The sequence below is a fragment of the Loxodonta africana genome, chromosome 17 (assembly GCF_030014295.1).
Source record: "Loxodonta africana isolate mLoxAfr1 chromosome 17, mLoxAfr1.hap2, whole genome shotgun sequence".
Taxonomy (NCBI): domain Eukaryota; kingdom Metazoa; phylum Chordata; class Mammalia; order Proboscidea; family Elephantidae; genus Loxodonta; species Loxodonta africana.
Genome location: NC_087358.1, coordinates 29,109,620 through 29,397,977, shown reverse-complemented (window position 1 = coordinate 29,397,977; position 288,358 = coordinate 29,109,620). Strand labels below are relative to the sequence as shown.

Sequence of the window (288,358 nt, the reverse complement as noted above, 5' to 3'; positions counted from 1 at the left end):
AGAAAATTTTGTTATTTTAACATTGAGAAATTCAATTCTTTGTTATTTGACATTAAAGTTTATAAATTAACCTACTAAACCTTTAGCTGCAGTAAATAAGAACTTTGACTATGCCAAATAAATTCTTTTAATAAACTTTTTAAACTTCTTGTTTTCATTACATATCCCTTACAGTATAACCTTTTTTTTTTTTTTAACTGTAGAAAGTCGTTTTATTCATAAACACTGAATGTTAGCATTTTATCCAAAGGAGTAGAGAGAGAACTGGGTCCCAGCTCCTCATTCTTTTCTCATTCTCATTCTTTTTTTTTTTTTTTTAATAACTTTTATTAAGCTTCAAGTGAACGTTTACAAATCCAGTCTGTCACATATAAGTTTACATACATCTCACTCCCTACTCCCACTTGCTCTCCCCCTCTTGAGTCAGCCCTTTCAGTCTCTCCTTTCTTGACAATTTTGCCGGCTTCCCTCTCTCTCTATCCTCCCATCCCCCCTCCAGACAAGAGTTGCCAACACAATCTCAAGTGTCCACCTGATATAATTAGCTCACTCTTCATCAGCGTCTCTCTCCCACCTGCTGACCAGTCCCTTTCATTTCTGATGAGTTGTCTTCGGGGATGGTTCCTGTCCTGTGCCAACAGAAGGTCTGGGGAGCATGGCCGCCGGGATTCCTCCAGTCTCAGTCAGACCATTAAGTTTGGTCTTTTTATGAGAATTTGGGGTCTGCATCCCACTGATCTCCTGCTCCCTCAGGGGTCCTCTGCTGTGCTCTTTGTCAGGGCAGTCATCTATTGTGGCCGGGCACCAACTAGTTCTTCTGGTCTCAGGATGATGTAGGTCTCTGGTTCATGTGGCCCTTTCTGTCTCTTGGGCTCTTAGTTGTCGTGTGGCCTTGGTGTTCTTCATTTTCCTTTGCTCCAGGTGGGTTGAGACCAATTGCTGCATCTTAGATGGCCGCTTGTTAGCATTTAAGACCCCAGACGCCACATTTCAAAGTGGGATGCAGAATGATTTCATAATAGAATTATTTTGCCAATTGACTTAGAAGTCCCCTCAAACCATGTTCCCCAGACCCCCGCACTTGCTCCGCTGACCTTTGAAGCATTCATTTTATCCCGGAAACTTCTTTGCTTTTGGTCCAGTCCAATTGAGCTGACCTTCCATGTATTGAGTGTTGTCTTTCCCTTCACCTAAAGCAGTTCTTATCTACTGATTAATCAATAAAAAACCCTCTCCCACCCTCCCTCCCCCCCTCGTAACCACAAAAGTATGTGTTCTTCTCAGGTTTACTATTTCTCAAGATCTTATAATAGTGGTCTTATACAATATTTGTCCTTTTGCCTCTGACTCATTTCGCTCAGCATAATGCCTTCCAGGTTCCTCCATGTTATGAAATGTTTCAGAGATTCGTCACTGTTCTTTATCGATGCGTAGTATTCCATTGTGTGAATATACCACAATTTATTTACCCATTCATCCGTTGATGGACACCTTGGTTGCTTCCAACTTTTTGCTATTGTAAACAGAGCTGCAATAAACATGGGTGTGCATGTATATGTTTGTATGAAGGCTCTTGTATCTCTAGGGTATATTCCGAGGAGTGGGATTTCTGGGTTGTATGGTAGTTCTATTTCTAACTGTTTAAGATAACGCCAGATAGATTTCCAAAGTGGTTGTACCATTTTACATTCCCACCAGCAGTGTATGAGAGTTCCAATCTCTCCGCAGCCTCTCCAACATTTATTATTTTGTGTTTTTTGGATTAATGCCAGCCTTGCTGGTGTGAGATGGAATCTCATCGTAGTTTTAATTTGCATTTCTCTAATGGCTAATGATCGAGAGCATTTTCTCATGTATCTGTTGGCTGCCTGAATATCTTCTTTAGTGAAATGTGTGTTCATATCCTTTGCCCACTTCTTGATTGGGTTGTTTGTCTTTTTGTGGTTGAGTTTTGACAGAATCATGTAGATTTTAGAGATCAGGAGCTGGTCGGAGATGTCATAGCTGAAAATTCTTTCCCAATCTGTAGGTGGTCTTTTTACTCTTTTGGAGAAGTCTTTAGATGAGCATAGGTGTTTGATTTTTAGGAGCTCCCAGTTATCGGGTTTCTGTTCGTCATTTTTGGTAATGTTTTGTATTCTGTTTATACCTTGTATTAGGGCTCCTAGGGTTGTCCCAATTTTTTCTTCCATGATCTTTATCGTTTTAGTCTTTATGTTTAGGTCTTTGATCCACTTGGAGTTAGTTTTTGTGCATGGTGTGAGGTATGGGTCCTGTTTCATTTTTTTGCAAAGGGATATCCAGTTATGCCAGCACCATTTGTTAAAAAGGCTATCTTTTCCTCAGTTAATTGACACTGGTCCTTTGTCAAATATCAGCTGCTCATACGTGGATGGATCTATGTCTGGGTTTTCAATTCTGTTCCATTGGTCTATGTGTCTGTTGTTGTACCAGTACCAGGCTGTTTTGACTACTGTGGCTGTATAATAGGTTCTGAAGTCAGGTAAGGTGAGGCCTCCCACTTTCTTCTTCTTTTTCAGTAGTGCTTTGCTTATCCGGGGCTTCTTTCCCTTCCATATGAAATTGGTGATTTGTTTCTCTATCCCCTTAAAATATGACATTGGAATTTGGATCAGAAGTGCGTTAAATGTATAGATGGCTTTTGGTAGAATAGACATTTTTACTATGTTAAGTCTTCCTATCCATGAGCAGGGTATGTTTTTCCACTTAAGTATGTCCTTTTGAATTTCTTGTAGTAGAGCTTTGTAGTTTTCTTTGTATAGGTCTTTTACATCCTTGGTAAGATTTATTCCTAGGTATCTTATCTTCTTGGGGGCTACTGTGAATGGTATTGATTTGGTTATTTCCTCTTCGGTGTTCTTTTTGTTGATGTAGAGGAATCCAAGTGATTTTTGTATGTTTATTTTATAACCTGAGACTCTGCCAAACTCTTCTATTAGTTTCAGTAGTTTTCTGGAGGATTCCTTAGGGTTTTCTGTGTATATAATCATGTCATCTGCAAATAGTGATAACTTTACTTCTTCCTTGCCAATCCAGATACCTTTTATTTCTTTGTCTAGCCTAATTGCCCTGGCTAAGACTTCCAACACGATGTTGAATAAGAGCGGTGATAAAGGGCATCCTTGTCTGGTTCCTGTTCTCAAGGGAAATGCTTTCAGGTTCTCTCCATTTAGAGTGATATTGGCTGTTGGCTTTGCATAGATGCCCTTTATTATGTTGAGGAATTTTCCTTCAATTCCTATTTTGGTAAGAGTTTTTATCATAAATGGGTGTTGGACTTTGTCAAATGCCTTTTCTGCATCAATTGATAAGATCATGTGGTTTTTGTCTTTTGTTTTATTTATGTGATGGATTACATTAATCGTTTTTCTGATATTAAACCAGCCTTGCATACCTGGTATAAATCCCACTTGATCAGGGTGAATTATTTTTTTGATGTGTTGTTGGATTCTATTGGCTAGAATTTTGTTGAGGATTTTTGCATCAATGTTCATGAGGGATATAGGTCTATAATTTTCTTTTTTTGTAATGTCTTTACCTGGTTTTGGTATCAGGGAGATGGTGGCTTCATAGAATGAGGTGGGTAGTATTCCGTCATTTTCTATGCTTTGGAATACCTTTAGTAGTAGTGGTGTTAACTCTTCTCTGAAGGTTTGGTAGAACTCTGCAGTGAAGCCGTCCGGGCCAGGGCTTCTTTTTGTTGGAAGTTTTTTGATTACCGTTTCAATCTCTTTTTTTGTTATGGGTCTATTTAGTTGTTCTACTTCTGAATGTGTTAGTTTAGGTAGGTAGTGTTTTTCCAGGAATTCATCCATTTCTTCTAGGTTTTCAAATTTGGTAGAGTACAATTTTTCATAATAATCTGAAATGATTCTTTTAATTTCATTTGGTTCTTTTGTGATGTGGTCCTTCTCATTTCTTATTCGGGTTGTTTGTTTCCTTTCCTGTATTTCTTTAGTCAGTCTAGCTAATGGTTTATCAATTTTGTTAATTTTTTCAAAGAACCAGCTTTTGGCTTTGTTAATTCTTTCAATTGTTTTTCTGTTCTCTAATTCATTTAGTTCAGCTCTAATTTTTATTATTTGTTTTCTTCTGGTGCCTGATGGATTCTTTTGTTGCTCACTTTCTATTTGTTCAAGTTGTAGGGACAGTTCTCTGCTTTTGGCTCTTTCTTCTTTTTGTATGTGCATTTATTGATATAAATTGACCTCTGAGCACTGCTTTTGCTGTGTCCCAGAGGTTTTGATAGGAAGTATTTTCATTCTCGTTGCTTTCTATGAATTTCCTTATTCCCTCCTTAATGTCTTCTATAACCCAATCTTTTTTCAGAAGAGTGTTGTTCATTTTCCAAGTATTTGATTTCTTTTCCCTAGTTTTTCTGTTATTGATCTCTAGTTTTATTGCCTTGTGGTCTGAGAGGATGCTTTGTAATATTTCGATGTTTTGGACTCTGCAAAGGTTTGTTTTATGACCTAATATGTGGTCTATTCTAGAGAATGTTCCATGTGCGATAGAAAAAAAAGTATACTTTGCAGCAGTTGGGTGGAGAGTTCTGTATAAGTCAATGAGGTCAAGTTGGTTGATTGTTGTAATTAGATCTTCCGTGTCTCTGTTGAGCTTCTTACTGGATGTCCTGTCCTTCTCCGAAAGTGGTGTGTTGAAGTCTCGTACTATAATTGTGGAGGTATCTATCTCGCTTTTCAATTCTGTTAAAATTTGATTTATGTATCTTGCAGCCCTGTCATTGGGTGCATAAATATTTAATATGGTTATGTCTTCCTGATCAATTGTCCCTTTTATCATTATATAGTGTCCTTCTTTATCCTTTGTGGTGGATTTAAGTCTAAAGTCTATTTTGTCCGAAATTAATATTGCTACTCCTCTTCTTTTTTGCTTACTGTTTGCTTGATATACTTTTTTCCATCCTTTGAGTTTTAGTTTGTTTGTGTCTCTAAGTCTAAGGTGTGTCTCTTGTAGGCAGCATATAGATGGATCGTGTTTCTTTATCCAGTCCGTGACTCTTTCTCTTTATTGGTGCATTTAGTCCATTTACATTCAGCGTAATTATAGATAAATAAGTTTTTAGTGCTGTCATTTTGATGCCTTTTTATGTGTGTTGTTGACAATTTCATTTTTCCACATACTTTTTTGTGCTGAGGCGTTTTTCTTAGTAAATTGTGAGATCCTCATTTTCATAGTGCTTGACTTTATGTTAGTTGAGTCGTTACGTTTTTCTTGGTTTTTATCTTGAGTTATAGAGTTGTTATACCTTTTTGTGGTTACCTTATTATTTACCCCTATTTTTCTAAGTAAAAACCTAACTTGTATTGTTCTATATCGCCTTGTATCACTCTCCATATGGCAGTTCAATGCCTCCTGTATTTAGTCCCTCTTTTTGATTATTGTGATCTTTTACCTATTGACTTCCATGATTCCCTGTTATGTGTATTTTTTTTTTTTAATTAATCTTAATTTGTTTTTGTGATTTCCCTATTTGAGTTGATATCAGGACGTTCTGTTTTGTGACCTTGTGTTGTGCTGATATCTGATATTATTGGTTCTCTGACCATACAATATCCTTTAGTATTTCTTGTAGCTTTGGTTTGGTTTTTGCAAATTCTCTAAGCTTGTGTTTGTCTGTAAATATCTTAATTTCGCCTTCATATTTCAGAGAGAGTTTTGCTGGATATATGATCCTTGGCTGGCAGTTTTTCTCCTTCAGTGTTCTGTATATGTCGTCCCATTCCCTTCTTGCCTGCATGGTTTCTGCTGAGTAGTCAGAACATATTCTTATTGATTCTCTCTTGAAGGAAACCTTTCTCTTCTCCCTGGCTGCTTTTAAAATTTTCTGTTTATCTTTGGTTTTGGTGAGTTTGATGATAATATGTCTTGGTGTTTTTCTTTTTTGTATCAATCTTAAATGGGGTTCGATGAGCATCTTGGATAGCTATCCTTTCGTCTTTCATGATGTCAGGGAAGTTTTGTGTCAGGATTTCTTCAACTATTTTCTCTGTGTTTTCTGTCCCCTCTCCCTGTTCTGGGACTCCAATCACCCGCAGGTTATCCTTCTTGATAGAGTCCCACATAATTCTTAGGGTTTCTTCATTTTTTTTAATTCTTTTATCTGATTTTTTTTCAGCTATGTTGGTGTTGATTCCCTGGTCCTCCAGATGTCCCAGTCTGCATTCTAATTGCTCGAGTCTGCTCCTCTGACTTCCTAGTGCATTGTCAAATTCTGTAATTTTATTGTTAATCTTTTGGATTTCTACATGTTGTCTCTCTATGGATTCTTGCAACTTACTAATTTTTCCAGTATGTTCTTGAATAATCTTTTTGAGTTCTTCAACTGTTTTATCAGTGTGTTCCTTGGCTTTTTCTGCATTTATCCTAATTTCATTTGTGATATTATTAAGCATTCTGTAAATTAGTTTTTTATATTCTGTATCTGATAATTCCAAGATTGTATCTTCATTTGGGAAAGATTTTGATTCTTTTGTTTGGGGGGTTGGAGAAGCTGTCATGGTCTGCTTCTTTAAGTGGTTTGATATTGATTGTTGTCTCCGAGCCATCACTGGGAAACTAGTTTTTCCAGAAAATCCGCTAAAAAAAAAAATGCAGTCAGATCCCTATCAGAGTTCTCCCTCTGGCTCAGGCTATTCAGATGTTAATGAAGCCGCCTGGGGAGGGTGGGGGAGGGAACAGAGAGATAGGAGAGTAGCACCTCAGAATATAGCCAGAGTTGCTTGTCTTGCTTGGAATGACTATTATATCTGAGACTTCCGCGGGGTGCGTCGCCTATGTGTGCTGGCTGTGTGGAGATTGCCCCCGGGGGGTCTGGCCTGCTGGAGTCACGGTCAGATCCTCCGCTTCCAGCCCCACGCCCAGCGTCAAGGCTCCCCTACTGGGATGGTGCACTCTCGACTCCAAAATCAGTCGCTGCCTCCCGGGGACTTCTCGTCCCTCCAGCCGCGTGGCCGTGCCGCCTCCGAGAACTAGTTGGGCCTCCTCCCGGGGTTAGTTCAGATGGGTGGAGCAGGTCCCCGTGCTTGTGCGTGACCAAGTGTCCCGGCTGGGACGCTGTTCTCCCCACTGCAATACCAGTCGTCGCCTCCCAGGGACTTCTCCTACCGGCTGCGTCCCACGCCGCCCGCGCGACCCGGCTGGTCCCCTTTCCGGGGTTAGTTCAGGGGGGTGGAGCAACTCTCCGTGTTTATGCCGTACCTGTGTCCAGTCCAAATCCCTGTGGGACGGTTCCCCGGCTCAGATGCTGCTCTTTCTGCTCCAAGACCAGTCACTGCCTCCCGCGGACTTCTCCTACCGGCTGCCTCCCACGCCACCCGTGGAACCGGCTGGTCCCCCTCCCGGGGTTAGTTCAGGGGGGTGGAGCCGCTCTCTGTGCTTGTGCCGTACCTGACTGGTACGCTGGCTCCAGGCTCTGGAAACAATCGCTGCTTCCCCGTATTAGTTCATTCTCCGTCTCTAAATCTGTGTTTGTTGTTCAGGGTTCGTAGATTGTTATGTATGTGATCGATTCACTTGTTTTTCCATGTCTTTGTTGTAAGAGGGATCCGAGGTAGCGTCTGCCTAGTCCGCCATCTTGGCTCCGCCCTTAGTATAACCTTTTAAGTGACAAAATGAACATATTCATTATTAAATCTAAATATCAGGATTTCTTTTCTCTATGGCATAAAAAGCAAAAGCCTATAAATTTTAATTATAATACCAAAACCAAAAACCAAGCCTGTTGCCGTCGAGTCAATTCCAACTCATAGCAACCGTATAGGACAGAGTAGAAATACCCCATAGTGTTTTCAAGAAGCGCCTGGTAGATTTGGATTGCTGACCTTTTTGGTTAGCAGCTGTACCACTTAAGCACTATGCCACCAGGGTTTCATTAATTATAACAGATATCTATTAATTACGTTTAGTATCAGTAAGTTACCTAAAAATCTTAGAAATTAATTTAAGCCTATAAATATTTTCTTTTGTCTTAAAAGTGTTTTCACTTTGTTGGGAAAGATCTTTTTAAAACCTTCTCTGGAACGGTGTGTCATAGGGTCATTATTAAGAAAGGGATTGGTTAATCTCAATTCATTTACATATGTCTAAATTGATCTGGTATATTGAGAGACAAGACAATTAAATTCTTTCTTTCTAATTTTTATTATTTTCTTGGTAAGCAGTTTAGCTTTTTTTCCATGTTCTAATTTCTTCTGTTTGAGCTAATTGTTGATGTTTTAAAAGTCCCTAAAGTTAGTTCATGAAAAATTAGTCATTAATAAACAAATGTGGGAAATCTTTTTTTCTTATTCATTATGAGGGCAAGAATAATTTGAGAAGAAACTTGTTTAGCTGCCTTGGAAATTTAGGTTTTTCCCTTCAATTTCCTCAGTCTTAATTATTTCTGAAAGTCAGAAGATTTGGACAAAGTTGGTAGAGCCCTCAATCATTTGTGGAGCCATGCCTCCACCATTCGGCTTGGTTCCCTGGTAACACAGAAGTGGTCCCTCTTATTTTAGTTTTCTTCTTTTTTCTTATTACGGCAGCTGCGACTAGGTTATCTTGGCAGGGACAGTTATCAGCACATTCTAGAGTAAGCCTCTGAGTTCTCTTCAAGGCTGCTCAACATAAATCTGTCTTGAAGTGCTTTTTATTTTGTTTCTATTGCTTTGCATAGAGTGTTCCCAGTGCTGGGGACCCATAAAACTGTTGTATGGGACTCTAAATTCCCAGTCACATGAACCTTCTATATCTTGTCATTCTGGAATTAATAAAAAATATTTCTTTTCCTTAAATAAAACTTATTTCATACGACATCCATCTTAAGTTACTTATAAAGGTTTTTCACATAAGATTTTGTTTTCAAGATTGACATAAACATAAAAACCTTTGTTATTAGTTCCTGGCAATATTAACAACATCAAAAAAAAGCCAAACCTGCTGCTGCCCAGTCGATTCTGACTCAAAGTGACCATATAGGACAGAGTGGAACTACCTCATAGGGTTTCCAAGGAGAGGCTGGTGGATTCGAACTCTGACCTTTTTGTTAGCAGCTGAGCTCTTAACCACCATGTAATGTATACAAACCCTAATTTATCGTTAAACCAATAAGACTAAGTTGTTTGAAGAAATATTGTTGTCTAATTTAATAATATTATCCAGAGGCAGGAAATTATCATACTTATAATCCTGTCTTCTGCATTCTGTATAGAATCCTTTAGAGAAGCAATTTAGAATAATTTGCCCCTTTTTTTTTAAGTCCTTGTTGTACCAGTTAAAACAATCTATCCTTTTCAGTGCATTTTTCAAATAGACTGATTTATGTCAAAGTTTATCAAAGTAGCTACTAGAAGCCCAGATCATGAGACAGATGCAAGAAGCTATTATTTTTGGAAAAGGCTGAGATTTTAAGAAGGAAAAGACAGAACAGATGGAAACTCATTTTTCTAAAGTGATCACTGAAATTCTAAATTACTTCAAATATATTTTTATATTGTTTCTGAACATGAACACCAAACCAGCATTCTGGTAGGGAGGAAATCCAGGCTCATTTATCAAAGATGTTAAGAATTTGGTATCCCATAAACAAAAATAAAAACAAATCTGTTGCCATTGAGTCAATTCCAATTGATAGCAACCCTATAGGACAGAGTAGTATTGCCTCATAGGGTTTATAAGGAGTGGGTGGTGGATTAGAACTGCCGACCTTTTGGTTAGCAGCTGTGCTTTTCACCACTGCCCCATCAGGGACCCATGGTTTCCCAAGAAAGCCAAATAAAATTCTTAGTACGGAGTCCATCTGGGATTCCTCTGTAACAACCTATGAAACGTAGTTTCATTTCTTCTAAACCTAATTCATTTTGCTGGCTAGAGACTTTGTCTTTTATTTTAAACATAATATTGTTGTTTTATGTGACCTGGAGTTGGTTCCGACTCATAGCGACCCTATGTACAACAGAACGAAACACTGCCCAGACCTGTGCCATCCCCCAAATCATTTTATGTTTGAGCCCATTGTTGCAGCCACTCTATCAATACTTCTCATCAAGGGTCTTCCTCTTTTTCTCCAACCCTCTACTTTACCTAGAATTATGTCCTTCTCCAGGGATTGATCCCTCCTGATAACATGTCCAAAGTGTGAGATGAAGTCTTGCTACCCTTGCTTCTAAGGAGCATTCTGGCTGTACTTCTTCCAAGACAGATTTGTTCATTCTTTTGGCAGTCCATGGTATAGTCAATATTCTTCACCAACACCATAATTCAAAGGCGTCAATTCTTATTTGGTCTTCCTTATTCAGTGTCCAGCTTTCTCATGCATATGAGGTGATTGAAAACACCATGACTTGGGTCAACTGCACCTTAATCTTCAATGAGATGTCTTCGCTTTTTAACACCTCAAAGAGGTCTTTCATAGCAGATTTGCCCAAAGCAATGTGTTGTTTGATTTCTTGACTGGTACGTCCATGGGTTTTCATTGTGGATCCAAGTAAAATGAAATCCTTGACAATGTCAATCTTTTTTCTGTTTATCGTGATGTTGCTTATTGGTCCAGTTGTGAGGATTTTTGTTTTCTTTATGTTGAAGTGTAATTCATACTGAAGGCTGTGGTCTTTGATTTTCATCAGTATTTCAAGTCCTCTTCACTTTCAGCTAGAAAGTGTCATTTGCATATCACAGGTTGTTAATGAGTCTTCCACCAATCCTGATGCTGCATTCTTCTTTATATAGTCCAGCTGAAATTATTTGTTCAGCATACAGATTGAATAGGTATGGTGAAAGGATACAACCCTGACATACAACTTTCCTGATTTTAAACCACGAAGAATCCCCTTGTTTTGTTCAAACAACTTCCTCTTAATCTATGTACAAGTTCCTCACGAGCACAACTAAGTGTTCTGGAATTTCCATTCTTCACAATGGTATCCATAATTTGTTATGATCCACACAGTTGCATGCCTTTGCATAGTCAATAAAACACAGGTAAACATCTTTCTGGTATTCTCTGCTTTCAGCCAGAATCCATCTGACATCGGCAATGATATCCCTTGTTCCATGTCCTCTTGAATTTCTTGCAGTTCCCTGTCTATGTACTGCTGCAACAGCTTTTGAAAGATCTTCAGCAAAATTTTACTTGCGTGTTATATTAATGATAATTGTTTGATAATTTCTGCATTCGGTTGCATCACCTTTCTTTGGAATGGGCATGAATATGGATCTTTTCCAGATGGTTGGCCATGTAGCTGTCTTCCAAATTTCTTTGAGTGAGCACCTCCAGCGCTGCATCCATTTGTTGAAATATCTGAACTGGTATTCTATCAGTTCCTGAAGCCTTGTTTTTTGCTAATGCCTTCAGTGCAGATTGGACATCTTCCTTCAGTACCACCGTTGGATGATCATATGCTATGTCCTGAAATGGTTGAACATGGTTCAATTCTTTTTCATATAGTGACTCTGTGTATTCCTTCCATCTTCTTTTGATGCTGCCTGTGTTATTTAATATTTTTCCTGTAGGTATTGCAACTGGAGGCTTGAATTTTCTCTTTGGTTCTTTCAACTTGAGAAATGCTGAACATGTTCTTACCTTTTGGTTTTCTAACTCTAGGTCTTTGCACATATCATTATAATACTTTACTTTGTCTTCTCAAGCCCGCCTTTGAAGTCTGTTCAGCTCTTTTACTTCATTTCTTCATTTTGCTTTAGCTACTGTAAGACATTGAAGAGCAAGTTTCAGAGTCTCTTCTGACATCCATTTTGGCCTTTTCTTTCTTTCCTGTGTCTTTAATGACCTCTTGCTTTCTTCATGTATGATGTCCTTATGTCATTCCACAACTTGTCTGGTTCTTTGATCATTAGTGTTCAATGCATCAAATCTCTTCTTGAGATGATCTCTAAATTCAGATGGGATATACTCAAGGTTGTACTTTGGCTCTCATGGACTTGTTCTAATTTTCTTCTGCTCTAACTTGAATTTGCATTTGAGCAATTGATGGTCTGTTCTGAGGTCAGCCCTTGGCCTTGTTCTGACTGGTAATAGTGAGCTTTCCCATCATCTTTTTTCCACAGATGTACCTGATTTGATTCTTGTGCATTCCATCTGGTGAGGTCCACATGTATAGTCACTCTCTATATTGTTGAAAAAAGATATTTGCAATGAAGAAGTTGTTGGTTTTGCAAACATACTAGTTTTTCCAGTTGGAAATACCCTCCACATCAGTACTAGGATGAATTTTAAAGCAGCAGATGGAGTAGTAGGAGCAGGGTTTTGATGTAGCTCCTCATTTTGTTGTGTTAATTTGGATACAGTATCCTGCAAGGAAACAATTTTACTGACTTGATGTCTCTTAAAAGCTTTAAAGTATCAATTAAAACAGGTATCCCTTTGTTGTTGCCAAACCCAGGAGCATTTTTTCCAAATTTACCGCACAGGAAAACCAATTAATCTGGATCAAAAAAGCCCCAAAGTGGCCACTTCTAAGACTGTTTTTAGTTGAAGTATGCCAACATTTCAGAAACAAACAAGTGCCGGGGCCGAAATGCCTGTTCATATAGGCAGCTGGGGTGCCTGAGGGCAGCTCCCCAGATCCTTAAAGTTGGCACTGTACAGTGAATGCCCATGCAACCAAAATGTGCACACAGGGAAAAGAAAAGTGAGTTCAAAACTGTAGGTCAAAACCTTGATTTTCTCGGAGTCTCATTGTACTTATTAGACCTGGGAGTTTCACGGTAACAGCCACACCAAACTTAATTTGGCCATGAACTCTCCAAAATGGTTAGATCAATGGATTAAAAGTGAAAGTACTAAGAAATACAACAATAAACCTAGAAGAGCGATCAATGCAATGAAGGGAGCTCAGTTTGAGTGGTTGTTTACCTGGAATGACTCCAAGGAGTTATGATGATATCAGGAGCCTGAATACATGATGTTCTGGAGCCACTGAAGATAATGCACCTTCAAATCCCATGTATTGGACACCAAGAAATGTACTAGAGTAAGAACTCTTGCATTCTGTTAGGAGTTAAAGTGAAACAGGTTTATTGAAGGGATAGCATAGCAACTCCAGTGGGAACCTGAGCTGTGGAACACAAAGCAAAAGTGCAACATGCTCCATCTTTCTGGAAATAAAGTTGAGCTTTTATACACAAAGACACAACTAATCCTAGAAACATTTCAAAAGCAGCTCTTTCTTCATATCAGTTTCTTTTCTTCTTCTAGAAAATCACTGTGTAAAACAGTTTTTTTTCTGAGGACATTGCATTTTCATCACATGCTTCCTAGAACATCCTGAGCACATACATTACTTTTCTTTCTATCTCCTTCCCCTGCTTACTCAGAGTGATTTGGATTAACCTTTTATTGAGAGCTCTTCCTGAATGCACCGGTGATCATTACAGTTGTGTGTCAACTTGGCTGGGCCATGACTCTCAGCGACTTGGCAGTTATGATGTAGTTTGGCAGTCATGTTGTTGTTGTTAGGTGCCGTCGAGTCGGTTCCGACTCATAGCAACCCTACGCACAACAGAACAAAACACTGCCCGGTCCTGCGCCATCTTTACAATCATTGTTATGCTTGAGCTCATTGTTGCAGCCACTGTGTCAATCCACCTTGTTGAGGGTCTTCCTCTTTTCCACTGACCCTGTACTCTGCCAATCATGATGTTCTTCTCCAGGGACCGATCCCTCCTGACAACATGTCCAAAGTATGTAAGACGCAGTCTCGCCATCCTTGCCTCTAAGGAACATTCTGGCCGCACTTCTTCCGAGACAGATTTGTTCGTTCTTTTGGCAGTCCATGGTATATTCAGTATTCTTCTCCAACACCACAGTTCAAAGGCGTTAACTCTTCTTCGGTCTTCCTTATTCATTGTCCAGCTTTCACATGCATATGATGTGATTGAAAATACCATGGCTTGGGTCAGGCGCACCTTAGTCTTCAGGGTGACATCTTTGCTCTTCAACACTTTGAAGAGGTTCTTTGCAGCGGATTTGCCCAATGCAATGCATCTTTTGATTTCTTGACTGCTGCTTCCATGGCTGTTGATTGTGGATCCAAGTAAAATGAAATCCTTGACAACTTCAATCTTTTCTCCGTTTATCATGATGTTACTCATTGGTCCAGTTGTGAGGATTTTTGTTTTCTTTATGTTGAGGTGTAATCCATACTGAAGGCTGTGGTCTTTGATCTTCATTAGCAAGTGCTTCAAGTCCTTTTCACTTTCAGCAAGCAAGGTTGTGTCATCTGCATAACGCAGGTCGTTAATGAGTCTTCCTCCAATCCTGATGTCCTGTTCTTCTTCATATAGTCCAGGTGCTTGGATTATTTGTTCAGCATACAGATTAAATAGGTATGATGAAAGAATACAACCCTGACGCACACCTTTCCTGACTTTAAACCAATCAGTATCCCCTTGTTCTGTCTGAACAACTGCCTCTTGATCTATGTAAAGGTTCCTCATGAGCACAATTAAGTGTTCTGGAGTTCCCATTCTTCACAGCGTTATCTATAGTTTTTTATGATCCACACAGTCGAATGCCTTTGCATACTCAATAAAACACAGATAAAGATCCTTCTGGTATTCTCAGCTTTCAGCCAGGATCCATCTGACATCAGCAGTGATATCCCTGGTTCCACGTCCTCTTCTGAAACTGGCCTGAATTTATGGCAGTTCCCTGTCAATATATTGCTGCAGCCGTATTTGAATGATCTTCAGCAAAATTTTGCTTGTGTGTGATATTAACGATATTGTTCTATAATTTCCACATTCGGTTGGATCACCTTTCTTGGGAATAGGCATAAATATGGATCTCTTCCAGTTAGTTGGCCAGGAAGCTGTCTTCCATATTTCTTGGTACAGATGAGTGAGCACCTCCAGTGCTGCATCCCTTTGTTGAAACATCTCAATTGATATTCCATCAATTCCCGGAGCCTTGTTTTTTGCCAATGCCTTTAGAGCAGCTTGGACTTCTTCCTTCAGTACCATCAGTTCCTGATCAGATGCCGCCTCTTGAAATGGTTGAATATCGACTAGTTCTTTTTGGTATAATGACTCTGTGTATTCCTTCCAACTTCTTTTGATGCTTTCTGCGTCGTTTAATATTTTCCCCGTGGAATCCTTCACTATTGCAACTCGAGGCTTGAATTTTTTCTTCAGTTCTTTCAGTTTGAGAAACACCGAGTGTGTTCTTCCCTTTTGGTTTTCCATCTCCAGCTCTTTGCACAGGTCATTATAATACTTTATTTTTGTCTTCTCGAGAGGCCCTTTGAAATCTTCTGTTCAGTTCTTTTACTTCATCACTTCTTCCTTTTGATTTAGCTGCTTGATGCTCAAAAGCAAGTTTCAGAGTCTCCTCTGACATCCATCTTGGTGTTTTCTTTCTTTCCTGCCTTTTCAGTGACTTCTTGCATTCTTCCTGGATGATTTTCTTGATGTCATTCCACAACACATCTGGTCTTCGGTCACTAATGTTCAATGTGTCAAAATGTGTCTGTCAGTTCGTCATACTGTGGGGCTTGTGTGTTGCTGTGATGCTGGAAGCTATGCCACCAGTATTCAGATACCAGCAGAATCACCCATGGAAGACAGGTTTCATCTGAGCTTCCAGACTAGGACAGACAAGGAAGAAGGACCTGGCAGTCTACTTCTGGAAAGCATTAGCCAGTGAAAACCTTATGAATAGCAATGGAACACTGTCTGATACAGTTGTGGAAGATGAGCCCCCAGGTTGGAAGGCACTCAGAAGATGACTGGGAAGAGCTGCCTCCTCAAAGTAGAGTTGACCTTAATGACGTGGATGGAGTAAAGCTTTCAGGACCTTCATTTGCTGATGTGGCATGACTCAAAATGAGAAGAAACAGCTGCAAATATCCATTAATAATCAGAACCTGGCATGTATGAAGTATGAATCTAGGAAAATTGGAAATCGTCAAAAATGAAATGGAACGCATAAACATCTATATCCTAGGCATTAGTGAGTTGAAATGGTCTGGTACTGGCCATTTTGAATTGGACAATCATATAGTCTACTATGCTGGGAATGACAACTCAAAGAGGAATGGTGTTGCATTCATTGTCAAAAAGAACAATTCAAGATCTATCCTGAAGTACAATGCTGTCAGTGATTGGATAATATCCATATGCCTACAAGGAAGACCAGTTAACATGACTATTAATTCAAATTTACTCACCAACCGCTAGGGCCAAAGATGAAGAAATAGAAGATTTTTATCAGCTGCTGCACTCTGAAATTGATCGAACTTGCAATCAAGATGCATTGATAATTACTGGCGATTGGAACGCTAAAGTTGAAAACGAAGAAGAAGGATCAGTAGTTGGAAAATATGGCCTTGGTGATAGAAACAATGCCGGCGATCAAAGGATAGAATTTTGCAAGACCAACGACTTCCTCATTGCAAATATCTTCTTTCACCAACATAAAAGGCGACTATACACATGGACCTCGCCAGATGGAACAAACAGAAATCAAATTGACTACATCTGTGGAAAGAGATGATGGAAATGCTCAATATCATCAGTCAGAACAAGGCCAGGGGCCAACTGTGGAAGAGACCATCAATTGCTCGTATGCAAGTTCAAGCTGAAACTGAAGAAAATCAGAGCAAGTCCACGAGAGCCAAAATATGACCTTGATTTAAAGGGCAGTCATGTAATGATGAAACTACTTCTTGGATGAGATCTGATATAATGTGATCTGCTATGAGTAGCCAATCAATTGAAAAGGAGTTTCCTTGGGGGTATGGCCTGCCTCCATTATAGGTGGACTTTGTGGCAAGGCTTGTAAGCTTTTACTTGCTCTGGATCCTGTAGTTGGCTCCTGTTCATCTGACCTCCTGTTCTTGGGACTTGGGCTAGCAGCTTACCTGTTGATCTTGGGATTTGTCAGCCTCTGCATCCTGTGACCTAGAGGCCTATTGTCTGACCTGCCGATGTTGGGTTCACCAGCCTCTGAAGCTACGTGAGTTAGGAGAAGCCTCCAGCCTGACCCATGTACTTAGGACTTTCCAGCCTCTACAACTGCTTGAGCCGTTTCCTTCGTATAAATCTCTCTCTGTCTATATATAGATGCTTCACTGGTTTTGCTTCTCTAGAGAACCCAGCCTAAAAGAGCACCTATATTTTAAGTTTTAGATATGGAACCAACCCATATCTCTCAAGAACGGGAGGAATTTGCACAAACATTCTTTCTGTGAGCTGTAGTTTTGCATCCCCTCCTCCCCATCCTCCATCAATCACTGCTGATTAATCTACTACTGTGAGCTGGGCTCAAAAGCCTCTTATTTTTCAGGTCTGCTAGCACAATACAAAATGGAGTTCAGCCTGCACAGGGGGCAGAAGCCTCTCCTATACCAAGCACCTAGATTTTTGGGGGCTCTTGCACAGTCCTATGGAGCACAATTCTGCTCTGACACACACGAGATTGCCCTGAGTTGGGGTAGACTTGACGGCAACTTTTTTTTAACTTTTGGATATTTGAAGTGTTAAAGTCATTGGCATAGTATAATTTTAAATTATTTTATTTTATAGATATATGAAATTTTTGTAGAAAACAATTTTGAATAACATTTAAAATATATCTGAGAGTTGAACTGGTATGTTAGAGAAGATATGTTCAAAATGTCTCTTTTTCTTATCTAGTAAAAGACTAGACAACCGTTGTGATTTTAAAGTTATTATGTGCCCAGATCAACGTCTCCAAGGACCTGCGCATTGACCTATGAACATGGAATGGTAACAGTCCTGCTGTTTTTCTTCTAATGCAATAGAAAAACATTTGGCTTATATAATTTAGATAATCCAATTACATCACAGACCTAATGTCTTAGCTGACTTTGAGTGATTTCTGTCTGGTGTCGCATGGAAGAAAATATAATTTTACCTGTCTTTTAGTAGTAGATAATTTGTAAATTTTGTTGCTGAATAGTTTTCTTCAGATGGAATTTTGAAATTGCAACTTGAAACTTGTACCATTTTGCATATGAGACAACTGACAGGATTTACTGGCAGCATTTTCAAGCAGAAGCATGTGACTGGTTGAAAGTAGAAAATTCAATCAGTTAGTCATTTTCCCTCTCTGATCTCAATCACTGGCTTTAGACTGACGTGTCTAGTTACTTAGTCATCTTGGGAATGAAGAAAAAATTTCTAATTCAATCTCCTGTAATCTCCTGTTACCTTGCTGATCAAGATACTGGCTTTTGCTCTACTCAATTTATTTCATTTCACACACACACACATACACTCACATCATAATGAAATGTTAACGGAAACATTTTATCTATTTTAGAGAAAAAGAAAAAGTTGTGTTAAATGTTATTCAAACCCTCTTTTTTATATTCATATACCTTTGTTTATTTTCACTTTTATGAGAATGAATATTTTCAGCATTCATAGTCATATGTCTTTCCTTCAATTATTTATTTATTTTATTGTGGTAAATATATATAAAAAAATATATAGGTAACAAAATATTTGCTATTTTAATAATCTTTGAGAACTATCTTTTTATATAAGTAATATACAATGCAGAGGGTGATGCTAAACCAGTAGCTTGAGAAGTGGCCTCTACAATGACAATGCTTTATTATTCCTTCCATACAGATTTCTGGTGACCATGAGTCCTTCTTCAGCTTTTCAGCATTCATCTAAGATAATTGTTAGTTTCAGCTGATTTGAAAGCCTACTGTTCTGCCCTTAACTAGAAACAGAGACTAGGCATGCTCAGGTTTCCCACCAAAAATTTTAACCTTGAAGACTGCTACTCAATCATTTTCAAAAACTATGTTTTGAGGAATAACATTAATAATATGAATATTTAATATTTAAACTCAGTCTAAAATAATAATCACAAATGTATGACTATCTAATACTCACAGGCTTGGAATTGCCTGAAGGTTATGTCAGTTTTCTCTCTTAGACAATGTCAGTCTCACCACCGGGGCCAGCCTGACCATGAGAGAGCTATGTCCTGTGCCTCAGGCATTTGCTTTGACGGCTTTACACTTTGGTGTTATGACATCAGCCTACCCTTCCAGATCTAATGTTCTGTGACATGGCAACCTTAAAATGTTTGGGCTACTTGGACTTCTGCCTCTGGCCACCAGCTGGCCTTTATGCAGGTTCTGAGGAGTTGTGTTCAGGACCAGTTCCTTGTGTTCTTTTGGTTTTATATTCTCTAGCTTCCCTTGTAATAGGCACACCGGGCCTAATGGAGGACACCTGTCCATTAAAAATATGCCAAGCTTATCCCTGAGGTCAGTGATAACCTCAGGTGTTGGGTAACAAACTAAAATAATAGTAATAATAATAAAGGAAACAGGAAGGACATTTTCTTATTGGAGCTCCCTAGAGCATGCGGTTTTTCTTGAAAAACTACATACTTGCTACTAATGCATTAAGGGCAATTACCCAGATTTTCCACATTATGCACATGATTTGGAAGAAAAAAAAAAAAGCAAATGGTGGTAGTCGAGGGAGATTGAATTATATCTTTGATAAAAATAGGTAATGTTGATATGTGCTTGTGAGTCCTTGTGAGCCCAGCTCCAGCTGAGTCACATTCTCTATGCTCAAAGACAGGAAATAATGACTCCAATATTATTTCCTAAATCAGTAATTGCTTATATTTAGTTTTCATTTTGCTTGTATAACCATTGCCTTCCTCATGGGTCAAACTTTGGTTAGTGGTCAGGGGACATTTTGTTTTTGAAAAGCTTTCAATAGCATCCATGTTCAAATTTGTTTTATTTTAAACATTATTTAGTGAAACAAAGATGCTCCAATCCCCAACAACCCATCAACTATGAAAGTCATTCTCAGTTGGTCTCAGAAAACTGTAGATACTCTATTTGTTTATTGGCTGTTTGTAATCTACAGGACTAAAGCATGTGGCTATCAATTATGCATGCAAGGGGGAAGTGATGTTTTTGCTTTGTCTGATCTGAGTGGTTCCTTCAGCTCATTTTCTAAACCCTTCTGCCAGAGCAAGCTGGTTCTCATGGGAATACAGAACGGCCTATGGCTATATGTACCCATCTGTTCTTCCTTACAAACATGCCTGGGCTTTTTCACACAGTCAGTGGATGAAAGTAGGATGTCCACTGCAGGTGGACAGGCCAGGTAGGCCTCAGTCTGATAAGGGAACATTTACAGTTAAACATGTGATTATAAGAAAACCATTACAAAGAAGAGTTTGATGTAGCAAGGTTATTTTACTGGCCTCTAATGACCCACGCTCCTCTGCTGGCTCTAGACTCTGCATGTTCCTATACAAAAGCGTTTCTTGATCTTTGCTACACTTTGTCAAAATAGCTTGTTTGCCATTTTCATAGGAGGTCTAAGATCACACTGGTATGCAGTTCTCTAATTCTTTTGTCAAGGACATCAACTAGCAACTACCCTTCCATTTTTCTTACCTCATTTGTATTTCAACAACTCCTACTGGGAAAATACACCTAAATCCACTACAGCAGGGCCACACAGAGAGCATCTAGAACTTGTAGGAAACCCAGCCAGGATAGAAGGAAATTAGTGTTCATTCCTTTTAATAATGGGTTGCAAGACTTTCTTTTCACTTAATATCTCTCTTTTGGCTAGGTCACCTCTAGGTTCTATGGGAACAATGTGTGAATTCTAATATTCAATTGTTTTCTAACATATTAGTTTGATTAAAAATTGTAAAGTATGCATAAAATGGACCATGATAGTAATTTACTGTGTGGGTAATGAGGACACAGGGACTTAAAATTATAGAGCCTGAGAGTCACAAACAACTTAGGTGACCCCTTTATCAAACTCCTTCATTTTTCAGAGGAGGAACTGAGGCTCAGATAAGATGATTATACAGCAAGTAAAGTTAAAACTGAGAGGACAACTCCTGTTTACTACTCTATCAACTGGTATGGAAAATTGAATTTTCCTGCTTACTGGATGTGTAAACTATAGTGACAGCTTAAAAAAAATTTCTGGTGATGTTTCGTGTGGATGTTGTAGTGTAGGCTTTCAAAATTATTAGGATGTTTTATGTGTGTTTTGAAATGTTTTTATTGCATGACAAAAGCGTGTGTGCGTGTAAAACTTGGCATAATTTTTGGTAGGCTTAACATTCTCTAAGTCGTAAAAATACGATTTAGCTTTATATTTTAGAAGAAGCTTCAAACTCTGTAGCTTGTAGATACTGGTAGAGAGATCAAAGAGATCCATGAAGTATGTTCACCTCATGTGACTATAAGACTGACCCTAATTGGGTAAAGTAGAGAATGGGTCTGGGAAATTCTGGCAAAACAAGATGAAAAAGAAGGAAAACAAAAAACAAATTCTGCATTTATTTTCAAAGCCAAAATTGCTTTTGTTCTTACTTATCTGTATTTGTTTTGTAATTGTGTAAAATGCCCACCCTGAGTGCTGCTGTGGATTGCATTTTGTCCCTCAAGAAGATATGTGGAAGTCCTAACCCCTGTACCTGTGGATGTGTCCTGTTTTGAAATAGGGTGTTACCAGTTAGGTTAACACGAGGTCATACTGGAGTAGGGTGGGTCTTAATCCTGTATGACTGATGTCCTTATAAAAGAGAAGGTACACAGAGACAGGGAAGCAGAGGAAGGAGGCAGTGTGATGTTGCAGCTGCAAGCCGAGGAGTGCCTGGAGGTACCGGAAACTAGGAGAGGGTCATGGAACAATAGCTTTCTCAGAACCCTCAGATGGAATCAAAACAGCCGATACCCCGATTTGGTTTTCTAGATTCCAGAACTGTGAGACAATAACTTTACGTTTATAGGTCATCCAGTTTGTGGTATTATTATTGTTACTTTAACGACAGCACTAGGAGACTAATATCTACTGCTGTCAAGTCAATTCTGACTCATAGTGACGGTCCCATAGGGTTCCCAAGGCTATAATATTTATGGAAGCAGACTGCTGCATCTTTCTCCCATGGAGAGACTGGTGGATTTAAACTGCCTACCTTTCCATTAGCAGCCGAACGCTTAACAACTGAGCCAACCGGGGCTCCTCTTAGGAGACAATACAAGTGTCTAAATGATCATAATCTCTGAAAAAAATTATTGAACTTTTTATTCTACACTTCATAGAGAGATACAATCATTAGGTACAGACCTCTGAAATTTAATGCTGTAATTTTCTCAACAGTCCTATTAAAAGCAATTGGGCTAAATTAAATTATGTTTTAAAATGATATCGCTGGAAGATTTAAATACTTTTTAGGATTTGGGCTTAGACTGATTACCATATTTCATAGTCTGAATGGCATTAATAAATTTTCAAATTTAGCAGCCATAGACTTTCCCCATCTTCATACCACTAAACACATTAATTTCACGTTTAACAGCCTCTGTTACAGCTTGACTAGCTCCTGAGCCTGCCCAAATTTTTTGGTAGGCTGAATAATGGCCCCCCAAACATATCCACTTCCTAATCCTAGAAGCTGTGAATACATTACCTTACATGATAAAACGAGCTTTGCAGATGTGATTAAGTTTAAGGATCTTGAGATCAGGAGATTATCCTGGAATATCCAGGAAGGCCCAGTTAGTCACAAGGGTCCTTATAAAAGGGAGGCAAGGGATCAAAGTCAAAAAAAGGAGATGTGATGATCAAATCAGAGGTTGGAATGATGTGCTTTGAACATGGAGAAAGAGGCCATAAACCACAGAATGCTGGTGAACCCACCACTGAATGCACTGCTGTGGAATCAGTTCCGACTCCGAGTGACCCTAACAGGGCAGAGTAGAACTGCCCCATGGGGTTTCTAAGGCTGTAAAGCTTTATGGAAGCTGACTGCCGACTCTTTCTTCTGCTGACTTTCGGTTAGCAGCCTGAATGCTTTTAACCACTGGGCCACCAGGGCTCCTCCCAGGCGGCCTCTAGAAGGTAGAAAAAGCTAGAGAACAGATTCTTCCCTGAAGTCTCCAGAAGGAACCAACCTTGCCAATGCCTTGATTTTAGACTTCTGGCTTCCTGGAACTGTAAGGGAATGAATTTTTGTTGTTCAAGCCACTAGGCTTGCGGTAATTTGTTATAGTAACAATAGGAAGCTACCATAGTTTTATGCAAATAATGTGTTTCTTGTTTGCCAATGGGGGGAGGGAGGCAAGGCGCAGTTGGCAAACAAACACAGAATGCGGTCATTCTTTGTGTAAAAATATAGTAATACTGTTATCAGACATATTAAAGATCATAACACCATATTAAATGTTATAAAACATCAAGGTACTTTAAAGACTTTTTCTTTAATATTATCTTTCTATATTAAGCATCTTTTTAAACGTATTTTCAAACTTGTTTTAAAATACTCTTGTACATAAATCCTATCATTTCTATATTTTAAAATTAACTAATAAATTTATTCATTCAGTTTATATTTATTAAATATCTACTCCTGCAAAGGAGTGTTTTAGAGATGACACAGAAATGTTTAGGACACGGCCTTTGAGTCCAAGGAATTCATAAGGTTAGTCCTTAGAATCTTAAAATGAGTAACTATTACCCAAGTTGCATACCAAGGGCCATAAAAGAGATGAAAATAAATTGCTTTGGGAAAATTCAAAGAAAAGTGAGATACTCAAGATATTGCTGATAGTATAACTTACTTAAAAATCAATCGATTAACTAGGAACTCCTTGCCATGTGCAATTAATCACTTGTATCAAAGACCAAGCCACCTCTCCCAAAGCGCAGATGCGAAATGGAGCAATCTTGATGAAGAGACATTGAAATGGTAAGTAAAAAGATAGAACATCTTTGTGTCTTTTCAAGAAAAGCACTAAGAAGAGTAAAGGTGTCCTTTGGTACAGTTCTTCAATTCCATTCCGAGAGGACAAGCAAAGCCAACAACTAATGAGTCCTGTAATGAATTTTCTCTTTTGATGTAACCAAATTTGCAACAGTAAACTTTGTTGCGCTCATAGGGACTGTCCTGTCTAGCCTTACAGATGTTAATACATCTTAATGGAGTCAAAACAAACATTTAGAAAAGCTTACTGTTCCCATAAAAGAACCTGTTCTAATAGAAAGAGGATAGCATATTTTATAGATTAGCTAAATAAAACATGCTAAACACACAAGATAAAACCAGTTGTCATTGAGTCAATTCCAACTCATGGTGACTCCAAATGTGTCACCGTAGAACTATGCTCCATGGCTGATTCAATGGCTGATTTTTCAGAATTGGATCATCAGGCCCTTCTTCCAAGGCACCTCTGGGTGGACTTGAACTTCCAACCTTTCAGTTAGCAGCAAAGCACATTAAGTGCTTACACCATCCGGGGCCTCTGAATGCAAGATATCTTACCCGTGATAAAGCAATATATACCATGCAGAGAGTCTGAAGGAAAGACGGTGTAAGAGCTTCTTTGAATTTCCAACCTCAGAAAAAATAATGAAGAAATTTACTTTCAGGTTGTCCATTTTTATGCATAAATGTCTGCTAATTATGTACCTTATGCATTACTTGCTACCCTCTATCACTCAGACCAATTGTGCTACTACAGAATTTCAGGAATAATTTAGTTCTCAAATCCCAAATAACAGTTCTAATGGGACAAAATGAATGTTTTTGTAAAAAGAAATAAAATGAGAGAATGTGAGGACACTTAGTAAAAAGACAGTTAAAATGCTGCTTTTTCCAACATAGCACTGTTTCAATTGTAGAGTAATTGAATTCAATTGTCTAAACAGTGTTTATTTGCTAGCAACATGTGAATTTATTTAATGATAGTGTACAATTTTTAGTAGGAGTTACTGGAATTTTTCTAAGAATTCTGAGTCAACTCAAATCACATTGTTTTCCAGTTGGAGTCTGTTGCGTTTTAACAAGAACCCTGTAGCTAATTACAGGTAGGAAATAATTATATCACATAATTATTTTCATTAACAGTGTTGGTTTTTATCTTAGATCAAGCACAACAACGTGCTTCTTAGCAACATCCTTCCTGTAGTCAAGGAGACTTTGTTAAACACTTAGAGAAAGAGATAGAAAAATGTATCTGACCTCTATTTTAATTGCCTTGAAAGCGATTTTAACCACAATTTAAATGATTGAGGTTGGGGGGATTTTTTTTTTTTTTGTAGTGAGGATGGCTGAATTTGGTAGAGGCGAGAGATTTTATTGGGGAGGGTGGTTGTCTGAGCCACCCAGAGCCTTAAATATATATATATTTTTAAGGGATAGAGCTACTTCTAGATAGGGAGACTTCCTAAAACGGTTGCCATCAAGTAAATTCTGACTCATAGTGACCCTATAGGACACAGTAGAACTGCTCCATAGACTTTCCAAAGACCAGTTGGTGGCTTTGAACTGCTGACCTTTTGGTTAGTAGCTATAGCTCTTAGCCACTATGCCACCAGGGTTTCTAGCCAATAGGTATGAAATGAAGTAAAGAGAAGCCAAAAGGGCAAACTTCCTCATTTCCTCTCACTTAGTAAATAAAACTCATACATTTATGTACCTGCTCTGCTCTGCTCTGGCCAAAGTTTTAGAAAGGCCTTAGAAAGAACTATAAAACAATACCAACAGTAATTTTGTATGTTCACCTAATTACCGAAAAGCTTCTAGGAAAGCTACTCAATTTACATTTCTTATATTATAGTGCAGAAGTTGGCAAACTATAGCCTGTGAGCCAAATCTGGCCTGCTGCCTGTTTTGGTATGCTCTATAATCTAAGAATAGTTTTTATAGATAAACATTTGTAATTTATTTGATGATAGGACACAAATTTTGAACCTCAGTTAAGCTAAACATTATCCCCCCCCAAAAGAATTTCATCCCTCTCATTAGTAAACCTATATTACAAAAAATTGTACTCAATTATTATTATTTTTAATAAAAATTTTGTGGAGGTTTTCTTCTTTTCTTGTTGTATAAGTGCTTACATAGTATCCCCCCTCCTTCTTTTTTTTTTGTTTCTTGGCCTGTAAAGACTAAAATATTTACCATTTGAGAATTTACAGAAAGTATTTTTCCTACCCACGTTCTAGTGAAAGAAATTGAAGATACTCTGTAATTCCAGCAGTTTCTGACATCTCAGATTCTCCACAACTAAGTAGAAAATGATTGGTCACATTCACCATCTCATCCCATTTAAAATGAGATGTTATATTATTAATGAATACCCTGTGTAATTCTGTTTCTTATGGCACTGACACATGTTATTTAGAGGTATTCAGCTGGTAGATGCCTTATCTCACATATATGGTACCTGGTGGAGATGACTGGAAGGCTGGGCTCAGCCGGGACTATTACAGCTGACTTTTTACATTGCAGCTCAGGCTCTGAGAGAGAATATTCCAAGAAGATTGAATGAAAACTACAAGGCTTCATACGTCCAACCCTGTAAGTCCTAGAAAATCACTTCCACCACATTGTACTGGTCAAGAAAGTCACTAAGACCAGCCCTGATTCAAAAGGAGGTGAATTTGATTCTACCTGTCAATGGGAGGAGTAGCAAAGAATGTGCGACCATCTTTAATCTATGATGCTTTCTATTACTGGTTTGTTAAAAGGTTATTTTTTCATTGTGAATGGGTGTTGAAAATTATTAAATGTTTTTTTCTGCATCTAATGATATATTATTTTTATTCTTTGTTTTGTAAATATAGTCAATTACATTCAATTGGGTTTCAATTCTTAAACCACCTTTGAATTCCTAGAAAAACAAAACTTGGTTATGATTCATTATACATTTTATATATTGGCTAATATTTGTTTAAGACTTGTGCGTCTATGTTTTTGAGAGAGATTGGTCTGTCTGTAATTTTTTTTTTCTTGTGATATATTTCTCAGGTTTTGGGAAGTCAGGGCCTCTTTGAAAGGGCTTTGAATGTCATCATTTTTCTTAGAAAAGCTGGAAGTGACAAAGACTGCAAACTGGCTTAGCAATAAATAACTCTTTGATACCCAAAACCAAAAAACCAAACCCACTGCCGTTGAGTCGATTCCCACTCACAGCAACCCTGTAGGACACAGTAGAGCTGCCCCATAGAGTTTCCAAGGAGCACCTGGTGGATTCAAACTACCGACTTTTTGGTTAGCAGCCACAGCACTTAACCACTACACTACCAGGATTTTCAACTCTTTAATAGTTGTCCACATTTTAACCACAAGAATGAATAAACCTTTGTCAGAATCATATGTTAATATGTTAATTAACAATGCTTAGCTCTCCTGAAGTCTATGTGGAGACTATCCTTTTAAGGTTTATCATGCTTTCCAATTAAAAAAAACTCCTGGCCAAAACGTCATTGAGATCTGAAATATAAAATTCATGCATTCTCTGCTTTGTCTGATTTGCCAAAAGCTCTCCGAAACTTGGTAGGTTTCAACAGCCAGGTCAAGTTGATGACTTGCTTGTATTTCTGATTCCAATCCTATTAATTCAAATAGATGAAAAGACTATTGTGAAGATGCAAAAATATTTTAAGTGGCCCTACGCAAATCATTACCAATTATTGCTCTGTGTAATTTTATTAAAAGTGAAAAAAAAAAAAAACTAAGAATTTTCTGAGATGATCGTCAGAACAGTGGCATCACTAGAGTTAGTGTCACCCAATGTGGTAACTCATGGTGTCACCCCCCCACAATGGGTGGTGGCAGCCAGAGAGCCCTGCACTGGTGGTCTGTGCAGCCTGACCCCACTCCCCAGGACCAGGGCCTTGTTGCACCGCCCTGCTCCTCTTGGCCTTGGGTCTTCCACTCCCCCACCTCCTGCAGCGCTTACGCTCTCCTATTGGCCAAGGTGGGGACACTCCTCTCTACCCAATAGCAGGACCTGCATCCTGACTTGTGGGTGATGGGGCTGGGGAGGGGGGAGTGTGTTTGAGGATAGTGATGAGTTACTGTAATGGATGACAGGTGACACCAACTCCAGTGATGCCACTGCTTTGGTGGCCCTTCCCCCATGGTGCCAGTCAGCCCACCCACCGACGCTGGGATCATTTTGGTATCACCCCCTCTTACAGCATCGGGGAGTGCAACAATCTGGACCCCCCATGCTCTCCTCCCCAGTGAGGGCCAGTGAGTCAGAAATTAGGCAGTATTAGAGACAACATAGAAGACAATGTGGTGTGGAAAGGCATTCTTAAAGTGTGACAGATATAAATGAATTTTGTCATAAATTTTAAAACAAATTTCGGAGACTTTAATTATGACTTGGTATTAAGAAAATTATCAATAAATTTTACAAATTCAATTTTTTCCCCAAGCACTTGGCCTTCTATACTGAGTAATGATAGATTTTTAAATATTGTTGTCCCTTAGTACTCCTTAAAGGGCTTAAAATTAGTTTTAAACCTAGGGAGAAAATGTGTTTGGAAGTGTGAAAAGTGAAATTAATAAAGAACATGCTTTAGGAAAAACTCCCAACCCATTGCCTGGGAGTGGATTCTGACTCATAGCAACTCTATAGGACTAAGTAGAAAATATTGCATGTTTATCAATTAAGTCATGTTTTCAGTTTCACAATACATTTTAAATTTTTTGGTTTTCATGCACTTCTTCACTTTATATTAAAATTCACTTACATCTGTCTCACTTTAAGAATGCCTTTTCATACCACATTGCCTTCTGTCTTGTATCTAATACCACCCACACCTACTATTACCTCCTTTGCTCAATATAGGCCTCATTCTTTTATTTACTCTGGCCCTCTGGTTTGGCCTGACTATGTGTGTCTACATTGTAGCAGCTGCTTTATAAGAGTAAGCAGGCCTCCCACTGATTCAGCAAAGATTTACGGAGCACCTATTATGTGCCAATCACTGTGCTAGATTTTGACGATGAGGTAAAATAGTCCCTTTGAGCCCTTTAAGGCTAGGTGTTAGGTCTTCATCCTGATATCCCTAGTGCTTGACACATATCTGAGCCACAGTTACCCATTGTCTCATTGAGTAGATTTCGACTCAGAGCTACCCAGTAGGACAGAGTAGAACTGCTTCATAGAGTTTCCAAGGCTGTAACCTTTATGGAAGGAGTACTTGTGTTGCACTGGTTAAAAGGCTTGACTGCTAACCAAAAGGTCAATGTTGGAACCCACCAACTGCTCCATGGGAAAAAAATGTGGCAGTCTGTTTCTATAAAGATTTACAGACTTGGAGACTCTATGGGGCAGTTCTACTTGGCTCTAAGGTTCACTTTGAGTGGGAATTGACTCCACAGCAATGGTTAATCTTTACAGGAGCAGATTGCCACATCTTTCTCCAGCAGAGCAGTTAATGGATTTGAAGCACCAACTTCCTAGTTAGCAGGTGAGCACTTTACCATTGCATCACCAGGGCCCCTTTGACCCCTAGTAGAACTTCCATAAATTGCTATTAGAAGTATTCCAAAAAGCCCATCTGCCCTGTGAAGCATCTCATCTGTAGCAACTGTTTCCTCTTAGTGCCAATAAGATTTATCCAAATTTTTGAAACCATTCCATGTGCCAATCAGCAAAATGTGGGGTGACAAATATTGTTCTTAGATTTTAGGATAAAATTTACTGCTATGGCAACAAATTGCCTGAGTATAAGGAACACATATTGTGCAAACATTGCTTCAAGTACTTCATTGCTATATTGAGCTGGATTGTCATACAGCATTTGGTTGAATTGCCGACCTTCTGGTTAGGGTGCCTGCTGTAGATTAAGCAATATGTGTCGGGCTAACTTCATGGGACTGGACTTGAAAAATACCATTTATTTTTTAACTCTGAGAACAAAAATTGAAGAATATAGAATGTAAAATGAAATTAGATCATGTATTTTTTAAAAAATGCATTATAATTACTTGTATTCATATTGGAAACAAAGTGAACAACATATGGTAAATATGTAAAATCAAGACATTTTTGAAATTAAATTAATATGATTTTTATTTCTGAGTAAAATATTACATACATATTTAAAAACCTCAAAGATGCATACTGTATAAATCTTGTAACTATTTTCAGCCCTTCTGCTGTGGATAATCAAAATGAAATCGAACCACGATGACATATTCACATTAAATTATTCACTTCCTGGCCTTGCAAACTTAGCTTAATATAATTTCTTTTCAGCCAGACTAGTTCTTAGTGAAAACTACTATCCCATTTGTAATTGAAAGAGTCATTTTGTGTATTGCATGGCATTGAGTCAAGAGTTTTTTTGAAATCTCTGAAATCTCATTTTTTGTTTTGCTGAACTTTCTTTGAAGAGTGAAGATCCCATGCTGACTAAATTTAATAAGCTCTCATTTTTCTAGATAATGTATGATTTAGTCATGCTCTGCAGGATTTTGCTTTCTTTGAGATTAGACTTGCTCAATGCCATTTCCTTCCGTCCATTTGTTTCTTTTGTGAAGAAATTACTCCTTTCAGGAGCAAAAGAGTTTGATAGAAGAAAACTCTGAAAACTAAGTTTATTTTAGTATGTTTACCAAAAGAGAGTATGAAAGGAGTCTTTCTCCAAGGTGAGGTTTAAAAGACTGAGAAGAGAAAAAAAGAATAGGATAAATCTAACTATCCTATAGAGCAAAGGCTTGAAACTTGAAATTAGATCTATACCTATCTACAGATTTCTAAAATATTGATCATAATTTTGACCAACATTTGTGATCGTAGAATTTCATGTAATGTCAAAATATCATTGTTAGTTTTGATTTCTGTTGAAAACAGATAATTTTGTCAACTGTCTCCCTGTTAAGATGTTTTGGAACTAAGCCCACAACACAGTTACACCTACAGAAATGCCATTGGGTTTTCTGAAAGCACTTCAATTTTATTAGAAGTATGAATCCAGCATTTTCTATGTGTTTGTTTGCATAGACACTTTTTTCTATGGGCAGCATGATGTAGTGGGAAGAATATGAGATTCTGGAATTAGACGAACTGGGCATGAATCCCAGATTCTGCACTACCAGCTGTGCGACCTTGGGTAAGTCATTTAATTTGTCCGAGGCTTGTTTTCCTTATCTGCCAAGTGAGAAATAAATGATCCCAGCCAAGGTTTGGTGTGCAGATCAAATGAGTAATATACGTGAAAGTGTTTTGTAAATTGTAAAGTGCCATGCAAATGATAGCTATTTTACTTCAGAGTAATTCAAATATTGCCATAAACTGGTAAGTTTCCAAACAAAACAAATGACTGCTAATGTCAGTAGTAGCTCTGGTTCTGTCTAGTAAAAATTTCCTTGGAGAAAATTTTTAGTTCTTGTACTATCAATAGGATTAGAATTAAGAACTAAAAAAAATAATTGTGTATTTGAAAATATTCAATAAGAAAAAAAATATGCCTTCTTTAAGAGAAGCGCTTTGAAGCTGAATCATTTGATCCTTATCTCCAGATTGGTCCCATCCCCAGGTTCTGGAACCAATCGTGTTCCTCTTCAGAGGAGCCTTGTTAAGCTGTGGATTGTATATGTTGGAAAAATGTGTGAAAGCAGTGTACACGGTGCCAAATTCTCCATTGGACGCAACAGACACAGTGCCTAGTGTCCATTCTACTTTCAGGGACCCACTGAAGAGTTTTCTTTTGAAATCAGAAAGAAAAAAATGAACTTTTAGGTCAAAGAATATGGTTCAATATAGAATGTTAATATATTTGTCTTCATGCCAAAGTAATCACAAAACGTAACTTTTTAGTGCTTGTTTATGGCTGCAGGAGCCCAGAAGGCAAAAGTGCCCAGAGTCCATGAGAGTCATCATGGGACTCTGTGTACACAGGCACAGTAGTAACCCTGGATAAACAAAGATGAATCCTTTAAGGAGCCCAGATACCTGCAGTTCAAGGCACACCAGGGATCTGGCTCAACAGCGGTGATGTTGCCAGGAATCTCTGATATGTGTTGATTAGTTCTATCTTGGGAATAGGGAAGAGTTGATATTTAAATCAGTCCTTTAAGGATAGGTATGCTTTTTACAGGTGGAGATGTTAGGAAAAGCATTTCTGGGAGAAAAAGCAGCATGGATGAAGGGATGCGACTGTAGGGAAAGAGCGTTGGAACTCTGCAGTAGCCAATAACTGACAATGGCATCTTTAATATAAAGTAATGGGGGAAAATCTGTGATTTATATTGCCATATGTTACTAAAGTAATTAGTGTCCATTATCTTGCATTACAATATCAGGGCTTTGAACCAATTTGAACTGGTTCAGTCATAGCCAATGTAGCGAAACAGGAACAGACCTGAAATGTTGCAGTTTGGATGATCCACGTCCATAACCGAAACAGGAAAAATTACAGGTTGAAGCTTTGGAATGGGAGGCTCAGAAAAGGTATAGTGAGTCATTTCAGGAGCCTGAAGCATCACATTTGATTATTGCCTGGACTGCAGAGAGTGACACAAGTTGAAAGCTACGTGGTCAGCCCCCATCTTTGAGTGGGACACTGTCATTTCCGATGTTGCTCAAAACCCCAATGGGCAAGAAATTCGTACGCTGCCCTTGTTTTCCAGAAGGAGATTAACTTTCCAGCAGCGCTTCGACCAATAATTTTTCCATTCCCATTCCCATTCCCAAACTGTAACAATTTGGTTCTATTCCAGTATTATTTCCACGGCCATGAGTACACTGGAAAGAATTGGTTTGAAGCCCTGTAGAATATTTTATAACTACCTGGCTAACACTACTAACTGTTCCAACCAGATAGATGGTCCCAGATAGAATGGGAGAAAAATGTAGAACAAAGCTCAAATTCCTAAAAATAAGTCCAGACTTACTAGACCAGTAGAGATTAGAAGAACTCCTGAGACTATCACCCTGGTTTACCATTTGAGCTAGGAACTCAAGCCACTCCTGGTGGTCACCCATCAGCCAAAAGATGGGGTGGCTCATAAAATAAATAATATCACCCACGAGTACTGTGTTCCTGTACACAATCATCTAAATGAGACCTAATGGTCAATATTTACCTTAGATCAATGATGAGAAGATAAGGCACAATAAAGAGGCTAGATTAATGGAAGCAGAACAACCAGAATGGAAACAATGAGAATGCTGACACATCATGAAAAATGTAACTGATGTCACTGAATAATATGTTTAGAAATTATTAAATGAGAGCCTAATTTGCTATGTAAATTAAAAAAAGAATATTTTAGAACTAAACCCACACATTTTATAAACATCTGTAGACTGCAGATGTGCTTTATGAGTAACGAGTGGATTGTTCAAAGAGCTAATGATCTTAGAATGAATGGAGATGTCATGTTAAGAACAAAGGAAGGATTCAGTTATTCTCTGGTTGTAAGCAACAGAAATGGTCTCTAGCTAATTCAGACAAGAAGAAAGGAAGCAAAGGGGGAAGAAAAGAAGAAAGAAAAAATATATGTATTGGAACTCACAGACTGGAAGAAAAGTTGAGCTACCCAGCTGTAGAAAGGACAAGCACTCAGTTGGCTCCAGGGATCTAGGTAGTGGGATTCAATGAATAGTCTCTCCTGAGAAGAGTCAGCTCCAACCATTTATATTCTTGAATCACTTCACCCACGATTCCTGTAGGAGAGAGTCGGACTGACCTAGCCTGGGTCACCTGTGATTCTTCTGTCTCTAGGAAAGAACAGGATGCCAGGACTGACAATTGTACAGAGACTAGACGAAATAGAGGGAAGAGTAGTCTTCATAGGGAAAATGAACCACAGTTACCAAAAGAACAAAGTGTGGAGGCTAGGTAGGCAGAATCAACTGATGTTTACCACACAAGTTACTTAATTTTCAGAGCCCAATGCAAAATAAAAATGCAGGCCCCCTTGTTCAAAAACTGTTAAGAGTTTCAAAAGAATAATAACAGAGCATTAGGGGACCTTTTAAATGTGGGGCCCTATGCAACTCCAATGAAGCCATCCATGCTACCACATATGATTTTCTTTTTGAGGTCTGAAGAAGTTTTCACCTTTTCCCTCTGCTGAACCAGGTTATCTCCACCTACAGGTTCAGTTTTACCTTAGACACCATTGGACCAATCCCATCTTCTGTCAGAATCTCTAGGTCAATACTCAGGTTACCCAGTACCAAATATATAAACATCTGACTGGTGCTCAGTCTTTTTAATAATGCTTATTAAATCTTATTGAATCTAGGAAAATTGGAAATCATCAAAAATGAAATGGAACACATAAACATCAATATGCTAGGCATTAGTGAGCTGAAATGGACTGGTATTGGCCATTTTGAATTGGACAATCATATAGTCTACTATGCTGGGGATGACAACTCAAAGAGGAATGGTGATGCATTCATCCTCAAAAAGAATGTTTCAAGATCTATCCTAAAGTACAATGCTGTCAGTGATAGGATAATATCCATATGCCTACAAGGAAGACCAGTTAATATGACTATTATTCAAATTTACTCACCAACCACTAGGGCCAAAGATGAAGAAATAGAAGATTTTTATCAGCTGCTGCAGTGTGAAATTGATTGAACATGCAATCAAGATGCATTGATAATTATTGGTGTTTGGAATGCAAAAGTTGGAAACAAAGAAGAAGGATCAGTAGTTGGAAAATATGGCCTTGGTGATAGAAATAATGCTGGAGATCCAAGGATAGAATTTTGCAAGACCAACGACTTCCTCATTGCAAATACCTTCTTTCACCAACATAAATGGTGACTATACACATGGACCTCGCCAGATGGAACACACAGAAATCAAATTAATTACATCTGTGGAAAGAGACGATGGAAAAGCTCAATATCATCAGTCAGCACAAGGCCAGGGGCCAACTGTGGAACAGACCATTAATTGCTCATATGCAAGTTCAAGTTGAAACTGAAGAAAATCAGAGCAAGTCCATGAGAGCCAAAATATGACCATGAGTATATCCCACCTGAATTTAGAGACCATCTCAAGAATAGATTTGAGGCATTGAACACTAGTGACTGAAGACCAGACGAGTTGTGGAATGACACGAAGGACATTATTCATGAAGAAAGCAAGAGGTCACTAAAAAGACTGAAAAGAAAGAAAAGACCGAAAAGAAAGAAAAGACCAAGATGGATGTCAGAGGAGACTCTGAAACTTGCTCTTGAGCATCGAGCAGCTAAAGCAAAAGGAAGAAGTGATGAAGTAAAAGAACTGAACAGAAGATTTCAAAGGGCCTCTCAAGAAGACAAAATAAAGTATTATAATGACATGTGCAAAGAGCTGGAGATGGAAAACCAAAAGGGAAGAACACACTTGGTGTTTCTCAAACTGAAAGAACTGAAGAAAAAATTCAAGCCTCGAGTTGCAATAGTGAAGGATTCCACGGGGAAAATATTAAACGACGCAGGAAGCATCAAAAGAAGTTGGAAGAAATACAGAGTCATTATATCAAAAAGAACTAGTCGATATTCAACCATTTCAAGAGACGGCATCTGATCAGGAACTGGTGGTACTGAAGGAAGAAGTCCAACATGCTCTGAAGACATTGGCGCAAAACAAGGCTCCAGGAATTGATGGAATATCAAATGAAATGTTTCAACAAAAAGATGCAGCACTGGAGGTGCTCACTCATCTGTGCCAAGAAATATGGAAGACAGTTTCCTGGCCAACTAACTGGAAGAGATCCATATTTATGCCTATTCCCAAGAAAGGTGATCCAACCAAATGTGGAAATTATAGAACAATATCATTAATATCACACGCAAGCAAAATTTTGCTGAAGATCATTCAAAAACGGCTGCAGCAGGATATCACCAGGGAACTGCCAGAAATTCAGGCCGGTTTCAGAAGAGGACGTGGAACCAGGGATATCATTGTTGATGTCAGATGGATCCTGGCTGAAAGCAGAGAATACCGGAAGGATCTTTGTCTGTGTTTTATTGACTATGCAAAGGCATTCAACTGTGTGGATCGTAACCAACTATAGATAACACTGCGAAGAATGGGAATTCCAGAACACTTAATTGTGGTGATGAAGAACCTTTACATAGGTCAAGAGGCAGTAGTTTGGACAGAACGAGGGGATACTGATTGGTTTAAAGTCAGGAAAGGTGTGCATTAGGGTTGTATTCTTTCACCCTACCTATTTAATCTGTATGCTAAACAAATAATCTGAGAAGCTGAACTATATGAAGAAGAACGGGGCATCAGGATTGGAGGAAGACTCATTAACAGCCTGCGTTATCCAGATGACACAACCTTGTTTGCTGAAAGTGAAAAGGACTTGAAGCACTTACTAATGAAGATCAAAGACCACAGCCTTCAGTACGGATTACACCTCAACATAAAGAAAACAAAAATCCTCACAACTGGACCAATGAGCAACATCATGATAAACGGAGAAAAGATTGAAGTTGTCAAGGATTTCATTTTATTTGGATCCATAATCAACAGCCATGGAAGCAGCAGTCAAGAAATCAAAAGACACGTTGCATTGGGCAAATCTGCTGCAAAGGACCTCTTCAAAGTGTTGAAGAGCAAAGATGTCACCCTGAAGACTAAGGTGTGCCTGACCCAAGCCATGGTATTTTCAATCACATCATATGCATGTGAAAGCTGGACAATGAATAAGGAAGACCGAAGAAGAGTGGATGCCTTTGAATTGTGGTATTGGAGAATATTGAATATACCATGGACTGCCAAAAGAGCGAAGAAATCTGTCTTGGACGAAGTGCGGCCAGAATGTTCCTTAGAGGCAAGGATGGTGAGACTGTGTCTTACATACTTTGGACATGTTGTCAAGAGGGATCGGTCCCTGGAGAAGGACATCATGCTTGCAGAGTACAGGGTCAGCGGAAAAGAGGAAGACCCTCAACAAGGTGGATTGACACAGTGGCTGCTACAATGAGCTCAAGCATAACAACGATTGTAAGGATGGCGCAGGACCAGGCAGTGTTTCCTTCTGTTGTGCATAGGGTCGCTATGAGTTGGAACCGACTCGACAGCACCTAACAACAACACACAAGAACAACATACCTTGCTAAAAGAACAGTACTAATTATGTGGTTAAATTCTAGAAACTGTGCTTTATGCTGTTCCTAAAACCAAGTCCTCACATTATACTCTAGTTCTGTGGCCCTCTTTCATCTTATCTTTCTCTGCTCCTCACCAACCACATCTGTATACATCTCCAAGAATATGTAAGCAAAGCTTATATGCACAACCTACACAGTGTGTCAATACCGATAATTTACACTGGTATCTGTTCTGATGCATTGAGGCATCCTTCTGGTGGGCTATGGCATCTATCTGATTAGATGATGTCTGTAGGTACCAGCGGTTGGATATTTTCCATGTCATTCTTGCCCATAATCAACATTTAATTTGATATCTAGTAGCATCATTGGGTTGAGCATCATTGGAATCTCAGCATGAGGTTAATAAATAAATATTCTTTGGATGGTGAAACGTAAACTCTCCTCTTCCTTTAAGGATAAAGCTAGAATTATTTATTTATTTATTTTTAGAGTTGGACTTTTTCTATCTTTTACAGGGCCAGCTAATCAGAATTTGACTAATTAGGCTTTCAGCATGTGCATATTGAATATACTCAGAGACCGTGTATTAGGTACAAAAGGATGATGTGGCCATGGACTCTGCCTTCAACAAACTCGTTATGTAGGGTTTGTGTTCCTTGTTCTGCCACTAATTACATTTTTTGTTTTTATTTTTTAGAGCTCATTCATTTTCTTTCTTTTTTTATTGTACTTTAAATGAAGGTTTACAGAACAAACTAACTTCTTATTAAACAGTTAGTACACATATTTTTTATGACAGTAGTTAACAACCCCATGACATGTCGACACTCTCCCTTTCACCCTGGGTTCCCTATTACCAGCTTTCCTGTCCTCTCCTGCGTTCTGGTCCTTGCCTCTGGGGTGGTGTGCCCCTTTAGTCTTGTTTTGTTTTATGGGCCTGTCTAATCCTTGTATGTGTATGCTAAGCAAATAATCCCAAAAGCTGAACTATATGAAGAGGAACAGGGAATCAGGATTGAAGGAAAACTCATTAACAACCCTCATTATGCAGATGACACAACCTTGCTTGCTGAAAGTGAAGAGGACCTGAAGCACTTACTGATGAAGATCAAGGACTACAGCCTTTGTTGTGTAGTACACCTCAACATAAACCAAAAAAAAAAAACCAAACCCAGTGCTGTCGAGTCCATTCCAACTCATAGCAACCCTATAGGACAGAGTAGAACTGCCCCATAGAGTATCCAAGGAGTGCCTGGCGGATTCAAACTGCTGACCCTTTGGTTAGCAGCCATAGCACTTAACCACTATGCCACCAGGGTTTCGTCAACATAAAGAAAACAAAAATCCTCACAACTGGACCAATGAGCAAGATCATGATAAACCGAGAAAAGATTGAAGGTGTCAAGGATTTCATTTTACTTGGATCCACAATCAACACCCATGGAAGAAGCAGTCAAGAAATCAAAAGACACATTGCATTGGGCAAATCTGCTGCAAAGGACCTCTTTAAAGTGTTGAAAAGCAAAGACATCACCTTGAAGACTAAGGTGTGCCTGACCTAAGCCATGGTATTTTTAATCATATCATATGCATGCAAAAGCTGAACAATGAATAAGGAAGACCGAAGAAAAATTGATGCCTTTGGATTGTGGTGTTGGTGAAGAATATTTAATATACCATTGACTGCCAAAAGAATGAACAAATCTGTTTTGGAAAAAGTGCAACCAGAATGCTCCTTAGAAGCAAGGATGGCTAGACTGCATCTTACATACTTTGGACATGTTATCAGGAGGATTCAGTTCCTGGAGAAGGACGTCATGTTTAGTAAAGTAGAGGTTCAGTGAAAAAGATGAAAACCCTCAACAAGATGGCCTGACACAGTGGCTGCAACAATGGGATCAAGCATAACAGGTATTGAGGGAATGGTGTAGGACCAGGTAGTGCTTCGTTCTGTGCTATATAGGGTCACTATGAGTTGGAACTGACCTGATGGCACCTAACAACAACAACAACAACAACCCCACAAAGGGCTAGGGGTAAGTCTATATTGTGATCTTCTGTTGGCTTATCTCCTGGTCACTGGATGGAAAGCTCCTTGTGGTCAGGACCTATGTTCTGTTCCTGGTTGTTTCCCCCATGTCTCACACAGTGCCTGGCAGAGCCAAAAACCAAAAAACAAAACCAACTTATATTGATCCTATAGGACAAAGTAATACTGTCCCATAGGGTTTCCAAGGAACAGCTGGTGAATTCGAACTGCCATCCTTTTGGTTAGCAGCCAAGCTCTTAGCCATTGGGTCGCCAGGGCTCCAGGGACTCTATAAATATTTGCTGAATGAATGAAGCTTGTAAGAAATTAAACACAAGCAATTTTATGTTTAAATAAAGAAAATGCGTATCATGAATGATGACTTAAAATGAAAGGCTTTCTGGTCTTTTCCTCAGGCCACAGCCAGGCCGTATAGGGCGTTTTAACAAATTAAGGAAGTGCTAGCTCTGGGCGGATAAATTAGAAAAAGGCACCCACTGGGCAGATAGATGTGCTCTCTCGCAGTCCGCCTAGCCCTGAACCAAAAAGCCATGGAGTACAGCTAGGGAAACAAAGCTTGGACTAGATTTCAAACTCCACCTACCCTTTGTAACAAGTGTATTGAGCAGTGCACAGATTGTATCATTGTTTGTGGTGCCTAGTTTATAGCCTCTGCCCCCTCCCCTTTTTAAGGGGTGTGGGGAGTACATATTCTTTTGTCTTTCTTAATCAAGAAAGTACTAGTTCTGCCTGGATTTAAATGATGTAAAACAATTGCAATCTATTGATTTTTACCTTATTAAACACCCAGGTCAGTCTTTATTTTTTGAGGTGAGTGCATTAGGTAGATTAGTTTCTTCTCTCTCTATAAATAATTTACAGAATTTTTTCAAATTTCAGAAACCCAGAAAAATTGAGCCCTGACCTTGTTCATTTTAGTGTTGGAACGTTCTCTGAATTTTCTACTGATTGCCTTGCGCCAGTTTCTTATTTTGTGTTAGGTGAGCTACTAAAAAAAATTATAGTAGCTAAAGCCAAATTCTGAAAAAAAGAAAAACCACACAAAATTATTCTTCTGTCTCAGATACTTGCAGAAACACACACACGTGTACGTGTGCATGCACACAAACACACATACACACACTGCTTTTCTGTGCTAGGTGGAAACTTAGAGACACATGACTCATAGTAAGAGACACAGGAATTCTGTTGGACTTAGTGGCTCTCTGAACATCTCCTATTAATTGCAAATAATCACCAGAGTGGTAGTTTTTCTAGGAAGAGTTTATTGAAGCTTAAATCTCTTACATTTCATATCACTTAAACAAACACATCATCATCCAAAAATTTAGAAATTAAAACCAACATGCATTTCTTGACAAAAGAATAGTTCATTTAAAAATCCTTTCATGTCTTGGTTATAGTTGTGCTATAGTATGTATTCCTTTTAGGAATGTTACTTTGTATTTATTTTTAATAAGGACCACAGAATCCTTTTCAATCTTAGGCCTTTTTCCTTTTTTTTTGAAAAAGAATGCTTCAGTTCAGTTCACAAATCATCAGATTAAAATGTTAACTTCTTTTCTCCAAATGCATTTGAAAATATACCTGTGGATACGTTTCAATGTCTGCTATTGTTGCCTTTAAACTTCATCTTCTCTTTTATATGAAAGTTTCTCCTTCATTAAACCAATGCAACAAGTTGAATGAAGTTGTGACCATGAAGCAGAAAGCCTGTACCTTCTTTAGCTTTGAGGATAATTCATTCTGTGATATGGGTGAGATCTGTGGATAGAAGCTGGCTCTGCTCTCTCCATTGGTAAACAGGAGCAGGGGCAACTCGTGAAGAGGACCTTTATGAGTATTAGTGAAACACATGGCAAAGCCTTGGGAAGAAATCTAATCTGACTGTTAGAATTGGTGTTACCTACCAATATTGATCGTTCTTTGCTTTATTAGAAACATTAACTTGTAATGCCTTAACAATGACCTGGTTTCATGATGCCAAGGCACTTTCTTTTCTGGGTCATGTTGGTGAACCATTGGCTTTTATGTTAAGCAGGTACAAACCCTGAGTTGGCCTCCAGGTGAATTGATAGGTGACCCGGGCACAGAGGGTTTGGACCATCTGGAAAATCAGTATTGAGTAGTAGTGAAACGGCGAGTCTTCAGAGGCGTGACTTTGAATTCCAGCTTTGTATCTTACCGTATGAGTTTGGGCAAGTTGTTTAACCTCTCAAAAGCTTTGTTTTCTTCATTTGTAATAGCCCCAACTTTAAATGGCTGTTGTGTGGATTAAATTAGATAGTGCATATAACATACTTGGCACAATGCCTAGAATACTCTCAGTGCTTGGTAAATTATAGCTCTTTATATTGTTGAGATGTGTGGTACTGGAGAATCTTTCTTTTTCTTCTGAAATTCCCAAGTTCTAGGAATAACCAAAATAAAATAAAATTTTGGAGACTTTTGAATTTGGGCAAAACAGAATATATTGCCAAAGGTAGCTACAACATCAGCCTTGTTGTTTTTGTTGTTAGGTACCATCGAATCTGTTTTGACTCATAGAGACCCTACCCACAACAGAACAAAACACTGCCTGGTCCAGCGCCATCATCACTATCATTGTTATGCCCAAGCCCATCATTTCAGCAACAGTGTCAGTCCATCTCGTTGAAGGTCATCCTCTCTTGTGATGACCCTCTACTTGACCAAGCATGATGTCCTTCTCTAAGGACTGGTCCCTCCTGATAGTATGTTAAAAGTACATAAGACTAAGTCTTGCCATCCTTGCTTCTAAGGAACGTTCTGACTGTACTTCTTCCAAGACAGATTCATTCATTCTTCTGGTGTATTCTATATTCTTTGCCAACACCATAATTCAAAGGCATCAGTTCTTCTTTGGCTTTCCTTAGTATCCAGCTTTCGCATACATATGATACAATTAAAAACACCATGGCTTGGGTTAGGAGCCCCTTAGTCCTCAAACTGACATCTTTGCTTTTTAACCTTTTGAAGATGTCCTTTATAGCAGATTTGCCAAATGCAATGCATCATTTGATTTCTCAACTGCTGCTTCCATGGGTGTTGATTTTGGATCCAAGTGAAATGAAATCCTTGACAATTTCAATCTTTTCCCCATTTATCATGATGTTGTTTATTGGTCCAGCTATAAGGATTTTTATTTTCTTTACATTGAGGTGTAATCCATACCGAAGACTGTAGTCTTGATCTTCATTAGTAAGTGCTTCGAATCCTCTTCACTTTCAGCAAGCAAGGTTGTGTCATCTGCATATCACAGGTTGTTAATGACTCTTTCTCCAATCCTGATGCCTCGTTCTTCTTCATATAGTCCAGCTTCTGGAATTATTTGCTCAGCATACAGATTGAAAAAGTACGGTGAAATGATACAATGCTGACCCACACACCTTTCTTGATTTTAAACCACACAGTATCCCATTGTTGTGTTGGAACAACTGCCTCTTGATCTATGTATGGGTTCCTCACGAGCACAATTAAATGTTCTGGAATTCCAAATCTTCGTGATGTTATCCGTAATTTGTTACGATCCACACAGTTGAATGCCTTTGCATAATCCATAAAACATCTTTTTGGTATTCTCTCCTTTCAGCAAAGATTCACCTGACTTGAGCCTTAATATACCCTAAATACTTTCCAATGAACTTAACTTAGATGTATACTGTAAATAAATGCAATAATGATGTGTGATAATAATATTAATGGCTTCTATCTGTTTAAAACAAACTTTATTTAAAGAAACTTTAAATATGTAATTTTAAATATTTATAACAGTGACACAAATTTAGTACCGTTATTCATATTTTGTAGATAAAACAGAAGTTCAGAGAAGTTAGAAAAAATCTCCAAGTTTGCACAACTAATAAACAAAAGACCTAGGATTCAAAACCAAGTTTGTTTTACTCCAGAGCCTGTGTTCTTTCTACTACACCCTGTGTATGCTCAGAGAATGTCAAATGGTCTAAGAAATTTGTCCTTACAGTTATGAGTGGTGAAAGTCATTAGGTTGTTTTGTCACCCTGGTGAATACGAAATATTTTGCTGCCAATTTCACAACCTGTGAAACTCTTCTTTTCTGGAACCCAGAGCCTATTTAGCTGGTTAATTATTTCCATTGTTGTGGGTTTCAACTCAAATCTAATAGCAACAAGACACTGTCTTGATAAGGGGTATGCTGTTAGGGGTTTTTCTGAGGAGAGATTCTTTCACAACTTGTTCATTCAGATGAATCTAAAGGATAGCATTGTTAATATCTGCCTAGTTCATGGCAAAGAAAAAGTACTATTCTAGAACTTCCAGTGGATCCTATCATAAGAATTAAGAAATTATTTTTTAAAAAAGAATCAATCACAGTGTTAGGAGAGTATCTCACAGTATTAGAGGAAGAGTTGAAAGATGAATAAGACATAGGCAGCTAGGAGGGAGAGACACGGCTATAAGCTATAATATTCGAGGAACCAGGAGAGATAAACGTGTAGCATGTAGTGGGGCAACAAGGGAGGGAATGGTCAGGTCCCTTTATGGGATTTTAGAAAATTCTTCAAACAGTTGAAAATCATTGAGCTGAGTATCAGGTGGTGAGTATATGCTTCTAAATGAGGGTAGAGAGGAGTGGAGTGTGCAATGGAGTTAATGTACGTATAACAAAGGAAAGAATCAAATAATTTTGAGATAGGTTAATAGAAATTATCCAAGAGGGACACAAACCAGAAAAAATAAATGGTATACCTATATCCAACCATATCAATAATTTCATTAAATGTTAATGAACTAAATCTGTGCTGTCCAATATGGTTTCCACTGCCACACGTGACTATTTAAATTTAAATTAATTAAAACTAAATATAATTAAAAATTCACTTCTCAGTCACACTAGCCACATTTCAAGTGCTCAAAAGCCACATATGGATAGTGGCTATCATATTGGACAGCACAGATATAGAACATTTTCATCACTAATGAAAGGCCTATTGGACAATATTCAAAGGCAGGGAATGTCAAAATGGATAAAAAAAAAAAATCAAGGCCTAAACCTACAAAACCCATTGTTGTCGAGTTGAGTCCAACTTATAGTGACCCTATAGCACAGAGCAGAAATGCCCCACAGGGTTTCCAAGGAGCAACTGATGGATTAGAACTGCCAATCTTTTGGTTAGAGCCAAGCTCTTAACCACTGGGCCACCAGGACTCCATTGCCTACAAGAGACACAATTTAAATACAATGACACAGAGAGATATGCCACAAAAACAGTAAGCATAAGATGACTGGAGTGACTATATTAATATCAGATAAAACAAACTTCAAGACAAAGGGTTTTATCAGAGATAAATAGGAGCATTTTATAATGATAAAAAAGATCAATTTAGGAGGACACTATAATAACTGTAATTGTTTATACACCTAGTAACAGAGCCTCAAATATATGTAGCAAAATGGATAAGTAAAGGGAGAAATAGCCAATTTTACAATCATAATTAAAGATTTTAATACCCTTCTCTCATTAATCAATAGAGCAACTGGCCAGGAAGTCAAGGACACAGATGATATGAGCAATACAGTCAACAATCTTGACCTAACTGGTATTTATGAAACAGTACACTGAAACAACTGCAAAATACATGTTATTTTTAAATGTACATGGCACTTTTACTACGATAGATCGTACACTAGGCTATAAAACAAACCTCAGTGTATTTATAAGGATTGAAATCATTCAGAGCATATTTCTTAACCACTGCAGAACTAAAATAGGCATTAATAAAAATGCCATATCTAGGAAATCCACAGATTTTTGGAAGTTAAACAAGACTTCTAAATAATTCATGGGTCAAGGAAGTAATAAGGGAAATTAGAAAATATTTCGATTAGAATGACAAAATAACAACACAGCAACATCTGTGGGATGCGGCAAAAGCATTGCTTAGAGGGAAATTTAAATCTTTCAATGCTTATAGGAAGAAGAAATGCCTAAAATCTTCACAAACTAGAAAATGACAAGCCAAGCAGAGGGAAAATAAATAGAAGAAAGAAAATAATAAAAATAATAGCAGAAATCAATGAAATTGAAAAAAAAATTGGAAAATTTAAGAAAGCCAAGAGTGACATGGAAAGGAGCTCAGTGGTCTGGGGATGCCACCTCAAGGATGACTGGGTTTGTGGGTAGAGATTGTCCCACAAGGTCACTAGGTCTTTGTAGGAAACACCCATAAGTTATGTGACGGCGTCTACTGACAGGATCTTTCTGCCTGTCTACAAGTAATGTTGGAAAACATATATTATTTTTAACAGTATATTGAAATTTCAAATGTCAGCATCGTCTTCTTTTGCTCAAAATGCTTTGAATTTCTCTGACTGTCCATTTAGCTCCTTTGAAAGGAATCTCTACTTGTTTTCTCACTGCCATTGCCTTTGCTGGCTTCCAGTAATATACAAACTGATGTAGACACCAATCAAGGTACCTTTCTATATGAATTTGGTCTTTTTTCTGAGCGATGCAAATAGTTAATGTGCTCAGCTGCTAGCCAAAAGGTTGGCAGTTGGAGTCCACCTAGAGGCACCTGGGAAGAAAGACCTGCTAATATCCTTCTAAAAAATCAGCCGTTGAAAACCTATGGAACACAGTTGTAGTCTGACACACATGAGGTTGCCATCAACTGGGGTCAACTCAATGGCAACTGGTACTGGTCTTACATATAGGGTCTCCAGGAGAATACTGTCTAAAAGAGAGGGCCACTTGTTCTTGCTTCAGTTTAACAGGCCATTGAAGTTTACAAATGGCATGCACATGGTAGAATGTAAGTTATAATTTGGTCTCTAGAAAATGACAGTTTGATTAGTGAATTCTTGGTGTTAGTTTCTATTTGAGTTTGAGTTGTTTTTTTCTTCAGTGATATTCATAAGACAATAAAAGTTTAGAAGAAGTACACATAACATGTTGTTGTTTTTGTTAATGGCTGTCAAGTTGATTCTTACTCATGGCCACCCCATGTGTTCAAAGTAGAACCATGCTCCATAAGGTTTTCAAGGCTGTGACCTTTTGGAAGCAGCTCGCCGGGCCTGTTTTCTGAGATATCTTTGGGTGAGTTCAAACCGCCAACCTTAGGCTAGTAGTAGAACACGTAACCTTTTGCACCAGGAGCATTGTATTCTTATGTTATTTGACTAATGTTGTTTTATTCCATTGTGCTTTTCCTTTTTTTTCCTGCAAGTAGAATAAGAAAAAAAAATTTTTTTTTTGGTAAGGGAATTTTTGCTTTTAACAAAAACTGGAACTTACAGGAGAACTTTGTTATACAGCAATTTGTGATATATACAGATTTGGCAAAGCCAATAGGCCAAATGTTATCCTCTGAAATGTAACTACCTTCAATAAAAATACTTCGTCTAAGATGACCTTTGCTCCATTCACCAATTCCAGCATTATCTAAAGGCTTCACTTTGTAGGAGATAAGATGCGATTGCAGAAAGAAGATGCTTTTGAGTTAGACACATTGGTTTCAAATACCAGCTATGCCACCTACTACTTCTGTAACCTTGATTAAGTCCCTTAATGGGTTTGAATGTCAGTATTCTTAATACTTCACAAGGTTACAGCATATTTTAGAGAAGTTAGTATCTGTGAAGTACCTGGCACATAATAGGTCCTTCACTGTCTTCTCTCTGTGACCCTATAATATAAAATAATGGTTTGCACTCGGCACTAACCAAAAGATTGGTGGCTTGAACCCACCCAGCAGTGCCATGAACGAAGTGCCTGGTGACCTGCTTCTCTAAAGATTATAGCCAAGAAACCTATGGAGCTCAGTTCTACTCTGTAATAAACGGGATCGCCATGAGTTGGAATCAACTCGACAGAAACGGATTTGGTTTTGATTTTGAATGTTTGACTAGGAGCTTTCTGCATTCTCAGAGAGCCAGCGTGGCAGAGCAGAAAGAGCAAGACCTTTGAAGTTGCAGACCAGGCATCATTCTCCTTTGCCACTATTTGGACATCTGACTTTAGGCAAGTTAGCCAAACTCTTTGAGTTTCAGTTTTCTCTTGAGTAAAAGAAGAAGAAGATCTTACCTGCAGACATATGAAGATTAAATGAGTTAAGATATGCAAACACTCAGCACAGTGCCTGCCATGGCAAATGCTCAATGAAGAGTAGCTTCATTTACATTAAACCCATTGCCATCGAGTCGATTCTGACTCATAGCAACTCTGTAGGACAAAGTAGAACTGCCCTATTGATTTTCAGCTACATTATTATGGTGTTATTAAGATTTTTTTTTATTAAGTTCCCCACCCCCACTCAAAGGCACCTTCTATTTTCACTGTGTTGGGATGATCAAAGTCCCCAGGATTAGAATCAGCAAATGCTAGAGCTCAGATCAATTTCTGGTTCAAATCCTGGATATTTAATTTCATCCCTGCCCCTGTTTACAAGGGCTGGAGAAGCAAATATTACTGCCCCAAATGCTGCAGACCAGAAAGATGCTCAGGAGCTCAATGGAAGTTATTATTCATGGCTCCAATAACCCAATCTTGATGATTAATGATTGTTGCTCTAAGCTTTAAAAAAGTTCTATCCATAGAATTTATATTTCAGATTAATGATTTCTATTGAACTTGCCTAATTTCCAGGGCAACATACTATAGGATCAGTGAGGTAAACAGCAATATTTATTTGATTATAGTTCCTTCAGCTTAATTTTCTCGTTGCTAGTGGCAACTAACAAAAGAGCAGATCTAAAATGAAAGGCAACTACCTTAATAAATATGGTCTGTGTTTTTATCGTTCCCCAGTTATGATTTTAAAACAGTATCTCTAGTCCTTGGAGTCATAAAAACGATCACCGTAAATGCCAACTCAGACGTATTCACAAACCATCCACCTAAACAGCATTATCCCACTAATGAACCTCTTCATGGGGCTTGGAGCATCAACTAGGCCACATGTGCCGTTGCTTCACTAATGATTATAAGGAAGGTGATACTGTTTCTATTACGGGAATTATTTCCCAAAGTGAATTTTCTATTAACTAGTATGTTTGAATCAGCATAATATTACATGCAGCAGCATTTAGATAGTTTGCATGTTTTTGAAAATGATATTGTTATGGATTGAATTGTGTACTCCCAAAATATGCATTGTAAATTCTAACCCCTATACATGTGCATATGATCCCATCTGGGAATACGGTTTTCTTTGTTATGGTAATGAGGTTATATCAATGTAGGGTGCATCTTAAGCCAATCACTTTGAAGATATAAAAGTAGTTTAGGCACAGAAGTAAGCAAGAACAAACTGGGGGAGACGGAAGTGAATATTGCCAAGGAACCAAGGAACAGAAGCTGAAAAGAGACAAGAAACTTCCCCTAGAGCTGACAGAGAAAGCCTTTCCCTCTAGCTGGTGCCCTGAATTTGGACTTCTAGCCTCCTAACTGTGAGAAAATAAATTTCTTTTCATTTCAAGTCACTCACTTGTGATATTTCTGCTATAGCAGTACTTAGAAACTAGGCAGTAATCTAGTTAATAATTTGTTGTGCTGGCCTATAGGTATACTGAAGCCCCTAAAGGAGATGAAAAATACACCCTTGGCAAAGCTGTTCATGATGAAGTGAATCTCTATCAGATTGTTTTCCAAGGGCAAAAAAAGAACATTTGTGTAAGCAGGAAAATGTTAACTTTACAGAACCATGGCACGCCATTGGGACATTTGTTGGGTCTTCCAAAACTGAACCTGATACACAGAAAAAACACTACAGCAGCGTATGGTATAATATAGCTTTGCTCTTCCTCCATCACCTCTTCATTTCAGGTCAATAGAGAGAATCCTCTAGTACACGATTTGATCTCTCCATGCTATTTGGCTGACTCCTGTAGTGTTATATTCGCATCCACAGGACTTCCAGATGGGTGGCCATTATCAGACTTAAAATAGGACCTCAACTGGTTGAGAGGTCTTTTTGATGTGAATCGTGTGTGCTTGGTTGCATTTTCGGAGGCTCAAGAAAGATGTCCGGAAGCTTCATGTTAAAGAAAAGGATCCCTTATGAGAAACACTTGAGGCTGTTAACAATTAGCATACTGTTGGGGATAGAGTTGTCGATTAGAGTGTTTTCTAGCCCTCTGGGAATTCATAAAGCCAGTACTTCTGAGGAAGGAGAGGAGGAGGCCCTCAGCATAGAGATTTGACACAGGAGGTGTGCTTCAGGGAGAGGCTTTTGGAGCTGGGTGAAGGAAGAGGACACAGTCCTACCTTATTTGAAGTCAAGAAGAGGCATGAGAGACCGTCAAAAATAATTTGCCTACTTCATAATTTTTCTTAGGCTGGCACTCAAGACATTTTCTAATTAAAACAGAAAAGTGCTCTTTAAAAAGTTTAGCCTAGCCAAAATCAGGACATAACAGTTCCTCTTTCCCCTTCCTTCTAAATCTGTACAATGTTGCAACACCCTGCTAGTCTCCTAGCTTGAATTTGCCACTAGCAATGAGCATGTGACCTTCCCAGAGTGTTGGAGAGTGAGTGTTGCCATGGTGAAGGTTTGTAAGCTAAAAAAATAATAAGCTATTAACCAAATCCTTACTGTATTTTTACACAAATAATGTGCACTTTCTATGTTTGCAAACCTCACCCTTCCCCCTCAAGGTATTTTCATAAGGGCATTATGCTAATTTTTTCCAGCAAATTATAAAAAAGAAAATTGGCAAAAATACCTCGTGGGGGAGGGCTCAGTAGGCAAACAAACATAGAAGGTGCACGTTATTTGCATAAAAAAATGGTAGACCCATCTGTGTTTCTAGCACTTACACTGGGCATAAAAAAAAAAAAAAAAAAACACTGGGCATACTATTTATTAAACCAGAAAGTAGGTTTGTCTCCTAGAGGAAAAATTTGACTCAGTCCCTGATCATCAAGCACACATTCATTTACTAATATTTGTTGAGTAGCACTTTCCTCAGCACTGGGGTCATCATTTGAGGGTACCAAAATCCCTGCCCTTTTAGGGCATATGAGGATATGTCCTCCAGCTCAGCCATTCCCATCCATGATGTTCAGTAAAATTCAACCATATTTAAACCTTAAACCAAAATATCCCCTGAAGTCTTCTTAAAACCAAATAATAGTTCATAGCTTAACTAGTAAAAAATGTCTGCCTTGAGCATTATGCTCTTTTAAGAACTACCGGCCTGGGATCAAATTGACAACAGCAATTAGGAAGATTAGCTAAGAATCTTTAGGGGCAGTGAATTTATGTTAACGAGGAGGAACAACTCAGAAAAAGAGGCTGAGAATGGTTACAAAACTCGAATGTAATCAATGTCAGTAAATGGTACATGTCGAAACTGTTGAATTGATGTGTGTTTTTCAGTGTATATTCACAATGAAACTGAAAATCCATTACCACTGAGTTGATTCTGACTGATAGCCACCCTATCGGACGGGGTAGAACTATCCCATAGGATTTCCAAGGAGTGGCTGATGGATTTGAACTGCCAACATTTTGGCTAACAGCGGAGGTCTTTAACCACTGCGCCACCAGGGCTCCATATTCTCAATAACAACAACAAAATAAATAAGATTATAAAACAACAACAACAACAAAAATTCAATCACAGTGCTTTGATGAATCTGAAGTACTTTTCAATTTCACTTTGCACTTTGGACACCCACTCTTATTGTATTGCCTGAATTTTCTCAACTTGTCTCAGTCACTTGAAGTGATAGAAGCCCTAGAGGCAGAGGCAGGGAGTTACCTTAAAGGATTAACTGCTTGGTAACTGGGCAGATTGCTCTTTTTAAAGAATCTAAAAAAAAAAAACCTAACTTGAAATAACTTGGACCCATTTGTGCAAGGTTGGAAATAATGAATCTTGGCCTCAGATAATTTGGATTCTTGAGAATGTAAAAATCTGGTACAATGAAATGGTAACTTATGGCACTAGAAATGTATCTCTGGGATGCTGATGTTTAAAGATGTTTAAAGGTTGGAGGATATTTTGAGGCCTGAAGAATTTTTGAAGTTTCACAACAGCAGGGACTATATTTTTCGTATTACCATAAGACATGGTATAAAATAGGCACTCAAAACATACTCGTTTCCCTTCCTATCATATCTATTCATGCAACAAATATTTATTTAGTGCCAACTTTATGTTAGGTGAAGTCCTGGATCATGGATATAGAAAAATGACTAAAACTTGATACATGCTCCAAAGAGATCTCAGTCCACTGTCTGCAATACTTAGATCTATAAAGCAAGGTCATTTATCTGCCAAGGCAAGGTCGTGGAAGCTCCATAGACACATCCAAACTCTGAGGGACCGAATTACTGGGCTGAGAGCTGTGGGGACCATGGTCTTGAGGAACATCTAGCTCAGTTGGCATCACATACTTTATAAAGAAAATGCTCTACATCTTCCTTTGGTGAGTAGTGTCTGAGATCTTAAAAGCTGGTGAGAGGTCATCTAAGATACTCCCTGTTCTCATCCCATAGGGAGTAAGGAAGAAGGAAGAAAATCAAAGACGCAAGGGAAAGATTAGTCCAAAGGACTAATGGACCACAACTACCACAGCCTTCACCAGACTAGATAGTGCCCGTCTACCACCACTGACTGCTCTGACAGGTATCACAATAGAGGGTCCTGGACAGAGCTGGAGAAAAATGTAGAACAAAATTCTAACTCACAAAAAATGACCAGACTTACTGGGCTGACAGAGACTGGAGAAACCCTGAGATTATGGCTCCTGGACACCCTTTTAGCTCAGTAATGAAGTCACTCCTGAGCTTCACCCTTCGGCTAAAGATTTTTTTTTTTTTTACAGGCCTGTAAAACAAAGCGAGACTTAAGGGGCACATAAGCCCAGGGGCAAAGATGAGAAGGCAGGAGGGGACAGGTAAGCTGGAAATAGGGAACCTAAGGATGAGAAGGGGGAATGTTAACAGGTTGTGAGGTTGGTAACCAATATCACAAAACAATATGTGTACTAATTGTTTAATGAGAAGCTAATTTGTTCTGTAAACCTTCATCTAAAGTACAGTTAAAAAAAAACAAAACAAAACAACAACACCCCCAGGGTGGGGGGGGGAGGAGACCATTTATCTATACTTTTTTTCATCTAATTCCTGGTAAGATAAAAAAATAAAAAATCTCTTTTTAGTTTCTAAAAATTGAATTACTTTCTAGGTGTGATGGTTATGATTGTGCGTCAACTTGGCTGGGCCATGATTCTCAGTGTTCATATGTGATCACTCCCATGATGAGATCTGCTGTGACTAGCCAATCAGTTGAAAGGGAGTTTCATTGGGGGTGTGGCCTGCATTCTAATATAAGGAGATATTCTGGGTTTTTGCTTACTCTGGATTCTTCAGCCGCAGTCTGTTCATCTGACTTCCAGTTCTTGGGACTTGTGGTATCAGCTTGCCTGCCAATCTTGGGATTCCTTGATCCTCACAGCCTGTGAACAAGAGCCCTGCTCTCCCACTTGCCGATCTTGGGTTCGCCAGCCCCGGTGGCTACATGAATTGGGAGAAGCCTCTATTCTGATCCACGGACTTGGGATGTTCCAGCCCTTACAATCGCAGAGCAGTGTCCTTGATATAAATCTCTCTATATATGTATTTATATACCTTACTGGTTTTGCTTCTCTAGAGAACTCAGCCTAAGACACTAGGCTTCATAACATGTTTTTCTCGGTAGCGCATTTCTTCAAAATTCTACAAGCCTTGAATTTTGAGAAGCTCTAGTGTTTGGGTGAACTTGCTGAATTAAAAACACCTGTACCTTCTTTCTTTTTTTCTCCTTTTCCTTCCAGTATTCTCTTTGGACTAGAGAATGTGGGCTATGGTCACTGAGGTGATGTAATTACCATTGTTCTAATGAAAAGAAGTTTAGATCAGGATGGCTTATAAGTATAAGGAATAATCAACAATATTAAGGATGCCAGTCCCTGGGTGTTCATAGGAATAGAGTATGACTTCTGTTTTTGAGGAATCCATAGTTTAGTAAGAAAAAGAGGACATACACAGAAAAGAGATACAGGCAGTCCCTGGGTTACAAACTGTTCCTAAGTCTGTCTTTAAGTCAAATTTGTAGGTAAACTGGAACAGGTACATACAAGTTCTTACTTAGTGTCAGTTGGTCAAATGTTTGTCTTAGTATAGAGTATATATTTTACATTTCTATGCGTATAAAACACTTCCAAACTGTGCAGTATTTTCACGAGTGTCACAAAGTAGTGTGTGCATTTGTTATTACTAACTATTGTATTTAACTCTAATTTTTAATATAATAGGCTTTATGGCAGTCTGTTCTTTAGTACGAGTTGTCCGTAAGTTGGATGTTTATAACCTGAGAACAGCCTGTAATTAGCAACTTGTGGGAACAAGACTCATGCTAGGAAATTGAATAATAGTGATTCAAATCTTTTTAGTAGATGACTTTCAGACTTTAAAAATTCCAGCAAAGATATTTCATTGAGAACTGGTGGTAAATGTCATGGGCATAAGTTCTTATTTAGAACAAAGTAGGTTGACAATTATAATACGCTTTGAAATAAAATTTCTAATTAGAATTGCTTTTTAATTTGCCTTTATAGTTCTTCTTGATGTCATTTTAGGAGATTTGATTATAATAATTATAATTATAATAATGAACAGGAAACAATGTACAGAACATTAAAATGGGTATTTCAGAGACTGGAAAAACAGTAAAAGCAATTAAAGTATTTTTTTGATTATTGGAATTTTGAGTGGCCATACCTTTAGGGAATGTGAAGGACATAGATATGTGGGGGAAGAAAAACAAGATAGCTCTTGTTGAATGGGGATGATGGGCAAGTCCATAATAATTAATTGGAGTATAAAAACAATGTAAATAATTAAGTCGGAGAAATATATTACATATATATTTATGTGCTAACTATATCTATCTTTATGTGGAGACAATCACTGGGAAAGTGAGAAGAGTAAAAGACTAAGTGTGATTCTTGAGTGATGCCATGAAATGGAGTTTGAAAAAAATTCTTCTGTTTTAAACTTATAGCATAGTTGTGATACTCTCTGATGGAGTTGGCTCCAGTAGCTTTAGTATAGTCCTTCAATAGAAGATATGATTAGATTTGTGGCCAGGCCCTGTGGTTACCTCCTTTTGCTTTGTTTACCCAACCTGAGTTCACTTAGATGATAGCTTTCGGTATGAGTTGGTATTTCCTCAATTCAAGAGCTTTAATAATTTACTCTCTGTGGATATGTAGGTAGGACTGCATTGGGGATCATGTTAAATAGAGTTACAGTGGCTGGAATCAGGACAAAAATTAAGATATTTGAAAACCTCTACTTTGAGTCATGAGATTTGCATCCAGTTTACCGACATCAACTAAACCATGTTTTATTCCTCTTTGAAGCATGCTTGTTGGTGTGCAATAAAATACAATAATAGTGATTCTATTCTTGTTGGCGGAAACCCTGACGACGTAGTGGTTAAGTGCTATGGCTGCTAACCAAAAGGTCAGCAGTTCGAATCCACCAGGTGCTCCTTGAAAACTCTATGGGGCAATTTGACTTTGTCCTATAGGGTCGCTCTGAGTCGGAATCGACTTAACAGCAACAGGTTTGGATTTTTTGGTATTCTCGTTGGCAGATGACTCCAGCCTTTAAAATTGTATATGCATGACACCAAAATAATCAACCCTATACTTTTTTTACTTGCTTGGGTTTTCTGTTTTGGTCGCATAAATTCTTCTTACTTAAGCCAATGTTAAAAATTAACCTGTTGCTGTTGAGCTGATTCTGACTCATAGTGACCCTATAGGACAGAGTAGACCTCCCCCATAGGGTTTCCAAGGCTGTAATCTTTGCAGGAGCAGACTGCCACATCTTTCTCCTGAGGAGTGACTGGTGGGTTCAAACCACCTGACCTTTCAGTAAGCAGCCAAGCACATAACCATTGCGTTACCAGGGCTCCTTATGTTGAAAATTAGCCAACAATAATTGATGTAAAGAACTTTAATGGTAATTTAGGTAAACCTTTTCGTTTTAGAAAGGAACGCTGTACTGATGAGCTGAAGAGACGTTGGAATACTATTCTGTGGCTGTGAGTCCTGCTGAAGCCCTGTGATGAAATACCAAAGCAGGTACAGTGACGGACCAGCTTAACTAGATCTTTGGTTGGTTTCAGGCATGCCCTGCTGACTGACATGAACCCAGTAACATCAAATACCATTTCTTAGAAAGAGGTGGGTTAAGTCTCTTAAAATTTGGGTAATGTACTATTGCTTGCATAAGCTAATTCAAAGATTCCAAAAGTTTTATCATTAAAAAAAAAATTTTTTTTTTTTTTGTTCCTACAATTTCCAAGGAAGAAACAACTTTTGTTTTTAAAAATAGCCTCAAATTACCACTTCACACCTATTAGGATAGTGTGATGGTTAAGATTGTGTGTCAACTTGGCTGGGCCATGATTCTCAGCATTTTGGCAGTTTTTTTTTATAATGTTGTGATCACTTCCCTGTTGAGATTCGATATGAGGTCACCCCCAAGATGGAATCTGCTGTGAGTAGTCAATCAATTGAAAGGGAGTCTTCTTGGGCATGTGACCTATATCAAATATACACAGACATTCTGGTGAGGATTGGGGGCTTTCGTTTTGTGCTGGATCCTGCAGCTTGTTCCTGTTCCTCTGACCTCCATTTCTTGGGACTTGAACTAGCAGTTTACCTGAGATCTTGCCTGCCAATCTTGGGATTCATCAAACTTTGCAGCCTGTGAGCAACAACCCTGCTTTCTGAACTGCCAACCTTGGGTTCACCAGCCCCTGCAGCTATGTGAATAAGGTGAAGCCTCTATTCTGAGCCACAGACTTGTGATGTTCCAGCTTCTACAACTGCATGAGCCATTTCCTTGACGTAAATCTTTCTATATATTTGTATGCTTTACTGATTTTGCTTCTCTAGAGAATCCAGCCTAAGAAAGATGACTAATCAAAAAGTGAGATAATAACAAGTATTGACAAGGATGTGGAGGAACTAGAACCCTCATATACTACTGATAGGAATATAAAATCGTGCTGCCACTTTGGAAAACATTTGTACCATATGACCCAGTATTTCCACTCCTAGATATAAACCTAAGAGAAATGAAAACATATTTTCTTGCAAAAAATTGTACACAAATGTTTATGGCAAAATTGTTTATAATAACCAAAAGGTGTAAGCAACACAAATATCCATCAAATGATGAATGAATAAACAAAATGTTATATATCCGTATATATATTCACCATAAAAGGAATAAACTTCTGATGCATACTACAGCGTGGATGAACCTTGAAAATATTATGCTAAGTGAAAGAAGCTAGTCACAAAAGATCACATATTATATGATTCTAGTCATATGAAAGTCCAGAATAGGGAAATCTATATATACAGAAGTAGATTAAAAAAAATAATAATTTTTTTTTTTTTTGAAGTAGATTAGTGGTTCCTTAAAGCTGGGGATGGGGTGGATTGAGTGAGGGGATAGGACTAGGGTAACTAAAGGATATGAGGTTTCTTTTTGGGGTGATGAAAATGTTCTAAAATTGACTATGGTGGTGGTTGCACATATCTATGATACACGAAAGACCAGTGAATTGTACGCTTTAAATAGGTGAATTGTATGGTATATAAATTGTATCTTAATAAGGCTGTTTAAAACTAGACTTAAGTGCATCTTTTTCATTTCAGAAATTTTCCAAGGTAAGATCCTGTATATTATTTTGTGTATGCTTTCAAAGAAGCAAAGGCCTTGAGAGAAATTAAAGCTTGGACCATATAGCTGACACGAAGAGAGCGCCAGGCAATACAAAATTCCTGCTTGTGGGAAAGTGGTTTTAGCTAAATTTTGCACATTATTTCATATCATATTTTTGTTGAATTTCTTCTTTTGTCTTTTTCCTTTGGTTGAGTCTACTCTTAATACGGTGAAGCTGGAGTGACTAAAAATTTGATGAATAATCATTTGTCAAATTGTGGCCAGTCTATAAATTCTGTGAATAGCAGAGCCTGGAAATGTTGGTATCTATAACATGCAAGGTGAACTTTATGTTTTGAAGTAGCTGAGTCCTATAGACCCTTTTGGTCGTATCACATTAATTCTCTGTTAATACAGAGCTACCTTTATTCATAAAAGTTTCCTCACAAGTGATTATGCAGTGGTTGGGTCCTAATTAACTTGGAGCTTTTATGTGAATGGTGTCAAAAAATTTAGTGCATAATGCTCTCTTTTGTTCAAAGAAAACTGGCAAGTAAGACAGCACAAACTGATGCTAATTTACACACATTGTTTTAAGCTTAATAAGGAATTAGTGCAAGAGTTTTATAGAAATGTTATGTTTTTGCTTTTTGAAGAGTGGCTTATCTGGTTCAGCAACCTTGGGCTTTGTGTATATTTATCTTTATCCAACTTCCACCTCTATGTGGCTCTGCATTCTTCCAGCACTTATATACTTAAGTAAACTTTGTGTATATATTTTTTTAATGTGTTTGTACATCAACAGCTGTTAGATTGGCATTTGGGTTTTATAAGATACTTAATTGCTCCTTTTTTATTCAGTAAAGTAGGGATGATATTGACCTCACAGATTTATATTAGTGACGTATATAGAGTTTCTGGTATGTAAGTACTTAGGAGACTAACTAGAATATATGTTGATCCAGGGAAATGACTGTGGTTTCTCTTTTGTTTCCTTTTCTGGGTGGATATTGAAGCAATGTTGGCAAATAACTGACTACTCTGAAGGAAACACAAGAGTACATGCTGAAACTGGCTTATAAAATGCAAGCCAGCTGGCTGCGCTAGCCAAAGCCTTAGGAAACAAGCCTTCTTCATCTAATTTATGTATGGGAAATTGAATCAGCAAGCTTCACTGGATCACGTCTTTGTTTGTTTGAACTGTGCATTTCTGAGTAACTGTAATAACGTTATGAAGAGAACACATAAGTGAAGCAAGGGGTAACCTTTCAGGACACAATGTCATAACCATTTCTATGGAAGAATCTACAGATGATTCTATGCAGGAAGTATATTCTGTGTGGATGGTGTGGCCTCAGGCTGGCATAGTTAATAATCAGTCCACCTTATCCCATGAATACAAAAAAAGTTTATATGCATTTATCATTGCAATTACTAAAATTTATTAATTTATTGTAATGATTATAATTTATTAATTTATACTTATATATAAAATCAGCATTTATCGTCACACTCTTGTATGCCTTCTTCTGTATTATGGGGCTAGAAACCTGAGAACCTCATTTCCCAGACTGCTTTACTTTTGTGTTCTAGGTATAATTTATATTCTGTCAAGGAAATGAACTCATGCAAGACTGCAAAGACAATTTTTTTTTCCCTAGTGCCATTAAGTTGATTCCAACTCATGATGATCCCTACGTATCAGGGTAGAACAGGGCTCCATAGGGTTTTCGTAGCTTTTTTTTCTTTAAATTAGATTGTCAGGCCTTTCTTTTGAGGTGCCTCTGGGTAGACTCAAACCTCCAACTTTTAGATTAGCGTCTAAGCACATTAACTGTTTGCACCATGCAGTGACTACAAAGACAGAATAGAGGCTTAGTAAACCTCTATAGGAGCCCTGGTGGCACACTGGTTAAGAGCTATGACTGCTAAGCAAAAGGTTGTCAGTTCGAATTCACCAGCTGCTCCAGGAAACCCTATGGGGCAGTTTTACTCTGTTCTGTAGAGTTACAGTGAGTCAGAACTGACTTGATGGCAATGGTTTTTTTCAAAGCCATTTATAAAAAAAGGAAGAACTCCTTTGAAATGAATAACTTTACTAACTTACTGATTTTGTAAGTTTGGAATTCTCAAGAGAGGCCTTTTGTTTTCCTTTTAAACAAAGAAATAACTGTTCCGCATTTACTGTGATGATTGGATTTTTAATTAGACAAGCAAGATGAATGAATTAACTTTTCTTCCCCATTGGCTTACTTTTTTTTTTGGCTTTAAAGAGCAAAAATTTCTTTTTTTGTGCGTTAAAAAATTGTATATTTTATTTCCTTTTTAATTGTGCTTCAGGTGAAAGTTTACAGAGCAAATTAGCTCCTCATTAAACAATTAATACATGTATTATTTCATGACGTTGGTTGTCAGCCCCTCGACGTGTCAACATCCTCCCCTTCTCAGTCTCGGTTTCCTCATTTCCATTTGTCCAGCTTTCCTGTCCTCTCCTGCCTTCTTGCCTTGAGCCTGGGCTGGTGTGACCATTTAGTCTCGCATACATGGTTGAGTTATGCGTATTATTGTTTTATAAACTCAGAAAATCAAACCCACTGCTGTCAGTTCTGACTCATAGCGACCCTATATATCCTGTCTAATCTTGAGCCTGTCTAATCTTTGGCTGAAGGGTGAATCTCAGGAGTGACTTCAGCACTGAGTTAAAAGGGTGTCTGAGGGCCATACTCTCAGGGTTTCTCCAGTCTCTATCAGACCAGTAATTGTTTTTTTTTTTTTCTCCAGCTCTGTTTGGGACCCTCTATTGTGATCCCTATCAGAGCAGTCAGTGATGGTAGCTGGGCACCATCTAGTTGTGCTAGGCTCACTCTGTTGGAGGCTGTGGTAGTTGTGGTACATTAGTCCTTTGGACTAATCTTTCCCTTGTGTCCTTGGTTTTCTTCATTCTTCCTCGCTATAGACAGGGTGGAAGCAGGATAAGTATCTTAGGTGGCTGCTCACAAGCTTTTAAGATCCCAGACACTACTCACCAAAGTAGGATGTAGAACATTTTCTTTATAAACTATGTTATGCCAGTTAAGCTAGATGTCCCTCAAGTGGTGTACTTTTTATGTGGCATTGTCTGAGAGACTGCACATAGTATTTTTAAACAAATGCCAAGGTTGTCACCTTTCAGTGGCACAAATTTCGTAAAGTTGTTTAGTAGCCCTATACCTGTAAGAAGGCAATTGTTTTAATTACTGAGCAATGTGCAGATTCTCCCCTGATGAATAGTTTACCTCTCAAAGAAGCATTCAATCAGGAAAGGTATCTACAAGATAGTGCCTTTGATAAATACAACCACGTTAATAACAGTTCCTAAAAAGAAAGATTTCGATTCTTTCAAGAAAATGCCAATTCGTGGCACCCAGTCTCTGCAGCCTGAAAATACGGAATGATAACCTAGTAAACTGCCCTGAAAACCATCTTTCTTTTGACAAGACATAGGATGTTACTAATCAATTAATTAATCTCCCTCTTTAGTCCAAAAATAATTTAATGCAGCTAATGGGGAAATAGTGCTTCTTGGCCTGATGTAAAATGAAAAATTGTCCAAGATGATCTCTAAGGTCTCTTCTTTATATACATCTTTTATGATACAGTTTTTTGGGACTGTGTATTCAAAACTTCATACAAGGGGCCATATTTCCATAAACTCCTAATAGTAAACATTTTATGGGGTTTAGGATCAACCCAGATTCATCCTAGAATCTCCCTGTTATTTGGACTTAGTGTTTGTGAAGCTTACAAGTATCCTTTAAGTCGATGTAACTTAATTTCCTAGAAAATTCAGAAATAAAGATTCCTTCTCTGTTCCTGTTGTTGTTGTTATCAGGTGCCATTGAGCTGGCTCCAACTCATTGTGACCCCATGCACAACAGAACAAAACACTGCCTGGTCCTCTGTCATCCTCACAGTCTTTACTACATTTGAGCCCATTGTTGCAGCCACTCTGTCTTCTTCTTTTTCACCAACCCTCTACTTTACCAAGCATGATGTCCTTCTCCAGGGACTTGTACCTCTGATAACATGTCCAAAGTAAGTGAGATGAAGTCTCATTATCCTCCCTTCTAAGGAGCATTCTGGCTGTACTTCTTCCAAGACAGATTTGTTCGTTCTTCTGACAGTCCATGGTATAGTCAATATTCTTTGCCAGCACCATAATTCAAAGGAATTAATTCTTCTTTGGTCTTCTTTACTTACTGTTCAGCTTTCTCATGCATATGGGGTGAGTAAAATACCATGGCTTGGGTCAGGCACACCTTAGTCCTCAATGTGACATCTTTCCTTTTTAACACTCTGAAGAGGTCTTTTGCAGCAGATTTTCTGAATGCAGTATGTCACTTGATTTCTTGACTGCTGCTTCCATGGGCATTGATTTTGGATCCAAGTAAAATGAAATCCTTAACAACTTCAATCTTTTCTCCATTTATCATGATGTTATTAGTCCAGTTGTGAGGATTTTTGTTTTTTTTATGTTGAGGTGTAATCCATACTGAAGGCTGTAGTCTTTGATCTTCATCAGTAAGTGCTTCAAGTCCTCTTTGCTTTCAGCAAGCAAGGTTGTTATCCGCATACCGCAGGTTGTCAATGAATCTTCCTGCAATCCTAATACTATGTTCTTCATCATATAATCAGCTTCTTGAATTATTTGCCCAGCATACAGATTGAATAAGTATGATGAAAGGATCCAACGCTGGCACACACATTTCCTGATTTTAAATGACACAATATTCCCTTATTCTCTCGAACAACTGCCTTTTGGTCTACATATAGATTCTTCATATGCATAATGAAGTGCTCTGAAATTCTCATTCTTTGAAAAGTTGTCCATAATTTGTTATGAGCCACACAATTGAATGCCTTTGTTTGGTCAATAAAACACAGGTAAACATCTTTCTGGTATTCTTTGCTTTCAGCCAAGATCCATCTGACATCAGCAGTGATAACCCTTGTTTCACGCCCTCTTCCGAATCTGGCTTGAATTTCTGGCAGTTCCCTCTCAATGTACTGCTGCAATCATTTTTGAATTATCTTCAGCATAATTTTACTTGCATAGGATATTAAATGATATTCTTAGACAATGTCTGCATTCCTAACTGTAGGAATTTGGCAAGTAGTTGTCACTTTTCAGTGTCACAACTTAGTAAAAAGAGGATGTTTTATTACAGTCTCTGTATCTTATGAATTCAAAAAGTGACTCCACTGTTTTCGTAGAGAAAGTCCATGTACGTCTGTTGAGTGGTAGGGAAGGTAGTGAAGAAGACAGTGTATTTTTTTATATAAAGAAACTACATTTGACTTGCTGGAAGATAATTTTAGTATCACTGAACAATATGAAGTTTCTTCCCAGTCTGAATAGATTTCTTTTTAAAGGCAAAGGGCACCATGTCAGTGTAATCTTGTTGAGAAATATTTCTAGCCAATATTTTACAGGAAATGTAATAAAAAGAGTTTAAAATTGCTTCAACTACATCTTCATGCTTGTCACTTTTCCCAATTTAAGAAGAGAATAATTATACTTCCTCCAAGATTGTATTTCTGCCATTTAATGTTGTAGCTGGTTCAAAATTGAAAAAGGCATGCATCAGGGTTGTATTCTTTCATCTTACTTGTTCAGTCTGTATTCTGAACAATCCAAGAAGCTGGACTATATGGAGAAGAATGTGGCATCAGGATTGGAGGAAGACTCATTAACAACCTGTGATATGCACATGATATAACCTTGTTTGCTGAAAATGAAGATGATTTGAAGCCCTGATTGATGACCTTCAAAGACTACAGCCTTCTGAATGGATTACACTTGAACGTGAAGAAAACAAAAACCCTCACAAGTGGACCAATAAACAACATCATGATAAATGGAAAAAAGATTGAAGTTGCCAATGATTCAATTCTATTTAGATCAATAATCAATATCTATAGGAGCAGCAGTCAAAAAATCAAACAATATATTGCATTGGGAAAATCTGCTGCAAAAAACCTTCTTGCAGTTTTAAAAAGCAAAGATGTCACTTTGATGACTAAAGTGTATCCGACCCAAGGCATGGTCTTTTCAGTTGCCACAGATGCATGTGAAAGTTGGATATAGGGGAAAAAAAGAGAAAAGACAGAAGAAGCAATGATTCACTTAAATTGTGGTGTTGGTGAAGAATATTTTATTTACTGTGGTCTGCCAAAAGAACAAATCAGTCTGAGAAGAAATACAACCGGAATGTTTCTTAGAAGTAGGAATGGAGAGTCTTCAGTTTGCTTCCTTTGGACACATCATCAGGAAAGACCAATCACTTGAAATGGACATCATGTTTGGTAAAGAGGAGGGTAAATGAAAAAGACGGAAACCTTCAATGAGTTGGATTGACACAATATCCGCAAGAATGTACTCAAACACACTAATGGTCAAGGGGCTGGCACAGGATGGGGCAACATTTTATTGTTATCTATAAGGTCACCATCAGTTGGAGGTCACTCAACAGCAACTAACAACAATAATGTTGTATAAAAGGTCACTATCTTAGTTATCAGGAAACCCTGGTGGCGTAGTTGTTAAGTGCTACGGCTGCTAACCAAGAGGTCAGCAGTTCGAATCCGCCAGGTGCTCCTTGGAAACACTATGGGGCAGTTCTACTCTGTTCTATAGGGTCGCTATGTGTCGGAATCAACTTGACGGCAGTGGGTTTGGTTTTTTTGGTATCTTAGTTATCAAGTGCTACTATAACAGAAATGCCACAAGTGGGTGGCTTTAATAAACTGAAATTTATTTTCCCACAGTTTAAGAGGCTAGACATTCAAATTCATGGCACCAGCTCCAGGGCTAGGGGAAAGATTTCTCTCTGTGTTGGCTCTGGGGGAAGGTCCTTATCTCTTTCAGCATCTGTGGGCCTGGTGTTCCTTGGATATCTCCACATGTCTTGGCATAACAGGTTATAATTCCGGTTCAGATATGACTCAGGATACAGTTCTTCATCAGGACAGCTTCTTAGCTATACCCACGGGCACGCCTCTCTCTCTCTCAGCCCCTTAGCCCCTCAGCCTGGCCCAGCCTCTGCCCTGCTCAGGCAATTGTGACAAAGCTCTTCAGCCCCACCAGTAAGTACCCAGAGGCATCCCACTACACCAGTAAGGCTCATCCTGAAGGTGGTCAGATCTCTTGCTCCGTTGGATGGTGTACCCACTGCACTGTCTCCTGCCAGTCTCCTGGTTCTGCTGCTTCTGGTTCTCTGCCGCCGCTTCTTGCTGAATTGCACTGTCTCCAGTGTTACAGCTCTCGGTCTCCTGGATCTAGGAGGTTCTTATCGCAGGGATTCCAGGTCCAAAGGATGAGCTCCGCTCCTGGCCCTTCTTTTTTGGAGGTAATGAGGTCCCCTTCTCTCTTTGCTTGCTTCTGTCTTTTATCTTTTGTAAGATAAAAGGTGGTATAGGCCATACCACAGGGAAAATCCCCTTACTTCAGATCAGGGCTGTGACCTGAGTAACAGTGTTGCATCCCACCCTAACCCCTTACAACTGATTGACTGATCACATCAGATCATGTATGGGGGATGATTACATCATCACATAGCTGCCAAATTACATCATTAGATAACTGCCAAACCACAGAGAATCATGGCCCAGCCAAGGTGACACATGTTTTGGGACAACACAGTTCAATCCATGACATTCACCAATAGCATTTTGCCTTTATCGCGATCTCTATTGGTAGGCCATCTGCTTCGAGACAGATCTTTATGCTCTGAATTCAGATAAAATAGTTACATCTAAGTTACATCTTGGATTTGTTTCAGAATTATGAACATGGTTGGTAATTTCAGAAAAAAAGTTCCAATCTTTAAAAAAGGCCTTTTCGGAGATGGAACAGAAAATAATTTACATTAAAGATGCTTGGTTAACATGTCCTTTTATTATTGAACATATTTTAAAATCTGCATTTGAACATTAATGTAAAGATACTTGTAAAATGGTTTCTTATTTGCTGAAGTGACCCGACTTATTGATGATATGCCTCTTGTTCCCCTATAAATATCTAAACAAATTTTCTTTTTTTTTTTTTTTAACTTTTCTATAATGCTTATTACAGGCTGTTAATGTCTCAAAAAAGTTGTTAATTTCTCTTTTATTATAGCTATCATGAATACTTTTATGTGTGAAAGTTGCTCACTGGTAATACTAAAGTGAAGATTTTTTTTTCATTTTCTTCGGTCAAGTCAGGATAACCTAATATACATTTTAAAATTCAGGCTTCTCATCCAAAAACTGTCATGAGATTTGTTTTAGAAGAGATTTTTTTTGTTTGTTTGTTTGTTTTCCCCCTAGGATGGTGTAAGGGTTAGGGAAATTTTTTTTTTTTGGAAAGAGACAAAGGTAAGAAGATATAGCTCCAAGCACATGGGCATATTTTTTACAGAATATAAAGCACCTCGAATTTTTTTCCTTAATTAATCATATTTATTATTAATCTGTTATTACTTAAGTTTGACAGAAATTTCTCATAAACCTTTAATTCTTTACTTAAGTTTGACAGAAATTTATCATAAACCTTTAATTCTTTTCAGGGGTAAAATAAAAATAAAACAATGATTTTAAAGAATAATCAATGATTTACAACATACTATATTTTTCTTTTTTTATATATATAAAGGTGGAAACACTTGTGGGATAGTGGTTAAGAGCTCCACTGATAACCAAAAGGTCAGTAGTTTGAATCCACCAGGCACTCCTTGGAAACACCATGGGGCAGTTCTACTCTGTCCTATAGGGTGGCTATGAGTTGGAGTCAACTAGACGTCAATGAGTTTGGTTTTTTTTTTTTTAATATATGAAGATGAAAGCATTTATAAGGTCAGCACAAAGGCACTGGAATTTTCAGGAGAGTTATTAGCAGAGAAGGGGGTAGAGTTGGGGACGGGAGAGGCAGAGCTTTTATTTGTATTTATTGTTAAATACATCTTTGCTGACGATGACCCTGGCTTTGGGCAAGATTCATTAATCTTTTCCTTCAAAATTTGTTGCAAGATGCAGAGTTTAAAGTGCTCCCAGGAGGTGGTTGTTGCAGTGAGAGTACGTTTCACAGTGGAAAGGAAGTGTGATTGGAATCCGTCTAGAGTCAACTGCTCTTTGTGAATGGCTTGAATTTATTTTGGGTCGACGTGAGTAAATGTCAAGTGCTTTTTCATGTGGTCAAAGTGAGCTCATCTGTGGGCCCCTCCTGTGAAAGCCAGACATTGGGGCAAGGTTAGGCCACTCTATAGTCCCTTACAGTCTATTCCTAAGTCCCAAATCCTCTAAAACTGAAAGACTTTGTTTTTACAACCTTATTGGTGGCAATACTGGACCTGACTTGATGTGGAGCTATGTGTAGTGTTAACTTGTTCTACTTATAAATATTCACACATTTCATGGAAGAAACATTAGCGCTTGATTATAGGTGCTGCCCCAGACCCTGTCTGGGGTGTTACGTAATATGTAGTAGGTATATACATACATGTTACATACCATATCAAAATTGGAAAATTTCTGAATTCCCAAATACCTCTGCATCTCAGGTTTACAGGGAAGGGATGTGGGTCTTTGCTACTACAGATATTAATATTATTACTACTAAGTCATACTATTCTTTCATTAAACAAGTATTAGTGAATGTATATAATATGCCAAGTGCTGTACTAGGTACTGAATATACAATAGTGAGGAAAACATATATGGTTCCTGCAGTCTGTTTGGAGAGACAGATATTAAATTACCACACACACAGATATTTAATGACAAATTGTGTTAAATGCTACTAAAGAAAAGAACAGAGTTCAACAAAGAAATAATGGGCGGGGGTGTTTGTCATTTAGATTGGTGAGGCAGGGAAATGATATTTGAATGGAGACCTGAAGAGTTAGTAGGATTCAGCAGGTGCATGGAATGGGAAAAGCATTCCATATTGAGGAATGAGCTTGTGCAAAGGTACAGGGTTAAGAAAGATTCTGGCAAATGTAACAGGTGGAAGGAAACCATGTGCCTGGTGCATGGCAAGGGATAAGAAACCAAAATGAGACTTTGGAAGTAGTCAGAGGCTAGATTATGCTCAGTGTAGTGAGCCCTGGTGGCCCAGTGGTTAAGAGCTGGGCTGCTAACCAAAAAAGTTGGTAGTTTGAATCCACCAGCTGCTCCTTGGAAATCCTACGGGGCAGTTCTACTCTGTCCTGTAAGGTTGCTATAAGTCAGGATTGACTTGAGGGCAGTGGGTTTGGTGTTTTTGGTTAGTAAGCCATGGAATGTTCAAATTTTATTCTACTTGCTGGGAAGCGGTATGATCAAATTTAATCTTTAAGTTATCATTCTAGGCACTATATGAAGAATAAATTGGAGTGATGAAAGCTGGAAGGAGAGAAACAATTGGGATGAGAAAGGATGGAGGATTAGAACAGAAGGAAGGGAGTAAGGGAGTAGAGATAAAGAGAAGTATACAGATTCAAAACATAATTAGGGGAGATTGGTAGAGTTCGTTAATTGGTCATGACAACTGAGGGATAGACTTCCTATTTTCTGTGTGAAGGAAGGTGCCATTTACTAGGACGAAGAAGACCAAAAAGGAACGTGTTATTTCGGGTGGGGAGAGGGAGAACAAAAGTCCTGTGGTATCTGTAGGGTCTCTACATTCTTGGGAAGCACCCATAAGACCAATAAAAGTTAATATTGATCACTTCTCATAGCATACCTTTGATTTATTCACTTTCTTATTTATTTAACTGACTACTATGTGCTGGAAACCCTGGTGGTGTAGTGGTTAAGTGCTCCAGCTGCTAATCAAAAGGTTGGCAGTTCAAATCCACCAGGCACTCCTTGGAAACCCTATGGGGCAGTTCTACTCTGTCCTATAGCGCCGCTGTTAGTCCGAATCGACTAGGCGGCTACGGGTTTAGTTTTTCTTTTTGGTTTACTATGTGCTAGGCGGCACCCTGCTAGTGCAGTGGTTAAGAACTAGGGCTGCTAACACTTTGGTCAGCAGATCGAATCTACTAGCCGCTCCTTGGAAACCCTATGAAGCAGTTCTATTCCGTCCTATCAGTTAGAATCTACTCGTCATCAATGGGTTTGGTTTTTAGGTTTTTATGGGCTAGGTGGAGGAGCCCTGCTGGTGCAGTGGTTAAAGCGCTTGTCTGTTAACGGAAACGTCAGCAGTTCAAACCCACCAGCCACTCTGTAAAGGATGTGGCAGTCTGCTTCCGTAAAGACTGCAGCCTTGGAAACCCTATGGGACCATTCTACTCTATCCTATAGGGTCGCTGTGAGTCGGAATTGACTCGACAGCAGTGGGTTTGGTTTTTATGTGCTAGGTACTGTATTGTGCAGTGATGAAAAAGAAGGCAAGGTTCACGCGTTCCTAGAGCTTCCATTCTGATGTGTGTGTGGGGTGGGGGGCAGCGTGCAGATGGATAACAAGTGAACAAATACCCTAGTTCCATTTTACAGAAAAGAACCATAGGGCACAGTTACCTAGTCTGTTCAAGCCCAGGTGACCTCAAAAAAGATAAAACCAGGATTCCAGCCTCAGTCTACAATAGTGCTGTGAGGTTTTGGGCAAAGCAATTTACCTGATTCTGCAAGTGAGACTGTGACCAAGCTGAGCATCTCAGGGCTAAGTGATATATGTGCAAGGGAGCTGTGAATCTTGTGGAGGAAAAAAACGTCAGGCAACACCAATTCAAACTTTTCAACGTTGCACCAAAGCATCATTGTGAAATGTCATTTTCATAGACAATTAGGTCTTAAAATTCTGCCAAAGGCCACTTAGTTTTTCCCTTCTCTTCTAGTAAGGAATGTGTTTAAATATTCCCAGAAAGATGGGTGTTCCCTTTAGAGAAATAGATTTCTCAACCTTACGTAGTGGCAGCCAACACCAGAGAATCACAAAAATTGGAGCAGGATTTTTAAAATACATCTTACCCAAAGTACTGCATAGAAATATAAGGCAATGCGTGATGGTCTGGGATTAAATGTGGCCGAATAGGATCCAGAATTTGCTATTGCTTGGCTGATGTGACAGTCCCCTCCTGACCCCTACCATATACCATGGCCTTGGGGTATAAATATGTAGGGTAGCCTGGGGAAGGGTCAAGTAGTGCTTCTCCTGGTCAATCTTTTACCAAAGATTGCAACCAATTTGTTGTTCTTAGCTGCTCTTGGGTTGGCCCCTGACTCATGGTGACCCCATGCAAATGGAACAAAATGCTGCTGTAGGTCCTGCACCATCTCCATGATCAATTGAGATCAGACTGTTCGGATTCATAGAGTTTTCTTTGGCTGGTTTTCAGAAGTAGATCTCTAGACCTTCTTCCTAGTTCACCTTATTCTGGAAGTTCCACTGAAACCTGTTCAGTCTCATAAAAAAAAAAAAAGTGCAAATCAGCACTGACGGATACATGAAGTGCGTTGGCCAGAAATTGAGCCTGGGTCTCTCACATGAAAGGTGAGGATTCTACCACTGAACCAGCAATGTCCCTCAATTTAGGGGAATGTAATTCAAATTGTCCATGGAAATTCAGGAAATAAGCTATTTTAAAAGAGATCCAAGAGAATGAAATGATAATTAAAAGGTTAAAAAAACAGGATTTATGGAGGAAAATTAAAGAAGATGGGGAATGATGAAGAGAAGGCTGAATGTATCAGATCCAAGATCCCTGCTTGTTACTATTTCCTCCGTATTCCTGGGCAGATGCTCAAGGTCCCTTTGAAAAGCCTCTGGGGTGCCTCATGGACTGTCTCTAATCCTACCACCATTCTGTGCCCCCTGCTTCTGGTGTCACTTCTTTCATTTCTCCCTTGTTTCTTCATACCTGGTTTCTTTCTCTCTGTTCCATCCTTAGTTGTCTCATCAAGCTACATTATTTTCTGTATCTCTACTCTTTCAATCCACCACCCATCTGTCAGTTTGTTATTCTGTGGTGGCTTGTGTGTTGCTGTGATGCTGGAAGCTCTGGCACAAGTGTTTCAGTATTTCAAATACCAACAGTGTCACCCATGATGGACAGGTTTCAGTGGAGCTTTCAAACTAATACAGAAAACTTTATGGATCACAAGAGAATATTGTCCAGTGTAGTGCTGGAAGATGAGCCCCTTGGGTTGGAAGGCACTCAAAATACACTGTGGCTGCAACAATGGACTGGAGCATGCCAACGATTGTGAAGACGGCACAGGACTGGACAACATTTTGTTCTGTTGTACATGAGGTCACCATGAGTTGGAGCCAACTCTATGGCAACTAACAACAACAATAACAACTGGCTCAATAAACTATCTACCACTCCCATCTAGTGATCAACTAAAGGATGACCCTTCTTGTTGGTTTCTGACATACAGTTGTATCAACCAAATATTTTTTAATTGAAGAGCCACAGTAGCTTTGCCATAGTATTTTGATCATCTCTTCTTCACCCCATTGGTGAAGGAGGGATTCCTGCCCTTGGGCTATGGGGATGGCCAAACACATGACACCTGTCACTAACAAATGAGATCAATAAGAGTTTATTAGTCACATATACTTACAACCCAGGGGAAGAAGACACCAGACACCATACAGGACAACACAGAGGTTGTGTTTGGGAACAGAGTGAACAATAAGAGACTATGAGAGGCAGACTTTATAGTAGCAAGAGGGTGGGGTGCCCCCTAGTTCCCATGGGAGGATGTGATTGGCTTGTTTGAATAATTCTGCAGGCTTTCAGGGAACCAAAATCTGTTATTAGGGATAAGCACGCACTATGGATGGGGGGAGTCCCTGAGGACTGCAAACGATTAATGTGCTTGACTGCTAACCAAAAGGTTAGAGGCTCAAATCTACCCAGAGATGCCTCAGAAGAAAGGCCTGGTAATCTACCACCAAAAAAATACCCACGGTGCACAGTTCTACTCTGACACACATAGGGTTGCCATGGGTTGAAACTGACAGGAACTAGTGGTAGTGGTAGAGTGGATAGGGAAATCTGTGATTAGACCATTGGAGTCACTCCTGGTTTTCCGTAGATGTCAAGGCAGCACACACTATTGAACCTTAATTTTAGATCTTACACCACACGTGGCTATCACACTTTAGTCTGGTGCTTCATGGACCAGTAACAGGTGAGACCTGTACATTCCTTCTTACAAAAGTATATAAAAATTTAGTTCTCAGGATTGCTTTCTTATTTTCAGAACTGTTCTTGACTCAGATTGTCTGAGTTTTCAGTCAAATATTCCACTATTTACTTACTTGATAGGTCCACATGCTCCACTCTCAACAGTCTGGTCTCCTGCCCTACTCCTCACCTCTATCCACAGCCTCCAAACCTAAATCCTTCCTGTCAAATATCCCAAACACAGCTTCCCAGGGCTTTCCAGATTCCCCAGCCTTTTCAGTGAACACTTTGGTTGCACTGCACACTTAATTTTGGAGCCTGCTTTTTCACACTGGAGCACCTTCCTTGGCTTCTCACTTTTAACCCTCTGACCAGCTCCACTTCATCCTTGGGTCTGGGTCAGACTCCTAGGAGTTACTGTGGATCCAGTTCCCAAGATACTGTTTTCCTGGGAGGAAATATAAGAAAAGAGCAATTTGATGACTGTTTTATAAGTGTTCAGGCTGATTACAAGGCATCTGGTGAGAAGTTGGTTTCTGTTCCCATGAAACAGAGTCATAGGAATTAAAATGAAGCTTTATATGCATTTTGGCCATATAAAAGGAAGGACTCTTGCTGCGGGATTTAAGCCACAGATAATCAAAGGGGACGTATGGACTACCCATTCAGAAAGGAGGTTAGGTGGGAATACACTTGCCTTTACATTTCCTGGAGGGGAGACTTCTGATCCTCTCCAGGGTTGGGTGGCGGGGAGGACGGGGGTTGGGAGTGGGTGGGTGAATGTGTGGGGAGTAGCAACATTTTCATTTACTGTCTTATCTCTTCACTGGCTCATCAGTATGGGAAGAGTCTCAGGCAAGGAATCTAATCTGAGATTTGGTGAAGGAGTAACATCCTTTGGATCATATTAACCACTGTACTGAAAAGGGATGCTCAGAGGTCTATCTGTCTCTTCTTTACCTCTTTCTCTTCCATTCTCTCTCTTTCTTACCTCCTAAATTCAAGTTTGATTCACTCTTTTCTTTCAGTCTTTGAAGGAAAAGTCAGAAAAGCTGCAGAGGGCCCCCTCTTCTGTCTTCAATTTAGGAGCAGGGAGAGTGGAAAACCTCACTCTAGGTTCATCTTCGTACTCCAATCCAGCTTTATGAGTAAAAACAAAACCAACAGATCCTTGATTTTCATTAATTTCTTCCATTTGTTTTTTCTCTAAATTGATTAGAACTTTTCAGGAAGAAGTAAGTCATCAGCACTCACTTCCAATCTCTAGCAAATATATTAAGTGATGCTTATACTACCGTGTCTAGCCAATGAACCGCATTGAAAGGCATCACGCAGCATTGCATTAGGTAACTAATTCAATTTTTTTTCTTTTAAAGTTCAATTCGTTCTTTTGCTTTTGGAAATAGATAGCCTATAAAGTTTAACCAGAGCATCTCATTTGGGATTTCCTAATCCAGTCAGAATTTAGCCACATCAGAATCTCCTAGAGAGCTTGTAAAGCACAGATTTCTGGGCCCTAACCTGACTGTGCTCAGTTCAGTAGGCCTGGCTTGGGACCTGAGAATTTGCAGTTCTAACAAGTTTCCAAGCATTGCTTATGCTGCTGGTCCAGGGACCATCACTTTGAGAGTCACTATTCTAGGCTATGGATATCTAGAGGTGAATGACCTGTAAAACACCAGAAAGGTTCTTTTGACTCATGCTTTATGATTTAAGCTTTCCTGTTTCTCATTTGTTTTTGTCTTTTTATTCAATAAGAGCAATTGCCTGTCACCAACAAAAATCTTTTCTAACCAATGAGCCAAAGAATGTGTCAAGTGTACATTCTACCAGAAGAAGAGGGGAAATAAATGACCTGGTTGTATCTTTCTTGATGGCCTTCCTTAACCCATAATTGTTAAGAGTGGGGAGAATGTCACAGCAGGTGCATGTGTTTTGTTAGATCAGGTTGCCAAGGCATGGTCAGTCTGCCAGGAGCCTCTTTTCCATGAGTGGAGAGGAGGATAGAGGTAGAAAGAAAAGCACATGGTAGAGAACCCTCCACAACCATGTGGGCAGTGCCACTTGACACCCAGATAGCATCTTATAAAGATGTGTGAAGCATTCTGACTTGATAGTTCCACAACATGACCATCCAATGTGTGTAGGGCAATCAGGCTGAATGAGCTGGAACTGGAGCTTCATTATGCCTCTAAATGGGGTTCATTGACTAGGTATGGTAGTGTAGACATCGCTTCAATACATTTATTAGAAGTTGGGAAAAGGTGTTGGTTAATCAGTTCTTCCTTAAAAGAAGACTTTCTTGAATAAATGCATTTCAGGAGTCAGACCTCTATGGTACAATGATGCTTCTGGAGCTTATAATTTACAAGAAGGTTCTCTATTGGTTTGAGAGTCTTGAGCCAGGAAAATTTTGTCCTCAGTCTGAAAAGGAGAATTATATACAGCGAGGCAAAACTATTATCAGGATTCTCCCCATGTTTGGGTCATTGTGGAAATGGGTGTGGGTGGACCCTGAGACATGAGTGAGGATGGAGTGGGCACAGGTTGCTATTCTGCTTGGGCTGGGGGTAGTGTGAAGTGGAATTTGTTCTCTTTCAGAAATTGAGTGGATGAAAGAATAGGAAGGAGAGAGGGTGAGTGGAGGAAAGAATAGGAAGGAGATAGGGTAGAGGGAAAGATTCTCTCAAGAGGAACAAAAGCTGGGACTGGATGAAACACCACTTTGATGATGGCCGAAGGATATTTTAAGGACTGGGACATTCGCTAACATTAGTTGCATTATGCAATGTAACCCCTCCTCCATTTCCCTCTTTCCTCCACATCACACATTCAGTAAAGGTACTGCACTCACAGTGTCCCTGGGTGGTGCAAATGGTTAATGTGCTCAGCTGCTAACGGAAAGATTGGAAACTTGAGTCCACCCAGAGGTGTCTCAGAGGAAAGGCTTGGGCCATCTACTTCAGAAAAATCAGTGATTGGAAACCCCATGGAGCATGGCTCTACTTTGACACACATGCGGTCGCCTTGAGTTGAAATCATCTTGATGGCAACTGGTTTTACTGCACTCATGAATGCTTTGTGTGAGTGGAATTTTGGAAGGAGGAGGAATTGAGGAAATGCTAAGTTTGATAAGGTGGGTCCATTTGTGCAGGCCCAGAGAGGCAGCGATAACTATTAGAAAGTAGGCCTGTGGGAATTCGCAGAAATTTCAGGGAGGGCTATAGACCCACAGAGGCTGTGTAACTGCCGAGTGTACATGTGTGTACACATAGATGTGCCTTTGGGTGCACAGTTTTCCCTAGATGTTTGCAGTGCAATGGGTTTCTCTTATATATGTCCTTTCTGGCCTTGAGTTTATAGTTCTGCCAAAAATAATTGGTTGGCTGCAGCCTGACCTGTGATTGGTCTATTTTACATACCTTGAAGGGATTGGTCAATGCAAATAGGGGTGTGAAACCACCCAATAGGTTAAGTGACCTGTGCAGAGAAATGGTCAATTACTATGCAAATCAAGTGATTGTGGCCTCCTGAGGGGATTGGTCAATTTTGCCACCCTATTGGGCTTGTGAAGGCCAATCCCACAGAGGTCGGAGAGGGATCTCACTACCATCAAGAAGAAAAGCCAGGAGTGAGCTTGTGAAGGCCAATCCCACAGAGGGTGGAGAGGGATCTCACTACCATCAAAAAGAAAAGCCAGGAGTGAAGGGCATACTTTGGATCTGGGATCATTGCCCTGAGAACCTCTTAGACCCAGAGGAAAGTGAAGTGCAATACTGGAGACGGCACGAAAAGGTGAACAATGGCAGTAACCACAGCACAGCACAGTGGCTGAAAAATGGTGACAGGAGTACAAACGGCAGTAGTGCGAGTGGTGAGGAACATGGGACTGTCAGATGGCTGTGGTGGAGTGCCAGCCCAGAAAGTGAGGCCACTGCAGTGGGCTTGCTGGCCCATGGAAAAGAAGATAGCTGAGAGCCTCAGGGCAGGAGGCTTGCTGGAGTGGGGTCCCTCCAGGCACTTGTCAAAGGAGCTGAAGAGCTGTAAAGAGCAGGGCATGGCCCTGAGAAGGGCCGACGGTGGGTATAGTTGAGAGTAGGTCCGGTGGTGGCAGGCACTGCCGAGAAGAGAGCGCTGTCATAGTTGAAAGCTGTCCTGATTGAAGAACTGTATCCTGTCTCCTGAATTGTATCCTGTTACTTCTGAGTTGATCCGGATCCCAAGTTGTAGCCTGTTACTAGTAATAAACCACATAACTGTGAGTATGATATGTGAGCTCTGTTTGGCCATATCAACGAATTATCGAACCCAGCAGAGAAGTACACGGCATCATGTGGAGGACGGCTCTGGTGTTAGAAAAGGTGAAAAAGTTGGAGAGCACATGGTTGTCTGACCTCCACCTCATAGGAGTCAGCTTTGTGCTGATCTTGACTCTCATCCCACCTTGTGAAGTTAGACAAGGCCTGACCTAGTAGAACACAATGTCAAGTGATAGTGAGACTCCCATGATATCTTGATTACGTATGCATTTCCCTTTTGCCTCGGTTTTTGAAAACTCAAGGCCAATTAAATATGATGCTGAATCAAGCAAATATTTTGTGAAAGCTGTTAGCATATTTTCTTCCTTGTTTTTATGGTTCTGATTTTTGATTTATATTTAATTAGCATATGTGTATGTTCACTATTGTACACTGACACAAAATATTTTTGACAAGAAGGTAGGATATTCTAAAAATTTCAAGACTTATTAGTCCTAGATATTCATGATTATAGACCACAGGAGACTACTCACGGCTCCTGCTGAAGGGACAGCCCTCATGGATACATATTTTATACTCTCTCTTCCTCAACCTCCTTTCCCATGGCCTTGGGAAATAATCCAGGAGAGTTAAATCCATAGACTAGTCTCTGATTTATGACATAAAAAATGCAAAAGGAGTCAAATTGTTTCTCTTTCTTTGTATGTTGGATGAGAAATTTTGAAACAATAAAGCGGTTAGAAGAAGGATCACTTATTGAAAGGCCACCCGTAGAGAAGAACTGCAGGGTAGATGGGTTGGCAACCCTGGTGGTACAGTTTGTGCTGGACTACTAACCTGAAGGCTGGTGGTTCAAACCCACCCAGCGGCTCCATAGGAGAAAGGCCTGGTGATCTGCTTCCATAAAGATTACAGCCAAGAAAACCCTATGGAGCAGTTCTACCCTGACACATGCGGCTGCTATGAGTCAGAATCAACACCAGTTTCAAGTAGTTTGGTTTTCCCATTCAAGCTCATGTCCATAAATATCTTTAGAATAAAGTTAATCTTCTCTGACTGGTGTATTAGTTGGAACAGGCCAACTGTTATAACAGAGAACTCAAATTCCTGGGACTTGTCACAATAGTTGGCACTTATAGTAGAGCCTTAGCCTGGTTAGTGGACTCCTTCCATCCGGAGGCTATACCCTTTCCTACACTTATTTTTCACTATCATTTAGAACTGTTTTGTTAAACAATTGATCTCATTAAGTTTTCTTCCTATCTGTGAAAAATATAAACAAGCAAAATTTTATTTCGGTGTTTGTTTTGGCATCAAGTTTAATTATTTTTCTTTCTTTTAAGTGATACAAGCTCATTTCTTCATCCATCAGAATCATTCACTGCAGGCTGCAACCTAGTACAGAAGCACACTGGGTTTCTCATGGAGTGCACATTAAAAATAATTAAAGTGTAACTAATTTCTCAAATACCACAATCTGGAGGAGGATTGAGAAGAATAGTAGAACCTGGAAAGAATAAGTGGAAACATTGCTGCAAACCAGATAAGAGATCAAAGACCCCAACTTCTTCCTAAAATGTCCAACATTACAAAACTCTCACTGTGAGCTACGTGGCCCATTCAAGGGGCCTTGTTGAGTGCGAAGATGGAAGAGATAAGAAGGGCTCCGAGTAGAACGAGTGGCCTGTGCTTTTTTTTTTTGGTTTTGAAAATTCTGTCTATATTCAAGAAACTAGAGCTTAATGCCGTTCCATCTAGTCCTTTCTCCCTTCCTTCATCTAGTATAGAGCACCACCAATGTGAGAAATGCTGTGCTGGGTATGGCCCAATCAATGCGTCCTATTCAGGAATATAGTGAACACCGTCTGCAAGTTCGGGAACCTCAGAGTTGCCTCTCATCTCATCACAAAGATGCCAGACGGCCGGAACATCTGTATGCAACACCTGTGAACAAAGCGGAGGGCCATACGTGGAAGCTCTGGGTTTTGCCTTTGGGTGGGAGATTGAACGGCATGGAAGTGAGGTGCCTGGGGAAGTGTGTTGAGGGAACTCCATCCCTTGCTTACCACTGGCACTGCAATCTCACTTATTCAGTAAATATTTATTGAATGCAAATGTGCAAGACAGTTCCAGGCAATTGAGGGATGTGTGAGACATGGTTCCACTTTTCAGTAGCTATAGGAAGGAAACGGCCACCTGAAAGATGACTCTAGAGTCAGTCCACTGCACATTTAAAAAAAAAAAAAATTTTTTTTTTAACTGGTCCCCAAACCATCGCAAATTCACAGCAACTTTAGGATCTGAACTTTTACCCCTACGCATGAATAATTAACATTATAATCTGCTCTAGAAGTTCCGTAGAATAGGCTAGGCTCCTTTCCTGCAGTAGAACCAGATACACAAAAATCTGCAGTGCTCAGAATCACTGCAGCTTGTGAAGGCCTCTTTGAGAATCTTAGGAATTGCTAATGCAGGTTTTTCTGTGTCTTACAGTAAGTAGAATGACCCCAGTGAATCCAAGCGGCCAAATATTTTAGGCATACCTTCATCTATTGCTACCTTGCAAATCTGTTTTGTGGAAGGAAATGGAAAGTCAAATCCAAGGTCGCCTACGTTTTAGTATAAAATGTGTTCAGAAGACTCATTATACGATGTTTTGCAAATTGTTGGCTTTTTTATGCATTCATATGAAAAACATATATTTATTGACAAGAATACAAGTAAATGTGTTTAGGCTTCAGACAGAAACCCTGGTGGCGTAGTGGTTAAGTGCTATGGCTGCTAACCAAAAGGTCGGCAGTTTGAATCGGCCAGGCGCTCCTTGGAAACTCTATGGGGTGGTTCTACTCTGTCCTCTAGGGTCACTATGAGTCGGAATCTACTCCGGGGCACTGGGTTTTTGTTCGTCTTTTTCCAGGCTTCAGACAGGAAGTTGAAGAAATTGCCTTGGACCTAAATCCCACACTAACTCTCTTTTACTGTCAATAAGTTAGGATTAGTCATTTTATTGTGAAGGGACAAGGACAGGGTTATTTCACATTATGTCATAAGCATGAAGTTCCTAAGAACTTTTTCTTCCAGGAGCCAGAGTGCTGCCCACAGAGGTCACCGCACTGGCCCCCGAGCGCTGCTTCAGGACCTCAGAATATGTTGGCTCCGACTTCTGTTCTTATTTATTATATTTGTGCCTAGAATCCTTGAAGATCCTACAGTTACTTTTAACTTTTGCGAACTGTAAACTTATAGGCACATTTTCATGGTCAACTCAGGCAGTAGCTGAGTGGAAAAATTCTTCCTGTATGTAATATCGCAGTATACAGATTTTTCTACTCTAAATTTTAAAATGGCTAAGAGAGAGAGAGAGAGAGAAAAAAAATGACAATAATGAAAAACATTGTATGCCGAGGACCTTAAGGTACTTTTTAGCTTTAAGGTCTAAGAATCTACATAATCCTTAGAATTAATTCTTGATCAAACTCTTCCCACCCCCAGCCCATTTCTGGTTTTGGAAAGATTTTTCAGGAATAAGAGCTGAATGCTTCAAAGTCTGTCACCATTTTATCTGCATTTTTCGCAAGCATTTTAGCAGTCACGTGAGTCATTTCTTCCTCATTTCCCACAAAAAAAAAAAGCATGGGTTAAATGGAGCTGTGGGAATTAAAAAAAAAAAAAAAGGAATAATTCTGACTTCAGATTCTAAAAAGATGTCCCCTACATGAAAAACACACACAAACAACCTACCAAATGCAGCTGCCTTTGAACGTTCCATAAGGTCGTATGCCAGTGATTTGTGTTTGTTGTGTTCTGGTTGTCCAGCCTTCTTGATCCTTCGCTGTTTTGCAGGCAGGGTTAAATCACAGAGTGCACTGGGGGACTGACCTCATTACATCGTATGTGCTGAATCACTGTCCTACAACTGCTGTCCTGAAGGCACCGGGCAGACGTCCGCGCTGCCAGGGAATGGTGTGCCAGTAAAAACCCCACAGGCTTCTATGGTATTGTTCCTGCTCTTTCCCATTGTTACAATGCTGTGATCAAGGAGAGGTGCTGTTCTCTTTCTTTCTTTTTTTATTTGCTAAACAATAAAATCCTGCAAAACAGCTTTCATTTTAAGGTTCTCATCGAAGGACCTGCTTTGCAGCATTTTTCAATGTCTTGACTGCCCTCTAGTGGCTGTTTTAGATCCTATTTTACTTTAAAGAGAAATCCTGGCGGTATAGTGGTTAAGAGCTACGCCTGCTAACCAAAACGTTGGCAGTTGGAATCCACCAGGTGCTCCTTGGAAACTTTGTGGAGCAGCTTTACTCTATCCTATTTCGGGTCACTATAAATCGGAATCGACTTGACGATAACGGTTTTTTTTTTGCTTTATTTCAAAGAGGTTTTTTTTGTCTCAAATAAAAACCTGTGTGCCTGGGAGTCATCCTTGAAGAATATGACATTTTTGTGTTTGAAAAGAACCGGGGACTAATGATGAATTTTAATCCCCATTTTGCCAAGGTGTTTGGCCCATCTTCGCTGTAGTTTGAAAAATCCTAAATGCCTGCAGTGTTAAATTAACGCATGTCTGTGAGTCCCTGAGCTTCGGTGAGAGCATGCAGTAATTTAAGAATACTCACTCTTAAAAGGACAAACTGCTTTTGTTTGCACCACTCAATTTAAGGGAAAAAATACTTCTGGAATTCTTTCCAACCTCTTCAGACTCTGAATGATCTTCGGTGCCACTCTAATTATCAGCCAGGAGGCCCGTTGCTAATCACCAGCTTTCAATAACTTAAATAGGTAGTTTCTCAGCCAACTGTTTTTATTCAAAATGCAACAAAAGCTAAAATTGCATGTTGAATTTTGTCCAGATGCCGTCTTCTTTTAGAACACGGCAGCTGATGGAGAAGAGTTGTCCATTTTCTTACAGCATGTCAGCAGCCCATCTTTACTTCATGAATCTAACTGGCAATGGAAAACAAAGTCTACAATTAATGAATCAGTTCAATTGCTTACCAGAATCAGCAACCAGGACGTTTTTGGATTTAACCTGTCGGCTGAATAACCAAACATAACCATGCCCAAGCTGTACTATTCCTCAGAGACTTTAGAGATGAGATTTTCATTCTCGATTTGAATTTCAACAAGACCTCTTTTGGTGGTTGAGTTTCTTAACGAATAATAATAAAAACTATTTTAAATACATGGGTCAATCTGAGTATCTCTATTTAAGGCTATAAGGGCCCTAAAATCTTTTTTCTAATTTCCTATCATACTTTTGTATATAAAGTGGAACAACTTCCTAACCTCAAAAAGAACCAAATCAGACAAAATTCACATTCTTTAGGAACACATTTCTGTTGTCTCAAACTGTCTTTAGCCCAAACATTTTTGCCTTCTGGACTAGCAAAGATGCCCACATTGGAAAGTTCCAAAGCAGTGTAAAATTACAAAATTTAAAAGCTAGGTTAAAGGTTCGTCTGTTCTGTGAAATGCGCTAGATTTTCCAAGTCACTTATTTTGCACTGAAAAATATTCAGAGTAGGCTTGTGTCATCCTTTGTCTGACTCTTTGTTCAAAAAGTATCCATGAAGTGCCTAAAATTGCTATTAGAGAATGCAGATAGAAACTGTTGCCCTCAATGCAGCCTGACTGTCCTTCTGCCAATTCCCAGTAGGCTCTTCTCCCTTTCATCTACTTTCACCCTACTCATTTTTCTTTGTCTCTCATGACCTTGACACTTTTGAAGAGTTCTGGCTAATTATTTTGTATTATTTCTTTTGATTTGCACTTTCCTGATTTTTCCTTATTATTAAATTCGGGTTATGCATTTTTGGCAAAAGTACCACACGGAAGTGACACTGTACCCCTGTAAGTGCACTATATCAACGCTGTCACCAGAGGGGCGCAGGGGGTGCAGACTGCACTGGGTGACACTGTCAGAGGGGTTGACACCAACATGACAGTCTCTAAATTTTTGTGCAATGTTTCAGCAGGAATGTATTATTTTTTAATAAAAATATCCTTGTAGTTAATTATGACAAAATTTTTTTTTTCCATAAGCCCAGCTTACGTTTATCAATATACCTACAAGGCTAAAAATCTATGCAAATTTATCTTTTTAACCTTTTAACAAACTCTGGTCACAGCTGTCATTATTACGCTATTACAATCATGCTTTGGGACACTTGGTTTTGTCTGCACGTGCTGTAAGCACACGCTGTTGTTTTCATTGCTACTTGTGTTTTTATAGTCATTGATTTTGTCAGATTTTCTGGTGTTTTAGCTACAATATTGTGGAAATTAGCATAGGGGGTGACACTATTACTGGAATAAAGTCCTTGCCTCTCACTGGTCAAGAATGAGCAGGTAGGTAAGGCACGTAGTTTTCCACACAAGCAAAGCTTTATTGAAGAGGCTTGCAAGTGGAGATAAGGAGGGCCTAGAGCAACGCTTACCCTCATCTCACAGAACAAAGACAGACCTGAGTTTTTAAAAGTTCTTGGGTAGGAAAAGATTCATGTTTATTCATAGGCACAGGTGGGTATATGTTTACTAAGGTGCAGTTTTCCAAGATGGCTCCTGTCCCAGAAGCCTCTGGGATTCGTAGCAGGACTTATTATGGGGTGTGGTGCCTGTGCAGTCTCCTGTTCCCTGGGTTCAATTCCCCTGGCTGGGGCTGTAGCCCCTCACTGCCCCTGGTGGAAGGTCACACAGTGGTCACAGGTGGATGTTCTGCGCATGTCCCTGGGCCTGGCTTTCTCCAGCTGCTTCTGAAAGGCAACTTTAAAGAAGTTTGTGGGCTATTTTTAGATACCCTGCCCCATTGTTCTGGGGAATGGCTTTGTTTCTGAGCCCTGGCACATTTCTTGTTACTTTGCTTGCAGATTTGGGGTCCTCTCTGTTCCTTGTCTTGCTAAGTCTTTAGGTTCCACACTCAACCCCCTACTACCTCCCTTATAAAAAACAAAAAAAAAAAATTTTTTTTTTTTTTTTTAGTATAGTCTATTTCTCTTTTACTTGCTTCTCCCTTAACCACACCAGTCTCTTCGCTATGTTTCAAACAGGCACCCTATGATCCCAGGGCCTTTGCTCCCTATCTTAACACCATGAGTTACCACACTGTGTGACACCAACCCTAGTGATGCCACTGCATCATATCAGGAGGTTGTTGTTGTTAGTTGCTGTCAAGTCGATTCCAACTCATGGAGACTCCATGTGTGCAGAGTAGAACTGCTCCATAGGGTTTTCAAGGCTGTGACCTTTTGGAAGCAAGTCGCCAGGCCTGTCTTCCAGGGCATCTCTGGGTGGGTTTGAACAGCCAACCTTTCAGCTAGCAGTTGAGCACTTAGTGATTTGCAGCACCAGGGAACTCCTATCAGAAAGTACACGATGTCAGTATTCTCCATTACTGGTGATGTTAACTCTGGTAACTTGGTTAAGGTGGTGCCTTCTAGCTGTCTCCACTGTAAGGTTACTATTTTCCCTTTGTAAAAAATAAATATTTGGGGGAGATAACTTTAAGATTGTCAAATTTTCTGCTTTTCATCACTAATTTAGCATCCTTTAATGGTTCTTGCTGACAACAGTTATTATTGTGATGTTTTACAAATGGCGATTTCCTATTTTTATCTTTTATTCTACGTTTATTAGTTGGAATTCTACTGTAGAGAAGAGCTGTCCCTTTTCCTTTGTTTATTTAGTTGTTTATGTATACCCATATGAATTTGTGGATATTTGTTTTATCCTATGGATTATAATTTAGAATTAACATTATTTATTTTGTTGCTCAAATTGTAACAACTTTGTCCATTGGAAACTTCTTCAAGCTTTCCCTTTTGTCCTTTGACATATCCCTATCACTATTTTTTTTTTTTAGTACTAACTTTTTTCTGGCAGTATTTACAAGATACTGCAGACTGATCTTGTACTTTCCCTTCACTACTCTGAATCATCCATTTTTTCAAATGAGCCCTGGTTTGTTTTATTGGAGAATGGTATTTAGAAACCAAGATCTGGGTGCTAAATATGCTCATTGTTACTGGGGAGACGCTGCTTCTAAGTCTTTCCAACAAAGAGAGCTAGAAAATAAATATATGTATAGACACACATTTACATGCATATCTATCTATCACCTACCTAGCTACCCACCTAGCTACCTACCTAGCTACCTACCTATCTCCCTCCCTCCCTCCCTCTTTCCCTCCCTGTATGAGCTCATGCGATAGCTCTGATTCCAATTCAGCATCACAGGGCTCATTCTCACCTTTGCTCTTCCCTTTTTTCAACTTCTTTCTCTGAGAGGAGCCCTGGCAGCACAGCGGTTATGTGTTTGGCTGCTAATGAAAAGGTTGTCAGTTTGAATCCACCAGCTGCTCCTTGGAAACCCTATGGAGCAGTTCTACTCTGTCCTATAGGGTCACTATGAGTTGGAATCGACTTGACAGCAATTGGTTTAGTTAGGTTTGGTTTTCTCTGAGAGTGAGAATCCTGAATTTCTCTTAATGTATTAACTTATTTGCTCAATCTGAAAATATATGCAAAATAGTTTCAGAATAGCTAACCCATACCCTTGTGAAAAATGAATTTGTTACCTAGAGAATAGTGTTAGTATATTGTTCTTTCTGTCTTTAGTCTTACATAAGTCTTAGGCTGGGTTCTCCAGAGAAGCAAAACCAGTAAAGCATATAAATGTATATATGTAGAGAGATTTATATTAAGGAAATGGGTCACACGGTTGTAGAGGCTGGGCCATTCCAAGTCTGTGGCTCAGGCTAGAGGCTTCTCCTGATTCACATAGCTGCAGAGGCTGGCAAACCCAGATCAGCAGGTCAGATAGCAGGGCTCTGTTCCACAGGCTGCGAAGGCCAATGAATCCCGAGATCAGCAGGCAAGATGGCAGGTAAGCTGCTAGCTCAAGTCCCAAGAACTGGAGGTCAGACAAACAGGAGTCAGCTGCAGGATCCAGAGCAAGCAAAAGCCCACAAACCTTGTCAGAATGTCCACCTATATTGGATGCAGGCCACATCCCCAAGGAAACTCCTTTTCAACTGATTGGCTACTCATAGCAGATCCTGTTATGGAGGTGATCATATTATATCAAATCTCATCGTAGATATATCACATCATTATACAACTGCCAAACTACATCGTAACTGTCAAACCACTGAGAATCATGGCCCAGCCAAGTTGATACACGACCTTAATGATCACATCCCTTATCAGCTTGGCACCAGTACACACCTCCTTAAACCGTACATAATCTCTGAATAAAGACAATTATGAAGTCATACTTGTGCCTAACACAATACTAACACACATACAACCAAAAATGCATTAGCCCTATTTACGTCTTTTATAATTGAAGAAAACAAAAATATTTGATGCACACATATGAGTCAGAAATACTCATAACAATTACAGACCTCATTTCTGCAACTGGTCACATGGTCATAACTGGTATTTAGAACTACTTTCTTCCACTACCCATTCTGCATTCCCTTTGCCCTCAGCAAACACCTCAGCTGATCATGGTTCTTTACCTGATGAGGTGACCCAAACCTTCATTCCTGAAGGGTCTGGGCCATTAGTAGTCATAACAAAATTGGGTTGCAGTAGTTTTCCATTGACTTTAGTCACAGGGCATGGTAGTACTAACAGACTCCTTAAGGGATCTCCTGCATTCCAGACATGCTCTTCTTTACATCCATAATGTAATATTAATCTGACTTCCTCTTAGTAATCAGGATCAATCATACCAGCCAACCTGGTAACTTCCTTCTTTACCTGTTGATCCAGAGGCATAAGGGGCCCAAAGTGGCCAGGTGGCATTCTTAGCTTCCGGTTCAATGGAATCAGTGATGTGTCTCCAGGTGGGAGCATTCCTTCCTTTGGAACTAAGACCTCTAGACCTGCAGAGTATAGGGTTGTGGAGACAGGAAAGAAAAATTTTGAGAATGGGTCACTAGGGATAATAGTGAGTGGTGCCACTCCCATTTCCACCCCTTGATTTCTGGACCCACAAATCTTGGCTGTGGGAGAAACAGCACCATATATTGGACACTGGTTTAGAGCATATTCAGCCTCCTGGAGAATATTTCCCCAACCCTGCAAGGGATTGCCACCTAGGTGGCACTGTAATTGTGTCTTCAGAAGTCCATTCCATCATTCTATTGAGACAGTCAGGATGATGGGGAACATGGTGAAACCACTGCATTCCATGAGCATGGACCTATTGTTGCACTTCATTTGCTGTGAAGTGAGTTCCATGATCTGAGGCGATATTGTGTTGAATACCATGATGGTGGATAAGGCATTCTGTAAGTCCACGCACGGATGGTAGTTTTGGCAGAAGCATTGCATGCAGGGAAAGCGAATCCATATCCAGAGTAAGTGCCTATTCCAGTAAGAACAAAATGCTACCCTTTCCGTGATGAAAGTGGTCAAATGTAATCAACTTGCCACTAGGTTGCTGGCTGATCACCTCAAGGAATGGTGCCATATAAGGGACTCAATGTTGGTCTCTGCTACTGGCAGATTGGGCACTCAGTAGTGGCTGTGCCAAACTACATCATAACTGCCAAATCACTGAGAATCATGGCCCAGCCAAGTTGACACACAACACAGCTATCACAGATATACAGTCAAAATAATAATTTCCAAAAAATTTTAGGCTAGTTCTTTTTTTCCCCAACCCTTTCAGGATGAATAGGTTACCCATCTGCAATGCAGTTAGATTCATCTTTCACTGTTTTTATTCCATTTTAAGTGTTTCCACATCCTGGTTGATTTCAATTTATTTTGGGGGGGGAGTGTATTAATTTTCTAAGGAGCGCTGTTGGTACAGTGGTTAAGTGCTTGGCTGCTAACCAAAAGGTCAGCAGTTTGAATCCACCAGCTGCTCTGTCAAAGAAAGATGTGGCAGTCTGCTTCTATAAAGATTACAGCCTTGGACAGCCTATGGGACAGTTCTACTCTGTTCTATAGGGTTGCTATGAGTTGGAATTGACTCAATGGCAAAGAGTTATTAGTTTTCTTGGGCTTCCTTACCAAAGTACCACAAATTGGGTGGCTTGTAAGAACAGAAATTTATTTTCTGATAGTTCTGGAGACTGTAAGTCTAAATTTAGGGCATTGGCAGAGTCGTGCCCTTTCTAAAGGCTATAGGGGAAGATCCTTTCTTGTCTCTTTCAGCTTCTGGTAGCCCCAGCATTCCTAGACTTGCAGCTGTAGCATAAGTTTGTCATTTCATGGTGGTCTTCCATCTGTCTGTGTCTGTCTCAAGGCAGCTTCTCCTCTTTTATAAGGACAGGAGTCATATAAGATTAGGGCTGATCCTATTCCAGTATAATCTGATATTAACTAAACTGGTAGCATCTTTGAAAAATATATTTCCAAATAGGGTCATTGTTTTAGTCATCTGGTGCTGCTGTAACAGAAATACCACAAATGGATGGCTTTACAAAGAGAAATTTATTCTCTCACAGTCTAGTAGGTCCAATTTCAGGGTGTGAGCTCCAGGGGAAGGCTTTCTCTCTTTGTCTTCTCTAGAGGAAGGCCTTTGTCCTCAATCTTCCCTGGTTGAGGAGCTTCTCAGGAGCAGGGAACCCCGGGTCCAAAGGACGCTCTGTGCTCCTGGTGCTGCTTTCTTGGTGGTATGAGGTCCCCAACTCTCTGCTTCTCTTTCCTTTTAACTCTTGAAAGATAAAAGGTGGTACAGACCTCACCCCAGGGAAACTCCCTTTACCTTGGATCAGGGAGGTGACCTGAGTAAGGGTGCTATTACAATCCCACCCTAATCCCTCTTAACATAAAATTACAATCACAAAATGGAGGACAACCATACATGGCCTAATCAAGTTGATGTATATTTTTGGGGGGACACAATTCAATCCATTACAGTCATTTTCACAGGTATTGGGGGTTAGGACTTCAAGATATCTTCTTGCAGTATACAATTCAATCCATAACAAGGGCTTATGTGAAATATTGTCATGTTTTAGGTTAAGCATAAAAAATGCTCAGGAAAGATTGGATGAATTATTTAATTGTAAAAAGGACAGATGCGTGGGACGGTCAGAATCAGTAGTCACTAGGTGTCAAGTAGCAGAGTAACAGTCCCAGCTTCAGATGATCCAGAGTAAGAGAGATAGAGAGGATGGAGAGCTAGAAACACAGAGATGGAAAGAGAAAGAGATAAAACACAACCCCTCTGTGAATTGTAGTAACCTTCTCTTGCCTGAGCGTTGCCTTAAAGACCCCATACCAAAACTGCTTGTGGCTCACATGATACAATCATTCACCCATAAGTTTAAAATGTCATTTTTTCCCTACATTTGACATGTTGGGCAAGTTTTGTCAATGTCAATTTCCTTTGCATTTGAGTCTTCCTTTATGATTTGAAACTATAGTTTGTGTTGATTAATGGTCAAACATTGTTTGAAGATCAGATAAAGCATTATGGAAATGCTAAGTAACTAGGTTATTTTTTGTTGATGTGACTCAGAACTGGCTACTTTACAATTTGTATTTTATCTCCTTTGGCTGATTATCTTGACCATCAAGCCAAAAGGAAACAGAGCCCACTTTAGGTGGGGTTGGAGCATGGACAAGTGGACTTTTGCCAAGCAGAGTTGGCAATCTTTCAGAGCTGGAAAGGGTCTTGTCCAATTCTTTTATTTTGCAAATGTGGAAAGTGAACTTGGAGGTCAATTGAATTGCTACGCCATACAGTGGGAGGAGAAATAGGGGGCCATATTTCCTTCCCTCAGTAGAGGCAGTAAAATAAATTCTGTTCTTTACTTCCTGTACTGGACAAGAGAAGAAGGAATTAAAAAAAAATTAAATCATATTTTATTGACCTGTTTTTCATGTATAATCTCCGTTTCTACAGGTTTAATTATAAGGTCGCTATGAGTTGGAATCGACTTGATGGCAGTGGGTTTGGTTTTTTTTTTTTTTTTTTTTGGTTAGAGTCTATTTTAAGAGTCAGTGGAGAATTTGAAGAATATAGTGAAGTGATCAGATTTATACTTTAGAAAGTTAATCCAGTGGGAATATTGAGATAATTGTGAACAAATAAAAATATATATTTATTTAAAATATTTCTGCATTTTTATTAATTCAAGCTAATTCTCTTGGCATGATTATTTTTATTGGCACAAGAAATATATTACCTTTTTGCTGCTATTATATTATTTCCACGTATCACCATTTTGTTGTTGTTTTTGGCTTAGCTCAGATGGTTCAAACTTTATTTGAATTATTTATAATAGCGATGACTTGTTTGGTATCATTCATGTTCAGTGACATTTTAGAGCTTAATGTAATGCAGAATAAAACACCTATGGCTTTGTAATCATCAGGGAAGAGTATATAGAAACCCACTTCAAAGTTGCAGTGTAACATACCCTATACTCATGTGTTCTTTGATTCACTGCCATATATTCACTCTCATTTTAATTTATGAGATATAGGTTATAGTCTATTTGTTGGGTATTTGTGTGTGTGTGTGTAGTACTACAGAGAAATATGAAATGGTATAAAACTCATCAAAAGTGATCTTCTAATTAAGAATAAGCCTATGAAATGTTAAATAAAAATAAAACATTACCAAGATGAGGCTTCACAGAACAGTAAAAAATTCCCAAGTAACATTTTTTGATTATTGAACAGCTCCCACACATACTTTATCTTTAATTCCTGCAAGACAGGCTTTTCATATTCATTTTGCTTATGAGGAAACAAAAGAAACCCAGAGAGGTTAATTTCCCCAAAGTCAAATAGAAAGTGAAGGAAGTACACAAATTCAAACTAAGCCTGTTTGAATCCAGTCCCTGCAATTTCCCATAAAGCACGTGTACTGAACATTTACCAAAAAAAAAAATTTTTTTTTCTTGGCTACCCAAGTGTCAGAACCCACTTTCTATGTTCGGGAAATGCTCTACCTTTGGATGCCTTGCCAGACATTCCCCTTTCCAACCACCTGGCTGTTAAGGTATGGGTCTGTTTTTGCTGTTGTTAGGTGCGGTCAAGTCGGCTCCAACTCTTAGTGTCCCTGTGTACAACAGATTGAAATACTGCCTGGTCCTGCACCATCCTCACAATCATTGCTGTATTTGAGCCCATTGTTGGAGCCACTGTGTCAATCCATCTCATTGAAGGTCTCCTTTTTTGCTGACCCTTTACTTTACCAAGCATGATGGCCTTCTCCAGGGACTGGTCCCTCCTGATAACATGTCCAAATCATGTGAGATGAAGTCTTGCCATCCTTGCTTCCAAGGAGCATTCTGGTTGTGCTTCTTCCAAGACAGATTTGTTTGTTCTTCTGGAAGTCCATGGTATAGCCAATATTCTTCACCAATACTGAAGAAGAATTGATGCATTTGAATTATGGTGTTGGTGAAGGTATGGGCTTAGGCTCTGCCAATTAGATCTACCTACACTCCAGACTTTGAATCAGTCACTAGTGACATAAAGAAGCAGGGATCACGAGGAATATATTTAGGCCTATATGGAGTGGGAGCAGAACCACATCTGGTTCCTAAAGGCAGCAGTGGCAGTGGCTCCAGCAGCAGTGCCCAAGGTTTAGTCACCGAGGCTGTGGTGTCTGTGCCCAGCACTGGCTCCGGGATGTCCTTATTTGATGAGTCCTATGGTTTGATTTTGGGTATTGATTCTGACTGTAAAATTTCTAAATTTAGTTCTCCAGCCCTCCCAGAGAATATGTGAGCTATCTAAAAAAAATAGCTTCCTTTTCTGTTTTATTTAGCCACAGTTGTTTTTTTTTTTTTTTTGCTTCTAAGAGCCCTGACTGATATTGTAACTGGTCCTTGGAGAGGTTGCAGGCAATAAACCTTCCAGAAAATATAGAGGAATCTGGAATTTATTACTTATCCAGTAGGGGTTAATTCAAGGATATTAAGGAGCTAGATCATAATTGGAAACCCTGGTGGCATAGTGGTTAAGTGCTACGACTGCTAACCAAAAGGTCGGCAGTTCGAATCCACCAGGTGATCCTTGGAAACTCTATGGGGCAGTTCTGCTCGTTGCTATGAATTGGAATCGAGTCGCCGGCAATGGGGTTAGGTCATAATTAGAAAATTATTTTTTCTAATATTAATTAATTCTTCTAATTTTCAATTAGAAACATATCAAAACACAGTTAATCAAATTATCACCTGTGGTCCCCTCGAGTAATGGTTCATTGAAGGCTGGATTTGGGACACCAAGTGGTTGATGCAAGAGGGTAGTTGAAGGGTGTCAGGAATTCAAGGACTGCAAAATATAGCAGTGGTCAGTTTATGGCAGCAAATAACAAACTCAAAAGTCCTTAACTATCAGCTCAAGGCACAGACTGAAAACCAGTCACTTTCTAAGATAGTACTAAAAGAAATCTTTAATCTCCTTCAGCCACAGGGCTGAGATAGTTAAAACCCACACTCAGATTTATCCTCCCAGTTGCTTACTTACATCAATTTATAACCTTTCGTAGTCTTTTATGTGAAAGTTCAAGCTCCATCTAACAGGATGTTAGAGTAGAACCTCCAACATAGGATGGAGCTGTATGGGAGAAGTTGGATTGCTCAGAATTCTCCAAACGTTAAATGTGACTGTGTCCTCTCCCCACCTCCAGGGTAAGCAAAGTTAATCCAAAAGAATCGCAAGACTTTTTTAACTTATATTTGCAAAACTGTGGCTGATACTTGTGGGGATGAATTCTTAGGATTACTGATTAAGGAGAGAAAAATATGATTTAGGTGGAGCAGAATGTATCAGTACACGTGTATGTATCATATGCAATACTATATTCAACTGAGCATGATTTTAGTTCCTTTTTGTAGTTGACTGACTAAAATTTGGGCTCCACAGTGGCCTAGATGTTTCTGGTATAACTAAAAAACAAAACAAAACAAAACAAAACAAAAAACCACTGCCCTCGAGTCAGTAGGGAAGTGGGAGTGAAAGTATTGTATTCATTCACCTAATTCCCGACATTGCCCCAAGGCCACACTGATCCATGTATTGAGAAATAAAGTGATGAAGAGAGTCCTAGCATTTTAGAAAATCCCTATAAAAGTTGTTCTTTGTAGGTCCAGAACGTGGTAAGAGATGATATAGGGGAAATGAGCTTCCTGATTTCACTGCGATACTAGAAGCTCAGAGTGACAGAAGCTGGCCACTAGTTGGATTTGTGTTGGGGGAGGACGTGCAATCAAAACGGTCTGATCCCAAGGGATCTTTGGTATTTGGTAATTAATCATGGATATCCTAGAAATGACTAGAAATGACTAGATGTACAGCCTACCAAGGGAACGTTTGATTTGTAAAACAACACCAACAACCTAACCCCAAAAACACAGAGGCGTAAATTGAGCCATGACATAAGAAAGTGTTGACCTTTTACCCTCCAAACTTAAATTCCAGGTACTACAAGGAAGGCTGTGTACTCTTGAAAAAGTATTCTGAGATAATATCACAATATGTATTTCTTCTAGCCTCTGCAAATGGACCTTTAGCTAGGTACCTTGGGAAAGGGAAGTATCTAGACTTTTCAGGTGTAATACAACAGTTGTTCTGAGTGAACTGGGGGTCCAGAACACCACCATGATCTATCTTTGGTCAGAGTGAGGGCTTATGGGCGGGGGAGGTGGGGTGGTGGTCAGGTAATAAATGGGGTTTCGACCTGAGTCTACCTTAGTGGGGCCTGGGCTCATTCTCTGTTTATTTACTCAGTTCCTGATTTTATGTTTGGGATGAATACACTCAGCAACCACGGAAACCCCTTGTCGAATTCTTGACACGTTGAGTAAGAATTATTATGGTAGGAAGAGCTGAGTGGAAATTCCTGAAGTTCTCCTGCCAAATGGTTTTTAAATAGTATTACTACTCATTCATTCATTCATTTAAACAGTATTTATCGATTGCTTACTGTGTATCAGACACTATGCACTAGGGTACATTAGTGAATCAAAGGAACAAAAATTCTTGCCTTGGGTAAATTCCAGAAGAAGTCAAATGAAGGAGAACGATGTTAATTATTTTTACTGGAAAATATAGCTTGGTTGGCCTGACTTATCCACATTAATTTTCTTTCATTTTTTGTTATAAAAATTGTTTTCTTCTGTTATAAACATTATACAAAAGCTGGAAAATTCAACAAAGTTAAAAGGAAATGTATTAGTTTTCTATTGCTACATGAATTTCACTACAAACTTAGTGGGTTAAAACAATACACATTTATTATCTCACAGTAGTGGGTTAAAACAATACACATTTATTATCTCACAGTTTCTATGGCTCAGGAGTCTAGGCACAGCTTGGCTGGGTCCTCTGCTCAGGATCTCACAGGGCTGCAGTCGCTGTCTTGGCCAAGGCTGCACCCTTATCTGAGGCTCAGTGTCCTCTGTTAAGTTCATGTGGTTGTTGGCAGAATTCATTTCCTTGTAGCTCTAGAAGTCATGGTGGTTTGCTTCTTCAAGGCTAGCAGGAGAGCATCTCCCCTTTTAGGGAAGGCCTAGGCCCCCTTTCAAAAGGTTCACGTGATTAGGCCAAACCCACCTAGAATAATCTCCATTTTGATTAATTCAAAGTCAACTGACTAAAGACTTGATTACCTCTGCAAAATTCCTTCACCCAATTTGCCATATAAAAAAATTAATAAATAAATAAATATATTTTTTTTTCTATGATATAATGACAGGACTGATATCATATTCACAGATTCTGCCCGCTCAAGGGAAGATACTTTACAAGATCTTGGGTCATCTTAGAATTCTGCCTACCATGGGAAAAATATACAAACCATCCATAACAACAGTGACCTCAAAATTTTAATGTATTTCTTTTCTATGTTTTTTTCCTACATAGAATGGTCTTAATATAAACCAAAACCAAACCTAGTGCTGTTGAGTCGATTCCGACTCATAGCAACCCTATAGGACAGAGTAGAACTGCCCCATAGAATTTCCAAGGAGCGCCTGGCAGATTCGAACTGCCGACCCTTTGGTTAACAGTCGTAGCACTTAACCACTACGTCAACAGGGTTTCCAGGTCTTAATATAGTTGGTATTAAATTCTGCATAACGTTTTGAAAAACTTTTTTCTTATGGAAAGTTTCAAATACACACACAAGTAGAGAATACTGTAATAAACTCCCATGAACTTATCACCCAACTTTAGCAATAATCGTCATAGTGCAGCACGTAACATTTTGAATGCTACTCTTTTAATTTCTTCAGCTTCATCTTGAACTTGCATATAAGAAATTAATGGTCTGTTCTACCATCAGCCCCTGACCTTGTCCTGACTGATGATATTGAACTTCTCCATTGTCTCTTTCTACAGATGTAGTCAATTTGATTCCTGTGTACTCCATCATGTGTATAGTCGTTGTTTATGTTATTGAAAAAGGTATTTCTGATGAATAAGTCTTTGGTCTTGCAGAATTCTATCATGTGACCTCTGCCGTTGTTTCTATCATTAAGGTCATATGCTCAAGCTACTGATCCTTCTTTGTTTCCAACTTTCCAATTCCAGTTACCATCTTGATTGCATGTTTTATCAATTTTAGATGGTAGCAGTTCATAAAAATCTTCAGTTTCTTCATCTTTGGCACTAGTGGTTGATGTGTAAGTTTGAATAATTGTTGTATTAACTGATTTTCTTTGTAGGTATATGGATATTATCCTGTCATTGACAGCATTGTACTTCAGGATAGATCTTGAAATGTTGTCTTTGAACGATGAATGCAGTGCCATTCCTTCTGAATTTGTCATTCCTGGTATAGTAGACCATATGATTGTCTGATTCAAATGAAAGTACAGCCAGAGTGCTCCTTAGAAATGAGAATACCTTTGACAATGAGACTCTGGTGGTATAGTGGTTAAGTGCTACAGCTGCTAACCAAAGGGCCAGTAGTTCAAATCCCCCAGGTGCTCTTTGGAAACTCTACAGGGCAGTTCTACTCTGTCTTGTAGGGTCATTATGAGTTGGAATTGACTCGATGGCAATGGGTTTGGTTTTGGTTTTTTATACTTCAACTAGTTTACTTTGGACATGTAATCAGTAGGGACCAATCCCTGGAGAAGGATATCATGGTTGGTAAAGTATAAGGTCAGTGAAAAAAGAGGAATATCCTCAGTGAGATGGATTGACACAGTGGCTGTAACAATGGGCTCAAACATACCTACTATTGTGAGGATGGTGCAAGACCAGGCAACGTTTTGTTCTGTTATACATGAGGTTGCTACAAGTCAGAGCCAACTGGATGGCACCTAACAAAACAAATCTTTTAGTTACCATTATATACTAGCAATTTCTTCAATTTATTAAAAAATGTTCAATATCACCATTTATTCATTTATTCATGGAATTAGTATATATTTATTCAGTGCTACCTGTATACTACAGTAGTTAACAAGGCAGACAAGGCCCTGCTTTTAAAAAGCTATTATCAAAAAGTGTCTTGCTGGTAAAAAGGCAATTTCAATATAAGGTAACGTATGTTATTTAGGGTGTGAACTGAGAGTGATAGACGAGAGAAATAAATATAAAACCCAGTTTGGGGGAATCATGGAAGGTTCCTTGTCGTTGTTAGTTGTTAGGTGCCATTGAGTCGGTTCCAACTCATAGTGACCCTGTGTGCCATAGAACAAAACACTGCCCAGTCCTGAGCCATCCTTACAATCTTTGTTATCCCTGAGCTCATTGTTGTAGCCACTGTGTCAATCCATCTCGCTGAGTGTCTTCCTCTTTTTCATTGACCTTCTACTTTACCAAGAATTATGTCCTTCTCCAGGGTCTGATCCCTCCTGACAACACGTCTGATATATATGTAAGACTGAGTCTCACCGTCCTTGCTTCTAAGGAGCATTCTGGTTGTACTTCTTCCAAGACAGATTTGTTTGTTATTTTGGCAGTCCATGGTATATTCAATATTCTTCACCAAAACCACAATTCACAGGCGTCAATTCTTCTTTGGTCTTCATTATTCATTGTCCAGCTTTCACATGCATATGATGCGATTGAAAATACCCATGGATTGGGTCAGGTGCACCTTAGTCTTCAAGGTGACATCTTTGCTTTTCAACACTTTAAAGAGGTCCTCTGCAGCAAATTTGCCCAATGCAATGTGTCTTTTGATTCCTTGACTGCTGCTTCCATGGGTGTTGATTGTGGATCCAAGTAAAATGAAATCCTTAACAACTTCAATCTTGTCTCCGCTTATCACGATGTTGCTCATTAGTCCAGTGGTAAAGATTTTTGTTTTCTTTATGTTAAGGTGTAATCCATACTGAAGGCTGTGGTCTTTGATCTTCATCAGTAAGTGTTTCAAGTCCTCTTCACTTTCTGCAAAAAAGGTTGTGTCATATGCATACCTCAGGTCGTTAATGAGTCTTCCTCCAATTCTGATGCCTCATTCTTCTTCATATAATCCAGCTTTTCAGATTATTTGCTCAGGATACAGATTGAATAAGTACGGTGAAAGGACACACCTTTTAAAGTCACTCACCTTTCTTGATTTTAAACCACTCAGTATCCCCTTGTTCTGTCTGAACTACTGCCTCTTGATCTGTGTACAGGTTCCTCATGAGCACACTTAAGTGTTCTGGAATTCCCATTCTTCACAATGTTATCCATAATTTGTTATGATCCACAACATTTAGGTATTGTTAGGCAATACCTAAACTGAGATCCTCCTAGCTTTCCAGCTCACTCCTTGTGCCCCTTTGGGACCTACAATTTATAATCCTCATCACTTTTTACCAGTGTCCACTCACTTCTTTTACTTTCTCTTTTACTTAGTTTAGCTTCCATGGAACTTCATCACTATCATTCCCTCTTGCACTTTCAACTCCTTTGCTCCTCACTCTCTCATAATATTTAACTAGATAAATCCTAACGCTGCTTATATCCACCTTTCTGTCTCCTCAGTTCCTGCACTTACCCAACTAAATGAGGTGAGAGAAAGGCACACAACCATTTGACTGGTCACAATTTAAATTCACTCTTTACCAGAAAACTTAGGAGGGTCCATATAATCACTATGAAAACTTTCCGCATCGTCCCTTGCCCTTCACCAGGTGACATTCATAGCTTCTAAGCTCTCCAATACTTTTTCTCACACTAACTTCCTCCTGTTTCTCAGGAGATAACCTTGCATCACTGAAAAACTGGAAAGTTCAGAAGAGAAATTCTTCAAACTTCCAACAGCACGGGCACTCATTTACCAGCCTCTGGGCCTATTTATTCTGCCTTCCTCCAGCTCATTTTCCTATCAAAGGCCAACATCTCCTCTCTTGCTCTAGATCCCATTCTATTCAAAAACATCACTTTGGAAATTCTCCTTCCTCCCTCCTGCATCATCAGTTTTTCTCTCTCTACTGCATCAGTCATTGCAGCAATCAAACACACAATAACTTCTCTCATCTTTAAAAAACTCTCTGTAGATCCCACCTCTTCTGCAGGTTCCACCTCATATCTCAACACCTAATTTTAGCAAAACTCTGAAAATTTTGTATAATTTCATTCTCTCCAATTCTGCCTGTCCCATTTTCTCTTGATATTATCCACGAGGCTTTTTTCCCACTTGAAGAACAAGGTCAGAAAACTACTCTTATCATGGCCTTCAATGACTTTTATCTTTCCAGATCTAGTGGTCAGTTCTCATTCTTTATTTTATTTGACCTAGCACATTCTTCTTTGTTGATTCTTCCTCACCTTCTTGACCTCTACAATGGAGTCTTGGAGGAGGACTCTGTCCTCAGACCCCTTTTCTACACTCTCTTCCTTGATGATCTCATTCATCCTCATGACTTTCAGTCCCATTAATGATTCCTAGTTTATACCTCCAGCTTGAATCTTTGCCTTGAACTCCAACTTTTGTATCCAACTATGCACTGACATCTCTTGGAAGTTCAAACTGACATCTCCCGTTGCTTTCCCAAAATCGATTATTAGTCTTCTCCCCATATACCTGCTCTATCCACAGTCCCTCATCACAGTAACTCTATCATCCAGTTACTCAGGCCATAAATATTAGAGTCCCCATTGGTAAATCCTGTTGGCTCTACTTTCCAAAAATATGTCCAAAATTCACTACTCCTTCGCTCCACTGCTAGTATTCTGGTTCCAGTAGAGGCTGACTTATCACGAGCCTAGTAAGGCTTAAGCCTCAGGGTTCTTAATTTGAATGGACTCTGGCAAAGTGTTCCCACGATCTTGTGTTTCTGCAAAATTTGCAGAAGTACCATATTTCACCACAGTAGGTTGAAACTGCTATCTATTTCCACTCTGAATTCTCTGTCACACTCCTACTCACGGTGAGTGAATTGGAGTGGCTGAAGGGATTTATAGCATCCAGCAGAGAGTAGGTCAAATTGGAGATATATGTAGTTTGGGTTTAGTGGAGTTTATGTATGTGATTAATAGTCACTTCCAATTATAGATATGTTATCGCTAGCTGTTGTAATATAGGAATAGCTTCCAGGAATATTCTGGCTGGCTACTTTGCCAGCTCACCCCACTGTTGGGACAGGGGTTATTGAGCAAATAGTCATATCATGAAATGAATGTATTCTATGGTGGCCAGCACTGAAAACATGTTGCTAATAGAAGAAAAACAAGGTTTGAAATGTGTGGAGCCAGAAGCTAGTTTGTGAAAAATTCTCTAATTGTCAGATGTATAAAATTATAAATTTATTTATTTATTAAATAACTGAAAGTTTGATAAAAAATAATGGAATATTCAACAAGAATGATAAAGGTAAAGTGATAAAGTTAATTGTTTTGACATGAAGAAACAAATTATTTAACAATTCATATTATATCAAAAGCATTAATTCATCAAGACAAGATAAATTTTCAATAGAAGTAATGCATTGACTCTTGGGTTATTTGATCACCCAGGTAATGAAGAACAAACCATATGAGTACATTGGAAGACTTTCAAGTTTCTAGCTGACATGAAGTATTGACAGTGACTAACAGTGATAGAGATAACATAAGGTTCATGTTACCCTCAAATGGACAAATAGTGTATGATCTCACTTATATAAAATGTCTAGAATAGGCAAATGCATACAGACAAAAGTTTATTAGTGGTTTCCAGGGGCTGGGGGTAGGGCAGAAGGGGTTATTGCTTAAATGGTACTGAGTTTGTTTGGGTTGATGAGAAACTTTTGGAAATAGTGGTGGTAGCTGCACCACATGGTGAAAGTATTCATGCTATTAAATTATACACTTAGAAATAGTTAAAACTGCAAAGTTTGTGTTATATGTATATATTCCCAAAATAAAATTAAAAAAAAATTCATGTTATCTCAAACCTTATTTGACAATCCTAAAAATTTACATGACAGTACCAATAATGAATTACGAAAGTGAAATAAAGTTTTCTGAGCTATCAGAAGTAAAATAGAAAAAACCAAAACCTATTTTGATTATCCATGTTAGTGGGAAGACTGAATTATCTATTTTTCTTTCAAGGTAATGATATCACAAATTCATTTTCATACATAGAGGTGATCAGAGTATAGATATATTACATATAGACAAAGATATATCATAGAGGAACTACGCAGTTGGTAAAAGTATTGTGTTTTTTTTCCTGGATTTTTGTGGTATTTGTCAAATTAAAAAAAAATTAAACTGTAATTTTCACTTTCTAAAAGTATATTTACTTCTGTACCTAACTTTATACTGTACTTCTATATTTTTTTTCTTAAAGAGGGGCTCTGGGTTCGAGCCACCATTCACTCTCATGTCCTCTGATGGGTGTCCCTGCTCTGCCCTTACCCTCCCAGAGTCTGCTCTTGGCACAGCAACCAGAGTGATGCTTTTAAAAACATGTCTGATAATGTCACACTCTGTTTAAATTCTACAGTGGTTTTCTCTCTCATTTGGAGTAAAAATAGAAGTCCTTAATGGCACCTGTACGGTCTTAAGTGACCTAGCTCCCCAGTACCTCTCTGACAACTCTAGCCCCCACTCACATACTCCAGCCACACTGGACATCCTGGGAATTCTCCTAGGTGTCAGATCCTCAGATTTTCTCCTCTTTGTTGAAAACATTCTCCTCCCATACATCCACCGGGTGTCTGACCCAAGCACCTTCAGGCCTGTCCAGATGTGTCTCTGACCAACCTGCTCAAGGTTGCAACTTTTACCTCTGACACTCTTCTTTTTCTTCCTTGCTCATTTTTCTTCCTCCCTTATGATTGTAAGATAAGTTCTGTATTTTGCTTTCGTATTGTGTGTTGGCTGTTTCCCCCACTAAAATCTAATGTTCTCTGTTTTGTTTGCTGCCGTATGTACTGTGTCTGGATGGATGCCTGACCCGTGGTAGGCATGCAACAAGTATTTGAACGATGAGTAGGGATCAGAGTCATTAGACTAAAGGAGGAAAAGCTGTCAGGAAGGTTCAGGGATGGTGCTATTGACAAAACACACCCAAGTATTTTGGTGAACAAAGTTCAGAGATAAGAGAGCAGGGTCCATATTATTATTATTAGCAGCGTTTTTTTTTCCACTGGATGAGTTTTTTTTTGCCAAATACCATCCTCACCCTCCCCCCTTTTTTTGGCTACTGTATTTCAGAATTTTAAGCAAACAGTTGCAGTAGCTGGGAAATAATATCCCCTGATCCATCCATTAGGAAATTCTGTCATCATTTGTGATGCCATGCAGCTTCCAAAGGGACATCAGCCTGGGGGCTCTGTAATTATCGTAGAACTCCCATATCCGCTAGCCGTTTCGACAGCTCTCCGCTCTGTTACAAAGCTACTAGATCAGAGCATCCACCAATACAATCTTTAGCCATACAAACCTGAGGTACTGTTCTTGCTCCTATGAGCTGTTGGAGATAACCTTGAGTCACAATTGTGTCAGTGGTGGCTGTGATATCGACAAATTCCAAGAGCCTTTGTTTGAAAGGCAATTGGAAGAGAATCTCTTGGGTCTTTCTGCAATAGGGGCAGGTGGCCTTGATGAACACAACCACCTTCCTTGGTTGGATTCTGCTGTTCACAAACTCTTGAGCCATGCTGACAAGCTGCTATCTTCCCGGTGCTATCTCCCTGGTTAATTTGCTTAACTAGTTCCCAGTGTTGATTATGTAGTTTCAAATTTTATTATTTCTTAATGTTTTAGTGTATATTTTTGCCTATAAACCTTATATTTCTTAAGTATTATTACCATAGGCTAGAATTCCAGAAATGGAATAACTGGGACAATAGATATGAATATTTTTAAGGCTTCTGATGTATGTACCAACCATGGTTCAGTCAGAGAACAAAGCTACAGAGGATAATGAAAAAAACACTCATTAAGGGTATTAAAAGGCTTACAGAATCTGAGGAGTTTAGGCCAGCAAAGGGTCTGATGACCCTTCTATGAATGATCAGGAAGCCACCTGCTGAATTGACAAGTGTCCACCACAGCTGTTGGATTCAGAACTATGTTGTGCTGGCTGAGACCCATGCCAGCAAACGGATGCCCCATATTTGACATCCACAAAGGAAGTGAAGGGGCACCAGCAGCTCTATTAACACTGTTATTATAAACCCAGGCCTCCCATCTATGCTTGCCAAAGAGTGGTCCAAGCAGCCAAGAATAGCCTCTGCCTCAATTCCACCTTCCAGATCTCACCAAGGCATTAAACTTTTACCAAATTAAATCATATCTAGAGTTCCAGCTGCAAGTGAGCCTGGAAAATGGAATTTCAGTTTTCTGGTTTTTTTTGCACTAAGTAGGTTAGGATGCTATTTTAGGCTAGAAGGAGATGGGAGTGACTGTTGAGTGCCAATCACAATATATCATAATACATGCAGACTAATTGCTTCTAAGGAGTCCCTGGGTGGCACAAATGGTTAACACACTCGGCTGCCAACCAAAAGGTTGGAGGTTCAAGCCCACTCAGAGGTACCTTGGAAGATAGGCCTGTCAATCTACTTCTGAAAAACCAGCCACTGAAACCCCTGTGGAGCACAGTTCTACTCTGATACCCACGGGGTCACTGTGAGTCAGCTTGACAAGAACAGGTTTGAAATGCTTATAAAAGATTATACAGGTGGTGGACCTATCAGGAATGTTGAAAGTGCTAGTTTCATAGCACTGTGCTCTACAGTTGGGTATAAAACCAAAACACCAAACCTGTTGCTGTTGAGTCGATTCCAACTCATAGTCACCCCATAGGACATGGCAGAACTGCTCCATTGGGCTTCCAAAGAACGGCTGATGAATTTGAACTGCAAACCCTTTGGTTAGCTGCTGAGCTCTGAACCACTGTGCCATCAGGGCTCTGTAGTTGGGTATAGTTACCTAAAAACCTAGGTAGAAAATACATTTTATAGATAAACTATGGTACTACCGTACTGCTTTTGGCATTGTTTGATTACTCATGAGGTTGGTCATTTTCTCAAATGTTTATTAACAGGTTCTGTTGTTTTCTTTTTTTTATGTATCTAGTCATTTCCTTTGCCATGCATTTTTTGTGGTTTCTTTTTTCCCCCTAGGGAATTACATATATATAATATATATGTAGTCTTAAAGTTACTCTTTATTGAATTTGTTGCAAATGTTTTTCCAAATTTGTCGTTTAAGTTTTTGACCTACAGTGTTTAAGTGATTTTCTATCAGTATTTCCATAACTTTCTTCTTCTTTTTTTAATGGCCCAAGTTTAACTATTTTGAATATTTTTGTATATGATCTGGTGAGCGTTCTTTTTTAAAAAAAAAAAAAAAGGCTGATAACAAATTATTCAGTACCATTTACTAATCTTCTTCATCTCCATTGCTTTGTGATTATTTATCATTTATTCAAATGTTTGTATGTACTAAAATCTATTTCTCAGCTATACATTCTGTTTCATTGATTAGTCTATATATTTTGAGCTAAAATGACAGTTTTAAACGCTATAGTTTTTTACTCTATTGAAATATCCAATAGCATTAATCTTTGTTTTCAAATTTTTCTTTAACTTTCTCATCTGCCCAGAGATGATAACAAGGTTTATAACTGCCACTTCACTTGTGCTACGTAAACATTGGAAACCCTGGTGGCATAGTGGTTAAGTGTTATGGCTGCTAACCAAGAGGTCGGCAGTTCAAATCTGCCAGGCACTCCTTCGAAACTCTATGGGGCAGCTCTTCTCTGTCTTATAGGGTCGCTATGAGTCAGAATAGACTTGACGGTACTGGGTACTGGGTATGTAAACATTGCATGTACTAACACTCATCTGTAATTTTACAAATCTTTATTTATCCATACAATTCTTCAGAATTTTTTTAACTTGGAATAGATTAGTATTAAAATTCATTAGTAATAATAATTATCAGAATAAAAATTAATACTCCAAATATAAAATAGATTAGATTAAACAGAATAGAGTCAGACAATGGTATTGTTTAAATACGAACAATAATGTTGTTAATTGCTGTCAAATCAATTCCAACTCATGGTGACCCCATATGTTTCAGAGTAGAACTGAAATCTTACAAAATTACCCTATAAGGTAGGTACAATCATTAAAAACCATTGCTGTTGAATCAATTCCAACTCATAGCAAACCTACAGGACAGAATAGAGCTGCTCCATAGGGTTTCCAAGGAGTGGCTGGTGGATTCAAACTGCCGACATTTTGCTTAGCAGTTGACCTTTTAACCACTGCGCTCTAGTACAAACATTAGGAGAGTATAAACGAATGTTCTGACAAAGGGTAAAACAGATGCCTTATTGTACAGGTTTTCTGTACAGGTCCTTGGAAATCTAAATGGAACTCTTCAAAGGAAGACTGAAGAAACACTGATCCATTTGCACTGTGGTGTTGGAGAAGAATATTGAATATACCATCGATGGCTAGAAGAATGAACAAATCAGTCTTAGAAAAAATACAACTGGAACATTCCTTAGAAGTGAGGATGACAAGACTTCGTCTTGCTTACATTGGACATGTATTCGGGAAAGACTGATCCCTAGAAAAAGTAAAGTAGATAAAAGGTTTACCAAAGGTTTGGTAAAGTAGAGGTCAGAGAAAATGGGGAAAACACCTGATGAGATGAATTGACACAGTGGCTGCAACCATGGGCTCAAACAAACCAATAATTGTGAGGATGGCGCAGGACCGGACAATGTTTCCTTCTGTTATACGTAGGTCCATTATGAGTCACAGGCGACTCTAAGCTAACTAATAATAACAACAATAACAGTATTTTACATGGCGGTTGTTGTCAGGGTGGATAGTTATGAATGGTTATTATTTTCTTTTTACATTGCTAGTATTTTTAGTAGAGTGGTTCCTTGAACCCAGGCCATTTGGGGTGTTCTAGATTAGGCAGGGCTGGAATGTTATTTGAACTGTACATGCAAACACAGCATTACCAGTACTTTATTTTAGGGCAAATTCTAATCTGCTTAAATAAGCTGAAATTCATATTGTAACTGCTATATTTCGTAATCTCCAAAAGTTTGTGACACAATGTGAATAGAACATCTGGTGGGAGTACAGAAAGCAGGCAGACACGAGAATTTTATGGTTTCATAAGATATAAGTGTCATGAATTGAATTAGGTCCCCCCAAAATATGTGTATCAATTTAGCTGGGTCATGATTCCCAGTATTGTGTGGTTGTCCTCCATTATGTGATTGTAATTTTATGTTAAAGAGGATTAGGGTGGGATTGTAATACTCTTACTAAGGTCACATCCCTGATCCAATGTAAAAGGAGTTTCCCTGGAGTATGGCCTGCACTGCCTTTTATCTTACAAAAGAGAAAAGGAAAGGGAAGCAAGCAGAAAGTGAGAGACCTCATACCACTAAGAAAGCAGCACTGAGGGCAGAGTATGTCCTTTGGACCCAGGGTTCCTGTGCGGAGAACATTGATGAGAAGCCCGACAGAGAAAGAAAACCTTCCCCTGAAGCTGATGCCCTGAAGTTGGACTTTTAGCCTACTTTACTGTGAGGAAATGAACTTCTCTTTGTTCAAGCCATCCACTTGTGGTATTTCTGTTATAGCATCACTAAGTAGCTAAGACAATGAGTATGGGCATTTCATTGAAAGTGTTTGGATGGAATTTTTAGTTTTACAGATGTAATCTCATATTTCAATGGGGAGATACCAAAAACATTATTTACTCATTTTATAAGTACATTTATTGAGTGTCTGGTGTATGGCAGAACATAGAACAGCGAGGAAAACACACTGTGGCTGGAAGACACTGAGCAAGGAAATTTGATTTTAGGATGTTTGGTTATTTAATTAGAAGTCATAAAAACAGAATTTAGTGATAGTTTTATAACCATAAATATTTATGTTTGTTTTAAGGACTATTGCTAGGTGTCTGCCAAAAATATATCAGATTTTTAGAAGACCATAGAAATTCATGACACTGGCCTGGCTTCTTATACCACCTAACTTTATTTTACTTTATTACTCTGTCTTTTATTGCCTCTACATTTCAGTAGCAATAACACACACACACACACTCACACTCACCCCACACAAACACTCACCCCCCACAAACACTCACATACCATATTTTATTTACTGAACCCTCCCAGTGCCTTTTCATCCTCTGCACTGAGGCAAAAAGTATTTCATCCTCTCTGACTTGCGTTATATATTAAGCAGACATATCCCTACCTTCCTTGATACCCCAGCTTTATGCCTTATTTCATCAGGAGGTTTTCATGACTTATTATCAACAGTTTTGAGTTTATTAAGTTTACTTGAACTCCAATCTGAATTTTGCTCTTGATACTATAAATATTTTTTACATGTCTACCTTATCTGCCCTACTGAATCATAAATCTTTAAGAGATCTAATCTTCACCTCAAACAAGAAATATGCAGTGGTATAACTTTTACCACCTACAGGTTCTGTATTTAGAAAGTATCAAAAATGAGTCATTATTTTATTTAGAGATCTCCTATTTACAAGGAATAGGAGCACTTGAGCTATCTATTCTATGTAAGGACATAATCACAGACTTCATGGGAGCCTGAGGAAAGAAACTAAAGTATATCTGGGAACTGGATGCCTCTTGTGGTAGCCATGTCTCATGATCTTTCTCTGTTTCACTTTCTCTGAGTCTTTCTTTCTTGAGATTTTTCTGCTTCTCTTTGCATGTATGTAGTCTTTCACTATCTTCTCGATGTCTGTACACTAAGCTTCCTTTATTTGAAATCAAACTTGGTAACATAGACACGTGGCCTTGGTCTCAATATCGTTCTCCTACTTACTACCTTGGACAAGTTTCTAATTCCTTTTGCCTCGTGTTTTCATAAGTAAAATAGTAGTGGAACTTGCTAATAGTGGTAATTACATCACAGGATAAGTGAACGCAGAATGTAATACACAAAATAAGTACCATATAAATGGTGACCCTTATTATTAGTACATATGATTTTCATTTCCTCATAACTTCGGCTTGCCCATGGACCATTATCATAGTTGCCCTGATACTTTCTACAAGATGGCTCTGTCTCTGATTTTAACTCAGCCCCACATTCTCAAGAGAAAATCTCTTAGGCTCAGTTTATCTTTCTAGGCTGGACTACATTGGTATCCCCTTTGTCAGGCCAGAGGATTGGCTGCACCTTGGGTTAATGCCGTCCTCTGATCCAATCCACCATGAATGGGGCTTAGGGGTAGAATATCACAATATGTCTGCTGCTCTCACAGGTGTGGCCAGTCAGTTTCCCAGTTTCTGACAGAAGGAAGGATGGACAGCAGCCACCATAAAATACATTCATTATATATGCATATATTGAAAAAAGATGTAAATGAATATACTATGTTTATGGAAATAGTGATTTCTAGCAAGTTTTTATAAATGGAATCATGACTTTCTTTGAATTTACTTTATAACTTCAAAGATATAATCTATGGACTTCTTACTATTACTACCATGTATGCTTTAAATCTGGCAAAGACACGGCACCAGGGTGTATACAAAGTGCACAAAGTTTGGAGCCAGGCATTCTGAATGAGTTCTGGTCCCTCTCCTCACCTCTAGGTTAATCCTGGGCAAGGACTGAGACCTCTCTGAAACTTCACATTTTTGTCTCTCATCTGAAAACAGGGACAAAAATATCCTTCTCACAGAATGTAAAATATTAGTTATTGTTATAAATATACTCCTTTACAAGGATTAGCTTCCCTGGAGAGTTCTTACTGAAAAACTCAGCACCAGACCTTAGAAACAGAATACATCATGATCACAATAGATAAAATGCCCTTTTTTTTTAATGTCTATATTTGCCAGATTCAAAAGACTAGCAGTACAGAGGGAAAAAAAAAAAATCAATGGCAGAGTAGAGATGACAATGAATTATAAGTGATATTTAAGAGCAGCAGTTCAATACTAAGCTGGAAATAATAAAATTCTAGTGGTTTCTTTAAAACAAGGATTTGGGCCTCATAAAAGAGAAAAAAGGATCCATTCTGAAAATTTGAATATGTTGGGGTCAGGTATAGCAGGGCTTAACTGTTACATCATTTTTAAAAATCACAAATTAACATTTTCTAGTATTATTTTGTGTATTAATAACTAGGCATAGGATGCATGTTGAGAACCAGCTTGTAGTAAGTAGTTGACTGTATAGAGTATGATTTGAAGGGTACAGAAGGCCTCTGTTCCAAATCACTCTTCCATTACCTTGATCAATTCTGTATTATTGATTCTTCTTGAGAAGATACATTTAAGCTAAGCTAAGTCACTGTGCTTTGTGAGAGATGTGATTATCTGATGAATAATGCCAACCATTTTTATTTAGCAAATATTACCAAATGTGTTTGTAGAACAGACTCGTTCTGAGCCAGACTGCGTGCATTTAACTTCCAGATCCACAATTTACTAACGCTGTGTCTACACACCTCACCTTTAAGATGGCAATAATAAGGGTACTTTATAGCCACACACTTTGTAGGGTTGAGTGAGCTAATATGTATACAGACTGTGTAAGCATCAGATCCTATTATGTTAATAAGATGAGAGGAAAGCTCTGGAAAATGGAATAATGTCTTGGTGGTGGTGGTGGTGGTGTGTGTGTGTGTGTACACATATGTGCTTGTAGAGGGCAGCCAAGGCACATCATAAAGACATCAAGTCCAAGAACAATTGAGAGAACTAGAAAATAAAATGAAGAGGCCACCCAGAAGGTTACTGGCATCAATTATTAATGTTCCCTTTGTCAAAATTTAACAGAGAATCATCCCAGCCTCTGATTAATATACCTACCTTACCACCGTGGCTGCCAGAGAAAGATTAGTTTAAACCTTCCTCTTGTCTTTTGGTCCACTAACGCTTTTGTTTGTAAGATAGAGTTTTCTGGTTCCTAGTTAGTTATTTTCTTCCCCTTCAGTTCCATTCATTTAACTATTTACGTAAGCGATAAGATTATGTTGTTGTTAGGTGCTATGAAGTCCACTGGACTCATTGTGACCTTATGTACAACAGAAGAAAACACTGCCCAGTCCTGTGCCATCCTCACAACCCTTGTTATACTTGAGCCCATTTTTGTAGCCACTGTATCAATCTCTTTGCATCAATCTATCTCATTCAGGGTCTTCCTCTCTCACACTGACCCTCTGCCAAGTGTGATGTCCTTCTCCAGGGACTGATCCCTCCTGATAACATGTCCAAAGTATGTGAGACTTTGTCGCACGATCCTGGCTTCTTAAAAGCATTCTGGCTGTACTTCTTCCAAGACAGATTTGTTTATTCTTCTGGCAGTCCAAGGTTTATTCACTATTCTTCACCATCACCATAATTGAAAGGCATCGATTCTTCTTCAGTCTTCCGTATTCATTGCCCAGTTTTCACATGCATATGAGACAAGAGAAAATACCATAACTTAGGTCAGGCGCATCTTAGACCTCAAAGTGACATCTTTGCTTTTCAACAATTTAAAGAGGTCTTTTGCAGCAGATTTGCCCGATGCAATATGTCATTTGATTTCTTGACTGCTGCTTCCATGGACTTTGATTGCGGATCCAAGTAAAATGAAATCCTTGACAACTTCAATCTTTCCTCTGTTTATGATGATATTGCTTACTGGTCCAGTTGTGAGGATTTTTGTTTTCTTTACGCTGAGGTGTAATCCATACTGAAGGCTATGGTCTTTGATCTTCATCAGTAAGTGCTTCAATTCCTCTTCAATTTCAGCAAGTAAGGTTTTGTCATCTGCGTATCTCAGGTTGTTAATGAGCCTTCCTCTAACCCTGATGCCACATTCTTCTTCAGGTAGTTCAGCTTCTTGGATTATTCGCTCAGCATACTGATTGAATAGGTATGGTGAAATGATACAACCCTGAGGGACACCTTTCCTGATTTTAAACCACGCGGTATCCCCTTGTTCTGTTTGAATGACTGCTTCTTGGTCTATGTACACGTTCTGCATGAGCATAATTAAGTTTTCTGAAATTCCTGTTGTTTGCAATGTTATCCATAATTTGTTATGAAACACACAATCGAGTGCCTTTGCATGGTCAATAAAACACAGGTAAATATCTTTCTGGTATTCTCTCCTTTTAGCCAAGATCCCTCTGACATCAGCAATGATATCCCTGGTTCCATGTCCTCTTTTGAATCCAGCTTGAATTTCTGGCAGTTCCCTGTTGAGGTACTGCTGCAACAGCTTATGAATGATCTTCAGCAAAATTTTACTTGAGTGTGATATTAATGATATTGTTTGATAATTTCCACATTCTCTTGGAGGACTTTTCTTTGGAACAGGCACAAATATGGGTCTCTTTCAGCTGATTGGCCAGGTAGTTGTCTTCTAAATTTTTTGGCAGAGATGAACGAGTACTTCTAGCACTGCATCTGTTTGTTGGAACATCTCACTTGGTATCCGTCTGTTACCACCCATCTGTCAGTTCATCGTACTGTGGTGGCTTGCATGTTGCTGTGATACTGGAAGCTGTGCCACCAATAGGAATCTAAAAGACTGCTAAATGCCACCTTGTACCTATATAAGAACATCTGGTGATTGTGAAGCTCTCTCAAAAAAACAGTGATGGAAGTAAATCTTCATTCCGGGCACATTATCATTGTTACTCTGTATCAGAGGGTGAAATGGCTGACAGTGCTTATCTGAGAACTGATTTCCCACAGTTTCATTCTCAGTTCTATCACTTTGTGTATTGATAGCCACCGTGACCACTTAGCATTAGTCAGTGAAACAACTGAAATGTTACTTTTTTTTTGGTGTGACATTTGAAAAGATGAAGGCTCAGTGCAATACTTAGGGTTGGGTTTGGTTTCAGCTATCAGTAAAACTCAAATAATGGTGGTTTAATCAAAGAAGTAGTTTGTTTCTCTCATTAAATCCAGGATCTTTTAATGGGAGCAAAACTATCTCTCCTTCTTAAAGTGCTCAAAGACATATCTTGATACTCCACCATCCATGGTCTCCATTCCCCAAATCAAGTCATATTGTCTCCACAGGGGCAGATTATCCAATATGCAAGGCAAGCACAATGCTTACCTTGCTTACCAGATCATCTGTAGTGAACAGTCTCACATGGGTTTTGCCGAATCAAAGACGAAACCCTTGTGAAGTTGATCACTACAAATTAGTAAGTAAGCACAGGTAAGCCTGTGCTTACCTTGCTTACTGGGCCATCTATCTCTGTCAGGGATAGTAAATTTGAAGAGACTTTGGCTCTGTAGGAAGATGCTGTAGGGGACAGGTGCCAGCCATACCTAGACGCAGAATCTTTGATGTGGTGAGAAAAATGTGAGATTGTTCACCGAAGATGATCCAGTAAGCAAGGTAAGCATTGTGCTTACCTTGCCTATTGATAATCTGCCCCTGTACAGTGTCCACGTCAGACATCAGGAATGAAGAGAAGGAGAAGGGCTTGTTTCCATCATTTTAGGACACTTTATGGTGCTTCGCACACCACTTTCCTCAATTCCCACTGGCCAGAACTTAGTCACATGGCTATGCCTATCTGTAAGGAAAACTGAGAACTGTAGTCTTTATTCTGCACAGCCATGGGCCCAGGAAGAAGGGAGACCAGCAGCCTTGTCATATTGGGTCTAGGGTGGCCAGGAGTCAACCTATAAAATTAGATGAACATGCAGTATGCCCTTTTTTGTTCATATAAATGTTTCTGAACAATGTGAAACTGATCAGTTTCTTAAAATGTAACAATTAATTATCATAAAAGGAACTCATTATTTTAATCAATGAATTAAAAATTCATGAAAAAGAAAGATGAAGTTATAGTAATATGTTTGGCTTCCTAAACAGTTATTTATTAAATTCCCAAGGGAGTTCCCCAGAGGGTCAGCTCCATCCCTGACTGGAGGATTAATTCCATCCGAGCTAGAAGAAATTTAAGAAAGTCTAGGTCTATAGCTTGGAGCCCTCATGGTGCAGTGATTAAGAGCTACAGCGAGCTGTGGCTGCTAACCAAAAGGTTGGCAGTTGGAATCCACCACCTGCTCCTTAGAAACTCTACAGGGCAATTCAATTATGTCATATAGGGTCGCTTTGAGTCAGAATCAATTCAACGGCAATATGTTTGGTTATGTTTTTTTTTTTGTTTAGGTGACAGGTTCAGGAACTCATTCTAAGTCTTATTTGCATGATGCATAAAACAAAACCTATGTACTTACGGTTGTTTAGACAGCTGAAGGTGAAGTAGTTGGCAGCAGGCAAACATTCCTCATGGTAGCTGAAGCTACAGATTGAATTTGGGGCTGATAGATGCACAGTACAGATGGATTTTCCCACAGGAGCATAACTGCATGCCATCCGAATTCATCATCTTGTAAATTAAGCCAGGCATACTTAAGGTTATTGGCGCTCCAGTCCATGATAGGTGGCGTCAATGGCCAGAGCAAGCCAGACATGCATTTTTTGGCTTAAAAATAGTTCTTTGACTTTGCTGTTTACAAATATTCAAATGAAAATGTGCTCTTTCCTTTCGGAAAAGAAACTACCAAGGCACAATGGCTAAAAGTTTAGACTTTGGATTCAGGAAGGTCTCAGAGTGCCCTGGTCCCTTAACTAAACAGCTATGGTACCTTGGGAAAGCTGCTTCATCTCCTTAAACATCAGTTTTCTTATCTTTAAAATGGGGATAATATCAATACTTTTTTCATCAGGTTATTGTGAAGAGTAAAAGAAAGAATTCATTCAAATACTTAGCATACTACCTGACACACTTTAATAAATATCAGCTTTAAAAACAATGTAGCTACAATTTCACTGTGGTTTATAACATGAAGCAAGTGTTCATTTTAGAAAACCATAGTACTCTAAAATGAAACAGAAAATTCCTGATTCTTAGCAAGCTCTGACACTGTACTGTAATAAGCGCCATTACGCTGGTGTTTATAGTTTAGTTTTGTGGATGGTGAGAAGTTGGGGGAAATAAGCTGGGTTCAGTAAAGAAATCAAAAAAGAGCTGGGCTGAGTTAGTTCTCCACCTAAACCTGGATTCTAATCTCCAAAATCTCATTTTAAGCCTGTCGTGATTGATTTGATTTCTGGTACAACTGGCTATTACCATAGCTACTTCAAGCTGTGAAACCAGCAAAGGTCTTGCTTCATTCAACAAAGCAGAGAGAGCCAGTTCTCACCTGGTATTTCAAACGGGTATTAGGTAAAGCTTTGTCACTCACAGCTTTGTCCATGGATAGGCTGGTTTTTCAGAAGTAGATCATCAGGCCTTTTTTGTCTGAGGAGCTTCTGGGTGGATTCAAAACCCGCATTCTTTTCGTTAATAGCTGAGTGCTTAACTGTTCGTGTGACCCAGAGACTCCTATCTTCCTATGAGTGAACTTAAAAAAAAAGAATCTAAAGTCAGAAATGGGTTGCTTCATGTTCTTAGTAATGAAAAACGCGCTTCAATTCAAGAATTGAAATAGCCTTGAATAACAGGCTTGCAAAACTCAAGCCCTTCTCAAACCTGACTTCCTGCTTCACTTATTTTTTTCTTACTCTATGACAGCTGTACCAGAGGTAAGATCGGCTTAGGGTTCAGCTGCAGGTTTGTTCCTGGGAAGTGGGATTGAAGTATTGTGAAATAAAATTCAAACTGGTGCTCTTTGAAACCAGACTACCACTTAAAAAAGAATTTCTTTTCCTCCTTCAACTAACAGAGCAATAAAAATTAGGAAAATGGAAAGAATAGTGTTCTTCTGACAGCACTAGACTTGATGATCATTTTTCTTACTTTGTGTCCCTCTAGTGCTCTGAAGTGAAAAGTGCATGGATAATTTATATGGAGATATGTCCAACTTCATAAATTTGTTCATTAAAAAGGAATTGGTTAGATTGACGCTTTTTGTTCATTTTGAGATGTGAGCTTATGTTTGGACCATATTGCTCCACATTTCCTCCCACCCCATTGCCACTGCCACTGCCACATCCCCGTTACCACCAAACACCTTTCAACCTAGTAGGACTCAGGGTCTAAAGAGCCAAGCGGGTGATCATGTTTATTTCCATGTCTTCTGCTTGGTCCTTGGTTTAACACAATCAAATACTGTTATAGCACATAGTAAATTTTTTTTTTTTAACTGTGAAAATAGATCAACAATTGGATCCTGGGTTTTGAGCACTCTATTTTTGACTCAGAGATGCCATCCTTGCTCTGTTTCTGGTCATTCTTGGGCATCTGAAGCAGTAGGTGTCTGTCTTTCCGTTGGTCTTAGGGAGGGATCATTCAGGCCTTGGTACAATAGTAAGAACCACGACTTTCTGGAAGAATTACTACTTTGCTGATACTCTAAATGAGGCTGAATGTGTTGTGGGCAGGTGCTCTGGAACTGTGATTCGAAGCCACATAGATTTCCTTTTTGAGGGATGTGGGGTATGTATGACCAAATGATATTTTCATGGTATTTTCCAGGGTTTGATGATCTCAGTTCATATTGGACAACATCCCACAATAACAGGCCCATTAATCAGAGAATCTAGATGTGAGGAGCAGTCAGTGACGCTTTTGTTCTCTTCTCAAAAAAGAGGGTACTGGAATAGCAGAGAAACATATGGATTCCTTGGAGCTTGTCCAATCCTGGTCTTTTGTTGTCTCAAATGTTTGGCCAGATGCCTCATCTTCTCCCTCTTTTCCAGTCCTCTGTTAGTTGCCGCCAAGTTGGCTCTAACTCATGGCCACCCTAAGCACAACATAATGAAATGTTGTCTGGTCCTGTGCCATCTTCATGATCACTGATATGCTTGAGTCCATTATTGCGGCTACTGTGTGTTTTGAATGCCTTCCAACATAAAGGGCTCATCTTCCAGCACTATACTGGACAATATTCTGTTGTGATCCATAATATTTTCATTGGCTAATTTTTGGAAGTAGGCCACCAGGCCTTTTGCTATCTGTCTTAGTCTGGAAGCTCTGCTGAAACCTCCCACCGTGAGTGACCCTGCTGGTATTTGAAATACTGGTGGTAAAGCTTCTAGTATCACAGTGGCACCCAAGCCACCACAGGATGACAAACCGACAGATGCGTGGTTGTTGCCTATCTTTTACCAGATAATTATTAGGTGACACAATAAAACAGCATCACTCTGATTTTAGTCAATCACTTCCCTAGTATTTTCTTGAAGCTCAAGATAAAATTGTTATTCTGCAACTAGCATCCTGGATATTTAGAATTGGAACAGGCAAAGCTGGGATGAAGTAAATTGGATAAGTTTTCTTTGGCATCTTGGCAGTAATTTTCAAAAGGAGGCTGTGTATTTATTATTATTATTATTTGGCATGACTTTTGTTTTACTCATTCTGTAGTTCCACCTTTTATTTTGGGCAATACTTTTTCCATTATGCCCGGCATCCATGCTGGTCAGTTTAGAGAAAAAAATGAGTAACTTTAATTCTTGGCATCAGGCAGAAAAATAATGCCCAAATTATTGATTTTCAGTGCAGATTGTTGGTTGTTAGGTTACAACCACCACAGAGCAATCAGACCACTCCAAAATGTTTGTATTTCATTTATCTTCAACTGAGGAAACAGAGCCTTTCATAAGATAAAATACATATGAACTCTTTACTTAAAAAAATTATTCCAATTCTCTTACCACATACTACCAACTTCATTTTTTAATGGAAATAACACATTAAAATCACCAATTTAGGATCTTCAGCTATCACTTGACTGTAGGCCTCAAATTTAGGATGGAAATGTTTCAGAAGATTTAAGTCTTAATTTTAAAATACAGTGACAAGTGTGTGGGTTTTGGATGTAGACAGCCTTTGGGTTGAAAACATGCTCCATTACTTACTAGCACTGAGAACTCTCTGAAGCCAAAGGGTCCACAAACATACGGGTTTTCGCTTTCCTTTTTGCCATTCTGCCTGCAAGGTCAAGCACATTGCTTGGTACATAGTAAAAGTTCAAATACAATTGGTGACTACAGGAGTACTAATGGTTTTTTCTGTGAGTAAAATTCTCTTTGAGTTAGTACTTGAAAAGATGAAACATGACTCAGAGGTCTGACGTCAGTCCCTTGCTTCCTACTTGCTGTTAGATTGGTCACAGTTGAACATACCACTTAAATTGTTGCTGAATCCATTTCCTTATTGGTTGGTTAAATGAGGTCAGCAATACACCTAATATTAGATGCTTTGTAAGATTGAATACATAAAGGAACCCTCAGCATTCAGAGCCTAAAAAAGGAAAAGAGTCATTGAGCCTACAGATAAGGGATCATGTTTTGCTGCTAAAACCTTCAGTTGTATCAAACCCAAAACCAAACCCATTGCTGTAGAGTTGATTTTGACTCATAGTGACCCTATAGGACAGAGTAAAACTGCCCATAGGATTTCCAAGGAGCAGTTGGTGGACTCGAACTGCCCACGTTTGGTTAGCAGTAAAGAAGCTCTTAACCACTACACCACCAGCGTGTATACTCTCCTCTACATTCTGTGACCCATAATCTTCAATGAAGCACCAAAATTAAACTTGAGTCTTATAACCAATGAAGTTAGTTCTCAAAGTCTTTCCATACTTGGAGAGAAATCAGGCAGAATGTCAAGTATACTTACCTTGTATAGCTCAAATGGAATAGGCTGCCTTTCAGTTCCCTTAATTTCATCAACCTTACTATGTGACTGGCCCTGAACTAGGCACTGGAGAACTCAAAGGCAAACACAGCTATTTCATATTCAAAAACTGTACAGTACAATTGAGAAGACTAACATGAATACAAACAAAACATAATATCATATAATAATAATGGAATATGTATAAAAATAATGGTGACTGTCACACACAGGAAGGTGTTGCAGAGATTGGTGAAAGATAATTCCAAACCAAATCTGTTGTTGTCAAGTCAATTCTAACTCATAGTGACCCCATAGGACAGAGTAGAACTGCCCCATAGCAGAGTTTCCAAGGCTATAATCTTTGTAGGAGCAGACTGCCATGTCTTTCTCCCATCAAGTGTTCGGTGGGTTCGAACCACTGACCTTTCAGTTAATAGCTGAGTGCTTTAACCACTGTACTGCCAGGGTCCCTATAAAGATCCTTACTACACCATTTTAATTTTCTCCTCTTTCTTAGAATATCACCCCAATTTTATACAAGAAGGCAAAATGCCCTGCTAAAAAAACTTTATTTTTCGTCCTCCCTTGCAGCTTGATGATTAAGTTCTGGTTAACGAGATGCGAGTGGAAGTTTTGGGGTTGTACTTCTGGGAAGTCTCCTTAACACAAGGACAGAAGGCTGGGACTTGCTGGCTGGAATGCGGATGTGATGGACCTTAGGTCCAGGAGAAATTCTGAAGCATAATGTGATCCCAAGGATGGAAGCCAGGTATGAAGGATGGCAGGGAAGAATGAAGGGACTTGGACACTGATGACGCCACAGGACCTTGGACTGCTTCTCCCTTAATTTGGCAGCAGAGATACATTTTTATCTTTTTTAAAAAAACAAAAACCATTTGCCGTCAAGTCAATTCTGACTCACGGTGACCCCATATGTGTCAAAGTAGAACTGTGATTCATAGGGATTTCAATGGCTGATTTTCAGGAGTATATCTCCAGGCCTTTCTTCTGAGGCACCTCTAGGTGGACTTGAACCTCCAACCTTTCAGTTAGCAGTCAAGCATATTAACTGTTAGCACCACCCAGGGACTCTCTGCATCTTGTTTTAGCTACTGCAGTTTCCATTCTCTGTCACTAGAATTGGAATGCAATTCCTCGTGGTATGAAGGCAGTGGTTCTTTTTGAAAGGATGGTGTTGGAGAAGGTATAGAGAAAGTAATGCTTTAGCAGAATATTTTGAAGGATGAACAGCAGGAGGAGGTGCCCAGGTGATGGAAGGTGAGGAATCCAATGGAAGGATATTTGTTGCCCTTCATTTACATGCTGTTTTCTTTGATTTTTAACTTTTTTTGGAAATAATTTCAAACTCATAAAAAAATAGCAAGAATAAGAATACAAAGAACACTTCACATACCCTTTATTTAGATTCTTCAATGTCAGTAAATTTAACATTGGTAAAATAGTGTTATCCAAGCTATCATACTTACTGAAATGTCTTTTATAACATTTCCCCCTCCAATTCTGAATCCAGTTTAGCGTTAGGTTTTACATTTATTTGCCTTGTATCTTTAACTGCTTTTAATCTGGAACGTTTCCATGGCTTTTCCTCGTCTTTCATGCCAATAACATATTTGGAGACTATAATCTTCTCCCATTTTTAAAAGAATAGAACATTCTTAGCTAGTCTGATGTTTCCTCATGATTGGAGCCAGAGTTTACGTTCTCAAGCAGAATCCTTCATAGGTGATGCTATGTCCTTTTCAAGGTGTCACATCAGAAGGCACACAGTGGCCATCTGCTTCTCTCCAGTGATGGTAAATCTGATCATTTGGTCAGGGTGTTGCCTAGTTTCTCCCTGGTATAATTACTTTTTCTTTTTTTTTCACTTGAAACTAGTTAGCAGTTTGTTGTAAGACATTTCAGGACCATGCCCAGGTCCTGATTTTCAGCAAAATTTCCCCTAGCTTTAGAATCCATTGATGATTCTTGCCTGATCTAATCTTTACCATGATGTTGCAAACTGATGATTTTCCAACTCCAGTTCCTCCTCCACGTTTACTAATCAGTAATCAGCATTTTACCTTAAGCAAGAGATCTTCCTTTTCCCCATTAATTATTTATTATCAGTATGGACTCATTAGTCCATATTTTCCTGAGGGTTTATAATTCATTATTGTACTTCGTATCTTGGTGTTCAGATTGACCCTGATTTGGTCAGTAAAGTCCTCTTCGACATCTCAAAGATGTTGAAGCCACACCCATGATCCTTGTCCTTGTTACACTTTCAGACTTTCTCGCTTTCAGACATAACAATATGTCCCAGGCTCATCCTGTAGAATAGAGAATATAGCTCATTGTAGGTGACTAGTAAATGCCACATCATATCTTCGAATCCTCAGCCTAATTGATACTGCCAGTCTTTGCACAGATAATGCTGATATTAATTTAAAAGTATTTAGCAACTCAGCGTGTCTCCATGGAGAGGAACCCTGGTTCCTTTTAGTGGGGAATGGTATTAAAGACCAAACTTGGGCCATTTGGTGTGCTTATGATTTACTGGAGGATCTTTGCTTCTTGGCCCTTTGAGGACAGATGAGGAAGTAGACACACACACGTAAACACACAGATGTATATGCTGTTGTTGTTAGCTGCCATCAAGTCAGTCCCTGACTCATGGTGACCCCATGGACAAGGGAATAAACACTTTCTGGTCCTGAGCCACGCCCATGATCAGTTGCGAATCGGGCCATTGTGATCCATAGGGTTTTCCTTGGCTGATTTTCGGAAGTAGATTGCTAGGCCTTTCTTCCAGTCCACCTTAGTCTGGAAGCTCTGCTGAAACCTATGCAGCATCACAGTAAAACACAAGCCTTGACTGACAGACAGGTGGTGGCTGCACATGGGTGCATTGGTTGTGAATCGAACCTGGTCTCTGGCATGAAAGGCAAGAATTCTACCATCGAACCACCAATTCCCTCATATGTATACATGCTGTTGTTATTGTTATTAAGTGCAATTGAGTTGATTTTGCCTCATTTCAACCCCATGTGATGGAGTAAAACTGCCCCATAGGGTTTTCTAGGCTATAATCTTCCTGAGAAGAGATTGCCAGGTCTTCCTCCTGTGAAGCCAATAGGTGGGTTGAAACTGCCAACCTCTTGGTTAGCAGCTGAGTGCTTAAACTGTTGTACCACCAGGGCTCCTGATGGATATGGATATGGATATGTAACCATATGACGTATTATAATGTACAAACATATGATGTATATGCACAGCAGCGTGTTTTAAAAATTATGAGGCTATATCAGGACCTCCAATTCTGCTACAGTCTCATGAGGTTCTTTCTTGCCATCCCCCGTTGTGTATTCATATATCTCGTCTTTTCCATGAGACCTCTCAACAACATACACATTTAATCATTGTCCAGTCCTATAATACATCTAATATTGTTTCAGAATCACTTTGCTCACACCACTACAATAATAAAACTACCAAAAAAGACCTTAGGATTTGTTTGTAATTCCCTACCCCTCCCTTCATCCCACAAATACTGTTTTAATGGGGGGACATTGTGGGACTTCCACCTACTGTTGACCTAAGACTGTCAATGTATGGTAAGAATTACTGGGAATAGTGTTTACACCAAACTTCAGTGTTTTCTGTACTTGACACATTCATATTGTTGAGTGCAAATCCTGAATGACTTATGTATGTGTGTGTACAATTATTGGCAAAGTATCAATAGTATTTTCTTTTAAAATTGACTGTGCTCTCATTAACCTTTTCTCTGTTTTTACCACTCCCTAACGAAAAACAGCGAGTTGCATCTTAAATGCATATTAACCAGGAAACCAAAACCAAATTGTTGTCAAGTTGATTCTGATGCATAGCGACCCTAAGGACAGAGTAGAACTGCCCCAGAGGGTTTCGAAGGAGTGATTGGTGGATTCGAACTGCTGACCTTTTGGTTAACCATTTCATCACCCGGGGATATTACTAAGTAAAAAAAAAAAGTTATATACTGTATGTATCCTACCGTATGAGATCCTGGAAAAGGCAAAACTAGAGAGAGAGTAAAGAAATAGTGGTCACCAGGGGCTTAGGGAAAGCCAGGAAGGGATGGATAGGTGGACTGCGGGAGATGTTTAGATACCATAATGGTGGATACATGACTTTATGCATTTGATAAAACCCATAGAACATTACAACACACAGGGCAAATACTAATGTGAATTATGGGCTTTAGTTAATAGTGGTGTGTCAATATTGGCTCATCAAGTGTAACACATCTACCAAGCTAATATATAATAGGGGAAATTGTGGGTAGGGCGAGAGGGAGTATTTGGGAACTCTGCACTTCCTGCTCAACTTTTTTTTATAAACCTAAAACTGCTTCAAAAAATAAAGTCTATTAATTAAAAAAAAAAAAAAATTAGCAAGTTGCAAATCCAGAAAAACTCAACCGGAGAGACAGAGAGTCTGTATAATATTGTGAACATTTAAAACACACCCAGCAAAGTCATGAATTTATCATCTAAGAAGCTGACCTAAATACTGGCAAAGGTTTTTAATTGTTACTGTTTTTATTGATTGCTTTTTAGGAGGTATAGTAGATTTTGAGATTTTTGAAGGTGGAAAATAAATCCATTTTATTTGTTTTTTTCAATGAACCGTCTTTAAGCCTTCTGTAAAATACATTCCCATAGATTTGTCAAGGCAGATCCTTTTGGAATTATCCAGTCTCTTTCTGCATCGTTCATCTGCCTGAGAGCTACAGCGCTGAGAAGATTGTCTGCACTGTGCTCAGGGTTCAACTCACTGAATCTGAGTTGGGATGCAAACTCTTAAGTTGTACTTGAATGGTAGGAGCTGCTTGTTCTTGAATGACCTGATTCTCTAGCTGTGGAGTAGCAGCCTGCTTCCAGGCCCAATTCCTGGGAAGACACAGAGTATTATCAGCCTTACCTGGCCATGGAAAACACTGTTCAAGGAACTAACTCACGTGACTCTAACAGGTGGATCATGTTTTGTATCATAGCCCTAACTGACTAGTAATTAAAACTAGTTGCCATCAAGCTGCCAGCTCTAGCTCATGGTGACACCATGTGTGTCAGAGTAGAACTGTGCTCCATAGGGTTTTCAGTGGTGATTTTGGGGAAGGAGATAGCCCAAATCTGAGGTGCCCCAGGTTCGACTCACACCTCCAACATTTCCATTAGAGGCAGAGCACTGCGCCAACCATGGTCTCCCCCAGTAATTAGTAGGGACAAAGGGTTCTCTGTCTCTGCATCTTTATTTGGAAACCCTGGTGGCATAGTGGTTAAGAGCTTTGTCTACCAATCAAAAAGTTGGTAGTTCGAATCCACCAGCACTCCTTGGAAACCCTCTGTTCTTTAGGGTCACTACGAGTTGGAATTGACTAGAAGGCAATGGGTTTGTTTTTTTTTTTTTTGGTTTTGACATCTTCATTGAGTACAGTGATCTTGGTCAAATACTTTAAAACGAAGTCCATTTCCTCTAGTCCTCAGCAAAATTCTTGCACAGGTTTCTTGTTACTTGGAGAACGGCTGCTCTCACCCTGAGGCAGCCGCACAGCCGTGCTCTGAGTCTGTGTATCCTTGTAGTTTAGCTGCCTCTGTGTTCTGCACTGTTAGCTTCCCTTGGCTTTGACTGAAGAAAGAAGAGCAGCCTAGAAGGGGCTGAATTTGATGGGAAGCATGGTTTTCAGGTTGATTCTACCCTGTCATGCACCCGTGCCATCTGTGTCATTGGCCTAGCAACCACTGATAGTTAATAGCAACAGGACCTTTCCATGCCGGCCATTTTATAGATTTGATGGGCTCAAAGGATATTATTTAGCTATTAATAATGACAGGCATGTTGATCAGTGTCGATATAATAAATGCTAATATACAACAATCACTGAAATAGAGCAAAACACCAGATTGATGTACACATCTGCTGTAATTATGTGAAATTTGATTTTATAATTGTAAGATCAGAAGAGAATTTGGTGAGAGAGTTTAAAATCTAATAATGTTTATTAGTTTCCTTTTTTCTGTAAGGATGCCTATCCAGAAAACATTCTGTACAAGGCTCTGGTTTGTTTCAGGTCTGCAGCACTCACACAAAACTGGAAATATCCAGGAGTGGCTGTTAGAAATCCTGGCTCAGAGATTCTCTGAGGCTTATTTTTCAAATAAGTGTGAAAAGCAGCAATCATCCCCAGACAAGGTCCGTATTTCTGGGCTCACTACCTACTCCTGCTTGTTGAGATAGATCTATGACACTGGGAATGTTTCTCAACTCTTTCATCTCCCACATCCAAATTTATCACTGGGTCCTGTGGATTTTATCTCCTTCAAACAGCAACTAAAACAGCAGCGACATTTTTCAAAGCATTTCACATTCTTCCTCTCCTCAGCCATCAGCCTAGTTAAGGCTAATGTTATTTCTTGCCTAAACCGCTTCTCCATCTTCTTAAATAAAAAAAAGTCTTGCCATATTCACATTCACCCCTGACCTGCAACCAGATTGGTCTTTTTAAAAAATTGTTTTAATTGATGTGTAACATAAACACAGTAAAGTTCACAAATCTTAATAGTAAAACTCAATCAAATTTTACATACATACCTGTAGTCCCCGGGTGGAGCAAATTGTTAACGTGTTCGGCTTCTAACTGAAAAGCTGGAGGTTTGAATCTATCCAGAGGTATAAAAGAAAAGCCTGGTGATCTACTTCCAAAAAATCAGCGGTTGAAAGCCCTATGGAGCACAGTTCTCCTCTGACACACATGGAGTCTCCATGAGTTGGAATCAACTCCATGGCAACTAGTTTTTTATACACTTATAACCACCACCTACCTACACAGAGATCTAGAAAGTTTCCAGCAACCCAGAAGGCTTCCTGTGTGGTCCAAGTTAGGCTGATGGAATATCCTGGTTCTAGCCAGTAGGAAGGGAAAAGAACATGACAGAACACATGGCTGATGACTTACGCCCCAGGTCCAGCATTGTCTTGATTTACATTCTTCAGAAGACAAGTTAATTATGTGGCCACACCTAACTAAAAGAGGCTGGGAAATGTAGTTCCAGCTGGGTAGCACGTGCCCACCCACAGCTCTATTACTGAGGAATAATGGGAAAATGGATTTTAATGGACAACCATCAATCACAGTCACAATATTATTATATTGATTTTTCCAATCCATAAAATATATAGCTTCATATATTTATGACATGTTTAATTTCTCCCTAAAAAGTTAAATAATTTTCTCCATAGATTTCTTATGTGTCTTCCATTAGAGTCATCTATTCCTAGGTGATTCAAGTTTTGGATGTGACTATAAATGACATTTTTATTTCATTTTCTATTGTGGTGCATATATTGAAAGGCTATTTATTTTTGTATGTTTATGTTGCATTAGAAAATCTTCATTAAGATTCTTTTTAATTCAGTCTCTTGGGTTTTCAATGTATATAATCATATCATCTATGAGTAATGATAGTTTTGTTTTTTCCTTTCCAATCCTTATGCCTGTTTTTATGTATGTGTGTCTGTATATATGTGTGTGTGTGTGTATATATATATATATATACACACACACACACTAGCTAAGACCTCTAGTAAAATGTTGACTGGAAGAGGCAGTGGTTGGCATCCTTGCCTTGATCCTAATCTCAAAGAGAAAGGCATAAACTTTTAGTAAAATGATTGCTGTGGGATTTTAAAGATATTTTTAATCAGATTAAAAGATGTCCTTTCTATTCCTAGTTTGTTCACAGTTGTTATTACGAATGCTGTTGAAGTTCATCCAGTGAGTTTCCACATGTATATAAATAGTCATTTAAATTTTTTCCTTTATTTAGTTTGTTAATGTGGTGAATCACTGGAAAAGCTGTCTGCCATACAGAAGCCTCTCCCATGTAGTTCTTTTTGCAAGATGCTTTTTAAACCGTTTTTCATTTTGTGAGAATTACTTTAGTCAAAATTAAGTAATATCATTCATAAATCCATTTAACAAGACAGGTAAGTGCTCCACTACTAGCCATACTGAAAAAGAAAGACTTTCCAGGGTGGAAAAAGCTATGGCTGCAGGGTCCTCTGGAGACCCTGGCCAACAGCGATGGTACAGCAGCTTCAGGATGGGGTTACGGAAGCAGGCTCGTGAAAACAGTGGGAGCAGATCTGGAACTTCCTGGATGACGGAGGAGGATGCTGGAGTGTGAAGTCAGGTTGCAGCAGTGGTCATCCCAGGGCAGGCTTGTAGATTGCAATAGCAAACTTATGAATTCCTGAGGACTTAGGGAGGAGGAGCCTATGGCTTTCTCCCTTTTAATCACTAATGTACACACTTAACCAAACAGGTGGAACAGGCCACCTGGCTTTCTGTAGCAGGTCCGTAGCTAAATTTTCAAAAAGAATATTATTATTAATGTATGCTGCATTTAAAGAAGCCCCGGTGGATCAATGTTAAGCACTTAGCTGCTAACCAAAAAGTTGATGGTTCGAACCTACCCAGCAGATCCACATGAGAAAGGCCTGCTGATCTGCTCCCATAAAGATTACAGCCTAGAAAAACCTATGGGGCAGCTCTGCTCTGTCACAGGGGGTCGCTAAGAGTCAAAATCGCCTTGACAACACATAACAACAACAAGAAGCTGCATTTAAAAGTTGCAGATCATACAAGGCAAACCATTGAGATGCCAGAAAATATTAATATTTCTAAAAGTATATTTTGTCTTGAAAAATAATGATGCAATCTAATGCTACTAATACTTACTGTATGAGTTGACATTGGGGCCCCTGCCTGGTACATATGTCAGATGGTCAAGTGTCTCACATGGCATGCCAGGTGTTGACACCACAGTTTGGCAGCAAAACTCTTGCTTTTCATTAATTTTCAGCTTGTTTGTGAGTGTCGTAGTCATCTAGTGCTGCTATAACACAAATACCACAAGCGGATGGCTGCAACAAACAGAAGTTTATTCTCTCACAGTCTAGTAGGCTAGAAGTCCAAATTCAAGGCATCAGCTCCAGGGGAAGGCTTTCTCACTCTGTCTACTCTGTGGGAAGGTCCTTGTCATCAATCTTCTTTGTTCTGGGAGCTTCTCTGCACAGGCACTCCAGGTCCAAAGAATGCTCTGCTCCCAGGGCTGCTTTCTTGGTGGTATGAGGTCCCCCTGTCTCTCTGCTCACTTCTCTCTTTTATATCTCAAAAGAGATTGGCTTAAGACACAATTTAATATTGTAGATCTCATCAACATAACTGCCATTAATCCATCTCATTAACATCATAGTGATAGGATTTACAACACATAGGAAAATCATATCAAATGATAAAATGTTGGACAATCACACAATACTGGGAATCATGGCCTAGCCAAATTGATACACATATTTTTGGGTGACACAATTCAATTCATGACAGTGAGTTAGTTGATTCCAACTCATGATGACCCCATGTGTGCAGATTAGAAATGTGCGACATAGGGTTTTCAGGGCTGTGGCCTTTCGGAAGCAGATCATCAGGCTTGTCTTCCAAGGCACCTCTGGATGGGTTCGAACTGCCAAATTTTGGCTAGTAGTGGAGCACTTACCTGTCTTATTAAATGGATTTATGAACAATGTTACTTAAATTTTGGCTAAGCTAATTCTCATAAAATGAAAAATGGTTTAAAAAGAGTCCTGCAAAAAGAACTACATGTGAGAGACTTTCTATCTGGTTATATAAAAGTATAAATATTTGTAACAAATCTTAGGTTTATATCATTTGCTGGAATTTGTTTCAATACAAAATACTAATACAATTCTGTGTACCTGAGGTCCATTGGTTCATAACACATCGTTAGTTCATAAATTGCCCTTATGGTAGCTGAATAACAACCCTTTAAAAATGACCACCTCCTGAATCTGTGAAACATTTCATAGGATGGAGGAACCTGGAAGGCATTATGCTGAGTGAAATTAGTCAGTTGCAAAAGGACAAATATTGTATAAGACCACTATTACAAGAACTTGAGAAATAGCTTAAACTGAGAAGAAAACATTCTTTTGTGGTTATGAGAGGGGGGAGGGAGGGAGGGTGGGAGAGTGGCATTCACTAATTAGATAGTAGATAAGAACTAATTTAGGTGAAGGGAAAGACAGCACACAATACAGGGGAGGTCAGCACAATTGGACTAAACCAAAAGCAAAGAAGTTTACTGAATAAACTGAATGCTTTGAAGGCCAGCATAGCAGGGGCAGGAGTCTAGGGACCATAGTTTCAGGGGACATCTAAGTCAACTGGCATAATAAAATCTTTTAAGAAAACATTCTACATTCCACTTTGAAGAGTGGTGTCTGGGGTCTTAAACGCTAGCAAGCAGCCATCCAAGATGCATCAATGGGTCTCAACCCACCTGGATCAAAGGACAATGAAGAACACCAAGAACACAAGATGATTACAAGCCCAAGAGATAGAAAGGGCCACATGAACCAGAAACTACATCATCCTGAGACCAGAAGAACTAGATGGTGCCTGGCTACAACGGATGACTGCTCTGACGGGGAACACAACAGAGAACCCCTGAGAGAGCAGGAGAGCAGTGGGATGCAGACCCCAAATTCTCATAAGACCAGACTTAATGGTCTGACTGAGACTAGAAGGACCCCGGTGGTCATGGCCCCCAGACCTTCTGTTGGCCCAGGACAGGATCCATTCCTGAAGCCAACTCTTCAGACATGGTTTGGACTGGACAATGGGTTGGAGAGGGATGCTGGTGAGGAGTGAGCTTCTTGGATCCGGCGGGCACTTGAGACTATGTTGGCATCTCCTACCTGGAGGGCAGATGAGAGGGTGGAGGGGGTTAGAAGCTGGCGAAATGGACACGAAAACAGAGAGTGGAGGGAGAGAGCAGGCTGTCTCATTAGGGGGAGAGTAATTGGGAGTGTGTAGCAAGGTGTGTATGGGTTTTTGTGTGAGAGAATGACTTGCTTTGTAAACTTTCACTTAAAGCACAATAAAAATTACTAAAAAAAAAAAAAAATGACCACCTCCTAATGCCCAGGATCTGTGAATAAGTTGCCTTATATGGCAAAAGGGACTTTGTGGATGTGATTATGTTAAGAAGCATGAGATGGGGAAATCGTGCTGGATTGTTTGGGTGGGCATGACACAATCACAAGTACCCCTGTAAGAAGGAGGTAGGAGGGTCAGAGTGAGAGAAGGTGGTGCAACTATGGAAACAGAAGTCAGAAAGAGAGATTTGATGATGCTACACTGCTGGCTTTGAAGATGAACAAAGGTTTCATAAGCCATGGAATACAGGTGGCCTCTAGAAGCCAGAAAAGGCAAGGAAATGGAGGCTACAGCCTTCAGAAGAAAGCAGCCCTGTTAATACTTTGCTTTCAGCCCAGTGAGATGGATTTTGGACCTCTAGAGCTGTAAGATAATAAATCTGTATTGTTTTAAGCCACTAAGTTTGTGGTAATTGTAAAAACAGCAATAGGAAACTATACAATCCTCTTCATTATTAACTATTTTAAAAACATAAAATCAACACCTGTAAACTCACTGACTAACCCCCAACACAGGAGCTAGAACATTACCAATACCCAACATCCCTCTACATGGTTTCCATCCCGTACCCTGACTCCATTCCCTGAGGTAAACTGTATTCTGAGTTTTGTATCTATCATTCTTTCTCTGCTTTGTTTTATTACATATAAACGTATGCTTTACACAATATATTGTTTAGTTTGTTTGTTTTTCAATTTTGTAAAAATTACATCTCTTCTAATTATTATTGTATGCAATGTATGACCCGAAACTTACTGCCATGAAACAACAACTGTTTTTGCGGGTCAGGGATTTAGAAAGAGCACATTAGATATAGCTAATATCTATTCTCAGATGTCAGGGACCTTAACTGTTGTTGTTGTTGTTAGGTGTTGTCAAGTCAGTTCCAACTCATAGTGTCCCTTTGTACTACAGAATGAAACACTGCCTCATTCTTCACCATGCTCACAATCTTTGTTATGCTTAAGCCCGTTGTTGCAGCCACTGTGTCAATCCATTTCTTTGAGGGTCTTCTTCTTCGCTGACCCTGTACTCTACCAATCATGATGTCCTTCTTCAGGGCCTGATCCCTCCTGACAACATGCCCAAAGTATGTTTAGACGCAGTCTAGCCACCCTTGCTTCTAAGGAGCTTTCTGGTTGTACTTCTTCCAAGACAGATTTGTTCATTCTTTTGGCAGTCCATGGTATATCTAATATTCTTTGCCAATACCACAATTCAAAGGTGTCAATTCTTCTACGGCCTTCCTTATTCATTATCCAGCTTTCCCAGGCGTAAGATGCAATTGAAAAGACCATGGCTTGGATCAGGCACCCCTTAGTCTTCAAGGTGACATCTTTGATTTTCAGCACTTTAAAGAGGTCTTTCCAGCAGGTTTGCCCAACACAATGCGTCTCTTGATTTCTTGACTGCTGCTTCCGTGGGTGTTGATTGTGAACCCAAGTAAAATGAAATCCTTGACAACTTCATTCTTCCCTCCATTTATCATGATGTTGCTTATCAGTCCAGTTGTGAGAATTTTTGTTTTCTTTATGTTGAGATGTAATCCATACTGAAGGCTATGGTCTTTGATCTTCATCAGTAAGTGCTTCAAGTCCTCTTCACTTTCAGCAAGCAAGGTTGTGTCATGTACATAATGCAGGTTGTTAATGAGCCTTCCTCCAATCCTGATGCTCTGTTCTTCCTACAGTCCAGCCTCTCAGATTATCTGCTCATCATACAGATTGAACATGTATGGCAAAAGGATACAATCCTGATGCACACCTTTCCTGACTTTAAACCTTAACTTTAAACTTTAAATTTTAACTAGTAAGACTCAAATGCTGGGGGTAACTCAATGGCTGGTGGCTGGCTTTATCACTCACATGCCTGGCGCTTGGGCTGGCAGGACTCAAAGACTAGAAGTGCCAATCAGGACACCCACATGTGTTCTCTCCATGTGACTTGGTTTCCTCACAGCATGGAGGTCTCAGAGTACTTGTATTTCTCACACAGTAGCTTGGGGTCCAAATGCAAGTGTTCCAGCTAACAAGGTAGAAGCCTCACTGTCTTTTATCACCTGGCTGTGGAAGTCACGCAGCATTAATTTTACCACATTCGATCAGCTACAAGCATATCACAGACCTCTCCAGATTCAAGGGGAAGAGAATTAAGCCTGATCTCTTAATGCGGGAATGGCAGTGTTCTATGAGAGTGTATGGATTGGGAGATACTGTTATGGATTAGGAGATAACTGTTGCACTCTTCTTTGGAAAATACCCTTGCCCACAATGTCATAATACGGTTAGTTTTTTGGAATCTGCTTGTGTATACGATGTTATCTTACTAAGATTCATCCATGTTTTTGTGTGTAGTTGTAATTCATTCATTTTTACTATTGTATAATATTCCATTTTGAATAGGCCGTATTTTATTTATCTATTATCCTGTCAATGGGCATGAGGGTTCTTCTTTTGAGTCTTTTGCTTCTTTGAACAATACTGCTATGAACATTCTTGTATGTGTCTCCTGGTACATGTGTGAGCGTTCTCTTGGGTCATATTCCTAAGATTAGAATTACTTAGTGTTATGATACACAAATTTTAACTCAGGTAATGGCACCTAACAACAACAGAGGCAACCTGCATTCCTTGGCTCAGGTGCCTTCCTACATCTTCATAGCCAGCAGTGTAGCATCTTCGAATCTCTTTCTGACTTTCTGACCTCTGCTTCTGTAGTCTCATCACCTTCTTTCTCTCTGACCCTCCTGCCTCCTTCTTACAAGGATACTTGTGGTTACATCATGCCATCTGGGTAACCGAGTATAATTTCCTCACCTCAAGATCTTTAATATAATAATATCTGCAGAGTCCCTTTTGCCGTACAAGGTAACTTATTCCTAGGTTCTGAGGGTTGAGACATAGATATCTTTGGGCAGCCATTATTCAGCGTACTACAAATAAGTAGTAAATGTGGTACTGATTTGCATTATCCCAAAACATTTCCTCATACATTTATTGACCTTATGTGTTTCCTCTTCTGTGAAATACCTGTTTATGTTTTTTGCCAGTTTTTCCATTGGATTGTATATTTCTTATTGAACCATAGGAATTCTTGGAGTAAACTAGAAACTTACCTTTTTGTTGTGTTGTGTTGTATTGTTCATCATAATACAACACAAAGTACAATGCAACAAAATAAAATGAATAATCTTTATTCACTCGGTTTCTTGTTTTTTTTCACTTTTTAATGGTACCTTTGGATGAGAGTAAGTTCCAAATTTAATGCAGTAGAATTTTCTTGCATATCACAATTTAGTAAGCATAGCCAATGAGGCATATCTTCCATGTGAGTCAATATAATTTTTCAGATGCCTTTTTTAAAAAAACTCTTAGAGCTATTAAAACCAAGTATTAAATTAAAGTTATTTTAGGACCAGTAATTCATATTGTATGCTAGTTAATTAAAATGAATTAATTGCAAACAGGTATGTTTGTTCTGAGTCTTGCTGCTCTTAATACAATAAAATAATTAAAAAATTTTTGTACTATCTTTTCCTGTTTCTATTTATGTTACGATTTATAATGTGTACCTGTCAGTCAGATTTCTGCCCAGGAAACAGGCTGGGGAATGAAGTTAAAACAAAACTACCAATGGCTTTCAGGAAATCAGGAATAGTAGGAAATGGCTGACTGTGATTCAGCTGCCTGTTTACTACCAAAATGAAATAATTCACAGGACGATGCCCAGAAGCCTCAGGAAACACCTCCCATCCACCGCCTACCAAAGCTGATGACCTGCTTGCCAGTGCTGTGGGGACAATGTTATGGTTTCTGCTTCTCTCTTGTCTTCCCATACTTGTGTGATTATCTCTCATAGGCAGAATGTCTAAACTGAAACCCTGCTGGCAGGGATTTTGAGAAATGTAGTTTCTATTCTTTTAGCCCTTGTGAATCAAAGCTCTGAGAAGGTGAATAGTTCTAGCTTACCCACAGATAACCCTGCACAACCCAAAATATACAAAGTGTATATATTTAATTAATCGATAAATAAATATGCCATATAGGTGGTATGTGAACCTTTTGTTTTCCTTTTTTTTTTTTTTGCTAATGGGGATGTGCAATCTAAATTATTTGGATAGGAGCAAAATAACAGATTGGCACACAAAATAAAGAATATTACTCATGAGTATGGTGCTCCATTAAAAAAAAAAAAAAAGTCTGTATGAGACCAAAAGGTCAGCAATTACTCTCAGGCAAAGATGAGAAGATAAGGGGACAGGGAAGCTAGAATACTGGAAATGGAACAACCAGAACATAAAGACAATATTGACACATTGTGAAAAATGTAACTAATGTCACTGAACAATTTGTGTAGAAATTGTCAAATGGGAAAATGTAATTTACTGTGTAAACTTTCACCAAAAAACACAGTAAAATATTACTAAAAGGAAAAAAATTATCTGGATAGGGCTTCTTTCATGTCCAGCAACTGTAGGGGGTCTTTCACTCTCTTATCCTCCAATAACTAGCTCTCTAATTCATAATCTTCCTTCCTGCCATCTTGTTTTTTGACCTCCTCTCCTCTCCATCCTAGATTTATAGGACATATTCACTTACTCCTCCACCATTTTGTGCAGACCCTATGGTGTGTAGTTGATCTTTGGCTAGGGATACTGGTGAAAACTGACCTGGGAAATACAAATGGTAAAACTGGCTGTGCAATTCTCCAGTGCTCCAGTATGAGCTGGGCAGAGGAAAACACTGCAAAGCACTATTCATGAATACTTTCTGTTCCAGGATACACAAATAGAAATGGTTACAGAAAGCACAGGTTTCTGTCTCTGAACATTCTGTCCTATTGACATTCCACAGGCACTTGGTTCAACTTCTTTCTCCCAGCATCCTTCTTATTTTTCACTTTGTCCTTCTGGCTTTCCAGAACTGGCCTGTCATTTTATTTATCCCTGCCCCTGGACAGTCAGAGACTTTTCCTTATCAAAATAGGAAACCTTCAGCGTACCACCCACTCAATTCTGGCATCCAGAAGGGTCATGCCTAGTTTACAAATGATTCATAGGGCTGTGGCAATTGACTCGCATTGAGTATCAACAAAAGATTCAGCTCTTAGCCTAGGTTGACAGCTCAGTTCACCTTTAGAGTCTTCCATGATTCACTCAGTTAGCATGAGACTCTTCCCTTTCTATAAGGAAGTAGTTTTAGCCCTTTCCAGGCTGACAGAGTAACAGCACCTTTAGCATACAATTCTATGTCCTGCATGAAGTGAGAAGAACCACACACAGTGAAACAGAAATGTGGTCACCTCAGAGTGGCCAGGTCTAGTGGGAATCCTGGTGATAAAAAGGAAAGGGCCTGGAACCAAATTCCTCTCCAGCCTTTGTTTGACTTTTCCCATGACCATGGTGATCTGTGGAAACAAGGTTATAGTCAGAGGATATTGCTATCTCTCTTCATACACAGTGGTATTTAGGATTGAAAAAGAAGCTTATGGAGGGCCTGTTCTGGGTCCGAGGCCTTTCGTCCCTCCTGGCCTATAAGAGTCATCTTTACTGGGTTTCCAAAATGCACTGTGAATATCAGGAGTTTTTACTTTTGTGTTCAGTGAAGGGAAGGAGGAAAGAAAAGAGAAAAAATATTTATGCAAATTGTTCTGGATTAGTTCCATCCCTTACTCAGCTCAGACGTAAACATTTACCAAGGTAAGTTCTTTTTTTTTTTCTTTAAATGTCTTGAAGATATCAGTAGCAGAGGAAGGCTACAGGCAATCTGATGTCAACGGAGATTTCTGAATAAATACCATTTCATAGTGGTGTCTTCTGGAGAGGCTATAGACGATTCCACGCCCCTGGCCGAGGAACCTGCTCTTCATGCCACGCCTCAGGGGGAAGCCAGGGCTGCCAAACGCCTCTGCACAATCCCTGAAGAATGTCTTTGCCATTGAGAGGGTATTTGTTTGGCCTTGTCAGACTTGGCTGTGAAGGGTGGGTCAGCCCACAGGGCGGGCTGCATACCTCCAAGGGGAGACGCAGGAAGCTGCCCAACGACCTCAGTGACAGTGGGAACTTCAAGTGGAGCATGAGAATTTGTTGTTTACTGTGGTTAGGGATTTGCCCGGAAGTATCAGAGCTGATCCTATGAGTTCCTCTAGATGGTAATTTTGTTGTTGTTGTTAGTTTTAAATAAGTTTGTTTGCCTTCAGAAAATGACTCCAATGACATAATTTTTAACATTTTTTGATTTGCCTCTGCTATCTTGGCAAACCACAAGTTATGTGAAATATGTTGGCACTCTTTCCTGAGTTGCAGTCAACCCAGGGAGCACATAAACAAACCCTACACTGTTTCTTTCTGCCATGGGCTTGCTGAGGGAGTCAAAGAGAGAGGAGGGTGTTTAAAGCTGGTTTTTTGATTGTATGACTTATTGCTTTACCATTCTTCCTGAGTGGTGCAAATGGTTAAGCACTTAGCTGCTAACCAAAAGGTTTGAAATTCAAGTTCACCCAGAGGCACCTTGGAAGAAAGGCCTGGTGATCTACTTCTGAAAAATCGGCCATTGGAAACCCTATGGAGCAGTTCTACTCTGATACACACGGGGTTGCCACGAGTCCGAACTGACTCCACAGCAGTAGCTTTACTGGTTGCTTTCCCCTCATGTCTTATATTAGTTTACTGGGGCTGCTTTTCCCAGTTTGACTCCAGATCCTTTTTTCTTATTGCTGGAGAAATAAAGATTTGGAAGAAAGACAACAGACTTTATAAAGTAACTGCAACAGAAACTCACTGGGAATTATTTTTGCTTTAAGATAGAAGTTTGCTCCCAATTTTTAGTTTTTTTCATTTGAAGCTATCTATTTAAACAGGGGCAAAATGGGAGGTTGGTTGGGAAAGGAAGGGCAGAGACGGAATATATAATTATAGGTTTTATTAACCTGAGAGCAATGCACTTTATAATGTCCTTTTCGAGAGTCTGAGATGAAAACAAGAGTGGGGAGACCACAAAAGTGTTCCCTGAGTGAATGGACAAGCAATGGTGGCTTCCGTTCATGCACAGGACACGTGAAGAAAAATATTTGATTCTGCAATATGAACACAACAACTTGAAAACCATTATTTTTTAGCTCATAATTTGCCGTTTCGCCCATGACGGCTTTTTCTTTTAGTGGTGGAAGCTTTAGGTATGGCACTTGCCAATCCTTCACACAGAAGTATGTTTATTCAGAAAAAAGCCTGTGCTGAATCTATCTTTATTCCTTCCCACATTTGCTACGCCGACCTGTTCAACAGGACTTATGGGAAAACAAAGGGGGTGGATGCTAACAGGGTGCAATGTTAGGGGCGCCTGGCAAGCCCAACTTTCTAAAAGAATCGTGCATTTTGGCTGTGACTTCAAAGGGAAGTCCAGTCCTGTTTTTCTAGGTGATCTCCTCCGGACCCTAGTGGCTGCAGGCACTGGGATGAGCCACAGGGTTGCTCCAAGTATCTAATCAGAGTAGAAGGAAGCGTGAAGTAAATTTTCCTTATGTTCCGTGGTTGTTGGCCTTGTTGGGTGGGTGTTGTTGCATAAGCAACTGTTAACACTTAGAGTTCTCAGACTTTCTACGTGGGGTTGGTGATGGGTGTGTAAAGTCAGGTTCCACTCCCTGTTTCTGTGTGGCAGGAATACAGTTAGACTGGATAGACAAGTCAGGTTATGTGAATGCTTGAGAGGGGGAAAAATAGAGCACTTAGTTGTGATAACTTAGTTTAGACGCAATGGTGGGAAGTCCAGTGTGGCCTCCAAACTCAAAAAGTACATGTACTGATATGAAAACAAATGGGGAATAGCACGAAACGGAAAGTGGAAGGGTGAGAGTATTGCAGCAGCAGCGGCCCAGGTTCTTCCTTGTACCGTTTGCCTGCTGTGAAACTCTGAGCATGTTACTTAACCTCTCTGGATCTCAGTTTCTTCCCTTTTGAAATGAAGGTGATACTAGTACTTTAAAAAGCTGCTGAGACGATTAAATCAGATAAGGTGCATTAAGTGGTTAGAAGCTTGCCTGACATAGCAGGTGGTCAAGAAATGGTCCATCAGTTTGAATGGCTTCTGACCTCATTTCCACACAAACTAAGTTATCGGGGGTCCTTTGGAAAGTCACATGAGCATTAAGAACCTCAGTGTTCTTGTCTGGAAAATGAAGTTTGGATTGAATGTTTATGATCTTTTTCCCATTTAGCATTCCGCTTGCACAGAAAGGAAGTGAAAAGGAAGAGGCATGTTTTTCAATAGTGTTGGTTTACAACGATCAGGCCTGTCAACTACTGCCCAGTCTGGCCTTCTGAGGACCCAGTCCACCCAGGCTCATCTTTTTACCTATTGTCTATGGCTGCTTTCTGGTCTAACAGCTGAGATGAGTAGTTGCAACGGAGACGTGTTACCCATAAAGCCTAAAATATTTACTATCTGTCCCTTTAGGAAAAAAGATTGTCCACCACTGGCCCTAGACAAAGAACCAAAAGGAGGATTGATTCTGAAGTTGTATCAGTTATGTACAGTGGGAATGCTCATAATTTTTTCAATTCTGTTTGACGCTTTCGTATCAATATTTATCTCTGTGTTCAAAGCCAAAAAACCCGTATGAGCCGCTATGAAGCCGACTTTGAGCCATGGTGAACCCATGTGTGTAAGAGTAGAACTGTGTTCCATAGGATTTTCAATGGCTATAATCTTACAGAAAGAAGTCCCTGGGTAGTGCAAGTGGTTAAGTGCTCGAATACTAGCTGAAAGTTTGGCAGGACAAACCCACTCAGAGGCGCCTTGGAAAAATGCCCGTTGATCTGCTTCCAAAATGTCAGCCTTGAAAACCCTACAGAGCACAGTTGTATTCTATAACACATGCAGTCACCATGAGTTGAAATCGACTCCATGGCAACCGTGTTTTGTTTGTTTGATTTTTTGGAGAGGGGCAATATTGCAAAGTAGATTGCCAGGTCTTTCTTTTGAAGAGCCTCTGGGTGAAGTCTAGCTTCCAAACTTTTGGCTAGCAGCCGAGTATTTAACCACTCAAAACCAAGGTCTGTCATATTTTATTTGCTAATATAGGATTTGTGGGCAAGGAACTGGATCGTTTTCTTAGGAATTTCTCTTGATTGGAAGGAACTATTCTTTAAGATGCACTTTTTATTTGGTAACTGTCATATTTAAAATAGACAATGACTTAGGAATTATAGGTCGGCGCTGTGCCTCTTGGAGCCCTGGTGGCACAGTGGGTAAGAGCTTGACTGCTAACCAAAAGGTGGGCAGTTCGAATGCCCCAGCTGCTCCTTGGAAACCCTATGGGACAATTTTACTCTGTCCTATAGGTCACTATGAGTCAGAATCAACTGAATGGCAACACGCATGGTTTAGTTTGATTGTGCCTCCTAAGTATAGAAATGAACTTAATCAGGTCTTTTCCTTTTAGCCTAGAAATTTTTACTGGTTTTTGGTGTAAAACTTCCTCACCTCTTTACATCAGGTGTTAGTAAGAGAACTTGTCAAAGTCAAGATTTACTCTTATAGAAAGCATCTGAATGTATAAATGCATATCATTTCTTTTTTCTTGAAAAAATTGAATATTAAGTATAGAAATTGAGAGATAAAAACCAAACAAAACACAAAAATAGAAAACACGTAAAAAATTTGAAAAATGCATAGGATACATAACATAAAGCAAATTACCTCATGGTATTCTCAGAGACCACAGTGGGTATGACACACACACAATCAGACATACTCACACATCCCAAATCATTGAGACCAACTATTTTAAATAAATTTTAAATTGGTTTTGTTAGGGGAGGAATGGAGTGTTACCAAGGGAAATCATGCAAAACTAAAGAAACAATAAAGGTGCATTTATAGTATGGAATGATAAAAATCTTCACAGAGCAGACTGTGTGCTTGCTGGGTCTTTAAGGGTAATAAGAGATCACCAGGTACACAAGAGGCAGGGATATTTCAGGTCATATGAATGGCATACGGACAAATAAATGGCGTAAAGTATATTGTGTATTCAGGTCACAGAAAGAATTTTGATGTGTCTAGAGCTTAGGGCCACCACTTGTCTGACAGTTTGTCATATTGTGGTGACTTGTATGTTGCTGTGATGCTGGAAGCTATGCCACCGATATTTCAAATACCAGCAGTGTCATCCATGGTGGAGAGGTTTCAGGGGAGCTTCCAGACTAAGACAAACTAGGAAAAAGGACCTGACAGTCTACTTCTGAAAAAATTAGCCAGTGAAAACCTTATGAATAGCAGTAGAACATTTTCTGATATAGTGCTGGAAGATGAACCTCTCAGGTTGGAAGACACTCAAAATACTACTGCAGAAGAGCTGCCTTCTCAAAGCAGAGTCGACCTTAATGACATGAATAGAGCCAAGCATTTGGGACCTTCATCTGCTGATTTGGCTCAATTCAAAATGAGAAGAAACAGCTACAAATGTTGATTAATAATCAGAATGTGTAAAGTAAAAAATATGAATCTAGGAAAATTGGAAATCGTCAAAAACGAAATGGAGCACATAAAGATTGATACCCTATGCATTAGTGAGTTGAAATGGACTGGTATTTGCCATTTTGAATTAGACAATCATATGGTCTACTGTGCCAGGAATGTCAAATGAAGAGGAATGGCATCACATTTATCATCAAAAAGAACATTTCAAGATCTGTCTTTAAGTACAGTGCTCTTAGTGATAGGATAATAGCCATATGCTTATGCATATGAAGACCAGTTAATATGATTATTATTCAAATTTACCCACTAACCGCTAAGGCCAAAGATGAAGAAATTGAAGATTATTTATCAACTTCTGCAGTCTGAAATTGATCAAACCTGCAATTAAGATGCATTGATAATTATGGTGATTAGAATGCAAAAGTTGGAAACAAAGAAGGATCAGTAGTTGGAAAATATGGCCTTGGTGGTAAAAACGACAATGGAGATCACATGATAAGAATTTTACAAAACTTCTTCATTGCAAATACCTTTTTTCAACAACATAAATAGCAACTATAGATGGAATACGTAGGAATCAAACTGACTACATCTGTGGAAGGAAATTGACTACATGTGTGGAAAGAGATGATACAGAAGCTAAATATGTCAGGGCAAGGCTGGGGCTGACTGTGGAACAGACCACAAATTGCTCATTTGCAAGTTTGAGCTGAAGCTGAACAAAATCAAAACAAGTCCACAGTAGCCAAAGTATGACCTTGATCATATCCCACATGAATTTAGAGACCATCTCAAGAATAAATTTGACACATTGAACACTAATGACTGAAGACCAGACGAGTTGTGAAATGACATCAAGGACATCATACATGAAGAAAGCAAGAGGTTATTGAAAAGACTAGAAAGAAAAGACCTAGATGAATGTCAGAGGAGACGCTGAAACTTGCTCACGAACATCGAGCAGCTTAAGCAATTGAAAGAAATGATGAAGTAAAAGAGCTGAGCAGAAGATTTCAGAGGGCAGCTTGAGAAGACAAAGTACTATAATGAAATCTGTAAAGCTCTGCAGTTAGAACAAAAGGGAAGAACACACTCAGCATTTCTCAAGCTGAAAGAACTGAATAAAAATTCAAGTTGTAGTATTGAAGAATTCTATGGGTAAAATATTGAACGATCCAGGAAACATCAAAAGAAGATGGAAGGAATACACAGAGTCACTGTACCAAAAAGAATTGGATGACATTCAATCATTTTAGGAGGTAGCATATGATCAAGAACAGATGGTACTGAAAAAAGAAGTCCAAGCTGCACAGAAAACATTGGCAAAAAAATAAAAATAAAAAAAGCTCCAGGAATTGACATAATACCAAATGAGATGTTTCAACAAAGCAATGTAATGCTGGAAGTGCTCATCATTTATGCCAAGAAATTTGTAAGACAGCTACCTGGCCTACCGACTGGAAGAGATCCATTTTCATGCCCATTCCAAAGAAAGGTGATCCAACAGAATGAAGAAATTGTCAAACAAAATCATTAATATCACACACAAACAAAATTTTGCTGAAAATCACTCAAAAGCAGTTATAACAGTACATTGACAGGGAACTGCCAGAAATTCAAGCTGGATTCAGAAGAGGATGTGAAACAAGGGATATCATTACTGATGTCAGATGGATCTTGGCTAAATGCAAAGAATACCAGAAGGATGTTTACCTGTGTTTTATTGACTATGGAAAGGCATCCGACTGTGTGAGTCATAACAAATTATGGATAACATTGTGAAGAATGAGAATTCCAGAATGTTTAATTGTGCTCATGCAGAACCTGTACATAGAATAAGAGGTAGTCATTTGAGCAGAACAAGAGGATACTGCATGGTTTAAAATCAGGAAAGGTGTGTGTCACAATTATATCCTTTCACCATACTTATCAGTCTGAATGCCGAGCAAATAATCAGAGAAGCTAGACTACAGGAAGAACACAGCATCAGGATTGGAGAAAGATTCATTAACAACCTGAGATATGCAGATGACACAAACTTGCCTCCTGAAATCGAAGAGGGCTTGAAGCACTTACTGATGAAGATCAAAGACTATAGCCTTTGGTATGGATTATACCACAACATAAAGAAAATAAAAATTCTCATAACTGGACCAATAAGCAACATCATAATAAGTGGAGAAAATATTGATGTTGTCAAGGATTTTATTTTGCTTGGATCCACAATCAATGCCCATGAAAGCAGCTGTCTAGAAATCAAATGACTTATTGCATTGGGCAAATCTGCTGCAAAAGTATCCTTTAAAGTGTTAAAAACTAAAGATTTCACCTTGAGGACTAGGATGCACCTGACCCAAGCCATGGTATTCTCAACTGCCTCATATGCATGTGAAATCTGGATAATGAATAGGGAAGACCAAAGAAGAATTGACGCCTTTGAATTATGGCGTTGGTGAAGAATATTGAATATACTATGGACTGCCAGAAAAATGAACAAATCTGTCTTGGAAGAAGTAGAGCCAGAGTGCTCCTTGGAAGTGAGGATGGCAAGACCTCATCTCACATATTTTGGACATGTTATCAGGAGAGACCTCTCCCTGGAGAAGGACATCATGCTTGGTAAAGCAGAGGGTCAGCAAAAAAAGAGGAAGCCCTTTAAGGACGTGGATTGACACAGTGACTGCAACAGTGGGCTCAAACATAGCTGTGATCGTGAGGATAGGGCAAACTGGGTAGTGTTTCATTCTGTTGTACATGGGATCACTTTGAGCTGGAGGTGATTTGATGGCACTCAATGGCACGTAACAACAGCAAAAACAGAGCTTAGAGGGAGTCCCTGGGTGACACAAATGTTTAAATGCTTGACTACTAGCCAAAATGTTGGTTGTTCAAACCCTTTCCAGAGGTGCCTTGGAAGGCAGGCCTGGAAATCTGCTTCTGAAACATTATAGACTTGAAAACTCTATGGAGCTGTTCTACTTTGCAACACATGGGGTTGCCATGAGTTGGAATGGACTTGACCAGAACTAATAACAATAACAGAGCTTAGGGAGCATAGGGGAAAATGATGGGGGGTTAGCCTGGAATAGTTGGAAGTGGCTTAAAAAGGACATTCTAGACCAACTTTCTGCATTTCCTATCTTGTCCATTATGGTATTTGAAATGTGGCTAGTGCAATTGAGGAACTGAATTTTTAAATTTATTTATTTTAATTAAAATTGCCATTTGTGGCTATGTTCTGGAAAAAGAGCTCTACCCACAAGAATCCATTATGGGATAACGGGCTGACCAATTCAAGCAGATCCTCTCAGGGGATTTAAACTTGAGAAGTACAGAGACAATCATGTATTAGCAAATCAGAGGTAGGAGAGCCTGGTTACATGGCAGACATATGCTAACATGACCAGTGGGATATAAGAAATCCCAGCTGAGGCTTCATTTGGGTGTTGTGTTTATACATCAGTGGTTATTGATCTGAGAGAGGAAGTGGACCTGGAAGGGAGAGAAGACAAATGGAGCTGACACATGGCCTCTCAGACCCTTTGCTATGAAGCATCCTTTAGCTGTGATGTATCTTTACTTTAACGCTGCTGCTGTAGCCAGTTTCCTGTAATAAACTGTGATTTCTAAGCATTATCATTTTGGGTTCTGTGGATCTTCCCCATATCACTGCCACCGTTAGTACACTCCCGTTAACTAAGGCTCCTGGAACTTTGATCATTAAGATGGGAAAGAGCCTCACTGACTCAGCAGGGGACAGATCTGAGCTGGAAGGAGACCATTTAGCAATGATTGAAGTAGTGTTCACTCAAGATGATGAGGACCTGAACTAAGGCAGGGGGCTTGGGAATCAAGTGGAAGGGCTGGGTTAGACTGAATTAGGAGGTAGGATTGCCAGTGATGGCTCAGTGATCATTTAATTGGATATGGCTTGGAGTAGGGGGTGGGGAGTCTGGTGGTGAGGGAGGAGGCAATGACAATGGATGTTGCCACTTGGGCAGTAGGTTCAGTTATGATAATCATTATTTGAGCAACCTCTATAAAGTGCAGAGATATCTTCCCTTGTTTTAGGAGAATAATGAATACTACACATGATGTGAAGAGCTATATTATAGTCTTCCAGCCAGGGCAGGAAAAATCTGAAAGGAAGATCAGATTTATGAAATAGATAAACCTGACTTTTGGCAAACAGTGAATATCCCTTGTGTATGTACATTCACTGTTTATGATTATTTATTCTTCCATTCAACAAATAATTACTGAGTGCTACTTGTAAGTCAGGAGTCCTGGTGGCACAGTGGTTAAGAGCCCAGGCTGCTAACCAAAAGGTTGGCTATTCCAATCCACCAGCTGCTCCTTGGAAACCGCATGGGGGAGTTCTACTCTATCCTATAGGGTAGCTATATGACTTGGAAACAACTTGACAGTAATGGGTTTGGTATGGTTTTGGACTATGAGTCGGGAGTCCCTGGCTGCAAATGGTTAAGCACTTAGCTACTAACTGCAAGGTTGGGTGGAATCCACCCAGAGGCACCTCAGAAGACAGGCCTGGCTTTCTGCTTCTGAAGGATCAGAGCCTTGAAAACCCTATGGAGCAGTTCTACTCTGCCATGTGGGGTTGCCATGAGTCAGAATAGACTTGACAGCAACTAACAACGAGTCAAAAACTGTGCTAGGTGCTTAGAATAAAGACAAATATGAAGGCCCGGTCTCTGATCTCAAGGGGCTCATGATGTAATACCATTAAATATTTTACAATGGAGAGGCTAGTGTAAAGTAAAAGAATTAACAGTGAATTGAGAAAATTCAGAAATTAAGAGCATGAAATAATGAAATAACGATCTGAGTTTAAAAGGAAGTTTTTATTTGCAAAGAGTTGATTTTCTATTCTAAGTTTTGCAGTAGAAGAAAAAAACAATTTTCTTTTATTCCCTGTGGAATTGTTTATGTCAGCCTGTGGCTGGCAGAATTGCACTATATGTGTAGCTTAGCTAATGTTTCTTTACAGAAGACAGTGAGACTAAAAAAATGTGGATACATAACACCTTGATGAACTGGTATTGCTGGGGCTACAAAATTGCTGTTTTTGGTGGGTCCAGGAATGCAGGAGGGAAAGTTGCAAAACTTTTGAGCAGAGTTTCTTAACCTCAGCACTACTGACATTTTGGGCTGGATAATTCTGTGTTGTCCTGTAAACTATAGGATCTTTAGCCGCATCCCTGGCCTCTACCCACTAGATGTCAAAAGCAACTCCCCACTTCGCGGTGAAAATAAAAAATGCCTCTAAACCTGTTGCCATTGGGTTGATTCCAACTCACAGTGACCCTATAGGACGGAGTAGAACTGCCCCATAGAGTTTCCAAGGAGCACCTGGTGGATTCGAACTGTGGACCTTTTAGTTGGCAGCTGTAGCACTTAACCACTACACCACCAGGGTTTCCAAAATGTCTCTAGACACTGCCAAATGTTCCCCAGCTCAAAATCTCCTCCAACACCTCATTGAGAACCACTGCTTTAGAGGAACTGCCTCAAGAGATAGATGTCCAGGAAAACAGGAGGACACTCTCATTTTACTTTAACCTTTTCACCTTCCTCTATGGTGTAGCACCTTGTCCTAGAATTTGGAAGTATAACTGCTGCATCTTCTTTCTTCAAGTTCCAATGATAGCTGCTAAGGAGAGGTGGTGGCACGTCCCACTAACCCAATTGTATCTCTGTTCCTCCTTCTCTCATTAGTTAGAGTAGCAGTTTAAGTGCCGCACCTCAGATTGCCAAGCCCTGAAATATACTCGTCAGTACACAGAAGTCTGGAAAGCCTTAAGAAGGAGACCTGCAATGGTAGACCGGATTGATGGATCATCTCCCTCTTGGCCGCCTGATAGTCGTCCACTGAGACTTTGAAACTCAGCCTCAACAACCCCTTCAAAGGCCAGGTGGAATTCTTTATTCCCTCCACTCACTGTGCTATTCCTGGCCCTGAAAATCCTCTGATGACTTTATCCTGCCATTGGTGGTCTGTCAGTTGGTCATACTGTGCTGGTTTGGGTGTTGCAGTGATGCTGGAAGCTATGCCAGCAGTACTTTAAATACTAGCAGAGTCACACATGGGTGGGTAGGTTTCAGGGGAGCTTCCAGACTAAGACTAATCTACTTCCAAATATTAACCAGTGAAAACTTCATGGATCACAACAGAACCTTGTCCGACTTCCTTCCTTTGGATATGTTATCAGGAAGGATCAACCACTGGAGGACGACATCATGTTTGGTGAAGTAGAAAGCCAGTGAGGGTGAGGGAGACCTTAGCGGAACAGATTGGCACAGTAGCTGCAACGATGGACTCGAACATGCTGGCGGTTTTGAGAATGACATAGGATCAAGCAACATTTTCTTCTGTTGTACGTAAGGTCACCATGAGTTGGAGCCGACTTGACAGCAGCTATCTATCTATCTATTACTTTATCATGATGTACTATAGCTATTTAATTCCATGTCTGTCTCCCCAAACAAATTGAGAATTCCTGGGAAGCAAGCATCCATTCTTTTTTTTCTTACTCATTTTTCTGTTCCTTGGGATTGAAACAATACTAGGAACATATTAAGTATTTGATGTTTGTTAAATGAACAAATAATTGAACCAAAAACCAACCCAAACCCACTTCCATTGAGTCGATTCCAACTCATAGCGACCCTATAGGACAGAGTAGAACTGTACCATAGAGTTTTCAAGGAGCACCTGGCGGATTCAAACTGCCGACCTCTTGGTTAGCAGCTGTAGCACTTAACCACACCACCAAGGTTGAAAGAAGGTATAAATGAGGATAACAGGGATAAATTGGCAAAACCATAATGGAGAGCAATTTACCAATATTTATTTGTCAAAGTTAAAAAGTATAAACCCTTTGAACCTGTAATTAGTTCTGTAAGAATTTATCTTATATATAGTCACACATGTGCCAGATGATTTATGTACAGAGTTTTTCACTGTAGCCTTTTTTGTTTGCAGAAGCTTAGAAACTATGTAAACATCCATCAATAGTAGATTGATGAAAGGGATTATAGAATATTCATTCAGTGGAATACCAAGCAGCTGTCAAAAACACCAATATGAAAAGATCTTCAGGATATAATGTTAAAAGAGAAAGACAAGAATCAGAACAGTGTAATACGCAAGCACTTGAGCAAAAAAAAAGGGAGAAATATGTGTATCTTACATTTGCTTGTATATGCATAAAAATCTCTAAAAAGTCCCTGAAGAAACTAATGAGAGTGCTTTCTGTTGCAAAAAGGCATTTGGAGAGAGAGGATGACTTCACTGTATTCCTTTTATACTTTTTATTTTCTGAACATCGTAAACATATTGCTGGTTCAAAATACATATGCTGTGAATTAGTTCTTTTTGAAAGAAACAAATGCAACCAATGTTGTAAAACAATGTGTGTATAAATTTTTGAATGAGAAATTAACTTGAGCCATAAACTTTCACCTAAAGAACAATAAAATTTTAAAAAAGAATAAAACATTTATCTTGTAAAAAAAAAAAAGAAACAAAACTGGTAAGCTAGAGTTGCACTCTCATTAAAGGATCCTAGATTCTGAAGTGACTTGTGGTCCTTCTCTAATCCTGATACTGTGGTTTAAAGAATGTGGCCTGGGTTATATTATTTTTGATACTGTGAGAGGTATTAATACATACATACATGCATATATTTCTGGTTAAAAACCATTTTACATTTCTGTCAGCTATTAGCCCTGCACCGTCTCTTGGCTGCACTGCCCAATGCTATTTTCAGGCACTTAGGGGAGATGAAGCAACTTGACAGTAGGAAGCAAGAATGTGGGCTCTACAGCCAGCATGCCTAGATTGGAATTCTCCACACTTCTCATTTCTAGCTGTGTGATCTTGGGCTTTTGTGTAAGAGGGGCATAGCCACAGTTTGTAGTGTTGCTTTTGTGAGAATCTGATGAAATAATGCATGGGAGGCATTTACAGTGATTAGCACGTACTCGAGTGCTGTTGTTGTTGCTGCCTGTTGTTATTATTTTTATCATGATGGTGATGATCGTCATCAACCATGCCTAATTTCTGCTGGTTTCCTTGGGCAAGGGTAGTTTCCTGTTTGGAGCTTAGAGACTCAGGATGCCTCAGCCACTCAGGGCTGGGTCCTCCTGATTGTTGTCTATAGAGGAGACAGGTTTGGAGTCCTGATTAAAAAAAACCTGATATCCTCATTGAGACCAGTCCAGTTGGTAAGGAGATGGGTATCATCAGTCTCACTGTGCCAAGGACACAGGCACAAGGGATAAGAAACCTGCCCATGGTGAATAGTGAGTCTGTACAACAAATGCAAATGGAACCCAGGCTCCTGTGGGCTCTCTGCTCCGCTCCTCATTGGTCTGCATTGCTAGAGCCATTAATACCCATTAAGCACCACAGCGCAAGCACTACTCTAGCAGTAATTCATTAATTTTGGCATCTGTCTTTCATCACCTCTGTAATTATCACCCTAATGATATCTCTTTTGTTTTCACATGCACACAATGCTTATTTTCTCCATCTGGGAGGAGAGTAGGAGGCCTCTATCTCTTAAATTCTCAAAGTTCAGGCATAAAAGATTAGAGAGCTTTGAGATGTTGATTTTTCCTATTTGCGTTGTTTGCATTTTCATGATCTGTTTTGGAATCCATCTGGGTTGAGGTGACAGTCATTTACTAACAATTGTTAAATTAGTTAATGTATGAAAAGTGCCTACAACAATGCTTGGCACGTTGAAAGTGCTATATCAATGTTTGCTATTTTCATTATTATATAGAAATAATTGCTTGTTTTGGCTGATTGTTCTACTAGATACAACACCTAGTTAAAGCCACGTTCCTATTTTATGTGGCAGGGTCAGCAAATACCCCTATCCAAGACCTGTGGTGAACATTGCTAATTAACCATGGCACTCTCTCCTGTTAATAATCGAGGCGGGGGCACTGGTTATTCCCACGTGGGAGACTCAGGTTCAATTCCAGGCCAGTGCACCTCATGTGAAGCCACCACCTGTCTGTTAGTGGAGGAGTATGTTCCTATGATGCTGAATAGGTTTCAGCAGAGCTTCCAGGTTAAGATGGATGAGGAAAAAAGGCCTGGGGATCTACTTCCGAAAACCGATGAATCGCTAGGGTCCCATTTGCAACTGATCATGAAGATGGCTCAGGACCGGGCAGTGTTTTGTTCCGTTGTGCACAGGGCCCGCTGTGAGTTAGGGCCAACTCCACAGCAGTTACCAACGATAATAATCTCTCCTGTTGAATCAAAACATACCTTACAAACCTCCTTGTTTCCCTCCAGGCAGCCACCACCAATCAGTTGGAGTTGGCACCTGAGATAAAACACATTAGCCGTCCCTAGGAGCTGACATTCCAAAGCAACTTCAAGAACTCTGACACTCACAGTAAAACAGGTGTGGTGTAGCCAGAGTTCTTCTAAGCATGCTCAAGGCTTCCCAGCTCAAGACCTTAGTGAAACCAAGGCCAAGCCCATTTGGTTACCAACACTCCAGATATATTCTTGATTCGACCTATTGAAACTTTGAAATTTCCAATTCTAGGCAGTCTTTTTGTTGAATGTCTGTTCAGCATGAGAGGGTCTGAATTTTGCCCAAATGTTTAGTTAGCCCTTTTTCTGTATAAGAGATTTGTTTCTAAATGAAAAGACACTGATGTGGCTTAGTGGTATGAATGTCCTGGTAGTAAGAAAAACACTCAATTACATGCAGAAGTAATTGCTTGTAAGCTTAAAAGCCTTAAATGTACCTAAGGTGGCTGTATTTTACTTCAATGCAAGGTAAAAACTTTTTTTTTCTGGTTCTATATTTTATGGAAGTTAAAATGTGCATTTAAGCATTCTACAACATCAGTCACCACTTGTCCCTACAAAGTGGCTCTTAAACTGTTTTGGCCCTTCATTTTGGATAAGTCCTATTGCTGAGTCAAGTCATACCTTTGCTTTTCATCTTTCTCTTTGGTAATATAAGCCGGTGCAACATCTTTTAAAAATATTTCGCATGTGTAAAATTCCACAGAAGGGCTGGCTAGATGTGTATGTTCCATTTTAGGGAACATTCTTTCACAGAACACTTTCTATTTTAGATTGTCAGGTTCATCAGCCCAGTATAAGGGAAAATTAACGAAGTGATCTCCCATGTCTTAATGATTGAGTACTACAATTGCCCAGGCCTTCTAATCTGAATTTTTCTACTTCTTATTATAATCATTTACGCGGCCATAGCTCAGTTGGGTTGTAGTTTTCAGGAGCTGTCTTACTGGGAGAATTTGGTTAATTGTTGGTCTATGGAGCCCTGGTGGCGGAGTGATTAAGAGTTCTGCTGCTAACCAAAAGGTTAACGGTTCAACTCCACCAGCTGGTCCTTGGAAACTCTATGGGGCAGTTCTACTCTGTTCTATAGGGTCTTTATGAGTCAGAATCGACTTGACGGCAATGCGTCGTCAGTAGATGAACAAAGATGGCTTAGGAAATTCTAATGGCCCAACTTCTCTCAGGAATGTTCCAGGTTTGCTAAGCTTCTTTAAACCCTTCCTCGCTGTTATGGAAGGTGCATTTCAGAACTTGTGATAGGTGTCTCCATCTAGGATGCCTACACTAGTTGTTCCTTCCTCTTGGGGGAAGCAGGGTTTGATGTTGGGGTCTACTGCTGCTGTCAGAGAGAAAAGAAGTTTCAGCAATCTTTTTGTATTTTTATATATGGTGAATTAACATAAGAATCAAAAAAACCAAACCAGATCAGCGTCTGTCAGTCGATTCCGACTCATGGCAACCCCACCTGTGGAGAGTAGAATTGCCCCTTAGGATTTTCAAGGCTGTGATCCTTCAGAAGTAGATCACCAGGCCTGTCTTCCGTGGATCCTCTGGGTGGGTTCAAACCACCAAACTTTTCCATTAATAGTCAAGCATGTAACCATTTGTGCCACCAAGGAATTCCAATATAAGGATCAGAATTCTTAAACTCCAGGATATATTTTTCCTCTGATAGCTTTACAAAATATTCCACGTGTAGAATTGTAACAGATTCCATTCTCTATATTTCTTGATCCCAGTGTTCCTGAGTACTTTTCTTTCCTAAAGGGATTTGCTTCCTCCGAGCAGTATACTTCCTCTGTGTATCTGTGCCCCAGCCTTCAAATACTATGAACAGATAGAGAGTTGGTTGAGTATGATGCCACCTCAACAGTGATGTTGGTAAAAGTCTGTTAAAAGGGTGGTAACAGGAGTAGATTTTTTTTTTTGGTAAAATAAGGCCATAAATTATATAAAGAATTTAATGAAGACAGGAGGTTCAGGAGTGAGACTGTTTCAATTGAATTGGTATTCGTACAAGGTGACACCCTCTTTTACGCCACCCACCTCCTCCCTGAGTGACTCAGCCTCGGCGGAAGCAGCAGCCTCTGCGCTGTTCATTAATGCAGCAGGTGGGGATTGAAACTCCACTCAGTAAACCCAGTTAAACATTAGTTTCAGCTGGATCCACCTGTTGAGCCAAAAAGCCCCAGTTTTCTGCTCATGAGAGAGGTAAGTTGAATTATATCTGTGAGCATAAATACATCTGCTTTACTTGTGTAACTTTGCCTGCTTTCTTTTCAAATGGTTGAAACTAGAATTTACTGTAGTGCCTTTGTCTTTTTTTCCAATTAAGCTTTGACAGCCTCCACGAAGATGTTCTCCTCATCAACTTGTTGTGCTTTTAAGATCTCACCGCTTTTAATTTCTTGGCCATTTTATACATTTCCAGGCATCACGGGAATGAGAGCCTGTTTGAGCCTCTGTGTGGGAGCTGTCAGCTGGCGAAAGCTGTCACACACGGGATAGTAAATTCTTTAAGGCCAGGGATTAGAATTGCTGCTTTAGTTTCTCAAGTGAATATGAAAACATTTTTAAAGGACCTCCCTGTTTTTAGAGACGATGGTTTCAGTGAAATGATTTCTTAAACTCTACTGTTTGACGGATAAGTCATACTTGGCTAAAAATCACTGCAGGTCACTGAGCTGTCAGAGAAAGATGCCAAACCTGTACCCTCTCCATTGTCATTCCTGCCCCCTGCCTCCATAAGAAAATCACCATTTTCTTGCCGAATGTACTGAGGAGTAAGACAGGGCAGCTGGATGAAGGTGTGTTGTTCCTCACAGGGATTTGGTGCACGTTGCCAACTCCTTTATGCAATATCTTGAATTCTCACATGGGAAGTGATTAATGTATATGGGGGCAATTTTCATACCGTCATCCTGAAAAACCAGTTTTGGAAGACCTTTGATAAGAAAAGTTATTTTAACCAGACTGTCTTTTATAATGAATAGTCAGACTCCTGTTTTTCTCTACCATTTCCATTTATGATGCAGGGCTGTGGGAGTCAGGCCCTGGGGGTCACTGGAGGTTTGCAACAAGCAGCTCTGTGTCCTCCCACACCTGGCCTCGGCCTTAACTGGTGGAGCTTTCATTGCTTCCCATGGCGGATCAGTTACCACCTACAGCTCTAGAGGAGTTGTAGATGTTTTCAGTGCTCAATTTGTGATGGTTTGCTGAAGAAATTTACAACTTGGCTTTTAAGCATTTATATTAATCCAAAAGTTAAAGTACAGCGTTTGTGAACTATAGTTTTACTTTTCCTAAAATGTGACCTGCCATATAGAAAGGTAGAGTCAGGTGCTATTTTCCCCACCTTGTTGTGGTAAAATTTAAAGCTGACTTTTCCTTCCAAGTTTCCACCGTTTATAATGCAAATATGATGTTTGCATTATCAATATTGGTATTTGCTGTACTCCAACATTTAAAGAATTGGAAAAGTTCATTTGAAAAAACTACGATATGATGTCAGTGAAAATTTTAATAAAACATTTAGACCATTCTAAGTGTCAGGGTATATGTCTATCTGAACAGACGAGGATTTGTATTAAAATTTTAACTTCATGCAAGTTGTCGTTATAGCTTTTCCATCAGAAGGGAGCATAGGACCATTGGGTCTGTTATTGTTGTAAGTTGCCATTGAATTGGTTCTGACTCATCTGGTCTAACTCATGAATTTTCCAGATGAGGAAAACAAAACATAGAGTAAGTGTGAAGCAGCTTCCCAAATCGAAGATTAACAGAACCAGAATGAGAAGCCAGACTACCTGGTTTTGCTTTACTGAATTGTCTTAATGATCTTTCAATTTTCTTCTACATAAAATATCTGATAGCAATAAAGGAGCTGTATTCCATCCTTATGAAAGGACTGCAGTTGACGTGGCAATGAGAATTTCTTTTTCTTAAAATTCCAAGAATTTCAGTAATTTTTGAAAGTATCATTACAGTGTGTAAGGTATGACTATCACAATAGGATACATTTTTTAGTTTGGGGCTTGTGGAATCTTGTTATTTATTATATTTATGGGGTTTTAATCCCAGGACTTCTTAGCTCCTCGTTAAGGCAGTTGTCTGGTATGTGTGTAGGGTGTGGTATATCCAATGGGGAACATCCCTCACCTCAGTTATCATTCTGTAGGTGCTGCTTACTTGGCTGCCTTCTCTGACCACCAGAATTTTGACTGAAATAACTAACAGATTCCTTTTCCTGGGGATTTTGTAAATCAAACAAAGAGGTTATGTTTTGAATGACTGAACTCATACTGTGGAATGAACTGCACATAATTTCCTAAGCAGTGAACTTAAGCAAACATTCTTTAACTGATAATATACCATATAATTCAGCCATTAACTCCAAGCATTCCTTAAGAGGGACATGATAAAATCCTCCCTTCCAAGGGAAATGTCTGTGGGTTCCATACAGCTTCTCCCTTTTATTATCCTGCTTCCAGGCAATTGGTTGATCATTTTCTGTTTTCTCATGCTGAGGACTTTGGCATGAGGGTTTTATGTATTAATTGCTATGTACCCGTCTGCAGTTGCCAAACCTCCTCTTATGAATCAAAAGTCTTTGCCAGCAATGCTCCTTAAGTGTTTCCGGTTTACATTGTACAGATCCATGTGAGTCTAAAATTTAGGAGAGGCCCTTCCTCAAATGGATGCTTTGTCAAATGACAGCTACACGTGTTAGACTTGCATTTTACGTTAGTTGCTAAACTTTCTAAGGATATGCATAATTCTTTTATTGTGACCACTAATTGGGATAGTGCATTTTACAGCTACCCAGTAAATGACAAGTGGCTTACTTCTAGGCCAGTAGTCCTGAATGCTCATTATAATTGTGTACTTGAGAACTCTTAAGGATCTAAATAATTTATTAGGTGTTTCTAGACCCTGAACCTAAAATGTTATTAAATTTGTAGACGTTTCCCTGGCCCTAAAATGCTATTAAATTTCCTTTAGATGGAACCTCGTGGGGCAGATTGTAAACTGTAGACCACAGTTTTCGGAGATAAACATGATACAACTGTATGGAGAGTTAATTTTAGTTCACAGGCTTTGGAGAAAACTGTCTCTACCACTCTGCTTCCTCCCACCCTTCCCCAGAACTCTCTCTCCTATCATTACAAACACTGTGCATACAAGTATGAAAAAACATTCTTATAGAAAAATGTGCAGGAGGTTGGAACCCCAATAGACTTGGGTTTGAACCAGACCCCATTTTTAACCAAAGGTAACTTACTTAACCTTGGGAACCTCAAGCCCCCCTACATTTCATGACAGGACCTATCTCAGAGCACTTACCAGAAGATTAAAAAAGAAAATTTAAGATTCTTGCTGAAACCCTGGTGGTGTAGCGGTTAAGAGTTATGGCTGCTAACCAAAATGTCAGCAGTCTGAATCCACCAGGCACTCCTTGGAAACCATACGGGTAGTTCTACTCTGTCCTATAAGGTTGCTATAAGTCAGAATCGACATGACAGCAATGGGTCTGGTTTTTGGTTTTTGCTGAATAATATGCATAGTTTATAACACACACACATAAATATATATACTTATTCAATCACCATACTTATTCAATCTGTATGCTGAGCAAATAATCTGAGAAGCTGGACTGTGTAAAGGAGAATGGGCATCAGGATTGGTGGAAGACTCATTAACAACTTGCAATATGCAGATAACACAACCTTCCTTGCTGAAATAGAAGAGGACTTGAAGCACTTACTGATGAAGGTCAAAGATTACAGCCTTTGGTACCGATTATATTTCAACATAAATAAAACAAAAATCCTCACGTTTGGACCAATAAACAGCATCATGATTCATGGAGAAAATATTGAAGTTGTCAAGGATTTCATTTTACTTGGATCCACAATCAACGCCCATGGAAGCAGCAATCAAGAAATCAAATGATGTATTGCATTGGACAAATCTGCTACAAAAGAACTCTTTTAAGTGTTGAAAAGCAAAGACGTCACTTTGAAGACTAAGGTGAGCCTGACCCAAGCCATGATATTTTTAATTGCCTCATATGCATGTGAAAGCTGGACAATGAATAAGGGAGACCAAAAAAGAATTGATGCCTTTGAATTAGGGTGTTGGAACAAGTACAGCCAGAGTGCTCCTTAGAAATGACAATGGCAGGACTTTATCTCACATGCTTTGGACATGTTATCAGGAGGGGCTAGTCCCTGGAGGAGGACATCACACTTGATAAAGTAGGAGGTCAATGAAGAAGAGGAAGACCCTCGAAAAGATGAATTGACACAGTGGCTACAACAATGGGCTCACACACAGAAACGATTGTGAGGATGGTGCAGGTCCAGGCGGTGTTTTGTTCTGTTGTACGTAGGGCTGCTATGAGTTGGAACTGATTCTATGGCACCTAAGAACAACAACAATATATAAGACTCTTTAACAATAAACCCAAAAAAGCACAGAGAAATGTAAAATACCTAGAAAAAATCTTCGTAAGAAAGATGTAGAAACCATATGAAGAAAATCACAAAATTTTACTGCAAGACATGAAAGATTTCTTGAGTAAGAGTTTTTTAAAGTACTGTTTCTGGGTAGAGAGATTGGATGTTGTAAATGTCAGCTCTTTCCAACCATTTAAGTGTTCCAATCAAAAGCTCCAATGAAATATCTATTTTGGAACCTGTGAAAATGATTTCAAACATAATCTGCATGAAAGAAATGAGTGGAAATTGCTAATGAAATTTTTTTAAAAAGGAAACTAGTGCAGGGTACTTTTTACTGTAAGATATTCAAATGTGTTTTTAGAAAACAATAAAATAGTATGTTTCTATTACAAGACACTAAGATTCCTGGAACAGAACAGAGAGCCATGAAATATATCCTAGAATATATAAGAATTTAATATGTGACAAAGGAGGAATAATATATCAATGGGAAAGAGATTCATTGCATCACTCTCAAAGTAAATCCATATGATTAACGCTTCTATATAGCATTAAAATATTTTTTAAATTAGAAGAAAATATGTGTAAATATTAAATCTCAAGTTTGTTCAACAAATATTCCTTTATAAATAATGATGTGCCAGGTGCTCTATAAGTTCTGGAAATATAATGGCGGAGAAGATAGGCTTGGTCACTGACTTCAAGATTTACAGTGTGTGGCAGGGGGAGGGGCGTGAGTGCAAGCACACATATTGTGAGTGGGGGAAGAGCAATCAGACAGACAATTGGGCCGTATGTATAGTGATTGTTGTTATGGGGAAATATGTTCTGCTCCTTGAGCACACAGGAGGGTCCCTGACTCAGCCTGAGGAGGGGGGTGCAAAGGTTGTGATGTTGTCACAGAATGCTTCTAGGAGGATATATCATCTAACCTGTGGCCTACAGGATGAATAGAAATCTTTCCTGAAAAGAAAGTGAGGAGTTGGGGAAGCTCAGAAAGAAGAATGTTCTGGGCATGGGGCATAGAATAAGCAAAAGTCTGGCAGTGATAAAGAAGATGGAGCCCTCATGGAACTGAATGACTCATTTTGGCTGAAACTAGAATTTGAGTGAGGAGTGGGGAGTGGGGAAAAATAAGTTTGAGGGTATGGCCTTGTAAGCCTTCTGAAAAATTTAGATCTTATCCTGACAGAAACTGAGCGCTATTGAAGAATTTTAAACAAGATGGTGACTACTTTGGCATCAATGAGGAGAATGAATTTGAAGAGAGTAAATCTAGAGATTGGGATAACAGCTGGGAAGCTGTTAAAATAGTCAAGGGATTATGGTAGCTTGAATTAGGGAGGGGGCAGCGGAAAGAGAATCAAGTGATATTTAGGAGTAGAACTGTAAGACTTGGTGATTGATTGGATTTTGAGGGCAGAGAGAAGCTTCATGGATGGTATACAGAGATTTTTAGAGTGGAATAAATCACAAAAGGAACGATAGAGAATACAAGATTAAAAACTCTTGTTAAACATTTAAATAAAATTAGAATTAGTAGGTGATGTAAGGATGAATGCTTCTTATACACAAAGAAAACAAACAAAAAAAAACTGTGTGAAAAGCGCCAACATACTAGTGGGAAAATAGACAATAAACATCAATAGACAATATATAAAATAAGAAATAAAATAGCCAATAAATGTAAAGCATACAGATTAAAGTAAAATTATCCTTTTTTCACTTATTAAATTGTTAGACACATTAATAAATGATAAGCCTAAGTGCTGGCAAATGTATGGATGTTAATATGCTACCGGTGGAGTATGAACTAGTATAAGATTTGTGGAAGGAAATTTAACAATAAGGATCAAGAACTTTCTAGAAGTTTTACCCTTTCACTTCTAGAGATGTATCATAAGAAAATAATCAGAGATGTGGTCAAAGATTTTTGTGTGATATTATTAGAAACAAGGAAAATCTGGTGGAGTAATGGTTAAGTGCTATGGCTGCTAACCAAAGAGTCAGCAGTTGGAATCTGCCAGGCGCTCCTTGGAAACTCTGTGGGGCAGTTCTACTCTGTCCTATAGGGTCGCTATGAGTCAGAATCAACTCGACAGCACTGGGTTTGTTTTTTTTTTGGTTTATTAGAAACAAGGGGAGAATTACATTTTAGGCTAAATTCATAAGATAGAACATTTTATAGCTGTACCAAAAAAAAAAAAAAGCCCATTGCCATCGAGTCAATACCAACTCATAGCAACCCTGTAGGACAGGGTAGAGCTGCTCTATAGGGTTTCTGAGGAGCGGCTAATGGATTCAAACTGCTGACCTTCTGGTTAGTAGCCAAGCTCTTAACCACTATGCCTCCAGGGCTCCTTACAGCTGTACAATTAATAATAATTTAAATAATTTAAGTGCCATTAGGAAAATATGTATCAGTAGGATCTAATAGGCAAAGAAAAATTCTGGAAGAAAGTAACAGTGATTGATGAAAGCTGTCTCATTTTTTTTTTTCTTCTTAATGCTTTTTTTTTTGGTATTTTCCAAATTTTTAATAATGAGAACGTGTTACTAACGTACAGAGAAGGAAGCTATTGAAATACTATGTGACATTAGGCTAAAGATTGACCACATCGGAGAGCTGTTGTGAATATAAAATATAATAAAGTATTTATTTTTAATTAAACAGTTAAACTTTCAGCTAATAGCCAAAAAGTTCGTGGTTCAAACCCATCCAGAGGTACCTTGGAAGGCAGGCCTGGCGATCTGCTTCTAAAAAGGTCACAGCCTTGAAAACCCTATGGAGCAGTTAGCACTGAACACGTGGGGTAGCCATGAATCAGAATCAGCTTGACAGCAACTAGTAACAACAACGTGTATTTGGCTAATCGTAGTCAAAATTTCCAGCTAGAACTGGAGATAGCCCATAAGGGTTCAGCTGATAGATAATTTTTATCAGAAAACACTTTTATTACTGAATATAGAACCAGTGTCTTTTGTCAAATGAAATAAATAATTGTCCCAGAGAGTAGAATTCAATTCATGCTAACACTTGATGTTGTCATTTTATAAAAAAGACAGGTGGTAGAAATAAGAGCAGGTGAAAGCCACATATTAAAAGCAGTAACGGTGACAAACTTTGATAAACAAGTTGCTGTTGAATTGACTCCAACTCATTGTGACCCTATGTGTGTCAGTGTAGACGTGTGCTGCGTAGGGCTTTCAATCGCGGATTTTTTCAGAAGTAGACCACCAAGCCTTTCTTCTGAGGTACCCCTGGGTGGACCCAAACTGCCAACCTTTTGTGTAAGCCATTGAGTGTGTTAACCGTTTACACCACCTGGGGATTCCAAAAAACTTTGATGAGGGGGTATTGTCAGACTCAGGAAATTGGTAACACACAGATATCTGACTTCATTCCTGCCATTTTCTGAACCCTGGTTCAGTCAGCAAGCAAGCTTCCCTGTGCTGAGGCTCAGACTATAAAGAAGGATAACTTAAAAATGGCCAGTTTCACAGGCTAAATGAGTCTTTTCCAGTCTGATAGTTTTTGGATTTCCTTCTACACTGCACTTGCAGGCTAAACATTGTTGTCAGTGTCTGGGAGAGTCTTTTAAAAATTAATTCAAAATTGACTTGTTAACATTTACATTTCATGAGGTGCTAGTGGTTTTCTTCTCACAGAATATTTCATGTCTTCTTAAAACCAAAACCAAACCCATTGCCATCAAGTCAATTTCAACTCATAGCAACCGTATAGGACAGGGTAGAACTGCCCCTAGAGTTTCCAAGGAGCTCCTGGTGGATCCGAACTGCTGACCCTTTGGCTAGCAGCCTTAGCACTTATTCACTACGCCACCAGGGTTTCCTTATTAAAAAAAAAAAAAAAAATTAGGTGACAGTTAATCGTTTGATGGTTCTATTTATGTTCCTGAAGATAACTCATCTGTTTATTGGTTTGTAATTATTAGACCCTTTTTTCTTTCTATTGAAAATGGTTTTATAACATTGGCCATTTTCCAGTTCTGAGAGTTCTCCCATTTCCACTGATTGTTGAAAAAAAAAAATACTAGTGAGTATGGCACTGTCAAAAAAGCTCAACTTTTTCACATACAAAGGTGAACATCACCAGGGCATGTACATATACCATTTTCTAGGCATTTTTGCTGTATTGCTTTCCTTATTTGTCTCTTTAATACTTTCTTTCACTCTAGATATTTAGCCTAGGCAACTATTCACACTTGGTATTTTCTCTCAAGATACCAATTTACCTATGTATATTAGAAGCTTAATAAATTTATTGGAGGATTTTAGGGTAATTAAACTATCCAATTTTCACTCTATTCTGATCTTATGATACTTTAGTATCAAAGAAAGCCTGGTCCAAGCTGAGGTTGATTGGGGTCCATCATGGATCTCTACCATGAAGGGAACACTATTTTTTTTCACCTCCCACTTCTTTTTTTCAGCCTAGTCCCTTTTTGCTTCCTAGGCTCTGGACAGAATAGTTAAGAACAGGGGCTTTGATGTCAGGCCCACCTGTGCACTTCACTAGCTCTGTAACCCCAGGCAAGCTACTCATCCTAAGACTCTCTTCAGGGACGACTGGTTGCACCACTGCCCACATGGCCAGCTCCTACCCCAGCCTTCTGCACATAGACTTCTGATTTCATTGGAATCATTTGTCATGAAGTTTCATGTAGATATAGAACAAGGTGCTGTTGAGTTGATTCTGACTCATGGCAACCCATATATGTTAGAGTAGAACTCTGCTCCACAGGGTTCTCAATGACAGTTTTTTGGAAGTAGATCACCAGGCCTTTCTTCTGAAGTTCTGGATAGGCTCAAACCTCCAATCATTTGGTTAGCAGCCAAGTGTGTTCACTATTTGCACTACCCAAGGACCACAGAGGCAAAGAATGAGGATAATAACAGAATCAACCTTAAACTGTTATGTGAGGCTTAAATGAGATAAAAAATCAGAACATCAAACCCATTGCTCTTGAGTTGATTCTGTCTCATAGCAAATCTATAGGACAGAGTAGAACTGCCTCACAGGGTTTCAAAGGCTGTAAATCTTTATGGAAGCAGATCTTCCACATCTTTCTCTTGTAGAGTGGCTGGTGGATTGGAACTGCCAACCTTTTGGTTATGGCTGAGTGCTTAACCACTGCACCACCAATGAGATAGTATATATAAAAGCCAAGCTCAATAAATATCAGTGGTCAGAGTTAAAGTTTCTCTTGTTTTTTTCTCTTCTCTCATCCTCTAATTCCTTACTTTACTTTCTGCTCTGTATTTTTTTCCCTTGCCTGCCTTGCTTTTTCTATTCTTTTTTCTTTCTGAACCACCCCATCCCAGTTTCTTTACTCACAAAGTCTTTCTTAAGAGAGAGTTAGTAGGGAGTAGTAAGGATATTAGGTAGGTCAAGAGGCAATTTGTCCTTGGGTGGGAGAAGAGGAGAAAGGGAACGTCTAAGAGCTCTTTATGCAGAAAGAACCCAAAAGATGAAGGTTGTGGCTTAGTTGAGAGGCAGAGCTGAGGTGGGGTTGGGGAAGAGTGGGTTATTTAATGGCCATAAATGTCCCCAAGACAAGTGCTTTTATTAAAAGAGAAAATACTGAAGGAAGTTGAGAAAGATCATAACAGAGATGAGAAGCCAGAAAGAAGACAAATTAAAGGAACGGGGTGTTTCAAATGCATCCAGAATGAAGTGGTAAGATGGTCAATTTTGTGATTCAGAACTTTAAGGAGAATGATTTCATCTATAATCTAAGGCAGTTGTTTTCTGGGCAGAGGGTTATAGGTAGTGAGTGAAAATAATCATCTCTTTCCAGTGTTTGACCAAAAAAAAAAAAAAGAAATAAAAGATGGGCCAGTAGTTGGAAAGGTTTCTTTTATCCTCTATCCTTATGTAGTCTGGCATCATGATTTCATACTAGAGTCTTCAACTTAAGCATTCAACACTTTGAAGAGCAGTGTCTTTATAGTTCCAGTATATTAGAGGTGGCTTTCACACATCTCTTCCTATAAAGTCTTCCATATTTAAAATGCCTGATGTCTGCCATTGCTAGGCTGTTAAGCAACACCATTTTGAGGATCCTAGGTTATAGTTTCATCTTTCTTGTGAGAAGTTAAAAACTTGATGAGAATGAAACAAAAGGGTGATAGAAACAAGTCTTATTGGCTGAATGTAGGCTACTGAAGTTCATCATTTGGGTGTTGAGCAAATTTGAAATTCAAGAAAACCTCGGTCCCTGAAATAAATTATTTCCTTAAAAAAATTCATAAAATTAAGTTTTTGCTACATTTATTTTTAACATTGCCAATTCAAGAGGTTGTCTGTAGTCCATGCTCCTATGTTTTGCATGGCATCTTAGTTCAGAGAAGGGTAAAGCACAAAGTACAAGTTTTACTGTGACTTCCACTTAGATCTTCGTAGTCAGAACTATAAACATGTCTCCCTATAGCTGCAAGGGAGGCTGAAAAATGTGATTTTCAGCTATCAACAAGGGAGAATGGGAGAAGAGACATTAGACAGGCAACAAGCAGTTTGCCGCATTCTCCTGTTTAGAAACCTTCACATCACCCACAACTGGGTCTTTCTTCTTACCTCTCTCTTTTGAACAGGGCTCTGTTGATGCCCCCAAAAGTTCAAGTCAAATCTCAAAATTAAAAAAAAAAAAAAAGCTGATAACAATCCCACTTCCATTTTTAATTTAAAAGAGGAAGGGTATAACATTCTGGAAACAATCTAAAAATAAAAATTTGTCATAAGTCTGACAGTTTCTCAAGAAAGTTAAACATAGAATTACCGCGTGATCCAGCAATTCTCTCCTGGGTATATACCCCCCCAATCTGAAAGCAACAACTCAAACAGGTAACTTGTATATCAATGTTCATAGTATCATTAATTACAACAGCCAAAAGGTGAAAACAATACAAATGTCCATCAACAAATGAATGGATAAACAAAATATGGTATATCCATACAATGGATTGTTACTTAGCCATAAAGAGAAATGAAGGTCTAATACATGCTACAACATGGATGAACCTTGAAAATGTTACTCTAAGTGAAATAGCCAAGCACAAAAGGACAAATATTATATGAATCCACTTATATAAAATATCTCAAATAGGCAGATTTATAGACAGAAAATAGATTCGAGGTTACAGGGGGCTGGGAGCAGAGGGAAATGAGGATTTATTGCTTAATGAGTACAGAGTTTCTGTTAAAGGTGATAAAATGCTTTTGGAAATAGTGGTGATGTGTGTGTCACAACATTGTGACTGCAATTAATGCCACTGAATTGTACGCTTAAAATGGTTAAAATGTCAACTTTTATGTTATATATATATACATTTTTTTTACCATAATAAAATGAAAAATAATACTTACCCTAAGATCTAGAGCAGTGGTTACTAATCTTTCGAGCATGAAAATTTCTTTTTATAATTACCACCACCATCACTCATGTGGTCCCACATGTGAAACTAGTTATATTTTCAGTTATTTATTCGTTGACAAAAGTCTGTGATTGATTTAATGATTTGTACTCCACTAATGCTTGGATGCTGAGTGCAGGATTTGCAATAACTCTGTTCCACATGCCCTTAACTCCCCACTATGGCCATCCCCAATCCGCTAAAGGTTTGCAGCTACAGTTGGGGACCAGTAATGGGGTGGGTTAAATCTTGATGGATTCTTAGATCATTGGCACTTTGTGAAGAGAGCTGGATAGAGGAAAATGGATATCTTTTTTTTGGCCTTAGTCTCAGGGTTGCCCCTAATCAGACCCAACATCCTGCTAAAGGGTATGATATTTTCATGCCTTTGATAGCTAAGCAATCTCCAGAAGGCCTGGTTAAACAAGAACAAATGACATAGGACATTCAAACAAGCTCATGGCTCTTAACCTTTTTCTCTCTGCCAGTAACTAGCCTTTGGTATCCTATAAACTCCTACTGGTTCCACTCTAGAGTCTCTGAGATGCTCTATAGCAATAGTTTCCAATGAACTCACCTACATTCCCTGAGCACCTCAGTTTTTATTTTATTGCCACTTCTATGGTATGTAGGTCTCTACCAACCCATATAGATGCTGATTTTTAGACCTTCCTTGGCTTGCCTTATCCTACTCGTATCCCACCTCATTCCTGCTTCCAAACCAGGCTCCTTCTACTACTTCTTAAGGCCCTTCTGGATAAGGAGGGGAGTTTAGACAGTAATAATACTTAACATTTCTATAGTAATTTATAATTTTTAAAGCATTGTCTCATTCAGTTTCAATAACAACCTTTTTAGATCAATAAAACCCCCATTTTGTAGAGGTAGAGACAGAGACTCAGAGAGGCAAAGCTGGAACTCAACCTGCGGCTTTCTAGCTTGACAGTCATTCTTTTTTCTGTGCTACAGCTAGGAGTCCCTGGGTGGTGCAAACAATTGACATGCTTAGCTGCTAACCGAAAGGATACAGGTTTGAGTCCACCCAGGGGCACCTCAGAAGAAAAGCCTGGTGATCTACTTTAAAAAACCAGCCACTGGAAATCCTATGAAACACAGTTCTACTCTGATACATAAGAGATCTCCCTGAGTCAGAATTAATGCCACTGAAACTGGTGGTACTGGTACAATAGGGTGACCCTGTTTCCAAACCAATAACGGGAATTGGGGTCTGATCAAGAGATAACAGTGTTAAATTAGGATATCTTTCAATATGTACGTTTGGCACATTTGTGTGGCTTCTGCTTGTTTGTTGCACAGTGAGAAAGAGAAGCTGGAAGCTTCTCCTGACCCACGGACTTGCTACTTGCCAGCCTCTACAACTGTGTGAGCCATTTCCTTGAGATAAATCTCTCTCTCTGTTTACATATGTGATCACATTTATCCTCACAATAGCCCTATTTCGTCTCATTTTATAGATGAGGGAAATGAGCTAGTAACATACCCAAAGTAAATAGTATCATTTAAATGCAGGTCTTTCGAACTCCAAAGACTTTGGTCCACTGAGACCTTCAGACTCTCAGCTATTAGTGTTGTGAACAGCTTTTGGTCTTTGTGAAGATAATGGTCAATATTAATCATATTTGTTGTGAGTCCTTGCCTTAGGTTGGGTTCCCTAGAAGCAGTTGCCTAGGCAGGATTTGGGTCCCCAGGAGCCCTGGTAACGCAGTGGTTAAGAGCTGAGCTCCTAACCAAAAGGTTGGCTGTTTTAATCCACCAGCTGCTCATTGGAAACCCTATGGGTGCAGTTCTACTCTGTCCTATAGGTCGCTATGAGTCGGAATCGACTCGATGGCACACAGCGACAACAACAACAGGGTGTATTGAGGGTGTACCCTCAGGAGAAAGGGAGCAAAGGATGGATAGGGGAGGGGAAGGGGCTGAGCACGGATGAGGCCTTGGCTGATTTAGCTCTGGCCTAACCCCACAGAGAGCTCTGACGCACAAGGGCTGAAGATCTACTTCCAAAAAATCAGCCACTGAGAATCCTGTGGAACACAGTTCTACTCTGACACACACGGGTTGTCATGAGTTGAAGCCTACTCAACGGCAATTTTTTTTTTTAATCTAAAGGATTTATCTTTACCACTTCACATTTTATGGCAGATTTCTGCAGGACATACTTTCAAGTAGGAGGGAAAAGTGGAAGCTTTTACAACCCTCAAAGTATACCTATAGGCAGCTATCTGATAACATTGCCTTAAATCTGAATAGCATTTGTACTTTATCAGAATGCGGCCTGTGTATACATTACTTATTTTCTCATCACAGTAAACTCTGAAGTACCGGTAGATGCTGGTTTTATTAGTCTCATTATTACCTGAATGTAATAAAGCTGGGCCTAGAACTTGCACTTTCTGACTTGAAATCTAATGCTGTCTCCAGTGTCTCATACTCTGGTTGGCTGGATGGATTCTGCAAAGGAAATAATACCCCACCAAGGGGACTTTCCCATTTTAAAACTCAGAGTCCCACACTCAGGGAACCCCAGAGCTGACTTATCCATTAGGCAGAGTTGGCACAGTGTCTGGGGCCCACAATACTCTTAATCCAAAAATCCAGTTGCTGTTGACTTCAACTCATGACAACCCCATGTGTGTCAAGGCAGATCTCTGCTCCATAGCGTTTTCAATGGCTGATTTTTCAGAATTAGATCACCAGGCCTTTCTTCTGAGGTGCCTCTGGGTGGGCCCGAACCTCCAACCTTTCGGTTAGAAGGTGAGTGTGTTAACTGTTTGCACCATCCAGAGACTCCACGATGCTTTTAGAGACCCACAAAAATGTCTGATTTTAATTCTTCTTAACATCAGAAGAAAAAATGAATATAATAATAATGAATGTATAATAAAAAATACAGCCTGGACTATATTCATCTTTAAAATAATATAATCATAAAATGTAATTTTTATTTTGTATATATGTATGTGGAGGAAGGGCTCCATGAAGGCAAAAGTACCTAGCATCCACAAAAGTCATAATGTGGTGCTGGAAAAATCTTTCAGTCACGGGCAAACTGGGACAGTGATTCACCTCAACTCCTTAACGTCTTAACGGTAATGGTTGGTCATGGCTAAGGAGCTTCAGGCTTTCCCATGAGGTAGTTGTCTACAAAAGCTAATGTTTCACCAGATCTGTGATTTCTACGTGTCTAGCTGCTTCCCTTCTAATTACACACTAGTGGCCTGGGTTCAGTCTGGCTTCTCAGAGAACAACCTAGCAGGCCAGACAATCAGTGAAAGACCTCACTGGGGAAGAACAAAGTGTTCCTGGTGAAGTCATGCTCTTGGATTGAGCTCAACACAATAAAATTTTACTCAACTTTTTTTTTTTTTTTCTCTGAGTGTGCGTGGGCTAGAAATACTGTCTCTCCAGCCCTCACGGCCCCAGCAGAATACTCTACCCAGTTACACTAAATGAAGTATGTTCACTCCAGGCCTCCAGGCTCAAAAAGTACCCACATTGCTGGGAAGTGAAGTAGGTAGAGGGAATTGGTAGAAATGCCTGAGAACAGAGTTGCAAAGAAAGAGAATGTGTATTTACTGGACATCTTTCCAGTTGTTGTTGTTAGTTCGTTTTTTAAAAAATTTCTATCTACCTCTTTGGGCAACATAAATCCTTTCTGGAATATTGCAGGCAATAACTTCCTAGTATGGAAGTTAGTATGCAGGCAATAACTTCCTAGTATGGAAGAAAGGAGCCCTGGTTTGAGTGGAATCAACTCAGGGGCAAAGGGTTTTTTGGTTTTAGTATGAAAGAAGTTACAAAGTATAGTAATAACTTAGGAGGGGGACATCATGAAGAATGATGACTGAAAATGGCTTGAAAGTCCACTGGTCCACTGGTCATCTGTCTCTTGGTTTAAGTTGGATATCACTGATACATTCTGGGGGCAGAAAAAAAAAAATCCTGCCTGCTCCTCAGTCAACATGCTAGGTACTGGAAAAAGTCATGAGTGCATGATAATATCAGAGGAAGAAAACTTTGTGCAGTGGGTATATTATAGCCATGAAATTTAACCAGACTGAGATATTTTTTGAAGACCTGATCCCATTAGCAGGGCTCATTAAAAATATTTCAAAATATCAGTAGTCATTACTATCATTAGATGGACCCTGTTTGTTTATCTGCCTTTTAATAATTTGGAATCAAAGAACCAATTCCATTGAAAATCAGAGGAACTAAGCTGGTTTTTTCCGAGGCAAATATTTAATAAATTTAATGATGATGTTATGTGGGCTATGGTAACCATACATAGGCAGGTGCTTTACAAGCAGAAAATAAGGTGGGAAGGAAGAATGATGCTGGCTATACGTTGAGCCCTGGGCCTTGTCCACAGCATAACCCAGGAATCAGAAAATCATAACTTGTTTTTATAACACCTTAAAGGAATTAAGCAACATTGATCCTGAGAAAGGAAATGGTCAGTATTCTTTGCCCACCTAGGGCAGTGTGATTTGTTTAAGACAAGTCGTGAAGGACTATGGCAGGGACAATAGGGTCCTGGCTGCTGGATCCAGTACTGACCAAATGTACCTCCTTGGTGCTTACTGGTCATTGCACACATCCTTCTTAGGGTGCTCTTCACAGTGTGCTGTAAAGACCCATATCTCTCTCCCCATTGATCAAGACCAGAAACTATCTCACTCATCTTTTTGTATACAGCTCCTAATTCAGTGCCTGGTACATTGTATGCACTCAAAACATCAATTGATTGAATAAATTAATTGATGGCTTGATTCAGCTAATTGCATGTTGTCTGACATTGATGACAGTAAATGCCCTGGGCATCTGTTTCTTCATCTGTAAAATAAGTAGGTTGAAATCGTTAAACTCAGATACTTCGAGATACTTCATGTCATGTATTCATTATCACAGACCATGTGACTTGGTCAATGCCATTGAAAAATGTGTCTCAGTTAACCATGAAACTGTTACATGTAAATTTGGAGAATCATTGTTGTATCCTTCCCCTACCCCATTTTTGTTTTAGATCCTTATTGGACGGCAGCATGTCAAATCTCACCATGAGAAAAACGACTCCCACAGGACATGGTAATGTATATGAGGTTTCTCTTACTCAGAAAACTTAAAAATCTGGGAAAAAAACGATGAAAAGGTCCTAATTCTTTAATATAGATTTTGACTGTTTAGAAGCAATAGTCTAATTTAATTAGCATTTCTAATGTTAGGCCTGAGGAAAAAGTAAGAGTGCTACAACTTTTAGCTATGTAATTGTAATTCAAAGTTTTTTTTTTTTTTTTTAGTCAACAAAAATGCGCTTTTTGGGTGTTTGTGTTAGGGGATGGGTTCTTTGCTTCTGGCTCCCACAGGGTCAAAGAAGTATATAAGTTACTTGTAATCCAGTGCACCATGACTTATTGACTATTATTTACTAAGTACTTTAAAAACAGCCCCGTGAGTACTTCTGGGACCTTCTTATTGAGTAAAATGGCCAACCCAGTAAGCCCTGGCTGGGTTTATCTCAGCCTCTGGTTCCACATTCCTGGAGCTGGACAGGGCCCATGATCTGTGCTGGCAGTTTCATTGGGCACCTGAGGAGTTCTGTATGTTATCGCTGATGACTGGATATGGATTTGTTCTTTCTTGTCAGTGAGCCCTACTTTGAATTAGTACTGAGCTTGGCAGCCTAGAATACTGATGCTGGCCAATCAGATGTGACTCTGAAGATGCTCAAGTCAAGGAACCCACACCCCATTCCATGATACTGCATCTCTCCATTTCTCACGTTTCTTTTGACAGATAAGAGTGCCGCTCAAGGAACCATGCTGAGGCAACAGGGCTCTCACGAAGTAAACAAAAAAAGGACTTTCTTACAGGATAACAGCTGGATAAAGAAACATCCCGAAGAGGAAAAGTAAGGGGGTGTAGAGGGTGGGTGGGTGGATGCGTATAGAGTACCATCTGACAAGCAAATACCTTCCTTCTAACACACTTGGTTGTGCTGCCCAATGTTTGGCAAAGTATAGTAAGAGAGCACTGATTACACTAAATTTTCAAAAATACCTCTCCCATTTTTAATATCCTACATATTTAAGAGAATGTGTGTCAGTAGTGAGAAAGAGCAGTATTTCAAGGTTTTTGCCTAGAATAGATGTTTGTGCTTACTTGGTAAACTGAAAACATGAGTTTCCAGTTTCTAAAAACGTAGCACTTAATCCATGGTAAGAAAATTACTGAAGCATGTACTGTAGAAATTTGCTGTTGCTGTTTTAGGTGCTGTCAAGTCAATTTTTGACTCATAGTGACCCCATGTGACAGAGTAGAACTGCCTCATAGGGTTTTCTAGGCTGTGATCTTTATGGGAGCAGATCACCAGGTCTTTCTCTCATGGAGCAGCTGGGTGGGTTTGAACCATCAACCTTTCAGTTAGTAGGTGAGCACTTAACTATTGCGCCATGAGGGTTCCTTCTTAGCAGAAATAAATGCTTACTAATATGATTCCAAATTTATACATTTAATAGTAATTTCTCTAAAATTTCTATATGCACAAATCAAATTGAACACATGGATATAAGTTCCCAGGCCACTCTAGTCCCAAGTGGCCAGATACCCCCTGCTATAGAGTGAATCTGACTCCTAGTTACCCTACAGGACAGAGTAGAATTTCCCCCACAGGGTTTCCAAGGCTGTAAATCTTTAAGGAAGCAGACTGCCACATCTTTCTCCTACGGAGCAGCTGGTAGGTTTGAACCACTGACCCTTCCATTAGTACCTGAGCACTTTAACCACTGTGACCATCACGGCTCATCATATACCTCTAGGTATTGGAAGTTTGGTCAATGTGGTGGCATTATTTTGTAAGGGAAGACTTTTGCTACAAAGAAAGTTTTGTCTGCGTGATACGAGCATTGGTTATACTATCTATGTGCTGAAATATCCTGAAAACTATGGCTACATTGCCAATATAGGTTTACAAGAGATGTGTGTCCAACTCGAGTAAATAATTATTATATGTTATATGTTTACATATGCATACATTTCCTGATTTTCTCTTATGTGTCCGGTTTGATGCTAGGTACTTTAACAACCCAACACTAAATATCACAACAACCATTCAAAGTAGGTATTATAGCCTCATTTTACAGAAGAGGAATCTGAGGCTCAGAGAAGTTACGTAACTTTTCCAATGGCACACAGCTAGTAAGTGGTGGAGTTGAGATTTTAACATGGCCAATCTTTTTCCATGATTCCATTTTCTCAACTGGGGGCAATTTTTCCCTTCAGCGGACATTTGGCAATATTTGGAAATATTTTTGGTTGACACATCTGGGGAGCTATCCTTCCATCTAGTGGGTAGAGGCAAGGATGCTGCTAAAACCAGAACAAACCTGATGCTGCTAAACATCCTTAGATGCACTGGACAGCCCCCACAGCAAAGAATTAACCAGGCCAAAATGTCCATAGTGCTGAGGCGGAGAAACCCTGCATTACTTTCTACAAAACTGTCCGTATAGGGTTATTTGAGGAACATACTTGTGACTGTTAAATAAAAATGTATATATTAAAACTCCTGCTTATATTAAATGTTACTATTTTAAGGGAATATCAGGGTAGGTAGAGAATCACACTAACTTATGGAGTTTGCACTGTTGTTGTTGTTAGGTTCTGTCGAGTTGGTTTCAACTCATAGAATGTGACAGAGTAGAACTGTCCTATAGGATTTTCTTGGCTGTGATCTTTCTGGGAGCAGCTCACCAGGTCTTTCTCCCATGGAGCCTCTGGGCAAGTTCGAACCGCCAACTTTTTGGTTAGCACCCAAGTGCTTAACAGTTATATCACCAAGGCTCTTTTGGAGTTAACATTATTGGCAATTATTCACTTTTATGAAGTAATACTTATTGCTTCTGTCAGAGCCCAATATAGCATTTCTGTATCTCCGTAGTGTTAGAGTGATGTCAAATGCAGGTATAAATTTTGGATTGTGAGTATTTACACAACGGGTGAAGATAAGGATGTCTAAGACAAATAAGAGTGGTTAGGAGTGAGAGTTTTGTGCCAGGCATGCCTCCTTAAAAGGCCCAGGGAAGCCAGCTAGGATGGCACGGCAGCTGCTGAATGGGGGAAAATTGGCCCTGGTGCTTCCTGCACTCCCACTGGCTCAGCTCTGGGCTGTGTGTTATGGTTTCTATCCCTCAGGGAAGAAGGCTGCCTGGTGCCTGCCACTCTCTCACGAGTTTCAGGAAGGGCTACCTAGTGAGATGGAAAAAGTTCCCTTGGGATCTTTCAAGGCATGTATTTGCTGGCATTTAGTTTCCTGTTAATCTTTTTTTCTAATTGTCTACTACAGTTCTTTTAGAGCTTTATTAAAAAATGGTTACAGAGTGTTGAGTAACGTTCGTAGAGCAGAACTGTGGGAAACGTGGTATTTCAGGTTTGGTTGGGTCGACATGAAAATATTCAGGTACTTGCTCTCTGCCTTGGCTCAAATCCAAAGGCTCTACTACATGTTTTGACATTTCCTGAAATTGCCTGTGCTTTCAGATTCGTTGTACAAAGTGAGAAAGACATGCTTTGGGATTCTATGTATTAGATTTTACGTACATTGTCTTCCCTGCCTAATTTATAGTGTTACTTTAAGGACAAATGGGGTACACTATGTATTTTCATAGTTCAAAATAGGCTATGTCTCCTGGGAATGATCAGTCTCCTTTTATACGAATACTGGTATGTATTTCCCTGATGTGTGTCAGAGAAACTGTCGAGTACATCAAATAAAAATGTCCAGACATAATGGACCTCATTAAATTTAATATATATTGGTAGAAAGCTTTTTCCAGTAGAAAAAGACCCTTCGAACATATACAAAGGTCCCTGGGTGGTGCAAATGGTTTGCACTAGACTACTAGCCTAAAGGTTGGTGGTTCAAACCCACTGTAGAAGAAAGTCCTAGTGATCTGCTTTAGTAACGATTACAACCAAGAAAACCGTATGGAGCAGTTCTATTCTGTAACACATGGGGTCGCCATGAGTCAGAATCACCTCGATAGCAACAGGATAATATATAAAAAGTAGATAGCCTCATGTTCCCACACCCTGATTAAAAAAAAAAAAAAAAACAAACAGACTCATTCCATTGTTGAATCATGTAGAAATCTCATGGGATAAATTAGAATAACCATCATTTGTACTGACATACTTGTTTCTTTTGTGCCCTGCTTTGTCAAGTGGTGACTGATTAAAATAAACAGTTGTGTTTGTATGCTTGCACTAAAGTGAATTAACCTTGTCAGAAGTTATGAGCTCCTTGCCTTTTTCATTTGTTCTGCACTTACCAAATACTGTTCTCACTTCTTATGTGACATGATTTGTTATTTCTCTGCAGAGATGAAAATTATGGTAGGGTGGTGCTCAACCGGCATAACTCCCATGATGCCTTGGACAGGTGGGTGTTTCAGACATGTTACGTCACTGGTAGAAACACAGACAGAAATGGTAGTTTTAGGAGGAGACTTGTTCAAAACTGAATATTTGTGGCTAGCTTAAGGCTTCCTCTGACCTGGTCACTTTAAGAAGAGTCTCTGACATCATTAGGGGTATCCACAGGGCAAACTCTGCTCCTCCTGATTGCTGCTCCCAGAACTATTGTGACAGCAGGAAGGGGCTCTCATAAGAACGTGACCAGATGTCTCTGAATCTTAGAGAGAGCAACACTAAAATACAAAAATAACAATTCCAGAATTGACTTGCTTTATGAGACAGTGCATTTCTTTCTAAAAATTCCTGGGCTTGTGGGAAAACACTAAATGAATTAAGCCACCCCATGGCAAACAGACCGACAAACGTGAATTACTAGCAACACAATGTTGTAAATAATCTAAACTTGATCAAATAAATAGATAATATTCTTATTAAAACACATTTACGTTCACAAACACACACACACAGCCGCACCCATCAGAAGACACAAGTTTTATCTCATCCTGTAGCCTGTCTCTGTCACTAGGAGGTAATTAGTACAAGAGCAGGATTGTTTTTCATTGTGTAGACTTCAAAAAGTTAAGGAGACACCTTGAATATGTCTACTTTGGAAACTGTGAATTTCTCTAAATCCTTTTAAACCTATTTATAAGTTTGACTAGTTCTAGGAGCCCTGGTTGCACAGTGGTTAAGAGCTCAGCTGCTAACCAAGAGGTCGCAGTTCGAATCCACCAGCTGCTCCTTGGAAACCCTATGGGGCAGTTCTACTCTGTCCTACAGGGTTTCTATGAGTCGGAATCCACTCAACAGCAATAGATTTGGTTTGGTTTGATTTAAGGGTACTGGGTTTGCAAACCAATACACAAAGTTCAAACCAAATCTGTTGCTGTTGAGTCAGTTCCAATTCATAGCGACCCTATAGGACAGAGCAGAATGGCCCTATAGGATTTCCAAGGCTATAATCTTTAAGGGACTGGGCTGCCACATCTCTCTCATGGAGTGGCTTGTGGATTCCAACCGCTGACCTTTCAATTAGTAACCGAGCATTTAACCTGTGCCACCAGGGCTCTTTCTACCCAAAGTAGCCATTTACCATTCCTAATATTTAATACCAGGTTTAATTCACTGAATTCCGGGATCCAGAGGACACTTTATCTGTGCCCTCTCCTTGCTGTTGCTGGGTGCCATGGAGTCAATTCTGACTCAGAACAATCCTGTAGGAGAGAGTAGAATTGCCCCATAGGGCTTCCTAGGCTGTAATCTTTATGGAAGCAAATCATCAGGTCTTTTCTCCCATGGAGCTGCTGGTGGCTTAGCAGCTGAGCATTTAACTGTTGCACCACCAGGCTTCCTTGCCCTCACGTTAGTCCTCATGCTTATAAAGATTATAGACTTCTCAGTTGTCCCCCATTGTCTTGGTCCTCTAGTGCTGCTATAACAGACATACCACAAGTGGGTGGCTTTAACAAAGAAAAATTTATTTCTTCACAGTAAAGTAGGCTGAAAGTCTAAATTCAGTGTGTCAGCTTCCGGGGGGAGGCTTTCTTTCTCTGTCAGTCTTCTCATCAATCTTCTCCCAGACTAGGAGTGTCTCTTCTCGGGGGCCCTGGATCCAAAGGATGCATTCTGCTCTGGGCACTGCTTTCTTGGTGGTACGAGGTCCTCCTCTCTGCTCACTTTCCTTTCCCTTTTATCTCTTGAGAGATAAAAGGTGGTGTAGGCCACACCCCAGGGAAACTCCCTTTACACTGGATTAGGAAGGTGACCTAGGTAAGGGTGTTACAATCCCACCCTAATCCTCTTTAACGTAAAATTACAATCACAAAATGGAAGACAACCACACAGTACTGGGAATCATGGCCTAACCAGGTTGACACATATTTTGGGGGATACAATTTAACCCACATCACCTATCTTACCAAAAATAAAGGAGGCCTAGTCATTTTAGTGCCAGGGGAATTTGCTTCGTTTATTTTATCTACCTTTCTCTAGAATTTTTAAAGAGCATGCATACTCGTTTTGAAATGTGGAAATGAAAACCATAGCTTTATATTCTAAGAGTACATGTAAAGTATTTTAGTATGTTGTCATTATGTGCCATCAAGTCAGTTTTGACTCATAAGACCCCATGTGACAGAGCAGAACTTCCCCATAGAGTTTTCTAGGCTGTAATCTTTACGGGAACAGATCACCAGGTCTTTTTTCCACAGAACCGCTGGGTTGGTTTGAACCACCAACTTTTCAGTTAACCATTTGCACTACCCAGGAACTCCATGATGGTGAAATATACCATGATTTCACTCTGGGATTTGATTAAAAATTTGGGGAGTTGCATTTAGTATTTTTCTTTACATTTTTCTTGCTTACCCCAGAGCTGTTCCCTCTGTTTGAAAATGTTACTATTTATCCTCCAAGGTGCACTTCAAACTACACCTCATCCACAAAGCCTTTCCTGATTCTAACACCTGGAAATAAGCTTTCCCAACTTAGAAGTTCCTGTGCTCTCCCTGAATTTGATCTGTCTCCTTCAAATATACTCTAAAATGCAAGCACAGTAAATCATAAAGTAATTTCCTAAATAGCTTGCTTTCCTGTATCACAGGGTTACAGGGTTATATGAGGTATTAAATAGGCTTTGTTTTTTCCGTTTTATCAGTCTCATCAAGATATGTCACTGCTTTGATTATTATGATCCTTAGTCTTGAGTCTCCTATCCTCCTTTCCCTTATTTCTTGTCCTCTTTCTTCTTTCTTCCTCCCTCTCCTCTACCCTTTTTGCTCGTTTTTTTTCCTCTCCCTTCTTGCCGTCCTTCTGTCCTAGCTTTGTTTCTCCTCATCTCCTGACTACCTCCATCCTTTCTCTCTGTCCCATTTTCTTCTTTTAATTTTTCCCAGATTTTCTTGTTTCTTCTTTTCCTTTCTTTCCTCTCTTCCTTCTGCTAGCAGTTTTCTTTTTCAACCCTGTCCACGGTGCTGAATTTCAAATAAAGCAATTAAGTACTTAGCCCATTGTGCTGCCTTATGGCACTGCTAAAACTCTGCAAAAAAAAGAAAGCTGATTAGAAGGGATTGAGAAGTTTCTATTATGTAGAAATTCACAACACTGACAAGAGTACATATTAGTTATTAACCATTTTGCATGTTGTGTTGTTTGTTTTACATATCCTTATCCCCAATTTGAGTGTGTCATATTGTACTTAGGAGTGATTGGAGCCAGGGAAGAATCCCTTAGTAGGGTGAGGAGTTAGGTTTTCCATAATTTATTCTACCCAAGTCAAAACTTTGGAGAATTTGGGTGCTCAAAGTCTCTCTTTTCTTGGTAACATGTACATTTTCTACTTTGGTTGGTAAACATTTTGTCAAATGCATGATAGGTCTTATAAACTATTTATCTGCTAATGTACTTGTCTTTTGGTTATTATTATTATTTTTTGGCTACAGGAAAACAAATGAGAGAGAAGAGCCAAAGGCCACAATTAGCCGGTACAAATCTGATGATACTTTAGACAGGTAAGGTATTTTGAACCATCTAAGCAGAATCTATAACATATGTTGAATCCCATTTCTTGTAAAGCTATGAGATATTCTAATGTTTTCCAGTTTAAACACTGAACCATTGATATTTTATCTCAAGATAGATGTGACATGAGGACTGAATCATTTCCTTCTTCCAAACTCACAAAATCTTGACTAGATGGACTATTCCTCTCATATCCTGATAAGAGTAGATTGATATAAAAAATTCTGAGAGAAACTGGTATAACTATAGCGGACATGCATGGAATCTGTCAGTTCAATTTAAAATTGAGAGTGTAATTATTTTTGTGAAGATGAATAGCTTTTGGCTCTTCCATCCTGATGGTGAAAGAATAGCAGCTTCTGTCCAATTACTTTATGGAAATACTGTAAATTTTAATAACACAATAGTTTTGACACACCCAGGATAAAGGCATTAGCTCATTACTTTAGAAACGGAAACTACTCTCTTGGCACTAGAGTAACCATTTGGCTTATAGAATGAGTCCTTTATGTTGTGCTTGTTGTTAGTTCTCGCTTAGAGGGTCCGGGCTCATCTCTGCAGAAAAAACGGCGACACCTCCATTCAGGCTAAAGTGTACATACCACAAATCACATTTTTATTTTAGAACTGTTAGAGATGCTTAATGAGCATAAGTAAAGAGCAAAGTTAACAATTTTAATTGGAGTCAAGACACAATGGACACCTGAGGCCAGCAATGGTTGAGCTCACTCCCTACAGCTAAAGACGTGCTGCTGTTGTAGATAAAAACGGCACCTGCTAGACTTTCAGCAGCTATCCTGATACTTAATCTATTATATTCCATATTTAGATCGTGTCAGTGTTTGTTAATATTGCAAATGTATATACATCTGCACTATTCATAGGTTTTCAAGTCATTCTCCCTAAAAGAAGACAGTCAGCATTGGTATCCCTGAAGGATCAGCCTCTCCTTTTAATTATCATCCTGACAAACACGAGTTTGTGTAAGTGTATGTAAAAGATCTCCATCTCCACAGTAGGGCATGGAGGAGTCAAAATACCGCTGTCCATTCACCCCTGGCTTTGCAGGCTGTCCTAGTGAGCTCCTAAGTTGAGAAGAAAACCCTATTTTCAGGAATGAATTTAAAAGTGAGTTAATTAAGCCTCATGAAATGTGGATATGTGAGAGACCTAAGCTTTTGTAGATTGTCTGAAAGTTTATCTCAGGCCACTCAGGACAGAACCTTGGAATGTTAGAAGAGGACTAGGCCTCACAGGCAACCTAGCGGAGTCATTCTCAGCCTTGACTGTGCATTGGAACCACTGAGGGCCTTTCTGATCTTTACTGATGCCTTGGATCCACTAGCCCACAACCCCAGTACTCTGACATAATTATTCTGAAATGGGACTCGGGCAATTTTTTTTAAGTTGATGGAGTGATTCTAACATGTAGTCAAGATTCAGAACCACCAGTTTAACTCAAAATCTTTTCATACACTGGAAAACGGGGCCAGAGATTAAATGAATCATCTACGGACAGCTTCAGTGGCATGTTTGAGAGAAGTAACCTGAATAGCTTATTTCCAAGGGGGTCCTCTCTTCCATAGTAAGCTACATCTCTGTACATGTAGAAACAGAAGAAAGAAAGAGAAAGCACAGGAGTCAGTAAAGAAAGACAAGCCCAATTAGCAGGAGTAGAAATTTCAAAGACAGGCTACCCCAAAATTCGAGATATGAAATAATTTTAAAAGGAAGATGGTCAAATATCCACAGTGTGTGTGAGTGGTGTGTGTGTGTGTGTATGCACACATGTACATAGTATAGATGAGTATGAGAAAAGTATCGAGTTTATATTTGAAGAGACTTAAATATATATGTAGGTAAAAACATGAGTATGCTAAAGAAGCGTAAGTAGGCAATAGTATATGTAGCACGCAAGTGAACACAGTATAGGTGGTGGTGTTCTGTACTGTCGAGTCGATACTGATTCATAGCAACCCTACTGCGCAGAGCAGAACTGCCCCTTAAGGTTTCCTAGGCTGTAAAAATCTTTTACACAGCATACTTTAACAATCCCAAATCCTAAGGGTTAAAAGGACTGAATTTAGAAAACCAAGGGAGACGCCTAGTGTTCGGAAGTGGAAGTACAACTTTTCCTTTGATTCTCTTTTTGAATACATTGTTTGGGTATTTCCTGCCTCCAAGGTTGCCTCCTATTGAAACAACCTATTTTGTGTCATAAGTTGACAGAAACTTAATTTCCCGGAGAAATACAAATTTCATCGGCCTAAACAATAATAAAATGATGAATGTATTGGAATGGTGCTTTAGAAATCTATTACCATCGACAGATCTCCACTGTCAAGCAAGAAATTGTGGGAAGTGAACAGTAATACTGTAAATTCTCTCTTTGCCACTCTTTAGTAGTGTGGCCAAGAGCGAATCATCCAATTTCTCTGAGACTTCACTTTTTCAGATCTATAAAATAAAAATAATTACACCTACCTCGTAGTACTGTTTTAAAGGGTAGAGGAATATACAGTTGGTCCTCCGTATCCGCGGGTTCCTCACCGCGAATTATTCAGCCAACATCCTAAGGAAAATACCCGGGGAGGCGGGGCGGGGGGGCAGTTAGTTTGTTGCTGATGTTTAGGCCTACGATGGTTGCATCTGTACTGAACACGTACAGACTTTTTTTTTTTCCATCATTATTCCCTCAACAATACAGTATAACAGCCATTTACATAGCATTTACATTGTATTAGGTATTGTAAGTAATTTAGAGTTGATTTAAAGTATGTAGGAAGTTGTGCTTAGGTTATTATATGCAAATACTATACTTTTTTAAATAAGGAACTTGAGCATTCTCAGATTTTGGCATCCACGGGGGTCCTGGTACCAATCCCCGGTGGATACCAAGGGAATGCTGTATATAAAATGACTGGCAAAGAGTGGTAGGTAGCTATTTTTATTATTAGATGTAATATTATTCATGTAGATTTATAGTGTAGAATTTTTATCAGCTTAATTTAACATCAAAGCTCACCTTTAAACCTTGAGAATATTTGATATTCTGTTTGTTTTTAACAAATTGTTGTTTTCAGCGTATCAGAATAGTATTTCAGAAGATTACTTTTATCTTATATGAGGGCCTCAGAGATAGCTATAAAGTCTGAATAGAGTTTTCAAGGAAAACTTAAGCCTGTCAGTCCTACCTATGATTGACTATGATTTACCAAAGGGCACTTTAAATAGCCCAGAGGGCTCAGTGGCAGTTAGTGCAGGTGTTATGTAATCATAGTGTTTGGCCTGATGATCTCCTCAGACTTGAAGTTTTTTGTACACAGATTCTAGGATTCTGTACACGTTACCACCTGTATTGTGAACAGTGTATAGAGAATGTGGAGCTCAGGAGTGTCCTAACCAGTTATTCATTTCCCCTTTCTGCATTCAAGAGTTAATGGTTTCTGGCATTATGCACTATAAGAAAAAGCTGTGTTTTAGGGCTGACTAATAGAAACTTGTTAGAGTTATTTACCCAATATTTTGTTTACAAATGGCAAAATGACATTTACAAATGGAAATTATTTCTACCATATAGCTATCATATTTTTTCCCACATGAGTTTTTTTTTTTTTTTTTTAAGAGAATCAAAGTGAGTGTCCGTCTTAGCAAGTAGGGTTTTTATGAAGACCTGTACTAAAGTAGAGAGTAAAAGTGGAAGTTTAGGAGAGCTATGGTAGACCCATGGAAACCTTGGTGGTGTAGTGGTTAAGAGCTATGGCTGCTAACCAAAAGGTTGGCAGTTTGAACCTACCAGGTGCTCCTTGGAAACCATATGGGACAGTTCCACTCTGTCCTACACGGTCGCTATGAGTTGGGATCTACTTGACGGCAATGGGTTTGGTTTTTGGTTTGGTATGGTAGACCCATAGTATGGAATCAACAGAAGGGGCTAGTCAGACTGTTTGTTTCCTGAGGGAAACTTTGGTATATTCTCGTGTCACGTAAGCCTGAAGGATGCTCCAGAAGATAGCACCAGGTATTAGGAAGAACCTTTCAGTCTGGTGTGAGGGAAGGAAGGAGAAGAATAGGTGCTGCAGTCTTGAGATTCCACCATTGTCACGGAGACTATTGTTGTTGTTAGTTGTTGTAGAGCCAACTCTGACTTAGGGTGGCCTTATGTATGAAGGATTCCTAATTTTTCTGACGCTAGGAACAGACAAACCCAGCTTTTCTAGATCTACCAGCCTTGATGAGACCTGAGATTAAAGACCTAATGGCCATTAGATAGATAACTGTCGTAGAGTTGGCTCTAACACATGGCGACCCCGGGTACAAAGAAGGAAATGTTGCCAAGTCTGGCATTATCCTCATGATTCCTGGCATGTTCCAGTTGGAACTATTAACTAAATGTATTAGTGAAAGTAAGCTAATTTGTCAGGGCAAAGTAACTATTTTAACAAGCTCCTTACTCCAAATCTCAGTGGTTTAACCCATAGAGGGTTATTGCTTGCTTTCACTAGAGTCCAATGTGATTGACTGGAGAAGTGGGGGGGGGGGGGCATCTTTGCTCCATGCTGTCACTCAGGGACCTAAGTTCCTTCTATGTTTTAATACTGCTATCTTTAGCCTGTTGGCACCAAAGCCACCATGAAAGGGGGACAACCAGCATGCAGGAGGGTGCTGGGGCTTTTATGATGGGTCTAGAAGTGGCATACCACATTTCTGTCCATATTCTTTAGCTTAGAATTCAATCTCATGATCCCAACCTAATTGCAAAGGAAGTTGAGAACTATAGTCTTTCTGTGTGCTCAGCAAGAAAATAGAATGGGTTTGACAAAAAACACAAAGCATTTTTTTTCTACCACGAAATGTTAAAAACATAGTTAAGCATTCCACTGATCCCTTTTACTGTCACTGATAAGATAATAAGGATTACAAAAACAGTTAATGATATCAGTGCTCAGAAAGGCAAACAGAAGAGCATACTTTTAGAAATTAAAACTGTGTAAAAATAGCCTCATCTTTTTTGTCTTAGCTTTTTTTTTTTTTTTACTATAAATTTTTCTAAAATGTAACACCTGAAAAACAGTGCTTGTTATTAAGGAAAGGTTACATGGCGTTGTTACTCTAGCATGGACAAGTTCTCAAAGGAGTTTAATAATCTAAATGTTTATCCAAATTTTTGTCTCATTTCTTTATAAAGGATCTCAGACAGAAAAGATGCTGCTAAAACACACAAGGCCAGTACCTTGGATAACCGACTAACCAATAGGTGTCGGTATGTACTAACTTGGGAAAACCTCAAGGGCAACATTTTTCTAAGCATAATTTATACTTAAACTGTTTCATTCCTGCTTAATATCTTTCTGTAACTTCTTATCCTCTATGTTTTTGATACTGAAATTCTGGAGTAAAAGCCTTTGTTCCTTGCTACAGGGCTAGAGAAAAACACAATCCTGGCTGGCTTAAAAAAATCAAAGCAGCTCCTAGTTTCATGTCATCATTCTAATCACATTTATATTTCTATTTAAATTCCCCTGGTGGCAAGATTATGAAATACATGTAAATGCAAATTTTGCATTCACATTGCTAAAGAAAATTATCGTACTCAACAAGTAAAAACATTGGACTTAAAAGATGCCAGATCTTCTGAAGGAAAACTATTCTTTTAGAATCTGATACAAGAGATTAAAAAGATCATAGATTCACCTTATCAAATTTATTTCTTCCTGCTCTCAAATAATGGCTAATTTTTAATAATAACTCTAAATTCATGGATAATTGCAGATAGATGCAAGTGTCAATTCTTCATCGCTGCTCAAACTTTTTTTTTCCTTACCAGAAGCCTGTCTGCATTTAGATCACCAGAATCAACAAAGTCATATGTACTTCTCTAACTGAAGTTACATTTTAAGAATAAAATGTGTATATATTTATAATATTTTATATGTGCTAATTCAATGGTATAAGCTGGAGGTGTATGACCTTCAGGCCAAAGTTTCACTGAAGCACAGCCACACCCACCCACTTAAAAAAAAAAAAAACTTAGATATTATCAATTTCTGCAGCACAGGAGCCTGGTGGTTAAGTGGTTAAACACTTGGCTGCTAATTGAAAGGTTGATGGTTTGAACCCAGCAGCTGTTCCCTGGGAGAAAGATGTGGCAGTCTGTTTTTGTAAAGCTTACAGCCTTGGAAACCCTATGGGGCAGTTCTACTCTGTCCTATAGGGTCACTATGAGTCGGAATCTCAATGGCAACAGGTTTTTTTTTTTTTTTCTTTTCAATCTTTTCAGCCAAGAACAGGTACTGAATTGGTCCGCAAAGCTTAAAACATTTACCGTCTGGAATTTTACAGAAAAAGTTTGCAGACCACTGCTCTAACCAAACCCCAAAACTTAGATCATTTTTTTTCCTTTTAATCTAGATGCTTTATTTTTTCTTACAGACTCCCGTTCACCATGGCAATAAACTCTTCCTTCCCTAAACTTCACCTCCCCAACCCCCAAACTCCTGCTTCAGGGAGTTCTGAAGTCATGGGTTTTTAACAATCTATATAAAAGAAATACATTTTTGAAACATAGAATATACTTCTGGCTGTTATAGGCAGACCCATTTAGGTAATTTTTAAATGTTTTTAGTTTTTTCCTTTGTGTGTACATATTAATTTTTCGCACTGGACCACATCTCTCAGTGGCTGAAACAGGCCAGGGTCACTTCCATTCTTTGAGGGTCTGAATATATTTATAAATACTAAGTAGAGATACAAAAATGCTGGGACTTCTAAATTGTTTTCTTTAGCAAACTAATGCTTTTAATATAAAAAAATTGCAATGTAAGAGTCGCAATATAATCCCAAGACTTTAAAAATATATGTGAATACATAGCATACCACAGTTCATTTTTCTGGATTCAGGACAGATAATGTCATATGATGAATGACTTATTCATTCAATTCCTTCCATTTTATTTAGTTATATGAGAAACTGGTAATTTATGAAATAGGTCAAATTATGGAAGGGTATCTTTTGTTATTCTTCAATCCTTAAGTGAAGTATTTGGTGGTGGATAGGGAGCAGGTGAGACATATGAGTCAATTATTAGGCCTTTGAAAGTTGGGGGAAACCCTGGTGGCATAGTGGTTAAGTGCTACGGCTGCTAATCAAAGGGTCAGCAGTTCGAATCCACCAGGCGCTCCTTGGAAACCCTATGGGGCAGTTCTACCCTCTCCTATAGAGTTGCTATGAGTTGGAATCGACTCGACGGCCCTGGGTTTGGTTTGGTTTTGGTTTCAAAGTTGGGGTAGACTGAAAAACTTTCAGGAATGTGATTATTTTTTGTTCTTGTGGTTAAACAGGCAACCTGGCAATTTGTTCAGCACAAACACCACCAACACCACAGCTTCCACCTCTGCTACCACTCCTGTAAAGAAAAAGAGGTATAATGGGCTGGTTGTAATTTGCCTCTAGCCGATATTCTAAAGAATGATTGTTCTTTATCCTATTTCTGAACGAAATCATCCACCAAGGCTCCGGGCAGCATTCAGAGTTACTTCCTCTTTGTTCTCACTTTTTCACAAGGATCTAGTGCCTGCATTGTGCTGACGTCAAACTTTAGTACTTATTACCCCCTAGTCTGCTCCTTGGAGTCCCTGGGTCGCTGTATCTTTCCATGTGCCTGCTTCAGGGGCTGCCTCTTCTGCTCTGTGGCTGGGCTGACCCTACTTCCAAAGACAGAGTCAAAGACTCTATATGAAGGGATCTATGTTTGTGTGGTTATTGCATCTTCTGACTTCCCCTGTGTGGCCTCCCATATTCTGCTTTTGCTAAGTTCCACTTACCTAGTAAGTGCAGTGGAATAGCAAGACCTGTGGAAGCAGAAATCTTCATGAGTCAGAAAATGGTGGTGGAAGAGACTCCTGCATCTTGAAGGGAATACAGTGCTAGTACATCATGGTGCACAGAAAACAAGCCCTTGTGAACCTTGGTGTTTTGTTTTTTCTTATTACCTCTGTCTACACCCCAAACCATGCCTGACACAAGCTTGGTGCCTAATAAATATTTGATGGGGGACTGACTGACTTTGCCCTGGTGCAGCTGTAGTCCTCTGAGAGAAAAATGACTATTTTTCCAGCAGTGAGGGTTCTATCGCATTTGCAGAATCTAAAAAAATGTGATTTATCTTCCTTTTGGACCCACATTTCACATCTTTCCAACTCTTTGTGAATTAAAAACAGATTCCTAAGTTTGGAAGGGAAATTTAAGGTCAGGTGGTACAATAGTTAAGCGCTTAGCTGCTAATCAAAAAGTTGGCAGTTTGAACTTACACAGTGGCTCCATGGGAGGAAGGCCTGGCGGTCTGCTCCCATAAAGATTACAGGCTAGAAAACCATTTGGGGCAGTTCTACTCTGCCCTATAGAGTCGCTATGAGTTGGTATCAACTCGACCGCACACAACAACAGCCCAGTCTACTACCCAGTGCAAGTACCTTTGCTCTGACCAGTTAGATTTGATTCAGGATCTTGAAGCCAATGATAAGACCATGGCTGTTTTGAGATGCACCTTTGACCATCTCTCATGGATGAGTATCTTCTTAACTTGAGCTGAAATTTATCTTGATTTTACTCCTACCTGGTCTTAGTTCTGTCCTGTCATGCCTCAGAGAATACACCTACTTTAAGAATTTACAGGTAGCTCTCCTGACTTCCTTGTCCCAGGCTTTCTCTCTCTGCCAATTAAAATTATGAACTAGTAGAAAAATGTAGAACAAAATTCTAACTCAAGAAGAAAGACCAGACTTTCTGGCCTGACAGAGACTGGAGAAACCCTGGGAGCATGGCCTCCGGACACCCTTTCAGCTCAGTAATGAAGTCACTTCTGAGGCTCACCCTTCATCCAAAGATTGGGCAGGCCCATAAAACAAAACAAGACGAAAGGGGCACATCAGCCCAGGGGCAAGGACCAGAAGGCAGGAAGGAACAGGAAAGCTGGTAATAGGGAACCCAAGGTTGAGAAGGGAGAGTGTTGACATGTTGTGGGTTGATAACCAATTTCATAAAACAATATGTATGCTAACTGTTTAAAGAGAAACTAGTTTGTTATGTAAACCATCATCTAAAGTACAATAAAAAAATAAAAACATAGAATTATGTCCTAGTAAGGTGAAGACATCTCTCTAGTGGGAGATATTTCTTACCGCCTATTGCTAACTCTTTGCTAATTGCCGATGCCTTTGCTAATGTCTGAGTTTATTTATATTCTTACTTTTCAGGATTTTCTATCAGTTTTTTAAAACCATATTTTACATAGAACATCAAATTATTACTGTTTCTACTATGAAATATTTCAGATATAGAGAAAAATAGAATAACATGGTAAACAGCCAAGCACCCATCACTTAAAAAATTCATAAATGCTACTGTTTTACAGATTTGTTTCAGATTTCTTTTTAAAGAAATGTCCACATTGTTTAGTGCCAAAAGAAATGAGAAAAGGAACTTTCTTGGGATAGCAGATGGCTTGGAGTATAGGTCACTTTCTATTTCATTTATAAAATAGTTTTCATTCTATTTCCAAGGCCTTGTATAAAACAATCATGTTGCCTTTTTTAACTATCAAATTATTTTCAGCTTTTATTCACAGACATGTGGGTGGGATCAGGCTTATTAAGGACCATGTTTATAACCAATGTCATTTCTTAACAGACAGTCCTGGTTTCCACCACCCCCTCCAGGTTATAATGCTGCCTCAGGCCCAGGAACAAGCAGGAGGTAAGGGAAATGTGTCAGATGTAATCGCTGTGTAATTCGATGGAAGAACATGTCAGGTATTGACAACATATCATTGTGTATGCTTTGGAATAAATAGGAGGCAGTTTTGTGAACTTGGAGCTCTGAACGAGACATTGCCCAGTGAGAATGAGGTCTGGGGTACAAGAAACTCAGCAAGCCACAGAAGCAAGGAGGTGACAAAGGTCAAGAGCAGAGTCAAGCCCCAGGCGGGAGTGCACAGCTGCTTCCATGCTTGATGAACACAGAGCACTGGGTGGAAATACCTGCAAAGTTCCTTGTAAACTTGAAGTTTTTTTTTAGTTGGGTGTTTTTTTTTTGTTTTATTTTTGTTGCGAGCAATAGTTGTAACTAAAATTATAGATTATGTGGCGGACAACTTTTTCTGCAATTTCTATGCTAGGAATGTCAGCAACTCAATTTAATAAATATTTATTAAATGGCTACTATATACCAGATTCTGTGCTAGATTCTTGGAATACATCAGTGAACCAAACATGGAGCTTACATTCTAGCATGCAAAGGAGCAGGTGCACATGTAGAACTCTTATTGTCTATGGCATCACTAGCACAGAAAGAAAAATAGGGCTCTGATTTGGTTTTGCTTTCAGGTCACCAAAAATGCTCTCATGTCGCCAACCCCTAGAATATCTTTACCATGTTTCCATGTTTCAGTGGGATCTATTTTCTCCATTCCAAAAATTGGAAGAGAGAGCATTAACTTGTGTATTTGTTTAGTATTGGTTTATTTCCTAAAATTTCATCTCTGTGCAGCTTTTTAACATCTCTTTTATTTCCAAATAAATGCATGTCTTCTATTATAATTTACGTTGGCTGTATAAGGATATGTGTGCACTTTAGCTGGTCAATAGACAAAAAAGATCAAGTAGCTTTTTCCACACCTGTCATTGCATCTGTTTTCTTTCTTTTTAACTCTGATCAGCTACAGGTGGCTTCTAACTATCTATATTTCTAGTTTAAATGTTTCTTTCCCCTCAGGTTTTATTAGCTATTTCCCTGTGAGTGGTAACTTTCATGGACCTGCCTATGTGCGGAAAATATTAACTGGATCTGATAGTTACTATTGTTTCCTGAGTGTTGTAAGATACCTCTAATTCTGCCTGGATAGACAATAACTGACACTTTTCTTAGAAATATTGATAATTTGTGAGTTGGAATTGACTCAACAGCAATGGGTTTTCTTTTTTTTTGGTTATTTCCAAAATAACTTCTTATTTTTGTCCTCTATTCATTATTCCAATATTAATGCAAATGATCATTATAATAAGTGACTGGCTATAGAAGTGTATAAAAATATGAAAGGATTATTCATGAGTTAGCATCTCATGTTTTCAGTGCCTGTTGAGCTTGTGGATTTCTGCTTGCATAGAACTGACGGGGCTTGGCCATATGCCCTGAGAATTTATGCATCGTTGGATGCAATTTACATAGAAGATGAAATAAGTTACAGTGCTCCTACTTCTGCTTCCTGGCTCAGCTCCATAGCACCAGAATTAAGGAAAAAGAAGATGATTGGACTGGGTTGATCAATTTAGATATCCATTCCTTTTTTTAGAGATACAGGTTATTAATATAATGGCAAAAATGAAAGACTTCTCTTTGCAGATCAGAGACAATGTCATGCCAAGCATTCAGGGGAAGGTGAGAATAATAGCAATATAGCAATGCCTTTGATTTCTAAAGTGCTTTTCTTTGGAAGAGCTGAAAGTACAGCTCCTGTTTCTCACCTTTAATGCCAGTGCATTCCCAGGGCTGAGAAATAGGCTTTTTAGTAAATTTTGAAAAGCAGAAGCAATTATTAAATGATAAAAGGGAGTAGAAGCTTTCAAAAGAGATCTTTGTTCCCAGAAAAGCCCAAAGAAAATGAAAATAGGTCAAAAACAGATAAAAATGGGGGGCTATGATTTTTAACACTGGCTGATATCTCAATGCTAAACTTATTTCCCTTCACCCTTCTTTTATACAGTGGTCTCCCTCACCCTTTTGCATCCCCTCCCATCTTCTTCAAAAGAATCTTCCTTAATACTAACACCCTCAATCTCTTTTCTGTTCTTAATTTTGTGAACCTTACTTTTCTCACCACCTAATTTTTTCCTGAAATTTCATTTCCTCCCCCACACCCCTCTGTGTGCAGTACATCTAAAAAGACCAACAGACTTTACAATCATTATAGAAATAAGCTCTCGTCCTGTCCTTTGTTTCCTTGGCTTCTCTGTCACCTTTGACATCATAAATCATTTTGTGACTTATATCCTGTGGAAGAAATAAACCTTAGCTGTGTTTGGATTAAGAACTTGTCTTGGTGTTGTGTTTGAATTAAAATCTATCACTTTTTTTTTTCACGCTGATTTTTATGTATTTATTTTTGGTGTGGGTTTAAAAAAATTCTTTTTTTCTTGAATTTGGTTGTTGTTGAAAATATACACAGCAAAACACACCAATTTAACCGTTTCTACCTGTACAATTCAGTGACATTGACTACATTCTTTGGGCTGTGCAACAAATCTCATCCTCCTTTTCTGAGCTGTTCCACCCTCATTAACATAAACATACTGCCCCCAAGTTTCTATTTAATCTTTTGAGTTGCTGTTGTCACTTTGATCCCATATAGATAGGTCTTAAAAGAGTACAATGCTCAAACCAGATAGTCTTCACTGGTTAAACTAAGCTATTGTTTCATTTTAAGAAGACTTCAGGGGATATTTTTGTTTTAAGGTTTAAAGATTATCCGAGGGCGTAGTTTCAAGGGCTCTTCCAGCCTTCATGTCTCCAGAAGTCTGGAGCACATGAGAATTTGAAATTTTGTCCTGCATTCTCCCCCTTTTGATCAGGGTTCTTCTATAGAATCTTTGATCAGAATGTTCAGTAATGGTAGCCATGCACCGTCCAGTTCTGGTCTCATGGCCAAGGATACAGTTATTCATGGAGGCATTTAGCCACACACTCCATATCCTTCTCCTATTCCTGACTCTCCACAGTTATTTTTATTATAAGGAATCTGCAAGAAGTAAACAGTCCCCAAAGGGCCTGAAGCTTTCTTACCAAGAGAAGAACTCATTATTCCTATACCTTTATCTGTATGTTTTTGTTGAAAGCTTCCATTGAGTTTGCCCCAACTCATGGTGACCCTATGCATTACAGAGAACTTCTCCATAGTGTTTTCTTGGCTGTAATCTTTATGGAAGCAAATCAACAGGACTTTCCTTCTGCAGAGCCACTGGGTAGGTTCGAATTGCCAGCCTTTGAGGCAGCAGCCAATCACAAACTATTTGTGCCACCTAGGCTCATATCTATTTGTATGTGTATATCCATATCTAATGTATAGGTATATCTATGCCTACGACTATATGGGTCTATTTTTATCCCCACATCTATTTCTATATTTACCTTTATAACCCAAAACCAAACCAAACCTGTTGCTGTCGAGTTGATTCCGACTCATAGCTGCCCTATGGCTGTATCTATGTCTGGATGTAATATAGATATATTATTAACATAAGACTTGTGAGCTCAATTTTAGCTTAAATGAGAAAATTTGAATTTTCTAAAATAGCCATATTCAATTTTCTAAGACAAATATTATTTTCTAAATGATAGATCAGATTAAACTTGCAAGGCAAGGGTCCAGACCTGGGTGATCAAACAAAATTTTTAGTTAAGAATGAATACCTTTGAAAGCCTCTTGCACCCTTTTGGATAAATATTAAAGAGATTTAGAGATTCAATGGTTAAATGCCATGTAAATCTTATTTAGGAAATTTACTGAAGCTGAATTAAGGGACTTGCTTAACTGACAATATGTTTGTTGCCAATTATGGTGATTTGGGAACAGCAATGAAGCCATCCCTAACAACAGCAACAACAACGAAATGTGTTGTTGGTTTTTTAATGAAATTATTATCAAAGGCAAAGAAAAAAATACATGGTATCTGACAAAATTAAAATAGTGAAAGCACTCCTAGGAAAATTAGTTAAATGTTTGCTACATACCAACATAATTTTGCATCCTTATTTGTTTCAACCCCTTTTCCTTCAGTGGTTTTCATTTCCAGTTTGATGAAGGGGGGGAACCCTGATTGATAAGTGAGTTGCCATGGCAACCTTGCACTACAGTTATTTTTTCCGCCTGTGACTATAAATGGTAAAATGTAACCTTTCTTATTAAGCTGAAACGTTTTTAACTATTTTAGAACCAAACCCTCTACAAAATTTGATGTCACCCTAAATAAAAACAAATATATTCTATTTTTTATCTCTACAAAAATGTTCTTTATATTAACTGGAATCTGTTTTGTAAACGTTAAATTCTAAGACAACCAATCAGTAAAATGTTAAAGCACAGTGATTTTAAAATCTTACCCAAATGTCTAGATTACTCATTCTAAGCATTCGAAATAATTAAAACATTAGCTAGAATTAAGGTTTATTATTTTTAGAGAGTGTTGTTTGAATAGCATGTGAGAAAAGCTAATTTAGAATGTGTAAATGAAGGTTTTAACCTTTAAAAATGAGTTACTTTTTCCTAAGTCCAGTGGGGACAACATAAATAGCCCTGATTTCCTAACACTGATTTTAGGCAACCCATGCTTTTAAACAACAACAATAACCATTAACAAAAAGTACCTGTGCTCCCTCCAATTTAGATTCCTACCACCCCACCATCCCTTGGAGCCCCTGCTGCCTCTTCCACTGCCAGGAGAGATGAAGTTTTAAGGGAACCATCCAGAAGTAGGGAAGAGGAAGAACCCATAAGAATCAGGATAGCTACTAGGGTCAAGCTCTCTGCCAAAAATATCCTTCAAGATACAAATCCCTCTGCCCCAACCATAAAAATCAGTTTACTTAAAAAAAAAAAAAATTGTATTTTACTGTTTAATAATATTGCCTGAAGTTCTACCAATTACAGGGTCATAAAACTTACCTCAGTTGAAACCATGAGCACTCTGACGGGCTAAATGTACTGTCTTCTTGTCATTCAAAGCATAGCATCAATTACGTAAATCAAGTTTCTTTCCTGCTAAAACTGGGTAAAATTCGAGCGCACTGAGGGAATGGAGGTTTGGATTTTGTGGGGTAGAGAGGAAAATGACTGTGGAGCAAGAAGATTCTGGAAGGCAGGGAGGCCTGGGTGTGGTGTGGTGCGGGTGAGGCGAGCAGTGGCATTAGTGGCTGTACTCCAGAGAGCCTGGAGCAGAGAGGTGGGGGTAAAAGGACCAGCATTGTACTTAGGACTGTCCCCATACTTGAGAAATGGAGACACTTCTTCCTCTCTTCTTTCTCCTCTCTCATGTATCATGTAGAGTGTTACATAAATGGAATCATACAGTATACAGCCTTTTGAATCTTGTGTCTTTCATTTTGCATAATCCATGCCAGATTCATCGATCATATTGCACGTATCACCAGTTCCTTCCTTTTTTTTCAAAGCAGTATGGCATTGTATGGATAGACCGCAGTTCATTTATCCACTCACAAGGAGAGACAGTTGGGTTGTTTCCAAAGGTTTTTGCATGAGCATATGTATTCATTTCTCTTGGGTAAATATCTACAAGTGACATTGCTAGGTTATGTAATAAGCGTATGTTTAACTTAATAAGAAACTCCAAACAGTTTTTAAAATGCATCATTTTTCATTCCCTCTGATGTATAAGAGTTCCAGCTGCTCCACTTCCTTGCCATCATTTAGAACTGTCAGTTTTTTAAAAATTATTTTAGCCATTCTAATAGGTGTGTAGTGTATCTCATCATGATTTAAATTTGCATTTCCCCAAAGGCTAATGATGTTGATCATCTTTTCATATGCTTATTTACCATTCATACATCATCTTTGATGAAGTATTTGTTCAAATCTTTTGCCTATTTTTTTACTTGCTTTTTTATTATTATTATTCGTTATGCTTTAAGTGAAAGTTTACAAATCAAGTTAGTCTCTCATACAAAAACTTATACACAGCTTGCTATGTAACCCTAGCTGCTCTCCCCCTAATGTGACAGCACACTCCTCCTCTCCACCCTGTATTTCTCGTGTCCATTCAACTAGCTCCTGTCCTCCTCTGCCTTCTCATCTTGCCTCCAGACAGGAGCTGCCCACATAGTCTCATGTGTCTACTTGAGCCAAGAAGCTCACTCCTCACCCTCATCATTTTCTGTCTTATAGTCCAGTCCAATTCCTATCTGAAGAGTTGGCTTCAGGAATGGTTCGAGTCTTGGACTAACTGAGGGCCTGGGGCCATGACCTCTGGGGCCTCTCCAGTCTCAGGCAGACCATTAAGTCTGGTCTTTATATGAGAATTTGAGGTCTGCATCCCACTGTTTTCCCTCTCCATCAGGGATTCTGTGTTGTATTCCCTGTCAGGGCAGTCATCAGTGGTAGCTGGACACCATCTAGTTCTTCCAGTCTCAGGCTGATGTAGTCTCTGTTTTATGTGGCCCTTTCTGGATTGTTTTCTTATAGTTGGGTTTTGAAGGGTTTTTTTGTTTGTTTATTTTGTTTACTTATTTTTTTAATGTGTTCTGCTTACAACTCCTTTGTTGCATATGAGACTTGCAAATAATTTTTTCCAGTTTCTGGCTAGTTTTTTCATTCTCTTAACAATGTATTTTTTCAGAGAAAATAGTGTTTTAATTTAATGAAGTCCAATTTATCATGTTTTCTTTTATAGATTGTGCTTCTGGTGTCATATCTAAGAACTCCTTGCTTAACACATGGTCACAAAGTTTTATTTAATGGTTTCTTCTAAAAGTTTTATAGTTTTACATTTTTTATGTAGGTCTATGATGCCTTCTGAGTAGGCTGCTTTTTGATGAGATCCCATTTATCTATTTTGTTGCCTTTGCCTCTGGTGTCGTGTCCAAGAATCTGTTGTTGAGAACTAGGTCTTGAAGTAGTACCCCAATGCTTTCTTCTAAGAATTTTATAGTTTTAGGTCATACGTTTTATGTTTTTGTATATGATGTGAGATATTGTTCTATCTTCATTCTTTTGCATGTACAAATCCAGTTGTGCCAGCACCATTTATTAGAAAGGCAATATTTTCCCATTTAATGGATTAGTTGATCATAGGTGTGTGCACTTAATTGAATTATTCCATTGACTGAGTAAACTCTTTTTTTTTTTTTTTTAACATTTTACTGTATTTTAGGTGAAGGTTTAAAGAGCAAATTAGTTTCCCAGCCAATCATTTATATACAAATTGTTCTGAGACTTTAGTTGTAATCCTTACAATATGTTAGCACTCTCGCCATTACCACCCTGAGTTCTCCATTTCCATATGTCCGGTTTTCCTGCCCCCTCATCTTTGCTTTTGGGCAGATGTTGCTCTTTTGGTCTCACATAGATGAGTGTTCTAAGGTCATGGGTGTTATTGTTTATTTTCTAGGCCTGTCTCCAGGTTATCTCAAGGAGTGGCTTCAATTCCAAGTTAGAGAGTTAGAGGGTATCCAAGGGCTGTAGACTCAGGGGTTCCTCTAGTCTCTATCAGACCAGTAAGTTTGGTCTTTCTTATGAATTTGAATTTTGTTCTACATTTTTTGTCCACACTAACTCAGACCTTCTATTGCGATCCTGGTCAAAGCAGTTGGTACTGGTAGCTGGGCACCATCTAGTTCTTCTGTCTTCTGGCTAGTGGAGGCTATGATTCCTGTGGTCCATTAGTCCTTTGGACAAATTGCTTCCTTGAATCTTTGATTTTCTTTACTCTCCTTTGTTCTGAATGGAAACAGACCAGATGCTACTCACCAAAGTAGCGTGTAAACATTGTCTTTATGAACTATGTTATGTCAGTTGACCTAGATATCCCCTGAGACTATGGTCCTTAGCCTTCAAGACCAGTAACTCAGTCCCATGAGGTGTTCAGTTATGTCTAGGAAGTTTCCATGACTCTGACCCCTAACTGCTCTGTTATATATAAGAATATACATGCAGCACATGTAAATATATATGTAGAAATATGCATAGCTAATCCTATATATCCATACACGCTCCCACACCTTACCGGATGGTGTATGTTATAGCATTTACTGTAGCTGCCTTTTATTCTTGCATGTGTCTCAATGTCCCTTGCCTTGGTCACGTTGTACTGACTTCTCCGTTATTGCATATTGCCTTTCCCTTCACCAAAGTTAATACATGTCTGAGTAGACTCCTTTTTAATGCTGCGGTTTTTTTCACAGTTTCATCTGATTATAGTTGGACTATTCTTATGTCTTCGAAAAACACCTAATGACCAAAATTTGCTATGAATTCAGCAATGCTTTAAAAATAAATTTCATTAAGCACAGCAGCATGTAGTACATGTATGTGCAATGTACTTAGTCTACAGCAAGTGCTTGAGGCCCTGTGGATTTGGGAATTCCTTGAGTCACTCTGCAGTCCCATTGCCATCTGGTGGTTTACCATCTACCAAACCACCAAAACCAAACCCATTGCTGTCAAGTCAATTCTGACTCATAGCAACCCTATAGGACAGAGTGGAACCGCCCCATAGAGCTTCCAATGAGCACCTGGTAGATTTGAACTGCTGACCTTTTGGTTAGCTGCTATAGCTCTTAACCACTATACCACCAGGATTTCCGCAATAGGCCTTTTACAGATAAAGAAGGAAGGCTTGGAGAGAATGAGTGTTCTTTCCAGGGTCAAATAGAAAATTAGTGACAGAGCTAGTTTCCAACTTAAGTCTGCATGTTCCATCACTCTTTTCTGGTTTTAGTAAAATTGCCACTGGCCACTGAAAAGTGAAACATGATCACAGTAATCATTCTTTTGAACATTAGCATTGCATTTGATAAGCTCTTTAGGAACATGGACCACACCTTTTATTGTCTTTGAATGCCTAATTTTACCCTTTATACTGCTATGTGTCTTAGCATTTTTAATTGGGGCAGTTGTAGAATAAGTGCTTGTTGAGATAATGTTACTTGTTAGGTGCTATCAAGTTGGTTGAGACTTAGTGACCCTATGTGCAACAGAATGAAACACTGCCTGGTCCTGCACCATCCTCACAACCATTGCTATGTTTGAGCCGATTGTTGCAGTCACTGTGTCAATTCATCTCGTTGATGGTCTTCCTCTTTTTCACTGACCTTCTACTTTACCAGGCATGATGCCCTTCTCCAGGGATTGGTCCCTCCTGATAACATGTCCAAAGCATAGGAGACAAACTCTAATCGGCCTCACTTCTAAGGAGAATTCTGGCTGAACTTCTTCAGATTTGTTCATTCTTCTACCAGTCTATGGTATATTCAATATTCTTTGCCAATGCTATAATTCAAATGCATTAATTCTTTGATCTTTCATATTCATTGCTCAGCTTTTGCATGCAAATGAGGAGACTGAAAATACCATGGCTTGAGTCAGGCACACCTTAGTCCTCAATGTGACATCTTTGCCTTTTTTTTTTTTTTTAATGGCTCCAGTAAACTATACTTATAATCTTGCTTAAGCAAGAAAATATTATATTACAGATCAATCTATCATTATCAGATTTAGTATTGGAAATACCTAGAAGAATATTGGTTGGATACTGTGTAATATGGAGCAAAAAATGTTGGCTTTGAAGTGAGAAAGAGCTAAGTTGAAATACTGAGTCACCAGCCATGTGCTCCAGGGAAAATTATTTAGCTTTTTTGAGTCTCAGTAAAATAGGAGTAACAATACATACCCTACAGGATAGGTGTAGAGGTTAAATCAAATAATGTATGTGAAAGCCTGGCAAAGTACCTGGCATATAGTTGTTAGTTGCTGTCATGTCAGCTCTCACTCATGGAGACTTTGTGTGTAGGAGAATGAAACGCTGCCTGATCCTGTACCATCTTCATGATTGTTGGCAATTTTGAATTCATTTTGTGGCTATTGTGTCAATCCATCTCATTAAGGGTTTCCCTTGTTTCCACTGGCCTTCTACTTTACGAAACATGATGTCCAAGCACGATAATCAGCGTGTTAAAAAAAAATGCCTGTTGCTATCGAGTTGATTTTGACTCACAGTGACCCTATAGGACAGAGTAGAACTGCTCTATAGTGTTTCCAAGGTTGAAATCTTTACCGAAGCAGACGGTACATCTTTCTCTGGTGGAGCGGCTAGTGGGTTCAAACCACCGACCTTTTGGTTAGCAGTCTAATGTTTAACCAACTGCACCATCAATAAATATACATTTCACCTCCTTTGCCATTGTTGAAATAAAAAATTCTTTTTGTGGAATACCGAAGTTAAGCACATTGGAAAGTGGAAACTAAACTCACAATTGAATATTAGAGTCAACTATCCTTAACTGGATGCCAGTGGGTTTATTCTTGGTTCAATCCAGATCTGTGCTATAGTAAATAGATGTAGAAATGTTCTTCCTAAGGCCCTGGTGGCACAGTGGTTAAGAGCTCAGCTGCTAACCAAAAGGCTGGCAGTTTGAAGCAACCAGTTGCTCCTTGGAAACCCTATGGGACAGTTCTACTCTGTCTATGGGGTCGCTACTAGTCAAAAGCAACTCAAAGGCAATGGCTTTCGGTTTAAGGCCAGTCTTTAAGAGAAATTACAGATCTGAGCATGTTATTCAAAAACCCCACAATGAAAAGTGAGTGTTCCAGCAGCAGGTGAAAATGAAGCAATAAAAACAGATTTCTTTACAGTGGCCATGGCCTTTGGCTACTTTCTATAAGTTTTCACATGCTGTTCGCGAACACTGCTTTTTTCTTCCTGAAAGTTATTCTTTATGGTTATAGCCACTAACGTGGTTTCATCGATCCTTCAAAGTCTTGTGGGGTAGAGAGAAGGGTAGAGAATAGAGTAGGGGCTCACCATAACCAAGCTTAAATGTTGAGTGTCAAAGCTGTATTCAATCAGGATCATTCCACAGGAATGTCTCTTGTTTCCTTCTCTTCAAAATATTCCAGGCCACAGCTTCCTGTCTTGCTCTTGCATTTTAATCCCCCTGCTTGGTGTCACATCGTGTTCTTGGCATGGCATTAATGACTTCTCTCATTGCCACAGGGGGCTTGGATTCCGTCATCTGTGTCTGTCACTGGAGAGATGTAAATGAAAGCTCCTTTGAGGTGAACTGATGTATATGCGGCCTGGCCTGGCCTGGCCTCTGGCCCAGCAGGGCTGTGAATGCATAGTCCTCAGAAATAAGTATACTTCCTTTGCTTTCCTCAGCCTTCTCCATGGCATAGCTACCTTCTCTTTCCTCCTATTACCCATTGCTTTCAAGTGGATTCCAACTCATAGTGAACCTATGGGACAGAGTAGAACTGTCTCATTGGGTTTCCAAGGCTGTAATCTTCATGGGAGCAGATTGCCACAACTTTCTCTCACAGAGTGGCTGGTAGGTTCGAACCGCCAACCTTTCAGTTAGCAGCTGAGCGCTTAGCCATTGTGCCACCAGGACTCCTTTTTCTTTCCTAAGTACTCCCCAAGCCATCTGGGCACTGTGTACACAATCTCCCTCTTCTCTCCCCCCTTCTGCCTCCCAGCCCCACCCAAGCAATATTCACCCACCTTTTCGAGGCCTTGTTTTTAGGTGCTGTCAATTTGGCCCCCAGCTCATGGAGACCCAATGCGCAATTGAACAAAATGCTGCCCAGTCCTGCACCATCCCCATGACTGGTTGTAGATGAGACCGTTGTAATCCGTAGAGTTTTCATTGGCTGATTTTCAAAAGTAAATTGCCAGGCCTTTCTTCCCAGTCTTTCTTAGTCTGGAAGCTCCACTGTCCCTGGAACAGCTGAATATGGCAAGAGAAAACAGTGTCAGATGGCCTTATTTTAATATCATGAGCTCTAACATCAATTGAGCCCTTGGTGCCACTTAAGGTTCTCTTGAAAGGCAGCATAACGTGGGTATCCTTATGGAGCCAGACTTTCTGATTCACATTCCTTACTCTGTACCTTACTAGCTGTGTGATCTTAGGACATTCTGTGTTTTTTTAATCTATATTATGGGAGAAAGAATTCCTCTGAGGTTGTTGAGAGAATTAATCTATGTAAAGTGCTTAGAAAAGTTCCTGGTACATAATAATCAAAGTATCAGAGTGTGCTGTTATTATTATTATCATATTACATTTTCTGAGTTTACTTACTTTCCCAGTCACTGAGAAAACCATTGCACACATTTTCTCACTTTCTTTCAAACATCCAACTTTTGCTCCCTCCCCATTCTGAGCTAATGATCATGATTTCTATCTTCTTGAAAAATAAAAGCAAACAGAAGACCACTTTCTTCACTCCGAATCAACCAAAGTACCTCAGCTATATCCATATAGACACCTTCCCTCCTGCTACTATGTATGAGCCCTCTGTGTCTCTAAGACCAATCACCTCACTTGTGCCTCAGGTCCATGGCTTCTCAAGGACATCTAGTAATTTCCCCCTAATTTTCCTGCATCTTCACAGTTGATCTCTCCACTAGATTGTTCTCATCATCATACCTACATGCTGTAGATACCTTCCTTGATCAATCAAGGACCTCCAGCTGTCTACCCATTTCTTTTTCTTCACAGCAAAATGCCTCAAAAGAGGTATCTATATGTATTTCTCCAACTCTTTGCCTCCCATTATCTCTTAAATTCACTCCTATAAAATTTTTTCACCATGCTTCACCAAAACTGTTGTTATCAGGGTCACTGGTGACCACAACGTTGCCAAAACCACAGTGATTTTCCAGGCCTAGTTTTATTATCAGTAACATTTGGCACAATCAATTACTCCCTTCTTGAAACACTTCCTTCACTTGTCTCCCAGTCCACCACACCCTCCTCATTCTCTTCTTTTCTCCTTGGCTATTCAGTCTTTTTTTGCTGTTTCCTTATATTCTTAACATCTAAATATTAGAGGGCTCCAGGGTTTAGTCCTTGGCCCTCTTTTTGTCTCTACCTGGGCTGACTCCTTTGGTGATCTGGTCTAGTTTCAAGTGTTAAATACCATCTCTAAGCTGATGATGTCCATATTTGTGTGCTTTTCTTTCAAATATCTTCATGGCTCATTCTATCACTTTCCTCAGTCTATGTTCAAATTTCACCTCACAGAGTGGCCTTCCCTGACCATTCTATATAAAGTAGTCCTCTGCACCCCATCATTCTATATCCCCTTACCTTACTTTATTTTTCTTCATAGCACATTTCTCCACCTGACATATATTTATTTGTTCGTTGTAAACATTTTGAGAACAGAGAATTTATCCATCTAGAAGAGTGCCTTGCACCTGGGAAAAAAAAAAAAAACAACAAATGTGTGTTAAGTTAAAGTATGATCTCACTTAGTCCTGACAACACCCCAACAACTCTAGTAGATGGGCTATTAAAAATGAGGAAAGGGCAGTAGGCTAACCCATCGCCATACAGCTGGCAACTCAAGCAGCCTGACCCCAATGCCCATGCCCCTACCTAATGAGCTACGGAAGGCAGAAGTGTGAATACAGTCTAGAACACAGGAGTCCTTTTACCAGGTAGTTTGGGATCTATCTTCAGGATAATAGGGAACCATTGGGAGGTAGGGGGAGTGACATGCCCTTGGCATGATACTGACAGCATTTAAAATACACTATTGCCCATCTCCAGGTCCCAGGTTGTTAATTTTTGCCAGTTCAGAGGCTACCTTGGTGATTGTTGGAAGGATTAGGCTGACATTACATATATGTTTCATTAACATCAGACTGGCCTGTGCTGGCAATATTTAAGGCAGATTTAGCTAAGAGCTTTAAATCAACTTTAGCTTGAGGTCTGTGAGATTGAAAGCATTTCTTGCTGTTTCTATAGCAGCCTGATAGTTGACATAATTCCTAAAGAAGCTTATACGTTAATGCCTTAGAGCCCTTTACTATGGTCACGTGCTGCTGGTCCCAAATGCCACAACTTGAGCTATATATTCTAGCAAAATATTAAGCTGTTTAATATTTTATTTAAAGCTATTGTTAAAAAGGAAAGGATTTTAAAAAACCTGATTAAATGCATTTTTTTAAATACCCATAGTTTTAATATTTGACTTAAGTTTAATGCTTCATGGTTTCTAACCCTTCAGGTACTTGATGCTTGGGGGTTATGAGATGCACGGGTTGCTTCCATGCAGGCAATAAATGCACTTGGTTAATAAATGCTAACATTTACCATATTCCCATGGTGAAATGAACTGCTGTATTTTGTTTTATAGGGAACCAGGTTTTCACCCTCCAATCCTTCCAAAGCCCAGTTCTCCAGTTTCTTCTCCTAACCTGCTGAGGCGGGATAATAGGTAAGGCCTAGCACTCCAGAATATCTTGTCAAAATGAGAAAGTTCAAGGGAAATGAGACCAAATGTACTGTTTATCTGATTCGTGCAAAGCATAGATATGTTTTATGTGTGCATTCACTAAAGACACATTTGTAAAGCTTTTTCTAATTTTGCTTACCAACACTTAGGTGTATTTATGTTTGCCTTTGAATGCTGATGGCTATTACTTATGGAAATAAACCTTTAAGAGAGAAACTGAAAAAATATTCAGGAGGTGTTTATACTCAGGCATATCTGTCTTTTTATCCACCTGTCCATCCACCCACCCACCCACCCATCTACCCACCCACCTATCCACACACCCATCCATCCATCCACCCACCCACTTACACACCTACCCATCCATCTACCCACCCACCACCCACCTACCTACCTATCTATCCATCTACTATCGATCTGTCTGTCTGTCTACCTATCTGGATTATATTTAACCCTAGTTAAGTTCCCCATTAATAGCTACATATTCTGATTGTACCCTACTCATGTCAGAAATATCCCTGGGTAGATTTTTAATCTTGTTTTAGCTAAGGCATTTGTAATTTATTTCGAAACTATCACAAATTTTGAAAAATATTCTAATTAACTTGTCTCAGAATCAGAAAAAAAAAATGCAGACTTGCTTTTCGGTGTTGATTCTCTGTCGTTCTGTAATTCGTACTTAGAAAGAAATTTAGAGAGCTGAAAATCTTCCCATGTGTTCCTGTTAAACTGTTTAATAATTTCAAACCATTTTTCAAGATGTACATTGTACATTTCCATTATTATTGTGTGACCTCTTAAAAATGGTATCTTAATGGAAGCTGAATACATTAGATCCGCTTGATTGCTTGCCTTTGATTCTTTTGTATTTTTTCTTCTTGATGGTGATTTTTTTTGACACCATGTAGAACCCAATTATAGAACTATTATTCTTTAGCAAGAGGGTAACTTAAGCTAGAAAGTGCTGACTGGGCAGCAGAGCTATGTAGCATTAGGCGTTCATCCCTTTGGGTTAAAAAACCCAGATCGGAACTTCTATTCAGTGAAACTTCATAAGATCTTTGAACTTTTGTCCTTAGGATGAGATGATAAATTATATTTTTTTAATGAGTCAAGAGAATGCTTCCTTACTGAATTAATTCAAAATATAGATCAGATTCATAACTTTTTATTTGTAAGATGGTTATAATCATATTCTTAAAAATAACTTCTCAAGCTTTTTATCATATGTTGTTTTTCTTTTTACTCTTACAGTATTGAGTGATAAAAATCTTAATTGGAATAGAAATTTTTAAAGGGACCAAAATAAAGTGACTTCAGTACCACCTAAATTTTAATCTACAATCAGCGACTCTAGAGGATTGAACTTGTTTAGGTTCAAAAGAAGCTAAATTTATAGGGGAATTGGTCTAATTCATATTATGTGATTATCTAATTGGATTTCTTCCACCAGCGATCTTAAAAATAAAGTTAGGGTGACTTGCATATTTTTAACCCTGATTAATCACAGCGAGATGATTTTAATGAAAGAATATGAAAGGGAAGTGTTTCCTTTGTAATTAACACATGTCCTCAGGAGCATAAAAATAGTTGAATATAGTTTCTTGAGCACATGCAGGAATGTATAAGTCGATCACTCAGATACTTAGAAAAAGAACAGAGAAAAGCTTTATATCATAAACTGGGACAGAACCTAACACAAAATTTAATTCTGTTAGCTACCAGTGTATTCTCCAGGTATACTTGAAACATAGACATATTCCCTACTTTATGTGAGCAGATATATTTCTTGAAGTATTCAAATGGGATATGTCTTGAAGAAAAAAAATCCTCCCTTTGGTTCTTAATAACAGAAAAGAGTTCTCAATATTTTTAAATATTATGAGATTAACAAGGAGAATAAGTATGAAAATGCCTTCTTGATGGCTCAAATATATTTAGGACAAATATTTCTGTGTTTAACTACTGGTTTTAAATACATATCAAGAGTGATAGGCTCGATTGCACAATAGTATTTTGAACTCCTTGGGATATCAAATAGTAGATAATTGAATTCTAGCTGAACAAAAGGGCAAAAATAAAGTTTATCATCTCAAACACGCTTTAATCTTTTTGAACTTAAGTATTTTCTTATTTCTTATAAATTTAGCATAGAAATATTTTCTTATCTAACAGTTATTAGCTTTAAATTAAAAAATATAGGCAAATATGTCCATCTAAACCATGTGCATATACTGAAACCAGCAGATATGCTGAAGGAAATACAAGGTATATGATCTATCTCTATGTAACTGCAAAAACAATGAAGAATATGCTCTATTTGAATATTTTAAAATACAAAACAACTGATAATAAAATAGATAAAACCAGCTTTTCAGCTGCCTTCAATATAATGTTGTTAGTCGTTGTTGAGTCGGTTCCGACTCATAGAGACCCTGTGTACCACAGAACGAAACACTGTCTGGTCTCGCGCCATCCTCACAATCATTATGCTTCAGCCGATTGTTGCAGCCAGTTTGTCAATCCATCTCTTTGAGGGTCTTCCTCTTCTTCGATGACCCTCTACTTCAGCAAGCATGATGTTCTTCTCCAGGAACTGATCCCTTCCGATAACATGTCCAAAGTATGTGAGATGTAGACTCGCCATCCTTGCTTCTGAGGAGCATTCTGGTTGTGCTTCTTCCTTCAATACAGTAGAAAATATTATATATATGTATATGTATGTGTGTGAAACCAAACCCATTGCTGTCGAGTTGATTACGACTCATAACGACCCTATAGGACAGAGTAGAACTGCGCCACAGGGTTTCCAAGGAGCTCCTGGTAGATTTGAACTACTGACCTTTTGTTTAGCAGCCAAACTCTTAACCACTATGCCACCAGGGTTTATAATTTTTTTCCTTTTATTTTTATCCTAAGCTTTACATTAAGGAAACAACCAAAAATGTTCTGACATGAAAACAGAATAAGATCAAACCCCTTGAAGGCAGGAAGGCTTGCTTATCTCTTTAATCGAGCACTTGCCCCAAGGCATATACAGAGTGAATAGGTGGAAATACAGTCCTTTGACTGAACTTGTTTTACAAAAGCTTTGCCTAGAGTTGGCTGCTAGAGCCATGTCCACCTCCTCCTACATCATCAGAAAGAGGATCACAAATGGAGTTGATCCCTTTGGGTAGGGTGACATTATGCCCTGGTTTTCCCAGGACAGTCCTGATTTATGCCTGTTATCCTGCACATCCAATCTGGTTTAACGTTTGTTCTGGATATAACTTGGTTTTATTTTTTTAGAGAAAATACTATTTTTGAAAATAGTTTCTCAACAATGCCATTTTCTAAGTCTACCAATATGATAAACTAATTTGTCAGTCAAATAAATAGTTAAAAACTTATATACTTTCTTTTTTTTAATCATTCCCTTTACTCTCAGAAGAGTGTAGTTTGAAACATAAATTACATGGTTGGGGAGAAACATGTTTGCCTTTTACCTAGTGACTGAAATACAACTTTAACTCAGCATTTTCCAAACTGTGTTCCGTGTGCCACAAGATGCCAATGCACGGTGTGTGAGAGAAATGTTTAATGATTCAATACATTTAGGAAACCGGGTGGTGTAATGTCTAAGTGATTGGCTGCTAACCAAAAGGTTGGTGGTTCGAACCCACCAGTGGCTCTGTGGGAGAAAAGACCTAGTGATCTGCCTCTACAAAGATTACAACCTAGGAAACCCTGTGGGGCAGTTCTACACACACACACACACACACACACACACACACACACACACACACACATATATTTGCTGTCAACTCGGCAGGACATAACAGCAGCAACATTTAGGAAACACAATTAGAGTTCTCTGCCACAGAACTTCTCAGAATCTTCAGTATGTTTATGTGTATTCCGAATCTCTACAAGTATGTTACATTTCCCAAACCTATTTGACCACACGGAATCCTATTAACCTTCTGTGAAACATAACACAGACCTTGATTACAGGAAAACCTATAAGAGTGTTCCTAATTACTCTTTTTCATGATCTAGGGAGACCAGCATGGATCATGCCCACTATATACCAGGTGCTTTCACAATCCTGTAGTTCCAAAATTCACTTTCTTTCCCTTTGGAAGCCCAAGAAGACAGCCATTTCACCCCACATGATGGACTAATTCGTTGTCTGAAGATGTGCTTAACACACCTTGGCTCTAGCACAAAAAGTTCTGAACATGCATCTGTGTTTACCTGCACAGTTATTTTCTTTTTCATATCCTTTCTTAAGTATAAAACTTGGGAGCCACCAAGCCCTTGGGAGGAACTGTAGTTTTTCAGTGAACACTAGATGGCAGAGCAAGCACCCAGGTGGAATGACAGAGTGGTGGAAGTGGCGGTGGGTTAACTGGGTGGTGGGCGTGTCTGTGTGTGCCATGAGCTGATAGGATAGAACCATTTTGTTATTTTGTTAAACTAAATAATTCTTGAACAGCACTTTCTTCATTGAAAATGGATGAAAAGTTTTGACTACTTCAGACATAGCTCTACACCATTGACTTGTATTTATTTTTCATTGTTTGAAGGAGTCAGGATCTCGATAACACTGTCAAAGTGAATACTTCATCTCAGAAAACTGACAAGGGGTGAGATCTCAGAGCTTATGAGCTTTTTTTTTTTCCTTCTCTTTATGCTTCAAAAGTGTTTAACCAGTACCTTTAAAGTTTCAAATATGAATAAAATCCCAGTGCTATTTATTATATACTATTTAAAGGAAAATAGAATCGATGTGTCTAAATAAACTCTTCTCATTCTGCTTCCTCCTCTGGCGAGTTTACTCATACCAGTGACCTCAACTCTCCCTGGTTCTGACCTTGTTCTAAATCTCCAGTCCTGTATTTACATTGCTGGCCCAGATCTCAGCTTATCTGTCTTTCCAGGACCCTCCATTTAGGATGTCCTAGGCCATATCTACTTCCAAAAAGCAGCCATTGATCTACTTCCAAAAAGCAGCCATTGAAAATTCAATTGAGCGTAGTTCTACTCTGACACGTATGGGGTCACCATGAGCTGAGGTTGACTCCAACACAAGTGGTTCTCTTTTAAGGCCATATTCAACTTTCTTTCCAAATGTGCTATTTCTCCTGACTTCTCCTCTTGACTTCTGTATTCTTTTACTTTTGAAGGCTCAATTTTCTGGAATCATTCTTGGTTCCTTCATCTCTTTTCCCTTCTATGTAGGATCAGGCACCAATGGATGAAGTGTTTAAAATGTCCCTTATGCCCACAGGGTCTTGCCCCAGTTTAAAATCTCATTGTTTGCAGCGTAGGTTACTTAGATTTACTTAAACTCCTCCAGTCTCTCCTGCCACTAAACTATTCCACACAGCAATGCCAGAATTTTCTTCCTAAGATTCTTCTCTAACCACAGCACTCCACTGTCTGCCTAGTGCCCATTCGATTACATATAACATCATTCAAGGTCCTTGCTAATCCGTCTCCATCTAACATTCCGGAGTTTTTTCTGACTGCACCCTTATCTTAATGCTACATTCGAACAAAACTAGGCCACTTCCTTTTTATAGTTTCTAACGTCCTGCCTTTGCTTGGGCCATGCATCTATCTGGAGGCCTTCTCCAGTCGGAAGGCTACTATCTCTATCTATCCAGCTCAAATATCACCTCCTCTGTGTAGTCTTCCCTGAATGACCCAGTGAGATGGGACTTCTGCCTCTGTAAGCTATTGTCATCATTATTGTTAGCTGCCATCAAGTTGGTCCACGACTCATGGTGATCTCATGCACAACAGAACAAAATGCTGCCTGGTTCTGTGCCATCTTCATGAGGGGCTGTGGGTAGAACAGTTGTGATCCAAAGAGTGTACACTGGCTGATTTTTAGAAGTAGCTCACCAGGCCTTTCTTTGTAGTCCATCTTAGTCTGGAAGCTCCTATGAAACCTGTTCAGCGTCCTAGCAACAAGCAAGCATCACTAACAGATGGGTGGTGACTGTGTGTGAGGTGTTTGGCTGGGAATTGAACCTGGGTCTCCCACACAGAAGGAGAGAATTCTACTAATTACAGCCCCACTATTCCTGGTGGCACAGTGGTTAAGAGCTCAGCTGTTAACCGAAAGATGAGCAGTTTGAATCCACCAGCCACTCCCATGAAGCAGTTTTACTCTGTCCTGTACAGTCACTGTGAGTCGGAATTGACTCAACGGCAACAGGCATTCATATGTATAAGCACTTAATCATATTTAGTTTTCTTCATGTGATTTGTGGTGAATGCTTCCCTTCTCTATCACCTCTATTATCTGTGAGGGCAGAGATTGTGTCTTACTCATTATATATCCTTTCCAGCCTGATACAATGCTTTTACAAAGTAGATGTTTATATAATAAAAAAAAAAAAAAATTTGTATAATAGATTATGGTAAAATGAATAATGAGTAGTGAGAAAGTTTTGAGTACAAATGTTCCACAGTTAAACCCCAAAATTACTAAAAAAAAAAAAAAAAAGATCCTTGCTTAATGGAATTTAGTAATGCTGGGAATGTTACTAGGAATGGCAGTCCCAGTAAAAGAAGCTAAAGAAAAGAAAAATAGGAACCCTGAATCTAGAAGAAGGCTGTAGAAAGTACCCTGAATTACTTCATTTCTGTTTATTTCTTCTGTAGTCCAAGTGCCTAGATCTGTAATTGTATTTATTTATTTTTCTCAGTGGTATTATCTTGTTTCTAATAGTGATTGCACAGTTCTTTTGGTGGGTGATCGGGTTGTTTGAGGGAGAGAGCTGGTGAAGGATGCTGAAAGAAAATTATGGTTTGACATAAATCACACAAAAACAATGAGAGCTGCAGTTAGTTTAACTTTTCTGTCCTCTCCCCCTAGCCACAATGCACACCTCCTACGGCTGGAACCATTCATCACAAGCGGAAGTGGTTGCACAGACGGGAGACCAGGGAGAATGTCTCCTGCATAGCCATATTCATTACAGAGTATTTTGACTGTGGGCCATCCACAGGGACTAGCAATAGCTTTATCTATCCAAGCTGCTCTTTGTGATGCTCCTCTGTGAAATGCAGTAGTACTGTAATCTGATGAAGAACATTTAATTTGTTGCAAATGCAATGGTGAAACTTAACACCCAAACCTTTCATCAATTTAAAGTCATTTTAAATGCTCAGCTTCTTTATTCAGAATGTACTCTCTGTTTTATTTAATTTACCACAGAGTGTCTTCTCATGATCTATGCTAATTTTGTTGTGATAAACACGAGTAACCTGAAATCCTGATGATCTCATCATTGTGACTTACACCAGTCAGAAAAGGCTGGGGCTAAAATTAACAGGATTCTTAGGTCTGCGTCTTCCCTTGGGGACACAGACAGCTTCTCAGCCTAAGAGCTGGAAGGTAGAATTTCAAGCAAAGAAACAATGATGGGGCCCTGTGTCACGGGACTGCATGGTGTTTGTCCCACACAGATAGAGAGTTAATTAATTTTATGTCAGTGACAGCTATTTTTGCATTTCTGGCTTATTCATAGCCTTCAATTCCACCTTTGAATATGTAATATTATTTTAAAGGATCCATTTCTCTGATGGCTCTTAATTTAATTTAGTTTAATGAATTGTCATAGTCTCCAAAGCACTGCCTCCAACTACTTTTCTGGCAAATATCCTGGCTTTTGTTGTTCCAGACACCTTCAAAGGACATAAGTCACTCAGTAACTATACCTCCCTAAGGCTGAGCCAAAGTCTTGGTTTCTCTAAATAAGTAACTATAGCAGGCACTTATTAAATTAAAAAATTTAGTATTGCCTGGGCATTATTTATTACAATGGCCAAAATTGAATGAGAGTTTATGATTTGTATCATGTTAATCACTTTATATTCATTAGCTCATTGATTGTTTTCTGAGGTAGGGATAATTATTATTCTGGTTTTACACCAGGAGCCCTGGTGGTGAAATGGTTAAGTGCTTGGCTGGAGGTTGGAGGTCAGAGGTTTGCACCCAGGCAGCGGCTCCTCAGGAGAAAGACCTGATGACCTGCTCCCATAAAGATTACAGTCAAGAAAACCCTGTGGGGTAGTTCTACTCTATCACATGGGGTCTCTGTCTGTTGAAACCGACTTGATGGCACCCAACGACAACAACGTGGATAGGAATATTGAGGCAATGAGAGGTTAGGTAACGTGCCCAGGGTCACCAGTTAATAAGTGGTAAATCCAGATACGTACCCAGGTCTCCTTAATTTCAGAGCCTAAGTGCATAACTACTCAGAGACTGGGCCTCAAAAGTCAACATCAGATATGACTTAGGAAGAAACTGAATTGTTGTGGAAGGTTGGAAAACATGAGATTCTAGAGCTGAAAGAAGGGAGAACAAAGATGTGTGAACAGAAAAACTGGATGAGAAAGACAAGGGTAATGGGAACTGGGAAGAGGACAGAAAGGAGCGAGGGAGAGGACTTACTGGGAGGAGCAAATGAGAGCAAGAACCAGAAGGTGCTCTGGGAGAACCCACCTCGACTGCGTGTCTTGAGGAAAGAGCTGAGTCCATTTGATTCTGAGAGATATTTTGGAAGCAGGGGTTTCGCTTAAACAGATTGCTTCTGAAGAAGCATCTAGAAAAGGCATTGCAGCTCTCAAACATGACAATAGAAGAGCAAGTTTAGCTTATTTGGAAGGAGGTGGGGATGGAATTCAAGAAAGAAGCCAGGTTTACTGATGAACAAGTATTTTCTGGTATCTACTTTGTGCAAGTGCGTTGTTCAAAGCTAGAGTTTATAATTACTCAATGTACCTGTATTTGCTGGTCCAATTAAAAAACTGTATTAAGCATCTACTGCATAGAAGATACTGTGCTAAAGAGTGCAGAGGATACAGTATAAAATATAATTCTAAATGTCAAGTGTATGTGTGTATGTGGGTGTGTGCGTGTTGGGGCAGAACCATTACCATGAGACAGATGGGCAGTTGCTACATTACAAAGTATGGTAAGATAAGCGCCAAAAAGGAAATACAAAAACAAATAAACAAAACTATCTGAGGTTCCCAAATATGTAGGGGCTGTCTTAAGTTGGAGGACTGTAAAAGGCTTCTTGAAGGAAGTAGTGTTTGAGAGGAGCCTTGAAGGATCCTTGAGGCACCTATGAAACATTTTTCACAGATAATAAAGGTGGGATATGTGTTGTACTTCAGAGAGCTTAGAAATAGCTGTTCTAAGGTGAATTTGCCCTTTGACTATGGTTAGGCTTTTACTGATGTGAGATTTTTTTTTTTTCCTTCCAAAAGTGAAGAATTGGATAATCTCATCAAAATGAACAAAAGCTTGAATAGGTAAGATTTAAAATCATCTATCTTTATTACTGAGTTTCACACAGTGACTTTTTATATCCTTTCTGTATGTGAGCATAAGGACCCACACACTGGCCTAGTCAAAAATATCCTACAAATCTTGACTTAAAAACTTACAGAAATAAGAAATCACTCATTGTTATTATGAATGGTTATTAAAGTCTAAAGTATATAAAAGTGTCTTGTATTTTCTTAGTCCATTTTTTATTAAGGCAGTTATATAAACAAACAAATTTCTCTTCATGAAATATGAATATACCTGACAATCTGCTCAGATTACAGCCTAGAAAACCCTAGGGGCAGCTCTGCTCTGTTGCATGGAGTTGCTATGAGTCAAAAATAGACTTGACTCGAGGGTACCCATTGACAACAACAGTAGGTAAACAGTTTGGTTTAGGCACCGAATACTTTTAACTTAGACCATCACAAACACCCTTACTTTCTTAGCAAACATTATCTCCTTATTTTTATTTACAATTGAGCAATTTACAATATGCTAAGAGAGAAAATGAATAATTGAAGTTTATGTTAGAGGGGTATACAGTTTTAGTTATGCCTTTGTTACTTTGCATGCTAGCATACTAAATGGGCAGATATCAAAGAAAAAGAGAAAATAAAGCAAAATTCAAATGAATTCATGGATCTGAGGATCAGGAGATATGGTTTGCATATCCTGTTTTGACAATAATGTGATGAATGTTTGACTATCGATAAGTCACTTAAATTTGCTGGTTCTGAGTTTCCTCATTTGTAAGGAGAGGTGGTCTTAGATCAGAACTCACAGACTTGAAGACCTGTGAAGGCCAGGCAGACGTCAATGAATGAGGTATAAAGAATAGGGGAACTGTGGCAAAAAGGGGAACAAATGCCCATCTAAGGTGCCCACCTGTTTCTCACTCCAGCTGACAGTTGTCACATGGGAATGTGAACCAGTGTAACGGGGCAGTACAATTTTCAGAAGGTCCTCAAAATCCAAGTTTCTATGTGTAGTGGCCATCTTTATGATAACTGGCTTATGTTAAAAATAAAAACAGTCCATGCAGTCAAGTAACACATCTGTAGACCGATTAGAGCTTGTGGTTCACTGGTTTGTGTTCTTTACATTATGCACACTGCAATTTAAATTTTGAGTCTATGAAAAGACCTGTTTGGAATGAAGCCATCTCAGGAATTGTGGCTCACCTTTCCCAACCAGTTTATTTCTTGTCTTAGATATAAATTGGTCTATGTTTTTATAGATTTAAGTATCTGTTATTACCACTGATGAAAAAAAATAAACTTTTTAAAAAATTCAACCCACTTAAAGAAACCAAGGTCTCGATGGCCTCTTCAGAGCAAACCCTAAGGCAGAGCAACCAGAGAAGAGGTAAGTGCATCTGTCTCTAATCTGAAAAAACTATATCTCCCAGATTGCTTGTCTTATTCTTTTTGACATTAGCTCTAAGGGAGTTACAGCCTCTGGCATGGAAATGTACTAGCAGATGGGATGGCACTCTCAGTAGTGTGCATTTAGTTCAGACAGAATTGCCCAGAAGGACTTCTCTCTTCCATTCAATCGAGTAAATGAGCAATTCATGAAGAATGTTTATTATATCTGACCTTTCAAATTACCACACAATTTCATTTCAATATGCAGTCTTTCACTTGAATTTCTTTGTGTTTAAAGAGCTAAAAGTCTTGAAAACCTCATCTGTGTGAACCCCTGGACAGACAAAGGTGGCAAAGGGTAAGATTTGATTGAAACTCTCACTGCTTTGATTGAACCTTAGACTGTAAACTACTTTCTGGGTGAAATCTCCTGCTTAGAGCCAGGCTGGTGGAACAGGTCCTGGATCAGGGTCAGGAGATGAGTGGGTGTCCTGAAGCTGGCTCTGCCACCAACATCAATCATCTTGGCCCTAGGCAAGTCTTGTAACCTCTGGAGACTTCCGTTTCCTCATCCCATAAAATGAAGGCTATGACCTAGATGATCTCCTACTTTCCTCTTATATCTAAAAGTGAAGGAAATTCAGCCAATAGACAATAGGCTGGTTTTATGAACTAAATCAATTTACTATGAGACATTTTGTTACTGGGAGCATAGCCCCTCCTCACTGATGTCTTTGATTTGTTCCAAGGAGCTTTTCAGATGAAATCTTGCTTGAGTCATTTTATATGTATATCTCAGACACTTTTCTAAATATCTCAAGGTCAAGAACCATCTTTTTATTTATTTCATGTCATAAAAAGGGTTGATTGATTAATGGTTAGTAACTGAACTCATAACATCTGAGAGGTTAACTGATGGTTCTAGACTGACACTGATATATTAGAAAATTGACTTATGTTACTGATTTTATTTTTCATGTTGAAAGAAACCAAACTATTGACAGTTTCATTAAAGAAAATCCCAGGGTAGTCAAGAAAGACAACGGGCAAGGACTGAGAGGTTTTCTCTACTCGTATTTTTCCCCAAATTGACTGTTCACCTTGTATTTTGTTAGTTATTAAAGTTGCCTTCCTTACTGTGATAATTATTTCTACTGCCATGGCTATTTTTAAAAACCATTTTCTGTGCCAATCAGTGGGTACACAGAATGGCATTATGGCTTTCCAAATTAAGTTTGGCAGATATGTTCTCAAACCTCTCTGATTTAGAATACTTTCCAAACTCTGTATGATACAAAGTGTTGGCAATAACCATCACGCAGATATTGGATGCTTATTAACAACATATTATTTTAATGTAAACATGTGTATATTATTACAAGTTTTTTTTTTTTCTCAAATGAGTAATAGATAAAAACAGCCAGTTTTCTGTAAGTGGTTATATGACCTCGGCAGGAAAAGATGGGATTTCAGAGATTTCAGAGTTCAGAAAGCTCCACAAAAGTGGTGGAAAATAGGAAAAGTAGGATGAGTGTCATAATGAAATCATTTTGGGGGCTAGATGTAACAAAGAAAAGAGATTTATAATCTGGGGTAGCTCGATAGCACTGGGTTTTGATACAAGGATGACTCTGGTCTTGTCAGTGCATAGAGGAGTCATAGGATTGGAAGAAAAGGCTGGGACATGAACAAAGAGATAGGTCAAGACTTCCAACAGAAAATGTAAAGTAAGAGTCTTTTTCTCTCCTGCTTTCCTTCCTCCCTTTTTTAAGTTTCTTATGTTGAAAGAACCTAAAATGTCAATAATCTTATCACAGTGAAATCAAGGACAGATGAAAATGGCAAATGGTAACACTTGGTCTATTGCTAAAATTTTGAGGGATTATCTTTTACATGGAAGGAGCCCTGGTGGCACAGTGATTAAGCACTCAGCTGCTAACTATAAAGGTTGGCAGTGTGAACACACCAGACACTCCTGGGGAGAAGGATGTGGCAGTCTGCTTCAGTAAAGATAACAGCCTTGGGAACCCCACTTTCTACTCTGTACTGCAGGGTTGCTGAGTCAGAATTGACTTGATGGCAACATTTTTTTTTTTTTTGGTCTTTCACATCACCTAATAGCTTTGGGCCAGTGGCATGAGAAAGTTTTATGGGGTGTGCTCAATTGATGTAAAAGTACTGGAGCCACAAGAGAGTATTTTTCTATGTTTCCAAGGTTATTTCTGAATCATTTAAATAAACTCTTAAACCATTTTGGGAAATGACTTTGCCTAAATCTTCAAAGTGTGTAGATTTAAAATGTTGATGATCTAATTCCAACCCCTAATGTGGATGACTTTTGTGCTTGAAGAAGACAGGTCCGCCTCCCACCAATCCAGCCTCAAAGGACAAGAAAGCTAAAGCTGAGACCTCATGGGAACTTTTACTTTTACATTGATTCAGTCAAGCCTGGGTAGTGTAGGGGCCTTAATAGCAAGACAGTTCCACGTCTCTTGCCTGTTTTACATGATGAGTCAAATCACTTGTATTAAATGTTTGAAAGGACTGCTGATCCTTTAGGTACTGATAACAATGTACTACTGTTGAAAGAAATCTGCTCTTGTCATATGTAATTCCAAATATATCCTTGATTTACTCTCTCTCTCTCTCCTTTGCTCTCTCTCTCTGTCTTTTTCAATGTAAAGAAACCAAGGCTTTGGAAGCCTTATTAAAGTTAATCAAAGAGATGACAAAAATGAGAAAGGGTAAGTAAAGCTCCTACCTTGATGGGGCACTTTTTTCAGGTTAGTTTTCTATACTTCATTAGACATGGGAGTGCTTTGCTTCCCTCTGTCACAGATGGACTGGTGTACTGGTCCAGTCTACCAGAGACAGTAGGAGAAGGAATATGCTGATTGCTGTTTTCATAGGGGAGTGCTTGGGTGCTACAAACAGTTAATGTGCTCAGCTGTTAACTGAAAGGTTGGTGGTTCAAATCTCCCCAGGCGTGCCTCGAAAGAAAGGTCTGCCAAACTACATCCAAAAAATAAGCCATTGAAAACTCTATGGAGCACAGTACTACTCTGACACACTTGGGGTTGCCATGAGTCAGAATCATGGAAACATTTCCAAAGTGGACCTCCAAAATGACAAAAGTAGCCATGAGTGAGGGTTGACTAAAATTTGTAAAACAATTTCTCTAAGGATATAAGTTGCCAGGCCTTTCTTCCAAGGCAACTCTGGGTAGACTTGAACCTCTAACCTTTCAGATATCAGCCTAGCAATTTGCACCACCCAAAGACACTGAGACTTACTAGTGTCTTTTAGTCTGATTTCTGAAAGTGATGATCAATCAGAAGATAAAATAATGTGGCTTTTAAGCTTCATAACCATATTTTACTAGCATGAGATTATACAATAAATATGGGCCAAATGGCCTTCCCTTCTTGTTCTCAAAAAAACTGGTTATTTTTGAAGAATTTCCCCAGTATTTGATGGTGAGATGCTTTTTCTCTCAGATTTTGATCTTTAATTATTTTTAAGAGATGAGTTATTCTATTGAATTTCTTTGTGTCCAAAGAAAGCACAACCTTGACAACATTTTAAAAGTACAGTCTTGACAACATTTCCAAAGTAGATCTCCAAAAGGACAAAGGTAGCCATGAGTCAGGCTTGACTGAAACTTGTAAATCAATTTCTCTAAGGATAGTGGTCTCAGAGAGCCCCCCAGGGAAGGGGCTGGGCAGGTACATGCACCAGGAGTAAGGACATACCGTCACTGTTTCTCCCATTCAGAGCTCTGTGGACATGGCAGCAATACCCAGTCAAGATACTTCTGCCATCTGCTACTGATGCATTTGTGTTCAGGCTATGCTCCTTTTAGTATTGCTCAATGCATTTTAATGGGGTGGCATGTGTCCCCTGAGAAGTGAGGCATTGATTTCCCTAACACGTAAGGTACTTTGTTTTATCCTTTATAACTCCCTATAATCTACTCTGAGTCAAAAGATATTTTAAAAGGGTTGGGAGAGGGCTGAGGATGGATGAGTTTACATGAAAAAAACATTATTCTTATTACTGAAAAATCGAGTATCTGATTTGTTGAGTAGAAATTTATATTCTATCTGGATGTACTAGAGAACTTTGTCTACCTTACATGACTTCAGTGCTGTTCATTTGGAGTATTCTAACAAGATGTACCTGAGGGCAAAGTTGATTTCATTAAATAACAAGTGTCATATACTTACACATTCTGAGAACAAAACCGAAAATCGTTATGTTTCTTGTTAACAAACAAGGAAGCTTAAATGGTCTTCAGCTTGTTACGTAAGAGAAAAATGTGCATTTGCATTTAGAGTTTTAAAAAGTTACGTTGATTTAGAGAACTTGTATGTTTACCACTTCTTAATTTTTCCAATCATTGTTGACTTGATTAGTGTTTTATTTTAATGACATTCATTGAAGCTCATTTCTTTATTTAAAGAAAACAAGACCTCGATGGGCTTATTAAAGTGAGTCCTGAAACAAATATCAAGAGGTAAGACATTTAGAGATTTTTTTTCTTTGTCTAGCATTTATAAGCACATTGGAAATTTGAGTGTTTATATATCCAGGAGAGTAAAATGAAATTCAAGTCAAAACAAAGTTCTTCCCATCCCCCCTCCCAAACATATCACATTAAGTAATTCTATACAAGTGATACACAGAAGTGGTCTTTTGCATTTTATATTTGGGTGAAGTTTGCTCTCAGGTAGATTTTGATGGGAATTTGGCATAATCTTTACTGAGCTAAATGATTTATTTCTTTGTATGTATGTGTAGTGTGTCTGTCTATGTGCGGATGTGTGTCTGTGTATGTATGTGTGGATAGTGTGTCTATGTGTGTATAATGTGTATATAAATACGAACTGTGTGTGCTTGTGTGTAATGCATTTTTATGTAGTGTGTGTATATGTATGCAGTGTGATGTGTGTTTAAAGATGAAGAGCTTAACAAAGTATACGTTATTAAAAGATTTCTCTTACACATGAATTGTCATGGATAAATCTGGAGAGCTTATGTCCTCTTGCTTTTTATTTTTTAAGAAGCAGATGGAATATATTTAAAATAAGCTTGTTGGCATGTTTCTGAAAACAATGTACCAAATAATTCCATGTGGTTTCCTTTGAACTCATTTCCATTCAACTAACTCAGTACTTGATGTTATTCACTGATTCTAACCTATGTCACCGATGCCTGCCGAGCCGGCAGGTAGAACGAGTCTTTGGCTAGCTGAAAAGCATGGTTTGCATGCTGTCAGGCTGTACTGCTCTCGCACCCAGATGAATTAGAGACTTGCACAGTTTTGCAATTAACAGACTGAAGAGAAGACGTTGGTTTCCTTGGCTACCTGGATCCTTCAAGAAGGAAACCTGAAGTGGTGACTGTAAATAGGAAGTCAGAAAAACTTGGGTTCTGCCATTTACTAGCTGTATCCTTTAGGGCAATTTACTGACCACTTCTTTGCCTAAATTTACTCATCTACGAAATGGGGATCATAACAATATCATGCCTGGCACATAGTAGATAACCGTAATTATTAGCACTAATCAAAGGTTCAGGTGAATTATGTTTTTGTAGTGTTCAAATATTTGATTTGCTTTATTGTCCAAGAAAAATCCATGTTTTTCTTTCCATTTTGTTAGCATTTCATATTGTGCTCTGTTATTCCTATATGTCAGGTGTGTATCATGTACATGCATATGTGTGCACATGTGTGTATACACACATTCACATGTTTGTGTAAATGTGTTCATTTTTTTATGTGTGTGTGCTTGTGTGTGCATGAGTGTAGGTATGTGCATATGTGTGCCTTTGTGTGTATGTGAGTGCACACGGGCCTGGGTGTGTGTGTCCTATATGTGTGTATGAGCACATTCACATGTGCACAAGCTTGTATGTTCATAAGTATGTGTGTAAATATACATATTTGCTTGTGTATGTATGTGAGTGCATGTGATGTGAATGTGCATATGTGTGTCTGTGAACATGTGTGTGACAGTTTGTGTTTGGCGTGTACAAGTATGTATGCTTATGTGAGCCCATGCACATGTTTATATGTGTGAGAGTGCATACATGAGTGTGTGTACCTGTGTGCATTATACAAGTATACATATGCCACACATGCTCTGAGTATATGTATAAATAGATGTGTGCCTTTGAGTGTGTAGGAGTGCATGTGTACATGGATGTGTATGCTTGCTCACTAGTGTGTGTGTGTGCATTGTTCACATGTTCATATGTGTGTCTACATTTGTATATGTGTGTTTCCTGGGGTCTCTTAAGGACAGTAGTTGTCATTTTCTTTTTCTACATATAATTAAGTTCTGTATGTCTTTTTAAAATAATGAGCTCATGCTCGGTCCCTTATTAAAACCTTTTCAAGGTTATCATTCCACTTTAGGGAGAATAAAATTCTAATACTTGGCTGTGGCCTTTTACTTGCTCAATGAAGTCCAATCACAATGATCATTTTTCTATTCCAAGCTCATCCCTGCCTTAAGACTTTTACAAGTGCTGGTCCCATACGCTGAAATGCTCTGTCCCCATATTGTCTCCTTATCTGTGAGGATGTCCCTGACCACTGATAAGAGTTCAGTCACCGCCCCCTCCCCCAACCCCAGCACTGCAAGTTCTTTTTAAAATTTTCTTCATAGCATATAACACTATCTGTGATATTCATTTACACATTTAATTGTATGTTGCCTGACTCTCCCTGTCCCCAAGTTTGAATGGAAGCCTCATGAATGCTAAGCCTATGTCTGTATTGTTCACTTGTGTTCCTGTACTTGGACAGGCCTTGGTTCTCCATAAGTAATTGTGGATTGAAAAAAATGCATAAACACGGAAGATGCATGCATTATTAGGCATTGCTTTAATTCAGCTTAAGCTCATCAAATTATTATCACTCTTCTTCATTGACTTTATGTACTTTGAAATTTCAATAATTGTATACTATATTTAATATGTTTAAAGAGATCGGGATCTTGATAACATAATCAAAGTAAACTCCACAGACAACACAAATATTACAAAGTAGGCGTTACCGTGCTTACTGTTCTGCCATTTCTCTGATTGACACTAGAATCTGGAAATAGAATCTTGGGAATTTGTTTTTTCCTCACATCCCACATACTTCACCAACAAGTGGTAATCTGGGTAGAGCAGTTATTCCTATTGGGTTAATTGTTCCATTATTTGCATGAAAAAGGTCCAAACTGCCTGGTGGCACAGTGGTTACCAAGCACTCTGCTGCTAACCTAAAGCCTGGTGATTTGAACCCACCAGCCAGTCTGTGGGAGAAAGATGTGGCAGCCTGCTTCTGTAACGATTACAGCCTTGGAAGCCCTGTGGAGCAGCTCTACTCCGTTTTACAGGGTTGCTGTGAGTCGTAATGGGCTCAATGGCAATGGTTTTTTTTTTTTTTTTTTGCCTGGATATATATATCCTCAGACATCTGGGTACAAGTAAAAAACTTCAATCAATTTGACATAAAACACAATAAAATTAAAAAAACAAAAGCTTCAGTCAACATCCGTTTCCTTGAATATATCTGGATCTTTGATGTTGTATAGATGCAAGCTCAGCAACTTTGAAATGAGATGTTAGTAGGGCCACAAGGTATGGAGAAAGTGGTTGTAAAAGCACCTTCCTGTGGGTGTTCTTTTCTCCATGTGGTGTCTTCTGTAGGTCAAAGGAGAATTTGCTGGTGCCATACATTTTTTTTTATACATGCTTTGTGTTTTTTTTGTATACATGTGGAAAACACATGTAGATGCAAAAAGAAAAGCAGAATTCCATTAAGATCAGAAGCAGAAGGGTAACAAAATACTGATGTGTTTTCGTTGACTGTGTGGAATTTTGTGTTATAGTAAATATAGCTTACATTTCAAAACACTTTAGAACTCTATTGTTTGTAATCTTCCTCATGTTTGTTGCTAGCACGCCTAGTCAAAATTTATAGTTTTAACACATAAGTCCCAGAAGCAGATGCTAGGTTGCTTATCATGGATTTTTATCACATTGGTGTATTTATTTTACTCTTGTTTTGTGATAAAAACTTGTTAATGAATGTCAATTTTACGAAACACAAAGTCTTCAAAGTTGAATTTAATATCCCACAACACATTGGAGGTAGGTCAGAAGAGGGTGTTCCTTCTGGAGCCGGGCATAAGACATGTATATAGACTATTTCAAAAATGCTTTGTGTACCTGGTAAAGGCTAAGGGCAGAGGATTAAATGAATCAAAGTAAAGGCAGAGTCCTAGTGTAGTATTTGCAAGGAGCCTAATGGCTCTAAGAGTAAACAATTATGTCACTGAGTCTCCATGAATTTCAGAGATGTATAAATCCCTACATTTTTCTGCATGGTCATCTTTAACAATCTTCTACTCTTTGACATGATTTCAATGAGTGTTTACCCTATTTCTGAGTTTTAATGAATACTTCTTCCTCTTAGTGTTAATCTACCATCCACTTCATCTTCTCTGTTTTTAAGGGGACAGAGCCTTGATAATCTCATCAATGTGACCCCTGATGTAAACAGAAGAAACCAAGGGTGAGAATTATGTCTTACTTTTCCTTCTTTCCCCATCCCTGCCACTATGGAAACTTTGCTCATGAGCCCATTAAGCAATGACAAGAGTGGCTAGGGAAAGAGGATGACTGGTTTCCACAGAATGCGTCATCATATGCACTCAATTTTTAAAATCCTCCTCTGCCAAGGTTACTCTTTGGTGAGCATTCACATGAGACACAAATATTTTCACTTCTCTCACCCATTCAGAGAGGTATGTCCACACACCTCTTCTCCATAGGCCCTTGTCATCAATTTTCCAATCATGTTCCTTCCAAGTTCCTGACCACTCAGTCAAACCATTGTCCACAGCCCACGAATTGGTATACAATTGCACATCTGGCCATTTTCCCTTCTAATCAAAGTAGACAACCAGGTGCACTGCTTGTAGTTCTGCCCGTTGGGAGGTTTTCCCTTCACCACTGTCCTTCAGGGAGGTCCCAGTAAAGGGCTGCAGTGCTGATGCTGTCCACTTTGAAGCGGTGTTTACATGTCACACAGAACCATCTGTAAACTAGGCACCAGTTTTCTCTTCTTTAGTCAACTGATCATAAGGAACTCCCCATGAAGCCGTAGGTACAGGCTGGGAGATGGAAGGTGATGTGAGAGGAGTGGAGACCATGGACATTTGGGCCACTTACTCATGTAGCTTCCTGTACCTTCAGGTCCAGCTCGAGCCAATCTCATAAATACCACTTCTATTTAATGATGGACTGCTGCTGTGCACATTTGACTTTATGACTCTGTGGGTCAGACAATACCTAGTTCATGATGGGCAGCTCAGGCTGCACGGTGACTTGGTAGCCCATGGTTAAGTGTTCAATCTCGACTAAGGCCCAGTAATAAGCCAAAAACTATTTCTCAAAAGAAGAGAAGTTACCTGAAGAGGATGACAGGGCTTTGCTCCAAAACTCTAAGGCTCTGTGTTGTGATTTACCAAAAGGAGCCTGGCAAAGACTCCGAACAGTTTCTATCTGCCACTGACATGTCAAGCACCATTGAATCAGCTGGATCATACGGCCCAAGATGCAGAACGGCTTGCGTAGCAGCCTGAACCTGTTGCAGAGCTTTCTCTTGTTCTGGACCCCACAAAAAAACTAGTAGCTTTTCGAGTCCTTTGATAAACAGGCTGGAATAGCACACCCAGTTGGGTGATATGTTGCCTCCAAAATTCAAAGAGGCCCACCAGGTGTTTTGCCTCCTTTTTTAGTTGTTTTTTTTTTTTTTTTTAGTTGTAGGAGAGGCCAGAGGCAACAACTTATTCTTCACTTTAGAAGAAATATCTTGATGTGTCACACACCACTGGACCCCTAGAAATGTCACACTGCTTTAATTTTTGTCAGGTTCATTTCTTCAGATGAGGGTAGAAGGGATAATGGTTTTCTTGTGGAGGATGGCTTAGCAGACAGAATGAAGTAATCTCTTTAGATGAGAGTAAGGGGGCTGGTTCTGTTGGTAGGAGTGATTCAATGGAATTTAGGGGCTCAACGTCCCCTGCTTCCTAATTATCTGCCCATATTCTGGTGAGGGCTCATAAGGAAGTGAGGAGAGCTATAGAGAAAGTCTCTATCATTTTAGAGAATACATATGAGGCTAGCAACACAATGCTGCTAGAGATGTGGATGTTAAATGTACCTCTGGTGAGCACTTTAAAAGACAATGGTGAACATGTGATTGGCAATAGAAGAAGGATGGTTCTTTTTATGCAGTGGCAAAGAACTTTCTAAATTATATTTAAGTGTTTGGTGGAAGATATAACTTGTAAGTGAAGAACTTGGATATTTAGCTGAGGAGATGTCTAAGCAAGATCTTAAAGGGGCCTCATGGTTTCTCCTTGGTGCTAATAGTAAAATGCAAGAGAAAGGAGATGGACTCAAAAACAAACTGTGCAAAATGAAAATAAAATGTAAAGATTTGGAAAATTCCATTGTGCAAAATAAGGACACTTGTCCTAGGATTTTCGCCAAGGATATGGCTACACCATCTTTTGTTAAATTAAGCCTGTTGACTGATGGATCTAACCAACTAACACAGCAGAAAACCCGTCAGTTTAGACTGAAGGGGACAAAGGAAAGATGAAAGGAAAGAACGCTGTCTGCCTCTTGGAATTCTACAGACAGGAAGCAGGCCAAAGGAGTGACATCTGTTGTCCTTCAAGAAAAGAAGAGGACCATTCCTGGAACAGCTCAGAGATCAGCAGAAATATTGGAAGGAGCACAAGAAGCAAGGGCTGCATCAGTTTCAAAGTGTAGAGTTACAGCCTCCTAGTTTTAAAAGAGACAGATTTTCATCAGCTTGGTTCCGGAGTATGGGGCAGCCATTCATGAGTGCCAGGGGATGGGGCTGCTGCCCAAAGCCGAGGTGGCAGGGCTGCCATGCCCAAGGGGCAGAGGAATGTTCAGGGCCTGCCAGGGCCAAGGCGGTGGGATTGCTACTCAAATGGACTAGGAGAATGGGGCCACCCAAAGCCAAGGGAGCAGAATTGCCATCCCAGTGGGCCTGGTAGGAGGAACTGAAGCCCAGGGCCGAGGAGCCTCCGCCCAGGATCCAGAGGGCATGGCTGACACCCAGAGTCTGGAGGGCAGGGCCATTGCTCCTATGGTCTCAGAGAACAGAGGATTATTTTCAAGCCTTGAGAGCTAATGTAAATTGTTCTGCCGGGTTTTGGAGTTGCTTGTTTTCCCTTCTTTCCTTACAATTTCTCACATTTGCAATGGAAATGTCTTGTGCCTGTTTCACCATTGTACCTTGGAAGCAGGTAACTTGTGGTCTAGATTTCCCAGGTTCACAAATGAAGAGGAATTTTGCCCCAGGATAGAATATGCTTGAAATCTCACAAATATTTGATTTGATGATTCAGAAGATGAGGTTTGGGACTTGGAGTTGATTTAAGGCTTGGGATGATGTGATGGGGTGAATGTGTTTTACAGGTGGCAAGGGCATGAGTTTTGGGGGGCCAAGGGGTAGAATGTTATGGGTTGAATTGTGTCCCACAAAATATGTGTTATAATCCTAACCTCTCTGCTTGCAGTTATGATCCCACTTGGGAATGGGTTATCTTTGTTATGTTAATGAGACAGAAGTAGTATAGGACATCTCTTGAGTTAATCTCTTACTAGATATGAAAAGATCAGACAAGCAGAGATGGGGGAAGAGAGATGCCAAGCCACATGAAGATTACCCAGGAGCAGAAGCTCAAAAGAGACAAGGATCTCTCTCCAGAGCCAACAGAGAGAGAAAACCTACCCCTAGAGCTAGCACCCTGAATTCGGACTTCTAGCCTCCTAAACTGAGAAAATTAATTTCTGTTTGTTAAAGCCACCCATCTGTGGTATTTCCGTTATAGCAGCTAGACCAGTATTTATTTCTTTCAAAACTTAGTAGTAAAATTCATCTTGAGCACATATATATCTTAAAACAGTCAATGATTTAACTACATTTTACTCACGTGTTTTTGTTTGCTTTTTTTGTTTAAAGCTCCAAAGACCTTGATAGTCTAATCAAAGTGAACCCAAGAACAGGAAAAAGTATCCAAGGGTAAGATTTAATAAGCTCTCCTTTTTCATTTCGGTGTTTAAAAGTATAATCGAATCACCATTTCAGTTCATGATGTTAAGCTTAGGGATTGTTCAAGAAAATTCATGTAACTTTGACAACAGCATACCTGAAAATGATGAAGATTTAGGTCAATTAATTTCTGATATAATAGAGGTGCCCTTTGATTAACTAGGTCCATAGTTGTTTTGCCAGGATGGACAGGGCATTTTTGCCTTTTTATTTGTTTGTTTTTTGACAAGTATAGGGGAAAGAGAACTAGACCAGAGCCCATAGATGTGGGTTTTAGGCCTGCTTCTGCCTGGTTCTGCCTCTTCCTGGGTGACGTCAGTCTAGTCATTTCCTGTTTGGACTTCAGTTTTCTCATCTTTAAAGTGAGGTCATTGGACAAGACACTCTAGTCACTCCCAACACTAGTTCACTTACTAAGTTCCAATAAGATGGTAGATTTAAATTCTAGCTTTACCTAGTACTAGCCAAGAGGGAAAGTTATTTAATCTTGCTGTGTCTCAGTTTTTACCTCTGTGAAATTGTGATAATAATAAAACCAAACCAAACTCATAGCCGTCAAGTTGATTCCAACTCATAATAACCCTGTAGAACAGAATAGAACTGCTGCACAGGGTTTCCAAGGCTGTAGTCTTTATGGAAGCAGACTGCCACATCTTTCTCTGGTGTAGCAGCTGGGGATTTGAACTGCTGGCCTTTTGGATAGTAGCTGAGCACTTAACCACTGCACCACCAGGGCTCTTTCTTTGATAATAATCTTTCCTAGGTAATAGGATTGTTGTGAGGATGAAATTAGATAAATTATATAAATCACTTAGACCAGTGCCTGGCACATCTTAAATTTTCTAAAAGCATTAGCTAGTATGCACAATTTTTGTACAGTTATAACCAAACCAAAAAACCTGTTGCTGTCGTGTCGATTCCAACTCATAGCAACCCTATAGAACAGAGTAGAACTGCCCCATAGAGTTTTGAAGGAGCAACTGGTAGATTCAAACTGCTGACCTTTTGTGTGGTCACCATCAAAAAAAACCTTCAACCTCTAAGATTATCTGTTTTAATGAATATTTTTTAATGAAGTATTTTATAATGAAAATTGTTTCTCCGTTTTAATATTTACAACCACTTGGTATAACTCTACCATTGACTTGATCATTTCTTTCATGTTTTGAAGGGGCCAAAGTCTTGACAATTTCATCAAAGGTGTTCCTGAAGCAAACAGGACTAACCAAGGGTGAGGTTTATGAAACATTTCTCTCTCCCCATTTTTCTATTCAACTTTAAAAATAAGATGAGCTATATTGACCCACCATAGAAGTAACCAGTGATGGAAACACAAATCAACAGCTCTGCATCAGAAACCAGGTGTTCAAATCCCTGCTCCAGGCTCCCTGGTTGTGGCCTTTAGCAGAGGGGAAAGAATTCCATAAGATACAGGAATGATGTGCAGCCCCAGTTTCACACTTCGTATTTCCTTAACATGAGTAGGGACTACAATGGGAGGAAATAATACCCTAAAATAATTTCCTACAGCTGAGCACCCCAAGGAAAACTCTTCACATGAAGAAAAGCTCTTTCTCCCTCCATCATTTATTCTGTCCCACCCAAACTATTCCCAATATTCAGGAGTCATTCTTAAAAATTACACTTAGTTCATTGAAATAATAGCGAGCACAAAGTATGACATTTATCTTTAATACAGAGAGAATTTTCTCTAAGGTGTATTGTGTTAAGTAAACAAACAGACACAACAAAAACATAAAGCTACAAACATAAATTGGTATACTGGTTTGAACCTGAGTTTGGTATAAAAAAATACCGAGGTAAATATCTTCTTTCTGACATATCTCCTACCTTATTTTGCGTATGTAAATGCTCTCTCTTTTACAGTGTGTAGCTACCATACAGAGTGTATTAGACTAGATCGGGATTGGGAAATTTTTCTTAATAGGCTGGATAGTATGTATTTCCGGCTTTGGGTGCCAAAAAACCTTGTTTCAACTACTCATCTCTGTATAGTGCAAAAGCAGCCGTAAGTATGTATGTATATGTCTTCTGTCTATGTCGTACATGCAGACAAGCTGTGCCTCAAACTTGCAGGCAGCAATTAGACTGCTAGGAATGAGACAGGTACACCCACTGTTATCAACCACTCTGTGGGTGCTACACTCATCTGTGATCGAGCTGGATGCACGAGACACTTAAACACAGTGTTGGCAAAGTGAAAGCCATCATTATTATTTATAGAAAGCCAACATTAAACAATAACAACAGATTCCCAAAGGAGAGCAGTTTACCCTTCTCCAAATTACCCATGTCCATTCTTACGTCGCAGGTGTGCCTTGGTTAAAGTCAGATGCTATGTTAACATCACCCCTGTCTCCGGCTACCACCATGCTGCTGTGGGAGGCTGGGAAGGGGGGCCTGGATAGTTCCCATGGTTTCTGCTCTGCTGCTGGGCCTCACTGGGTCTTGCTGCTGGCTGGAAGACCCCTGCGGAGCCTCTGCCTCTGGGCCCTTCTGAGCCTCTGTTGCTGGCTCCTGGTACACTACCCAGGCCTTTGGGGCTCTCATGCCCTGCAGGATACTCGGGCCCCCAGTGCCCAGGGTGGGGGAGGTGTGCAACCCCTGGACAAGGCACACTGAGGCCTCTCTTGCTCTGCACAAGTGTTACAGCTCTTTTGGCTCCAACAGCAAGCCTCCTGCCTGAAGGTGCTTAGCTCTCGCTTTGTGGGCTGGGAAGGCTCACCACTGCTGTCTCTCACAGCCTTCAGCATTTGATTTTTAGTCTGGGTCTAGGAGGTTCTCAGCGCATGACCCCAGGTCCTTTGTCCAAAGGATGCGCTCTGCTCCAGACTCTTCTTCTTGTTGGTAATGAGGTCCCTCCAGCCTCTGTGGTATTGGCTCTTTAAAGCCTATTAAGATGGCAAAGCTGACCAATCTCTTTGATAAGCCACAGATACCTTATTTGCATAGTCACTGTCCAATCCCTTCAAGAGTTTTACATACCTTATGTGTATAGTCCTAGCCAATCATTTTGTGGGAGGTACAAGGCCATGGTTAGAAAGGCCATATAAAAGCAATTCACTGAACCACAGGTAATATGTTATAAATTAATGGGCATTGCTATGATCCAGTAAAACTATTTATAGAACAGGTGGCAGGCTGGATTTTGCTTGAGGGCCGTAGTTTTGTTGATCCCTCTCTGTATTAGGTAGTATTTCATGTAGGTGGGAGAGAAGGATCAACTCTAAAATTAATTGAGGCAGATTCCAAAATGCAGCCTGACATTTTCCCCACCCCATTTTTGCATATATTGTTTCATTCACTTTATGGTTAGATGGAGGATTTCATCATTCTTTTATCTTAACATGTAGTGCAAAGTTAGCCTTAGATTTTGTTCACCAAATGAGAATGCAAATTTATTGTTATGGTATGAGTCAGATACTGAATTCAGAGGTCATATTATGTGTATAACAAATGTAATATGAATGTATTGCATTCATTATAGATGAAAACTCAGAGAAAGATAGGTATTCCTTGGTCTCCTTCCAAAATAGCCTAGTTTCTCAAGGTGAAGAAGGCTTAATTACAAGGCCTTTCCTGGGCTGTGTTTGAACCTCTGCTGTAGTTTGCACATGTATTACATTCAATTGTGTGTTCATCTTTTCCACTTGGTAATGAGTTTTTTGAGTTTAAAGGACACTTGGACAAGTCACTTAACCTCTTTTAAGACTCTCTTTCTTCGTCTGTAAAGTGTTTGAATGTAAGAGCTTCTTCATGAATTACTGGAAAAAATTAGATGAAATCATGATTGTAAAGCATTCATTATTATCTATTTAGTTTCTTGGGGGGAGGCAAGGAACACATAGAAATGATGAATAATTTTATCTTTTTCTCTTCTGCATTGTAATATCCAAAAAAATTCTAAACGCTTATTCTACCACACAGATATAATACATATAAGGGAGTTAAAGAGTAATTCTGCCTTAAGGTTGAAGTGAAAAAAACAAAAATAAAAATTAAATTCTTTCATATCTACATAGTTGTAGAAGAAATTGATCGATAGTAGCCATCTGCTTAAACAGGGATTCTAGTAATGGAGACTTACATTAGCAATGGTCAAGTAATTCAATATTAATGTTAAACGATATATATGTATTTTTTATTTTAGTTGACTTTATCAGCTATTGAAACTTACAAATATTTTTTAGGAGCCAAGACCTGGACAATCTTATCAAAGTAAACCCCTTAGCAAACAAAAGGTGAGATTATTAAGATTATTAATGATCCTAAGCAACTCTCCAATTTGTGCCAAAAGAAAATAAGACTAATTCTTTGGCAAAGGTAATTTTGAAAGAAGACATTAAAAAAAAAAAAAAGTAAGAAAGAAAAAGAGAGAACAAGCTAATTTGTTGATGCATAATAATACTGGGTAGATTTCCTTTTATTAAAATTTTTATTTATTTCATTCCAATATTGTTTAATGATAACATTGAAGTTAATTCTATATAATTACTGCTTGAGAGATTTCATTTCAACACAATGATACCGTAAGTAGATTATAAGTAGATTGCTAAATTTAATGTTAGTAAATTAAAAATTCATAAAATGAATAACAAGAGGATATTGGCTTTCTGGGGCCCTGGTGGTACAGTGGTTAAGTGTTCAGCTACTAACCAAAAGGTTGGCAGTTTGAATCCACCAGCCGGTCATTGGAAATCCTATGGAGCAGTTCTACTCTGTCCTATAGGGTTGCTATGAGTCAGAATTGACTTGATGGCAACAGGTTTTTTTGATAATGGCTTTCTACTCTCACAAAACCAAGGATCAATTTTAACTACTCCTGAAAAAAATTGGTGGCAGGTATCCTTCTTATACCTGATTACAGTATTTTTGCATGACATTGAATTTACTCTGTCTTCTTGACATGTTAAGACCCATCATACACTGAATCAACATTGAGAAAAGCATGTCAGAGAAACTCCAAGATAGTTGTACGCTACCCCTCATAGAATTATCATGAAGCAAATGTTGGTGAAAAGCATTGTGCAGATGTAAGGAATTATCGTGAATCTGGGAGACAGCCAGGGCGTTCTGAGTAAGAGAGAGAGCGGAACTTGGGTTTGGTTGTCTTGGTTTCAATCTTGGTTCACTCTTAGCCACTTTTCAGGTGTGTGGCCCCAGAGAGTGTCTTAACCTCTCTGAAAATTAGTGAAAGACTGATACAAAAAACAAAAACAAAAAGCCACTGTTGTCCAGTCAATTTAGACTCATAGCAACCCTATAAGGACAGAGTAGAGCTGTGATCTCTTATGCAGTGAATAATTGCTGAGGACCTACTGGATTCACAGGTTACAGTGAGGTATCGTTAGTTACACATTAGGTACAATAATAAGCTGTGAACACCAAAAAGAGAATTGATTCATAAAGGGGGCATGATAATATCTACCTCACTGGGTTGTTACATAGATTAAAAAGGGTAACTAATGTATATAAAATCGGAAGTTAGCGAACATTACTTTTTACTCTAGGATCTCACTGATGATTCATAACTGTCCCCCCCCGCCAAAAAAAAGCCAGTCATGACATTTTCTGATTTCCAACAAAATTTGACATTTTATTTTATTTTATTTTATTTTATTTTATTTTATTTTATTTTATTTTATTTTATTTTATTTTATTTTATTTTATTTTATTTTATTTTATTTTATTTTATTTTAGCAGTGAACAAGGCCTTGATGAACTTATTAATGTAAGCCCCAAAGCTGTCAGAAATATCACTGGGTAAGAGAAGAATGTTATTTGTTTCTTTGTTTTGTTTCTCCTTAACTAATCACAGTGTGACTATAAGTAACTTATAATCATTCTATCAGTAAATTGAATGTCTTGAAAAATCATTCAATTTTATATGTCCCTAGAAACTTTGATATCTATTTATCAATAGCAATAGGGTCCCTGGGTGGTGCAAATGTTTTGTACTCAACTACTAACAGGAAGGTTGGTGGGTCGAATGCACCCAGTGGCACCATGGGAAAAAGGCCTGGTGATGGGCTTCTGTAAAGATTACAATCAAGAAAACCCTATGCAGCTCAGTTCTGCTCTGTGACACCTGGGGTTACCTCCTCATGAGCTGGAATCAACTCGATGGCAATAGGTTGGGTTCTTTTTAGTTTGGTTAATAGCAAGAAGAAAAGGCAGTTGAAAGAAGTCCAGCTTCACTCAGTATCAAGTAAAGCAGATAATGCGAGTGTTTAGAGACATAGGGGTAGGGACAGGGCTAGTCCTTGTGTTATTTATGTTTTGTTTTGATTTTGTAGTATTAATATTAATTTTTTTGTCTTTGGAGTTGATGAAAATTTATTAATGAGAATTAATGAAAAATAAAAAAGATCCATCCACTTCATTAGACTCATGAGCAACATCTTTCACCTCATTGTGGAAGCGTGTGTTTTCTGGTTGTCAGTGGAAATGGAAAGAGGTTCATTTCCTTAGATTGTTTACTTCTCCCAGCAAGATGATGGACTGGCCATTTGGTAATTCTTTAAGTAGTACCTGTCAGATAATAAAAATTCATTTTCTGTCGCTGGCTATATGAAGATTTTTATATCATTGCCCATTACTGTGTTATGTATTGTCTTAGTCATCTAGTGCTGCTATAACAGAAGTACCACAAGTAGATGGCTTTAACAAACAGAAGTTTATTCTCTCACAGCCTAGCAGGCTACAAATCCAAATTCTGGGCATCAGCTCCAGGGAAAGTCCTTCTCTCTCTGTGGGCTCTGGAGGAAGGTCCTTGTCATCTTCCACTGGTGGAGGGGATTTTCAGGCACAGGGACCCCAGGTTCAAAGGACATGCTTTGCTCCTGGTGCTGCTTTCTTGGTGGTATGAGGGCCCCCACTCTCCCTGCTTGCTTCTCCCTTTTATATCTCAAAGGAGATTGACTTAAAACATAAACTTATCTTGTAGATTGAGTTTACATAACTGCCGGTAATCCCATCTCATCAACATCATAGAGATAGTAGTTACGACATGTAGGAAAATCATATCAGATGACAAAATGGTGGACAATCATGCAATACTGGGAATCATGACCTAGCCAAGTTGACAGATATTTTGGGGGGACACAATTCAATCTATGACATGTATCTTAAGAATGTTTTCATGCTTTCACTTTTTAAGTTTTGTTGGTACACTAAAAAAATTGTAGAGAAGGAAGGAACCTCAGAGAACTCTCAGCCCAGTAGTTTGAACACATTTTGAAAACACTCTTCTGGCTGAACCCACACATTTCACAAAAGAAGAAATTAAGACTCAGAAAGGTTAAATGATTTGACCAGGGTCACAGGGAAAATTAGTGGAAAACTGATAGTAGTCTGTGATCTCTTAGTCAGTGAATAATTGCTGAGCACCTACTGGGTTCACAGCTTACAATTAGGCACCATTAGTTGCACATTAGTTATAATTATAGGCCGTGAACAGCAAAGAGAGAATTCAGTAGACATACTCAATCTTGTTAACAGCAGGTGATTATCATAGATTAAAGCTAATTATGTAACAGGGGCACAAAGATGTTAGACCAGGACAATAATAGGTTGTCAGTTTAATATATTACGTTTTGTAACACTCGTGCTGGTTGCTGAATATAGAAAGGTATTGTCAGTGAGTTGCATTCAAAAAGAAAAAAAAGACATTGAATAGTTAACTTAATAAATGTGACAAGCAGTAATTCATATTCGCAGATTCTTAGGAGTAGAGATGTTAGAGATGAACACAGCCCTTGAGATAATCCGATTCACTCCCTCGTGTTACAGATGAGGATTCTGAGGCCGGGACCAAAAGCCTCATAGTCTTCCATTAAAAAACAAAACAAAAACAAACTGTTGCTGACCAGTCAATTCGGACTCATAGTCTGACCCTCTAGGACAGGGTAGAACTGCCCCATAGGGTTTCCAAGGAGTGGCTGGTGGATTCAAACTGCTGACCTTTTGGTTAGCAGCCAAGCTTCTTAACTACTGTGCCACCAGGGCTCCATAAGATAAAGGAAAGGTAATTAAGCACCTCTTGAAATAGCAAAAGAGAAGCCCTGGTGGCACAGTGATTAAAGTTCTCAACCGCTAACGAAAAGGTTGGTGGTTTGAGCCCATCAGCTGCTCTGCGGGAGAAAGATGTGGCAGTCTGCTTCAGTTCTACTCTGTCCTGTTGGGTGGCTGTGAGTCGGAATCGACTTGACAACACTGGGTTTGGTTTTGGTTTCTGAAATAGCAGGCTATGAAGCTGAGATAGTAGCCCTTTCCAAGATAGCCAGGGGTGTCCTTAACTGCTCTCATGGGGTCACCTGAAGGATTACATCATAGTTGACAACAGCACAAATATGCAAATAACTACAAAATACTTTCACAGCTTTTAAACTTCATTTAAGTAATAATGCCTAAATATTCTATAATGTATCCTTTTCTAGGTCCTTAAAGCAAAACAAACAAAAGCCGTAAATCGAAGTGTGAAAAATGTTGCATAATCCCTGAATGGAACTTAGATATAAGATTTATATATTTGCAGAATCCAGACCCTGAAAAAAATGGCTATATATTTTTTGTTTTCAGTTCATGGTAACAAATTTCATCAGGCTATCAAGCAAGACAATTCTGGAGTGTCACTGAGATCCTTGTTTCATTAACACATGGTGGTGTTCTTTTAGGCATAGTGGTAGCACATGGAAACCCTGGTTGTATAGTGGTTAAGTGCTATGGCTGCTAACCAAAAGGTTGGCAGTTCAAATCTACCAGGTGCTCCTTGGGAACTCTATGGAGCAGTTCTACCCTGTCCTGTAGGGTTGCTATTGGTTGGAATTGACTTTATGGCAATGGGTTTGGTTTTTGGTTTGGGTAGCACATAGCATACATATATATGTTTTCTAAGCTAGTGTTTTTCAAACTGCTGGTCACAATCCATTAAAGTGTTTCATAATTAACTCCGTGAGGGTCAATCAAAAAATTTTTTTCTGATTAAATAGAATGAATTGAACACGGTAGAAAATATAAGGGTATGAAATTTGTTTTGTTACATGTATATATGTGTGTACTTGTATGTATCTGTCGATAAAAGAGTACTGGGTAGTGAAGTAAAATTTAATTCATATTGGGGTCCATAAAACAGAGGTTTGAATACCATTCTGCTAAGTTGCTGGATAAATCCAATTTTCTGTGCTCAGCATAACAGTGAAAAGGGAAGTTTCCACATTTGTTTTTTGTGTTTTCTGTGCAATTTACCCTTACTTATGCTGGCACATGAGTATCACATATAATTATACTAGAAATATTGTGATTAATTTTATATCTTAAAATAAAAAAGTTGTGGCCTTTGAATACACTATTTCCTCTATGAAGTTTTATTCTTTGTATTTTTTCTCCTAGTATATGAAATTAATCTCATTTTCAAGATTGATATTTTCCTGGCACAGTTTAGCTTTACAATGGATTTTGCAATTGAATACAGAGAAAATTACATTTTCGATAATTGTCAGATGTTAATCGTTTCTTTAATTGTACTCCTAGATAGCAGTTGATGACCTTTAATTGAGAATATTATTATTGAAGAGAATTCAAAATAGTGAAAGTTCTGTTAGGGCCTTTCTGTCTATCACAGCAGCTCTGAGGTCTCTGATGAAGTGATCAAACTAAGCACAGCCAGGGTCTGGAAAGCACATTCTGTGGACAGATTTAGGGCTGTAGGCTGTAAGTTCAGAGCTGTCCTCAGACCCCTTTGATGATTGTGCTATAAATGGTTCCCCTTCAGTTCCTAACTTTGCATCAACCGTTTTGTGTATGTGTGTTGCAAACTGTGCATAACATAAAATTTGCCATTTTAATCATCGTTAAGCATACATTGGTGGCATTAATTATAGTCACTATGTTGTGCAACCAACACTCTTATTTATTTCCAAAACTTTTTCATCAACCCCAACAGAAAGCATTAACTAACTCCCTGCGCCCCTCCCCCATCCCTGGTAATCACTGTTCTACCTTCTGTCTCTACAACTTTGCCTATTCTAGATATTTCATATAACTGGGTTCATACAATGTTTGTCCTCTCATATATGACTTATTTCACTGAGCATAATGTTTTAGAGGTTCATCCATGTGGTAGCATGTATCAGAACTTCATTTCTCTTCTCGACTGAATAATAGCCTATTGTATGAATATACCTTAATTTGTTTATCCATACACCTGTTGATGGACATTGAGGTTGTTTTCACCCTTTGGTTATTGTGGATAATGCTGCAGTGAGCATTGGTGTACAAGGATCTGTTTGAGTCCCTGCTTTCAAGTCCTTGGAGTATGTACCCAGGTATGGAATTGCTGGAACATATGGTAATTCTATATTTAACTTTTTGAGGAACTGCCAAACTGTTTTCCACAGTGGCTGCATCGTTTACGTTTCCACCAGCAATGGACGAAGGTTCCAATTTCCATATCCTCCCCAACTCTTATTTTCCGTTTTTTTTTTTTTTTAACAATAACCATCCTAGTGGGTGTGAAGTGGTATGTCATTGTGGTTTTGATTTGTATCTTTCCCTAACGCTAACAATGTGGAGGGTCTTTTCATGCGCTTGTTGACAATTTGTATTTCTTCTTTGGAGAAATACCTATTCCAGTTTTTTGCCCATTCTTTTTCATTGAGTTGTCTGTCTTTTTGATGTTGAGTTGTATTTTTTTTTTTTTTTGATAAATAAAATATTTTTTATTTTTATTTAAGGAGAAAGGACCATCTGGGAAGGGAGTGCTGTCTAATATGATAGTAATAGCGAGTGTTATCAGTCCTGTGATTTCTTGCCATGCCTTGAGAAATGGATAATAGCAAACTCGATGGGAGGAAAAATTGCTGATAGGCTGAGAAAAGAATGATAGGACAGTTTGAGTATGGAATGATTATGACCATGAACAACCAAGTTTAATTCAGTTTTTTAGTCATAATAAAATCTGTTGCCTTTTAGTCAGTTCCAACTCATGGGGACCCCATGTTTTACAGAGTAGAACTGAGCTCCACAGGGTTTTATTGGCTTTAAACTTTACAGAAACTGATCACCAGGTCGTTCTTCTCTGGCACCCCTGGATGGATTCAAACCACCAAGCTTTCAGCTAGTAGCCAACAGCAAACCCTTTGTGCCACCCAACCAAACCCAAACCCACTGCTGTTGAGTCAATTCTGACTCATAGCAACCGTATGCGACAGAGTAGAATGGCCCAATAGAGTTTCCAAGGAGCACCTGGTGTATTCGAACTGCCAACCTCTTGGTTAGCAGCCGTAGCACTTAACCACTATGCCATCAAGGTTTCCTTGTGCCACCCAGGGACCTTTTAATTACAGAGGAAAAAAAGTCTTAATATTAACGAATTGCTGGAACTCCTTTACCAAGCCTTAGGTTAAGAATAATCCCAGTTTTAGAGCTTTTATTTTATTTTAATCGATATCCTTCACTGGTGAACGTGGATTAAAAATGATAAGGATGTTAGAATCAGTTTGGATCTTCATAAAGCTAAAATATTTAAGAGAAAAATTGTTACTCACCAGATGTTTGCTGTGTAGCACTTAACCAGTGTGCCCTTATTGATCAGTCCAGTCCAGTTGCAGTCAAGCTGAGCCTGACTCATGTAGATGGGCCCTTGTAGATAGGCTCTGGTAATAAAGTACAAAAAGTCAGAGCCATTTTTCTTTTGATCTAGTGTAATTTGTCCTCCTATGAATTGGTTAGAAAATTCATTTCAAGCTGTTCTATGAAAAGCAAATATGCCTCATACTAAATGATAAGATAGTTAATCCTTCCCATTTCCAGTGACTTCAACCCATATTATCACTAACTTACCAAACCAAACCCATTGCCATGGAGTCGATTCTGACTCATATTGACCATAGGAAACAGAGTAGAACTGCCCCATAGGGATTCCAAGGCTATAAATCTTTATGTAAGCAAACCACCATATCTTTCTCCAATGGAATGGCTGGTAGATTTAAACTGCGAACCTTTTTGTTAGCAACCAAGTGTTTTAACCACTGCACCACCAGGGCTACTTCTGTAACCCAAGCTGCTTTAATTTTTTTCACTTAAAGGAACCAAGATCTTGATAAACTCATCGAAGTGAATCCTGAAACTCTAAGGAATAACCAAAGGTAATAGAAACTATGCTATTTTCATGTGCTTTGGTCAGGAAGAGTATTTTATTTTATTGTTATTTAAAACAGATATGTAACCTTAATGATCTCAGCAAAAGACCTTTATAATTAATCTACTGGCTTTTTATTTTGCTACTTAAAGAAACCATGACCTAGATAAGCTCATCAAAGTGAACCCTGCAGTAATCAGGAGCAATCAGAGGTAATCAAATAAAAGCAGCCATTTCTTGCCCCTGGGTGGAGTGGATTTATTATTTTGTTTTGATAAAGCAGTACAAATCAGAAAATTCTATCACTAATCTGAACTTTTTTGTTTTGTTTTTTAAACAGCCAAGACTTGGAGAAATTTATTGAAGTGAAGCCTTCAGCTCTCAGAAACGCTAAGCGGTAAATGACCTTGACTGACTATCTTGCCATGTTCCCAAGTCTAGATGAGACATTTTGTTTCTTTTTTTTAATAAAGAAGACTTTTTATTTTCTTTAGTGTTTCAAATGAGGACACATTTATAACCCACATGTCTCCTGTCAACAAAAAAAACATGTTGCACGCTTCTGGAATCAATTCTGATGCTATTTTAGAATCAGTTCTGAGCTTATTATTTGCACTAAAAGAGCTTAGTGTTTGTTGTCTATAGGAAATAGAATTTCAGTACTGAAATGAAAAATGACTAAAATTAGATAATAAAAAAATATTTTGAAAAAGTTGAACCAAACTGGTGGTTTACATAGATGCCTGTAGAGCATTGGGGAAGATATTGAGGGTCTTCAGAATCCCAGATCCATAGCTAGTGTGGGCTCACAAAATATTACAGCAGATTTTCAGCTTAAATTTTCATTTTGTGTTTGGCAAATATCAAATAATTTGCCTCTTTATGTGACATCTTTAACCTAAGTGCTCCTAACATAAAATGTTCAGGAATATATTATATTAGAATCCGAATAGTTTTGCTGGCTTGGAATTTTATCATAATAAATGTATTGCTAGGAATCAAAGTCCCACTATATTCTGCTTTCCACTATAAAGAAAGAAAATTAGTGTTTGAAAAAGTGCCCTGAGCTCCTAAGAGAAAGAAGAGAGGGTAATGCACTCATTGGCCTAGCTCTGATGTCTCCTAGTGTACTTTCTACATTAGTGCTTTATTTGGCTTTCTCTGTTTGTATGTTTTTATCACTGGGGTGTTGGAGTCTTTGAAGTAAGAAGGCACAAAGGCAGTTGGAGACTAGCATTTATTGAGCGCCTATTGTATTACTGGCAATTTGTGTACACAATCCTCACAACCACCCCATGAGAAATATATTCATACACCCTATTTTTTGAGGAGGAAGCTATAGCTCAAAGATACTGAATAACCTCTCAAGAAAGAAAACACACCCTGGATTTAAAGCCAGGTCCTTCTGACGTCACTGTCCAGAAGAAAAACAAAAGCTCTGTCAATAAATCAGCTCAGACTCTCCTTTCCATCCTTCATACACCCTATGCATAGCCGCCTCCCCCAACCTCTCACATGCATGTAAAAATATTGCAATCAGATCCATTCATTCTAGAGCATTATTGTTCAAATGACAGGGAGAAGAGATAGCACTTGTCACACAGAGATTGTCTAACAGCTGAAATAACAGTGGACTTTTGGTGTGGGCCCGCCACCCATAATAGTGAGGAAATACCTTTGTTCAATAGAAACATTTCTTTGCAGTGGTATTTGTTGGGATGGACTTTCGCTTTTCTCAGCGGCACTTTTACGAGGCTCCCAATCATTGGAAGTGGTTAGATTTAATAACCACATTATAACTGTAACTAACAATGGCTATCGTAGCCAATGTCAGAGCAGCTGATTCTCTCCCTCCCTCCCTCTCTGCCTCTTTCCCTTCGTTCCTCCCTTCCTCTGGCAAACATGCTATGTTGGCAACGATAAATTTCCTATAAGAGTTTTGCCTTTTGTGTTAGTAAAAGAGGTTAATTTTTTTGTTTTAAAGATAGTTTCCATTTCAGCAACTCCTAATGAAATATCTATAAAAAGAAGAAATCTTCCTAATCCTTTATGAGTGGTATAAACAGGAAATTTAGAAATAATATTGACTATCATGTTATTTCAAGATGGCAGCTTGATCCACAAATCTAACCTAAGCTATACAGTCAGACATCTCTTCTTTAGCAGTAGACCAGATTCAATGATAATCAGCCAGTTTGTTCAAGAATTATCATGGAAAAAAAAAATATATATATATATATATATATATATATATACATATACAAATTAAAAAAACAAGCAGAGCAAACAGGAAAGACTGAGCTATTTGAGAAAATCGCTTCATTCAATTTGTTCAGCCACCTGTAGCTACAATGCCTCCTCTGTGCTGCTGGCTTTGTTTTAATGTAGGTAAAGAGAGGGGGGCATTTTAAGTGCCTCCCAGTAGGAATAACAGCCACAAGGCACTTTGACATTTAATTTGATGTGATACAAGCACTGATTATTTAATAGTGGTAACAGCAGTGGACCAGAGTTCTTTGTATGTGACTTTGCTGACATTTCCAGCAGCTGTAGATTTAATTCACAGTTAGGGGCTGGATATACTCCAGTCATCGATCAGAATGCAAGCCGGCCTCCCAGAGCTCCTTCTAGGAATACATCAACCTGAACAATGCAGATGTGCACAGCATTTTCATTGACTCAGTGAGAAATTGCATGACCTTTAGTAGTTATAATTTCACATTGTCATGAGCTCACCTTAAAAGAGAGATATTCAAGTATCTGTGACCTATAAGCTGTTGCTAGACTAATTGTTAAAATTCTAAGTTATTGCTTTCAAATGATTTTAAAGCATCCAGTGATAGTTATACCTTTAAAGTTAACAAAGGCATCATCTGAAGTAGAAAGAAAGATTCTTAATTATATGTAACATTTGCTTCCATCTTTTTAAGGTCTTTCCATTTCTGAGGTAAGGATCCCTAGTGCCATAATAGTTAAGAGCTCTGCTGCTAACCGAAAGGTCTGCAGTTTGAACCCACCAGCAGCTCTGTGGCAGAAAAGACCCAGCTATCTTCTCCTATAAAGATTACAGCCTAGGAAACTCTGTGGGGCAATTCCACCCTGTCGTATAGGGTCATTATGAGTCAGAATCAACTTGATGGCAACATAGCATTTGCTAAGGCACATGCCTCCTAGCTTTTAGTATTCCAAAAAGAGGAGAGTTTCTTCTTATCTTCTTCCTATTGTATATTTCTCAGATTTCTGTTCAAAATGGAAAGCTGGGGGTGACCTTGACTCTTCCCACTGCTTCGTTGCCCACAGTCAATCAATCACGCTTGATGATTCTAATTATCTCAAGAATTTGTCCATGACACTTTGTTACCTCCGCTTCTATTGCCTCTAGATTATTGTTGTAGCCTCTGAGTTGATCCATCTGCTGCCAGTTTTGCCCTCTGCCTTCCAATCCATTCGCCACAGCGTAGGCAGAGTGATCTTTCTAAAATACGAATCTGATCATGTCATTCTTTTCGTTAAAACCATTCCGTGGCTTCCCATTGCCATTGGATAACAGCCATACTCCTTAACCTGATATCCAAAGCCCACCATGTTCTGGGCTCCATGTGCTTCCCTCTCCCATCTATTACTCTCCACCCACAAGCAAACCCCATTCATATACCCCCTGACTTGCACCTTCTTCTCTCCTCCTTCTACTTTAGGTGTCAGCTTAGGTGCTTCTAGCTTAATCTCTGGGGAACCTTCTCTGACCCATCATTGTGCATCAGGAGACTTCTAAGTGTTCTCAAGCTCTCTGTCCTCCCCTTCCCATAGCATTCTCCTCTTAGAGGGAACTATTACTTAATTATCTCCCTCTGGCTAGAAGATCTTTAAGGGCAAAGATCTGTTCTGTCTCGTTCATTACTTTATCCCCAGTGTCTAGCACAATGCTTGTCACATAGTAGGTGATTAACAAATATTCTGTGAATTAAAGGCCAGTCCTCAAACTAATCAAGGTCTTATGATAGTGCATCAAGATAAAGTTCGTTGCCTTTCAGCTCTCATATTTTAAGCCTCTGTGAGTAAAACCAGACTGAAGAAATCTGATTTCTTATGACTGGTCTCTCTGCTTAGGCCAATGGATATCTTCTGCTCATGACAATCTGGATGAGCCAAGATGAATTAGAACCACTGAAATTCTTGGTCACATCTTGTGTTTCAAGTACCTAAATTATTTAATTTCTCTATGAAACTGTTAATTTCCTTTATGTGTTTTTGTTGTTGTTAGGTGTCATCAAGTTGATTCCAAATCATTGTGGTCCCATATGATAGAGTAGGAGTTTCTAGGCTGTAATCTTTATGGAGGCAGATCGCCAGTTCTTTCTCCTGCAGAGGTGCTGGGTGGGTTCAAACCACCAACCTTTCGGTTAGCAGCTGAGCACTTAATGATTAAAACTCCTACATTGAAAAGAGTTTAAAAAATATGTACAACTGGACCCATTTTCCCACATCAATAGAGCTGAAGAATTAGACCAGTTATCTCATTGTATTCTATAATCCTTTCCCAGAGACAAATATTCCTTTTGACTAGAGCTTCATTCCTGAGATGTATTCCTGGCAGAAAAGAAGTACCACTGTAAAATTTTTATATGGAGGCCCTTAATTTTGTAAATGTGTTCAACACTCTGAAAAAGCAATTTAAGTAAGCTGTGGAGAGTGAAACATATTGCTGCCTCATTAATACACACCTCCCACACCCAGAGAAGGGTGGAATAGCACTTAGCAGTGAGCTGAGAACTTTCTCTCATGCAGAACTTATCCTAGGAAAAGTTGTATAGTTACAGACACCATTTTTAGGTCCTCAGGATGTCTACTTTTTCGTTCATCCCCTCTGTAGGGAACTACTGTATTCCTTAATGGGAATATTAATTAATTAAATAAATGCTTGTATTCAAATATCGTGCTGTGGCTTTAGCTCATCCAAAACCCAAACCAAATCCACTGCCATCAAGTCGAATTCCAACTCTTAGAGACCCTATAGCACGGAGTAGAACTGCCCCGCAGGGTTTCCAAGGCTGTAATCTTTACAGAAGCAGAGTGCCACATCTGTCCCCTTCAGAGCAGGTTGTGGGTTCCAGCCTTGGACCTTTTGGCTAACAGCTGAGCACTTAACCACTGCGCCACCAGGGCTTCTTGCTTTAACCCATAGATAACTTACATGTTTTCCCCAAACATTTGAAATCTACATAAAGAAACATTTTTAGCAGCAATTGTTAACAATTTGCTCTTTAGCACTTTTCATTGTATCTATGGAGAATTGGTGATATCATTGGAATTAATTTCAACTGTTGATAAATATGCAAAATTATAAATTCTCCCTTCCACTGCAACTGTCATGGGAAGGGCTTAAAACCAACCCTTTGCCCCACCCTGCAGCATTTGGTTGGGCTTCTATAAAAATCTTTTTTTCACACTCTGACTCACAGCTCTTCATCTTCTACCACAGTGCAAAAGACACCAGGCAATAGATGTGGTCTTAATTAAAGAGCAAAAATTTATTTTTACAACCTTTAACTTGGGAAGTTTACGGGCAGTCTGAACTTTCTGTAATTGGATCTTTAAATCTAGCCAATGACAGCCATCAGGGAGAACAACCAAAGCAGATACACATTTTATACTTTGCATAAATTGGAATTCTCTATTTTGCTTTAACTGTAATCATAGATTAATTAGATGACAATCTTAAAATCCATTCTGCTGAACTTAAATGTATGATACTGTTTAATGCACACAGGAAAAATCCTGTGAAAACAGGCATGCTTGGTTCCCATTTTGAATCATCTACCTGTAGTTCTTGGATTAAGAAGCCCTGATGGTGCAATGGGAACCCCGATGGTGTAGTGGTTAAGTGCTACAGCTGCTTACCAAAGGGTTGGCAGTTCCAATCCACCATGTGCTTCTTGGAAACCCTACGGGGCAGTTGTGCTCTGTCCTATAGGGTCACTATGAGTTGAAATTGACTCAATAGCAATGGATTTTTTTTTTTTTTTTTGATGGTGCAATAGTTAAGCACTCAGCTGCTAATCGAAAAGGTGGCAGTTTGAATCCATACAGTGGCTCTGCAGGAGAAAGACCTGGTGTTCTGTTTCCGTCCAGATTTAAAAAAAAAAAAAAAAAAAAACACAGATTACAGCCAAGAAATCCCTACTCTGTCACATGGGGGCGCTATGTGTCAGAATCTCAACATGACGGCATCTAACTACAGTTGTTGGATTTTTAAGATTCTGACTTTTCCTTTCTCAGGTCCAAGTCCTTTCCTGTTTTCCCTCACAATAGCTAGGGTCCAGGAGAGTTTGGGTCCTGGAGGAAGTGGAAAAGATGTGGGCAGAGAAAAGATGCAATATCTGCAGCAACCAGGAGTGGAAGTGACTGAGGAAGTGAGGATGTCCAGTATCAGGCTAAGAAACTAATCATAATTATGTTGTAAGGGTAGGAGCAGATCTAAAATTAAGGGTGAAAGCCAGAGAGCTGTGCAAAAAAGAGAGAAATATGTACCATTCAGGGCTAAAGTAAGGCGGGTCCTGAGTGATTGTTTCGAATGGAGATGAAGTGTCTATAACTGGCTTCATTTATATTTTCCTCTGTGGTGCACATTATGTATCTAAATATGGATGGAACTGACTTCCTTAAAGGTTCTAGGGTCTATGCTGACATCTCCCCCTTTCCCAGAGATAAGTGAGGTGGTACTTGATCTCTCTCAGAGAAGGAGAAAAAGATAATTTAATTAATTCCACAAGTATTCACACAGTAGCTTCTATGTGCAAGGCCACTTTAAAACCAAAAACCCATTGCTGTTGAGTGGATTCCAACTGATGGTGACAGCATGTATTGTGGATAGAACTGTTCAATAGAGTTTTCTTGGTTGTATTCTTTACGGAAGCAGATTGCCAAGTCTTTTCTTTTGCAAGGCCATGTTAGATCCTGATAATGTGACCTTACGTACAAGCTGTAATGAAAACCACCATCTTCTTTTAAAAATGGCGCTCAGTGCTTCCACGGTTCACAGTCGGGGGAGAATCACGCCACGGGACAAGATTCGAGTTCCTTAGATTCACATTTCCTGGCAATCTCTCGCTATTTACCACACCAGTCATCCCAGTTTGGTATTCCCAGGGAGCTGGATTCTGGAATAGTATGATCCTTCATTTAATTTTGTTCCATTACCCCGTATTTATAAAACATTATTTAAAATGTTAAGGGGAGAATCACCTAAAGGCTAAGTCATTAAGATAGGAGGGTGGCCCCTGAGGCCAAGAATGTGGCTCTGGGTATTAGTGAGGGAGTATCAGCGATAGGCAAATCCAAAAGCCCAAGTCTAAAACTTCACAAATTTGAAGGATGTGAGCTTTGAGGTTACCTTTTACAAGTTCTAGCAGCTATGTTTAGGAATTTAGCTTTAAATTTTACATCATTTAGACTACAGAATCAAATGATTTTGATACTTTGGAGCTACTTCTGAAATCCTGTGTTTTTTTACAAATATTAATTGGCATATTTTCTACAGTAATTCACATTAAAAAATAATTTGCCCCAATTCCTGGATTTTCAAAAGTTTGCAGCCAGTATTTTAAAAGCATGGTCATAGGATATTGCCTAATTTACAGATTTTATCAGTTATTGATGGCTTGGATGTTATATAAAAAGAATATTACTAAATATCATTCCACATGCACATAAGAACACTTTTTATCATATTTTGCATCCTTGCTGTTGTTATTAAGTGCCATTGAGTTGGTTCCAACTCTTAACAACCCTACATACAACAGAACCAAACACCGCCCGGTTCTGCACCATCCTCACAATTGTTGCTATGTTTGAGCCCATTGCTGCGGCCACTGTGTCAATCCATCTCCTTCAGGGTCTCCCCCTTTTTCACTGACCTTCTATTTTATCAAGCGTGATGTCCTTCTCCAGGGACTGGTCCCTCCTGATAACATGTTCAAAGTACAGGAGACAAAGTTTTGCCATCTTTGCTTCTAATGAGCACTCTGGTGGTACTTCTTCCAGGACAGATTTGTTTGTTCTTCTGGCAGTCCATAGTATTTTCAATATTCTTCGCCATCACTATAATTCAAATGTTTCAGCTCTTCTTCAGTCTTCCTTATTCATTTGCATCCTTATTGATAATTAATTTTATGAATAGGAGTGCTTATACTGAGTCCATTCATAATAAATGAATGTGTTGGATAAGCATATAAACTTATTTAACTCCACTATTTCAGACTATGGAGCCCTGGTGGTGCAGTGGTTAAGCATTTGGCTGCTAACCAAAGGGTTGGCAGTTTGAATCCACCATGTGTTCCTTGGAAATCCTATGGGGCAGTTCTACTCTGTCCTATAGGATTGCTGTTCTAAGTAGGAATTGACTCCATGGCCATGGGTTTTTGTGGGTATTTAAGACTATGAGAAGAGGGATTTGTAAGAATTAGAGTTAATTCCAAAGACGTGAAAAGTTAGGACAGAAATACAAATGAAAAAGCCATCCTTTAAAATTGCGGAATCAAAGAGCATTTGGGTCTATCCTGCTGCTGCTGTCTGAACTGTTACCGTGTCTACTGCTGAGTTGCTACACTTCCATTCACAAGCATTTATTATATGCTTTTTCGGTTAATCCACAACTATAGCAATTGTGCCACAAATTTTGTTTACATCAGTTTATTTATTCTCACCACAACCTTATGAGATTAGATGCTATTATCCTAATTTATGAAACTAAGCTCTGAGATGTTGAATAATTTGCCTAAGGAAGAAGTGCAGAGGAAAAAAACAAACCAAAGCCATTGCTATGGAGTCAATTTCAACTCATAGTGACCCTATAGGACAGAGTAGAGCTGCCCTATAGGGTTTCCAAGGAGTGGCTGGTGGATTTGAACTCCCTACATTTTGGTTAGGAGCCGTAGCTCTCACCCACTGTGCCACCAGGGCTCCGAAGTACGGTGAGCTGAGCCTTATTGTTCTGATTCCTAAACAAAGCTCTAGTTTTTTTCTCATGAGTTTGGAAAAGCCTTTGTCATGAGCTCTATTGGTTCAAAGCAATCAGCGTTACAAGTGTATAAATAAGTAATATATAAATAACATACCAGAAGACATTGTGTCTCATGAAAGGGTATCAAATCATTAATGAAATCCGAAATTTAAGAATCTAATCTTCCCATTTATCCTCCTCATCATGAATTGTTTATTCAAATTTTGGGTTCGCTTCTCATTTTTTTCTGTGATCTAAAAAGCCCAAATGACGTCTCTAATTAAACATCTAAGAACTGATTTTCTCTGGGGTAGGTAGCTTAAATCTTGAATTTTCCACAAATTAGTTAGTTGACCTTGGAAAAGTCACTTATCCTTTCTGAGCCTCTGGTACTGCCCTCCAGGGTTTTGTGAGACCTGAATGAGATAATCCATGTGAAACTATCCAAAGTTAGTACTCGTGACAAAAGTTTGTATTTGTTAAATGTTAGCTCAGTGTGGATATAAATCAGCAATTTCTTTTCAGACTAGATTTTCCAGTCTTTCCAAAGGATAAGTTCTTTACGTCTCTCTCACAACATAATCCACGATCTCATGCTTGAGTTGAATGGAACAAAGAGATCAATGCCAGATTTCCAACAGCCCATATCCTTATTGACTACAAATAATGACTATGTCTAAGATTATGTACTGATTTTTTTAATCTAATATTTGTCTATGTCCTGAAATTATTTTATAACTAAATGTATCTATCTATCTATACGTGTGTATGTATTTTCTTTTTTCTTCCTCTATAGAGACCAGGACCTCGACAATTTAATTGAAGTAAACTCCAATGTGTCTGAAAGTAATGTGTCTGAAAGTAAGAATGGAAGGTAAGACTTATTATAATTTTCTTTCTCTCTTATTAATTCCACACGTAATTGTATAAATTATACACTTTTTAAAGATTTTCTGGGGTGTTGAATTATATTATGATATTTGTCTATAAATACTACCCAAATACAAAGAACAATGGTATAGGGTACTTAGCAGCTAATATGGAGAAAAAAATAGCAAAATTCTTACTCTATTAGAATTTCTGATGCAGGACCTGCTGCTCTGTTGCTCAGTGTAAACAGTGTCATGGAAATTCAAAGCTCCTCACTGGAGCTGTGAAGATTTATTTTTACTTTCTGTTGCTTGGTAAGTTTTCAACAGTGTATAAAGAACTCTGGGAGTCTCTCCCTTGGATATCCAGCACTAAAAAAAAAAAGGAATGCACAAATTCATCACAGCTACAAAACAAGACCTAGTTTTCAAATTTCTTTACACAACAGAGTATAATAATAGCTTTAAAAATGTTAGACCTTGTTTGGCTTTACAAGGAAGGTTAGGATAGAAGCTATACTTCCTTGTTTTTATAAACTGTTCAAATTAGGAAGGAATGAATGAATAATTTTTTCCATATTTAGGAGTTTCTCCCTCCCCCCACATATGAGAGAACCCTAAAAACAATAAGTTTCTATTTTTATCTTAATTGCAAAAGTACAAATGACTATTCTTTTTTAAATGCTTTTTTATGTAAGGAAATCATACCACTGATTTTGAATGAAGATAGGGGAGAAGCTAGAAAAAGAATTGGCTCACTTTTTTTCCATAATGCCAACAAAAGGCTTCTGCATCTAATAGGTGATAGTTTCTTTCAGCCTCAAATTCCTGAAATCATCTCTTTCCCTCCTCCTTTTCCTGATCCCAAGAAAGTCTTTGATAGAATGAGGGAGGATAAATTTTTAGTAGGATTTGTTTATCTTAGAAAAACATTTATTATTTTGGGAATAGGGCTAGGCTTACAACTACCCAATCTGATTCAAATAATATTTGGAAGTGATAGAGGTAAAAAAAAAAAAAAAAAATTACAAATAAATGATAAAGTATAATTAAGGAACTTCTCACTAATGGTTTGAGAGGTGCTCAAGTTTCAGTTGGGCTTGTTTATAAAATGGGATTTTACATTAAGGATTAATGAGGAGATGGAATTTCATGGACATTCAAGAGCAGGAATGATGGCATGGCCCAGCCTCGTAAAGGCCTGAAATGGAAGGTTGTTCATTCTTGACCCAAGGCAGTTCTAGAATCCTTAGAATCAGGTATATTTGGACATTAACCCTACTTCTTTGTCATTAACATACTCAGCTACCCCTTGAGTGTGAGTTTCTCTTTCCTTTACCTATTGGCTTCCTCATTCTCTACTCTGTATCTCTTTGATAACCCAGAGTTTTACTGCTTCCTCATAATTTCTGTGTACTCAGGCATTCCCTGGTCTTTCTGGTGTCCTTCAGCAGTGCGGGTGTGGAAATCTGCATAGAAGAAGATAAGGACATGGAAAACACCTTTGATTGACTATAATGCGCACACTCCCCTTCCTGCAATTTCATGTGCGCCTCTTGGCTGACGTAATTCAATGATCATGTACAACATCTACAATCAGAAACCCACCACGCTGTCCCCAGTGGGATGGTGATTAACATTATATTCAGTTACGACTCCCAGAAGCTCTGACCACCACTGCAAAACGATTTGTTGATCTCTGAGCTTTATTTCCAGGATGGATTTGTTTCACCTTCATTTCTATTACAATCCTATACAGGTGTGATTTCTCAGGAGGTATTCATTTCTTTTCCAGTCCTATTGAATCCCATATGGGTATGAGTTCTCACTATTCTGCTGTCTACAAATTAAACAGTTAATGTATGTGCCACTCCAACACCAGCAGTTGCAACTGCAATAGAAATTTGAGAAAGAGTGGAAAAGGAAGAATTCTCTGACCTCAATTTCTGGATTCATGTAGTCTAACTACAGAAAGGAAATTTCAATGGGCTTTCGATATTTTTTCGATATGGGTAGATATTTCATAGAAGAGAAAATTGAGGATCAGAGATTAAGAGGCTTGATCAGGCTCAGAAGGTTAGTAAATGGGAGAGGCAGAATGAGCACAGGTGTTCTTACTTCAAGTCCTCTGTTTATTTTTCTACAGTTGTTGGGGGCCCTCAGGTTGATTCCAACTCATTGGGATTCCATATGACAGAGTAGAAATGCCCCATAGGGTTTTCTTGGCTGTAATCTTTAGGGAAGCAGGTTGCCAAGTTTTTTTTTAATTTAGAGCCACTGGGTGGGTTCGAACTGCCAACCTTCAGTTAGTAGCCAAGTGCTTAACCATGGCTCCACCAGGGCTCCTTGTTTTTCTACCATAGAGTTCCTTTTTTTTTACATTTTAAATTTGTAAATTTTGTAAGGGCCCAAGACCTTGACAGTTTTATAGAAGTAAACCCTAACATACAGAACATCTTAAAATGGTAAGCTTTTAACAAGTTTTTATTCTTTATACAAAAGCGATTTATGAAGTTTTGCAGTGATATGGGTGGTTTATAAGTTGAAATTGTCCTAGGGCTGTTTAATTTCAGGTTGCTAAGATTAAGTTAACAAGGCAATAGAAGTCTAAGTAAGAGTCCTGGGCCAATCTGCTAAACTAAGATTTTACTTTATGAATGTGCTTATACAGTCACTTGTATGCCCAAGTAAATTTGATTTATTAAGAATAACTTTAAATGCTTTTGTTGGAGTTCTAACTGATGTAGTCTTTCCCTAAACTTGATGATTAGTGATTATGAGTGAAATAAATTTCATGTAGCCATTTCTCACATTTTAAGGGTACATAATACATTTTTCATCACCTAAAGATAGGATTTTTTTTTAAAAATTGCCATCAAGATAATTACAACTTATGGCAACCCCATGTGTGTCAGAGTAGAACTGTGCTTCGTATGATTTTCAGTGGCTGATTTTTTGGAAGCAGATTATCAGACCTTTCTTTTGAGGCACCTCTGGGTGGACTTGAACCTCCAACCCTTTGTTTAGCAGTTGAGGGTGTTAGGATTTGCATCACCCATGGACTCCAGAATCGCATGGAGAGCTCATTAAAACAGATTTCTGGGCCCCATGCCCAGAGTTCCTGATTCAGTAGATCTGAAGAGGGGCCCGAGAACCAACATTTCTAACAAGTTCCAGGTGATCTCATGATGCTGTTCCTGGTGTCTCACTTTAAGAACTGCTCTAGTGGGTAAGATGTTGGACTTCCTAAACTCTGAGGCAGTGCTTCTCAACCTTGACTGTATGTGAGACAGGTTTAAAAGAATCCCAGTGCCCAAGCTATACCCCCAAACCAATTAAATCAGAATATCTGGGTGTGAACCCCAGACATCAGCATTTTAAAAAGCACTACAGGCTATTCCATTGGTAGCCAAAGTGTTATTTCTCCAACTCTGTGTCTATGGTTCTAAATAATAATACACAAGTATTACCACTTACTTGTATCCAGGCAAACTTTTCTTTGTAAAACCAGCCTGATATTATGAAAAACAAAGGCTTGACAACAATCAGAGACCTAAGGAGACAAAAGAGACATGAGGATTAAGTGAAATGTAATATCCTGGATTGGATTCTGGAGCAGAAAAGGAACGTCAGTGGAAAAATTGTTGAAATCCAAATGCTATTAGTTAATACCATTGCACCAATACTAATTTTTACTTTTGACAAACGTACCATAGTTACATAAGACGTTAGCATAAGGGGAAGCTGGGTGACTGTATTATCTTTGCCATTTTTCTGTAAATCTTAAATACTCCAAAATAAATGGTTTATTTATTTAAAAAAAAATCACTCTCAAAACCTACATGAAAGGAAAAATCCATCAAAGTTGTTCTACACTACAAATTTTTTTCTAGCATTTGTTTTTTATTCACACTTTTAAAAATTAAATCTTTCATGAAGGCTTTGTCATAAATCTCATGATAAACACAACTAGGAAATGGTACTGTTTGCAAATTATTTCCATCTCCTGTCTGCAGATTTTAGAAGCTGGCGATATTTGATTTTACATTGCTGAGCTCAAAGCAAACACATTTCGAACTCATTGATAACCTCTGCCCTTTGAAGCTATCTGTTGGCTAAAGTTGAGTTTTATGTTGTATAGTATAGGATTTGAGTATTTCCAATCAACTCCTAGCTGGGTTTATTTTCCCTGGGAATGACATATTCTAATAATCATATTGATCTAATCTTCTAATAATAATTCCACCTTTTCATTATTTAGTATCATTTTAACTAACCTGTATGTTTTGTGAAACAAGATTATTTTCTGTATTCCAGAGATAATATGTAAACAAATGTTTTCCTCTTCTTTAAGAGCTACCTAGAAATAGAAGTAACAGCCTGTTTGATGATATGGCTTGATTAAGATCTAAAATCCACTCTGGATTTTCATGTGTCTCCTATAACAGAGTTTACTAACATGGAGGAGGAATAAGAGCTAACATTTTCACTATTCTTCCTTAAGAATTTCTTCTGCTTCATAGGGACAAGCCAAATACTCTACGCTTTGTTCAACATAGTGACATTCTTAGATTAGCTGCGATCTAGGTCAGAGTTCTGCTGTCTTCAAAGCATTCCCTTCTATTAAAAACAAAATGGAAAGTAGAGTTACTCAAAGCAACCCCTGGATTATTTTTGTTAAACTGATAAACTTTCGGATATATTGCACATGGTAAACTTCCTAAAATGGCGCTGCTTCTGTGACATTACTAGAACCAATTTCAGATGGTTTCCTCCCTTGATAAAAAGATGTTCTACCCTAGAGTTAGACAATGTGGGACATGGCTATAGAGTAATCTTCATGGTAAAATAGTGGTCCCGTGGAGGGAATAAAGTATAAATATTCTGTGTGAGTACCTGTGAAGAAACTAGGCAAACAGATTCACTGTATATAAAATAATGTTAATTGAGCAAAATTTTAATAAAACAAAGAACTTCTAAGTGGCCTTGATTTTCAGTGCCAAATATTTGTGTTTGCTTTTTCAGACTAAATGGGCAAGTCAATGGTTCTACCAATGTACTAAACAGCCAGTCTACTGGAACCATTGCCTATTCTTATGAAATCAGGAACAATCCCAGATACTGTGGTCAGTTAGGAAACAAGTGACGGAACCATGTTCCCTATGCTTTTAAAAAACATCCAAAATGCAAACTTCATCCTTTTTTTTTTTTTCTGAAATGAAGAAATTTCCAGTTTGATCAGAGATTACATGTAAACAGCCTTACAAAAAGGTGGTGAATTATCAAGTTAATCTTTGTTACCTCGTGACATCTGGATCTGAAAGTGTAAAATATGTAACTAAAATGTGTTTTTCCTAGAAAGTTTACACATTTGGTAAAAAATATTTTTTAAAGCTAAATGGTATTTTGCATTATTCTCTATCCTCAAAAGGAGAAAATAAAACAGAGCATCATAAAGGTGGCAATTCCACTTAATAACAAAGATTGCAAAGGGGATTCTTACAAAAATGATTAAGAAAAAACTGGATATGCCAATTTTTTCCTGATTAACCACTGTCATCGAGTAGATTCTGATTTTCTCAAACACACTATTAACAGAATAAGGACCACCATTTGCTATTTTATACAAAGTATGATTATGACATTGATGTTGACATTCTTTCCCCTCTTGCTGTAGAGTCGATTCCAACTCGTAGCGACCATGCAGAACAGAGTAGAACTGCCCCACAGGGCTTCCAAAGCTGGAAGCAGACTACCACACCTTTCTCCTGGAGAGCGGCTGGTGGGTTTAAACTGTTGACCTTTTGGTTAGCAGTTGAGTCCTTTAACCACTGCTCTATCAGGGCTCCTTTGGAACACTTTAGGTAGATCTAGAAGGCTTCATCCCCTACATGTCTGTCACTTTGTCATACTGTGGGGGCTTGCGTGTTGCTGTGATGCTGGAAGCTATGCCACCAGTATCCAGATACCAGGAGGTTCACCCATGGGGGTTTCAGCTGAGCTTCCAGACTAAGGCAGACCAGGAAGAAGGACCCGGCAGTCTACTTCTGAAAAGAATTAGCCAGTGAAAACCTTATGAATAGCAGCAGAACAGTGTCTGATATACTGCCAGAAGGTTGGAAGGCACTCAAAAGACGACTGGGGAAGAACTGCCTCCTCAAAGTAGAGTCCACCTTAAATGATGTGGATGGACTAAAGCTTTCGGGACCTTCATTTGCTGATGTGGCACGACTCAAAATGAGAAGAAATAGCTGCAAACATCCATTAATAATCAGAAGGTAGAATGTACGAAGTATGAATCTAGGAAAATTGCAAATCATCAAAAATGAAATGGAACAAATAAACATTGATATCCTAGACATTAGTGAGCTGAAACGGACTGGTATTGGCCACGCTGAATCAGACAATCATATGGTCTACTACACCGAGAATGACAACTTGAAGAGGAATGGTGTTGCATTCATTGTTAAAAAGAATATTTCAAGACCTATCCTGAAGTGCAATGCTGTCAGTAATAGGATAATATCCGTATACTTACAAGGAAGACCAGTTAATATGACTATTATTCAAATTTACACACCAACCACTAAGGCCAAAGATGAAGAAATTGAAGATTTCTATCAGCTTCTGCAGTCTGATCAAACATGCAATCAGGATGCATTGATAATTACTGGTGACTGGAATGCAAAAGTTGGAAACAAAGAAGAAGGATCACTAGTTGGAAAACATAGCCTTGGTGATAGAAACAACGCTGGAGATCAAATGATAGAATTTAAAAGGTCAACAACTTCTTCGTTGCAAATACCTTTTTTCACCAACATAAATGGCAAATAAACACATGGACCTCACCAGATGGAATATGCAGGAATCAAATTGACTATATCTGTGGAAAGAGACGATGGAAAAGCTCAATATTATCTATCAGAACAAGGCTAGGTGCTGCTTGTGGAACAGATCATCAATTACTCATGTGCAAGTTCAAGGTGAAACTGAAGAAAATCAGAGCAAGTCCACAAGAGCCAAAGTATGACCTTGAGTATATACCACCTGAATTTAGAGACCATCTCAAGAATAGATTTGAAGTGTTGAACACTAATGACCAAAAACCAGACAAGTAGTGGAATGACATCATATATGAAGAAAGTAAGAGGTCATTGAAAAGAAAGGAAAGAAAGAAACGTCCAAGATGAATGTCAGAGAAGATTTGGAAACTGGCTGTCAAACGTCGAGCAGCTAAAGCAAAAGGAATGATTGATGAAATAAAAGAACTGAACAGAAGATTTCAAAGGGCAGCTTGAGAAGACAAAGTAAAGTATTATAATGACATGTGCAAAGAACTGGAGATAGAAAACCAAAAGGGAAGAATATGCTCAGCATTTCTCAAGATGAAAGAACTAAAGAAAAAATTCAAGCCTTGAGTTGCGATAGTGAAGGATTCTATGGGAAAAATATTAAATGACTCAGGAAACATCAAAATAAGATGGAAGGAATACACAGAGTCATTATGCCAAAAAGAATTAGTCAATTTTCAACCATTTCAATAGGTAGCATATGATCAGGAACCGATGGTACTGAAGGAAGAAGTCCAAGCTGCACTGAAGGCATTGGTGAAAAACAAGGCTTCAGGAATCGATGGAATATCAATTGAGATGTTTCAACAAATGGATGCAGTGCTGGAAATGCGCACTCATCTATGCCAAGAAATTTGGAAGACAGCTACCGGGCCAACCGACTGGAAGAGATCCGTTTTTATGCCTATTCCCAAGAAAGGTGATCCAACCAAATGCTGAAATTATCGAACAGTATTATTAATATCACATGTAAGCAAAATTTTGCTGAAGATCATTTAATAGTGGCTGCAGCAGTATATCGACAGAGCTGACAGAAATTCAGGACAGATTCAGAAGAGGATATGGTACTGCAGATATCATCGCTGATGTCAGATGGATCTTGGCTGAGCAGAGAATACCAGAAAAATGTTTACCTGTGTTTTATTGACTATGCAAAGGCATTCGACTGTGTAGATCATAGCAAATTATGGATTACATTGTGAAGAATGGGAATTCCAGAACACTTAATTGTGCTAATGAGGAACCTGTACATAGACCAAGAGGCAGTTGTTCAGACAGAACAAGGGGATACTGAGTGGCTTAAAGTTGGGAAAGGTGTGTGTCAGGGTTGTATCTTTTCACCATATCAAGTCAATCTGTATGCTACACAAATAATCTGAGAAGCTGGACTATATGAAGAACTGGGCATCAGGATTGGAGGAAGACTCATTAACAACCTGCATTATGCAGATGACACAACCTTGCTTGCTGAAAGTGAGGAGGACTTGAGGCACTTACTGATGAAGATCAAAGACCACAGCCTTCGTATGGATTACACCTCAACATAAAGAAACAAAAATCCTCACAACTGGACCAATAAGCAACATCATGATAAACAGAGAAAAGATTGAAGTCAAGGATTTCATTTTACTTGGATCCACAATCAACACCCATGGAAGCAGCAGTCAGGAAATCAAAAGACACGTTGCATTGGGCAAATCTGCTGCAAAGGACCTCTTTCAAGTTGAAAACCAAAGATGTCACTTTGAAGACTAAGGTGCGCCTGACCCAAGCCATGGTATTTTCAATCACATCATATGCATGTGAAAGCTGGGCAATAAATAAGGAAGATCGAAGAGGAGTTGATGCCTTTGAATTGTGGTGTTGGCAAAGAATATTGAATATACCATGGACTGCTAGAAGAACAAACAAATCAGTCTGGAAGAAGTACAACCAGAGTGCTCCTTAGAAGCAAGGATGGCAAGACTGCATCTTACATACTTTGGACATGTTGTCAGGAGGGGTCTGTCCCTGGAGAAGGACATTGTGCTTGATAAAGTACAGGGTCTGTGAAAAGAGGAAGACCCTCAATGAGATGGACTGACACAGTGGCTGCAACAATGGGCTCAGCATACTAACAATTGTGAGGATGGTGCAGGACCGGGCAGTGTTTCATTCTGTGGTACATGGGGTTGCTATGAGTCGGAACCAACTCGACGGCACCTAACAAAAACACAACAACAAAATGCTTCCTTAAATTACATGTTGTCACGATAGTTAATTAAGATCCACTTTTGTTTGAGATTTTTGGGGAAAGTTATAGTTTAGAAAATAAAAGGGCCATCAGGGAAACAGAATGTAAAACATATTACGCAAATATTCAGAGTAATTCTCATGCTCTACAACAGATTTCCTGAGTAACCAATTTTCGTAATAACACTCTGGAAGTAGGCCAAGACAGTGGAAGTTAAGAACAAAATGAGAGACATAAAATAAAGAAATTTTGCAAAGTGTACTAATACAACTTTAACATTTATATTCCAAAAATTATGGAAGAAATTTACAAAGCATTTTTTTGCATTAAATTGAATAACAGCCTTGTTATTTTTCCTATCCTTGTAAGTAAACTTTAAATGTGAGGTAAAATGGTTTGTCTTGCAGCTCCAGTGTTGGAAGCAGGCATGAAGGACCAAAGGATACAGTTGTGTACACAAGGACATATGTGGAGAATAGGTATCAGAACTTTATTTCAAAAGTTTTACTGTATTTATTTTATAATTTTGAAATGACCTATGTTTAAGAAGAGATACTATTTTTTTAGGTATGCTTCTTTCAAATTGAAGACCGCTTAAGAATATATTGAGTTCTAGGTATATAATTCTTCATAATGTTTCCAATATTTAGTTGATAAATAATCAAGTAATATTTCAATGTAACACATGTATATGTAATAGGATTGTTGTTGTTAGATGTGGTCAGGTAGATTCCAACTCGTAGTGACCCCATGTGACAGAGTAGAATGGCCCTGTAGGGTTTCCTAGGCTGTAATCCTTATGGGAACTGACTACTACGTCTTTCTTATGATGAACTGCTGGGTAGGTTTGAACTGCCAATGTTTAGGTTAGCAGTCAAGCCCTTAACCATTTGTGCCACCAGGGCCATTAAAAGTTCTCATAAACTTATATGCCTACGTACTTATAATAAGCTTTACCAAGTTACACAAATATTGCTATGCTAAATTGAAGTCCAACTTTAGTCAAATGCTTCTATCTGCCATGCTTACCTCTAATCTGAAATAAGTGATAACTTTTAGTAGATCCTCTGGTCCAAATTAAACTTGTTGAGGAAAATGTCAACCAAGGTCAAGGATTCTAAATCCGTTCAATTTTCAGGTTTTCAAGAAGCATGATAGAGTGGGGGGTGGGGGGGAAGGAGACCTGGTGGTACAGTGGTTAAAGCACTTGGCTGCTGACCAAAAGGTCCACAGTTGGAACCCATCAGCCGCTCCTCGGGAGAAAGATGTGACAGACTACTTCCATAAATATTTACAGCCTTGGAAACCGCATGGGTCTACACTGTACCATAGGGCCCCTATGAGTCAGAATTGACTTGATGGTGGTTTTTTGGTTAATATAGTGAAACCTGTGACAGCTGGAACTTGATGGGACTGCCTTGTTTTTCCAGGTCTTGCAAGCTTGCCACCTTTGAGAGGGTGAAGTTACCACTTTACTGTCATTAGCATTTAGTGGGAAATATTTGAGTTTTCCTTCTCTGACAGGTTTTTGGCCTTACACAGGTTTTACTGTAACAAAAATTAGCCTAATTGTGGGGTAATGTAATGGAAGGCGCACAAATACGGATATGAGTGACAAGTGTTAATCAGAGTCCATTTCAAAGCGCCAAATAGCAAGTATTCAGGGAAGCCTCCTGTGGGGAGGGGGCCTGAGGAAGCTCCAGGAAATTCAGTACTTGTCAAAAGGTGAGCAAATTTCCAAAAAAAGGGTTTCTCAAACTCAGGCATAATTTACTTTGTAAAATACAACCATAAAATTGATTTTCCTCCTTAGTCTAACTCTCACTCTTTGTTGTGTCCAAGGCAGTGATTCCTGCTGTCTTTTAACTACACTAAAAGTTAAAAATTTTTAGTAAATTTTAAAATATCAAGTAGTTACTAAGTCTGAAAGAAATTGGTAACTAGATAACTAGTACCAAATATTACAGTGAAAGCAAGTGACCAAATATCAGCAGATAGAATAAGAATAATGTAGACAGGTATCCTATATTCACATAATAACCTCTCTCACATATTTTCACCCCTGTGGGGTATCACACCAATACATTTTGCTTTTTAAAGAAGTTAGTCTCATAGGAACCAATGCCAAACAACTATAATGCTGAAATGTTTAGAGAACAGTACTTTTTTTTTAGATTTAGGAATATTCTATTACCATAATAGTCTAATTTTTTGATTTCTCGAATAAATGAATATTAAATTGATTCATGGAAGTGTCAAAAATAAAATGTGCCTAAATTATTTTGTTATGATGACTATATTCTTTTAACTACAGTGAATTTTACAGTCTATTTTTAACTATATTGATTCCAGTGCCTCCCAAATAAAGTCATGATCATGTTGAATAGAGTTATACAGAACAGTAATTCTCAAAATGTGGTCCCTGGACCAGCAGCATCAGCATCACCTAGAAACTTATTAGAAATGAGAATTCTTGGGCCCCACTGCAGACCTACTGAATCAGAAACTCTGCAGGTGGGGCCAGGCAATTTGTAGTTTGACAAGCCCTCCAGGTGATTCTGAGGAGCCCTGGTGGCACAATGGTTAAGCACTAGGCTGTTAACCCAAAGTTTGGTGGTGCTCCATGGGAGAAAAAACCTGGTGATCTGCTCCCATAAAGATTACCCATTGCCATCGGACCCTATAGGACAGAGTAGAACTGCCCCATAGAGCTTCCAAGGAGCACCTGGTGGATTTGAACTGTTGACCTTCTGGTTAATAGCCATAGAACTTAACCACTACACCACCAGGTTTTCGCCACAATGATTACAACCTAGGAAACCCTATGAGTTAGTTTTACTCAGTCATCTAGGGTTGCTACAAGTTGGAATTGATACAAGCACGCACCACACCAACCAGGTGATACACAGCCAAGTTTAAGACCACATAATATTATGGCTTATCAGGCCAATAGACTGCAGGCCAGGAAACTCAAAGGATTGGTTGCCCTCCTCTACCTCAACCTAACAAGGATGGTGATGCAAGTCAAACATCCCTAACTTCCCTAAAAATCTGATCACTGTCTGACCGTGCAGTATAATCAAGAGACCTCAGGGCCTGGAATCAGATATAGATTTGACTCCTTGTTTGTCATTCACCAGCTACACGACCTTGGTAAAGTTACTTAATCTATTCAATCTCAGTTTCCTCATCTGTAAAATGTGGGCAATGATAGATACTTAGTGCATAAATATGTGCGAAGTCTTATTTAGCCTTGCAGGGGTTTTGTATTTTATGAAATGAATTTCATTTCTGACAGCAGTCTGCCGAAGGGCAGTTTGAAGGGAGAGAGAGGTTTCTCATTTACGAAACCCAAGGGAGGGCTGTAGGGCTATCACTCACTGTATGAAATAATAGTAACGTATTGCTTCCAGTCCTAACACACTCCCAGGTAGCGTGAGTGTTTAGGAAGCAATGGTGAGCGGCCAGTGAAGTGCATTACTGAGTTCATTTGTGTCTAGGAAATTGAGACATTCACAAACTGGGATAAACTAAGAAATGGAAAAAAAAAAGGGGGGGGAGGGGGACTTTTAAAACATCACACTCTTTTTGCTTTCATTATAAATTATTCTTTACTGGATGTTTCCAAGTAAAAAGAAAACTTTCTATTCCTTTCTTTAAAAGTCCCAGAGTCACTGTTTCTCCCTGTGAATGGTGTATGTGTGGGTGTGCTTGTACTGGTTCATGTTTTATGTATTTCATTTTATCTGTGTTAGAGTGCATGTAGCCTTCTTTTAGTAAATAAGTGAGGTTACAGTATACATTTCATGACGATTACAGCTTCTTTTCCCACTTAAACACTTGTTCCTACATTCCTTATCCCCTTCTCTTCATACATTGATGGAGTCCCTGGGTGGTACAACAGTTAATGCTCTTGGCTGCTAACCGAAAGGTTGGAAGCTTACGTCCACCCTGACCACCATGGAAGAAAGGTCTGGGTGAGATACTTGTGAAAAATTAGCCACTGAAAACCCTGTGGAGCACAATTCTATTCTGACACACATGGGGTTGCCATGAGTTGGAATCAACTCAGTGGCAACTGGTTAGATATACTTTGATAGATAGGTCATGTCAGAGGTGGCTTGTATGTGAATACTTCTCCAGATTTAAAGAAAAAAAAAAGAAAAGTGCCAGTACATTGTCTTGGCATGTAACATCACAATGAATAATACTAATATAGGCAAATAATACTAATTTTCCCCAGTATTGGTGTATAGGCATATACACCAATACTGGGGAAAATAGCCCAATTCTCACACATCTGTATTGTTTATTTCTAGTAAATCACCTAAGGGTGTACATCCGGAAAATACCTCTGGAAACTACATTCAGACTGTTTATTCAACTTCTGATAGGTGAGTATGTATACATGTTTTATACATAAAAGTATGTATATTCTTGCTATCCTTGGTGCTTGGAGATCGCAGTCCCGATAGAGATTGTTTTATATGTATATGAATGGAGAAAAGTACAACTCATTACAACATTTGCATTCAGGAATTTGTTTGTTTTCTGGTGTTGCTGCTCCTTGATTTTGATGCACTTTATTAAGACCTTTCTGTGCTTTGAAGCTGCCTACAAGGCCAGCTCCTCAGCGATTGGTGATTCCCAGGAATCCCCAGTAGTACCACATCATTATCATCTAGGCTCCACTACCTCACTAAACTGGCTTCAGCCCTCCCTCCCTGCCATTCTCCAAAGGCAGCTCGCCTTACAAAGAGCTGCTTGGATAAGCGCTATCACCCACTCTCCTCCCAAGCTCGGTTCTCAGAAGTGGGGTTAAAAATGGTATTGATTTAGTGCTGGTGAATTGGCCCCATTCCAGGCTTTTGCTGTAGATGAACCTCTTTTACCACTTAATGTTCAGTGGGGCACATAGGTGACACTCATGCTAGTGTGGCCTGAAATCTTCCAGTGGAGGAAATGAAAATTCACTATTAGCATTATATATTTGGAAACCAGGAGTAATGGAAGTACCCAGTATTCATTCCATTGATGGTGTTTCTCTCTAGCAGGGGCTGGAAATGTGGCTTATTGAGGGTAAACCCCTTGGCATTGAGTTGATTCCGACTCATAGTGACCCTATAGGACAGAGTAGAACTGCCCCATAGAGTTTCCAAGGAGTGCCTGATGGATTTGAACTGCCGACCTCTTGGTTAGCAGCCATAGCTCTTAACCACTGTGCCGCCAGGGTTTCCCTTGAGGGTAAGAACATACTTTGTTTTTATATATAGCCTCAGCTTCTCATGCAGTGCTTGGCACCTAACAGGTGTCCTATAAATGTTTTTTGAAAACATGAACATATGTCACATTTGCTAAGAGAAACATGGGCCAGGCATTAAAAGTATGCCCCATGTCTGTCACTTTTACAAGGTCTTGCCCATTGCCAATGCTTTGCTGAGTGTCTTGGCTTTAAGTCTTGCTTCTTTGAGGAATAAAGTCACCTATACAAGTAGTAGACAGAACTACAAATGCTGTTTAGATAATAAAAAGAGCTAGGTCTGATATAATGTTTTGAAAAGACCTTTGATTAATGGTATGGTCTTGTCAAAAGATAAACAACTCAGAACACCATTACTAGATTGCTATGCAGGTTTAATAGACAATTTGAAAGTTGGGCAGCACAAAATTTACCTAGTCAATCAGCGCTCAGATCAGTTAGGATTCTTAAAGTGCTTTTATGTAAGTCATCAGGAACTTTTGAACAAAATTTCTGATTGGTTGACATATACATAATTTTGCTAAACAGTTACAAGACAGTGACAAGATCAGTGAGACTTGGTTACAAGATTCCTAAAGTTTTGAAAACAGGACATTTTCATCAATCTTGAAAATAGGGTCTGCTCATTAGTTTTGAAAGCAGGTTGTATTTATTAATCTTAAAAACAGGATGTGTTTATTAATTCTGATTGTTTTCTGGAAGAATAAGTTTAAGTGAAAGTTAATGAAACCAGCCGTTCTGGTTTCAGTGGGCCTAGTCGCCTAGCTACTTTTAAAGGTTAGTTTATAACATAGCTGAAAGATTATTTGTTAGACTGCATGGATTTTTAACAACGTTTAACAAGATGGCCTTTGGTATCGTGGGTAAGAGAATTCTTTATGTTTTCATAAGGCAAAACTTACAATTTTTTAACAATCTTCAGAGCTTTCCCTGGGCTGGTGTTTTTATTGTTAAGGAGGGAAACATTCCTCATAAAACTTTTGCTGTTAAGGTGAAGTATTTCAGTCCTGTTCCTAGGATAGTCCTTCAAATTTTTCTTAGTCATTAGTGCAAAAGTCAACCCTTTGTAAGTCCAAGCAGTCTAGCTGTTGATTATTGTGTGAAATTGGCTGTGTCCCCACAGGTCTTCTCTAAGCATGCCAATCGCCTTTAAAGTGGCTTCCCACTGATTACAGGATAAAGACCAATTTCCTTTGTGCCCTCTGTATGGGCCTTCACAACCAGGTTCTGCTGAATATTGACCAATGCCCAATCAATCCAAATGCCTTCATTGTGTGGCATCTTTGTACATCCTGTTCACTCTGCTTGGAATTCTTCTGTCACACCCTACCCCACCTCTCTGAGCCCACCTGGAGAGGTCCTTCTTCTTCAGGATTTAACTCAATGACAGTTTTCTGAGAAGCCTTTCCTGACTTCACCCTAGGGTTAGTTGTTCTCTGTGCTCTCACAATTCTTTCCACATATTTATATTATACTGTGATCCTCAAATCTCACATCTCCCTCCCCTGGTGGAACGAAAGTTTCTCAACCGTCTTGCTCTTCTTTGTATTCCCAGTTCCTAGCCCAGTGTCTATGGGATGGATGAATGATATAAGGCACCTATTTTTCACTCTTGAATTGCTTACAATCTTGAAGGGGAAATTGGGCTTGTGTGTGTGCGTGTGTACATATTATGTATGCATATGAGAACCCACAGGAAAATATTTGCCAGGAATCTATAAGCAAGTAGCTATAGAGTTTATTGAAAAAGGAAAATATTTGTTTATGTTCATAAAGGTTAGGAAGAGTTTACTAGACTGAAAGGCTAAAACCAGATAAGGTTTATCTGTTCTAATCCCTTTTTTCCCACCTTTGAGTCCCTTCCAGTTTTTCTCCTGTCTGCTTCCTAGGTAACTTATTTCAACACAGAGATCCCAAGAGACCTCATAGCAGGCCCCAGAGCAGCACCAGGAGCTTGGAGCCAGGTCATCTCCATTCAAATCCTGGCTCTACTCCTCACTGTGTGACAGTTATTTACCCTTCTGTGTTCTGCCCGCTTCTTTTGTCAAGACTAAGTCTATGAAAGTAAGGAGCATGGAAAAATGCCTGGTACATATGAAGCACTATATAAATATTGGCTATTTTTATTTTGCCACATCATGCATGATACATCCTACTCTAGAAATTTCAGGCTCACATGTTAAAACCCTGAACCTAGTAAACTCTACAAGATGCTATTTAAAACTTAATCCTAAAACCTTCCAAAAGGAAAACAGTCCAACATTTGTTGACTTTATTAAGCTTTATTAAGGCTGTGGTATGCTGCAAGGTATTTGGGATTCTGAGGACCACAGCTATAGTTCATTTATTACTCGACATTTTTTTCCAGAATTAAAAAACAAACAAACAAACGAACAATATTCCACCATCAAATTTATGGCCCAGTTATGCTTCCTTGGAAAATATAAATTTTGTCATAAGTAGCCCAATGTTCTGAGTCTCATGATGACACCAAGAGAAGTTATTATAGGTAGTGTTTTGGTGATCCTAGAGCCTAGGGTGTTACAGACCCATCATCTGTGAATTTAATAATATTCTCTTGAATGAATTTCTATTTTTGATCTATTGAATGTTTTGAGAATTAAAAATTTATATTACTATTCAGCATAATTTTTTTCATGTAATCTGTAAAATGATACATGCAAATTAATAATTAAAAAACCCTTCTAACTTCAAGGGGTATTTATTACTTAGCTCAGTTAGGAAGCTATGAACATTTCAGTGCTGCCCCAGATGCATTCTTGATTGCTGATGAATTAATAATTTGAGACTTTCCCAAATGTGAATTCTTTGACATCATTTTGCGATAACGAGACAAGAATCCATCTTATTACTAGAATAAGCAAACCCCAAACTTTCCTTGATTTTGCACAATTTCTTAAAGTATCATGAAAGCTAACTTATTCCCACATGATTTTATGGGAGATACACCTGTCTTTTGTACAACGGCAGATTTATTTTTTTTTAATTGCTTATGTCTCTGTAGGTCTGTCATTGAGAGAGATATGTGCACTTACTGCCGAAAACCCTTGGGCGTAGAAGCGAAAATGATTTTAGATGAATTACAAATTCGCTGCCACTGCACTTGCTTTAAGGTAAAAATGTGCTCATTTACTTTAACTAAATATAAAATTGTATAATGACTGGAATAAAAATAATTATTTAATGAAATACATGGGATGAAGTTAAAGCTTTCAGAAATACTATCACCCTCATTAATAATGTACTGCTTAAATATTTCCTGGAGTTCTGCAGTCTAAACCTCGAGGTTTTGTAATTACGATCTTGGCTTTAGTCTTAGGGTTGATTACTAAAGCATTTATTCACTCTTACTCTAGAGGTTTAAATCTGTGAAAAAGACAAACACTTGATCTCTTTATAAAAGCTTTTGCAACTTTTTAATAAATCATTTATTATATAAAATATACAATGAAATCCAGAAAGGAAAATGAATTGTTGAGAAGACAGCAGATCCTTTTATCATGAAATTACACAGTGCTGATAGGCTTACAATAGTTGAAACTCATTTTCTGCTTTTGAGAGTATGATTCTTTATAATAATTAATTACATATGTAACTGTAGGTTATTGTTGTTGGGTGCTGTCGAGTCAATTTCAACTCATGGTGACACTGTGTGACAGAGAAACTGCCCCATAGGTTTCTCTAGGCTGTGATTTTTATGGGAGCAGATTGCCAGGTGTTTCTCACTTGGAGGCACTGAGTAGGTTGGAATCTCCAACCTTTCAGTTAACAGCCAAGTGCTTAATCATTGTGCCACCAGGGCTTGTTCATCATAGCTTAGTATAGTAGTAACGAAACTTGCATTAGCAGAGAGCTTCATAGCCTGGGCTTTCATATGCCATTTCTTTTGATTCTCACAGTAATGTTGGGTGTGTCAATATTATAGTTGTTGGTGTGACCGAGAAGTTAGAAGACCAGGATTCTAGTTCTGGCTCTACTGCTAACTGCGTCTGTGTGACCTTGGACAATCACCTAAATTATCTTGGCCTCAGTTTCCCTTTTTATAACATGGGCGCAGTTGACTAGATCAGTGGTTCTCAACCCCGGCTGCATGATGTAATCATCTGAGGTGACTAGAAACCAAGGGAATGCTTGGGACCAGCCCCAGATTAATTAAATCAAGAATCTCAGAGATAATTCCTGGAAGTTGATCTTTTTAAAAGCTCTATGTTCTTGTTGCTATGTGCTATCAAGTCCATTTCAACTCATAGTGACCCCAGGTGACAGAGGAGAATTGTCCCATAGGATTTCCTAGGCTGTAATCTTTTTGGAAGCAGATCATCAGGTCTTTCTCCCTCTGAGCTGCTGGGTGGATTTGAACTGCCAACCTTTCTGTTAGTAGTCGAGCATTTAACCATTGTGGCACCAGGGCTCCTTAGAAGTTTGTAGGCAAGTCTAACACGCAGCAAGTTTGAGAACCAGTTGCCTAGACAGATGGGCCCTTTCTAGTGCTGACATTCTATAATCCATTCCAATTATCTTATTCAGCCAAGTAGATGTAATACTTTGTCAGCTGATTGCTTCTTCTCCAATTAGCTTCAAACAGAGACACATAGCAATAAAAAATACAATGCCTCATTTTGGGCCAAAAAAAATTCAGTTTTTTATAGAATTAAATTTAAACAAACATATAGAATTGTATATATATATAATAGAATATAAAATTATACATACATATATATCTTTTACAAAGAATATACATGTATACAGAATATAAATTTAAATATTAAAATATAATCTGAAGATTGAGTAACTATGAGAAAATGAAATTACTTTCTTTTTGTTACTGGAATTTACTCAATTAAGCAAAAACTTAGTTTATAGCTCTATATTTTAAATTATTATGCAGACCCAGAAAGACTTGAAAGCAGAGACTCAAACAGATACGTGTATACCAATGTTCAATGCAGCATTGTTTGCAATATCCAAAAGGTGGAAACAACCCAAGTGTCCATCAACAGATGAATGGATAAACAAAATGTGGTACCTACATACAAGGGAATGGCATTCAGCCTTGAAGAGTAATGGCATTCCAATACATGCTACAACATGGATGATCCTCAAAAACATTATGTTGAGTGAAATAAGTCAGACACAAAAGGATAAATATTGTATAATCCCACTTATATGAAATATCTAGACTAGTCAAATGCATAGAGGCCAAACGTTATTAGTGGTTACCAGGGGCCTGTGGGAGGGAAAGGAGGAGGTTACTATTTAAGGGACACTGAGTTTCTGTTAAGGGTGGTGAAAATTTGGAAATGGATTGTAGTGATGGTTGTGCAAAATGGTGAATGTAATTAATGTCACTGAGTTGTACAAGTAAAAATGGTTTAAATGGCAAATGTTTTGCTATATATATTTTACCACAACAAAATTTAAAAAAAAAATGCAGAAAACGTTTAAAAACAAGGAAATTCCCCCTGATTATTGCTTTTGGAAAATTAGAATAATTTTGATTTCTCACATTTTGGGGCATTTATTTCCATTTTCAATTTAAAATACTACTAACTGAGAATAAAAAAATTCCCACACTCCTAGGAAAAGCTTGATTGTTTTCCAGCCATGGGAATAGAGAACCACCAGACTGGTTCAAATATGCCAAATTTATCAATGGCAATTTGCTTCCATGAAAACACCTCTAAAAGGTACCCAATCAGTGACAGTCTCATGCTTCGAAAGTCAGCCAATCAGCAGTGGGCTCGCTACAGTACCCGCATCTAAGGGGCTGTCAACACTTTCCTGCTTCTGCAACTGATGCAACCCAAAAGAAACTCTTCCCCCAGATCTTTATAAGATCAGCAATTGTTTTGCTCAATGAGGCTGTACCTGGACAGCATAGGTCTTCCTCCTGTACATAATAAACAAAGCTTTGTGGTTCTGTTTCAGATATTGAGTAATGCTCTCTTCTTGGCATAACCAATTTTTGAAAATTTACATCTGCTCCAATGCAAGTTAAACAGAAATTATCAGGTGGTAGATATGCCCTGAAATGTACCTCCATGATAGGGAAATGCTGTGAAAACTTACTTGAAAAGTTAGGCACAAGGGTCATAGACAAGTACGCTTTCACTTTCTCTGTGGCTTCTCTTGAGGCTTCATCCCAGGGCCGTTATGGAGGATGATGCTGAATGAATGGAAAGAGCTTTTCTACCCCTGTTACTCTACGATTCCAGACTTCTTATATAATGTAAACTTTATATATTGCTTCATGTTTCCCTTAGTGTGAAATATGCAAACAGCCTTTGGAAAACCTAAAAGCAGGCGACAGTATTTGGATTTATAGACAGACAATACACTGTAAACCTTGCTACTCTAAAGTTATGGGTAAGTGTTAAGATCTATAAGGAACTATCACTTTTGCTAACATTAACAAGCTTTAAGTATTGTTCAAAATGATGTATTTCAAAAAAGTAAAAATGTTCATTCATTATGTTTACTTAGGAATTCAGCTACAGACAGTTATCCTATGATAGTATTTTCTTGGATGGCATAGTATCAGTCAACATCTATACTGTCTTCTGATAGCAGACCAGACATAGGTACAGCTAAGCAACTAGAGCGTTGATTTTAGAAAATTTTCCACTTTTTTCCCCAAACAAAAATAAACCTCTGCTCAAAGAGTTGTTTACAAGTTCAGTGCCTCCTCAATCAAAGTCCATGTCTAGGAATGATCATTTATACTTGCACTTGAGTACACTTTTTGCCTAGTTTAGTTATTATGCTATGTGCCTTTTAATGTTATTTTAATGCAAGATCTACAGTTAATTCTATATAATCCTATAGTAAATATAATATAAAAAAAATAATATAGCATATGTATATTTCTATCAGTTCAAGACTAACATCACTCTAATATGGACTCTTAACCAGCATAAATGAAATGAGAAGAACATATTAAGTACTTCTATAAACTAAGATTTTCTGTAAACTAAGCACAAAAGTTTAAACACTGGTTTTAAAGATGGTCTCAATGCACAGTAAATTAGTGAAATAAAATTCTATGAAACTTGACTACTTTTTAAAAGTGAGTGTCCACATTTTATTTTTAATTCAATAGTAAGTGGATAAGATGACCAAAACAATGCTGAGGAGCTGGGCAACAGCACTATGTGAAAGCCATTTTTCTTCATGTCCTATTGGTTCAGTGAATGGAAGAGGAACATTTGGGATTCTTACATAGGATCCAAAGTATACAGAGTTTAATGACAAATGTGTGATATTAATGAGGTACTGGAAGGCTTCTTCTGGAAAATGCTCTGAAAAATGTTCAGAAACCCAATTTCCATCAGGCTGCAGAATCAATTCCAAGAACAAACTTGATGATATTCCTGTTTTGCCTTCTATTTTCTGCTTTCCCCCAGTTCTCATATTCAGTTTTCTTTCTAATTTTAGCAGCCTCATCATAATCCAATATTATGTCAAGTGTCTTGATGTACATAGCAGTGGTTCGAAAACTTGTATTTCCTCAGAAGCCCGTGATAAGGCTTAGGAAGCGCTGTTGCCAAAAGATTCCGAAGTCTGTGTCTTCCTCCCTGCCCAAGTGCATACACTCATAGGCATTGCCTTCTTTTGGTATATACTGGCATAGAAGCTGTCAAGACACGGCTATCAGGTGTCTCATCAGTATATGTGCCAGGCATCTGGTTCTTCATGTACATAAAACCCAAAAAACAGACCCATTGCCATCTAGTCGATTTCAACTCATAGCGACCCTAACGACAGAATAGAACTGCCCTATATGGCTTCCAAGGAGTGGCTGCTGAATTTGAACTGCCGGCCTTTTGGTTAGCAGCTGAGCTCTTAACCACTGAGCCACGTCTACATAGTATGACCAAAAGCCATAGAGATGAATGCAGAAGTAGAAGGAAAAAGTAGAATGTTTAGAGTACCACTGTGTCTTGATAGGTGATTATTTCTTTAATTTTTATTTATGGGCTTATTTCTGTACTGAATTTATAAATCTAACTATTATTTTCTTTACAATTTTCAGCAAAGTGGATTCAATAATTCTGGTTCCCGGGAATCAAGATAACAAGCATTCCTTATGAAATTAAAAGCTTAAAATGTTTATTTTCAGAGTACATAATGTAGAAGAGCTTTGACACTGAAGATTGACTCTTGTATAAAATGAACGATTCTGCTACTGCACAAATGATCTAATGCTTTCGGTAGGGGCAACAAGTAAAAAGAACCATCTAGCAGCTGGCTAGATAAGAAACTCAAGTGGTCCCAGTTACTGTCGTCAAAGCAGCCATGTCTCTGACAGCTGTGAGCCTTATCAGCTCTAACCTGGTCCATCCCCACTCCGTATTTAAGCTGTGGGTCATGGTTTCCATTATAACCAAGTGTCTCATTTTCTCCCCTTCATTTTTCTAAGAATTTGGACTTATCGACGTTATTGACATCTTTGTCAAGGAAGCAAGATACGTTTCCTGTTAGTGCAAAAAGAAATGTTGATCAACATTTCCTGATAAAGTTTGGCAGAAAGATGCTAATATATAAGGTTGTATGCATCTCAGATAGATAATCACTTCAACTTTCTGAATCTCTGAATCTGCAATATGAGGGGCGCTGAACAAAATGATTTTTAAGATCCATTTCTGTTCCCCAAATTCTCCAATTTTAAAGCAAGTTTTAGTTTGCTCTTCTGAAACCGATATATGTGTGTGCTCGTTAAGCAGATTAAACTAGAAAGAACATTTAGATTTTAACTTTAGTGTCACTTTTAGTTTATCACGGATGTAATTTCTGTAGACTGCCTTTTTAACTCAGAAAGAAATGAATTTATAGGTAAGAGATAAAATTATATGACATGTGTAGTTTACATATTATGGTTTGTTAAATTTTCTTTGCATGTATTTCAAAATCTGGGTATATGAATGACCAATGAGAAATCACGGTTATGGACCAAAAAGGCACTTTCTGTAGCATGTTAAATATATTCATATTATATGGCCCTTTATATTTACAGAAGGCTTATAAGAATAAAATAAACTATAAATTACACAGAATCTTTTCGTGGAGTGTCTATAAAGATCATTCACTAACATTGATATTTGTCAATTAGAATGATCATAATTTATGATCCTAATTTCTATGCTATGCTGGTTAACTTACTTTTTTAAGTGCTCAAGCAATAGCTTTTTATTTTTAAAGGAATTTTTCTTAAGGAGCTTAAAATCTAATGATCGTATGTACCCACCCAGTGCCGTTGAGTCAATTCCGACTCATAGCGACCCTATAGGACAGAGTAGAACTGCCCCATAGAGTTTCCAAGGAGCGCCTGGCGGATTTGAACTGCCGACCCTTTGGTTAGCAGCCGTAGCACTTAACCACTACGTCACCAGGGTTTCCAATCATATGTAAGGAGGTAGTATTATTATTAAAATTGAAAAAATAAACTTTTCAATTATTTTACATATACATAGCAACTCTTCCCAAAAGGAAGAGTAGGGAACATCAGGGGTGGGATAGAATTATAGGGAAGTTGTAAGGCCATTGTGAAAAAATGATATAAACTAGAGAGAATTTAAAAATGACCATGTATTTTCTAAATAACCATAAATGCAAAGAATTATCGTTCAGTATAATAATTTCTAGCAACTATTTCACTTACTGACTGGTCCACAAAGTGTTAAACACAATATGGTTGTCAAAATACAGCAATGTATAATCATGGTCCTATGAAGAGGGAGCCAGAAAAACAATTAATAATAATTTGATATTCGTTAATTCATGCTTGATGAGAAGCCGTGGTAATTGAGCCATATGTTTTTTTGTTCTTTTATTACATGCAATCAGAGTGGATCAAAAGAAGTAATTTTCTTTGGCTTGAAATTCATTGCAGAAAAGGCTGGATAGAATAGTATCCCTCCTTTTTATATAAATGCTATTAACATCTCAATGCTTTGTAGTAATTAAAAAATCATTTGAATATCCTTTTTAAAGTATTTGACTTTCTAATGCTTCATTTAAAAAAACCTAAAAGGAACACGTTTCTCACTTTTGTATAGCTGTTTAATAGGCCCTTTCTTTTACAATACTGTATTAAACCAAAAGCTGTAGTAAAAATGGTGTAAGTATGGAGTGGAGAGAGAGTGCGGGACATAGGATTCACCAAGACCATTTCATTATGTCTGGGTTAATTCAAATGATAGGAATGACAGATCCCTAAGACAATTTGGAAGATCTCATTTTTTTCTGGCCAATTAACTGTTACGATTGACCCATTTTTCCTGGACATGATCGTTTAAATTTAGGAATATCTGGTCTCTGTTACTAATTAAGAGTGGGTTTAATTAAGAGATATCTCTAAAAGAGAATTATTTGTTCCAACATGACAATATCCCTCTAAAAGAATAAAATGAAAGAAACATACTAATTTCAAAAAATAGAATTTGTTAAAAGAGTATTCTTTCTTTTAATGAGGAAAAAAAAGTAATTATTAAAGAAGTAATCTGTATATCCTTAGTTGTTTGACTATTATCACTCATGTAAGGAGCTCCGGTGGGGCAAAGAGCTAAGCGCTAGACTGCTAATTGAAAGGTTGGTGGTTTGAACCCATCCAGCAGCTCTTCGGGAGAAAGACCTGGCAATCTGTTTTCATAAAATCACAAACAAGAAAATCCTGTGGGGGTAGTTCTACTCTGTCAAATGGAGTCGCTGTGAGTTACAATTGACTTGACAGCACCCCAAAACAAAAACAGCAATCATTCACGTAAGGAGGTATGTTTGATGAGACTGTCAAGCTATCATTGTCGATTGAAAATCATGAGCATTTAGAAAATTTTACTATTTAGTTTGATTCAGAGCTCTAGCAAAATAACTGACTGCATTTTGGCTACATCATGGCCAGCTACCAATAATGTTGAATTTTTATTTTACCACTAAATTTGCTGGTCATTTTGGTGCAATGTAAATAAATTGCTTTTAGATTTTTATCTATCATAGTACACAGCAGTTCCCAGATGCATCCATAAATACCTGTGCTAATTTGGGCAGGCCACTTTCCCTCATGGGTTCACTCTTCCTATGGAAAACATGAGGCTTAGAATATCAGCTCTCTAACTACTGGATTCCCTGGTTGGTTCAAATGGTTAACACACTCAGCTGCTCTCAGAAAGATTGGAGGTCCAAGTCCACCCAGAGGTACCTTGGAAGAAAGGCCTGGTGATGTACTTATGAAAAATCAGCCATTGAAAACTCTATGGAGCACAGTTCTACTCTGACACCCATAGGGTTGCCATGAGTTGTAATTCACTCAATGGCAACAGGTGGGACTAATGTACCCACTAACTCAAACGTTTCATGGATCTATGAATCCATTCCTGGTTTTCACTTCTTTCTTAGTTGATCTTTTTCACAGGCCCAAGGATTAGTCAATGTTCTATATGCGCTTTGGAATTGTCTTGACTTTGTTACAATGCAAAAGTTGGGCACCATTCTGAACTTTATTTGCTGGATCTTTGTCCTGCCATTTAAGAAGTGTAGCATTTGAGAGAGATTACAGGAATGTTCAAATGCATGAGCTAGGTAAATTTTTTTGGCTACAAAAGAGGAAAATGAGCATCATTACCTTATAAAATGCCATTTCAGAAAGGATTTTGTAATTGAACTGCTTCTGCATTGTCTCTGATACATTCTTCTCATTAAAATATTTAAACGCCAATTGTTCCAGGCTCTGTAGAAAAAAAAATGCATGGTTTGTAATCTACCATCATTCATTCATTCAATTGCTTTATTATTCAGTAATTTAAAAGATCTTTACTGAAAACCTTATTTTAGGTTCTGGAGATACAGTGATGACCAGAAGAGCCAAGGTCCCTGCCCTCATGAAATTTATATTCTAATGGCAGGAGGGAGGAGCACAAGGGGAGCGGGGGAGGGTAGTGGGTGGGGATGGAGGATCATTTGCCAGATGGAAATACCACAAGTGGATGGCTTTAACAAAAAAATTATTTTCTCACGGTCTTGTAGGCTAGAAGTCCAAATTTAGAGCGCCAGCTCCAGGGGAAGGCTTTCTCTGTCAGCTCTGGAGGAAGGTCCTTGTCATCAGCCTTCCCCTGACTAGGAGCTTCTCTGCGCAGGGATGCCTGGTCCAAATGACTTGCTGTACTCCTGGTGCTGCTTTCTTGGTGGTATGAGGTCCCCAATTCTCTGCTGGCTTCCCTTTCCTTTTTATCTCTTGTAAGAATTTTTTAAGATAAAAGGTGGTGCAGGCCACACCCCAGGGAAACTCCCTTTACATTCAAACAGGGATGTGATCTGAGCAAGGTGTTACAACCCACTCTAATCCTCTTTAACATAACCTAATCTTCCCTCACTAGCCACAGGCTGAGATTAGGATTTACAACACATAGGAAAATTGTATCAATCACAAAATGAAGGACAACCACACAATACTGGGAATCATGGCCTAACCAGATTGACACATATTCTGGGGGTACACAATTCAATCCATGACACTTGATCAGGGACGGATTACCCAATAAACAAGGTAAGCATGCGCTTAGGGTATCAACAAAACAGGGGCACCTACGGCCCAAACAAAGACTCATAGATACCAAGCAGACAGGACACAAGCAAAAGCAAGTGCCTTAGTTGAAGTAAACTGGCAGGGCACTACATGAACTTGATAACCTGCTCCAGTGCGTGAGGATATGCTGGCCGGAAATAAAGTTCATGAAGGGTCAGGAGGGCCCCCAATGCACAAGATTGTTTAAGCTGTGAGGCCCCTACCAGTTTAACACCTTGATTGATATCTGTCTCCTACGGTTCCCTCCGATGTAACTGAATCTCCTTATCTTAGATGGTCTCTTGGAGTATACTAGTTCTTTCTAATAAGCAAGTGAGGGCGGGCTGTCTAGTCTAACTCTTGCTACATTCACCCGATGTGCAACTGGATCCAACACGATTGGTTACTGAGCAAAAATGGAGAGAACCGTCTTGTACATCCATGCCTGCTGATCCAGCAACTCCAGCCAGGAGGGCCAGCAATGTTCTTTGCCATGATATAAACAAAAGGGTATGCTCTTGTGCACGCATTGATAATTAACCAATGGAAACTCCAGTCCCATATGATGTGCAAAAGTGAAGGAACTCAAATAAGTTGACCATTGCAATGAATTCAGTCAAGTTACTTCCTAACTACATAGCATTACATATAGAGTTATATCCTATTTTTGTAAACAATAACATTTATAACTTTAACTTTAAAATCTGTTTGCCACACACGCAGATTCAATTTAGCATACCTTTACTATAGGACTAACATGGGTAATAATATAATATTAACATAGCAAACATCCCAAAAATGCTAGAAATATTAATATTTATATAATGGTAAAAGTTTTAAATTGTGTATCAAGTGAGTTTCATTTTTTATTGTCTGTTGTGCAGAACACAGTGCTTGATATTACTCTGTGGTAATAAACAAGGTATTAGGTACACTGAGAGCATGCAAAATTCATATTTATTGTGCAAAATATGTTTCTGTTTTGCAACAATGATATGTTTCTAAATTCATCTTCCAAGAAAGCTACAAATGGCATTTATCACAACATCACATTTATATTTTTTCAGGATATTTATGTATTGGAAAATTCCTCAAGGAAATAAATGAATATTTAGATAATAAAAATTTTATAAATGCATTTTATTTCCCATTTTTCTTCAGATTGACGTTCTTTTAAGAAATTGATTGACATTGTTATGACTTAAAAACCAAACTTGCTTGTCAAGAAATGGTGCTATTGTTACATCGATTATGTATGTATCTCCCAATATGGTAGTTGAATAATTCTACAAAGAAATAAAATGTACATTTTATAAATTTTGTATACAATAGCAATTATATTTTCCTTTTCATTTCGGATCGATTGAGTCTAACCTCACATTCAGTTCTCTCTCATAAACCACATAGGAACACACCAACAGCACTATAATCACAAGACTTGTGACATATCTGGTCCTGTCCTGCCCCAAACAAACCAAAATGTATCTTCAAACGGAGCATACCCTTGTGTTTGTATCATGCCCTTTACAATCGCTCTTGCCCAGTTGGGTATCGCCAGTAGTCCGATGAACTGTGAAGACGCAGCATCAAAGGACAGAAAGTAAGTGTGTAAGTTTTTAAGTATAACTTTAAGACAGAAAACACTCCTGGAGATCTTCAAAGGGCCAGCCAACAAACATCATATGACAAAGGAATGAAATTATATCCAAGTGATATAATTTGATTATCTCAGAGCTGAAGAACGAAATTACGTGTTCCAAATTAATTTTTTTTTTTTACTTACTAATTTTCAAATGGAGCCCTGGTGCTGCAGTGGCTGTGGCTGCTAAGCCAAAAGGTCGGCAGTTCAAATTTACCACCTGCTCCTTGGAAACGCTATGGAGCAGTTCTACTCCGTCCTGTAGGGTTGCTATGAGTCAGAGCCAACTTGACAGCACGTAACAACTTTGAAATATAAATTTTTGTGCTAACGTCCAAATTCTAATGTAAATTTTATTTTATAGATTTTACTTATAATTTTTATTTATTCTCAAGTATTTAAATTCATTTGCTACAGTACAACCAAATTTTAAAAGTGACATAATTTTATATTCAGGTAAAATGAAATGGCAACAACAAAGTGGCATGCAAAAAACGAAAGCTTTTTAAAAATGAAAAGGATTTGTGAATCCCTAAAGACAATTCCAAAATTAACTTCCTTTTTAAAACAAAGAATCAGAAGAGACTACTTCCATTAAATGCTCAAGTTTGATAGGTGAAAATCATTGTACTAGTACTGCTAGTGCTGAAATTATTAATAGCAAGGTAACTATAACAGAATTTTTTAAAATTCTACATCCATTCCGTGCTGTAGTAAGAAAATTAATAATGTTATAGAATGTGAAACTATTTTAGAATCTGAAATTGTCATATATGCAGACCCCATGAATAAGAGAAATACAGATCCTGTTTGTGGAATAATTTTTCTACTAATGATGTAAATTATTGGATTGAAAGAGGGTCAACTGATTGTCAACGTCACAGCAGACCATTTGAAAATTTGTGTAAAAAATTTTGTGCATGGTAAACAAATAAGGTTCTGTAGCCAGAATGTATTTCTAGGATGCAAAGCTAATGGTGAAAATTTTAAGGAGTGGCTACTGTATTCTCCATTAGTCAGCTTTGTACATTGTTTTGTTTGCAAACTATCCAGTCCTGAATCATTAATTCTCGATTTCCTATGGATGGATTTAGCAACTGGTGCAACTCAAATGTGATTGATAAACATGAAAATAGTTCAATTCACAGAGACTATGTTGTCATACTTAAACTGAAGACATGGTTTTGGCTTAACTCATGAACTGGAAACACAAATTAATGAAGAACATCAGTACTGGAAAGCCTTTTTGCTGTCATTATAAGAATCACTGAATATGGACTATCTTTTTGAAGAAGAAATGAAGTGTTTGGGCCCTTACAAAATGGAAATTTTGGGGGTTTACTTGAATTTGTTGCTCAGTTTGATCCATTTTTAGCAGATGGCATCTCAAAATATGGTAACACAGGAAATGGCAACCCATCATACATGTCTAAAATAATGTGTGAATGATTAATAAACTTAGTAAGTGATAAAGCTTGATCAACTATTTTCAGTAAAGTATAGCTCGACATTTCAGTTTTTCTGTAGATTCCACTCTTGATTTTTCTCATACAGATCAGCTAAGCACTGTTTTAAAATATGGATCTCCAACAGATGGAAAACCTATAGAGCAATTTATCACATTGACCAACTAAAAAAGTCATACTGGTGAAGAGATTGCAAATCAAATACTTCATATTTATATAAAGTTTGTGAAATTGATTTTTCTAAGTGCAGAGGACAGTTCTATGACAACACTGCCAACATGTTAGGGTATTATAAAGGCATTCAACAGGAAATTTTAGAACAGAATGAATACACCATTTTCATACCATGTGCTGTGCATTCGCTTAATCTTGTAGGACGTAGTACAGTAGATTGTTGTCTGGAAGCAGTTTTTTTTTTTTTTTCTATTTTTCAGTTACTCTATAGATTTTTTGCTGCCTCTACTCACTGATAGGCAGTTCTTAAAACATACTCAGGCAATTGTCTTAGGCTGGTTTCTCTAGAGAAGCAAAACCAGTAAAGTGTATAAATATATGTATATAGAGAGATTTATATCAAGACTGCAGGTAAGCTGCTCACTCAAGTTCCAAGAGCCAGAGGTCAGATGAACAGGAGCAATCGCAGGATCCAGAGCAAGCAAAAGCCCCTGAGCCTTGCCAGAATGTCCACTTATATTTGATGCAGGCCACACCTCCAAGGAAACTCCCTTTCAACTGATTGGCTGCTCACAACAGATCCCATCATGGAGGTGGACGTGATCACAATATTATACTACTCCCAAACCACTGAGAATCATAGCCTAGCCAAACTGAAACACAACCTAAACCATTACAGCAATAATTGAGTATTAAATGTCTTTCTAATACACGTTGGGAAGCACGTGCCGTAGCAAGAAGTACAATCCTAGAATCATACACTCAGGTTCTAGATGGCTTAGAAAATATTGCTGAAGACCAGTCACAAAAATGAGATGCCAAAAGAGAAGCTGAAAATATTGACAACAAAATGAAAACACTAGAGTATGTATTTATGTTGGTTATGTGGAATAACATATCACAGCATTTTCATTGGTTGAGTCAACATTCCCAAGATTCAGAAGCAAATTTAAAGACATGCACAGATCCCTAAATAAGAGAAGATTTTGAAACACAACAAAATAAATAGTGCCAAATACTGATTATCAAAAGGTTCATTGTCACAGAAGCATTAGAAAGAAACAAGTAAATGACAAAAGTTCTCCAGAAGTATTGAGTGTCTGAGGTCAATTTTGTATAATCACATACTACACCATCATTGACATACTTGAATCTTGCATGAAAAGAAGGGTGAAAGTGTATGAAGTTCTTTCAAACAGATTTTTCTTCTTAAACAATGTGGCTATACCTGATGAAGAACGAATGAAGGCATCCAAGAAATTAGTCCAGGCTTATCCCGATGGCTTAAATACAAACCTTTACAGAGAAGGGTGACAATTTCATTCATGCGTGAGAACTAAGTTTACAGATTCAGAAAGACACATTTTACTCATGTAGGCATGTATGATTCCACAACAGAAGATAAAATACAGTGCATATTTCCCAATGTTGAAATGGCTTTACGCGTATTCCAAACATTAATGATCATAAACTGCACAACAGAATGCTCATTTTCATCCCCAAAGAGACTCAAAAACCTTCAGCGTACAACAATGATTTAAGAAAGACTTGATTCATTACCGTTATTGTGTATGGAAGTAGATATGATTTGGTGGCTTAATTGTGATGAAATCATTGAATAATTTGTAAAAGCAAAGAATAGAAAGAAATGTTTTCAAATATAACATGTTAGAGATGAAAGACTTATCTAAAAATAAATACGGTAACTTGTAATTTTTTTTTTGATCATTAAATATTCTTTTATGGCACCTTTTCATTTGTTCACTTATAGCATTCATTACAACAAAAAGCATCAAAATTGAAGTATGAACTGTCTAAAGCAAAACAGGTGAAAGTCAGTTTCTCACTGTGGAAGATTTACAGAATTTTGCATTGATTGTTGAAACGACTAAGTTTACTGGCTCATTTTCTTTGTTGTTGAACGTGTGAAATACTGTATTGTTTTTTGCAGGCAATGTGGTATATAGTAAAAATCTTAATACCCCACATCTACTATAAATTTTATAATACCGTTCATTTCATTCTACTAAAATAGCATACACTACTTTTGTGTTCAATTGCTGTGATCGTTAAGGTTCTTGTCAACTTGGATGGGCCATGATTCTCAGCGGTTTGGCAGTTATGACGTAGTTTGGGAGTAGTATGATGACGTGATCACTTCTATGATGAGATTTGATATAATGTGATTATCTCCGTGATGGGACTGCTGTGAGTAGCCAATCAGCTGAAAAGGAGTTTCCTTGGGGGTGTGGCCTGCATCTAGTATAGGTGGACTTTCTATCAAGGCTCCTGGGCTTTTGCTCTCTCTGGACCCTGCATCTGGCTCCTGTTTGTTTGACCTCCTATTCTTAGGACGTGAGTTAACAGCTTGCCTGCCATCTTGCCTGCTGATCTTGGGAGTAAGAGCCCTGCTGTCTAACCTCCCAATCTTGGGTTTGCCAATCTTGGGTTTGCCAGCTCCCAATTTTGGGTCTGCTACATGAATCAGGAAAAGCCTCCAGCCTGACCCATGGACTCAGGATGTTCCAGCCTCTACAACTTTGTGAGCTTTCCTTGATATAAATCTTTCTTCCTCTATATTTATATACTTTACTGGTTTTGTTTCCCTAGAGAACACAACCTAAGACAATCACTGATATTATAGTCACATTTAAGAAGAAATTATATCATGGGTAGCTAAGACACACACATGCACACATTGTATATATAACTCATATCTCATTTGAATGTGTAAGCAGAGGAGGGGGCATCACAGATTATCAGTTTTTAGGGAACTCACTTGCCTTCATCTGGCCCTGCACATGACAATTTCTGAAAGTGATAGAAGTTGTGAAGAAAATAAGACATATTGACTGGCTGAAGATTTTCTTTTTTTTTAAATGATGTGTTCAAGTGAGTAGGTGAATAATGAGAAGGAACCAGCCAGGGAAAATGGTTTGGAAGAGGAGATGTCTTAGAATCTGCCTAAATCAGACCATTTTCTGGGCTAGGCTGTTCTTCGCTTCTTTCAAACATGAGATGGAAGTTCAAAGATGCCAAGAGACAAACTAGTCAAAAAACTTCTTAGTTTCCTCTATGTCTTCTATGCAAGACAATATTCAGATATCACTCAAACTGCTTTCAACTCTCTGCCAAGGGGTTGTTATTGTTGTTAGTTGCCTTCGAGTCAGCTTTGACTCATGGGAACCATATGTTTAACAGAAAGAAATGTTACCTGGTTCAAGCACTATATCAGACAATATTCCGTGTTCTGCAGTTTTTGTATTGCCTCATTTTTAGAAGCAGATTGCCAGGCCTTCGTTTCTAGTCTGTCTTAGTCTGGAAGCTTGGCTGGAACTTCTCCACCATGGGTGACCCCCCCCCCCGTATTTGAAATACCAGTGGCGTAGCTTCCAACATCACAATAACATGCAAGCCGCCACAGTACAACAGAGTGGTGGTGGCTGCCAAGGGGTGAGTTGTACCAAATGTCTGTGAAGTCACTGACCTGAAACTGACATAGCTTGCTTAGACAAGGGAATTCACAGGCATGACCTGGTGACTGTTTCCAAGGTGGGAATGGGGAGGTTCTGACCTCCTTCCTGCAGTGGAAACAATGGGCTGTGATAACATCCACACCCAGTTCCTTCATTTCACTGGGGACACTAAGGATCAGATCCCTTTCTACATCAAACCATTAAATGGTAAGGCATTATAATTTCTGATCTAAGAGAGACTTCTCACAGGAATTTTATAAGCATTGCATGTTCTCTTCTCTTTTTGCAATACAAATGGTACAACTTTCTTAATGGTCACAATTTGTTTATTTTACCTCCCTTCCCAAGAGGACAGGAAAGAATCACAGGGGTCCTTCAGGCTCATAAAGGCAAATTCAATGGAAATATGCCATAAGAAAGTATTTAGGCACTGAGACAAGTACCACTTTGGTGTGTTTTAGGAATAGAGAGACTGCCTGGAGGCTGGCGTAAATCAATGTGAAGAGATGCGTTTGGAGAGGTAGCCTATGCTCAAATCATGGTAGTTTCATAATTGATAGTTAAAAATATACATCATTAAAGGAATGTTGGCATTTAGTAGAATTCGTTTATACCTTTTAGATTTGTGCCATTAAGAATATTGTTATTTTCAGGAACAGATTAAAATTTAATTTAGACAAATACAGTCAACTGATCTTTGACAGTCACAAAGGCAATTCATTGAAGAAAGGATAGGTTTTCCAACAAATAGAGCTGGGACAATTGGATGTCCATAAACCAAAAACAGTGAATGTAGGAACACACCTTACACTTTTCACAACAATGGACTCAAAATGGTTCATAGGCCTAAAAGTAAAATACAAAGCTATAAAACTTCTAGAAGAAAACATGAAAGAAAATCTACATGGCCTTGAGTTTTGTGAAGAGTTTTTAGATACAACACCAAAAACGTGACCCATGAGAGAAAAAAATTGAGAAATTGGATTTTATTAAAATTAAAATCTTCTCTGTGAAAGGCACTATTAAGAGAATCAAATGACAAGGCACAGACTGGGAGAAAATATTTGCAAAACACATATCTGATAATGTGTTCAAAGTATACAACAAACTCTTAAATATCAACAATAAGAACATGACCTGGTTAAAAATGGGCAAAAGATCTGAACAGACAACTCACCAAAGAATATGTAAAGATGGAGAATAAGCATATGTAAAGATAATCAACATCACTTGTTACTAGAAAAATTAAAATGAGATACTTTTACCACCTATTATACATACATCTATTGTTATGGTTGTTAGTTGCTGTCGAGTCCATTCTGACCAGTGGAGACTCATGTGTGCAGAGTATAACTACTCCCCAGGATTTTCAAGGCTGTGAGCTTTCAGAAGCAGATCGCCAGGCCGATCTCCTGAGGAGTCTCTGGGAGGGTTTGAACTACCACCTTTTTGTTAGTTAATGGAGTGCCAAGCCATTTGTGCCAGTCATGAACTCCATATGCACCTATTAGAATGACTAAAATTCAAAAATCTGACAATACCAATTGCCAACAGGGAGGCAGAGCAACAAGAATTTCTATTCATTTCTGGTGGGAATGCAAAATGGTACACCACTTTAGAAGGTGGTTTGGCAGTTTCTTACAAAACTAAACATAGGCTTATCACATGATCCAGCTAATGAATTGAAAATTTATTTCTACACGAAAACCTGCCTGTCAAAGTATATAAGCATCCTTCTTTAAAATTGCCTAAAACTAGAAGCAACCAAGATGTCTTTCAATAGTTATTGGATAAATGTGCTACATCCATACAATGGAATACTATTTACTGATAAAAAGGAACAAGTTATCAATCCATTTTAAGTCACTGACGAATCTTAAATGCATATTAGTAGGTGACAAAAAAACAAAAGCCAGTCTGAAAAGGCTACATACTGTATCACTCTGTTTATAGGACATTCTGGAAAAGGTAAAACTATAGAGATAGTAAACAGATCAGTAAACTGTAAAGATTTGGAGGGAGGGTTGAACAGGTTAAGCACAGGGGATTTTCAGGATGGTAAAACTACTCAGTATAATACTGGAATGGTGACTACGTGACAGTATGCCTTTGTCAAAACCCATATAACTATACAGTACAAAGAATGAACCACAAAATCTGCAAATTAAAAATATTACTTAGGATCGGGTGGAAGATCCCGGGGAGAAATGCAGAATGTGACAGAAGTATCTGGCTGTATTATAAATGTTTGAACTGACCTTAATAAGGAAGTGGGGAAAAGTGTATGGAAATGAGTGAAGACTGTAAGACTAGTGGAAAAAAGTACATGAACACTAAACTCCAGGTGGTAAAATTGGTTCCCATGGGGGTACAGGTTAACAATTCTAAGACCACTGTACAAGTATACTGAAATTAAACTACTAGATAAATGCATGGCAGGTAATGGGAGCCAAGTTTCTCACTGTTGGAGTGAGAGGTTAAGCAAGAGGAGGAGGCTACAGTAATCCATGTGGTAATCGATCAGAGTTGGAGACATCAGTGTGAACTCATGCTTACTTGTTATAAATACAGATGGTTACATATAGAAATAATTGTAGATGTGTATATATGTAAGAGGAGCCCTGATGGCCCAGTGGTTAAGAGTGCGGCAATTAACCAAAAGGTCAGCAGTTTAAATCCACCAACCTCTCCTTGGAAACCCTACTCTGGGGCAGTTCTACTCTATCCTATAGGGCCACTATTAGAATCGGCTCGACGGCAATATGTTTTTTGGGTTTATGTATGTGAGTATACACATATTTTCTTTTCTTTCAGCTGAGAGGCCTTGGAATCAATGACACTCCAGAAGAAATAAGCATACATACACCCAGATCTTGGTTTCTAATACCATGCTCCAATTAAAGGAACTAGGACTCCTTGGAGAAATGGCTGATTCTAGAATTGGTGCCAGATATATACAAGATGATTCTGAAGCATCTTGATGTGGTTCCAGAAAGTAAGGAATTGCTCAAATGCACACACTCACACACACACACACACACAGATATGTCGAAGGGACAACACAGGAGCCAATTGAAAGAGCTCCCATAGCTTCCAGTATACGGAACTGGAATCATTTGAAAAACAAAATAGATAGAATAGTACTGAATTATAACCCAAAGTGTAAGATAACTATCCCTGAGTCCATATGAGAATAAATAAATGATTAAATAAATAAATGAAGAAGGCACAAATCTCCCTCGCAGAAGAAATCCAAGTAACTTAAGTAAACCCCTTGCCCTCAAGGAGATGGAGCATAACTCTCCACTTCCTAAGTATGGACTTTCCCTAGTGACATCCTTCCAAAGAATATAGTACTAACATGGGGGAAAAGAGTAGCTCTACAATGGAGAAACCTGACAAACACTACATCAGTGGGGCGATCAAGGCTCACATCGATAGTAATAAATCATATTGTTAACATGTTCCTTGTTCTCATGTGATAAGAACGGCACACTTCTGTAGTCCTCTACCCAAAAACCTAAAACTCCAGTCTAATCATGAGAAAAACAAACAAATCCCAGTTGAGGGACACTGTACAAAATGTCCAGTGCTTCTTAAGTCAAGGTCATCAAAAGCAGACAATTCTTATTCAGTCTTCCTTAAACACTGACCAGCTTTTGCATGCGTATGAGGAGATTGAAAAGACCATGGCTTGGGTCAGGCACGCCTTAGTCCTCAAAATGACATTTTTGCTTTTTAACACTTGAAAGAGGTCTTTTGCAGCAGATTTGCCCAATGCAACGCATCATTTGATTTCTTGACTTCTGTTTCCATGGGCTTTGATTGTAGATCCAGGTAAAATGAAATCCTTGACAATGTCAATATTTTTTCCATTTATCATGAATAAAAACACAGACTTTGGTTAATATCTGATTCACTAGTCATAATATATTTACACCATATTAATGTAGGATGTTAATAATAAGGGAAACTTGTTGTGAGATTTGAGGGAACCCCGGTTTACCGAAAGATGAGTTATCTATCCCCCACACATCCAGAAAACACTTGTTGAGTAGGAACAGGATAGTTACGACTAAAATTCCCATTCAGACAATGGAATAATGGGAAACACAAAGCAGTCAGTGATGTGTAGCAGTTAACAAATTTTGCTGGGTAGCAGTTGTGACAAGTCCCTTCTTATATTTTATTAAGTTCCTTGGTTTGACCTGGTTGTGCTCTCAAGGAGAAACTCCCTTGTCCACTCTCCACCATGGCCTCATCTGAAGTGGGTGTAGAGGGTTTGGCCTCCTTGGCCCTGCACAGCTTAAATAGCTTTCACCAGCTGTGTCTTGCTGGTATGGAACGGGGAAAGAGAATGACAAACTGGGAGGCTTCTGTAAGTCTCCTTTATGTTTTATTTGTCAGAAGCTCAAAAACTTAGTTGTTTTCCAGTCGTTTTGCTCCTAGTTAGTTCCATGTGAAAGTAACCTCAACAAAGGCCTTGGATGGTCATAATTCTTTGTCTGCAGATACCCCTTTTGTTTAGTAGCCTCTGTGCTTGGATTGAGAAGTCCTGGTGGCACAGTGATTAAGATCTCGACCTGTAACTGCTAAGGTCACCAGCTACTCGGACGGAGAAAGATATGATGGTCTGCGTCTATAAAGATTACAATCTTGGAAACCCTGTGGGGCAGTTGTACTCTGTCCTATAGGGGCACTATGAGTCAGAATCAATTCGATGGCAACAAGTTTTTGGTTCTGTCTGAGAAAGAGCACTTGATGAGAGGCCCTGGTAGAATTTCTTAGAGATAGTGACATCTCATGCTCTTTGTGGTAAAGCGATCACAGACTTTGTGATTAGAACCCCCCTTAGTCTTTTGTAATAATGCCTGTTCCTGTCCATCACAGGATTTTACATCAGCAGAGTCCTTTGAGTATGATTTTAGACTCGTGCCCTCAATTTACAGTCTCCAGAGATGAAGAAGGAGCCCTGGTGACACAGTGGTTAAGCAGCTGGACTGCTAACCAAAACGTCAGTGGTTTGAACCCACCAGTCCATTCTGGGGGAGAAAGATGTGGCAGTTTGTTTCCATAAAGATTTATGGTTTTGGAAACCCTAGGGGGCAATTCTACTCTGCCCTATAAGGTCGCTATGAGTCGGAATTGACCCCACGGCAATGGATTTGGATTTTTGGTGTAAAGATGAAGAAAGCTGAGGACCTGAGACCCTGAGCAGTTCCACGAAATAACCAGTTTCCTGAGGCAAAGCTAGCATTGGAACCCAGCTCACTGAAGTCTGTTTTACCACCTATGGGGTCCTAAAACAATACATTATTCAAAAACTAATCTTACCAGAATAGACTGTGGTGACTAACATGCCATTCTTTTATACAGATGATTCAGAATTTTATTAACTTTTAGAATTACAGTGACACATTGCTAACTCCTACTTAACTTGTGGCTTATGTGATTCAGATCAATTTTATGTCTATAAGTTCTGCCCTACCCTGCATTTGTACAACTTTCTTCTTTCATGAGCTACTTTTTGTGTGAAGCATTTGTCACTATTGACTTATTTGAATTTGCAGTACTTTTGGAGACTATCTAACATGAGATGCTTTAAAGGATTGAACCCTGAGACCAAATAAAAGTGTTACTAGTGCTAATATGTGTTATGCTCATTATATGCCTTCAATTTGTTCTATTTATTACTGTTGTAAAGAATACATTAGAATAGGATTTACACCTTTAAAATCCATGCCATTTTCCATTTCTTGCTAATTTATTTTGAGTATGTGTTTTAATATGTCTTCTGGAAGTAGAGTACAGCTTATTGGCCTACAATTCTAGACTTGTCCCTTCCTAAATGTGGTTCCCTTTTTTCACCTTTTAGGCTTTTTCGTAAGTACTCTTACCTTACATTTGTGTGTAGAGGTATGTATCTGTCCAGGCATGGATCAGTAATGACAAATTTATCACAAAAAATGGTAAGTGCTGAGAGACTAAAAAAGAGGCATGCAACTCCAGTGTGACAGCAAAGGAGTATATTAGGGAGACTCACATATGAGGCCAAGTCCCGGGTGGCAGCAGGACCAGAGCACATCTCTGCACCCCAAAGTAGGACAGCAGAGGTCTTACAGTGGTGGTGGGCAAAAGTGGGAAACCCTGAGTCATAGTGGTTCAGAGCTACAGCTGCTAACCAAAAGGTTGGCAGTTCGAAACCACCAGTTGCTCCTTGGAAACCCTATAGGGCAGTTCTACTCTGTCCCATTGGGTCGCTATGAGTAGGAATCGACTCGACGGCAGTGGGTGTGTGTGTCTGTGTGTGTGTGTGCAATAGTGGCTCCATGCCAGAGGCTCACACAGAATGCAAACTGTAATGAACTAGTGGACCACATGGGGGTACCCGTGTTCGGTCTCACAAAGCCTGTTTCCCGTTCAGTCCACCACCTGAGGCTGAGTATTACAATCTGGCATGTTTTCTCTCTTGTGCCACAGTACAAGAGACCCTGTTCCCTCCCTGCCGGAAACAGATATAGAAGTGGGGTTGGCCAGGTGCCCTACGGTGCCTGCGCATGTACAAGAGACAGAGAAAGTTACTGTGTGCCCAGAACAGGGGGAAGGCTTCTCTGATAAGGAGAAGGAAATGGGAGAGAGGAGGTGACCCAATTCCCAGCCTCCTTATCAGAGAATGCCCTGGGCCCAAGGCCCTTACTTAGGCAGCCTGGTTGGGAGGTATAGAGACAGATCATTCCCCCAAGAATTTCACAAAGCATTTCCATGTAAGTAGTTATATAAGGCTTGTAGATTCAGAGATCCTCAAGGTTCAGTCCCAGGACAGTGCTACATTCAAATAGCACTGTTTGAACTCTTGAAATATAATTAAAAAGAAATTCCACCTTTCACTGAAAAAAAAAAAACTAGCGACTCTCAAAGAGCTTTCAAGGAGATGCAAATATATACCCCACATCCACTTTTACAGTGAAATCTGTGAGATCCGGAACTTGACAGGACTGCCTTGTTTCTCTGGTCTCACAAGTGTTCTGTCTTTCACAGGGTGCACTCTTACCACTTTTCTATTGCCCCCTATTACTGGAGAATATTTGAGTTTTCCTTCTCTGGCAGGTTTCCACCTTACACAGGTTTCGGCTTTCACAGGTTTTACTGTAATAAAATCCATTTTCATCTTCTACTTTTTTCATCTCCAACCTACCCCCCAACAAGCACTTTCTCTTAAGCCCCCGGCCTTTTTAGCATTGACTTTCTCCTTTCTTGATTCCTCTTCCATCACATTGTTCAGTAGGCTTAAATTCAGCACAAAATAATCTGTCCTCTTTAGGAGATGAGAAAAGGTGGAAAATTGAGCTCACCAATGCAGATTTTCTTTCACAGGCTGGGGATTTGAGAAAATCAAAGCATATGGCCCTGTTAATGTATATATATATATATATCTTTTTTTTCTGACACAATAATAAAAATTTTCACTCACTGGGCACCAACTGTGTTGTAGGTATTTTACATACATGTGTTTCTGGATCTAGCACCTCACCTTTTCAGAGATGTCACAACCTGGGAAAATTTTCAACAGTTGTTAAGTGCATACAAAATCATTTAAGAACTATTAATAAGCTCTGGTGGTGCAGTGGTTAAGCATTTGGCTGTTAACTTAAAGGTCAGCAGTTCAAACGCACCAGCTGCTCCATAGGAAAAAAATGTAGCAGTCTGTTTTTAGAAAGATGTACAGCCTTGGAAACCCTACGGGGAAGTTCTACTCTGTCCTATAGTTTCACTGTAAGTTGGAAACGACTTGTTATCAAAGGATTTTTTTTTTTTTTAATAGGAATATACTGTTGAGGTGCTTCATCCCATGATATTTTGATATGGTAAAGGAACCATACACCACTGTAAGAAAAATTAAAGCATGTAAGGATCAAAATATTCAGACTTCAATGATTGATTTTATTATTTTGTGTTTTTATAGTTGCCTTCTAGCTTAATATTGAATAGCTAATTTAGGGTTTGAGAGAAGTTCTCTGTTGTCTATGTGCCCTATCAGTATCATCATCTCATTTATTACACTGCTCTTATACTTGGTTTAAACCCCAAAACTCAAACCCATTGCTGTCAAGTTGATTCCCACTCATATTAACCTCATAGGACACAGTAGAACTGCCCCATAGAGTTTCCAAGACTGTAAATCTTTACAGAAACAGACTACCACATCTTTCTGCCACGGAGCAGCTGGCAGGTTAGAACCACCAGCTTTTGATTAGCAGCTGAGTGCTTAACCACTGTGCTACCAGGGCTCAATATATCCCCCAAATCAATTAAAATCCCTTCATCCCCTCAAATATCCAGGCAGTGTTCACATTTACCAGATTATTCTGTAAATGTTTCCTCACTTTAAATTTCTCTGAATCATGATTCAAACAAATGTATATATTGCATTTGGTTAATATCTTTTGTCTCTTACAATCTGTAAGTTCCTGCTCCATCTCTTTTTTTCTCTGCTTGCAATTTTTTGTTGCTGTTATTGTTGTTGGAAGAGTTGGGTCACTTGTCCTGTGAAGTTCTATGCTGTAAATTAGTACTTATGTCCGAGGAGTGGCTGGTGGATTCAAACTGCTGACCTTTAGTTAACAGCCTGATCTCTTAACTGTTTTGCCACCATAGCTCCTGGTAGCTTACATAGGAACAGAAATTTATTGTCTCACACTTTTGGAGGCTAGGAGTCTGAATTCAGGGAGTTGGTAGGGTCGTGCTCCCTCTGTCAGTTCTAGAAGATCCTTCCTTATCTCCTCTTCCAGTTTCTGATAACCCTAGGCATTTCTTACTGTCCTTGGCTTGTAGATGCATCTTCGCATGGCTGTCTTTCTTCTCTACCTCTCTGTGCTTCTTCTCCTTTTATAAGGACACCACTCAGATGGAATTAAGCCACACCCTACTCTGGTACGGCCTCATGCTAACTGAGGACATCTTCAAAGACTCTATTTCCAAAGTTCACATTCACAGATACTAAGAGTCAGGACTTCAATGCATCTTTTATGGGGACACAATTCAATCTGTAAGGGAATGTGTGTATGTGTGTACGCATACATGCATGTATGTGACAAGACTGCTTAATAAATTATTTTGAGTACTTTCATCAAGAGGCACATAACACCTGTCTCATTCAGTGATGTTAGCAATTCATTGTTGTTAGGTGCTGTCGAGCTGGTTATGACTCATAACGACCCTATGTACAACAGAACGAAACAATGCCCGGGACCTGCTCCATCCTCAATATCGTTATGTGTTTGAGCCCATTGTTACAGTCACTATGTCAACCATTTCACTGAGGTCTTCTTCTTTTTCACGGACCCTCTACTTTACCAAGCATGATGTCCTTCTCCAAGGACTAGTCCCTCCTGACAAAGTGTCAAAAGTACGTAAGATGAAGTCTCCCCATCCTCGTTTCTAAGGGGCATTCTGGCTATACGTTTTCCAAGACAGATTTGTTTGTTCTCCTGGCAGTCCATGGTATATTCAGTATTCTTTTCCAACACCATAATTGAAAGGCATTAATTCTTCTTCCGTCTTCCTTATTCATTGTCCAGCTTTGGCATATACATGAGGTGACTGAAAATACCGTACCTTGGATCAGGTGCACCTTAGTCCTCAAAATGACGCCTTTGCTTTTTAACACTTTAAAGAGGTCTTTTGCAGCAGATTTGCACAATGCAGTACATCGTTTGATTTCTTGATTGCTGCTTCTATGGGAGTGATTGTGGATCCAAATAAAAGGAAATCCTAGATAACTTTAATCTTTACTCCATTTATCATGATGTCGCTTCTTGGTCCAGTTGTGAGGATTTTTGTTTTCTTTATGTTGAGGGTAATCCATATTGAAGGCTGTAGTCTTTGATCTTCATCAGTGTTTCAAGTCCTCTTCACTTTCAGAAAGCAAAGTTGTGTCATCTATATAGCACAGGTTGTTAATGAGTCTTCCTCCAATCCTGATGTCCCATTCTTCTACATATAGTCCAGCTTCTCAGATTATTTGCTCAACATGCAGATTAAACAAGTATGGTGAAAAGATACAACCTGACGCACACCGTTCCTGATTTTAAACTACGTAGTATCCCCTTGGAAACCCTGGTGGCGTAGTGGTTAAGTGCTACGGCTGCTAACCAAAGGGTCAGCAATTCGAATCTGCCAGGTGCTCCTTGGTAACTCTATGGGGCAGTTCTACTCTGTCCTATAGGGTTGCTAGGAGTCAGAATGGACTCAATGGCACTGGGCTTTTTTAGTATCTCCTTGTTCAGTTTGAATGACTGCCTCTTGGTTTATGTATGGGTTCCTCATGAGCACAATTAACTGTTCTGGAATTCCTATTATTTGTTACGATTCACATAGTTGAATGCCTTTGTGTAGTCAATAAAACACAAGTAAACATTTTTCTGGTGTTCTCTGCTTTCAGCCAAGATCCACCTGACATCAGCAATGATATCCCTGGTTCCACGTCCTCTTCTAAATCCGGCTTGAATTTCTGGCAGTTCCCCATCAATGTACTGCTACAACCAATGGTTTTTTAATTATCTTCAGCTAAATTTTACCTGTGTGTGATATTAGTGATATTATTCAGTAATTTCCACACTCTGTTGAATCACCTTTCTTTGCAATAGGCACGAATATGAATCTCTTCCAGATGTTCAGCCAGGTGGTTATCTTCCAAATTTCTTGGCGTAGATGAATGAGTGCTTCCAACAATGCAACTATTTGTTGAAACATCTCAATTGATGTCATGGATTGAATTGTGTCCCCCCAAAAATATGTGTCCACTTGGCTGGGCCATGATTCCTAATATTGTGTGATCGTCACCATTTTGTTATCTGAGTGATTTTCCTATATGTTGTAAATCCTACCTCTATGATGTTAATGAGGCAGGATTAGCAGCAGTTATGTTAATGAGGCAGGACTAATCTAAAAGATTAGGTTGTTTCTTAAGTCAATCTCTTTTGAGATATAAAAGAGAAGTGAACAGAGAGATAAGAGAACCTCACACCACCGAGAAACAAGAGTCAAGAGCAGTGCCTTCCTTTGGACGCAGGGTGTCTACCCTGAGAAGTTCCAAGAGTAGGGGAAGACTGAAGACAAGGACCTTCCCTCAGAGCCAACAGAGAGAGAAAGCTTTTCCCTGCATTGGCATCTTGAATTCAAACTTCTAGCCTCCTAGACTGTGAAGGAATAAATTTCTCTTAGTTAAAGCCATCCACTTGTGGTATTTCTGTTGTAGCAGCACTAGATAACTGACAATTGGTATTCCCGCAATTCCTGGAGCCTTGTTTTTTACCAATGGTTTTAGTGCAGTTTGGACTTCTTCCTTCAGTACCATCGTTTCTTGATCATATGTTACCTCCTGAAATGCTTGAACATCAATCAATTCTTTTTGGTACAGTGACTCTATGTATTCCTTACACCTTCTTTTGATGCTTCCTGCATCATTCAATATTTTGCCCATAGAATCCCTAAATGTTGTAACTCGATACTTGAGTTTTTTACTTCAGTTCTTTCAGCCTGGGAAAGGCCAAGCATAGTCTTCCCTTTTGGTTTTCTAACTCCAGGTCTTTGCACATTTCATTATAATACTTTACTTTGTCTTCACGAGTCACCCTTTGAAATCTTCTATTCAGCTTTTTTACTTCATCATTTCTTCCACTCACTTTAGCTCCTCTGCATTCAAGAGTTAGTTTTAGAGTCTCCTCTGACATCCATTTTGGTCTTCTCTTGCTTCCCTGCCTTTTTAATGACTTTTTGTTTTCTTCATGTATTATGTCCTTAATGTCATTGCCTAACTGGTCTGGTCTTGAGTCATTAGCTTTCAAAGCATCAAATCTATTCTTGAGATGGTCTCTAAATTCAGCTGGGATATACTCAAGGTTGTACTTTGGCTCTTATGGATTTTTTAAAACTTTCTTCAGCTTCAACTTGAATTTGCAATATGAGCAACTGATAGTCTGTTCTGCAGTTGGCCCCTGGCCTTGTTCTGACTGATAATATTGATCTTCTCTGTCATCTCTTTCCACAGATATAGTCAATTTGATTTCTGTATATTTCATCCTTTGAACTCCACATGTATAGTCGCCATTTATGTTTTGAAAAAAGGTATTTGCAAGGAATAAGCCACTGATCTTACAAAATTCTATCATGAGATTTCCAGCATTGTTTTTATCACCAGGGCCTTAGATTCCAACTCTGATCCTTCTTCTTTGTTTCCAACTTTTGCATTCCAATCACTGATAATTATAAATGCATCTTGATTGCATGTTTGATCAATTTCAGACTGCAGAAGTTGGTAAGGATTTTCAGTTTCTTCATCTTTGGCCTTAGTGGTTGGTGCGTAAATTTGAATAATAGTCTTATTAACATGTCTTCCTTGTAGGTATATGAATATTATCCCATCACTGACAGCACTGAACTTCAGGACAGATCTCGAAATGTTATTTTTGACAATAAATGTGACACCATTCCTCTTCAATTTGTCATTCCGACATGGTAGTCCGTATGCTTGTCTGATTCAAAATGGCCAACACCAGTCCATTTCAACTCACTAATGCCTAGGATATAGATCTTTATGTGTTCCATTTCATTTTTGATGAGTTCTAATTTTTCTGGATTCATACTTCATACATTTCATGTTCTGATTGTTAATGATGTTTGCAGCTGTTTCTTCTCAATTTGAGTCATGCCATATCAGCAAATTAGGGTCCTAAAAGCTTTACTCTATCCATATTATTAAGCTCAACTCTACTTGGAGGAGGCAGCTCTTCCCCAGTCATATTTTGAGTGCTTTCCATTCTGAGGGGCTCATCTTCCAGCACTATATCAGACAATG

General features: G+C 38.8%; 2 protein-coding genes across 3 annotated transcripts; one reads left to right on the top strand and one right to left on the bottom strand.

The window, feature by feature from the left end:
* The first annotated feature begins 55,001 nt into the window (after positions 1-55,001).
* SCEL (sciellin) lies at positions 55,002-265,238 on the top strand. Of its 2 annotated transcripts, none has more exons than XM_064270007.1 (29): positions 55,002-55,097; positions 164,937-164,998; positions 165,707-165,821; positions 169,290-169,349; positions 172,825-172,893; positions 178,092-178,166; positions 180,245-180,325; positions 182,592-182,657; positions 196,831-196,911; positions 201,501-201,560; positions 206,209-206,253; positions 207,578-207,637; positions 207,938-207,997; positions 210,324-210,383; positions 212,102-212,155; positions 216,155-216,214; positions 219,710-219,769; positions 220,971-221,030; positions 224,011-224,061; positions 225,521-225,583; positions 231,907-231,966; positions 232,112-232,171; positions 232,300-232,356; positions 241,754-241,831; positions 251,318-251,389; positions 255,230-255,304; positions 259,196-259,304; positions 262,455-262,557; positions 264,224-265,238. In XM_064270007.1, exons 1-29 carry the CDS (start codon positions 55,081-55,083, stop codon positions 264,238-264,240), a joined length of 1,890 nt encoding a protein of 629 aa, XP_064126077.1. In that variant the 5' UTR covers positions 55,002-55,080; the 3' UTR covers positions 264,241-265,238. The 2 variants fall into 2 exon arrangements, with proteins under 2 accessions (XP_064126077.1, XP_064126078.1); XM_064270008.1 differs by lacking the exon at positions 55,002-55,097 and adding an exon at positions 148,005-148,205.
* On the bottom strand, positions 99,450-100,177 carry LOC111750432 (glutaredoxin-1-like). The gene has a single exon (XM_023547277.2). It carries the CDS (start codon positions 100,113-100,115, stop codon positions 99,846-99,848), a length of 270 nt encoding a protein of 89 aa, XP_023403045.1. The 5' UTR covers positions 100,116-100,177; the 3' UTR covers positions 99,450-99,845.
* Positions 265,239-288,358: the final 23,120 nt, after the last annotated feature.

What these genes read in the sequence shown, in the direction of transcription:
- SCEL (XM_064270007.1), top strand. An exon ending in ACTCCTGTAAAGAAAAAGAG is followed by an intron (nt 180,326 to 182,591) that starts GTATAATGGGCT and finishes ATTTCTTAACAG; the next exon opens with ACAGTCCTGGTTTCCACCAC. An exon ending in ACAGGAAAAAGTATCCAAGG is followed by an intron (nt 219,770 to 220,970) that starts GTAAGATTTAAT and finishes CATGTTTTGAAG; the next exon opens with GGGCCAAAGTCTTGACAATT.
- LOC111750432 (XM_023547277.2), bottom strand. Translation starts at nt 100,115, where the DNA reads ATGGCTCAAGAGTTTGTGAACAGCAGAATCCAACCAAGGAAGGTGGTT.